We start from the raw sequence: 235,645 nt of genomic DNA, 5'->3' as shown, positions 1-235,645 counted from the left end.
ACTCTGGCCCCAGGATCAGGGAGGTAGAAGGGGAGGCTCCCGGGCAAGGATTAGGAGGCCAGACGGACCTCAGCCCTGCGACTCTGGATCCAGCAAGGCTGGAAGTTGCTCGATGCTCCCCTGACTTCATGCCTCCTCCTGACAGGGTCCTCCGGGCCACCGAGATGGTGACAAGAAGCCCAGCTGCCACGTGCTTCCCATGTAGGCAGAGGCTCTCACCAGTAATGTCCGTACACCCCACGATCCTCTTCTGATTCCTTTAAGCCTCACCAGTTACACCTAATAAACTGCACCATTGATGAGATCTAGCAACAGGAGAATCTTCTAGCAACATTGAAAAGTCAGGGTTTAAGGAACAATCCTACACATACATATTTCTTTTCTATTTTGTGCTGACCTCTAGACCCCAAGCAACAGGGGCCGCTTCTGTTTGGAAGGAGGGGGTACCACACATTTTAGCCTCTGTCTAGCCCCGCAGAAGTGAAGAGGGCTGGGTGTGCCGTCCTATTTGGGTCAGGGATTTAGATCAGAAAGGTCATCATTTATTTATGATGAAACAAGCAATTTTAACCTACTCTTTAAATTATAAAAACAAATCTGAATCTATAAAGAAGAGAAACAAAATCTTCTTAAAACGAAATGATATTCTGTCAGTCCTTACTTGATGGTCACAATCTAGAATGTGTTTAGTGAAGTTATTCTAGTTAATAGACCGATTACAAATTTAAAGGTAAAATAGCTTTTTAAAATTCGAAGTATAGTTGATTTACAATATTTTATTAGTTTCAGGTGTCTAGCAAAGTGATTCAGTTATATTCTTTTCAGATTATTTTCCAGTATAGGTTATTACAAGATATTGAACATAGTTCCCTGTGCTATACAGTAAATCCTTGTTGCTGATCTATTTTATGTATCGTAGTTTGTATCTGTTAACCCCAAACTCCTAATTTGTCTCCCCCCTTCCCTTTGATAACCATAAGTTTGTTTTCTATGTCTGTGAGTCTGTTTTGTATATAGATTTGTTTGTATTATTTTTTTAGATTCCACATATAAGTGACATTGTGTAATATTTGTCTTTCTCTGTCTGACTTACTTCACTTAGTATGATAATCTCTAGGCCCATCCGTGTTGCTGCAAATGGCAATATTTCTTTCTAAAATAGCTCTTATCAAACTCTTTCTCTGAATTCTGTCACTACTAAAGTAAAATATGTTCCTCTCTCCTACTCAGGTGAAAGACTAATAATAATAGTGATTACAGTTTATTAAGCACTTACTATGTTCCAGGAATACCTTTTACTTACTAATTTGGTCCAAAGAGATACATGAGAACCCAATGAGATAAATACTCATTTTAACCCCATTTTACAAAGGAGGAAATCAAAGTGCATAGAGATTAAATTATTTGCCCAGGATCACAGAGCTAGTGAGCAAAAGACCCAGGATTTGAACCCAGACAGGTAAGCAGGGAGAAAATACATTCACTCAAGTAGAAGCATGACCTGTAAGCTAATTAATTTCATGTCCAGACTATTTCCAAATAATTAAGTGAATTCTTTCATGACCATATTTAGTTCTTTCTAGAACCATCACTCCACAAATCTTCTGCTAACTGGGTTCTGGCTGGATTACAGGAAATGTGATATCAGACCCATAGGTCCAAGTTTGAATCCCCATAGAAAGCAGGAAGTGACACACAGGAAGTGACACACGGGTGGCTCTGACCTACAGCTGGCCCACCAACTGTAGGAAATAGATCCAAATAAGACCTTAATTCCCTCCTTCAAGATACAGGGTGTAAGAACGCTGTTCCCAGTTTCCTCTGGCTCTTTTGCTCTCATTCACTCCTAAGACAAGAGCTCAGGTCCTGTGATCCCCTTTTTCATCACATTACAATCTCCAGGGCCATCAAGTAGATGCCTGCCTCTGCCCATCTCTTTGGAACTAGGCAGTCATAACCAAGGTTGTTTTGAACAAAATATGGTCTCCTTTCGAGGTACAACATGTAATCCCAAATTTCAAAATAAAGAGGAAACATGTGTCAGATTCTGATGTTTTCCAGGAAACTGTTGTTATGAATGTAAATTACAACATGACCCTCATGGGATAAAGAATGCTGTATTTCTTTGCTTCCCTAAATCAAATCAAATTTGGCTCTGATCCAGAGGTCTAAAGCCAGCCACGTTTCCTTGTTCCCTCCCCAGCATTTAGGAGGGCTCAGGGCCCCAGCACTACTGGAGGCCCTGGACTTGGGGAAGGGGTGAGGCCCAGCCTTTAGGCCTTGGGGTCGCTCTGGTTACCTGCTGACTGCCAGGTGCTGGTTCCTTCACAGCCTGGGGCCTCCTGATGCTGCTCCCAGGCCACAGCCCATCCATCCTCACGGTCACCCATGTCATGCCCCAGCCCCTCCCAGGCCATATGTCTGAATGCGCACTGGAATCTTCTACCCTGAGGAACCCTTAGTCCCAGGCTCAGTCTCCGGGAAGCCACTTCCTGAAATGGATCCACGCCTCTCCTATACTCAAAGCACCAGAACGTCCCCCTTCTTGGATAAGACACCCTAATTGCTTTCCCGGGTTACGTCTTTTGAAATCAAAAGGCTCTGAAATCCCCCAGAGAATCCTACTTTCCTAGCAGCCACTGTTGCCCTAAGTGGAAATAATTTGAAAACTACGGCACATTCACAATTTGTATAACAGTCCATTACTTGATAGTTATAAACCAAAGGTGGGGCCAGGATCTGCACCCTAAATGCCCGGCCCCAAAGCCCCAAAGCGTGGCCACATGCCTCCCTACTTCCCCCTGCCTTGGACCCTCTGTGCTTTCTTGCTTCCAGGTGGAGGGAACAGCGTGGCTGTTGACAGTCGGGCATGAGATGGGGATCTGGACGAGGGGGCAGCCGTGGAGGTGGGAGGAGGTTGGGATATGCCTGAAGGTAGAGTTGATAAAATTTTTTTTTTTTAATTTATTTACTTTTGGCTGTGTTGGGTCCCCGTTTCCGCGCAAGGGCCTTCTCCAGTTGCGGCAAGCGGGGGCCACTCCTCATTGTGGTGCGCGGGCCCCTCACTATCGCGGCCTCTCTTGCTGCGGAGCACAGGCTCCAGACGCGCAGGCTCAGCAGTTGTGGCTCACGGGCCTAGTTGCTCTGCGGCATGTGGGATCCTCCCAGACCAGGGCTCGAACCCGTGTCCCCTGCATTAGCAGGCAGACCCTCAACCACTGCGCCACCAGGGAAGCCCCCGAGTTGATAAAATTTATCGATGGCTTGGTTGTGGGGTGCGAAAAGAAAGGGGCTTAAATGTGGATGCCAAGATTTGGGACTGGATCAACTGGAAGAATGGGTTCACCGTGTTCTGAAAGAAGGAGATTCTGGAAAGAAAAGGTTCTGGTAAGGTAGATTTTGTTTGTTTTCCATGTGTTTGGTCCGAGCCGCCTCAAGTGGAGCTGGCGATCAGGGCCCTTAGATGTGTAAAGCTGGAGTTGAGGGACAGATCAACGTGGGAGCCTCAGCCCAGGACACAATGAGCCACGCAGCTAGAAAGGGTCTCATGGGACCTGAACACACATGAGCAACCAAAGAAGCCAAGGGCTGCTGAGGGTTTCACATTCGGAGGCTGGGAGGACGGGGGCGTCCAGCAAGGCGACCAGAAGAGGAACACCCCGTGAGCAAGGAGGACCAAACTGGGAAGTTCTGGAAGCCGAGGAGAAGGGAGCGGTGTTCAGTCACCTCTTTCTATCTTCACAGTAACTTAGGCACCATGAGCAGCTGCATTTAACAGATGAGGAAACGGGGCTTCGAACAGAAAGACACTTGCTGAGGACTGCTGCATGGAAGGAGTAAACTGCCGGGTAGGGAAACTTACGCACAGATTAGAAAATTCTCATTTCCAGTCTGTAAGGTCGCAATAACCCTTACAGAAGAATATGCATGTTCCTGCTCTTTCTGCATAAACATTAAGACATCCCTAGTTACAGATTTCTCCCTGGATAATAGAACAGGGCCTTCTCGCCGAGGTTTATACTACGCACCCCTAGAGAGGTGTGCTGATTATGGACTCAGCTCAGATTAATTATTTTCATATAAAGGGAAAAAGGTAAATATGTAAGATTTCAAGAGGAAACCATTATATTGAAATGTGTTATCGAAATATTTTAAAACGATGGCATAGTAATATTTGTCCTCCTTTACTAATGCACAAAATGACATTATCCAGCAGGGGAAGTCTAATAAATACTGCAATTTCAAAGCAATAATAAGCATAAAGGATATTTTAAGAAATTTGCAACGATTGTAATTTGATGTGAAAATATCTGTAATTTTCAAAGTTACAAGGGTTGAAATACCAAAAAAAAAAAAAAAGTAAAGCAACTTGCTCAGGTGACTTGAAGACACTTAAAGCCCCCTGAGCATGAGAAGACATTCATGCAACCGGAAGTTCAGTTTTCCTTCTGCATGTAAGCGATAGTTCATTAAAATAATCCCTAATTGCTCCCCGGGGACCCAGAGGGTGTTAAGTGTGTACATCTGGGGTGGGGACTGCAGGACAGCAGGGTGAAACTGAGCACCGTTCCTGAAGACAGCAGAAGCCTGGGTCCTCCATTAACTCTCAGAACACCCCTTCCTCTGTTTGTCCAATGAACACAGTGATAAACCTGGAACTTCTGTCATTTGCGCAGGAAGCACCATCTCAGTGCCCTGAGGGGATGGATTGTACCACTCGTGTCAAAAACCAAAATCCAGCCGAGTGAATTTGAAAGATCTAATTGGTTTTATTAGGCGATTCAAGAGTTAGGCATCATCCCAGCTAGCAGCTAGAAGCACGCTCAGAGGGATTGTACATAATGGAAGGTTTTTATAGGAAGAAGGATGGGGTGAGGGAGCTATTAGCAAGAGAAAAGAAAGGATTCTTTTTAAGTCAGTATATCTTTGGTGGGGGGGGGGCGATGACAAGGGTTTGTGGGGTTTTTAAAAAATTTTTATTGGAGTATAGTTGCTTTACAATGTTGTGTTAGTTTCTACTGTACAGCAAAGTGCATCAGCTATACATATACATATATCCCCTCTTTTTTGGATTTCCTTCCCATTTAGGTCACCACAGAGCATTGGATGACAAGGGTTTGATCACACAGATTGCCCCTTCTTTCTCTGGGGAGGGTTGGAGGGGAATGAAGAGGACCCACTTGATGGTGCTGACCAGGTTTGGTATCATGGGCTTTTAGCACAAGTAATGCTATCTGGGGCCTGTGGCTTTCCTTTTAACACCCCAAAGGCACTGTTCCCATCGGTGATAAACCGGCCAGGGAGCTCCTCCCGGTGGCCGGAGAAGCACCAGCCACCTGATACCCAAGCCGTGGGTTTCAGGCCAGGGACCACTGTCTGCGGTTTGCTTGGTCCTCTCACAGGAGGGATGGAGAGGCAGCTTGCTAAACCGAAGTAGGCCAACAGCAAAGGCAAACCCATCACACATTTCTTATTCAGGAAACGTCCATTTCAGGCAAATGAACATTAGGGGGCGGGGGTGGGGGGGACAAGTGAGTGAAACAGGCTTAACTAAGCCTTCGAGGATTAAAGAAACAAGCCACCTCGCTTCTCCTGTAGTATCCCCACTCTCGCCCAAGAGACACAGGAGTGTGTGTGTGTGTGTGTGTGTGTGTGTGTGTGTGTGTGTGTCTGTGTGAGAGAGAGAGATTGAAATCTGAGGTCCTGTAATATCTGAAGCCTTTTCTTGAATCAAAAAGCACAAAGCTATTTTCTGGGCAAATATCCAAAGGAAAACACAGAAATTTCATTCTAGTAAATTATTTTAAAATACCACCAACTGGCTTTCACAGGTGTGTGTGGCAGGGGAAAGGCATTAGCAAACAGCCCATTTCCTGCCTGAGAAAGGCCAGTGGAGGTCACCCCATCAATCTGGGAGGGCCCAGCCCCTGGGGGCGGATCACCTGTACCCTCCTCACACCTCTTGCTCTGCCAGCTGTGCCCCAGGAAACCTCGGCACAACATACTCCTTAATTCTTTTCTCCTGAGGGACTTTCTGTTTAAAAGCTCGCCACCCTCCCATCCCTGCTGAGTAAATGATTGACAGGCTCGAGCTTTCCATCCCACCAGGGCTCCTGCAGGGAGCGTCAGCTGCCTGCAGCGTGGGGTGGGGGGGGGGGGAGGTCTGGGGTTGTTTTAGTCATCCCAGGCATTTTTCCAAAATAAAGCATTTGCATAGGTTTCCTATCCAGCATAATAAATAGCAAGAAGGCAGGACTTAACAGCCAGGAAGTCACTGGAGAGTTGTGGTCTAGTGGCTTCACCAGGTGTCTGGGGAAGCTGGTGCCTTCCTTGGGGAAGAGCTCATCGTGACCTTGCTGAACATGGGCAGTGGGGTCCCAGGACAGTGAAGAGGTTGTGGGGAGGGAGAGACACAGTGCTGCCCTCGGGAGTCCTTGAGCCCAGCCCTCTGCCCCGACAACCCTCTCAGCAGGAGGGATGGTCTCTTTCCCATCCATAGCTCCATAGATATTTCTGCTATGAAATTCATCATTCACCTTTGTAGGCATTATGAATTGCTCCATAACACCCAAGCCTAAGAATAACACCTGCCTTTGCTTTTTTTAAAAATCAAATCTAGTTCTGTTTAAAGCACAATGAGATACCACTACCTGTGAACAGCTAAAATGTAAAGGATTGACGATATCAAGTGTGATGGTGGTGGTGGACACAGCTGAGAATACAGGTGGAGAGTCTACAGTTAAGAAGAAGGGCCCCAGGGGTTTGAGCGCAGGGCCCCACGGTCCGGAAAGCTGGAACTGAGGGTGGGGAACATGTCGGATTCAGAGCTCAGCAGGAAGTGGGACCGGAACTTGGCAGATGCCGTCGGGAAGATAGGTACTGGTTTTGGATTAGGACTTGTTTTCTCACTTACCTTCTTTAAAAGAAGAATGTGGCCATTAGCCTTTGGTTCTGGAATGGGATTGGGAATGGCCTACTCCAACTGTCAGCATGATTTTCAGGCTCCATATCTTCTTCTTCTTTTTTTTTTTTTTTCAGTTGAACACATTTTAATATGTTTAAGTGGCATTTTAACCTCTTTTTTTTTAATTTATTTTTTTATACAGCAGGTTCTTATTAGTCATCCATTTTAAACACATCACTGTATACATGTCAATCCCAATCTCCCAATTCATCACACCACCACCCCACCTGCCGCTGCAGGTTCTGTATCTTCTACATGGAAAATATGTCAAAGAGCAGAAACAGTGACTTAACACCTGAGAACATCCCAGTGGGAGGGAAAGAGAAATCATGTTTATTCCTCAGGAATACTGAAGTGCCCTGGAGTAAGCTGACACTCTTTTGTAACAATGTTATCAGTAATGCTTTAAACTCCAGCACACTGTTTATGTATTTGAAACCAAGTCTGTTTCTTGTTTTATATTTTCTCTCTGGAAATTGCAAGGAGGTGGTCTTAAAAGAAATAAATTAAACAAAAATAGGCAAAAAAAAAAAAAAAAAAAAGATGGACCTGACCTAGGGCAGACCCTAGGGATATTCAACATGAAGGCTGACAAAGAGCAGAAGAGGAGGAAGAGGAGAGTGGAGGTGAAAATGCAGTATGCAGGGGGTTACTTGTTTATTGACTCCCCCCAGCCCTACCACACACATACAGAAGGTTCTCCTAAAGCAAGTGGACAAACTGTCTGGGGAGAGAATGATTACCTGGGAAGAGGCAGGTAGTGTAGGTGTCAGCTTCTACTTCAGGCATTTGAGAAGTCCTTGGGATAAAACCAGCTTCCTACTCCCTCTGGGTAAAGGGAAGCTTTCCTTTTGAGAAGCCCGGCTTATGTAAATAGCACTCCCTGCCAGTTTCTGTATTGCCTTAAACTTCAGAGAAGCATCAGACATTTGAGGAAAGCCTGCAGCATGAAAGAGAGAGAAAAGATAAACAAGGAGAAAAAACTGACACCCGAGGAAACTGATAGTTCAGGGAAGAGAAGAAAAGGTTTTAAAATCTGTATTCTCTATTCTCAGAGAATTCAGGATCTTATTTCATCCATCACAACAGAATGCCATGGGAAAGATGAGAAAATGGAAAAGGCTCTCAAGTTAAAATTTTTCTAATATTACATTAGAAAGTAGAGGGATTGGAACATATAGTAGAGAAAATGTTCCAGAGCGTAGCAAAGATTAAAATACAAATAAAAAGGCACCATGAACTAGAAAACATCATATGAAACATATGAAAGACACAAAACATCATTGTAGGAGGTCAAACATCTGACAAATGGGAGTTCCTGAAAGCAATAAAGAAAATGGATGAGTGGGAAGAAATGAAAAAAATTTCCTGGAACTGAAGGGAGACATGAATTTCCAAATTTGTAAGGGCTTAACAAGTGTCACATGGAATGAATAAACGAAAATTTACACTATTAAATGAGATACATCCCCATGAAATTTCAGAACATCAAAGTAAAAGAAGCAAAGTCCTTAAAAAAAACTCCCAGAGAGAAAAAACAATCCAGATCATATAGAAAGAATAACTGGCTCCTTCTCATCCAAAGCAGCTCTATATCCTTGTTAGTCTCTGTCTCAGCACACTGTGAACTCCTCTCATAGGCCTCCTCAGAATGTGTGATTGTTTTCTTAATTTGCACATGCATTTTTTTCCTGACTCGTCTGTTAGATTCCAGGTCCTTCAGGGCAGAGATTTTGCCCATCTCATTCACTATCATGTGTGTGAGACCTGGCACAGCCCTAGGCTGAAAATACATCTGTGTTTTAACTGGAGGGGAGCAGGGAAGGCAGGAGGCATGAGTCCCTCCCTGGAAAGTCAGCAAACCAGCATTGATTCATACTACCATGTAAATGACTGCTACCTCAGCAACTTCAAGTACCTGAGGGTGGAGGGAAAAGGGCACCAAGGGTTACTTGGGTCCTACACCACTTGGCAGCCTACCCAACTGAAGAACATTCTTGGGAGAGGCCTCAGCCCAGAAGCTGTCTTTGGAGCTTGAGTTAAATTCAGTCTCTTGTCCGCCCTTCCATGTTGGCCAGGCCACATTGGCATGGCAATCCTCCTCTTTTATGTGCTTTTTCCATTTCAGCCATCTACTTTCTCCACTCCTGAAATACGACACTGCCAAGCCAAAGCAGTGTATGAGGGCTCAGGTTTTATAGAATTAAGAAACTCTACCAGCACACACCTTAGAGTCCATGGGTTCTATGAGAGCATTTCAAGTAGGTGAGACTGGAGAATTGATGGATGGGAATCCTACAGGAAGCCACAGAAAATTGTAACCAAAACATTTTGAAGAGAAGAGAATCCTTTTAATTAAAATGTAATAATGACCCAGCAATTTCACTCCTAGGTATATACCCAAAATAACTGAAAATAGATACTCAAAAAAAAAAAAAAGAAAGAAAGCAGATAAACAAATCTTTGTACATGAATGTTCATAGCAGCATTGCTCACAGTGGCCAAAATGTGCAAACAATCCAAATGTCCATTAACAGATGAATAGATAAACAAAATATGGTATGTTCGTACAGTGGAGTATTACTCAGACACAAAAAGGAATACGGTAGGAATACACGCTTCAATGTGGTTGAACCTCGAAGAAAACATGCTAAGTGAAAGAAGCCAGACACAAAAGGTCACATATTGTATGATTGCATTTATATGAAATTGCGTGATGTCTTCAAGATTCATCCACATTGGGCATGCATCAGAACTTCATTCCTTTTTATGGCCAAATAATATTCCATTGTATAGCTAGACCACATGTGCTGTGTGTGTTCCCTGCTGGACCAGCCCATTCAGATTGGAGGTTCCCAGGGATTGTGGGGGAGAAGAACAGGGAGTGACTGCTTAGAATGTTCTACCATTGCAGATCAGCATCAAGGCTTAAAGAAAAGGCTCTCAACTAAAGCAGCACCAAGCTTTTTCACAGCTCTGGACTTCTTTATCTGCTGTTTCTTCTACCTGGAATGCTCTCTCCCTAAATCTTCAAATGGCTTATTCCTTTCCTTCATTCATGCTCCTACTCAAATGTCAACTCCTCAAAGATGCCCTCCTTTCCTCACTAGGAAGATCTGGAAGCTGCAGACAAGTGGCAACTGTTGGATAAAATAAGTGCTAATAGACAGAAGAAAAATCTTACAAACCAGCCTACAAGGCATCACTCCAACTCAACTTCTCAAACCAATGCAGAGGAACAAACTGAAATCCAAGGGTAACCCCACATGCACAGAGCAAGATAAGACATCAACCCAGTTTCCAATAGAGTCAACAAGTTCAGAGAGAAACCACAGGGCCAGAGTTTCCAGAATGCAGCTGTACATAACCTTGGTCCTCCTTCCAAATCCTCAAGCAGCTGAAGATCTAAACAGAGAATAGAAATTATTAGCATCTCACATTCCAAAATAAATGCTAAGGGGAAGGTTCAAATAGTGCTCAGGAACACAGGAAAGAGAAATTCCACCAATATTATTTTTGAACAATCAAGATAATAAACATCTCAAAAAATTTAGTCATGCCTCTTTGCAATCTATCCCTCTCTCCACCCTCATCCCCAAATAACTACTATATGGTTCCCTTTATAGAAAACTCTAGACAGATCTTAATGTTCTCACCACACACAAAAAATATATAATTATGTGGTATGAGCTAGAGCTATGATGGTAATCATATTGCAATATATAAATGTATCAAATCAACATGATGTACACCTTAAACTTATACAGTGTTGTATGTTATACATATACACTGTATATGTATTGTTATATGGTATACATATACATTTTATATTGTTATACATATACATATACTCTGTTATATGAAAATACAAACAGGAATAATTATACTTTGTCACTTCTTATCATTATGCCTTCATGTCCTTTTCTTGCTTTATTGCAATGTGTGTAACCTCCAGAACAATGTTGAATAGAATTGTTGAAAGTGAGAATCCTTGCTTTATTCCCAATCTCAGAGAAATCAACTGTCTTTCACCATTTGATATGATGTTAGCTTCAGTCAAGTATATTTTAGAGAAGACTATATGAATGATACAGTTCATGAATTCTTGACCATTTGGTAACATATTTCTGTTGCCTTGTCATAGGAATGATAACTTGACTGGGTATGGAAAATTGGGTCATACACAACCCCTCAAACAAAACACTCATTAGACAGTGCTCCAGTTTCTTCTTTCATTTAAAATTGCTAAGGAGAAATCTGAATTCAGACTAATTTTCTTTTAGTATATAACTTTATTTTTGCCATATTCCCTTTAACCTTGCCCTTTCAATAACTTCACTCAGACTTTACAGTTCTTTATTATTTTTGTCCTAAATAATGAAGGACTCTATTGATGTACAAATGTATGTTTTCCTTCATTTCAGGAAATTCTGGTTTTTATTATACCTTTTAGTTTTTTATCTACTCATTTTGTTCTACTATATTTTTTAGGTCTACCAAATTAACTGTATATTGGATATTTGGGTTGTCAGTCCTTCGTATTGAGGATTGCTTTTTTTCGGATGGAAAGGGTCGTCATCTTGATCACAGTGGTAGTTTCACAGAAGTGTGTATGTGCATGTGTGTGTGTACATAGACTGATCTTGTATACTTTATATATATGCAGTTTGGTGTACTTCAATTATACCTCAATAAAATTGCAAAAACTTTTACTTGAAAATGTAATCTGAGAGTTAAAATAAAAATAAATAACTCAGAAGTGGGGAAGTCATAGGATGAAATATCAGCTTTGAGTCTTGAATCTATTAAATATAAATTACATCTAAATAAGCAGACATTCTAATTACAAGAATTCTATGGGCTTCCCTGGTGGCGCAGTGGTTGAGAATCTGCCTGCCAATGCAGGGGACACGGGTTCGAGCCCTGGTCTGGGAAGATCCCACATGCCACGGAGCAACTGGGCCCGTGAGCCACAATTACTGAGCCTGCGCGTCTGGAGCCTGTGCTCCACAACAAGAGAGGCCGCGATGGTGAGAGGCCCGCGCACCGCGATGAAGAGTGGCCCCCACTTGCCGCAACTAGAGAAAGCCCTCGCACAGAAACGAAGACTCAACACAGTCATAAATAAATAAATAAAAAGAACGTGAATTTCTAAAAAAAAAAAAAGAATTCTAATTCCTGGAAAAGAGGAAACTAATTATTTTAAATTGACAATGGTATAAAGTAGGACAAAAACTCCAGAACAAGCAAATAAAATTGGGGAAGAAGAGAATAAGTGGTCCAAAAGTGCTAATTTTCTCATCTTTCATATGAGAAAATAAAGAGGGACGATCGTGCTACTGAAATTGATATATTGTGAAAAATAGGCTTAAGTATACTTTATAACTTTAAAGTTATTTAAAGTTATAAAGGTAAATACTGGAACCCAAACAGACAATATGCCTTCTAAATTCAAAGGAGAAAAAAAGTTAACATAGCAAATGTTTAGAAACAGGAAAAATAGAAAGGAAATATTAAAAATACACTCATATATGTTTTCAGTTAAATGTAATCATTTATAATATAAACAGATAACCTTACTAAAAGGTGAGAATTCTCATATTGGATTTGAAAAAATCCGGACTTCCCTGGTGGCACAGTTGTTAAGAATCTGCCTGCCAATGCAGGGGACACGGGTTCGAGCCCTGGTCCGGGAAGATCCCACATGCCACAGAGCAACTAAGCCCGTGTGGCACAACTACTGAGCCTGTGCTCTAGAACCCGCGAGCCACAACTACTGAACCCGCATGCCACAACTACTGGAGCCCCCATGCCACAACTCCTGAAGCCCGCATGCCTAGAGCCCATGCTCGGCAACAAGAGAAGCCACTGCAATGAGAAGCCTGCGCACCACCACAAAGAGTAGCCCCCGCTAGCCGCAACTAGTGAAAGCCCATGCGCAGCAACAAAGACCCAACGCAGCCAAAAATAAATAAATAAATATTTTAAAAATCTAAGTATATGCCCATGTATTAAAACAAAATGACTTAGAGAAGCTGAAAATAAAATTACAAACAAAATGATAGGTAAATGGTGAGTAAAATGATGACAAATAAAAAGAAAGCAAGGGAAGGTGTATAATATTAAAACCAAAGAAATTTGAATTCAAGGAAAACTCACTAAGTTATACATAAGGGTCACTTCATCATGATGAATTTTATAATCCACAATGAAAAGATCTTTCTCATGAACAGGAAAAAACTGGCAGAAACACATTAATGGCACGATATTTTAACTCACTATCATCAAGTAAGACCAAACAAAATAAAACAAAAAAAATAAAAAACCCCCCAAAAAACCAAAAAACAAAAACCAGATATAAATGGTCTGAATAATAGGATGAACAAGGTTGATCTTATACATGTATGTCTAATACTTCGTCCTGAAACAAAAGAGAAAATATAGCACACTGTCTTTTCAAAAACAATAGCAAATGTGTACAATTTTACAATATATTAGATCGCGAAGAAAACCTCAATAATTTCCAAGAAGTGAAATAGGAACCACATTCTAAAGCTATAATAAAACTAAAAATAATAAAGTTGAAGTAAAAAAAATATTAATACCCAAGCTATCGGAAATGTTAAAAAAAAAAGTCTGTTTTTCCTTGTTTCAAAAAGGAAATCAAACTAGAACTGCAGACTATCTAGGAAATTACAATAATGAGGATATTATATATCAAACCCCAGGGGATAGGGTCAAAGTTGAAGGCAAAGTAATAATCATATCCTTAAACACTTCATGCAAAAATGAATCGAGCATTTGGGTGGGGGAGGGACTAGAAAAATTAATACAAAACTTAATGAAAACATAAGGGGAAAAAAACAGAAGAGTTGATAATGAATTCAAGATTTAGGGTTTTTGAAAAGCAAAGTAAAAAGACCACAAACTAGCTTGATCACTTTTTTAAAAAAAGGCAGGGATGGGAGAGCACAAATACGTAAAATCGGGATCAAGTAAGGGAAGCAATTATAAAACAATACTTTTAGCAACTCTTGCCAGTTAATGGTCTTCTGGGAAAGTGCATCTTACTGAAATTGGACTGAAGAAAAGATGCGAAGGCTAACTCAGTAATTTGGGTAAAAATTGTAAAAGCTGTCACTGAACTGTTCCCCCACAAAGACCTCATGCTCAGATGGTTTGATGGCAATTCTTTCAAACTTTGAAATAACAGGCCGTTTTGAGGCTATTTAAACTCTTCAAAGGCATGAATGGATGGTGGTACCTTCCACTAAAGTAGATTGTGTGTGTGGAGGATAAAGAGAGGTAGAGTTTCTGTTGAAACTCACCAGCATGTTTGAATTTAGAAATGCTTTCTCAGCTATAGGTTCTAATCTCAGAAGACCCGTATGAGCCAGAGACAGAGCTTGGGAGATGTGAGCATACAAGCCGAAGGTGACGCCTTAGGTAGGTGATCACCATTGAGAAATGCACAGAGGAAAAAGGGAAGGGAAACATCAACACAGAAGGGTGGGTGGAAGAAAAATAGCCGAAGAAAGAAATTAAGGAGGACTAGCCAGAGATTTAGATACATGTCAGTGAAAGACAGACCCAGGGAAAGTGACCAACCGTCAAATGCTGATGTGGGCCATTCAGTAGAGAGGTCAGGGCGATGGTGAGAACACAGCCAGTGAGCCAAAAATAGGAAGTATTCATTTCACAAATAGTTACTGAACTTCTGCTAGAGACTAGGCACAGAGGAAAAAGAAAAGGATGTAAATTTTATGTCCCTTAACATTAATAAACAGGAACAATTCAAATTATTCATTACTTTAAAAAAACTATTCAAGGGCATGGAGAAAGAGAGAAAGCCTCCAGACTCTCTCAGGTGCTAATTATTCACCTACCATTTCTCAGGTCTAAAGCTACCCTTCTGTGTTCGGCTAGATAGAGGGCCTGGGACCACCTCGCCCTTCAGACTCCAGCAGGAGGCGCTAGAGGGAGGTGAGCGTCCGTAGCTGCCCATGGTTCTGACTCCAGGTCCCTTGGCTCACCCTGTACAAGCCTCATTGCGCCTCATTGCACCTCCTCAGAGTGACACGGCAGACAGGTAGTGCCCCTCCTCAGAGGTCTAATCTCTGGCTCCGAGGGGGCCCCTCGTGTGCCCTTTCATCTCCAGCCCTAGGGGTGGAAGCTGCCCCCTGAACTCTGGATTTACCATGATGAACCCTCTTTGTTTTTTTCAGCCCATCAGTACCTGTGTAACAACCCCCCGTATTAAATCCCTCTGTTTTACACACCTAGTATGGTTTCTGTTTTGCTGGCTGAACCCTAATACAAACACTGATAGCAAAGCCAGTGAAAAATTTCACACAGACACACACACACGTACACACCAGGCCAAGCTCAGTATCTCAGTTATAAATATTGATACAGATGCTTAATAAAATACTAGCAAACAGATTCCATAAGATAAATATACACCATAAATAAAATGTATTTATTCTAAGTGGATCTCAGAGACCTCAGTAGGTCAAAGAAGAAAGAAAGTATAATATGACCATCACAAGAAGAGCCATTAACACATTTGATAGACTTTCACAGCCTTTTCTTTTCTTTCAGTGTAGTTATTTTTTTTTATTGAAGTGTAGTTGGTTTACAATGTTGTGTTAGTTTCAAGTGTACAGAAGAATGATTCAGATATATATATATATATATGTATACACTTTTTTTTGGATTCTTTTCCATTATAGGTTATTACAAGATATTGAATATAGTTCCCTGTGCTGTACAAAAGGATATTGTTGTTTATTTTATATGTAGTAGTAGTATCTGTTAATCCCAAACTCCTAATTTATCCCTCCCACACCTTTCCACAGCCTTTTCTAATTGCAAGAAGAAGAAGAAGAAAACAAAGTCAGAAAAAAAGCACATTTTTAGGTATAAAACAAGGGGACCTGCCTCTGGTGTTGAACATTGTTCTGAAAGTGTTGAACTATACTACTTATCTAGAGAGTCAAGAAGAGAAATAAATGATTGAAAATGGAGGGAAAGTTATATTTATTTCCTGATAATATGGTTGAAAGCCTAGAAAATCTATTTCAATAAGATGGCTGGTTAAAGAGCAAATAAATAGGGACTTCCCTGGTGGCACAGCGGTTAAGAATCCGCCTGCCAATGCAGGGAACACAGGTTTGATCCCTAGTCCGGGAAGATCCCACAAGCTGCGGAGCAACTAAGCCTGTGCACCACGACTACTGAGCCCACGTGCCACAACTACTGAAGCCTGCGCGCCTAGAGCCCGTGCTCCACAACGAGAAGCCGCTGCAATGAGAAGCCTGTGCACCACAACAGAGAAAGCCCACGTGCAGGAACGAAGACCCAACGCAGCCAAAAATAAAATAAATAAATTTATTTTAAAAAATAAAGAACAAATAAATAGATAGATGATAGGTAGGTAGATAGACAGGGATAGATTTAAAACTTTCATATAACAAGCAATAACCATTGTATTAAGATCAGGCAGGATCTAGTTAAGAATACGGAAACTGCGCCAGTTATTATAAGAGAGTAGTTAATATAAGGAATTAGTTAAACAGGTATTAGAGAATGGAAAAAGTGAAAAGGGAACTGTGGTAAGCAAAAGAAAGTCCTCCCATAGATGTCCACTTCGTAATACCCAGAACCTGTAAACGTGGAGGGTTACAAGGCAAGGGGGAACTGGGGTTGCAGGTGGAGTTAAGGTTGTTAATCAGCTGACCCAAAGTAGGGAGAGCAGCCTGGATTATCCAGGTGGGCCCAATGAATTCACCAGGGTCTTTATAAGTGGGCGGGGAGGGGGAAGGGGAGGGTGCGGAAGAGGCACCACCAGAGAGATGGCAGCATGAGATAGACTTAGCCCAGCATTGCTGCTGGCTTTGAAGATGGACAAGGGGCCGTGAGCCCAGGAATGCAGGCAGCCCCCTGGAAGCTGGAAAAGGCAAGGAAATGGATTCTCCTCCCGTAGAGCCTCCAGGAGGAACCAGCTCTGCCTACACCTTGGTTTCAGCCCAGGGAGAGCGGCACTGGACTCCTAACCTCCAGAGCTGTAAGATAATCACTTTGTTTTAAGCCGCTATGTTTGTGATGATTTGTTATAGCAGCCGCAGGAAATCAATATGGGGACCCTGAATGAATACAGAGAAAGTAATTGCAGGAAGCAGCTGTCTCCGGTAGGGCTGGGAAGCACGGGAAGAGCTGAGAGGTTTGGAAGCTCAGAGGACAGGTCTGCAGAGCTGGGGCCCAGAACTCTGGGGTCTGAGCTGCTACTCTGGGACCTCTAAGGGGAGGGGGCTGGACCAGGGTGTACAGACTGGCGCCAACCACCCTGTGAGGGTGAGGGCCCTGCTAGGCGATGCCAACAGGACAGCAAGCAAAGGAAGGTGCAAGTTCGCCCCCCTCTAGCCTGGCAGTCTCCTCTGCGCTGCTGGTCACAGAACCTAGCGCACAGTCAGCTTTCAAAGGAGAAACGTAAGAGGGGGCCATCCTTGCCTCGTTCCTAATCATAGACGAAAAGCTTTCCATTTTTCTCCACTGAGTAAATGTTCCTTGTGGGTTTGTTGTGTACGGCCTTTATTATGTTAATGTATATTCCTTCTATACCCAATCGGTTGAGGGTTTCTATAGGAAAGGGTGTTGTATTTTATCGAATGCTTTTTCGGCATCTACTGAGATGATCGTGGGATTTTTATCTTTCATTGTATTAATGCGATGTATTAACGTTTGTTGATTTGCATATGTTGCCTCCCAGGGATGAATCCCATTGGGTCATGGTGTATAATCCCTTCTATGATGTCCTTGAATTCGGTTTGCTAATATTTTGTTGATAATTTTTGGCCTCTGTATTCATCAGGGATATTGGTCTATAGTTTTTTTTTCTTGTGATGTCCTTATCTGGCTTTGGTATCAGGGTAATGCTGGCCTCGTGGAATGAGTTTGGAGGTATTCCCTCCTCCTCACTTTTATGGAAGAGTTTGAGAAGGCTCGGCGTTAATTCTTGTTTGACGTTTGGTAGAATGTGCCCGTGAAGCCGTCTGGTCCTGAGGTTCTCTGTGTTGGGAGGTTTTTGATTTCTGGTTTAATCTCTCTGCTCTTTTGGTCTCAGCACTCTTATTTGATACGGTGTTGGAAGTTCTAGCTAGATCAGTTAGGCAAGACAAAGAAAAAAAAAAGCCATCCAAATCGGGAAGGAAGAAGTAAAACTGTTATTTGCAGATGGTATGATTCTGTATATAGAAGTCCCAAGACTCAGTGAAAAAAACTGTTGGAACAATGTAGAGAACAAACGTATGGACACCAAGGGGGGAAAGTGCGGGAGCGGGGGTGGTGTGATGAATTGGGAGACTGGGATTGACATGTATACACTAATATGTATAACATAGATAACTAATAAGAACCTGCTGTATAAAAAAATTAATTTAATTAAATTTTTAAAAAATTGTTGGAACTAATCGATGATTTCAGTAAAGTTGCAGGATACAAAATCAACATGAGGAAATCAGTTTGAGGTGGATTTTTCCATTACTGGCAACAGAAACATACCCTAACTGATACATAAAACTGCAGTTATTAAAACAGTAACTGGCTCCACAGTAGACAAATTCATGGATAGATTTATAGGACAAAAGAGAATAGAGAAAGAGATTCATCAACATATGGAAATGTATTAAATAATAAAAGTGACTTCAGGGACTTCCCTGGCAGTACAGTGGTTAAGACTCTGTGCTTCCAATACGGGGGGTGCAGGTTCAATCCCAGGTCAGGGAGCTAAGATCCCACATACCCCAAGGCGCGGCCAAAAAAAAAGTGACTTCAGATTAATTGGGGAAAAAAAAATTACTCAGGAAAAGGTGTTGACGTGGCTGGCCAGCTATTTGGAAAATGAAGCTTGACTTTCAACCTCACTTCTGACACCAAAATAGAATAAGTCTCATAGAGCTCAAAGATTCACTCTTAAAGAAACTATAAAACCTAGAAGAAAAGGAGTGAATATTTTTATAGTCTTGGAGTGACAAAGGCCTTTCTAAGCAGAAAGGAAAAAAACAATAAATTTAACTATATGTAATGTAGAATTTAAAGTTAGCAAAAATAACACTTAAAAATCAAAACAAACTAGAAAAAATTGTAATACATATATAAAGGAGCTCTGATAAATTGATAAGAAAAAAACTGAAAAGAAAAATGGGGAAAAGATACATACAAATGGCCAATTAAAAAAAAAAAGAAATTAATGGAGATTCCAAATGAAAACAAGATATTTTTCAACTACCAGCTTACCAAAGATTTCACTTTATGTTAAACTGATACATACACTGTTGGTGGAAGTGTAAATCAATATAATCATTTAGTAGACATTTGACAATACGGATTACACTTTGACATATGCATATCTTTTGACTCAATGGTTTCTAGGCCTTATCCAAAAGGAATACTTTCACATGGTAGCAAAAATAGTTGCACAAGATATACCTTATAGCATTGTCTTCATTAGCAAAAAAGAAAAGGAAAAAAGTGAAAAAACGACTCGGGGTGCATGACTGGGGCAATGATTAAGGAAATATGCTAAGTCCACTAGGCACGTAATAAAACCTCTTCCCAGGGTCGCAAATGGCCTCTACTTTGCCAAAACCACTGGTCATCTTACCTCTCGGCAGCCATGTCACACGCGGACCACCCCCTCCTCCTGGAAGCCTCTTCCTTAGGCCCGAGGACACGTGGTCACCTGGCCCTCCTCCCACCCACTGCTTTCCCTCCTGCAGTGTCTTTGCTCTTCTTCCCTCCCAGACCCAGATCTCTGTCCTTGACCTTTTTTCTCTTCCTTGACTGATGAGATCATTCAGTCCAGGATTTTAAAATCTCATTCGTATGCTGCTCTTTCTTAAATCTGTATCTCTCCAGAGCACCAGGTATGACTATTCCACACGTCCTCCATTTCTCTACTCACAAGTCCCCTAGCATCTCCAGCAACACAGCTGAAAGAGAAACCAATGTTTCCTCCCAAACCCCAAGGTCCCCCTATCTCAGCCCATGGTATCGTTGGCCTCTCAGTCCTAGAACCTAGTGTCATTCTTGTTTCCATCTTTGTACAACAATTAGGCAGTAAGACACTGGGAAAATGCTACTAGCTATGGACCTGTTATCTGTACTACCGTTTTTTCTTACTAAGAGAACTCCAGTTTTCTTTGGGGGTAGCAATGTACTCAGATAAACACATTTATATTTCCTAGCCTCCCTTACATCTAGATTTGGGCCAATTAAATATAAGCGGAGTTGCTAAGGCTTCCAGGAAGTCATTTTAGCAGCTTTTTGTCAATGCCTGGAACACAGATGTGACACTGGAGCTTTGCAGCCGCTTTATGACCACAAGGCAGCATACATGAAGTACTTGATTTTTATGTTTAAATCCTTGTGGCCTACACTCCAGGTCTGGCTTCTCTCGCCACCTAAATTGGAAATTAGGGAATTCCCTGGCAGTCCAGTGGTTAGGACTCCGCACTTCCACTACAGGGGGCCTAGGTTCAATCCCTGGTCAGAAAACAAACAAACAAGCAAACAAAAAATTGGAAATTAGCTGCAAACAGACTTATCAATGTCCCCAAGGCTCAGCAAACCATAGGATCCTCTCCTGTTCCCTTAATCTTCCTGAATGTTTTTCTGCTGCAGAGTGATTTTTTTTTAAGGAAAAAAAGAAAATTCATAAATCCGAGAGCTGTCTGACCATCTAACAGCTGACAGCATCTCTGATCCCCAGGTTGGAAAACGGGGATCCAATAACAGACATATACAGGAGAAACCGCCACTGTAACTGGTTATGAAGCTCGTAAATACGCCCAGCCAGGCACCTGGTGAAAATGTCATTGCAAATGGGGCCCACTTGGAAAAACGCTTTTTCCACTGAGCATTAGCACCACCGAGAGGGGGATCAATCCCTTGGACTTGTTACAAAGGAACAAAAAAACGGACCTTTCAACTAGGCATTTTATTGACTTTTAACACATACCGGTCACTGCCTTTTGGTTTTTTGCATTTCCACAGTAATTTCCTCTCTCTACCCCACTTTTTAATCTCTAAAGGTACATTTTTTTTCTAAATGGACTAAATAAATAAGTGTGAAAGGGTTGAATTCGTAGCAGGATATGGGGGACATGTTGGCCGCGGGGCAGGAAATGTACTTACCAGAGAATCGATAAAGCAATCTCTCAGTTGAGGGTATGCTTTTGAATTTGGGAAACAGCCTGAGTTTGTCTGGCAAGAGGAATAACATTCAGCAGCCCCAGCCCTCTGCAGGATGGTTCGATGCAGACGCAAGTCTCAGCAGGACAGCCTAGAAGGTGCTAGTGATACGCTGAGAGCCTGGGAAGAGGTAGAGCCCCCGTTACGACTCCCGATTACTGGGACTTGTTGCACCCTTCCACCACCTGGCTAATTCTTGGAAACCTCTCTCTCCTGAACTAGGACTTTGGCTTGTTTGATCTGGACCCTTCCAGAAGGGGCTATCTAGGGATAAGCCAGTGCAAATTAAAACCCCCCAGATGGCATCAATTGACTTATTCAACAGTTGTCCTCCTTGTGTTTAAGGCACGAAGAAAATAACCCTCTTTGCTCCCAGCTGTCAGGGCATGTATGCAGGTGCTCTCTCTAGTCTGGGTGTCATATAAAGGAAAGGGAAGCCCCGCAGGTAGCAGAATCGTGTCCCCTCTGAGGCAGGGCACCCCCGAGCCTCCGGCTGGATGCTGGTAACAGTAGCTCCTGGCTCAGTTGAGATGCTGGGGCTCGGGTTTCCTCCTCTGTAACTGAGGGAGCCAACTGAGCAACTCTGCAGTCCCAGCCAACTCTCTTCGTTCTATGGCTGCAAACACTTCTTATTTCATCCTAGGGGTCAAGGAGAAAAGTAAGAGTGGTGGGGTGCAGGGAGCAGCTGCAAGGGCCCATTAAGATGCCCTGCATCTCTCTCTGTGGGTGGGAGATTGTCAAGCACAGAATCACCGGGTCCAGACAGACAGATCCGCAGGTTGACCTTTGGAATAACCAAACCTGCAGCTGGGCCTCAGGCTGCCTACATTCCTGAGTCGGCGAGGTCTGGAAGGAAACCTCAGAAGTCTCCTCATTGTTTTGAATGCAGGTAGCCTTTCTCTTAGGATGCCTTGAATGGGAACTGACCTAAGCAAACTACTGCTCCCGCTGGAGTAGTTTGTTCAGAGCCAATAGGGGCCACATGACCCAAGCACCAGGAATGGGAACATGGGTAGGTTGGTAGTAGGGGAATGGGTGATGCAAGGTGAGAGGTAGACGAATAGGTGGGGGAGAGGGGATGGTTATACAGCAGGTAGATGGTGTGCAGATGGATGGACGGATTGGTTGGAATGGTGGCTGGGTCATGGCAGGTGGATAGGCGGACGGATGAGTGAGTGGCTACAATAAAGAGGCCATTTTTGGGACTTCCCCGGTGGTCCAGTGGTTGAGAATCCACCTTCCAATGCAGGGGACACAGGTTTGATCCCTGGTCAAGGAACTAAGATCCCACATGCCACGGGGCAACTAAGCCCGAGCGCCGCAACTACTGAGCCCACTAGCTCCAACTAGAGAGAAGCCCGTGGGCCACAAGGAAGAGCCTGCCCGATGCAACTAAGACTCTATGCAGGCTTCCCTGGTGGCGCAGTGGTTGAGAATCTGCCTGCCAATGCAGGGGACACGGGTTCGAGCCCTGGTCTGGGAGAATCCCACATGCCGCGGAGCAACTTGGCCCGTGAGCCACAATTACTGAGCCTGCGCATCTGGAACCCGTGCTCTGCAGCAAGAGAGGCCGCGATAATGAGAGGCCCATGCACCGCGACGAAGAGTGGCCCCCACTTGCCGCAACTAGAGAAAGCCCTCGCACAGAAACGAAGACCCAACACAGCCAAAATAAATAAATAAATAAATAAAAGGTTACTATTAAAAAAAAAAATCACTGTCCAAAGTAATGACATAGTAATATGTCTTCAGGGCAGAAAAACATTTAAGACTCTATGCAGCCAAAAATAAAAAACAAAATTAAAAAAAAAGAGACCATTTTCGTAATAGCTTTTAGAGAGAAATGATCAGTGTTTACAGTGATTCCAGAAAATCCTCCAGCTAAAGAGCAGGCTGAGAGACAAGTGTTCCTCTTTGGTTTAATGTTTCCCAGCTTGTGAGCTCACTTTTCACAGAACCTGGCTCTTTCAGCCAAGTTTTTATTATTTCCCAGCTGTCTTTTATAGAGTCACACCACAATGCCTTTCTTATCTTAATGGATCATTTATTCATTCAACAGCTATTTACTCATTGTCTAGCTTTTGTCGGGCACCATACAACATATTGTTTCTATTTTTTTTCCAAATAAAAGGCAAATGCTGACATTCTAGAGTAAGCAGACAAAAAGCATACAAGAAATGAATTTATAATCATACACTATGATCGGTGCTGTGAAGAAAATGAGCATGAAGTCATGAGAGAATGACAGGTAGGTCTCAGCCAGAAAGAGGTCAGCAGGGACCTCCCCAGGAGAAGAGGTTGAAGCCAAGACCTGAGGGCCAGCAAAGAGCCAGGTGGGAGGAGAGCAGGGAAGGGGCCTCCAGGCACGGGACAGGGTGTGTGCAAAGGCCCCGCACAGGGAAAGAGCTGGGTGTTCAGGGGCAGATGGAAGGCCAGCATAGGCGCAGTGTGATGACCAGGCTGACCTCACATCCTGGTGTGCTGGGACCATCCCAGGTCACACCTGTTATCCCAATGTATCTGCCCAAAGTGCCCTGGTTTGGGCAATCTATTTCACGGTCACCCTGATGATAAGGAAGAAGGAAACGATAAGAAACAAGTCAGAGAGGAGGGTGGGAGACAAGCGCACAGGCTGTGCAAGGAATTCTGTCTATTCTATGCACACTGAGAAGCCACTGGATGCTGCTTCTGTAACCTTCCCCACACACACTTAACAAAGGCAGCTGGGAAGTTCGAGACCAGGAATTTCCATCCGTTCATAAATCAAAATATATTTATTGAGCATATCAGACACTGTGCTATGCACTGGAGATTTAAAAATGAAAAAGAGGGACTTGCCTGGTGGTCCAGTGGTTAAGACTCCACGCTCCCAATGCAGAGGGCACAGGTTCAATCTCTGGTCAGGGAACTAGATCCCGCATGCCGCAACTAAATATCCCGCATGCTGCAACTAAGACCCGGCGCAGCCAAATAAATAAATAAATATTTTTTTTTAATTAAAAAAAATAAAAATGAAAAAGAGAAGGGAGTTCCCTGGTGAGCTAGTGGATAGGATTCCAGGCTTTCACTGCCATGGCATAGGTCCAATCCCTGGTTGGGGAACTGAGATCCCACAAGCCGCATGGCATGGCCAAATAAAAAATAAAATAAATAAATTAGTAAGAGAGGATATACAAATGGCCAATAAGCACATGAAAAGATGCTCAATGTCATTAGTCCTTAGTGAAATGTAAATCAAGATAACGATGAGAATTACCACATGTATTCTTAGGGCTGCCATAACAAAGTACCACAAACTGGGTAGGTTAGACAACAGAAATGTATTGTCTCCTGGTTCTGGAGGCTGGAATTCCAAGATCATGGAGTGGGCAGGGTTGGTCTTGTCTGAGGGCTGTGAGGGAGCATGTGCTCCAGGCCTTTCTCCTGGGCTTCTCAATGGTCATCTTCTCCCTGTGTCTTCACCTTGTCTCCCCTCTGTGCATGTCCATCCCTGTGTCCAGATTGGATAAAGTCCCACATTAACGGCCTCATTTTAACTTGATTATCTCCATAAAGATCCTATTTCTAAATAAAATTACATTCTGAGGTACTGGGGATTAGGACTTCAACGTATCTTTTTGGGGGGACATAATTCAATCCATTATGTCATATGACCCAACAATTCCACTACTAGGTATATACCCACAAAGAATTAATAACAGACTCAAATAGATACTTGTACACAGTGTTCATAGCAACATTATTCACGATAGCCAAAAAGTGGAAACAATTCAAGTGTTCATAAACAAATGAATGGATAAACACAATGTGGTATATCCATACAGTGGAATATTATTTGGTCATAAGAAGGCGTTAAGTTCTAATACATGCTGCAACATGGATGAACCTCAAAAATATCATGCTAAGTGAAATAAGCCAGTCACAAAAAGAACGGATAGTGTAGAGTTCCACTTACATGAAATATATCGAATAGGCAAATCATACAGACAGAGTAGAATAGAGGTTACCAGGGGCTGTGGGGTGAGTGGATAGGGAGTTGGTGTTTAATGGGTATGGAGTTTTTGTTTGGGGTGATGAAAAAGATCTGGAGATAGATGGTGGTGCTGGTAACAACATAATGAATGTAATTAATGTCACTGTGTTGTACACTTTAAAATGGCTAAAATGGGGCTTCCCTGGTGGCACAGTGGTTAAGAATCTGCTTGCCAGTGCAGGGGACACGGGTTCAAGCCCTGGTCCAGGAAGATCCCACATGCCGCGGACCAACTAAGCCCATGCGCCACAACTACTGAGCCTGCGCTCTAGAGCTCGCGAGCCACAACTACGGAAGCCCGTGCACCTAGAACCTGTGCTCTGCTACAAGAGAAGCCACTGCAATGAGAAGCCCACACACCGCAACAAAGAGTAGCCCCCGCTCGCCACAACTGGAGAAAGCCCGCACGCAGCAACGAAGACCCAATGCAGCCAAAAATAAATAAATAAATAAATAAATAAATAAAACTAAGCCAAAAAAAATGGCTAAAATGGCTAATTTTATATTTTGTGTATGTTACCACAACTTTAAAAGAGAAGATCTAGTTCCTGCTTTCCATGAGCTCACAGATGGGTGGTGGGGTGGGAGTGGTAAACAGATGGAGCTGGAGAGAGAACTGCTTTCCCTCCTGAAATGCCCCTTGGGAGTGGGCTTGGTGACAGCATCCACCCTAGACAAGGGCTGGAAGGGGTGGCTCTCAGGCACCCTGAGACTCCGCTGGTGGTGACAGGTAAGAATCCCAGGCCAGGCAAGGGCTAGAGCCAGCTCCAAGAGAGACCAAGATGATTTCCTATCAATGGTTTTCAAATCTAAAAGCAAAACACTGTTGGGGACTTCCCTGGTGGCACAGTGGTTAAGAATCGCCTGCCAATGCAGGGGAGACGGGTTCAAGCCCAGGTCCGGGAAGATCCCACATGCCGCAGAACAACTAAGCCCGGGAGCCACAACTACTGAGCCCGCGTGCCACAACTACTGAAGCCCGCGCACCTAGAGCCCATGCTCTGCAGCAAGAGAAGCCACTGCAATGAGAAGCCCGTGCACTGCAATGAAGAGTAGCCCCCGCTCACCACAACTAGAGAAAGCCCGCATGCAGCAATGAAGACACAAAGCAGCCAAAAATATTTAAATAAATAAACTTATTTTAAAAAAATAAAATAAAATAAAAGCAAAACACTGTTGATGAAAAAAATTAATCGATCTAAGAAAGAAATGGAAAATTTTATTTGAACCAACCTGAGGATTATAACCTGGGAGACAGTCTTTCAGAAAGCTCTGAGGACTGTTCTGCCTGTCATAGGTTAAAGCACAGTTACATAAGTTTTTAAGACAAAGGTTTATACATCAAACAGCATATTATTGACAGTTTACACAATCCAGATCTACACGTACAAAGTAAGCAGTGGGTCATGGGTCATTGTGGTCCCTTAAAGATTAAGAAGGAAGGTTATTTCTTAAGGAGTTGTGACCCTTTATGAGATTAAGAAGGAGTGTTGTCTCCTAAGGAGGTCTGGTTAATGCAGCATAATATCAATATATGCTGAAGGGGAGGGAGGAGGCCCAAATGGGCAGAGAAAATTTTTATGTTTAAATTTTCTTGTCTTGACATAAAATATGAATTTTATTTCATCAGTTTTCTCCTTTAGATCATTAATCTTTCAACAGAAAGCACTAGGTGATCAAATATTTGGTCCCTCGATATGCTAGAATGATTGCTTACCTGCCCTGGGTTCATCTTGTCCCTTGATGTTGGTTCTTAATAACCTGGTTCTTTCTTTCCTTTTAGGGGGTTGTACTAATAAGATGTCTGGCAAGGGCTAACAGTCAATTGCAAGTTGTCCAATAGGACTTCTGCCAATTTTACCTTGCCTGTGCACTGTTCATGTTCATTAATTATATAGAGAACTATAGTTGTGATCAAAATTGACAATAGGAGTAACAAAGTAATTAGTAAAGTTTTCTTTTTTAATTGAAGTATAGTTCATTTACAGTATTGTGTTTCAGGTGTACAGCAGAGTGATTCAGTTATATATATATTTTTTTCAGATTATTTTCCATTATAGTTTATTATAAGATATTGAATATATTTCCCTGTGTTATACAGTAAATCCTTGATGCTTATCTATTTCATGTACAGTAGTTGGTATCCGTTAATCCCACACTCCTAATTTATCCCTCCCCTGCTCCCTCTCCCCTTTGGTAACAGTAAGTTTCTTTTCTATGTTTGTGAGTCTGTTTCTGTTTTGTATATAGATTCATTTGTATTGTATTTTAGATTCTACATTTAAGTGATATAATATTTGTCTTTCTCTGTCTGACTTACTTCAATTAGTATGCTATTCTCTAGGTCCATCCATGTTGCTGCAAATGGCAGTATTTCATTCTTTTTTATGGTTGAGTAATATTCCATTGTATATAGATACCACATCTTCTTAAGCCAATCATCTGTTGATGGGCACTTGGGTTACTTCCATGTCCTGGCTGTTGTAAATAGTGCTGCTATGAACATTGGGGTGTATGTGTCTCCTTGAATTAGAATTTTCATTTTTTCCAGATATATACCCAGGAGTGGAACTGCTGCATCTTTGATAGCTCTATTATTAGTTTTTAAGGAACCTCCATACTGTTCTCCTTAGTGGCTGCACCAATTTAAATACATCCTCACCAATAGCATACAAGGGTTCCCTTTTCTTCACATCCTCTTCAGCATTTATTGTTTGTAGACATTTTTATGATAGCCATTCTGACCAGTGTGAAGTAATACCTCATTGTGGTTTCAATTTGCATTTCTCTAATAATTAGCAATGCTGAACATATTTTCATGTGCCTGTTGGCCATCCGTATGTCTTCTTTGGAAAAACGCCTATTTAGGTCTTCTGCCCATTTTTTGATTGGGTTGTTTGGGGTTTTTTTGATATTGAGTTGTATGAGCTGTTTGTATATTTTGGATACTAACCCCTTGTTGGTTGCATCAAAACTAGAATTTAACCCTGGTGGTCCAGTGGCTAAGAATCCACGTTCCAGTGCAGGGGACGCAGGTTCAATCCCTGGTCTGGGAACTAAGACCCCACACGCTGCAGGGCAACTAAGCCTGCACTGCGCAACTACTGAGCATGCGAGCCCCAACTAGAGAGCCCGCGTGCTGCAAACTACAGAGCCCACACACTCTGGAGCCCACGCGCCACAACTAGAGAGAAGCCTGTGCGCTGCAACGAACATCCAGTGTGCCGCAACTAAGACCCGTCGCAGCCAAATAAATAAATAAATAGAATTTAAGATTTTGGATATTAATCCCTTGTCAGTCACATCAAAACTAGAATTTAACATCCACTGAAACATAATCTTTTTTCTCTCTAAAATTACCCTAATTTCTACCAAATGTAGCCAAATTAAGACTAATTTGTTTGCAAAATAAGTCTGGTTAATGACCACATAGACTCTTTTAAATTGTCTGTGCTGAAACTTTTCATAAGGAATCTCAGATTGAATCTTTTTTTTTTTTTTTAAGTATTTCAGCTTACTTTTTTTTTTTAAACTTTTGGGTTTATTTTATTTATTTATTTATTTATTTATTTATTTATGGCTGTGTGTTGGGTCTTCGTTTCTGTGCGAGGGCTTTCTCTAGTTGTGGCAAGTGGGGGCCACTCTTCATCGCGGTGCGCGGGCCTCTCATTATCGCGGCCTCTCTTGTTGCGGAGCACAGGCTCCAGACGCGCAGGCTCAGTAATTGTGGCTCACGGGCCTAGTTACTCCGCGGCATGTGGGATCTTCCCAGACTAGGGCTCGAACCCGTGTGCCCTGCATTGGCAGGCAGATTCTCAACCACTGTGCCACCAGGGAAGCCCTCAGATTGAATCTTTAAAAGGCCAGGAAAGCCACGCCAAGGACTTGTCACAGATTCCACCTGCAATATCATGGATATGGATGAATTCCTTTCTTTTCAAGGTCCCCATAGTACCTTGAGATTCTTGTATCTGTTAGGAGGTGGCCTTTCTTATTTACCTGATAAGACTGCTGGGAACCTAAGAGTTTCCAATTTCAGGAGGGATCAGGTAGAGAGAAAAGATAAATGTTTCAGTTTCACTTACAAAGATATAATTTATCAAATTGACATTAAGTCATAATTAGCTTGAGGGGAAAGATTTCCTTTTATCTGGAAAACACCGATTAAAAACCAGTCATATTTCAGACAAATAACCAAAGATTTATAACCATATTAATCAGTTCACTCAGTCTTATGTGACTAATTCTTTTTTTTTTTTCCATTGAAGTATAGTTGATTTACAATATTGTGTTAGTTTCAGGTGCACAGCAAAGTGATTCAGTTATATATTTTTTTTCAGATTATTTTCCCTTATAGGTTATTACAAGATATTGAATATAATTCCCTGTGCTATACTATGTGACTAATTCTTGATCTTAATCCTCTATTAACAGTTTTATGAAGCCATCAGTATTTCCATTAGAATTCTTTAGTTTCTTACCCAGTTCAGCAGTATGATCTGAGTTATCAGAAACTCATACTTGTCAAAAAGTCCTTTCTATGAATCTTTTTGAAGATGAAGCCTTTTTTTTGGAAAAGCATCAGGTGAAACAATAATTATCTACCTGATTATAATGCAATTGACAAAGAAACTTGGTTATTTCTCTGGCAAATATTTAAGATCATTGCTAGAATTATGACTGATAACATTTTACAAGGACATTTTCAACTTTCAGAAATTTCGTATAATTTCTAGAACGTTTATATTAATGGCACTTACCCATACAATATATCCTAAGGTTTATCACCACTCATTTGACAATGCTTCCCGTGTAATTTAACATACCAAATAAGCCTAATTAGTTTAATATTCTTCTCTCTGAGATGCTTCAGGGGCCCTCTCTGAATATTTAGGACTATTAATGAATATGTTTGGTGCCACACTAAGACATTTTCTGTTTGGAAGAACAAACAAGTAAATGTTTTCTAGAAACCATATATAGTATTTATAAGTTTTTAATTTCTCTGTAAAAGGAAGCCTATGTTCAGTAACTAATGTTCCAGTATCTTATTTGAAAATGATCTGAATATTCAATGAATTCCCATTATTTAATTTAGAAAAACTCTAAAGTTTCGAGTTACCAAAATCTGGAGAGACTATTTTGGATAGACATTCCCAAAATATAATTATTTCTAAAGAGTTTACCTGTAGGCTCTTATCTCATTTACCTCCATTTTATTTACGTAAAATTTTCATACCAAGTTATTTTTCTTGCTGACAAATCTTGAAACAGGAATAATAAGATCTTATTTGATTTCTAGTAAACATAGTTACAATAAAAGTATTATACTTAATGTTGATGACTCTAAAGACATGTCTATATTAATTAAACCAACAAACTTGTTTTCTTTCATTAAAATTAATCTTAGATCATGTGATTCTGAAATTCATTTGGGTTAATTTCTTTTATATTTCTGAGTATTTATATAAGCACTTAACTTCCTTCAAGCCAATTAAATAGAGCTCTTTTACAAATTAATTTTGGCAATACTACACATCTACAACACACATGCATAGATACATACAAACATACAAACAGACGCAGAGACCCCATAGTTCCCAGTCCAAACTTTCAGCCATGATTCAGGTACAGTAATACAAAACCCATCAGTTACAAGAGGCTGGATTCAAACTGGGTTTCTGGCAGATGGAACAAATCAAGGTCACCTGTTTAGATGGCTAAATTCTTTTTACTAATATTAATAGAGAAGACACTTAAGATTTGTATTTGTCCTTGTCAAGTTCCAAATAACCTATCCCACTTTTGTTTTTTCTTTCCATAAGAGTTTACCTTCCTGAAATTTGCATTTAAAAAGATGGCCTAGATAAGAGTACATTTGCACCTCAAAGGCATAGGAGGAAAAATTCAAGTTCTTAAGGCCAGAATTTCTTTTCAATACTTAAAATCCTCTTTAGATAAATAGGGGAGGGACTTCCCTGGTGGTCTAGAGGTTAAGAATCTGCCATCCAATGCAGGGAACAAGGGTTCGACCCCTGGTTGGGGAGCTAAGATCCCACATGCCACGGGGCAACTAAGCCCATGTGCTCTAGAGCCCAAGTGCCACAACTAGAGAGCCCGCAAGCAGCAACTACTGAGCCTGGGTGCTGCAACAAAAAACCCCACACGCCACAACAAAGATCCTGTGTGCTGCAACTAAGACCCAATGCAGCCAAATAAATATATATATATATATATATTTTTAAAGATAAATAAGGGAGGGCTTGGGAGTGGTAAAAGAATAGGTGGGCCTTTGGTCCTGGAACCACACCTCTGGTCCTGTAAAGATTAGATTTGTAAAACAAGGATAGCTGTTTTTAATTCCTCAAAGAGTTGAGTGGCCACCTCAGTGATATCAAAAGACTGACCTATCTATTCACCTATGTTGAAATGTTTTACTTTCCCTCATTTACTTTAAGGGAGAAGGCAAAAAAAAAAAAAACTCCTTTCAGGCTCTAGATATCAGCTTTGGTCAGTTTCCTCAGACCAGTGTCCTCCTTGGTAATGTAAGCAGATAGGGTAGGGGGTCGCTGGAGAAAGAGAACCAGGCATGGATTTCTTTACAGGAAAGCCATTTCTGGCCTAAGCTATTTTGTGATCTAAGCCTGGCCACAGTGCTTGTCCTTGAACAGGTCTCAGTAACTAATGATCTTAAGGTAACAAAAAGAATGCAGAAACAAATGACCGCTATCAGGCTGTGAATGAAAAAATGTTGCCTGCCATATCAGTAAACAAAGGATGTTGCAGCCATCAAGCCATCACATTACAGCCACCCCAATGGTGAGCCCTGAGGGAACTCAGGATAGAACCAGGATGATAAGCCTGAAGCTCAACCACCAGATCAACTGGAAGCTAAGGGAGGATGATGATGACCTTTTCTGACCCTCATGACTTCCATCAACTAAAGCTTGGACTCTGTCAACAGCCCAAGCCCCTTCATGAATATGCATGTACCCTTAGCTTAAAACTTCCCCAATTTTGCTGTTCAGACAGACACTGCTTTGGGAAATATCCCTGGTCTTCTCCTTACTTGCTGCAAGTAATATTAAATCCTTCCTTCTCCCATCTTTGGCTTGATTGTGTATTTTGGCTCAGCACCCACCAAGAGGCAAACCCAGTTTTCGGGTAACAATAACCCATTTACAAAAGTTTTTGAGGACCCTCCCTGGGGTTAAGAAACTATGGCCCTCAGTTCCATCTCTGATCTGAAGAGGCTCACCTACAGCTTCAGGTGGTCCCATTTCTAAAGGTAACTAGTTAAATAATCTCTTCAGAGTGGATAAGGCAATTCAGACAGAGGATTACTAGAATGTGTACTTGAATAAAGGAGGATAGAGGGGAGAAGTAATTAAAGTTTAAGTACCTTTTGTATCAATCTTTCATCAGCTTTCTACAAGTCTTTCAATGAGGCTGTTTTGGAATTTTGATGGACTTTGAGGCACAGTTTCCCATTATCAATTTGGTAGCCTAATTCAAATATGAGATATGATCTGAACAACTTTCTGAGGACAGCGTGGTGGATGTGGGCTGCTTCTGAGTCCAGCTCCCTAAGCAGTTACTTTTGGGTCAGTTTGACTCTCTTTTTTTTTTGGCTGAGCCAAATGACTTGCAGGATCTTAGCTCCCCGACCAGGGATTGAACCCGCACCCTTGACGGTGAAAGCACGTAGTCCTAACCACTGGACTGCCAGGGCATTCTCCAGTTTGACTCTCTTATGTGACTTGGTTTCTTCCTCCGATGGTCTAAAGCTGCTGTGGTCTTTATATCATATGTCCCTGGAAGAGCAGTATTTACCTAATGGTTGTAGTGGGGTTTGCCTGTAGGACCCCAATGCATCACAAGGATTGATCCTTAGAGACCTCCACTAGGTTCTCAACCACCTGAGAACACCTTGTGCCCAGAAGGAGCACATGTCTCTTATTCTTCAGAGCTCAATTAATTCAGTTTCTCATTTTATTAGCAAAAGTTTTGTTCAGACCATATGTCAACTTTTTTTTATTTCAATTTAAGCCAAATTTAACAAAAACCCAGCCACCTATGTTTCCCTGGGCCTCCTACCCAATCCCCCTAGGTCCCAGCCAAGGAAATGCACTGCTACCCCTCAAGACTCCAAGTCTTAAGTAAAAGGAGCTGGAATAAAATTTGGGGGATCATCACTTAAAAGCAATGAGATGTGGATATCAGGAGAACTCACCAGAACACCTGAGGAGTACCGAGAAGCCAGTGGGGCCCATGCTGGTACCAAGTGCCAATTCAGGGTAGACTCCAGGTGTCCTCTGATGGGTGTCTCTAATATCCTGCATATGCCATGCACATGTCAATGAAAAAAATTAATCAGTATTCAATCTAAGAAAGAAATGGAAAATTTTATTCATGTCAACCTGAGGTTTATAACCTGGGAGACAGTCTTTCAGAAAGTACCGAGGACTGTTCCACCCATTAGAGGTCAAAGCACAGCTGTATTAAGTTTTTGAGACAAAGGTTTCTACATCAAACCATGTATTACTGACAGTGTACACAATCCAGAACCTCCCGTACAAAGCAAGTAGTGGGTCATCGTGACCCCATACGAGATTAAGAAGGAAGGTTATCTCCTAAGGAGATCTGGTTAATGCAGCATAATACACGCTAAAGAGGAGGAGGCCCAAATGGGCAGAGAAAATTTTTACGTTTAAATTTTCTTGTCTTGCCATAAAATATGAATTTTATTTCACCAACACGGATGCTCAGTGAGCACCTACTACACAGAAAGCCCTGCACTGTCTCATTTCCTCCTTATGGAACCGAGGAGATAAGAGCTGTCTGCAACCCCATCTTTCCTGAGGGAAACCAAGGTGCAGTGAGGCCACGTAACTTGTCCACGGCCACCGTTGTTCAGTGGTGGGGCTGGGACTCGGGGCCAGGTCTCTGGGTCCAGGGCCGCCCCCTTTCTGCCAAGGAGAGCCCAGCAGATCCATCCTAGCAGGCGGGAAGGGGTCTCTGGCCAGGCCAGGCAGGGGGTCGCAAGCTCCATCTCCCCCTTGTGATCCCACCAAGTGTCTTCACAGCCCTCACAGAGCATCCTGGGCTCTGCAGAGCTCACCCCAGGACCTCCAGCACATTCCGCCAGCGCTAAGGTCTGCAGTGGGCACGGCCAGGGACAGAAAGGAGACCCCGCGTAGAATGACCGGTCCCAACTCCTCCAGCGTCGCAGAGCTGAGCCCTGAATGGTTCGTGCCCAGAGAAACCGACTTCCCTCCCAAAGGCGCCTGGGGCGCGTCTCCACCGAGGCCCTACTTTGAATTCTCTCGTTTAGTTAAGTGCAGTATGACACCTCCACGCTGCATTGGAAAAGAGAGCTCTGGTTGCACAATTCCCCACGCTGCTGAGCAGACAGGCACTAGAAACCAACCAGAAGATGGAGGTAAAGGCCACACAGTGCCCCAGACCACGAGAGCGCAGAGGTGGTGTCCGCCCGCCCCGCTGAGCTCGCCGCCAGCACCCCCCCAACGCCCAGGCCTCTGGATGGCCAGATCCTGTTTCTTCCATCTGCTTCATCAGCCGGGAAACAGGAGCCCCCGATTAAGCCAAAGCTCTGGACCTAGAAGTAAACATAGCCAGCGACTCACGGCTGGCGCTGAGATCAGACGGACCCGGTTCTGTCACTCGGGCCAGGCTGTTCCACGAAGCTGTCGTTTCTTCCACGGCTGCCACAGTTTCCACCACCCAGGGCAGGGCAGTGGGTTGGCAACCCGCACGATGGAGGTCCTGCTCTTTCTGAAGCGTGTTTAGCCTGGAAAAGAGAGCCCCGAACGAGAAGGTAGCGTTCTGTGAAATACTGGAAAGAGGGTGCGGGCTGCTCTGTGTGGACACGACCAGGGCCAGGTTTGAGTCCCTAGATGGGAGACCTGTCCACCTAGGCTGAGCGGAAATGGAACAGGAATCCTCACAAGGTTGAGGGTTGAGCTCCCCGTCACTGGAAGGGTCCAAGCTGAGGCTGAGGGAGATGAAGCAGCAGCAATGCACGGTATCCCCAGTTGGGAGGAGGGGGAATTACAGGAGCAGACCTGTTGATGGTGGTCAGGGGCCTGGCCCCGGGGCTCTGTTTTCCTGGAAGCCAGTTTGGCATCTGCCCCTCATACAGCCCAGCGTGGGCACCTACCCTCCCGGGCTTCGGTCCCTCCTTTTCCTGTAAGAAGGGAAATTGGACAGACACGCGGGATCTCACCAGACTGGCTGCTTCCGGCTCTGAAACTCAAATCTCTAAGACCCTCCCGAGAGTGCAGTCTTAGAATTTCACGTCATCAGTAAATAACTACAGTAATGAGAGTCCGAGTCACTGCTGTTGTCATCTTGATCTCCAAAATGCTCCTCAAGTGTGGCCCCCTGACCGCACGCCAACCTTCTGGCCCAGGCCCATCACCCCTGCCTGGACCATTGCAGTAGCCCCCTGACTGTGGTACCCTGCACAACCCATTTTCTGCACGGCGTGCAGAGGGCTCTTTCTGAAACACAGGGGAGAGCAGGTCCCTGCAAGGGGTTCTCCTTTGCACTTTGAGTATATTCAGGCTCCTCTCCACAGCCCCTGCCCTGTGTCTAACCTCATCACACACCATCTACTGGCTAGTTTGCAAAGCTCCAGCCACATGGGTGTCTGTCAGTCCCTCCATTCCTGAAATAGGCCAGGCCTTCCCACCTTGGGGCCTTTCTGGCTGTTTCCTCTGCCCACCACTCCTCATATTTCAAATCTTGGCTTAAATATCATCCCTCAAGTCAGACTATGTGAACACACTTTGAAAAACAGGTCCTCTCTCCCCAACCCCTGCCCCTGCCCCTGCCCTTCCCCACTGCAAAGCCCTGTAGTACGTGCTGCCGTAGAGGAGGGGTCACGCTCAGTGGTGAAGGTGTCAGAGATCTGGAAAGGAGCAGTAATGGCTGATGTGTTTTATTTATTTTATTTATTGATTTTTGGCTGCATTGGGTCTTCGTTGCTGCACGCGGGCTTTCTCTAGTTGCAGTGAGCGGGGGGCTACTCTTTGTTGTGGTGCGCGGGCTTCTCATTGCGGTGGCTTCTCTTGTTGCGGAGCACGGGCTCTAGCCACGCGGGCTTGAGTAGTTGTAGCACTTGGGCTCAGTAGTTGTGGCTTGCGAGCTCTAGAGCGCAGGCTCAGTAGTTGTGGCACACGGGCTTAGTTGCTCCGTGGCATGTGGGATCTCCCCAGACCAGGGTTCGAACCCGTGTCCCCTGCATTGGCAGGCGGATTCTTAATCACTGCGCCACCAGGGACGCCCGGCTGATGTGTTTTGAGGCTCAATGGGGGGCACCGTGCGGCCCACCCACGGCTTCTCATTAAATCCGTGTTGCAAGTCCATGAGGCAGGGGCTCTCTGTGATCTCATGTTACAGGGGAGAGACAGGCAAGGCTCAGCAAGGCTAAGCAACAAACTCTTGGCCACACAGCAAGTGGTAGAGCCAGGGTTCAAGCCCAGGCAGGCTGGCTGGCTGGCCCCAGAGCCTGTGACCTTCAAGCCCTGCAATTAACGAGAACCTGTGTTCTGCTGGGTTCAGCTATCACAGGTTAACTCACTGGTGCTTCTGGTTGTACCTTCTCATACGAACCACTACCATGCTATTTCCAAAGTTCCTGTATTGTTCTTTCAGGAGTTCTCAGAGTATCATGTATTCTCATTTCGTAGATTAGGATATTTGAGTGAAGAGAGGGCATTCTATACTAAACATCTTCGAGACCAAATTAACCATGAATTAGGGATCTGGACCCACGGCTGTTCAGAGGCCAGTCTGCTGGTCAGCTCACCAGGCTGTGGGCATTCTCAGTTCCCAAGGTTGGCTCGAATTGGTGGTTGTGATGCCTAATTTTTTTATGTGAATTAATTTATTTTTTATTGAAGTATAGTTGATTTCCAATGTTGCGTTAGCTTCAGGTGTACAGCAAAGTGATTCAGTTATACATATACATATTCTTTTCCATTATAGGTTGTTACAAGATATTAAATATAGCTCCCTGTGCTATACAGTAGGTCCTTGTTGTTTATGTGATGGTTAATTTTAAGTGTCCATTTAGAGTGTTTTTGGGTGAGGTTAACATTTAAATCTGTGGACTTTGAGTAAACAGATTGGATGAGGCCCATCCAGTTTAGAGAGAGCAATCAGTTGAAGGGCTGAATAGAACAAAAAGTCCAGCCTCACCAAACAAGAGGGAGCCCTCCTGGGTTTCCACTTGCCAGCCTCTGGACCGGAACTGCAGCATTGGCTTTCCTGGATCTCCAGGCTGCAGGCCCACACTGCAGATTTTGGACTTGCCAGCCTCCATAATCGTGTGAGCCAATTTCTTGTAATACATCTCTCTCCCTCTCCCTCTCATTTGTGTATTTATATATGTATATAAATACACATATATATGTATATTTATACACATATGTGTGTGTATATTTATATACATATATAAATATATATGTATATTTATATATACGCACACATACTATTGGTTCTGCTTCTCTGGAGAACCCTAATATAGTGGTTAAATATCTCCCCAGAAATCACTAAATTTCTCCCCTGAGAAAATGGAACTCTCAGCTTAAGAGGAAGATACATGTCTCACTCAATCCTTTCAACGACCTTATGAGGCACTGAAATGCTGGATTCCTATTTCACAGATGGGAAGATTGAGGCCTAGGGAGGTGACATAAAACGTGCCAGGTCACACAGCAGCTTAGCAGTTGAGACAGAATTAAAACCCCACACTTTCTAGCTCCAAAGTCCATACCCTTCCCACTGTCCTGGTCATGTATCCCACACCCCCTTCACACCATCCCACACACTCCGGCAGCCACATTTGTGGGGAGAGCCCCACAATCACTTGGCCTCCTGGCCTAAGTTCCCCCGCCACCATCAAGGACAACTCCCTGGCCAGTCTTTCACGCACGAGCGTGTGGAATGAGGGCCAAAATTGCTGTGTGCTGGCTTGAAATCTAAAGCTGGAAGGGCCTTGACTATCCTAAGCAGGAGTCCCCCTCCTGCTCTGCTCCCGAGGATAAGGTCCAGAGACAAACACTCCTCCGATCCCAGCACGGTGCCTGCTTTCCCTGAGTCTCGCGGGCCAGGCCCCTCTCAGCTCTCAGGGAATGTGACAAATCAGACTTCACCTTGGTTTTTGCACTTAACATCTTTCCACAGCAGTGCACGTGGTCCAGCTAACAACTGCATTACATGCCACTGTATAGCTATACTGTAATTTAATTAATCTCCCTTTGGTAGACAGTTGGATGATTTTCAGCCCTGTTTTCCGTTTCAAAATATTGCAACAAATCTTTGTGCATATATCTTTGTATAGTTGTGAGGCATGGCGGATATTACATTTGTTGCTAACGTAGAGAAATGTCATTAAGACTGTATTTTTTTGGTTCAAAAATTTAAAAACCTTTTTGAGGTTACTGTCTTCCAACGCATTATACCTTTGACTACACTGAATATAAATACCTTCTAAATCTAGCTTATATGTATGTGAAACGCTCCTGGAGTGCTCTGCCAGCATGACTTGGATTTATAGAACTCTTTGGAACAACAAAATAGCGTTTAACTACCTAGAAAGTAATAAACATGAAAAATGTATCGTAATAGATAACACACTACTTCCATAACAACGGGATTAAAAATCCTTTTTTAAAAATGCATGAAATTAGTTAATAAATTTGACAGTGGAGCGAAGGCCTAGCCGTATCGCCCTCTAGTGGCTTGTTGGAGTACTCGGTCCATCAGGAATCGAAATTCATCACTTCCGTAACCACATTCAGGAGGCGGGAGACCACTGTGCAGGGCTGGCTTTGGGGGAGGCTTCAGTAACACAGCATCTCCTCATTCCTGTAACGTCTGGGTTAGAAGCAGAGTGACACTGGACCTGGGGGGCAAAGTTTTCTTCAAGATTCACCCTCTTCTTGAGTAGCTGAATATGGAGGTTCTTTATGACATCAATGAGCTCAAAGAATTTTAACTGCCCGTCACTGGTGTATCTTCAGATTTCACAACTCCTACCAGTTCTCAATGCTGACTGCCCGTTGAATCTCTCGGGTTTTTACAATGCACGTGCCCCGCTGGGTGTCTCCCTCACCTTTAGAAGCTGATTCCGGGGTCACGAGCCTAGACTTGAGTTGGTTTTATTTTGTTTTGTCTGTAAAGCCCCGCTGGAGACGTGGAGCAGGGCCAGGCTGGGAAGCACGGGTGCTGCCAGCTCCGCGTACTTGGTGGGCAGGAGGAGATGGGGAGAGCAGAAGGAAAGAGGGCCTGGAGGGCTGACACCCAGCACTGCACTCCTCCCAAGCAGGCACTTCTCAGACCTGCCAAGGGTGCCGACCAAAGGCAGAGAGCCCTGGAGTTATTACAAAGACTTGTTATTACACTGGAAAATGCCTTTCCAGGTAACCTTCTATGACAGAAGGTGACACAAGTCATTTGGGGTGTTAAGAAAAGAGGCCGGAGTGTGGACCCCGGACAATCACCACTAAGCATTTGTTCTTAAAACAGCTTTTTTTTTTTTTTTTGGCTGCGCCATGCAGCACACGCGGGATCTTAGTTCCCCAACGTGGGATCGAACCTGTGGCCCCTGCAATGGAAGCGCGGACTCTTACCCACTGGACCGCCAGGGAAGTCATGCAAACAGCTTCTTAACAGAGGCCATACTAGTTGCTACAGTGTCTCTCAGAGCCGAAACCAGAGGGAAAATGTAGGACTTCTGTAAGGGATCCAGGCCAGCGAGTCCTTTTCTCTGCATGTTGACACTGTTTGTGCTGACGCGGGCAGGACTCGGGCGCAAACTGAAGAAAGCAGCCACCTCCTCTGGCGATTTAGCTGTTAAAGCCACCGTAGGTCTTGCTTAAAAGCAGGAAGTGGAAGGAAACAGCTGGGTGATGTATGGCTCGGCCTTTGATCTGGGATGCGAGCTGCACCAGCGATTCACAACTCAGAAGGATTTCACTCCCGCTGGAATATGACAGGGCGCCTTCCCGACCCCGATGATAACCAGAGCAACGGTCAGCCTCGGCCTGGTCTGGACCCCCCGACCAGCGCCCCCGGAGACGCGCCCAGGCAGGTGTCGGGCCGACTCCCAGCGGTGAGCGTGAGGAGACGGGGAGGCCGAGTAGCTGGTGGGGCTCCACACCAGCAGGGGCTGCACGCTGCCCTCACCCGCATCACCCGGGGAACCCCCAGACACCCAACCCGACCCACAGAACGCATCAGAGACGAGTAGAGGATTCCTTGCCTCTGGGAAGTCCTAGAACACCTGACCTGCTTCCTTCCTTCCTCGTCCTCTCCTTTGTTGTTTCCGCCTTCCCGAGAGGTCCTCCCACTTTAAGTTCTCAGCCACTCTCCACCCAGCTCTCCTAACACCCCTCACCTTTCTTTTTCCCATAGTCATCTTCTAATATATATTTACTAGCTTTAGTGTTCGTCTCCCCCAGTCAGAATGTGAGCTGCAGGAGGGCAGAGAGCTTTGTCTGTTTTGTGCCCTGATGTATCCGCCGGTACCTAGAAGGTGTCAGATAAGCATTTCTTTTTTTTTTTTTTTTTTTTTTTTTTTTTTTTTTTTTTTAGATAAGCATTTCTTGAATGAACAGATGAACAAAAAAAGTGAACACGTGGACGCGTGGATTACTTCCGCAATCCTCTCCCACTACGATCTGTTGAATGATGCTTCCCTTCGTGTCTGGCCGCCAGGGGCTGAAGCCAGTGTCCAAGGCCACTTTGGCCAAGCCTGACAGACGTGGACCCCTCAGGGGAGGTGGGGCTGAGTGGGCAGCAGTCTCCGAGCCAAGGCAGCCCTACCGCCAGGCAGATCCAGTGGGGACAGTGCCCTCCAGTGGCCACAAGAGTTCGTGTGAGCACAGGTGCCTCTTACCTCCATAAGCAAGGATCTGGTTTACCCTCCAGCCCTTTAATTCTGTTTCTCATTTCCACCCTCCTGTCTTTTCTCTGACCCCTCTCCCCTGCCAAAGGAGGCAGTTTTCAGAGCTGTGAAGAAACTTCCTCAGATGAAGCAATTTGTCTCTGAGAGAGAGAGAGAGAGAGAGAGAGCGAGAGAGAGAGAGACACACACACACACACACACCAGGTGAGAGGGAGCTGAGACTGAAATACAGCAAAATAACCCCAAAGGGAAGATGCAGGAGTACTGGGAGATTCCACCCCATCTCCTCAAGGACTCACGACCTACTTAAAAGGACACCGGCAATATTTTGGTAAGAAGGGTCAACAGCACTGTTAAAATGCAGAAGTGAGTGCCCTCGGCAGGGACAACAGACAGGCCTGCAGGGGACAAAAACGGGCCCGAGCACTGGCTGCAACCCACCCTCCCGCTCGCCCTCCTGCCTCTCTCCACAGGGGGGCCCTCGCCCTGGCGGGCACGCTGCTTGGGGAGGCCCCCCTGCCGACGGCTGCAGCCTGGCCTGTGACGAGCCTTCACCTCTGCTGCCGGCGGCCCTCCCTCGCTGCCGGACTCCATCAAGTTCTCCCCAAGCCCTCCCGCGTCTCCTCACCTGGCAGCGGGATTCAGGCACGAGCCCCACCCAACTACAGACGCAGGATGGCCCTCAGCGGGCATACAGCCCACCCAGCGGGCGAGGCTCCTGCCGCAGAAGGCCTCCCTTCCCCAGTCACTACCCAGATGGAAGCAGGTGGCTTTGGACGAGGACCCTGAGGTGACACCGCCTGGGCTTTTATTGCCGCGTCTGTAATTTACCGTCAAGGAGACAGCTGACAAACAGGCAGTGGTGCCTATCGACGCGCACTTCCGCTGAAGGGGCGCCGGCCCCCTCCCACCCATTCCCGTCGCCCCTCCACTGGGGGTGGCCGGGGAGCCGGCCGGTTCACAGAGACAGGGGACCCATGACGACTCCTGTTGGCACGGGGATCAACCCCTGCAAAGCACACCGCGCTCCAGCCGCAGGCGATGGAAAAAGACCTTTTTCCTCTGAAGGGCTGACAGCATCTCACACATTATCCTTTCAGTTTGGCAGCCCGGGTAGAGAAGCTTTGCTGTCAATCAGTGATGAACCAGAGAGGAAGCCAGAAAGAGCTTTTGGTGCAAATGCATTTAACCAGCAGAGACCATCTCCGGGGAAAGGTTTCCTCTCACGATTTCCCGATCTCGGCTGCGCATCAAATCTCCAGAGGAGCCTTAAAGAATCCTGACGCTCAGACCGTGCCCCAGACCAAGGAGGGCAGGACCTGGGTGTTGATGTCTGGCAGGTCTTTGGGTGACATCAAGGTTGAGAACCACTGGTCAAAACAGCTGCTATCTGACATTTTTAAATGTCTTCATGTTGAACGTGACCCACACCTGAATTATTACAACTCTGCACGGATTCACCTGCCAGCTCTCCACGTGGTAAATCATCCCGCTTGCCACTTTCCCACATAGAGAGAGGCAGAGTCTTTTTCTGGTTAACTGGGTTGTGGATTAGCAACAAGGTGACGCTTCTTTCCAGCTCTCTTCTTTGCTGCTGACCTGAGCCGACAAGAGTGTGTTCTTCCATCCTCAGCGGCTCCCTGCAGAGCCTGGACCTGCGGGTCCTGAACTTGCCCTCTGATTTGGTTCAGACAGGGAAGGGGTCCTGGGTGTAGCCTCACGTGCGGGACTCACCGAGTTCGTCGTGCCAGAGGGACAGCATCGAGGGCCACGAAACCATCTGTAAACTCCTCGGCGTGAAGCAGCCGCGCCAGCTTCTGGCCTCCACCCATCACCACCTGTTGGTCACATCACCAGAGTCTCCTGCGCTAAGAGGAGACTCCAAACGCGGGAGGCCTCCTGCAGCGACAGCACGTCATACGTCTCAGCCCATGAGTCCGCTCTGCTCCCAAGGGGGAAAGGACCCAGCCAGCATCCCAGGGACCGAGAGCAGAGGCACAGACTGCTAAGGCAAGGTACTTTTTTTGCTTTGAAAAATCAGTCTAAGAAGTTAACCTATTTGGATACCAAACTGTATCTAAAGTAAATTCTCAACTCTCCCCCCTCCCCAAAATAAAATAACATTAATAAAAACAGAAATTTTAAGGAAATATGCCAAAACGGTAACAAGGGTTCCCTCTGGTGGTGAGATGGGTGATTTCCACCTCCAACCCGTTTTTTCTACTTCACTCTTTACTAACTTTCTAGAATGTGCATTACCACCTTTAAAATCAGAAAGCAAACATAACAAACTTCCAAAAGTTAATCAACTATTTAAAAGCTAAGGTGATCTAATAATCAAACACTCTAAAATTCAACAGAATAAACCTTCTCAAATCACCTTCTCCTCTAATTAATTCTAGCTGTGGAAGGAGTCCACCCATAAAGTGTCCGTACTTTCAGACAAGTATTCCAAGGGGGGGATTTACTGATTTTCACACTAGGTAACATTGAACTGTTCCAGTCTCAGAAATTCATCAAAAAGAGAATTTAGTCTATTAAAATGTTCACATCTCTGAGGTAAAAATGTGTGCTAAATACAACAGCCAACATATTTCTGGAGAAAATCGGTCCACATGTATCTTCTGTTACAGAAATCCATTTTCTAGTGTCCGTCAGGCTCCGTCTGATTCCACTGGTCTCAGGTGTGTTTGGTCTCGCCCCTCTCTGGGCACACGGGGGTCCCCAGACCTAGCAGCCTTCAGGCACATGACAGGTCTCATCAGGGGTCCAGACCTTGGGGACCTTCTCTGTGCTCACTGAGTCTGGGCCGCTTAAGCTCCGGGGGACTGACCTGAAGGTCTCCAGGCATCTCTAAAATGTGAACACACACGGGGTGGACAAGTGAGTGAAGACGTCTTTAAGTCAAGAGCTGACGTTTACAAACTGAATTTCATGCGCAGACAAGGAACTGAACTGCCTGGCCAGGTCCTCTATGGATCTAAGGGGAAGACCTACCCCAGTGGTTCTCAACCCGGGGCGACTGTGCCTCCCGAGGGACAGTGGGCAGTGTCTGATGACATTTTAGAGCATCACAAGTTGGGGCAGGGGATGGGTACCGGCATCCAGGGGTGCTGCTAATCATCCTGCATCCACAGCGCAGCCCCACAGCGAGGAATGACCTGCCCAGATGCCAACAGTGCCGGGGCCGAGAACCGGCTCGACACCATCTCCCAAACCCACCGTCTGCCTGGCAGGGAGCGCCTTGGCGGGAGGGTGGGCTCCCGGATGAGAATACACACGCAATCAGTGGGTTTAAACGACGGGCCTGGTGAGACGCATCCTTGCTTTCTCAGAACTGACTTCAAGTTAGGTGGTGTTCATTTCCAAAGAGATGGTATTCTATCTTTAATTATACTAAACCAGTAACAGTATCACTTACCTGGTTGAATTTCTTCTGTGGAAGGGCTGGAAATTACGCTGGTTGGTATAGAATTCGGTGGAGTATCTGTCTTTAAGGGTATTAAGTTTATTCTCCTTGATTAAAAAAAGAAGTAAAAGGCCATTAGTATCATAGGAATGGTTTGTATACAATACCAAATTTCAAAGGAAACATTTAAAACTTTCAGCTCATATCATGCAAGGCACTGAATATAATGTCAATGTGCCCCCTTTAGTAACTAAGGATCATGTATTAAGTTAAACCATCACATAAATAACAGTCAACTTAAACCTTAACCAGTCATCTAAAAGTTTCAAAACCCGTGTTTTGTGAACTACCAATGACATGCTAAACACTCTGCTAGATGTTTCCTACATAAGCCTATCAGACATGGCTTCCAGTGTGGAATGCTCCAAAATATAGATGGTTCTTTTTCAAAATCCACAGTCTTAATTCTCAACAACTATTTTTTTTTAAATTATAACTGCAAGAAGCTCGCAAGAAATTAAGAGGGGAAAAACTTTAATACCAAAAATATTTCAAAGAACACTTTCCCACTCCCTTCCCCACCTAAAAATAAATTTAAAAAACATTGCTAAGGACTTCCGTGGTAGCACAGTGGTTAAGAATCTGCCTGCCAATGCCATCGACACAGGTTCGAGCCCTGGTCTGGGAAGATCCCACATGCCGCGAAGCAACTAAGCCCGTGCACCACAACTACTGAGCCTGCGCTCTAGAGCCCGCTCGCCACAACTACTGAGCCCATGTACCACATCTACTGAAGCCCACGCGCCTAGAGCCCATGCTCCGCAACAAGAGAAGCCACGGCAATGAGAAGCCCACGCACAGCAACGAAGAGCAGCCCCCGCTCGCCACAACTACAGAAAGCCTGCACGCAGCAATGAAGACCCAACGCGGGCAAAATAAATTAATTAATTAAAAAAAAAACATTGCTAGTCTGTAGAAAGAGATACAGAAAGAGCCCAGCATTACACCTAAGCCACATTATGGATCCGCCAATGAAGTCGCGTGAACATGGCAGAGCGCGTGGGAGGTGGGCAGTGCTCCCCTCACCCCCCCGCCCCGCCCCTTCCCCAGGCCGCCTCCCGGTGTTGGGCGGTGGGCGGGGAGAAGGCCGTGTGCAGGATCAGAGGCGGCCAGGGAAGGAAGCCTGGAGGCCGGCTGCTGCCTGACGATGGGGGCCATGCTGGGCAGTTCTGTCCGCTCTGAAGTGCCAGCCGTGAGCTCGGGCACGTTCACCGGCCAGACGGGCATGAACAGGGGAGAAAACAACAGCAGCGTCCCCTGGAGGCTATTCAGACCAGAGGTACCGTTCCCCATGAGCCAGTCTGCTGGACACGCCAAAACTACCTCAAGGAAATGCTCCTTTGACTTCCTACCTATTTTAAGTGCCTGTTACCGTCTGGGCAGGAGAACACGGGTAAAGAATGGGGACACGCATCCTGTCCTGGGGGGCTTGTACTCTAACTAGGGAAACAGAAGCATAAATCAAACACCTGCTATCGAATGTGACGTGTTGTGACAGAGAAAAGGGCTGAAAGGACATCCAAATGGGTCTTCTGGGAGGACTCTAATGTCACCCAGGGGAGCAGGTGTCCAGGGCGTCCCCAGAGGGTAAAGGCGCAGAGGCCTCCAAGGGCAGAGTGTGCCCCGGGGACCGGACATGCAGAGTCGGGCTGGAGGGTAAGGCACGCGGGACGAAGGAGAGTGAGGGGTCACCGTGCTGGGTGGCAGGCTGCCACAGAGCCGCTGACGGGCCAGGCAAAGAGCCAGGACCTCACCCGACAGGGAGGAAATGGAAGCAACAGAGGTGTGTGAGCAAGGAAGCGGCACTCTCAGGTGTGATGTTAGGAAACATCTCTCTGGCAGCTGTGTGGGATTTCACCTATCAGAGGGGCTTTCGGCTTATCCTGTCTTTTGACAAGGCAAGGCAGTTTCTGTTTCCACCACAGCTCTCACCGTGGTGTTGACTTGCTCCAGGCCTGCAGTGTGTTCAGAGTGACCCTCCGGGATGGGTGGGCTTTCGCATTCTGACTGCCGGGCTGCAGGGTCTTCTCCTCTGAGGGCCCTGCCAGGAAGCCTCTGGCACCGGGAGCGGTCACAGGCGTGTCCTTGGCCGCCGTGGGGGCCGGAGACTGTTTCGCCTGAGGGGGCGTCGCGGAGGGGCTGCTGGGGTCCCGGACTCTGCCGCTGGGGGTTCCCTCTCCCAGCCTGGGCCCTGGCGAAGACCCTGGGTGTGTCTGACTCTTGGTTTTCTTCGCTGTATCGGGAGTTCTCACGCACAGAACTGGCTTCTCTTTCAAGCGAATTCCAAGCTCATCCTTCTCGAACGTCACGAAGGAGCAGTAACCGTCCGTGGAGGAGATGGCCAGGAAGGCCCCGTCGCTGGACCTGCGTTCCCGAAACAGGAGAGGAAGCGAGAAGCTTTACCAAAGTCTACAGGCCACTCTTAGCGCCCTCATCACTGGCTAGGAAGTGAAGTTCAAGCAAACTCACAAGCTTTGTCTGAAGGCAAAGCCGTCAAGGGAAAAACACGACTGAGAAAGGATCTGTGTGGGCTCCTCCCTCACGCCCTTTCGCCTCCCAACCCACCTCTGCTTCGTCATCAAATTCACCGGAATAAAGGTGAGATGACCTTTTTTTTTTCTTTTTTTTTTTTCCTCCAAGAGAAAAAGAAGATGAAAAGAAGATAAAGAGTGATAAAGAGCAAGAACTAGATGGCAGGTGGGCAGGCCCAGCCTGGGCCCGAGCAGACAGTGGAGACAGAACTGGGAGCCCAGGGGTGCTGAGAACCCCAGGCAGAAAGGCGAGGGCAAAGTGACCCCTCAGGATGGGCACAGTTCTGGGGCCCCTCCTTGTCTGTGCAGCAGGGGCCCGCGTGTGTGGGCTTCCTCCCGGAGGGCCTGGCGAGTCCCCACAACACCAGGGACCCCGGGCCTCCCCTTGGTTTATGAGGATTAGGTGAACCACACACAGTCTGCACGGAATCAACACACACTGCAGTCACAACAGGAAGCAGTATTTTGGCAAGTTAGAAACAGCTTTCCTTTTTACGTTGATTCCTTTAAAAAAACTGGTAAATAAGGGCCAAAAAAGCCAACTATAGGATGAAATGCTCCCTGACCCGAGGGGCAACTCCAGGGGAATGCACGCTGTGCCCCCCATCCACTCACCAGGAAATATCGCTCAGGGTGTGGTAATGTATGTTAGACACGTAACCAAACGGGAACACCTGCTGGGTGTCGTACAAAAGCACAGAGTCTTCAGAAGCCACAGCAAACACCAAGCGGTACGGCAGGCTCACCAGCTCCACACCTGGCTCTGGTGACGGGCGAAATCCGGAACAGAGAAAGTCAAACAAGCAAAAGCGAAGTTCCCAAAGAAAACAAATTTCCCCCAAAAGCCCTCTCCCCAGGGACGTAAGTGATGTAATTTTACCAAATGCTTTACGGAAGAATTCAGTTTTTTGTATTATTTTATATAGGAATATAAGAATCAAGGAGAACCATGCAGGAACCAATGAGGACACTGTGTTATGATTCAACACTCATGGGCACCTGCGGTTCAAAAAGAAGAGAAGAAAAAGTTGTGTGAATGAGGCAAGTCACCCTGAGGGCTCACTGCCTGATAAGGAAAAATCAGGGTCACGTAGAAGCATTTCATGAAGTGATGTTTTAATGCTGTCAAGTTAATCATAGTCATTCACATAAAGGATTAGAAACTTAAAAACAGCTTCTGCGTCCGGCCATGGAGTAAGAGAGACCTGACCGACCCTTCACCTGAAACAATTAAAATACCAGGCAAAATACTGAAACAGGTTTTTTTAAGACACTGTCCATTAGGCCATGAAGGACAGCAATCCCTCACAGACAGGAAGCGAGAGAGGTGAGCCCTACGATCACCTCCGCTTACTGCCTGGAGTTTCCAGGCCCAGCAAAGGTGGAGGGAACCCAGGCGGCGCCTGGCAGACGCCCTGAGCTGGGAGGCCAGGAGGCCAAGGCGACTGGAGCGCGTGGGTGGAGGAGCAGAGACAGAGCTGCAGGGGCCTCGAGTCTTCAGCTGAGTGCTGACCAGTGCACGCACGTGAGAAACTAGCCAGGGCCAGAGTGAGAACCACGGGAAAGAAAGAGCCGTCCCTAAGGAAACAGTAAGCAAAATGAAAAGACAATCTACAGAATGGGAGAAAATATTTGTAAATGATGTGACCAACAAGGGCTTAATTTCCAAAATATATAAACAGCTCATAACAACTCAACAACAAAAAAACAACCAACCCTATCCAAAAATGGGCAGAAGACCTAATAGACATTTCTCCAGAGAAGACATACAAACGGCCAATAGGCACATGAAAAGATGCTCAACATCTCTAATTATTAGAGGAATGCAAATCAACACTACAATGAGGTACCACCTAACACCAGTCAAAATGGCCATCATTAAAAAGTTTACAAATAACAAATGCTGGAGAGGTGTGGAGAAAAGGGAACCCTCCTACACTGTTGGTGGGAATGTAAGTTGGTACAGCCACTATGGAAAACAATACAGAGGTTCCTCAAAAAACTAAAAATAGAGCTACCATACGATCCAGCAATCCCACTCCTGGGCATATATCTGGACAAAACTATAATTCAAAAAGATGCATGCACCCCTATGTTCATAGCAGCACTATTCACAATAGCCAAGACATGGAAACCACCTACATGTCCACTGACAGATGAATGGATAAAGAAGATGTCACACACACACACACACACACACACACACACACACACACAACGGAATACTACTCAACCATAAAAAAGAACAAAATAATGCCATTTGCAGCAACATGGATGCAGCTAGAGATTATCATACTAAGTGAAGTCAGAAAGAGAAAGACAAATACCATATGATATCACTTATATGTGGAATCTAAAATATGACACAAACGAACCTATCTAGGAAACAGATAGAGAATCACGGACATAGAGAACGGACTGGTGGTTGCCAAGGGGGAGGGGGTCGGGGAGGGATGGAGTGGGAGGCTGGAGTTAGCAGATGTAAGCTTTTATATATAGAATGGATAAACAACAAGGTCCTACGTATAGCACAGAGAACTATATTCAATATCCTATGATAAACCATAACAGAAAAAAAAAGAATGTATATATGTATAACTGAATCACTTTGCTGTACAGCAGTAATTAACATGACACTGTAAATCAACTATACTTCAGGGCTTCCCTGGTGGCGCAGTGGTTGAGAATCTGCCTGTCAGTGCAGGGGACACGGGTTCAAGCCCTGGTCTGGGAAGATCCCACATGCCGCAGAGCAACTGGGCCCATGAGCCACAATTACTGAGCCTGCGCATCTGGAGCCTGTGCTCCTCAACAAGAGAGGCCACGATAGTGAGAGGCCCGCACACCACGATGAAGAGAGGCCCCCGCTTGCCACAACTAGAGAAAGCCCTCGCACAGAAACGAAGACCCAACACAGCCATAAATAATAAATAAATAAATAAATAAAAACAACAAAAAAAACTATACTTCAATAAAATTAATTAGTTAATTAATTTTTTTAAAAAAGAGCCACCCCTGAAGCTCACACAAGGCTAGAAACAGCACATGTTCCCACCAGCCAGAGTGGAAAACCGCCCACTTCATGGGCATCAATTAGAGCATCCAGGCAGCTCTGCCTCGGTAGTGGAGAGATTAGCCCTAGACTAAATGCCCCTGTGATCCCACCTGACAAAGCCTAACAGCAAGATCCCTAAGATGCAAAGTGTTTCCAAGCAACCTCACTGCATCCCAGAATAAAGCTCAAGGATATTTATAAGGATGAAAATATATCCGGCATCCACTAAGGTAAAATCCACAATGTCTAATAAAAAATTATCAGATGGACTTCCCTGGTGGCACAGTGGTTAGGAATCCACCTGCCAATGCAGGGGACACAGGTTCAATCCCTGTTCCAGGAAGATCCCACATGCCGTGGAGCAACTAAGCCCGTGCGCCACAGCTACTGAGCCTGCGCTCTAGAGCCCACGAGCCACAACTACTGAAGCCCACGCGCCTAAACCCCGTGCTCCGCAAAAAGAGAAGCCACTGCAATGAGAAGCCCGCGCACAGCAACGAAGAGTAGCCCCCGCTCGACGCAACTAGAGAAAGCCCGCGCACAGCAATGAAGACCCAATGCAGCCAAAAATAAATTAATTAATTAATTTAAAAAAAATTATCAGGCATTCCAAGAAGCAGAAAAATATGACCCATAATGAGGAGGAAAAAATCAATCAAAACCAATCCTTTGTACACAAAGCCATTAAAAGGGTTATTGTAACAAGTGCATTCCACGTGTTCAAGAAGCAAGAGGGAAGGTGTAAAGCAGAGATACGTGAGGAAGACCCAAGTTGAACTCTAGAGATGAAGACTACACCGTCACAGATAGAAAATACACTGGATGGCACCAAGGGCAGGTGACACGGAAGATTAGTGAACTCAAAACAAGCTGTAGAAACTATCCACAGAGAGGAAAGAAACAAGTAAACAGAGCATCAGTAAGCCATGGGTAACTTCAAACAGCCTAATACATGTGTAGCTGGAGCCCCTGAAGAAGAAGAGAGAGAGGGGGGATGACAGAAAAAGTATCTGAAGAAATAACTGGCGAAGTTCTCCAAATTTGATGAAAACTATAAACTCGTAAATCTAAGAAGTTCAATGAACCCCAAGCACAAGAAACATAAAGAAAACGGCAGCAGGCACACCGTAATCAGATTGCTGAAAGCCACTGATAAAGAGAAAAATCTTAAAAGCAGCCAGTGGTGGAAAAACAGTTAAACAAAAATCTAATTCATATAATTTTTCCATAATTTTCCATAATTTTCACTGCATAGGAAATCAATAATAAATGACATTCAACCTGCTTCAGTAGAGAAACAAAGCTAGTATTTTTAGTCCTTTAAAGTTGCTTGCAGCAAAGAAAGTGTATCCTAGACAACGCAAAATCTGACACGTATTTTGATAACATCAGTCTTTGCTCTCAAGACTGACCAAACTGAACCAACCCACATACTCACCTCTCCCCACCCACCCTGGTGACCTGCCTCAGAGAACGTGACACACCCCTGTGGCTCTAAGGTACCTGCTTCCACCACTGGCCTCAGCTCAAAGTAGACGGGGCAGCAGCGAACAGCGAGCGTCGCCTTCCCAGGACACGGAAGATGGGCGATAGGCCTGCAAGATGAATCGCGGTTTTGCAAAAAGGCACCGTCACTCAACAAAAGCAAAAAGAAAGGGTAAACATTTCAAAGATTTCTTCAATTGCATACCTTTTAAGATTTTTCCTGGAGAAAATATAAGTTGTATTTGTTACGTTTTCACCGGATTCCACACATCCAGCTGGGGAAGCAGTAGAGGAAGGCAAGGCCATGTGTTATTAAACTGTTCATCAGCAAAGACGCAAGAGCATCAGTTCTGGTTTGTAAAAGATTTTCCCCAAAACATTATTACCTGGACAATGTTTCTGTGACTGAGGACAAATGCAAACACCCTGTCCCTGCCTGGGCTCAGCCCTTTACTCCAGTTCTACCCACCTGTCACCTCCCCAAGGGGCTCAGCTGCCCCAGAGCCCCTTCCAGGTCTGGGTGGGGAGAACATAAAGCAGGGAGCCCTGACCACAGCAGACCTTTGCCTGGGAATCCAGCCAATTCCTGCTAGTGAAGTGCTATGATCAGACCCCCGGCTCTCTGTCCCCTGGATTCTGACCTCAGTTGCCACCCAAAACCTGAGACTCAGGCCTTTTCCCATCAGCCTGATGGAGCCCAAAGGCTGCCAGGAGACCAGCCCTCTGCTGACATCTCCAGCCCCTGCAGAAGCTGCCTTTGCCCTGGGGAGCAGTCCACATCTGAGAGCCCTTCTACACTCACCTCAGGCTGTACTCAAAACCAGGTCAGATCCTGTTGGAGAATGACCGTCACACACAGTTACTCTTGGGAACATCTCCCTGTTTTACGTTAACATTTCCTGACACACACACACACATATATAATCTTCCATGTGACCATTTCATACCCACTGGGGAGGGCAGCAGACACAGCCAGTAGTCTTTCTACTCTCTTCCCATCTCACCCCATCCTTCCATCCCCAAGTAATCCATTTTAACAAACCATCAGGTCATTCTATATTTCCTCCATGCTCACATAATTGTTCCAACCAGTTATAACTCAATCGCTTGTATATTCATATGGTGGGTTTTTTTAATCTATTTTACAAAATTGGATATTATTTATACTTCTGCTCATTTTGCTTTTCTCAGTCAATTACTCATGACAGTTAACCTGCGTGACACTAATGCATCCTTTCTTCAGTAGCTACCTACTATGCACTGGTCTGAAAATACCGTAATTTATTCACCCATTCTCTGTTAACGAGTATTGTTTTGTTTTTGTTTTTTTACAACTAAGAGCCATGCTTGGACTTCCCTGGTGGCGCAGTGGTTAGGAATCTGCCTGCCAATGCAGGGGACACGGGTTTGAGCCCTGGTCCAGGAAGATCCCACATGCTGCGGACCAACTAAGCCTGTGTGCCACAACTATTGAGCTTGAGCTCTAGAGCCCGCGAGCCACGGCTGCTGAGCCCATGCGCCACAACTACTGAAGCCTGCACTACTAGAGCCTGTGCTCCGCAACAGGAGAGGCCACCGCAATGAGAGGCCCGCGCACCACAGCGAAGAGTAGCCCCCGCTCGCCACAGCTAGAGAAAGCCTGTGCGCAGCAACAAAGACCCAACACAGCCAAAATTAAATAAATAAAATAATTAATTAAAAAAAAAAAGAACCTGTCATTAAAAAAAAAAAGCCATGCCTGCAATAAACATCCTTGGACATATACTCTTATGTACTGTTTTCATTTCTTGAGGAAGTGAATGTCAGACAAGGGGCGGACTGGCTGAAGAGTACATGCATTAAACGGTTACCAGACTGCCTTCCCAGAAGGCTCGAACAATCCACACTCTCTCCAGCAACAGCCATACACATGCCCATCAGCGACAGATATTTTCACTTTTTTCCAGCCTGAAATGAATAAAGGGATACCTACTGACGTCACATTAACTTGCGTTGCCTCGACTGTCGGGTTTCCGAACACCTCCCTGTGTGTGCCAATTTTGCACATAGACTTGCTCTTCTATGAGCCGCCTTTTTGTACCTTTCTCTCGTTTTTCTCTTTTGGGTTTTTCTCCTTTTGTCTTTTTGTTCTTCTTGCCAATTTGGAAGAGCCACTGTATATGATATCTGTTAGCGCTCTCTCTTCTGTACCATAACCATTATTTTCCAGTCCCATCATGTGACTACTGATTTTGCTTACTGCGGCTTGTGCCATACAAAAGCTCTACACTCAAGTACAGCAAAGGAGGTCTATCGTTTAAGAGCTTCTGGGTTTCCAGTCTTAGTTTGGTCTTCCCCAGTCCTAGAACGTCCTCCTAGATTTTCTTGCAAGAGCTTTACATTTTTACCATTTTTAAATATTGAATTCACCTGCAGTTTATTTTATTTATTTATTTTTAAAATTTATTTATTTATTTATTTTTGGCTGCACTGGGTCTTTGTTCCTGCGTGCGGGCTTTCTCTAGTTGCGGCAAGCGGGGGCTACTCTTCACTGTGGTGCACGGGTTTCTCATTGCAGTGGCTTCTCTTGTTGTGGAGCACGGGCTCTAGGTGTGTGGGCTCAGTAGTTGTGGCACGCGGGCTCAGTAGTTGTGGTGCACGGGCTTGGTTGGTCCGCGGCATGTGGGATCTTCCCAGACCAGGGCTCAAACCCGTGTCCCCTGCATTGGCAGGTGGATTCTTAACCACTGCACCACCAAGGAAGCCCACCTGCAGTTTATATATAAGCTAAGAGTCCAATTTAATTTTTTTCCAGACAGCTGGACACTCCAGAACCATTCACTCAATAATCCATTCTTCCCACTGAAATACCACTCAGGTCACCTATCAAATTCCCTTTTATCCCAGAATCTATTTCTGGATTCTCTGTTCTGATCCACTAAGCTATATGTTTATTCCTATACCAATACCATACTGATTTGATAACAATAGCACTACAGAGTCTCTGACATTTAGACAGGCAAATGCCTGCTCAAGTATTATTCTTATCTTTCATACTTTTTTACTATTCTTTGCATTTACTCTCCTAAACAAATCCGAAATGTCATCCAATTAATTAAAAAACCAAAAAGCCGAAACAAACCAACAACAAAAAAAACTTAAATGGGATCCTAATTGGAAATCAATTATCATGTTAATTTTTAGAACACGAAATCTATTTGTTCAGAACTTGTTTTATAACCATCAATAAGACCTTCTAGTCTTCTTCATAAAGGCTCTATGCCCTATTAAATTTCTTCCTATGCATTTCCATGTCTTCTGGGGTTTGCACTGTTATGAATGGAACAATTATCCTTTTCACATTTCTAAGTACTTATTCTACTGTAGCAGATACAGATTTTATGTATTTTACAATATCTAGCCACCTTATCAAATTCTTTTATTCTGATAGTATTTTTTAAATCTCTTGGATTTTCTAGAAACACAATCTTATCACAAAGTTTTATCTCTTCCAATCTCTGTAATTTCATTTCCTGCATTTATTAACACCACCAAGGATGATAATGGTGGCGGCAGATACCCATCTGGTACCCGATTTTAAATGAAAATATTTTTGGAGCTGCCATTTAGGAAAGGACCTGCTACTGAGTTTAGTAAACAACTTTCAATATACTTAAGCAACTACTTATTCTTGGTCCTGGGACCCCCCTAGGCCAATGTCATTCTCACGTGTTCCCCAATGTCCTTTTACAGCCTAACCCACACATGTGTGTATGTTTCACACACTCTTGGGGTCTCCTCTGCCCAGCCTGGCGGGGACACTTAGTGGCAAACCTGACCTGTGCCCTCCCGTTTGGCCCAGCCCTGGGTCATGTCATCGTATCATACTCAGGATGGTATCTGAGCCATGGAGAGCAGGGGACGGTCTCCTCTGAGACCATGTTGGCAATAGCACTGCCCTGGCCGATCCTGCTGGACTCAACCTCTCACCCTCCTGCCGACAATGACCCTGACATGTCCTTGCTGATTCTGCTGACCTGTCAGACTTGACCACTACACTCCCACAAGGTATTCCAACCGGACTTGTCTGTGCCTAGACCCTGTCACAACAGGCTGCTTCATTATTGAGAATAAAAATGATAAAGGCACTTTATCATTAGTTTTAGAACGATGACCTCCATATACATGTCTAGGGAAAAGGCATGCATTAAAATTTTTTTAAAGTTGAATTTGCCTGCAGGAGTATGTTTATCACTCTAGTCTAGTGGCTCTCAAACTTGTCTGTACATTAAAATCACTGGAAATCTTTTTAAAATTCCAAAACCCAGACCACACACTCCAAACCAATTAAAACACAAACTCTGGGGGTGGGACCCAGGTACCAGCACTTTTTGAAGCTCCCTGGAGGTTTCAGTGTGTGGACAAGTTGGGGACCACTGCTTTCATCAGAATTCCCTGAGCTGCATTAAGCATCACAAAATCAGGAGCACAGACACCACCACTGCTGCTCTCACGCCCTTAGATCAAAAGCTTTGTTAAAAACACACCTGGTGTGAGGAGCAAAGATCCATCAGGAGTGAAACTAAGTCTACGAAAGAATGATTTCATGCTGTCGTCATGGAACATCCGGTAACTTCTCGCCTGCGGCACACAGAGTCTAAACGTTATTCCAAACCTTCGCATTCACAATAAAGGCTTACCAATTCCTATTTTTTTCTTTGCATGTTGTCATTTCTTACTGACATAATAATAAGTGAAACTGAAATAAATTACATATCAAATAATCACGCAAGTCTGCAAGGGCAATCACTCATGAACTGATCGCCCATTTTTGGTAAGGGAAGGTGTGTGTGTGTGTGTGTGTGTGTGTGTGTGTGTGTGTGTGTGTGTGTCTACGTGTTTGTGTGGTTCTATAATTATTATACAAATAACCCTCTGTAAGAGCACACACCACACTGTCAACAGTGGTTTGTCCGGGGAATGAGACCGGGAAAAGGCAGGAAGGTGACTAGGAGCCCTTTGCTTGTTATCTGTGTGTTTATATTTAGAATCTCCAACTGAATGAACCCTTTTTAAAAAGAAAATAGTAATCCTATCATCTTTTCAAACAACGGTTCCTGAACACCTGTGTGGAACAGTTTTCGCGCCCATGCACTGACACTTCATGAACATTATGCATTTAATCCCCAACCAGCCATGACTCTCTTAACTACACAGGTGACCTCTCAGCGCCAGCCAGCTCACAGCCCACTCTGCCTTAACGCGCTGTCCCAGGACTGGATTTGCACCTCACCTCTGCTTTGGTTTTTGTTGTTGTTGTTGTTGTTTGTTTGTTTTTAATTTTATTGAAGTATAGTTGATTTACAATGCTGTGTTAACTTCTACTGTACAGCAAAGTGACTCAGTTATACATGTATATATTCTTTTCCATATTCTTTTCCCTTCTGGCTTATCACAAGATATTGAATACAGTTCCCTGTGCTACACAGTAGGACCTTGTTGTTTATCTGCTTTGTTATAGTAACCAACTTGCTCCCTTTCACCTACTAGGATTAGCGTGCTATCTTCATTTGCCAGTTCTTTTAAAAATCAAAATCCTTTCCATTCCTGAGTACCAGCCCGATGGCCAGAGTCCCCCTCCACCTGCCAAGAAGGTGTATCGCCGCGGCTGGATCCACCTGCCTTCCTGTTGCCTAGTGCTGGGATCTTCCTAGTCAGTGGTTCCTGACCCTCGCTGCACCTCAGACCACGGGGGCCCTGCCTGCCTCAAGCCAAGTGAATCACAGCTCTGGGGGTGGGGCCCAGGCACCCATATTTTTACATGCTTCCCAGGTGACTCCATAGTTCAGCCAGGGTTGGAAACACTATCCTCCACCATCACCTCTCCCCTGGCCCCCAGACGTCCCCACCTCCGTACAGGCCAGCCCAGACCACCACGCTGAGACTTGGTGGTCTGAGAGGAAGCCATATTGCAGTTCAGGTGTCGGGTCCTGGAAACCAGGGGTTTAGCTACGAGCGATGGAGGAGCTCACGACTTCCTAAGTCCCAACTACAGTACGGCTAAGATGGAATGTCAAACATTTTGTACCTCTCCTTCAGCCCCTACTCCAGATAGCATCTTTGAGACATTAAAAGCCACACGTTTCTTCTGTGTGCTGTACACCCTCAGGATCCTAAATAAAGAAGAAAAGTCTGATTTATCTCTTCTAGTAAATGAATTTATGTTTCACAGAGAAACGATCTATTACCAGAACTGAAGATTGCTTCAACAAGTTTTGGCCTGCAAAACCACTGACCAATGACTTTCACACTTAACTGAATGACAGAGGCAAATATTAACAACCAAAAGGATATCACTAACCAAGTGGGGAAATATGTCATAATTTCATTCTTTATTGGACGTTTCAACTTGTCAATGGACATAAACTTGTAAGCCTGGCCCTATTTTTCAGGTCCTGGGCATCCGGCTCAGTGGCCATCTGTATGACTGCAGTGAAGTTTATTTTGTGTGGAACGGTCTCGCCCTCAAGGATTTGCAAGAGTAAGGAAAACAGCAGCAAGTAAATTGGTTGTTGGTAATTCATATTATTCCCTGAGCTAATCAAATTGTTTCACTCCTGACTGCCTGAATAAAACACATATACCAGGGGACTTCCCTGGCAGTCCAGTGGTTGGGACTCTGCGCTTCCACTGAAGGGGGCACAGGTTCGATCCCTGGTCAGGGAACTAAGATCCCACAAGCCACTCGGCATGGCCACACAAAAAAACAAAAAACAAAAAAAACCACGTATACCAGAAAATAAATGACATTTGGAATGTTACAGGAGATTCTATGAAAAATGAACACTTCCTTAGTGCTTTCATTCCAGGGCCATTTGAAATTCAGCTTGTTATAGTTAAAAGTAGTTGGATAAACATTATAAAGGACCATTATGACTGGTGAGTGATATGCTTGGCACCTCTGGGTTTTTGTTTTTTTTTAATTTTTTGTTTCAGGAACACAATTAAATTATTGTGTTTAGGGCTTCCCTGGTGGCACAGTGGTTAAGAATCCGCCTGCCCATACAGGGAACGTGGGTTCGAGCCCTAGTCCGGGAAGATCCCACAGGCCGCAGAGCAACTAAGCCCGTGCACCACAACTACTGAGCCTGCGCTCTAGAGCCCGCGAGCCACAGCGACTGTAGCCCGCATGTCTAGAGCCCGTGCTCCGCAACAAGAGAAGCCACCGCAATGAGAAGCCCGCACACCGCAACGAAGAGCAGCCCCCGCTCGCCGCAACTAGAGGAAGCCCAAGTGCAACAACGGAGACCCAACGCAGCCAAAAATAAATAAATAAATTTTAAAAATATATATTGTGTTTAAATGTACCAGTAAACACAGCAACAAGACCTCCTTTCAGAGAAGACAAAATATCTTATTTTCATATTAATTTAAATGGAGTTGTTAAAATCACTATAGCAGTAAACTCTAATCAAAAAAATGAAATAACTATCCAACCCTACCACTAGTTATCTCTTCTTGCTTAAGTCATATTTATAAAAGACTTTTTCTTTAAAAGTTTCCCAAGAAGTTTAAATTTAATTCAAAGCTATTTCTGCATTCATTCACCCACTCAATAAAGATTTATTAAGTACTAACTTCATGTAAGGCTCTTGTCCTAATTAGTTGCCAATTTCTTATTATGCTGTAAGAATAGCAGTAAAACAAAATGCTTTATATGAAACCAAGAATGAAAGAATCAAAGCCAGACTGTGGTTTACATTGGTTAAGCTGTAATAAAAATACCTCTGAAGAAAATTTCAAGCAAACAGAGATGAAAACAAGTTGCCAAATACTAACTTACCTGTCACAGCTCAGGGTAGCAACATACTGACCCAAAGGATCCCAGGTTACTCCTTGTACATAACTTTTATGTTCATTAAAAATAGAGATCTTTTGTCCTACGAATAAAGCACACAACACACACATTACCAAAACCCACTAATGCACAAATGGTATAAACTAGAGTTTAAGTGTTGTTCCTTTATGCCGTTCCATAATTCAGCAGTTGGTAACTGAGACTCTACCAAACTCCACGTCAGGCTCTGGGGACCAAAGATGACTTCACATGGCCCCTCCTCCCAGGGAGCTCACAGCTCATGGTGGGGACAGACCCACCACCAGGCATGCGCACTGTGACACGACGCAGAGGAAGAGGGCAGCTAACAAAGCAGGGGGTGAGGTCGAGAAGGAGTGAGCTCAGAGTTCGGTTCTCCAGGTCAGGCAGGATACAGGGGGCCGATGAGGGCAGAAGAAGGTATTCTGAGCAAATCCACGGGGTGAAAGTCAGTTTAGGCCTCTGGAGCAGTGACACGTAGCTGAGACTGCTGGTGTGTGCAAGACCCTCGTGTGCAAGGAAACGGTTCTGGGGGTTCGTGGTGTGGCTCACAGCAACGATGAGCTGGGAAGTGACCTGCATTATAAAGATGAAACTGAGGGTCGAAGAGAGCACAGAAAGTGTCACTAGTTAGGAGGTGACAGCAGACCAGGTGAGAGATGAGGGCCTGAACCAGAGCATTGTGACTAGGGATGGGAAAAGGGCTTTGGGGGAAACATTTAGAAGATAAAACCAGTAGCACACAGAGATTACCCGGATAAAAAGAGGAGGGAGTTAGGAAGCCTTGGCCAGTCTTAAAAAAACAAAACCCAGGGACTTCCCTGGCAGTCCAGTGGTTAAGACTCCGCACTTCCACTGCAAGGGGCGTGGGTTCGATCCCTGGTTGGGGAACTAAAATCCTACATGCCGCATGATGAGGCCAAAAAAAAAAAAACCAAAAACCCAAAACCTTCTTCTCTGGGGAGTGGTCTACACCCCGTCACTCACTCTCCCGACCTCCTCACCTCCCACTCGCTCAACCCTCTGCCATGGGCTCCCGCTCCTCGCCTGCCCCACGCTGGCCCCGAAGTCGCCAGTGACCTGCCGGTGACTTTCGTGTGTAAAACACACTGCACAAATGTCAGGCTAACTTTCCTTCCCCCTCCCCTTCTTGAAGCCCTTTAGGGGAGTCTGCTGAGATTAAGGTGGCCAGGGGTGAAGAAGAAGGCTAAGGAGACCTACGGAGGTTTGCGGGAGCTGCCGGGGAGAACAGGAGTGGGATCAAACCTCGCAAGCAAAAGGGGTTGGGACCCCAGGACCCCATCTGAGGCTGGTGAGGACGAATTTGTAGCGGCCCAATCTGCAGGGTGGCCGGTTTGTGACCAGCTGTGCTCAGCCCGGGACCAGGAAACTGTCAGTATTGTAGCACCGATCCTGGGTTGGGGTTTTCTTGGTACATCGGGTGGAAGAAAAGGGTCTATGTACGTAAATGATCCCTTTGGGGAGCAAACTGGATAGAGAAAATAAGAGGTCAGAGGGGCCGACAGAGCAGGAATCGAGAGGGCCTGGGGGACCTGAGGGCTCTAGGAAGGAAAGGAGCAGGCAGCAGAGGTGCTGAGGGGCCTGAAGGAGGTGGCTCTGGCAGGAGAGCAGGACGCCTGGCTAAGACGTCACTGTCAGAGCACTTAAGTGACAGGCCTTCAAAGAAACCCAGCTACAGAATAGTGGGCTGACTGACAGGACAAGTGTGGACCAAGTGGGTGTTCTTTTTAAAGGGCCACCTTGAAGATTATGACTCAAACTTTGGAGGAACTAAGGTGATGGGCAGGAGAAGGAATCACAGCATGTGAACTTCCATACATAAAAATGTACTGACTTTAAACAATTTTGCCCACGTTACACGTTAAGAAAAAAAAAATGACGGAGGCCTAGGATGTGGTCTTGATTTCCACGCTCCTCAAAACCGCTCCTTCCCCCCCACCCCCTGCTACCTGCTGTGTTGTCCTAGGAGAGTTTGCCACATGCCATCCAAAGACATCTTTTTAAAACATAAGGAGGGGACTTCCCTGGTGGCCCGGCGGGTAAGACTCTGTGCCCCCAAGGCAGGGGGCCCGGGTTCGATCCCTGGTCGGGGAACTAGATCCCACATGCATGCCGCAACTAAGACCCGGCAGCCAAAATAAATACGTAAATAAATGAATAAATATTTTTTAAAAAATAAGTAAAATCACATCAGTCTACTGCTTAAAACCCTTCAGTAGCATGTGGTCACACTTTGGTTACAATCTGAGACCTGACCCCTGTGGCCTGGACCCGCCACGCTCCAGCCTCAGGTCCTCCCTCCCTCCTGCTCCTGCCTTCCGTCGATTTCCTGTTCCTTGGACACAAGCAGCAGCTCCTGCTGCCAGGCCTCTGCACCAGTTGTTCCCATGAAATAATGCACACGGCTTGCTCCCCGGCTTCATTCCAGTCTCTGTTCAAACTCCACAAGCTCAGAGAAGCCTTCCCAGATCACCCTATCACTCCCGGACCCCTCAGCGCTCTATCACTTCCTGACATCATGCGTTTGTGTATCCGTCTGACACCCCACTAGGACGTAGCCATTGTATTCACGCATCCTCCAGCACCTGCAAGAGCGCCCAGCATGCTGGCAGTGTTCAAGATCATTACAACTGGCTTCAGGGGGTGATGGCTGATGGGAGTGTCCACAGACACTGAAATTATCCAACACACAGCCAGATTTGGGAAAAAGGAGACAGTGACACGGGTCCTCCACATTGCCGAGTGTCTGGGATTGATGAGAAAGAGCATGACAGAAATGAGGCAAGACAGAGGACGCTTCAGCTGGACCGCACAGAACTAAGAACAGAGGCCTTTACAGCGTGCATGAAAACTGGGCTGATGCAGTGCTGAGACCACAGGGGACGCCAATGCCGCTGCCTGACTCCCGACCTGGGCACTTGGGTTGCAGGAGAATCAGCAGATAAAGCAGAAGAGAAGAAGAGGTTTGGGAGAAGACATCAAGCTTGAGTACAGGCCAGCAGGAGGTAAAAGTGGTCAGGCATCAGCCACCACTGGCTTTTGGCATTTCACTGCTATTTTCGTACTACGGTAACTTCTCACATGTTTATTGTCCCCTCAACTAGTGAACAGGTTCTTTCAAAGCAGTGAGGTGTCCTTGGCTTTCCTTGATGTCCCGAAATGGAAACCTGATCCCACCTACCCCAACATCGAGCATGCAGTGCCTCACTGATTATGACTTGCTAACTTCCCGAGATCCTAAGTTCCAGGGCGGCAGGGATCAGCCGAGTCCCGCCCCGCCGCCCCCGTCATGTCTGCATCCCCAGGCGCGTGGGGTCTACCTTGCTTTGGCACCAGCAACTCATGACACCACTGCTAAGCCTCATACATTCTGACTGAGCCCTTAAAAATGCAGTGGGTCCATGGCATATGGGGCTAATCCCTAACCCGTCATGCCAAACACCTATTTCAGTTCACTAAAAAAACTCTTCTGAAGCCTTTAAAGGTTCAGCTTTTTAGACACTTAGAACAGTCCTTCCCCCGATAATAACAAAAACATATCAGCTACCTTTACTGACATCCCATATGATGGCCGTGTTATCCACAGAGGCAGAAGCCATTAAATTCCCATCGGTTGCCCAGCAAATATCATACACATCTTCTAAGTGGCCCCTAGAATCCAAAGAGGAGAAAAAGCAATTCTTGTCTCAAGGAGAGAAAAAATTGTCAAAAATTTAAAAGCAAACTCAGGGACCATACATTACAATGGGACTTTAGGAATTTCCACTAGAGCTATATTAGCTATAGCTATAAACTACTACCTTCAAGGATATTTGAATCTTTAAAATTGATTCAAGTTTACTAAGGAAAATTTTACAAGACAAACTAAGAAAATCCATTTTAATCATATTTTTATCTTTTAAACTATTCCCGTATTACTGTCTTGCATAAGTAAAAGTTTTAAGTGAGATATAAAAGTCAAAACACACATCAGCTTAATGCATTCAGGTGGTAAAGATGAATCTCTCCCAGGTCCCTCCCGAGGTTACCTCAGGGTTTTTACGACAGTCCAGTTCTCCTTGTTCAGCTGAGCCTCATCCTCGTCCTGAAAAGCAATCTGTTCTGGTTCCTTGTTGTCATTCACCTTCCACAGCAGAATGACAGCATCTGTGGAGCGAGTCAGTTAAAGATAAGCCACGCTTTACAAAGCATGGCTCCTTCGCTTCTGGATTTTTAGGGTATTAAATAATATCTATGTTGTTCAATAGACACTATGGCCACAACGATTTACTTCTAAGAATTCGGGCAGGAAAAGCAAGTTTGCCTTCCGAACAAAAACTCCAAAATCAAACCCATACCAGATCAGAGCTATACAAGGTCACCTTAAACAGAAGTGTCCCCAAGCCGGCAAAACACTACTGCAAAACGACTGACTACATTAACAAATCCACAGGCATAACCTGTAAGTGGCCGAATAGGGAAACAACAACAGAGGCACCAACGCAAGGGTTGGCAAATCATTCCTAGCTGTGTAACCTACGGCCAGTCACCTCCCATCTTGATGCCTCGGTCTCCGCACCCGTAAAATGAGGAGGCTAACAGGGCCTAGCTCATCAGCTATCGTGAGGATTAAATGGTGCAAGTGCATAAAGCACCTACCACACGATGCCCGGCACGTGGTAAGCCCGTACATGTGTCAGCTGTTAACACCATGGACGTGTCAGATACCTCAGCGTGATGTCATCGATTGTCTGAGTCCTCTAGCTCCCCACGTTCTGACGCCACGCTCACCACATAACCTTCTGACCAAGACGTGGCTCCCCTTCGAGGAATGCCCGAAGGAGGAGAGTGAAGGAGCCGCTGGCGTGGACACACACGTGCTCTCCCTAAATTAGCTGGAATCCCGGGAGCTTGGCTGAGATGAGACTGGCCCTGACGGACCGGCACTCTCCACGTGCTGACTGACTGACGGCAGGTTTCCGGGCCCTCGAGGCCAAAGGACTTGGGCTGCCCCGTGCGGCCTCACAGAGAACGGCCCGCCAGCCTCCCCACTGCCCCCCGTGCTGCTGCCACTCCCCACCCCTCCCTCGACGGAAACACTGGACATCAGGGCACTGAATTCAACCAGGCTTCTTTTCCTCCTTCTGCAAACAACATCTGAGATTTCTTCTTTCTTTTTATTCTGACTTCTAGACTATGTTAGTTTTAGAGCATGATAAAAAGATTTACTTCTTCTGTATCATTTTATGCCATTTAAGCACAAGCAGAAAGGGACTTCCCTGGCGGTCCAGTGGTTAGGACTCCGCGCTTCCACTGCAGGGAGCACGGGTTCAATCCCCGGTCGGGGGACTAAGATCCCGCATACCGCATGGCGCAGGCAAATAAATAAATAAATAAATAAATAAATAAATAAATAAAAATAAGCACAAGCAGAAAATATGAATCAATCTACTCCCACCAAAAAAACATAATTTAGAGGGCTGTTTAGACAATACTCCCTAAGCCAATTAATTCGTTAATTACACAGAGACATGGAACGGGCCGTGATCACTTACAGATGCTAAACTGACAGCCAAACAAGGCGAGGCCAGTCGCCTTGGGACTTAGAATGGTAAGCACCTACCTACTTGTCTCCAGTCAGCCCAGTGGGAGCAAGTGGGAAAGGGGCCGTTTTCAAACAGGTCTTCCCAGTTTAAGCTTTGCGTCCTCCACCCCTTCACACTCCCCACAACATTATTTTACTCAACTATCTAAATGACAGATTGAGAGGGTCAAGCGACCTCTAAAATAACAAAGTATGTCTAGCTCAAATCTCACTCTTCAACATGAGACACATGGGTATCTGGTTTCTGAAGAATCTTGAAGTACAATACTCACCATCCCCTCCTGATGCTAAAATTTCCCCATTTGGAGAAAAACGCACGACATTGACAGCTTTGGTATGGCGAGCAAGATTGGACAAAAATTCAACAATGGCCTTTCCATCTGGTCCTTTTTCTACCTTCCAGATCTGCTGATACGAACACATTCATTCAGAGAAACGTAGAGCGAGCACACACCATACTGTACCGACGAAAACACCACTATGCTGATTTTCAGAAAGAAAATTTAGTCTTTCTTTTGAAATGTAAGAGGAAGGAACTCCTATCTGAAACATAAACCTACAGTCCCATTGCCTCCCACCTCTTTCTAGTGCAAACTGTTTCCCAGGAGGAAACTGGCTCAGGGTTCTACAGCAATGGGCATCCAGTGACATCACTCTAGGTAACAGGACCCCAGGAAGAAAGGTGCTCTCCTTTGCTTTCGTTGTTGACTCAAGGCCCTGAGAATTTAGCCCTCTGGCCTAGATAACTAAGTAGTGTGTGTCTGTTGACACTCATTATAAATAGAAGAGTGGAGAATGCTGCTTCAGTAGTGCCTCCCTGGGCCTTTCTGCCTCGGCCCCATTTACCCTGACAGCGGTGTCCACCCCCGCGGAGGCCAGCCTGTGGATCCTCCCGGCGGCTCCGTGCTGGAAGTCCAGGCTGTACACTGGCTCCTTGTTATGCCAGGCGATCTCACAAGTGATGACTTTCATCCTCCTGAGTCTTCAAGGGTCAGAATACCGTTCCTCGGGGACCGTTCTTTCTCCAAAGACAGAGGAAAGCTGAAAATCGTCGGTAATGAGGTGAATATCATAGCAGGAACGATGTACTGAGCGCTTAGTGGGAGCCAGGAACTCTGCTAACCGTTAAAAACGCACGCTGCGTTGGGAGAGGATGTTACTGCTGACCTCTGACGTTAACACCCAGCAAGTTTCACCTAAAATGGTTCGCTGAGTCGTGGCTGTTCAGTTTATGCTCCTGCTACCTCCGGAAAAGCAAAATAGGATACCCAGGCAGAGGAAATCAAGGCACCGGGTCGGGCCTGGCTGGGCGCCCGCCCCCGCTTAGGGGAGGCTGCCGGGCGAGCCCGGAGAGCCGGGGGCCGGCCGCCTGGGGGAGTGGGCCGCGTGGGAGGGGGCTACCCGGGGGAAGGGGCCGGGGCCGCGGGGGAGGGGCTCTCTGGGGGGAGGAGGCCGCCCAGGGGAGGGGCCTGCCCGGGGAACGGACCGAGGCCGGAGGCGAGAAGGCAGCTCCCTTCCCGCCGCTCCGGACGGGGCGCTGGGCCCGGGAAGCCGGGACCGGACCTGGCTAGGAGGAGGCCGCTCGGGGCCGGGGCGGGGACCGGACGCGCGGACGCGCGCTTCTAGGGAGCTATCCCGGGTCCTCGCGGCCGGCCCTCAGCGAGAGCCTCTCGCCCCCCAGGTCCGGCCGGGAAACCGCGGGGACGCGGAAGCCAGCGCGGGGGAAGCCTTACCTACAGGGACGCGGTCAGTCCCCGGGGCCGCCAGCTCCCGCCGCCGCGCGCGCCGGTTCCCGCGCGCTGCAGGCCCCGCCTCCGCGTGGGCGGGACTCCCGAGACTCCGCCTCCGCGTGGGCGGGACTCCTGGAGGCCCCGCCCTGCCGCAGACGATGGTCCAGCGCCGCGAGTCCTGCGAATCTGGGCTGGCTCCCGCGGGTTTATTAATTCCGTGCGGACAGATGCACAGGTGGAAGAAAGGGGGAGTCCATCGATTCATTCGTTCAATCACTTATTCCCTTGTTAATTCATTCTTTTAGCAAACATTTACTGAGCATCTGCTATAATATGCGGAACCCTGTGCCGGCCCTGGATACACAGTGGAGAGCGAAGCTGACTCAGACTTACCCTCAATAGAATTTACAGTCCGGTAAAAGGAAAAGAAGAGCCGTCCTGTAGGACAGGTGGGGAGGCTGTAACTCTTGAGACCCGCCCAAGACTACCAAGTCTTTCGCTGGTGCAGCGAATATTTGACAGCTGTAACCTGTATCAGGCCCCCGTTTTGGTCACTGGTGTTTCAAACATAAATAAACCACAGAAACGGTCTTCGGGCTTCCTGTCATGTACACAAAAAATTATAATTAAAAAATAAAGTGAAAAGGAGTATGAAAGGAACAATGTGCTCTTACAGTTCTGAGTACGAGGTTATTTTGAATTTGAAGGCTCAAAGAAGTTTGAAGAGAAGGAGGCATTTAAAGTGGGCTTCAAGTGATAGAGTTTCGATGAGCAGCTCTGGGAAATGAGAATTGAAGGTAAAGAAACTCACCGTTGACAACAGAGGCACAAAGGAGGAGCAATGGGACCTGGCAATGAATGGGAAAGGATGGATGGCTCAATGACCCAGAAGCCTTTGGACATGAATAAGCAGGTCATATGCACATTAAGTTTCAAAGGCAGTTTCAATTCTTCTAAATTAACTGTAATCCTGGTTGCATACATTACTCTGGGAGCTTCCCTGAGATGAGATTGGCCCGGATAAATGGACAATCTCCTTGTGCTGACTAACAGCAGATTTCTGGGCCTTCAAGGCCAAGGGGCTTTTGTAAAATGAGTGCTACCCTGTGCAACCTTGCAGAAGACAGCTTGCCAGCCTCCCCTAGGTGACTCTCCCACTCCCCACTTTTCCTGTCCTCTCTCTCTCTGGATATCTTGGCCCTGAATTCAACCAGGTCTCTTCCTCCTTTTGCAAACAAACACTGAGATTTTGGTTTTTTATATATTTTTAAGATATATATTGGCTCTAGATCATTTTGGAGAATTCAAAACTATGTGATTGTTCAGTACCTGGATTGCTTACAGAATACCTCAATTAGCAGATGTGGTTACAGACACTTTTTAAGAACAGAATTTAACATTTTAAAGTGAGGTTGTAAATCAGAAGGCAGAAATAGATGCAGCAGGCCTTTTGAAATGGGATAATTTTCCAAATGTGACATTTTATCTGTGAGTTTCCCAGAGGCCAGGAAAAAAAATCCCTTGTGATGCATAGCCTTAATTGATCAAAGGAACATACAGGTTCATCTGAGGAGCCAATTCTTCCTGGCTTTTTAAAAAAATTTTTCTTTCAACATTTTTAGGAAAAAGAATTGACATGGATTCTTATATAAATGCTGGTTGATGCTTGTAGCTGGTTTCATGAAAGGTATAGAAATTGTCTACAGATGGATGTCTCATGTTGACAAACATGACAGGAGGCTCCTTAAGCCTGTTTTCTACAGAAAGCTAGGATAATGTAATCCAGATATGTAGTTTTTAGATGTTCTCTCGAGTCATGGCTAGGATTTCGAGAACTTGGACTGGGAATGACTAATATATGTACTGTAGATAATCTGTTTGAAAAGCACACATAAGAGAAAAAAAAAAAAAGGAAAATCCCACTCCTAGGTATGTACCAAAAAGAATTAAAAGTAAAAGCAAGGACGCAATTAGATATTTATACAACAGTGTTCATAGCAGCATTAATAGCAAAAAGTGGAACCAAACTAAATGTCCATGGACGGATGAATGGATAAACGAAATATGGTACATACATACAATGGAATATCATTCAGCCTTAAAATGGAGTGAAACTTGATATATGCAACAAGATGGATGAACCTTAAAAACATTATGCAAAGTGAAATAAGCCAGACACAAAAGAACAAATATGGGGACTTCCCTGGTGGCGCAGTGGTTAAGAATCTGCCTGCCAATGCAGGGGATATGGGTTCGAGCCCTGGTCTGGGAAGATCCCACATGCCGCGGAGGAACTAGTCCCGTGCGCCACAACTACTGAGCCTGCGCTCTAGAGCCTGCGAGCTACAACTACTGAAGCCCGCGTGCCAAGAGCCTGTGCTCCACAACAAAAGAAGCCACCACAGTGAGTAGCCCCCGCTCGCTGCGCCTAGAGAAAGCCCGCACGCAGCAACAAAGAACCAACACAACCAAAATTAAATAAATTAAAAATAAAAAGAACAAATATGTTATGATTCCACTTATATGAGGTACCTAGAATAAGCAAATTCGTAGAGACAGAAAGTAGAGGCCACCAGGGGGGCAGGTGGGAATGACGAGTTATTGTTTAGTGGATAGAGTTTATTTGAGATGATGAAAAAGTTCTGGAAATGGATAGTGGTGATAGTTGCCCAACAATGTGAATGTACTTAATGCCACTGAATCATACACTTAAAAATGCTAAAATGATAAATTTTATGTAATGTATATATTTCCACAATAAAAAAATTAATGAGTTAATATTTACAACACACACACACACAAATATTACCGGAGGGATAAGTTAATGGGGATATAGATAAGACAAGATTGACCGTGAGTTGGCAATTGTTGAAGCTGAGTGATGGGTACACATGAGTTCATTATTAATAGTTTCTCTATTTTTTAAAAGAAATTTTATTGGAGCACAGTTGGTTTACAATGTTATGTTAGTTTCAGGTGTACAGCAAAGTGAATCAGTTATAGATATATCCACTTTTTTAGATTCTTCTCCCATATAGGCCATTACAGAGTATTGAATAGAGTTCCCTGTTCTATACAGTAGGTCCTTATTAGTTATCTATTTTATATATAGTAGTGTGTATATGTCACTCCCAATCTCCCAATTTATCCCTCCCCCCTGCCACTTTACCCCCTGGTAACCATGTTTGTTTTCTGCATTTGTATCTCTATTTCTGTTTTGTACATAAGTTCATTTGTACCCTTTTGTAGATTCCACATATAAGCAATATCATATGATATGTCTCTCTCTGACTTACTTCACTCAGTATGACAATCTCTAGGTCCATCCATGTTGCTGCAAATGGCATTATTTCGTTCTTTTTTATGGCTGAGTAATATTCCACAGTATATATGTACCACATCTTCTTTATCCATTCCTCTGTTGATGGACATTTAGGTTGCCTCCATGTCCTGGCTATTGTTAATAGTGCTGCAGTGAACAGTTTCTCTACTTTTGTATGCAATTGAAAATTCCCGTTATAGAGGGAATTCCCTGGCTGTCCAGTGGTTAGGACTCCAAGCTTCCACTGCTGGAGGTCCCGGTTCAATCCCCGGTCGGGAAACTAAGATCCCGCAAGCCACCTGCCGTGCCAAAAAATTTTTTTAAAAAATTCCCTTTATAGAGCTTAAAATATCTGAAACTGAAAAAAATCAATTTAAGAACACAGTAAATTAGTGGGAAATAAGAAACTACTGGTTAAAGTGATGACAGTGAATATGGTGTATAATACTATTATCATATACTTTATATAACATAATTATATGTAAGTATTATAATATGTAATGATTTTTATTATTGTCCTAGACCCCTGTAATTCTCTGCCCAGGAAAAGAGGTAACAGGTATAGTTAGTTATGTCAGACTGCGTCACTTCTCTGGCTGTCAGCTGGTTAGACAACTCACACTGTAAAGTCACACAGCAAGTTGGGAAGAGCGCTTTCTAGCGTCTCAGATGTCTGCATGAACACCACAGTTTCACAGATACTCCACCAAGGGAATCGCAAAAACATGGGACAACTGCCTATCCAGAAAAAAGAAAATGAAAAGCCCACATCAAATTACTTCCAGTCAGCCCTGCTTCGGATCACAGTACAAACTTTCAAAACACAGGCCACACAGTTCAAAATACAGGCCACAGTTTTCAACAGCATTTAACAGGAATGAGGAAGACTGATGACTCATGTACTTTGTGAATATAAAGCACCATTACACTTTGCTATGAAGATACAGCTGGATTCTGGATAATATTTACATAATTGAAGACACTCATAACCTATATATTAGCCAAGTTGGGGTAAAAAGTTCTTTTGAGTCTATTCTATATATCATTACCATAATGAGTCCTGACTGCTTTGCAAGAAATTAATACTGAACCTTGAGGTTAAACTTGTTTTACATGTTTGAAACAGGTAACTGTATTTACTCAGCCCATTCTTATTAGAATGCCTGTGTAGGAAATTTACTTGTGACTCACACTCCAGTTTTATAATGGTTAATTCATTCTCTTATGACCACACTCACCTAAAAACTTCACCTGCATTTGAATGGCTTGAATTTACCAAGACTTGTCTTCACAGGTCTTGAGTTTCTCCCTAGAGGCCAGTATATGTAAATTAACTTCATGATCACAAAATTAATGCTAAAAAAGCAATGCATATATATTTTCCTCTATGCCAAGTGGATGGATATTAATGGCATTCTTTTTGTGAGCTGTGACCAATGTCCCAAAGACAAATACAGGGACCTCCCTGGTGGCACAGTGATTAGGAATCCACCTGCCAAGGCAGGGGACGCGGGTTCGAGCCCTGGTCCGGGAAGATCCCACATGCCACGGAGCAGCTAAGCTTGTACGCCACAACTACTGAGCCTGTGCTCTAGAGCCAGCGAGCCACAACTACTGAAGCCCCCATGCTTAGAGCCCGTGCTCCGCAAAAAGAGAAGCCACTGCAATGAGAAGCCCGTGCACCGCAACAAAGAGTAGCCCCTGCTCACCGCAACTAGAGAAAGCCTGCGCGCAGCAATGAAGACCCAACGCAGCCAAAAATAAATAAATAAAATAAATCTATAAAAAAACAAAAAGACAAATACAGTTGACCCTTGAACAACACGGGTTTGAACTGGATGGGTTCACTTATATGCGGATTTTTTTCAATATATTGGAAACTTGAGGGGAGATTACGACAATTTAAAAATGCAGATAAGGGCTTCCCTGGTGGCGCAGTGGTTAAGAATCCGCCTGCCAATGCAGGGGACACGGGTTCGAGCCCTGGTCTGGGAAGATCCCACATGCCACGGAGCAACTAAGCCCGTGCGCAACAACTACTGAGCCTGTGTTCTAGAGCCCGCGAGCCACAACTACTGAAGCCTGTGCGCCTAGAGCCCGTGCTCTGCAACAGGAGAAGGCACTGCTATGAGAAACCCATGCACGGCAACGAAGAGTAGCCCCTGCTCGCCACAACTAGAGAAAGACTGCGTGCAGCAACGAAGACTCAATGCAGCCAAAAATAAATAAATAAATAAATAAAATAAAAATGCAGATGAAGTACATAACCTAGAAGTATCTAAAAATTTAAGAAAAAGCTGGGGGGAGGGTTAAATTAGGTGATTGGCATCAACATATACACACTGCTATATATAAAATGGATAACCAACAAGGACCTACTGTATAGCACAGGGAGCTATAGTAATATTTTGTAATAACCTATAAGTGAAAAGAATCTGAAAAAAAATATATATATATAACTGAATCACTGTGCTGTACACCTGAAAGATGACATTGTAAATCATTTATACTTCAAAAAATATATAGAATAAAATGCACGATTTCATGTAATAATCAAACAAACATAAGAAAAATTTAGGTATATCATGAATGCATAGAATATATCTAGATACTAGTCTGTCCTTACATAGGTATAAGGTGAATGATACTTAATATAAAATTAATGTAAGTTTCCTGTTTTATAACTTTGCTTTTAAAGAATTACATTACCATACAGTATGTTTCTCTCGTAACTGGAGAAACTGCATATCATCACAGGTAAGAGGTTTTTAAAAAAATGTAACGTTTCCAATACTGTATTAAGCATATAACTGTAGGGACTTCCCTGGTGGTCCAGTGGTAAAGAATCCGCCTTGCAATGCAGGGGACATGGGTTCGATCCCTGGTCAGGGAACTAAGATCCCACATGCCACGGGGCAACTAAGCCAGCATGCCACAACTACTGAGCTCACACACCTCAACTAGAGCCTGCATGCTGCAAACTACAGAGTCCATGCGCCATAACTACAGAAGAGAAAACCCCCACACCACAGCTAGAGAGAAGCCCGCACGCTGCAACAAAGAACCAACATAGCCAAAAAAAAAAAAATTATAACGGGCTTCCCTGGTGGCGCAGTGGTTAATAATCCGCCTGCCAATGCAGGGAACATGCATTTGAGCCCTGGTCCGGGAAGAACCCACATGCCGCAGAGCAACTAAGCCCGTGCACCACTACTGAGCCTGCACGCTAAAGTCTGTGAACCACAACTACTGAGCCCGTGTGCCACAGCTACTGAAACCCGCGTGCCTAGAGCATGTGCTCCGCAACAAGAGAAGCCACCGCAATGAGAAGCCTGCACACCGCAACCAAGAGTAACTCCTGCTCACCACAACTAGGGAAAGCCCGCACGCAGCAACGAAGACCCAATGCAGCCAAAAATAAATTTTAAAAAATTTTATAACGATTAGTGTATAGGCTAGGCAACCGTGAAGCAATTGTATTGATTACACTAGGCTACCAAAAAGCAATCATATTCCTTGCTGCTTCTTCATTACCAGTGCATGAATCATTATACCTATAAATAAATGAATTTCTTTTTCACATTACCTTTTCATTTTCAATGGGTACACATAACATCTAGTGTTGTCTATCATTTAAGACAATACAGATGTACATACTGAGATGGTCCATCTTGTAAACAGACGACGAATTTGGCAGTACAGTACTGCATTTTCCTTATGATTCTCTAACAATTTTTCTCTAGCTTACTTCATTCTAGGAATACAGTAAATGATACCTGTAACATAGACAAAACATGTTAATTGACTGTTCATTGTTGTAAGGCTTCCGGTCAACAGTTATTAGTAACTTTGGGGGAGTCAAAAGTTATACGTGATTCTTGACTAAATGGGGGTCGGAACCCACAAGCCCCAAGTTGTTCAAGGGGCAGCCTCATATAAAAAGACACGAATCCAGTGGGTCTCTCACTCCATTCCAATGAGTCTATGTGACACTGTGCAAATTAAGACTGAACCAACTTCTGAAAGCTAGGAGTTGTCTGGGTAGTGTGTGTGGCCACATTAACAGGCATTTAGTTTCTTTAAAGCAATAAACCAAAGAACCCAACAGAAAAGAATAGGCAGAGAATATGACAGGGTACTCGGAAAAAGGAATTAAAATGGCCAATAAAACATATGAAAACATGTTCAACCTGAGACAAAGAAGGGCAAGCTGCCATTTTCCCACATATCAGTAAGTTTGATGGAGATAGGAAAAAACACACTCATACATCTATTTGTCATAGGAGTATAAATACTCGCAACCATTTTTGGATGGCGACATTTATTAAGATAAACACGGCATACACTCTTTGACCTATCAGTATTCACTACAAGGTATTTACATTCTGGATATGCTTTAAAAAGTATGTGTGGTGTGTATTTTCACAGCAGCATTTTTTGTAGTAATATCAAAAGACAAGAAATAAATGAGGGCTGGGAGCATATTCATGTCATAAAATGCTACTAAAGCTGTTCAAAAGAGTAATATGGAAATGTTACCAATTATATGGTGTGATACCTGTGTAGATTTGATACAAATATATAATCAAATATAAAGATACAAAATTTAATATAAACTGAATGCATATATATATGAATGTGTGTATGTATGCAGCTAATATTTTCTGGAAGGACACAAGAAAACACTTTTCACTTTATACCATTCTGTTGTATTTACATTTCTAACTTGGGCATCAACTCTGCTTCCCTCTCCCTGTCCTTGCTTACCCTAGTGAGAAAGTGGTCATGCGGATCCTGAGTTTGTTTCAGGAACCACTTGAGTTCAACACTTACAAAATTCATCACTGGAGGGTATAGATCAATAGCTCTCAGCTCTGACGGTGCGCTGGGAGGCCTTAAAGAAGCCTGACAGTTTGGTCCAACCCCCAAAACTCTTAATTAGTACGAGGTGCATCCTCACACTGGGATTCCTAAGAACCGCCCAAGTGATTCTAAAATGCAGCCAGCGAGTGTTAAGAACCATCAGTACATATCACTTTAATTATTCCTCCATGACAAATAACGACCTAATGGGCTGTATGATAGCAGGAATCAAGTGTCTGAGACCATGGGCAGAGTCACCAGCACCTCCTGCCCACATTAGGAATTTGAGGCCCAAATAAAGGCCACATCCGTATGCCACGCCTCTCCTGCTGTGTGAAAATTAGCTTTTACTGATTTTGTGGTCTTGGCTGAGGTCCTGTTTGTAGGGACTGTGGACTATTCTGGTTTACGTCCTCACATTGTTTTTAAGTTTTAAATAATTAGTTTAAGCCACACTATCCTCCCCCACACTAGCCTTTGAACAAATTTAACTTAACAAAAAAAGATAGGTATCGCTACCTCAATAGATGACATGAAAGCCCATGTACGTTCTTCTGTTAAATTTGCTAGCCACAAAGTCATATCTTGGCAATATTTTCTTAAAAAGTGAATATTAGGTAAGTATTTCCAAAGAATCGATTTAGCAAGCAAGTTTCTCTAGTTCTATGATTAACTTTGCCATTAAGCCAGTTAACAGCCATATAAAATATGTATTTTTGCAAGAATATAGCTGACCAAAAGGAAGGGAAAAATAGCAAATTCCAGAAATAAGTGCTACATAAATATTCACAAACTTAGACATGCTATACACAGCTGCTATCATTTAGGCAAGGTTTCTTTAGATTAAATGACTTACACAAATAAAGTTTGAGTGTAAAACGCACGCACACACTCTCAAGGTAAGCCCAGTCTTAGAGCCTTAATGGAAGTAAATATAACTTCTAAATTTTTAGAAGTTATATCTTCTAAATATAACTTCTAATAAATATAGTAAAATGAGCTCAACTTGAGGGTCTTAACACACAATCTTACTTTTCAAAATATAACTTGAATACAGAATTCCTTAAAAGTAGTATCTGAAGTGTGAGCCATCATATATATTTTTATTTTATTACAAGATATTTTAAAATTTGAACAGATACAACTGTGACAGAAAACCAGCTTCATACCAAAAATACACTTTCAATTACTTTATCAAGCAAATAAAAATTTCATTTATTTGCTTTTTCTAGTAGTTAATGTACAGTAAAAATTTAATATTGTACAAGACAGACATGTAATTAAGCATACAAAAGGAACATGTATTCAATGTTCAGAAACAAAAGTAAAAATAAATAGCAATGATAAAACTTTGAAAAAAATAATGCACATTTTAATTGTGGAAAATATGATTCTTAATTATATATACAGTTATACTTAATAGAAAGCCATCTCTTTATAATTGCACAAAACACGGGACCAGTAAAGCATAATTTTTATGGCATGTAATACTATAATCCTAGGTTGTTTGTTGCTTAACTCCAGGATATAAACACTTAGGTATGTAATATAATAAAAGGTATGCAGTACTGTTGGAGAAAGATTGTCTTCCTCAACCCATATTAACCTGTAGTAATCCTACAAAAGGCTGTACAGGGAATTTCACAAAAAGAAATACTGAACAATTATTGTGCCCACTCCATGCGGACTAAGCAGCCAAAAATGGGCTTCAAAGTAAATGTGGTGGGGCATTTAATATTTTTATACTAAAAATCATTATTTTTTTCTGTAAAAACACTTTGTGTTTAATAACCATGATCTGCAATCTCAGCACACACAAAAAAATCCTGGCAAAATGGATGGAGTTGCCGCTTACTTTATTTTCATGAATAAAATATTTCAGGAGATAAGATTTTATAGAAAAGAAACATTAATGCTCAATTACTTACAACTTATCAGGAGCGTTATTCCATCTTTAAAAATCCCGTTTTAAACTTCTCTGTAAGAAAATCAAAGGTAACATTTCCATTTTATTATGGCACAGCCCTCAAGTCAGAGAAAAATACATTTCGGGGAACCAGAAAAGACTGCACAAAGGTTAGGGGCAACCTGAAAACCTCTTGGTGAAAAACACTTGAGTCCTCTAGGGTAATAAAAAAATATGTGTGACTTAATTATAAATATTTACATTTCAAAGCAGAATCATGAGATAGCTATGTAGCTGCTCAATACCAATGATTCACAGGCATTTCAAAAGGTGTGATAATGTGTCCACAATATTTGTGTCCACACTTGAATGCATAGAATACAGAAAAGATTATGGTTCTTCAGTCTGTTCCATATCATATCTATAACAAAGTTGCTTAAATTTTGAAAGCTATACAACCAGAAAGACGGAGCAAATATATTTTATTATCTCACATAAAATACACTTTAAGTACTACTGATTTCACTCATTTGCTCGACAACTTGTCCTAAGATCTCATCAACTACATCGACATCATAATTCACTTGCTGAAGATCGAGATCAGGTACAATCATGGCCAGGAGCTGTCCTACGTTAACTCGAAGAGATCGAAGTTTGAGGCTGCAAATACAAACATTACACCTATTAGACGAACATTATAACAATACAGTTTAATATTCAGGTAGGCCTTAAAATTTAAGAGAAACATTAAAATGGAATCTCTGTAGAATGATATACAAACTAAATGAAAAGCAAAACTTCCTCAAGAGAACTAGATTTAACAATTCATTTAACTTAATAATTCATAATTTAATAACTAACTATAATATTTATCTGTTGGTAAGTAGAGTGTTTCATAACACTAGCAGCTCTGTTTGGTTCCAACTAATACAATTTTAATTCAAGATTGGAGAAAAGATGAACTGGTAAAATACATAAATTACAAGATGTTATTTACAATTGAAAATCTTGTTATCACCTGGATAACAATAATGATACACTAGTGAGAACACTGGTCTAAGAATAAGAATGTGTCACTTTGAATTTCAGCTTCCTTTTGAGCAAAGTAAATTGAATTGTTCTCTAAAACATCTTCTATGAAATATGAAAGGAAAAAGAAATGGTCCTGTGGTCAAATAAGCTTATACAACTTTGGGTTAAATAATGGTAAAAAAGACTTTTTAAAATGCAGGATTTCTGGGACTGCCCTGGTGGCGCAGTGGATAGGACTCTGCACTCCCAATGCAGGGGGCCTGGGTTCAAACCCTGGTCAGGGAACTAGATCCCACACGCATGCTGCAACTAAGGAGCCGGCGAGCTGCAACTGAGGAGCCCTGGAGCAACAACTAAGGAGCCCACCTGCTGCAACAAAGGCCCAGTGCAACCAAATAAATAAATATTTAAAAAAAAAAAAAAAAAAAAGCCTTTTAAAAAAATAAAATGCAGGATTTCTCTGAACCTATCACATGCTAAAGTTCACTAACTATCCGTTTTACTATGCATTTATTATAAACACTGAGAAACCCTGGATTAAATTATCATTATCATTCCTTCTGTTTTCTATACTGTATCTATCTGAATATCCACATTCTAGACTTCAAATTTCTACAACTACACAGCAAGCAGTCTTTGCGTCGAAGATTGAGACGCCTGGGTCAAGAGGATGTTACAGTTGTTTTTGTTCTGCCCCCTCCCAAAATATAAGAAGTCTACATTTAGTTTAGATACTGATCTTTCTAGGGTGGAAATCTCTGAAGGAGCGAGCTGCTCATCCTTGGGTTGACAACGCATAAAAATGTGATTTTAAATATGTTTTTTGTGAGCTTATGTTAAGATTCCATTGGACCTTTGATAAAATTTTACATCATCCCCATACCAGCTGTTTTTTGTCCAAGCTTTCCCACTCATCTTCAATCAGAGGCCCATTTCTATACAAAAAATAAAAAAAGACCAGTATGACCCTACAACCATCTTTGACCTATCCTATCCTTTAAGTCTTTTGACTGTCCTGGCTAATTCCTCCTCTCTACAGGACATACCACAGATCCCTATTTTAGTACACAGAACAGGACTGAGAGAAATATTGTGAGCTCCATATGCAATTTTAAATATTCAAATAGCCACATTAAAAAGTAAAATGAAACAATAAATTTTAGTTACGTATAAAATATCACTTCATCATATAACCAAAATATTGAGGCATTTTATTTATTTATTTATTTTTTCATACCAGGGCGTCAAAATCCAGCATGTATTTTATACTTAAAGCACATCTCAATTCAGACTAGCTAGATTTCAAGTGTCAGTGGCCAAATGTGGCTATACTGTCTTGGAAAGCGCAGGTCTAAAAGATCATCAGTTACTCAAAGTTTAGTGTGCAAGTGAATCATCTGGGAGATTGTTTAAAAGTTTCCAATTTAATAAACTGCACTGTGGTCCAAGATCTGCATTTTTACAAGCACCACAGATGCTTGTGGTTCCCATTTTCAGAAACACCAGTTGGGATTTTTTTTTTTCTGACCCCTTGCCCCCCCATGCTTATATGTACTGATCTATTCATTCTATTTCCATGAATAGATTTAACGAAATCCTTTAAAACCTTAAGCTAAAAAACTAAGTCATAATATAATTAATGTCAAGTAAGGATGGTAAATTATTTCTCAACAACAGTACATTTTAGGTATCAAGTTTTATCATATTAGCAGGAAGAGTTGCACAATTTTTAATGACTATTTTTGTGTGTTTTTTTTTTCTCTCTTGAATGGTTACCAACAGACCACCAACACTGTCAGAACCCCAAGCCCATTTAATATCTTACTGAGAGAGGGTAATCATTCATTTACTGTTTTCTTATTTTCACAGAACTTCTTCCTAATTAATCACCTGTAATTAGGAATCACCTGTAATGGCAATTTTTAGTAATTTTGTGATTTCCTAAAAGTTAAAATTGGGGAAGGCATGTAGTAAAATGAGGTAGCAAACCATAAAGAAATGGTGCCAAGTACAGAAATTAAAGAAATCAAGATGAAAAAGTAAGTTTCATGAAATAGACCCTTGTCTTCTAGTCACTGCCTAATTCAGCCCATCCTTCAATATCTGGCTCAATTTTCACTTTTTCCCAAAAAACATTCCAAACCACTCTGACCAATCAGAGCTTAATTCCTTTGAAATTCCTATTTCATTTAAGTTCACAAAATTGTTAGTTCCTTGAAGGGAAGAATGATGACATGTACTTCTTTTGTATCTCTGTCTATCATAACGTTGGGATCACAGCAGCCAATAACTTCTTTTGCTAGAACAATCTGTTTGATGTGCACTAGCAAATAAGTATCATGTTAACCAGAACTGCAGCCCTAGCCAAATGCCTCATTTCATGTTACCTTTCCTCATCAGTATAATTTACAGACTCCTCGATGTTACTTGACGTTGACACATCTCCAATTTGTCGACTTGTAGATTTTAATTGTTCGATTTCATTTTTCAGTTCTTCACACTGCAAACGGATTTGTGATTTTTCCATTTCCAATAATTCAACCTGACAAAAAATTAATTAATTTTATAACTGTACAATTTAAAAATACTAATGTCAAAGTGCAAATTTAAGAAATGTACAAAATCCTGCTTGATGAAAATTACCATCAAAAAATTAGGACACCTCCCCCCTCCAAAAAGAAAACCAACAACACACACACAAAAAACAATAGCTTTATATAAATAAAGCTTCATTTGTTTAGTTTCAGCTCTGTATCTTTTTATATTAGAAGAATACAAAATGTCAATTAAAGCATGACTAAAAACAAATGGGACCTAAAAACTGAAAAACCAAGATAAAAATGCCCAAATTATGTTGAGGTCATAGTGACTTTCATTTCTTGCACACCCACCAGCAGTAAGTTACAACAGAAAACTTATAGTTTTTTATGTATTTTGTCATCTAGCTCCTGAGCCAACACATCAAGCGGAATGTCTGAATGAGCAGTTATGTCGGCAGTATTTCCAGGAAGAAGGGGCAATTCGGTACCATACTGTCGTTTCCAAATTCCTTTTAGCAGAGAAACTCTCCTTTCAAACACCATGTAAATATAAAACGTAAAATATCTTTCAAAGGAGCTACCCAAATTTGAACTGGGGGCTCCTCCTTCCTCAGTAGAAGAACCCCAAATAAAGACTACATTTCCAAGGCATCCACTAGCCAGGTGACTAAGTTCTGACAGATGGCATATAAGCAGCTTTCAGAAACTGCACCCCTTCTCTTTCCTGTTGCCTGGAATGCAGATATATGTTGGCTGGACCTGAAGAGCCATCTCAGACCACAAGCGCAGGTTGAGAAGCAAAGCAACGATGCAGAAGGAGCCTGTGTCTCTGATGACTGTGCAGCTGCTACTGTTACGTGGGGTTTTACTTCACCTTCAAAGGAACCTAATCATAACTAATACAGGGTACCTCTATAAAATGAGGTATTGTCATCTACCCTGTGTGGTTATTTTCAGGCTTATTAATAGCGGACGTAGAACTCCCGGCATGTTATTAACTGAGCGTCTCAGTGGGAATGAGCAGGACGATCCCTCACTGCAGAGCAGTGTCCTGCGCACTACAGGACATTTACCAGACCTGGTTCCCACCCATTCAATTCCAACAATGCCCATCCCTTCAAGACATTTAAGAACCGAAACTGCCCTACACATTTCCATATGCCCCCAGAAGGACCACTCCCAGTTGAGAACCAGTGGAGTCGGTAAATGGAAATATGATTAAGTGATTTATGCCCATCTAGCAACTGGCAGTTAAGCTTTAGATGCCCCTGGACTCCCACGGCTCTCACTATGCTGAATGACGTAACTCACCTCACTTTTATACTGGTCCCTCTCAACACTGCATTTGTCCAGCTGTCTAAATACATCATCAAGCTGCACAACCATCTCATCCATTTCACTTTTACTCTCGCTATTGGAACACTGACTGCATTCAGCCTTTACATGTTGCAAAGCACTACACTGTTTTTTCAGCCTTTCTATTTCTTCCAAAGCTTGCCGATACTGAGATACCATATGGTCTGGACTTTCAGATTTGCCATTAATACTTTCAAGTAAAAATACAGCATCAGTTTCAGTAGACTGATGGCAAGTTTCCTTCTTCACGTATTTGTCATTCATTTCCAGTATCCTCTGCTGTAACACTTTGATTTGGTCAGTAAACATGTGGCACTGTCTTTTATAATTTTCTTTTTCTTGGGTGACAAGAAGCAGCTCATTTCTTAGTTCATTTAATTGGCAACCAGCATCACCAGCAGATTTATCAAAGATTTCCTGGGTTTCATATGTCTTTCCTTCAGTTTCTACACACGATGGCAGTTTGGCTGTGTCATTTCTCACATCTATCTCATCTTCAATAGTTTCTTCCTTTTTAACGACTAAACTTGGTACTTCAGTCTGGGTGGCTGCAGTGGTTCCCTGATTGCACCTGGATGATGAGGTGTCTGTTGAACTAGTCTGGCCACACGGTTCGTTATCACCCACAGGCTCCACCTGAACACCGCTTTGCTCCATGTGACTCTGTTGCAATTTCACTTCAATATCATCGTCTACTGCAGGCTTGGGAGTACTGTTTTCTTCTAAGATGATGACATCTTCATCATCATCATCATCTTTATAAGAATTTTCAAATGCTGGATTACTCAATCTGCGATTCTTTGCATTCAAAATTGAGGAACGAGTAGAGAGTCTCCGTTTCAGGCTGGAAAAAATTTTATATATGAAATATAAGATTATAAAATGTAGATATGGAAAAAATAGACGACCTTGAAGTAATCTATCTTGAAATTCTAAGAAATGCCCATGTTCATTTTTTTAAAAAATGATATATTACACAGTACTGCCCAATGATTTAATGAAGTAGAGATTATTTTCTCCTTTTACAGATAAGGAAACAACTATTGAGACCTCTTTTTAAAAGTACCACATCCTTATACTGCCAAATATCTCTTCATTTGATGTCTTCTGGCATTTCAATGTAACATGTCTGAACAGAATGCCACCACCCACCCCAGGGCAGCTCTCTGAATTCCAGAGCTCAGTGAATGACACTGCCATTCCCGTTTGCCCATCATAATTTTTATCAACATTCAGTAATCAAAGGTGAACCACAAAGTAAACCAGCATGCCCTATCCTTTCGTGGAAAACAATTTCCCCTGCATTAAAAATTGCCTCATTTTCTTCATTTGCTTAGTTTTCTGTGAATTTATCACCAATTGATTACTTTTTGCCTCACTTAGAGGGATATTTGTACTGATTTGCTATTTGGGCCTTATGTGTTAAGACCTCATCTCTCAAGAAGGATTTTCCCCTTTCTTAGGCTTACTCTTTCATATGGAGAGGGCATAATCTCTAATAAAATCTTGAGAAAGGGTACATATGACATAAAGAAATGTGAAATTTTGCATGGTGAAAATATCTTTATTCACACCTCTCAAGTTCACTGCTGGCTTGAAAAATATAGACTTCCAGGTTGGGAATTACTTTCTCAAAACTTTAAAAGCATCAATCCATTGTTATCTACCATTCATTGTTCCTGCCATTCTGATTCCTGATCTTTCGAATATAGCCTGTGTTTTTCCTCTCTGAGATATTTCTTACCTTTTCCAGCCACTATGCTGTGTATTTAGTGGCAATTAAGTCTTTCTTATATTATTTCCCCCCCCCTTTGTTCTCTGATTTCCCACTCTGAAATGTCCTTATTCAGATGTTGGCCCCTCCAGTACGTCGTCTCTTCTTTTTTCTATCTTCCAACCATTTATCTTTTCGTTCTAGGAGATTTATCTGTTAAACATCTACCCACCTCTCAATAAATTTCACATGGTTTCTTCTACTCCCTTTGTTTCAGTTTTGGACATCTGGGGATCCTTGGCTATACTTCTATTTCAGACTAGAAGCAGTGAGGTCTGGGCATGTGAAGGATGCTCAGGCTGTCATCATCTTCTAGAGCTTTTCTCTTGGGAGCCCAGTGAGGGAAGGAAGGGAGGGGGATTTCTTGCCATTCAGTATTCAAACTTTCCCTTACTTCTTCTGTTTCCAAAACAGTGGCTCACCCACATCTTCAGCAGTAGAAACTGCTCCAGAAAGTAAACTCCCTCCCTTCTGACAGAGGAAGAGAAGCAGCACTGCTGGACTTCGCAGGCTGGAAAGAGGTCTAGGGAACTACTCTTCCTTAAACTTTCATACAAGCTTCCTGTTCTCACCCCTATTTTCCACCTTCAGAAGTTCCCAATGCTTCCAAGTTCTGAGACGGTCTAGGGATCAATGGAGTTAAGCATTTAATTGGAAGTTGTCCTATTATTTTTCTTACCAGGCCAATTCCTATTTGTCTCTCTCAAGACTTAGTTTAGGTACACCTTTCCACAGGCTTTGGCTCTATGAATTTAAGAATAAATACAGGCTTTAAAAGTTAATGAAGGGGACTTCCCTGGTGGTCCAGTGGTAAAGAATCCTCCTTCCAATGCAGGGGACCCTGGTTCGATCCCTGGTCGGGGAACTAAGATCCCACATGCCACGGGGCAACTAAACCCACACACCACAACTACTGAGCCCCCGTGCCTCAACTAGAGAGCCTGCGTGCTGCAAACTATAGAGCCCACGTGCTCTGGAGCCCACACCACAACAAAGAGAGAAAACCCACATGCCACAACTAGAGAGAAGCCCAGGCACAGCAGCAAAGAGCCCGCGTGCTGCAACTAAGACCCGATACAGCCAAAAATAAAATAAATAAATAAATATTTTTTAAAAATTTAATGAAAAATTTTACTCTATTCTCTTCTTCCATTTTGATGGCAGTCACGTCCGAAATTAAATTCCATTATCACGTCTGTAACATTACAAATTTTACTTTTTCTTACTTTGTCTGGAACCATCTTTATGAAGAAAAGCCAACATTATGGAGACTAGTTAAAAAAAAATTCACACATGTTCTCAGTTAAGTAGCAATCCAGCCACAAAAGACCTCAAAATGTAGGCTATAAACAGCAAACTATTTCAAAACATGCCCTCCCTGATGTATATATGTGTGAAGACAATTTCTAATCTTTTCTGAATTTTCAAAAATCCTTTTAAGAATTTAATGAAGGCTACAAAACCTCTGGGAACATCTGGCCTCACTATTTCAGGGAATCTTGTTTCCCTGTTTCTCTTTCAATAACAAGTATCAGATGGAGTCAGTCTAATGTCCTAGTTCACTGGCAGCGCGCTCCTTTTCACCTGTGTTCATTCTATCCCCGTTGAATGGGCCACCCGTGCAGAGTACTGCTTTCAGAATTTCAGGAACCAACCGAAGTACCACCTCATCATAAAGCCTTCCCTGACCATTCCAGTCAAAAGAGCTAACTGTTCAATTCATGTATCACTCACACCTTTCTTTCTCTTCCTTCTCCATCCACTCATCCGAAGCGCACAGCATGTCATGGGCTATGCTAAGAACTTATGGGTCACATTTGACATTACAGCGTTGTACTGTTAACTGCTTCAGGTTTTTCTTTACTCAGATACTGATAATCTTAAAAGCAGGAATTTTCATACTATACAGAATTTCAAAGAGGTGACAATTTGATCAATCTCCACAATAAAAACAATTAATATTCTTTTAATTGATTTAAACAGGTAACGTAAGTGGGGTGGGGGTAAGTTCAGACAATGAAAGCAAAGTAACTTGTCCTTAAGGCTTTTCACATGCATGTAAACTACACTTTCTTAGAAGTGTATTACTGCATTGAAGTGTCAAGTAAAGGCTGTTTAATATTCAATTCCCCAAATGGAAAAACACATTTTAGCCACTGACCTGTTATTCTCAGGTTCAGACTGGGGTGAACCTCGATGATTATTTATAAGTCTCGTTGCGTAAGTATTTGCCGCTTCTGAAAGATGTCCTCTTGCAACATTTTCCTTAATGGGAGGAAAGCTTTGACTTGACACAGGAGTTGTTGGAAACAAGAGTTCAGCAGGAATCTGTTGAAGGCAAAAAAACTGATCTTAAAGAAATTTTTAAAGTGTGTCATGTTCCAAACACAAGATATTCTTTCCCCTTTCCCCCATCCCAGAAGGCACTGAGAACTATCCTAACCACATGAACTCCTTGTGCTATACCAGACCAGGGAGTGACAAACAACAGGCCAAAGAGCCAAATCCAGCCTGCAAGTGAGCTAGGAATGGTTTTACATTTTTAAAGGCATGAATAAAACAACAAAACAAAGAAAGAACATGACAGAGAGACTGTATATGGTCCACAAAGCCTAAAACATTTACTATCTGGTCTTTTACTGAAAGATTTGCTGACCTCAGACTATATAGAACGTATAGAGATATAATAAAAACTTATTTTTCTAAGAGAAAGAAATTGAGGATAAAGTCACAAAGACACTGCCTTTAAAAACCAAAGTAAGCCCACTATTCTTTTTCTCCCAGTTCTGTTCTCACCCTCAAACCCTCAGCCTTTATACAAGAAAACATTTCAATGTAATGATAAGCACACATACACAACTGCAGCAGACCACAACTTCTGATACAAGAAGTACAACTGCCTATTTATACACTCAGAAAAAGCTCAACACCATTAAGCATTAAGAAAGATAGGGGGTATGGAAGGACTTCCCTGGTGGCACAGTGGTTAAGACTCCACGCTCCTGATGCAGGGCACCTGGGTTCGATCCCTGGTCAGGGAACCAGATCCCAAATGCATGCTGCAACTAAGAGTTCGCATGCCACAACTAAGGAGCCGGCAAGGCACAACTAAGGAGCACGCCTGCTACAACTAAGACCTGGCCCAACCAAATAAATAAAATAAAATATATATATTAAAAAAAAGATAGGGGTATAGATTAAGAAATAAAAACTACTATGTATAAAATAGATATGGACTTCCCTGGTAGCACAGTGGTTAAGAATCCGCCTGCCAATGCAGGAGACACGGGTTCAAGTCCTGGCCAGGGAAGATCCCACATGCCGCGGAGCAACTAAGCTTGTGTGCCACAACTACTGAGCCTGAGCTCTAGAGCCCTCGAGCCACAACTACTGAGCCCACGTGCCACAACTACTGAGCACACGTGCTGCAACTACTGAAGCCCACGCACCTAGAGGCCATGCTCTGCAACAAGAGAAGCCACTGCAATGAGAAGGCCGCACACCGCAACGAAGTGTAGCCCCCGCTCACTGCAACCAGAGAAAGCCCGCACGCAGCAACGAAGGCCCAACACAGCCATACATACATACATACATACATAAATACATAAATAAATAAATAAATGCAACAAGGGCGTATTGTACAGCACAGGAAATTATAGCCATTATTTTGTAATAACTTTTATTGGAGCATTATCTGTAAAAATTCTGAATCACTATGTTGTACACCTGAAACTAATATAATATTGTAAATCCACCGTACACTATGGTTGAAGGGTCAACACTATAGCTTCGGTCCAGGTTAGTGCTAGCATGTGGCTCCCTGGGTCTTCCTATGAACTTTTCCTTGACTGTCTACCTAACAATAAGATTCTTAAAAGAATATCTGCCTTTCCTCAGGAGATGCCCAACTGAATAATAAAATTGAGAAGTTTGAGTGAAGTTGTGGGTTAGAAGTCAGTATTGGGAAAGAGGGTAAGAAGGGGTACAAGAGAAGAGAAATGTGAACTGAATGAACGAGATTGCTTCAATTTGTTATGTAACTCCTAAGCTTAAAATTGAGTATTAAATTAATCACAACACAATACAAGACACAGCTATAAAATGGAAGGCCTAATTACCCGAGGGATTGCTTCTGGTTGTCTGATCCTGAATTTTTCCTTGTCTCTTAAAAAAAAAAAAAAAAAAAAAAAAAGAGAGAGAGAAAAGAAAAAGAAAAATGTATTTAAATTTACTTCATTATGATTTTTCAATTCTGTTTTCGAATGACATACTTGCCATTTCACTACTAAGTCAATAAGATAGGTACACTGAACTTTGCTTCAATTTTGTTATAATCAGTGGTAAGCCCTCAGGCAGGGAAGTACTTTCCACCTCTTATCTCAGCAACACCCTAATGTCTTCCACTCCTGCTACTGGACTTATCTTTAAGAACAGTGCACTATAAATCAAAACCACCCAGAAGATCTTCATCAACTCAGCCTTCCGTGTGCAGTACATAAGCCTAACGTTCACCATGGTTCACTATCGTTCCCCAGCTTCTCTCTCCCACCTCTATTTTCCATTATCCCCATTCACGTATTTACTGTAGTTAAGCTGAACAAACTATTGCTTCCTACCCAACAAATCCTACCTTTCCTTCAAGGCCTATTACAAAAATGTCCTTCATGAATTTTCCTGATCCATTTCCCCATCCCCAACCAGAAGTAATTTCTCCTTATGCGCTTCCTCACAGGACTGGATCATGACTTTTACGGGAGTCGTCAACTTCAAATTGGTAATACACACATGTCACTTTCCCCGTTAGACTATGAGCTCATAAAGGGCAGTATTCACTTTTGATTCATTGGTGTGTAGTCCAAAAGCACAAAACTATACTGCATATTCAAAGTATTTTGTAGATAGGACAGCAATAAACAGCAGGCATCCACAGTATATCCACAGTATAAACTTTAAAAGCACTTGATGTTATGCTCTCCACATCATATCTTTTTTTTTTTTGGAGTCAATCTTTTTTGGCTATACTGCTTTATCTTGGAGAAATATCAACTAATGCTGTAGACACACCACTGCTGATGATCTGGGTATTATTTTCCCATCATACATTAATATAACACTCACTTCTTTTTGTAGGTTTTTTCATAAGTGGGATGCACCAAATCTTCATCTTCAGGTTCTTCTGGAACATCACAATTTCTAGTCAGAAAAATCACATGGGAATAACACGTCACCAGCGCCTATTCATACACCTTGAACAGTACTTTCTGCCTTTCCAAAAAGGCTACTACCAACTATATGGTACCTGAACTGTGGGTCAGGGTTATTGGAGCAATACCATTTTTCTGGAAGTTGATCTATCCCATCTGGTAATTTTCGCCACTTTAGACAGGAATCACATTGAACCCATGTCTGATCAGGACGTTTCCTGTAACAAAATAGCAACTAAATATTAGCATGGAAATACGGGATCTAAGTACTTCACTAGACTTTCCACATCATTTCTACCACAGAATGCCCCTATTATTTAATTCTGTCCCTGAAAATTCTGGAACATTTGACAGTGAGTTAAGATTTTAAAAACAACAATTTTGGCTACCACTGAAGGTTAAAAGTGACAGACCAATTTAAACAAAGTGACTTAGTCTTGTTTAATAGCATACTATTACATTTTTTCTATAATAAAAACTAAAAAACTTAGAAAATACTACAAATGCCTTGCCCTGAAATTTATGTTAAGTTAGCATCTGCAGTGTCAAATCTAATATACTTATTAGCACAATAAACCATTCAAAGTACAGAAAATAGGCAAGTTGTATTATTGTAATTTATGCAATTTTTATAACTGTGTTACCATTTTACCCTCTATTATAGCACAGCTCTGAATAACTTAAATGTATATATTCTTTTAGTTTTTAAAAGGCTTTCGAGTTATGGGATTTATTTCTTACTATGGATTAGATTCAAAAGTTTATGAACACTGTAAAATCGCCATGCCCTCCAATATCACATCTTGATATTATAGTCACTTATTATTTTTTAAATGTACTTACTGTATATCTTCTACCAGCAAAGTCAGAGGATATTCTGCATTTTTCTTCACTTTCATTTCATTCCAGTAATCATTGAGCTTATCTCCTAGTGCTGTTATTGTAAGCCTTAAAAAAAAAGTAAATTATAAAATCAATTCAAGAAAAAAAAAAAGATAAAGATTAAATCTTTGACAAACAGAGAAAGCATAAACAACCTGGTACTGATCATGTGAACATGGGGGGAGGGGCCTCCAAAAGGCATAGTTAAGAACACTTAAAGTAATGGCAATTTTCTCTAAGGATGTAGATAAGTTCATAGAACAGAGCCAGGACCATCTAGGAATAAGACAGACAATACTAACACTTTGGGTCCTCTGTTGAGGAAAGTGTGTTGCAGACCAGCTACTGGGAAAACCACAGGCTTTCTGAATTTCACCCCAACCAACAAACTTACAAGCTTCAATGCAAACCAGAATGCAGCTGTTTGCTTTATAAAAGTATGCAACCATTACCAGCAAGTATAATTCAAAATAGCTTCTGTCCCACAATTAAGACTTTCACTTTTCCCACAATAAGGTGTCAGTAAAAAAGCAAATCAACAGGACCTACTGAGATAAACATGACCACGGCCATAACTGAATAATCATTTGTTAATGAGTTAAGTATCTACTGTGCCAGGAACTGTCTGCACACACAAGATACAGTCAGTGTAACATCTTAAATTCAAAACAGACAATGTGCTCCCTATCAAATTCCCCAGGACGTTTTTCACAGAACTAGAACAAAGAACCCTAAAATTTACATGGAACCACAAAGGACCCAGAATTGCCAGAGCAATCCTGAAAAAAAAAAGAACAAAGCTGGAGGCACAACCCTTCTGGACTTCAGAAAATACTACAAGGCTACAGCAATAAAAACAGTGTGCTACTGGCACAAAAACAGACATATAGATCAATGGAACAGAATAGAGAGCCCAGAAATAAACTCACACACCTACAGTCAATTAATCTTTGACAAAGGAGGCAAGAATATACAATGGAGAAAAGACAGTCTCTTCAGCAAGTGGTGTTGGGAAAGCTAGAAAGTCGCATGTAAATCAATCAAGTTAGAACATTCCCTCATACCACACACAAAAATAAACTCAAAATGGCTTAAAGACTTAAATATAAGACATGACACCATGAGACACCTAGAAGAGAACACAGGCAAAACACTGACATAAATCGTAACAATGTTTTCTTAGGTCAGTCTCTCAAGGCAAGGGAAAAAAAAAAAGCTAAAATAAACAAATGGGATCTAATCAAACTCACAAGCTTTTGCACAGCAAAGAAAACAAAAAGACAACCTACAGAATGTGAGAAAATATTTGCAAAGGATACAACTGCCAAGGGCTTAATTTCCAAAATATACAAACAGCTCATACAACTCCGTAACAAAAAAACAACCCAATCAAAAATTGGGCAGAAGATCTAAATATACATTTTCCCAAAGAAAACATACAGATGGCCAACAGGTACATGAAAAGATACTCATCATCACTAATTATCAGAGAAATGCAAATCAAAAAGACAAAGAGGCATCACCTCACGCGGGTCAGAATGGCCACCATCAAAAAGTCTACAAATAATAAATGCTGGAGAGGGTGTGGAGAAAAGCAAACCCTCCTACACTGCTGCTGGGAATGTAAATTGGTGGAAGCACTGTGAAAAACAGTATGGAGGTTCCTTAAAAAACTAAAAATAGAGTTACCATATGATCCAGCAGCACCACTCTTGGGCATATATCTAGAGAAACCTATAATTCATAAAGATAGGGCTTCCCTGGTGGCACGGTGATTAAGAATCTGCCTGTCAATGCTGGGGACACGGGTTCGAGCCCTGGTCTGGGAAGATCCCACATGCCACGGAGCAACTAAGCCCGTGCACCACAACTACTAAAGCCCACGCGTCTAGAGCCCGTGCTCCGCGACAAGAGAAGCCACCACAATGAAAAGCCTGCGCACCGCAATGAAGAGTAGCCTCCGCTCGCCGCATCTAGAGAAAGCCCACACGCAGCAACAAAGACCCAACGCAGCCAAAAAAAAAAATTAATTAAAAAAAATTTTTAAATAAACAAATAAAAATCAAGACTTAAATTCTGTACTGACAGGTTAATATTAGATATATCTATCCCCATTCATTATCTCTATTTTTCCCCACCAGGAAGCCCCACTATCACAACATATAAACATCCAAATAAGAATGTATCATCTCCCCTCCCAAATATGGTTCTCCTTTCATATCACTTTTTCAGTTCTTCCTCGTCTCCTTTTCTTATCACCTTTATTCCTCAATCCATGAGACTGCACCCATTTCTGTTGAAAATATACCTAGGAGTGGAACTGCGGGGTCATAGGGGTGGGCACTCATGTTCAGCTTTACTCAATAGTCTAATAACTTTCAAAGATGATCAACAATTTTCACACCCAACAGCACGTACAGGAGTACCAACTGCCCTACATCTTACCAACATTTGCTATATCTTATTCATTTTAGATAATTTTTCCATCTTGATCTAATATATCAATACTTTTTGCATCTTGTTAAAAAAAAACCCACCTAAATTAAAGGTTATGAAACTATTCTTGTTTTCATTTCGTTTTTGCCTTTCTCATTTAGGCTTAAAATCCATCTGGAATTGATTTTTTGCTTCATATAAGAGGGAGAAGTTAACGTTCATTTTGTTCATACAGGTAGTTGAACCATCATTTTTAGAAAGATGATCATTTTCCTACTACACCTTTGTCATAAATCAGTTGACCATATGTATAAAAAGCAGGGATTTGTTTCTGGCTTCTCTATTCTATTTCACTAGACTATTTTTTCATTAATACCACTCTTTCACTACAGCTTTTTAAGTACTGATATTTAGTAGTATGAGTCCTCTTGATTTGTTGTTCTTTGTCTTAACTATCTTTGGTCTTCTGACTTTCCACATAAAGTTTAAATTAAGCTTGTTAACATACACACACACCTGCTGGGATTTTTTTTTAACCTGGAATTGTATTTAATTACTTTGGAGAAAAAAATGACATTTTATAATATTCAGCCTACCAACTCCTGAACCTGGTATACCTATTTATTCAGATTTGAAATTTCACTCCACAATGTTTTATAGTTTTTAGTGTGTTGAGGTCTTTGCATATTTTATTTACTCCAAAGCACCTGCTTTTTTGATGTTATTATGTATAAAATTTTTTTGAATCTCATGGTTGTTGTTTTTTTTTTTTGCTGGTAAACAAACTTCTGAATACTTCTTATCTAGCAACCTTACTCTGTATTACATTGCAGATTATTTTGGACTTTCTATATACTTGATACTGTCACCTACAGAAAATTATTTATTCCTTTCCAACCCTTATACTTTCATTTCTTTCTTTTTGCCTTATTTGTTCTGGTTATTTCCTCAACAATGGTGAATAGCTGATAACCTTATCTTACTCCCACTCTTAAGGGGAAAACTGTCAATAATTCACCATTAGGAACTGCTGTTTTTTTGCTAAATAGTCAGTATTGCTAATATGCCCTTTCTATTAATGGTTTTGCAAGAGTTCCCTTTTTTCCTACATCACAAATTGATATTGTGGTTTCTCAAGTGCTTTTTCTGCACCTATGAAAATAACCATGAGATTTTTCTTTAACATCAATGGGATGAATTACATTGAATTTTGAATAGTAAAAACCACGCGTGCCATCTTGGAATACAATCCACTTGGTTTTAACGTATTATTCTTTTTACAAGTCACTAAATGGTATCTGCTGTTTAATTAAGATTTTTATATCTTAATCATGAAAGAGCGACATAAATTTTCTTTCTTGTAATGCATTTGTGAGTTCACTACTAGTTATGTGGTGTCTTAAAACCTTTAATGATTGTGTAAGCTGGCGCCGCCATACCCTTAAATGTTTGAAAGTATGTGGGAAATTTTTAATTTGATTCAGTTTGAAAGGAAGGTGTCCATATCATCTAAAATGGTCTAAAATTGTTCATGCTACCCCTCTATGTTTTTCTGTCTGTAGATCTGTAGTAATGTCCTCCTTTTCCTTTCTGATATTGATGATTATTTTTTTCCTTAGTCTTGCCAGATGCTTATAGACTGTTAATCTTACCAAAGAACAAACTTTGGGCTTTTGATTGTGTCAATTATCAACTTATTGTCTTCCAGTTCCAAACAGGGGTTTTTTTGGTTCAGTTTTGTGATAATGGAGCTTGATCCTGTAAACATTCATCCTTTGCCAGCCTGAGGAATGTTACACTGGGTTAAGGGGGCAATGAACCTACCAGGTGAGAACAGCAAGACACATGGCCTTCAGGTCTGGTGCTCCATTATTATTTGGCTGGAGCCCATGGCCTCCCAAAGGAGCTCCAGCTGTGCTTTCAGGCCACGCTCTTCCCTCCAGCAGCAGGAACCAGTTCCAGCATATACTCACACCCTTGGGCAAAGACAGGTCTCCTCTACAGAACAGCTCCAGCCCAAGCCCACCCACATCCCCTGGCAACAGCAGGCCATGTCTACAGACCCAGACTGGCCAGGCCTTCTGGCAAGCTTTTTGCCATGGCAGGTAGCCTGTTCCTGTGTTTGTTATGACCTCTACAAAGAGATCTGAATCTCCGACATCAGGGACCGGGAACCCTCTCCTAGTTCCTTTATTGTCTACTCTTTTTCAACCTAGAGGTAACAGCTGCTGTTTTGTATCAGCTAGTTCTGGACATCTACTGTCCTCTTTTACCTCTTTGAGTGATCACCTTCTACTCCCTGTATTTTCCCTGTTCAGATAACAGGGGTAGCTTCTGTCTCAGGACTATACTCTGAATATTTATTGACTTTCTCTATTGTGTGTTTCCTAATTCGCTGATTTTGCTCTTTATCATTTCCCCCCTTCCACTTTGTTTTTATATGAAGTTTGCATTCTTCTTCATAATATATGCTCATTAGGACAACTGTTTGTGCTTCCTAAATTTACAAGTAAAATTGATGGTCATACTTATTTTATGGCTTCTGATCACTCTTAAAAGATACGAGCATTTCTGTCTCAAGTACGTAGGACTAAGTTATCTTAAAGTTCCCATCCAAGATCAACGTTTCTGGATTTTATATTACACAAAAAAATGTTACCAAGAAAGCAGGAACTTCCTCTCTTTAGTACAAATCTCAAAAATACTTCCTCAGTAAAGACAGAGGAGAATATATTTCTATTTGTGACGGAGTAGAATACAATCCCCAGGGATGAGAAAATGATTACATGCGTTTTCTACGCAAGCTTCCCACAAAACAGAAAGAAATCCAGCTTAGAAAAAGTTATGAAAGTATTTCCAAAATAAATTGTAAGAAGGCAGTCATTTAAATAGGTAACATACCTGTATTCGTTAGTATAATCGAAATCTTGTTTATTATGAGTCGGCTTTAGGAAATAACAGTCTATAATCCCCACTACTCCAACACCCATGTTGTTTGCCTGAAAAATATAACTGGCATTTTAAACATGAAACATGATGCTCCAAACAATTATCCCTTCACCAAGATTTAAGATCTGTATGAAACATTTTCCTATATTTTATCTCATGATTCTCATGACATTTAGATTGAAAAACAGTGTCTGGTAGGTAATTTACCTTTCTGGGAGCTAACTCCTAAATATGTAACAACAGCTTTCCTCCAAAACCACTTCCACTGTTATCAAGTATTCATGTAGACAAGTATTATCATTCCCGATTTTACACTAGGGAAAAAAGATCCCCTCTACTGGGATGCAATTTCTTAGCTACTAAAAACCACAACTAACTCCTTCCTGTATCCATAGTGCCTAGCAAAGGCTTTGGCACATAATATTCCGTAAGTTTGTTAGATAAAAATTACAGACATTTATCCAAAGTTACACATTCAGTTGTTAATTGAGATGAAGTAAAAACTTTAATTCAACTGACCTAGGTTTTTTTTTAAGCCTGCTAGCTAAAACACTGAACTCAAAGTATCTGAGTCATTTTCTGATTATCTACATGTGATTAACACATGTACTTTGTTCACGACTATAGCTGAGTCTAAGTATAAAGAGAAAAAGTGAAATATTGACTTATGAGAATTTTCATAGATACAACTATAGACAAAACCATGAAAACTTAATCATAATGCTACTCCACTAAAAACCATCAGTGGTTCCTCATTTCGTACAACTTGTAAACCACAGAACCCTTCCATTTTAGTTCTTTTTCACCTCCTTTCTGGCCTCATCTTCCTCTCTCCCATTCCCCACTTACCACCTGGTCCAGGCATAATAACTCCCTTAATGATGCCATCCTCTCAGAAGCCTCTTTCTTTTCCTTTGCAGACATTCCTTTCTCTGTCTAGAAAGCTCTTGCCAGACTTTCCAAAACAGTAAATCAACTCAGTCTCATCTCAATCACCACTTTCTCCAAGAAGCCCTTTCTGCTGCTCCAAGGATATACCACATTCCCCTCATCAGAAAGAGCTCTGGGGCTTCCCTGGTGGCACAGTGGTTGAGAATCTGCCTGCTAATGCAGAGGACACAGGTTCAAGCCCTGGTCTGGGAAGATCCCACATGCCACGGAGCAACTAGGCCCGTGAGCCACAACTACTGAGCCTGCACGTCTGGAGCCTGTGCTCCGCAATGGGAGAGGCCGCAATAGTGAGAGGCCCGCGCACCGCGATGAAGAGTGGCCCCCGCTCGCCGCAACTAGAGAAAGCCCTCGCACAGAAACGAAGACCCAACACAGCCAAAAATAAATAAATTAATTAATTAATTAATTTAAAAAGAAAAAAAAAAGTGAGCTCTGGGGGCATGTGCTGTACCTTTTCATCTTTTTATGCTGAGCATCTAGTGTGGAAAATCATACCAAGTGTTTAATAAATGTTTACTGAATCCAAATACTACGACCAGTCCATCTTCTGGTAAAGAAAAACATTAAAAGTTGGCTGTAGGGCTTCTCTGGTGGCACAGTGGTTAGGAATCCACCTGCCAATGCAGGGGACACAGGTTCGATCCCTGGTCCGGGAAGATCCCCATGCCGTGGAGCAACTAAGCCCGTGTGCCACGACTACTGAGCCTGTGCGCCTAGAGCCCATGCTCTGCAACGAGAAGCCACCGCAATGGGAAGCTCGCGCACAGCAACGAAGACCCAATGCAGCCAAAAATAAAATACATTTATTAAAAAAAAAAAAAAAAAAGTTGGCTGTATAAGCTTATTTTTTACAAGGTTAAACTTAACCAGAAATTATATATGATGCAAATGTAACTGGGTTGGAAAAATGGATTATGTACCTTAAGTCAAAACACTTGAGAAATAAGGCCTATTACCAAAAATACGTTTCCAATTACCAGTGAAATTCAGAACTTTATAATTATACAGTATTTCTGGCAAAAATTACTATTCCAATTATAAATAAAACTTAGCATTTTAAATAAAAGTTATTGATACCTTGTATCATGGTTGTCATATTTCTGGATTTATTTTTCTAATTGAAATCAGTGGTTATAAAGAAGAGCCCAACAAAGTTCATTTACTTTTTTAAAAATTGAAATATAGTTGATTTACAATATTATATTAGTTTCAGGTGTATGACACAGTGATTCAATATTTTTATATACTCCATTTAAAATTATAAGATATTGGCTATATTCCCTGTGCTGTACAATATATCCTTGTAGCTCATTTATTTTATACATAGTAGTTTGTACCTCTTAATCCCCTACCCCTATCTCCCCCTGCCACCCTGCCCCCACTGGTAACCACCAGTTTGTTCTCCATGTCTGTGAGTCTGTTTCTGTTTTGTTACATTCATTCACTTTTTATTTTTTTGATTCCACATATAAGTGGTAACATACAGTACTTGTCTTTTCCTGACATATTATACTTCATTAAGCATACTATGTTCCAGGTCCATCCATGTCGTTGCAGAGAATTTAGAATGAAATAAAATGAACAGAAAATGAACATCACAGAATTGGAAAACAAAATATGCCTGGACTTAAAACCTTTAACAAAGCTGAATTTCAGAATTTATCACAAATTCTTAACACCCACCACACACACCAAAAAAATCTTCTGTGAAAACAGGTAAAGGATAAACAGATCAACATAGTGGGCAATGTTCACCATCCTAAATTGAATTCTACAACAATGGAAGTGGTTTAGGAGGAAAACTCTGATATATTCAGGAACTAACTCCAGAAAAGTAAATCACCTATCAGATACTATTTTTTAGGCTACTGAGTCAACAACTAATTAAAACCAATCAATTTTATTCTAGCATGAAAAAAATCAAGGATCCTTTTCCAAGTGTAGAGAAAATATCTGCACCTGTGCCTGAAGTCTAAGGCGAGTTACTTATTAGCCCCAATTCCCTTACCTGTAAAACAGAGATAAAATGTTCTGTCCTCAAATTAATATAAAAGTGTTCTAAGGTCAAGTGCCATACCAATGTTATTAAAAACATTGACATTTAAAAGTCATTAGGCAAAAAGCACATTATTTCACATCTGACCCGATAACATGTTATCCTAACTTTTATAAAAGATACAGACATTTTCAGATATAAACTTACCCTTAACTGACATCCAACTTTTTCATAAGCTTTGATGAGTCTATTTCTGTGATACATCATTATCCCATAATGATCTTTATTTCTGCAGTTGAATCCAAAAGTAATTCTCACAGTTTTATTAGTCTTAAATGTTAAGGAAAATTCTGAACACACCACCTCACTCCCTTTAAACCACCCTTCCTATTTCATTATTTATTGAGTCCAAAGGTGCAAAAAAGGGCAAAAGTTGGAGAGGATTAGACTCTATCAGGATAACAGGAGAAAGGGGGAAGGGAAATACACTTGACTGATACCTATCTATATACAGCATCATAACAAGCAAAATAAAGGATACTAAAAATTTGGGTCGATAAATATCACGTTCAATGTAGGCAAGACTCTTCGAAACTAGCTGTGTCTTCACTTTCTGTCCACGCAAGATGATCTGCATTCGTGGCTTTAGATATAATATACTGCAGTAAGCCTGCAAAGACACACAATTATCTGTCCTTTCCAAATAATTATCTATGGATTTGTTCAACATTACTTACGCATGTATTTAAAAAGAAAGCTACTGCCTTGCTTTGATAAAAGATGTATTAACTCTTCAATAAAATACTATAGACTATAAAGGTGTATTAGTTAATATCTGAACACTTTTTATTAAAAACAAGCTCAATATACTGTAGCCAGTAAAAATGACTTACAGAAAATCTACTGACCTACATAGATGTTGATATGTTAAGTGAAAAAAGTTAAAAAAATAGCATGTATAGTATTTCATTTTAAAAAAATGTTTATGTGTACAAAAAGGACTATTTTCTGACTCTCCTGTCAAAACTATATATTGCTATTATAATTTTAAAAGCATCAATAAATTTTATTTGGGCAAAAATAAGCAAAATCTAATATAAACAAAAGGGACTATTATAAGCTTGAAAAGGAAAAAAATCATAAATAAGGCACCAACATTTAAGCAGAGTAGACAAACAGCACTTTTTCCATATGAAGCTGTAAATATCAGCAGTCATCTAAATGTGTTTTCAAGTCTTTTTTTTTTTTCTTTCTTTTTTTTTTGGCCGCGCTGAGGCTTGCGGGATCTTAGTTCCCTGACCAGGGATTGAACACGGGCCATGGCAGTGGAAGTGCCTAGTCCTAATCACTGGACCACCAGAGAATTCCCTAAACGTGTTTTCAATTCTTAATACGTGGAAGTTTAGATACCTTAGAATTGTGACCAAACTTTGCATCCTAAAACATGTTAAAATATGATCTCCTGTGCCTTCCTCCAAGCTATCAGAAATCTCTGAGGGAAATGAATTGAACAATTCAAGAAGGATATATGAAAAGTTCAACACAAACTAAAATTTGAACATTTCTCTTTTTTTCCTGACTCCTGATTTCAAAATTAGTGGTGTTTTGCCCGTTTTTAAAATTCATTAATGATATTTTAAAACATTTTTTTTCATGGTACACTAACATTATACCATCTGCTCTGGTTACCTCTGGATATTCTTGAGTTAAGATTTTCTTAACAACTAGGACATACTTCACTAACACACTGGGGTATATCAAGGAATAGTAATAGCTGCCATTGTAATTGCTAGAATCTCAGAAAAAATTACATAGTATACTTGTAAACGTCAAATGAATCCTTAGCTTGGGGTTATGAAATAATTTTAGCACAAAAAAAGGGAAAAGGGGAATTCCCTGGTGGTCCAGTGGTTAGGACCACTCTCCCTGGTTGGGGAACTAAGATCCCACATGCCGCAGTGCAGCCAAGAAAAACAAAAAGGAGGAGAAAAAAAAGGGAAAAGTTAGTATTATATGTCTTATCATAGTGACTAAGAAACTTAACATTCTTTGTTTTAATTAATTTATTTATTTTGGCTGCGTTGGGTCTTTGTTGCTGCGTGGGCTTTCGCCGGTTGCAGTGAGCGGGGGCTACTCTTTGTCGCGGTGCGCCGGCTTCTCATTGTGGTGGCTTCTCTTGTTGCGGAGCACGGGCTCTAGGCGTGCAGGCTCAGTAGCTGTGGCACGCGGGCTCTAGAGCGCAGGCTCAGTAGTTGTGGCGCATGTTCTTATTTGCTCCGCGGCATGTGGGATCTTCCCGGACCAGGGCTTGAACCCGTGTCCCCTGCATTGGCAGGCAGATTCTTAACCACTGCGCCACCAGGGAAGCCCGAAACTTAATATTCTTATTATATCAACACTGTTATATTGAGATATTAATTCCTTCAATCTTAAGAACATTCTCATCTCTAAGGTCAAATCTCAAAGATATTTATCACAAAATTATATTAACGTGCATTATGTATAGGCTATACATAATTTATTGCTTTAGGGTATCAATAATGTGTGTGTGTTCTAGAGAATATTTTAAATTTTAAAAGACACACTCTGAATCTGGCGTTTTGATTGAATCAATCAATATGGCCATCACATAAGGATTCATTTGACGTTTACAAGTATACTATGTAATTTTTTCTGAGATTCTAGCAATTACAATGGCAGCTATTACTATTCCTTGATATACCCCAGTGTGTTAGTGAAGTATGTCCTAGTTGTTAAGAAAATCTTAACTCAAGAATATCCAGAGGTAACCAGAGCAGATGGTATAATGTTAGTGTACCATGAAAAAAATGTTTTAAAATATCATTAACGAATTTTGCAAACTGATTCTAGTATTCCCAATTCAAATAATTAACCACACAGTGAAAGAACTTTTCCAAGCACTGTTAAGACCTGATGATTTCGCAATTAAAAAACTTTTCTAAGCAAATAAAACAAGCAGTGTGCACAAGACAAATTTAATAAATTGGTTCATGTCTGAGATACTTAGAGATTTCTGGCAGCATTTATAATACAAGTGGTTAACAATTTCCATTATTTGATGATTTTCTCATTCCCACAAAGAGAGCTGAATACATACCCTCAGAGAATAGTCACTCTCAGGGGCAATTTGGTCCATCCTTTCTTGCTTCTTGTATCCTTTCTTCCCTGCTGTCTCATCTAAATCTTCTGGAATTCTGATGTCATATTTATCCTTATCAAAATCAAACTCTGTTGCACTTTTGTAGCTGCAAAAATAATTTTTTTAAAAGAGCTAAATTTTAACTTCACCGTAAGATAAACAAGCAAATAACTTTTAGTTAGCAAAACAAAACACAAACATGTGGTTGGAGTTAAGGTCAGAGGAGTTGGAGGGAGGGAGGGAGAAAGGAAATCCAGAAGGTACAGAAAAGAACTGTATTCATTCACACATTGCCATTGGGAATGTCAAATGATAGAGCCACATTCTGATAGTTTCTTAAAAAAATAAACATGCAACTACCATATGATTCAGCAATTACACTGCTGGGCATTTATCCCACAAAATGATGACCATACTCCCACAAAAACCTCTATGCACATATTTTATAGCAGGGGTCTCCAGCCCCCGGGCCTGTTAGGAACCCGGCCGCACAGCAGGAGGTGTAAAGCTTCACCTGCTGCTCCCCATCACTGCATTACTGCCTGAACCCCACCCCTCGACCCTGTGAAAAAACTGTCTTCCATGAAACCGGACCCTGATGACAAAAAGGTTGGGAACCCGTTTTATAGCTTTATTTGTAATAACTGAAACTTGTAAACAACCAGATGGGTAAACACACTGTGGTCCATCCATATAATGCAATTACCACTCAGCAAGTAAGAGGAAGCAAACGGACACACACAAGAACCTGGATGAATCTTCAAAAAATTACGCTGAATGAAAAATGCTAATCCCAAAAGGTTTCACACGGTATGATTCCAGTTACAGAATATTCTTGAAATGACAAAGTTATAGAAATGGAGAACATGTTAGAGGTTGCCAGGGATTAAGGAAGGAGTGGGTGTGGATATAAAAGGGATCCTTGAGTTGATGAAATTGTCCTGTACCTTGACTGTATCAATGTCAGTATCAACAGTACTACTGTACTGTAGTGTTCCAAGATGTTATCATTGAGAGAAACTGGGTAAAAGGGTACGTGAGATTTCTTACAACTACATATGAATCTACAATTATCTCAAATTAAAAGTTAAGGAAAAAATGGTGGTGGGGATGGGAGGGGCAGGGAAGAAAGTAAGAAAAAGAAAATAAAAGAAAAAGGGAACACAGGTGGTCAGAAAAACACAAGAATTAAAGGATTTTAGTATTATCACTATTTGTGCTTTATTCCTATGGTTCAACAGATCTTAGATCTCTCAATATCACACATTTACCCTAAATTTTAAAACTTTATTTGCAAAGGATTTTATCCTCACAAAGATTTAGCAACACAGAAGTCTCACTTATATTATTTTTCTCAACAGATGCTAAATTGTGCTTAGCTTTATGTAATTAACCAAACAGACAAAGATTTCTCTAACTTACTCTAGTTGGGACTTGTTGGCTGGGCTTTTCGTTTCATTTCTTTTTTTTTTTTTTTTTTTTTTGAGGAGAGGGATGGTATAACCAAGAGCGAAAATAGAGTGCTATGGAGACAGAATGGCAGGGCTAGGACATTTATTTTTAGTGATATGAAATTATCTCAAATTGAAGCCAAAGTAGCCTCAATAAAATACCCTTGGAAAAGGTAAATCATTAACTATGCCATAACATGAGGACCTTCCAATATATTTGCACCCTGTGTAACAAAGCATGAATGTAATGAAATTATTCCCACACACGCACTTTACTTCCCAAATGGTGAACAACTAGCTGAGGTCTACCGTTTACCTTCTGAGATTCCAAATGATGATCCTCGTCCCCTTCTTACCGATGATAGCTTTAAGTTCTGCCAGTAATTTCTGTTCCGTAGAAAATAAAGAATGTTCCAGAATTGCAGCAAGACTCGCTTTTGATTCTGTTAAATTAATTATCTGTTGTATATCCTAAGTTAAAGACTTAGACCAACAATGTATTTTTCACAATTACGATATGGAAACCAACTCAAACTAACTGAAAAACCATTTCCTAAATTATTTTCTAAATTTTAAAATGATAGTGTGATTTCAAATGAACACCAAGAAGGATAAGTATGCAGAAGTTTATTATTATTCCTACTTTAATTATTTCCAATATTTGAATGTTTATACAGAAGACATTTTCCTAAGGGTATCTTGCTTTTCATGGTTTTTGGTGAAAATTTCAAGCTAGATCATAAGCTTATCAGACCACAAAAAGACTAAAATAAAGAAGCTTAACATAAAATGCAATCGCCTTATGCTAAGGATTTCCATGACACAATTCCAACAGAGAACACAAAGGGACAAACATTTAGCCCAGATGTAGAGTAGAGGCAGTGGATAGGAACAAGAGCTAGAATGATCAAGAGCTAAACTAGAATCTGGAGGAGGGCAGAAGGATGGAATGGTTCAGATTATTTCCTCATAGTTTCAACTTCAAAATCAAAAGGATATGGTCTTTGTTGAATGCCACTATTGGGACAACAACATGTTCTGCTTTTATGACTTCCAAGTAGGTCTGAGACAAGAAGCCCACGCTCATGCTTTCTTCATTTTTGGTAAAAACCATTGCATCTTTACCCAAACGCATAGAACCTGACTTGAAGCCATTCCCATACAATCCAACTGGGACGTGACCATTCATGGTGACTTTGTCACTGAAGCCAAAGCTAAAAAGAAAAAGAAATTTAGTAAGTATGTATAATCTTCATTTATTTTAATTCAAAAACTGTAATACCAAGTAAAGTGCCTAAGTTTGAATGTTAGCCTCATCCTTCCTTGCCATGTAATCTTGGGCAACTCACTTTTAGTCTGTATTGATGTGTTTCCCTATCTCTGAAACAAAGGAAACCAAATCCACATTGTAGGGATGTAAAGATTACACGTACTGAAACAGGAGCTCATTGCCTGGCACACCCTAGCTAAATGGCTGAAGTGTAATTTAGGCTCCAGGGACCCTGAGATTCCACCCCATGAAATCTCTTCCTCTAAGTGTGAATGATTCTCTTGTTCTCAGCAAGCCTGTCGTACTGTGATTATTGATCGGGTGAACCTTCCTTTTTTATCAGTGTAAGGAGTATTTGACAGACAGTAGAAAGGCCTCTGAGGCAAATCCTCCCTCTACCTCATACCTGTACTATGTATCTTAGCTTCTATTTCAGGCACATTTGGCTTCATCCTGACATCCTATTCTGTGACCCTAGAGCCCAAGCCCTTACAACTATGCTACTTCCTCATCCTCTGTGTCACTTTAAAATTACCAGTCCCCATTCCCCAAAGTGGTAAGTTTTATTGGAAACAGTAGCTAAAACTATTTCCACTAAAGCACAAACAACTGATGTCAATGTGCTACAACTCTAAAGGAATGGTGGAATTTTAGGTAAGTCAGACATGGGGAGCGGGTGATGAGAATGGCAGGGACTGCTTAATAATCTAACAGCAGTAGAAAATGACGGACGACTTAAGAGAATAGAGCACACTGTGGGTATAGCATTTCATGTTTAAAAAACAAAAACTACAGGCTCTAAGTATGACACATGAAACACCTGAACCAGGTAAAAGCAATGATTTTAAGGAGTGTGACACTTTTACATACCTCAGCATTTTATGTAATTTGTCTGAAGTCATACCATTCCCATTATCAGTAAATGTCAGGCATATATGGTCATTTATCACTGTTTTGTCAATCCATATCTGTTTAGCATTCACATCAGGATCGTAAGCATTATCTGAGAAATGAAAGTTTTGCGAAATTTTGATTTTGCATTTTAAAGAAGAGCAATTAGTTCAGAACAACACTTTAACAAGCAACAAAATATATTTTAAGGAAAATTTAAAAGCTGAAATGTTTTGGAACTCCTAAGATTTGACCATTTGAAATTCAACTGTACTATGCTATATATTGTTCATTGACTATTACAGAATTAACTCTATCTAAAGCCCTCCATTTGTTATATAGAGAGCAGAGACTGGTACCCACTACACTGAAAAGGTGTAAAGCCAGAAGAATCACTGCACTGAAGAGATGATCAAGACAGGAAAGTCTTCTGCCCAAAGAACTAGCCTAGCTATCACAAGGGAAACTGAGAGCTGCGTGTCAACAGCACTGCAAGTTAACATGGAAGGTCCACAACAGTTACTGAATAAATGAGAAAGCAGTATGCTAACCTATACACACAGATGAAGGTTTACTTCTACACAGTTCTTCAAATTGTAGCCCTTTTCAATCTAACAGAAGTTTCTGGTGGCTGGTACATTTTTCTCATCTCTGTACACCTCACCGTTTAACACCCTTGCCTAGCATACTTGTTTCTCTCAGAATAGGTAAGTAAGAGGAATATATCAAAGAAAAATGAAAAAATTTTCAACAGTAGTAATAATAAAATCAACTTGTGAAAAAAAAAATCAACTTGTGAACTATCTAACATCTATCAGAATATCCCTAAGTAACTAAAAATACCTTTGAGGTATATTTTGAAGTCTTCATTATAATATAAATAATGGTTCTCAAACTATCCTTCCGTAAGCCTTCAATTAAAATCAAATAATCTTTTTCATCAACCACCTTAGCTTCATAAAAAAACTTAAAAATTCGATACACCACAAAGAGCACCATGACTTTCAGTTGCCCTAACCCAAAGCTAGAGAAGCACTATGTATGAACAACCCCAGGCTACGTAGCTCCTCCGGGTTGCCATGAAAAAGAATGACCGTGAATAGTTGCAAAGTTATCTCATTTGCACTTCAGAGTCTACATCGGAACAGCACATGTTAGCTGAGAGACTCTGGAAAATCTAACTTCACCAAAGAAAAGAAGCGTTCTCAAATTTTCTTTCTTTTCTTTTCCTTGCACATCCAACATAGGACTCTTTCTTGATAATGAATCTAAAGTATATCTAAGAATTCCCAAGAATTCATGTGCATTAATTTTACCAAGAAATAAAAAACATGACCCATAATGCAAATCTGAACACAACCTTGCCTCTTTTCTCATGTTCATTAAAACACTTTTAAATATAATCCTATACCTTGATCATTCTATCTATTGGAAAAACCAAGAATTTATTATCACAAATCTAACATAATATAATCCTCCTAGTTACTAACACCAGAAAAATGAATCCACTGCTATAAATATTTTCCGACTATTAAAAAAAAAACCATAATTCTCACTTTTTGGCAATAGATGTATTTCTTTTATAATGGACTAAAAATATTTTCAACATATATGCTTTAGGAACCTTGCAAATTGAAGTACTTTGATAGTAATATAGGGAAATACTCTGACAATTGTATAGGGAAGGCTGAGCAGTGATTAATTTGACATCAGTTTGAATAGTTGTTATGCTAGGTAACCTTTACCAATGTTATTGTTGAGATACATTTTGGTTTTTTTTAAAAGCACATCTGCATACTATTTTTCAATAAAAAGCTTTTTAGAACTTCAATTGCAAGCAACAGATTATATACGAAACACCAATTTACTTACCTATTAATTCAGCAACCGCACTAAATGGCCAAGTGTGACTAGTAGAATTTGTATGTAAAAACTTCGGGCAAAGCTGAAATAAACCAATGATTCACGTAAATTAATTAAGGTCTTACTTTTGAGAACAGACGCCAAAATAATTTTCTGTCCCAGTATTAAGAGAGACCAAGCAAGAATGACTTAGCTGCTTGTGTCAGGATATACCTGGAAGACATAACCCGGAAAAGAGATTCCTGGAAGATAAGGCTGTAAATCAACTAAATAGTTTCTCATCAAGTTGTGCTGCAAAACCCTTGCCTCCTTGTGTAGACCAATCCAGAGCCATATCATAAAGCACCCAATCCCAAAGCTATCCACCCTACCAAGACCTACCTCAAAATTACCATGAGATAAAACTAAGACTTTGTCAAATGGGTGTTTTCTCCTTTAGTGCATTAAGCTTAATAAACTTAGCTTTGCTTATTAATCAACAGGCTTTTCTCATGGTCTCTCCAAGTTCATTATATCAACAGTTGAACTTGCAGCACTGGAGCAGTATACATCTATAAAGCCTTCAAACAATGTCAAATAACAGTTCAAATGCAACAAACCTTCTTGACCTCCAGAGATTTTATGTCTGATTCATGGTAATACAGTATGGAAGGGTATGTTAATCAACCTTATGCTATAGGGAACTCTCTCAATTCCTGAATAGTGCAGATATCAAATGCCTAAAAATGTACAAATGGTTTAAAAAGGCTGAGGCTTGGAAATTTCAATATGCAGAGTATTTCCATGAAATGAGGACTTTTTCGTGTTCATTTTGAACAGATTATCTCATATTTAAGGGGGGAAAAAAGAGGCACTTTAAGTGTTTCATGTGAAGAGCCCTAGAAATATGATTAGATTATAAATCCAACCAGCTGCATTTACAGTGTTCAGCTGCTGCCACAAGGTGTCAGAAAGAGGTCTACTTTTCCTCTCTCCACCCTCGATTTTAGACAATCCCCAAGCATTTGTTTACTATCAGGTTAAAGTACACATGTGAGAAATGGTATTCTGTAGAGGAGTGGTCTTCAAACTGGACCATATGTAATTCAGACCTTCTATGGCATACTTTCTATAGCATACATCCACGTAATAATGGAGTATAAGGAATTCCCCAACTTCCTAAAACAAGAGTTTTTATAAAGAAAATCAATTTCCAGGCCTTCATCTTCTACAAGAAACCTTTTGTCAAATTAGTCTACCTGAGTCCTGTCCCAGGCCCTCCCCTTGCACAATCATCAGTCCTCCATTTATAAAAGAATACACAGTGTACTCCTCACCCATTCTAAATCTTACTATGGGGCATGGCTTTGGGGTGTAAAGCCTCTGGCTACCAAAGGAGAAAACGATTAATCAACACCAGAAACCCTTGGAATAGTTTCTGTCTTTGCTCTCTATTTTATGAATTTGTTAGGTGTGAAGTCTGGAGTTAGAAATTGGGTATTTTGGCCCACGTCGTAATACTTTGATTTTAGATGTACGGCAGACTGTGGGCAGACTGTCAACTTACTTTCAATGACTTCATCCTATATACCAACTCCAGACTGACATGGTACACATTGTTCTTGAGTAAGAGTCCCGGGGGAACAAAGCAAAGAAGGCATCAGTAAGAAAAGATGAATGCTAAACAGTGGCTTTTTGGGTATTTAAACAAAAGCATTATTTTCAACTACTCTTAATTCTCATCTCTAGAACATGTCATCAGCTGGAAAGAAAAACACCCTTCAACAGCCAACACACACACACACACACACACACACACACACACGACATGGACTGTGGAGTATCTTTAACTAGATGTGTGATCCTGGGTAGGCAACTTAACCCTCTGTGCCTCAACTTTTATCATCTGTGAAAATGAGGATGATAATAATATCAGCTTACCAAGATATTAAGAGAATTAAAAAACTTAATATTTGTAAATGCTTAGAAGAACACCTGGGACATAATAAGCATTATAAGTGTATGTTTTTTTAAAAAAGTAAGTATACCTCTAAAGGCACAACCGAGCTCATATATAAATAAAGAAAATCCTCATGGGCCTCAAGTAAAGAAGGAATTAAAAACTAAAATAAAATTTGAAAATGGGGATTAGAGTGGGGTGCTTAACTGGAATACAAAGGTTTCGATTTTAATGGTGACTCAGGGATAGGAGACAGGGCAGAAGAGAAGCACACACTTGAAGTAACTGCCCCCTCTTACCTCCTCAGTAAAAAAGGGGGTGGGGGGAATATGCCCAATGGGAAGCTTTCTGTTTTGGGCTGGACTCTAGGTTAAAAAAAAAAAAAAAAGTGTAACATGAACTCCTGTAAAGAGGCGTGCCTTCACTTGGGTTAAGCATTTCAATTTATATACCCTGCAGAACCACTGTGGAGACACAGCCTCAACCAGACTGCATAGGATTCTCCCAGAGACATTATTTGGGGAATATTTGAGTACACAATCTAAAATAACATTTAAGGAAACAATCCACCAGGAGAAAATATTAGCAGACAAGACACAGTAGTATTAGACATCGCCCCCCAACACTAGGTAAAAGAAATATCAGCCTATAAAACAGGAATACCCTGAAATAACTACACATTTAAAAAGTAATCCTCCCCTCCAAAAAACACACAAAAATGAGACACAATGAAGACCACACAGATATTTTAAAGAATCAACAGAGGGACTTCGGACTTTCGTGGTGGCGCAGCGGTTAAGAATCTGCCTGCCGATGGGGAGTGGGGGGTAATCCGTAGCAATCCACGGCCGGGTGACGTCTGGGGACCCCGGGCCTGGATCAGAGGTTCCGGCCGCGCTCTCCGCACCTCGTCGCCATGCCTCGCAAAATTGAGGAAATCAAGGACTTTCTGCTCACAGCCAGACGAAAGGACGCCAAATCGGTCAAGATCAAGAAAAATAAGGATAATGTGAAGTTTAAAGTTCGATGTAGCAGGTACCTGTACACCTTGGTCATCACAGACAAAGAGAAGGCAGAGAAGCTGAAGCAGTCCCTGCCCCCAGGTTTGGCAGTGAAGGAGCTGAAATGAATCACACACACCGATTTGAACTGTATTAAAATTTTTTTAATTCTCAAAAAAAAAAAAAAGAATCTGCCTGCCAATGCAGGGGACACGGGTTCGAGCCCTGGTCCGGGAAGATCCCACATGCCACGGAGCAACTAAGCCCGTGCGCCACAACTACTGAGCCTGCGCTCTAGAGCCTGTGAGCCACAACTACTGAGCCCAAGTGCCACAACTACTGAAGCCCACACGCCCAGAGCCCGTGCTCCACAACAAGAGAAGCCACCGCAATGAGAAGCCCATGCACAGCAACGAAGAGTGGCCCCTGCTCACCACAACCAGAGAAAGCCCGCATGCAGCAACGAAGACCCAACGCAGCCAAAAATAAATAAATAAAAAATATATATATTTAAAAAAAATCAATAGAACTTTTAGAGTCAACAAATAGTCACAAATTTTAAAAAATCATTTAAATATAAGATGGAAGCCTGAACACATGGACAGTGTTTACCTCTGCTGCCTCCCAAAGCCACTCTATAACGAAGGGAAAAAAGGGGCATAAACCCAGAAGAACAAAAAGAATCAAAGAAGTGATTACTAACAGCAAACAAAATAGTCAGTAGTTTGCAAACTGGAAAGCACAGACTAGTGACAACTGATTTAATAGCCTCGAAAAAGCTAAATCCGAAGCCTGCAGGAGATGAGACAACCAACCAGAAGCAGGTCAGGAACCTTGGCAACCCCAGAAAGTCTTAGAAATTAGACTTTGTACCTTTGAAGTAAAAGATACTAGAAGTTGTATGAAAACAAGATAGGTTGAAAGCCTTTAAAAGAAGAAAGATTCCCCAGCTCCTTCTTTTACCCTGAGCAGCCCTTCAACTACCCTCAGCAAACCACGTAAGGCTGGAGGTTTGTTCTCTGGAGAAACTGACGGCGGTGGGCTCACAGACAATCAAAAGCAGGTGGGTTAAAAGCAGGTCAGCAAATAGACCAGAAATAAACCCTCTCGTATATGGTCAAATGATTTTCCACAAGGGTATAAAGACCATTCAATGAGGAAAGGACAGTTTTTTCAACAAATAGTGCTGGGAAAACTGGATACCCATAAAAAGAATGAAGTTGTACCCTTACCCTATACCATAAACAAAAATTAACTCAAAATGGATCAAAGAGCTGAAACCATAAAATTCTTAGAAGAAAACATAGGGGAAACCTTTTATGACGTTGGACTTGGCAATGATTTCTTGAAATCACCAAAATTTAAAACTTCTGTACATCAAAGCAGTGGTCCCCAACCTTTTTGGCACCAGGGACCAGTTTCCTGGAAGACAATTTTTCCACGGACTGGGAAGGGGGGGCGATGGAGAAATGGTTCAGGCGGTAATGCAAGCGATGGGGAGCGGCAGATGAAGCTTCACTCACTTGCCAGCCTCTCACCTCCTGCTGTGCAGCCCAAATCCTAGCAGGCCGTGGACCACTGCATCAAAGGACACAATCTACGGAGTGAAAAGGCAACCTACAGGATGGGGGGAAAAATCTGCAAATCAAGTATCTGATGAAGGGTTAATATGTAGAATTTACAAAGAACTCCTACAACTCAACAAGAAGAAGATTACAAACAGATTAAACAATGGGCAAAGGACTCAGATATTTCTCCAAAGATGCTCATCGTCTCTAATCATTAGGGAAATGAAAATCAAAACTACAAGGAGATACCGCCTCACACTCAAACGGTTGGGTATTGTTAAAAATCAAAACAAAAAACACAACAACAAAAGCAGAAAGTAAGTGTTGGGGAGGCCGTGGAGGAACTGGAACTCGTGCGCACCCTTCGAGGGAATATAAAATGGTGCAGCCACTGTAGAAAACAATATAGAGGGGCCTCAAAAAATTAAATATACATTTGCCATAGGATCCAGCAATTCCAATTCTGGGTATATACTGAAAAGGACTGAAAGGAGGGTCCTTTTTTTTCCTCCTTAATTGAAGTATAGCTGATTTACAATGCTGTGATAGTTTCAGGTGTACACCCAAGCGATTCCATTATACATACATACATATATACACACACAAAGATATGTGTGTGTGTGTATATATATGTATATATGTATGTGTGTGTGTATATATATATATATATACACACACACACACACACATGCGCATACACACATACTTTTTCCAGATTCTTTTCCAGTATAGGTTATTACAAGACACTGAATATAGTTCCCTGTGCTATACAGTAGGTCCTTACTGTTTTTTATTTTGTATAAAATTTATCTATTTTGTATATAGTAGTGAAAGCAGGGGCTTCAAGAGACATTTGCACACCCATGTTCACAGTAGCATTAGTCGTAATAGCCAAAAGTGGAAGCAACACAAATGTCCATCGATGAATGAATGAACAAAATGTGGTATATTCATAGAGCGGAATATCATTCAGCCTTAAAAAGGAAGGAAAATTTGATACACGCTACAACATGCATGAACCTTGAGGACATTATACTAAGAGAAACAAGCCAATCACAAAAAGACAAATAATGTATGATTCCACTTATATAATGTACCTAGAGTAGTCAAATTCACAGAAGGTAAAACGGCCAGGAGCTGGTGGAAGGGGGAACGAAGGGTTATTTTTTAATGGGTACAGAGTTTTAGTTTTGCAAGATGAAGAGTTCTGGAGATTGGTTGTACAACAATGTGAATGTACTTAACGTACTGAGTTGCACGCTTAAAAATAGTTAAGATGGTAAATTTTATGTTATGTGTATTTTACCACAATAGTAAACAAATGAAAACCAAATCTGCAAACTGAACAATGGGATACTCCTATCTCCTTTTCTCTGCTTCAGAAGAGCTAGCAGCCAGGATTATATAAGCCATGGCAGGAGACTAGATGTAGAATTCCTCTCTGGAAAACGGAATGATTTCTATAATTTCTATCTGGTTCTTTTACAATTGTGCCAGGCCATTCTGGATAGCTCTTTCTAACCCTCACTTGAAAAAAAATTATTTTACAAGTTTTCAAAGTTATTTTAAAGATACTTACTTTATGGTCTAACACTTCCATTCTTTAGGGTCACCAGATACTGACAGAGAGTGCTCCAACAACACTGCTGGCTCCTTCTACCTGATCACCCAACACTGAAGCCCACCAAAGGACTAGCTCTACTCGGGTATGAACATCCATTTTTTTAGTGTCTCACTTGGAGATATAAGTAGAAGACTGACCATCTCCAGACATTTGAGAATGTGTAAAATTAGAATAAAAAACACACAGTAAAAAGAATATAAAGAAATGAGAGGCAATGCAGTAAGCAAAAGAAAACTTCAAAAATACTATGATTAATATACCCAGAGATAAGAACAAATATTTTGTTGAGAAAGATTTTTAAAAGATATTCAGAGAATAAGACAGTGTTTATAATAATTAAATATATGGTAAGAGAAAGGAAGGAGAAGAAACGGAGGAAATCTCCCAGAAAGAAAAAGCAATGGGAAGGAAAACAGGAGACAAAAGAAAACAGAAAAATAAAGGGAAAACTGGCACCGAATAAATGAGAAAATTTTCCATATATTATGGACTTGAGTTTCCAACCTAAGTACCAGTACAATGCATAGGACTCTACTGAACAATAAAGCATGCCTTTAAAATTCTAAAAAGAAATAATTTCTAATCTAGAATTACAAACCCAGCCAAATTATATGTAAAGAGCAAGGGTAGCAAAAACATATTTCCAAGAAAAGACATAAATTTTCTTCCCATGTACTCTGTTCTCAAGAAGCTACACCTGTTTTCGGAAAAGTGGATAGGCTTCATTGCTAACAGTAAAAAAAAAGAAAAAAAACCCAGCAAATATTTACTGAGTATTTATGGCATGCACAGGACCTTTATAAGACTTTTACAGGTATTGGCTCATTTAAACCAACTTTCCAGTGGGTAAGATTATTATTCCCACTCTTCAGGTCACATATACAGTTATCAGTCAGGATTTGAACCCAGGCATGTGAGCTCCAGAACCAATGCTCTAAATCACAAAATGGTATTAGCATTTGAGAGCTATACCAAAGGAATAAGCAAGCGTTTATTCCAATGAAACTTCATATATGGGAAGTGAAATGTCTATTTCACATAATTTCCCGGTTACGAAATATTATTCTTTTATCTTTTTTCCCCCAACCATTTAAGGGTCGTGTACCATACAGAACAGGTGGCAGGCTGGATTTGGCCCATAAACTGCAGTTTGCCAACTCCTGTCCTAACGCAAAAGACCAGTGGAAATACACTCCAGAAGCTGCAGATGGGAGATTTCTGTCAATGAGGTTCCCAACGGCCCATTATTACCCACAAAAGAAAGATTTAGCACATGGACAGCTGCTACACCCAGAGAGCCCGCTAACAACAATGCCAAGCTCTCAAGACTGTTTGACCCTTATATTTGCTCCCTCTGTCTTCTCAATCTTGAAGTGACAGAGATAGCAACTTGGGAGGAGCTGGGGAATGGGGAAGAGAATCAAAGTGCAGAAATAGCAAGAAAAAAACAAACACACACCCAGTTCACTCCTTTTTCTCACCACAGTTTTCTGGGCCAGAATTTGGCCCAATATGAGGGGAAAGAGCAGGGCTTTAAAATGAATAAGAGCTTTTAAAGTAGTTAAGGTCTGACTTAACTGTACCTGAGGCTAATTGGAAAGCATCAGAATCTGTCCAGATTCACCTAGGTGAATTAGTAAATAATGTTTAAAGCCAGTGGTAAGAAAGAGTAAAGTTCCTCTCTGTCTTCCATCTACTAAATACTATCTCATTCAATAAACCAGTTAAGTAACCAAAGAGCCTTTATTCCGAATATGTACACTCATAAATCAATAAAAATACCCCTCAGAAGAAAAAGAAAATAGAAAAATGGGCAAAGGGTATGAAGTTTTTTTTTCTTTTTTAAATCCCAAACCAAAAAGGGTGAAATGTGACCAACTTTCAACTTCACAGTCAAGTAAATGTAAAGTAAGCACAGATACCATTTCACACTCATCAGGAAAAACGTTAAAGTCTAAAGATACCAGGTGTTGGCAGGAATCTGGCTAAATGAATCCAAGTCAATGGGCAAAATACCATTTTAAAAGCAATGGTATTACCATTCGAATAATGAGACTGCTGCAGCCATTCTTTGGCCAGCACCAACACCCTCCAGAGAAGAGGTACATTTTTGCATAACAACGCCAACTTTTTAAGGAGACTCAAGTAGGGAGGCCACGCCCACACCTTAGGCTGTGAAATTTTAATTCATATTGTGTGACCGCTCCCTCCGAAAAAGACTCACAGATACAAAAAACATGCTCAAGGATTCCCAAGAACCCGAGACGCTCCGGAACAGACACGACCCGGAGACTAGAGGGGAAACGGGAGAGCTCGGTGGTGACCTAGTAGCGATTTGGGCCCGAGGGCTTAACTGGAGGGAAGCGGCAGGAATTTAAATGAATCAGGAAGACTAGTCCCAGCTCGCAGCACCCCGTCCCACCGCCAGGAGGTCAAGGCCGCTGGGCATTTCTGGCCGCAGACTACCTCTCCCTCCCCCTCCGGGACACCCCGCGGGCCCGCAGGCCAGGATGGGTCAGAGGCCCCGCGGTCCGAGGGGCGGGCGGGCTGGCCGCCGAGGCCTCGCCCTCGGACGACAGCTGCAGGGCAGCCAAGACGGAGCCAGGAGGAGGGGCCGCGGCCCCGGCCCGCCCAGAAGCTGCGGAGGCAAAACAGAAACGCAGCCCGACGCGCGCCGCCCGGCCCGGCCCTGCCCTGCCCGCCGCCGCGCAGCTCCGCCGTCGGTAGCGAGATGGCCGCCGCCGCCTCCCCCGGCCCCGCCGCGGCCCCAGCCGCCGCGCCGGGCCGACGAGTCGCCACCGCCCACTGTCGGCCCCCCCTTCGCTTGCCCGCCTGCCCGCCCTCCTGGGACACGGCCCGCTCCACCCCTCGCGGCTGCTCACCGCGCTGAGGCGGATCCCGCTGGGTGGCTGCGCCGCCATCTTGAGCGAATTACAAAGCCAGGACCGGCCTCAGCCGCAATCCGACTGGGAGGCGGCTGGAGACAAATGTGGAGCCCCAAGGCCCGCCCACTTCCGGGGCGGAGCGCGCGGGTGACCCCGCCCACTCACTTCCGCTTCCCGGCGCTGTGGAATTGGGAGTGTAGGGAAGGTAAATCGCCTTGGGGGTTAAGGGAGCCGGGACAGCGTGAGAGGTAGGCTTCAAGCTCCGGGGCCCTGCAGAGTAGGGCGCATGCGTGAGGCACCCGTAGGGTGACTGCGGTAACTGAACCTAGAGGCTTTGTCAAATAGTAATCAGCATGCAGGCCGCAAAGAGCTTTATTTGGGACCTTGGGAATTGCAACTGGGGATAGGTGCCAGCAAAACAGTTTGGGAAAGAGAGTCAGAGGCTTATAAAGGCAAAAACCACAAGGTTGTTAAAGTTGTCTTGCAGGAATTATGATTGACTTTGATGCAAAAAGGAAATATTTGTCCTTAAGGGATAGACTGTCACGAGTTATTTAGGGTAAGGGCCGGATAAGTATCTTGAATTTCTGGAACATCGTGCAGATGTTCTGGATACCTTTGTTAGACGATAGATAAGCGGTCAAAAGGTCAGATTCTTTCTGGGCTGAGACATGCATAAGTCACACTTCCTCAATGGCCTCTGGCTCCATTTTAGAGAGATCTCTTAGCAACACCTACTCCTTTTTGATTTTCCTTTTGCAGCTTGAGGGCCCCAAGTTTGAAGCCGGGTGCCATGGGCGTTGGTGACCCAAAAATGTGCACTTGAGGTGCTTGACCAGTCTGGACATGAATTACACTGAAGAAAGCCATCTCATGCCCACCAGTGTCAACGTAATTTGAAACCTTATTAATGAAATGAAGACTGTACTTTTGGGATGTACCTTGAAAATTATCATCCTTCATCCTGATAAAACGAGTCCTTTCTCATATTGCAACTTATTGAGTCCTTTTGCTCGTGCACATTTATTCAGTATCGACTTTGAGCTGGGCCTTGGGCTAAGTTAGTAGTATATAGAAATGAATAAGTTGGGACTTCCCTCGTGGTCCAGTGGTTAAGATGGCAGGGAGCACGGATTACATCCCTGGTCAGGGAACTAAGATTCCGCATGCCATGAGGCGTGGCAAAAAAAAGAAAGAAAGGAAGGAAGGAAGAAAGAAAGAAATGAATAAGTCAAGGGCTGTCAGATACTGCGGTTAAAGAAACAGTTTAAAGGTTTTTAAAATATTCATTGCGTTTTTATAATTGTAAAAGAAATACATTTTCTTTGTAAAAATTCGAATAGTACAGAAATGTAAAACATAAAATTTACCCCAATACCTTTACCAGAACATATAAATAATTTGGCGTACATTACTCCAGATTTACTATATGCTAAATATTGGGTTGGCCAAAGAGTTCCTTTGGTTTTTTTCTGTAAGATGGCTCTAGTAGCACTTAGTTGTCCTTAACTTCATTTGAAACAATTTTGTTAGATTGCATAGTGACAGCTGTCATATCAGCGTGCATTTAAAAAAAAAATCAAAATTGGTGATTTTTTTAAAATTTTATTTATTTATTTATTTATTTATTTATGGCTGTGTTGGGTCTTCATTTCTGTCCGAGGGCTTTCTCTAGTTGCAGCAAGTGGGGACCACTCTTCATCGCGGTGCGCAGGCCTCTCACTATCGCGGCCTCTCTTGTTGCGGAGCACAGGCTCCAGACGCACAAGCTCAGCAATTGTGGCTCACGGGCCCAGTTGCTCCGCGGCATGTGGGATCTTCCCAGACCAGGGCTCGAACCCGCGTCCCCTGCATTGGCAGGCAGATTCTCAACCACTGCGCCACCAGGGAAGCCCAAAATTGGTGAATTTTTGTGTAGCCATTTTAATTGAAGATGGAAAAAAAAAGCAACATTTTTGGCATATTATGCTTTATTATTTCAAGAAAGGTAAAAGCGCAACTGAAATACAAAACAAGATTTGTGCAGTGTATGGAGAAGGTGCTGTGACTGATCGAACATGTCAAAAGTTGTTTGCGAAGTTTCACGCTGGAGATTTCTGACTGAACGATGCTGCTTGGTCGGGTAGACCAGTTGAAATTGATAGCGATCAAATCGAGACATTCACTGAGAACAATCAACGTTATACCACACGGGAGACAGCCGACATACTCAAAATATCCAAATCAGGCGCTGAAAATCATTTGCACTAGCCTGGTTATGTTCATCACTTTGATGTTTGGGTTCCACATAAGTTAAGCAAAAAACACCTTCTTGACCGTATTCCCGTATTTCTGCATGCAATTCTCTACTGAAATGTAACGAAGATGTTCTGTTTTTAAGACAAATTGTGACGGATGATGAAAAGTGGATGCTGTACAATAATGTGGAACGGATGAGGTTGTGGGGCAAGTGAAATGAACCACCCCAACCACACCAAAGGCCGGTCTTCATCCAAAGAAGGTGATATTGTGTATACGGTGGGATCAGAAGGGAGTCCTCTATTATGAGCTCCTTCCGGAAAACCAAACGATTAATTCCAACAAGTACTATTTATTCCCAGTTAGACCAACTGAAAGCAGCACTCGACAAAAAGTCTGGAATTAGTCAACAGAAAACGCGTAGTCTTCCATCAGGATAATGCAAGGCCGCATGTTTCTTTGATGACCAGGCAAAAACTGTTACAGCTTGGCTGGGAAGTTCTGATTCATCCGCCGTATTCACCAGACATTGCACCTTTGGATTTCCATTTATATCGGTCTTTACAAAATTCTCTTAATGGAAAAAATTTCCATTCCCTGGAAGACTGTAAAAGGCATCTGGAACAGTTCTTTGCTCAAAAAGATAAAAAACTTTGGGCAGATGGAATTATGAAGTTGCCTGAAAAATGGCAGAAGGTAGTGGAACAAAACAGTGAATACACTGTTCAATAAAGTTCTTGGTGAAAGTGAAAAATGTGTCTTTTATTTTAAAAACCAAAGGAACTTTTTGGCCAACCAATACTATTTACAATATGGAAGTCTAGTTCCTCTGCAACTTGCGTTTTTGTTTTATCTAATTATTTCAATTTGAGGTTTTTAGGTTCTCAAATATTTTTGAATAAATGAATGAGGAAATGTTAAAAAAAAAAAAAAAAAAAGCCTGTGTTCTGTTGCCACCCTTGCTACTGACCACTGGGTTCTCAAATGAAAAAAAAAAAAAAAAGCACAACCTAAAAGTTGAGAATTATGTTTTATTCAGTGGACATACCGAGGACTTAAGCCAAGGAGACAGCCTCTCATTAGCTCTGAGGGACTGTTCTGAAGATGTAAGGGGGGAGCCAGGATATATAGGGGTTTTTGCAAAAAACCCAGGTAGTCGGAGCATCAAAAGATTACTGTTAATTAAAGAAAACCAGACATCTCAAGTTAGTGAATTTAGTGCTTTTCTAGGTATGGGGAGAGGCAAGAGTCTGGGCTTATTGAAATCACCACTTTGATGTACACTTAACTCTCTAGTGCCAGTATCCTATTATTCTCCATCCCGAATCCCCTCAGTGTGTACGCTGGGTGATGGCTTGATGGCCACAACATCCTCTCTTTACTGATATGGCAGATGACATTCTTTGTCCACAGGGTAAATGACATGTGAAACACCTAAGTAAGAGTGCTAGTTAATACCATTTGCAATCCTCTGGACTGGGTAATTTCTCAGTTTCCTCCAGCTTTCAGATTGTATTGTTATGTGAGAGGCTCTTTCATCAACTGTTTGTTGAGAACCTGCTTTGTGTCTATCAAAGTGAGGGCTCCAAGAATGCAGTGATGAGCAAAATAGAGGATTCCACTCTTGTGGAATCTACAGTCTCTTGGCTGTTTATTCAATAAGTTGTAGCCCATTAGTGAGTTGTGAAATCAATTTGGTGAGTCTCAACTAGCACTTTGCAAAAAAAAAAATTTTTTTTAATTTAATAGTATAGTGTAGTGTCTGTCTGGGCCTAAATCCAACTTATTCACTTATTAACTATATGATGTTCAGCAATGTTGATTTTGAAATGAGATTAGCCTGGAATATCCGGGTGGACCCTAGATGCGATCACAAGTGTCTTTGTAAGACCGAGGCAGAGGGAGATTTGGTCACAGGAGGCTACTTGACCACTGAAGCATCTCTCCAGAGACTTGAAAATGCTATGTGGATGGTTTTGAAAGTGGAGAAAGGCCATGAGCCAAAGGATGCAGGGAATGCAGCTCCAGAAGCTGGAAAAGGCAAGGAAACTCCCTTCCAGGGCCCCTAGAATTTACAGGGAGCACGAGCCCCTGCAGACACCTTGGTTTCAGTTCATTTCGGACATCTGGCCTCCAAACTCGAAGAGAATACATTTCTGCTGTTTTTTTTTGGCTGCTTTGGGTCTTCATTGCTGTGCACGGGCTTTCTCTAGTTGCAGTGAGTGGGGACTACTCTTCATTGTGGTGCCCGGGTTTCTCATTGCAGTGGCTTCTCTTGTTGTGGAGCATGGGCTCTAGGTACGTGGGCTTTAATAGTTGTGGCACACGGGCTCAGTAGTTGTGGCTCGCGGGCTCTAGAGTGCAGGCTCAGTAGTTGTGGTGCACGGGCTTAGTTGCTCCACGGCATGTGGGATCTTCCTGTACCAGGGCTCGAACCCGTGTCCCCTGCATTGGCAGGCGGATTCTTAACCACTACGCCACCAGGGAAGCCCCCTTCTGCAGTTTTTAAGACACTAAATTGTGGTAATTTGTTAGAACAGCAACAGGAATAGACAGTAGTCTATTCATGTACAAGCAAACACTTACCTGTACATACAAATTCTTGCCTCCCCACTCCTAATTTTTTTTTAACACAATTGAGCATACTGTGGAGTTCTACATTCTCAAGGCTTACTCATATGGAAGAAATGTGAGGCAAACATGTACAGGCTAAACTTAAACCAGGTTGGTTTAAAAGGGGCTTTTTCAGGAAAGTAAATGCTCTGCTGCACGCCTCTGGTGCTTGTGTTAGAGAAACTCAAGCTGACTTGGAAATCTTTATCTTTAAAAATGTCAAAGCTGAGTTTGATGTGATTGTTTTATGGTAAAAACTACCTTCTTTGGGGAGTGCTGTTTACTGAATGTTTGTCTCCTCCCAAAATTCATATGTTGACATCCTAACCCCCAATGTGATGGTATTTGGAGGTGGGGCCTTTGGGAGGGTGATTAGGTCAAGAGGGTGGATCCCTCATGAATGCGATTATAGTCCTTATAAAAGAGACCTTGCAGAGATCCCTCAACCCTTCTGTTAGGACACAGCAGGTAGAACCAGGAAGGTGCTTTTTTTTTTTTTTGGCTGCACCGTGCAGCTTGTGGGATCTTTGTTCCCTGATCAGGGATTGAACCCAGGCCCTCGGCAGACAGAGGGCGGAGTCCTAACCACTGGACCACCAGGGAATTCCCAAGGTGCTTTGACTTTGGACTTCCCTATTACAGAACTGTGAGAAATAAAAGTTTGTTGTTTAAGCCACCCAATCTATGGTATTTTTATTTTAGCAGCCCAAACTAAGACAAGAAAAGAGAAATTTTAAAATTCCATACAAGAGTTAGAATAGCTGAAGAAAATAAAATCTCTAACCGATTGATCTAAATCAAAAACAACGTGAAGGGGTTTCCCTGGTGGCGCAGTGGTTAAGAATCCACCTGACAATGCAGGGGACACGGGTTTGAGCCCTGATCCGGGAAGATCCCACATGCCGTGGAGCAACTAAGCCACAACTACTAAGCCTGCGCTCTACAGCCTGCGAGCCACAACTACTGAGCCCTTGTGCCACAACTACTGAAGCCTGCGCGCCTACAGCCCGGGCTCCGCAACAAGAGAAGGCACCGCAATGAGAAGCCCGTGCACCACAAGGAAGAGTAGTCCCTGCTCAGCCCAACTAGAGAAAGCTCGCGCGCAGCAGCAAAGACCCAGTGCAGCCAAAAATAAATAAATAAAAATAAATTTTAAAAAAAGAAAAACAACCAACGTGAAAACTGGTTGCTTTCACAAACCTACACAGTTACACATCTCGACTTTTACACGGAATATATCTCAGAGAGCCTTCCGTAGTTGTACGTGAAAAACTTCATCACATTGTTTTACAGCTTCATAACATTTCATTGTATTGACGTACTGCGATTCATGTAGTCAATCTCTTACTGGTGGACACTGAGGTTGTCTCCAAACTTTTTGCTATTATCAATATTTACAATGAATAACATGTACATAAGTCCTTTTGCACATATGCATGTATATCTGATAAGTTCCTGGAAGTGGAATTGTGAGGTAAAAAATACATCCATTTTTACTTTCGGTAGAAATTGCTGCATTTTCTCCACAGAGCTTGTACCAACGTATATTCTGTAGCAGTGGAAGGGGGGAGGCTCTTTTCCCTCCATCACTGATATTCCTGAAATGGTCAGTGACTAATATCTCAGAGCAATTTTAATTTTTTTCTCATATTGTAAGTTTGGGTGTCTTTTTACATTTGTAAAAGCCAATTTGTGTGTGTGTGTGTGTGTGTCAGTGTGTGTGCGTGTGTACTCCCTGTTTTTTTAAAATAAATTTATTTATTTATTTATTTATTTTTGGCTGTGTTGGGTTTTCGTTTCTGTGCGAGGGCTTTCTCTAGTTGCAGCAGGTGGGAGCCACTCTTCATCGCGGTGTGTGGGCCTCTTCACTATCGCAGCCTCTCTTGTTCTGGAGCACAGGCTCCAGACGCGCAGGCTCAGTAGTTGTGGCTCACGGGCCCAGTTGCTCCGTGGCATGCGGGATCCTCCCGGACCAGGGCTCGAACCCGTGTCCCCTGCATTGGCAGGCGGATTCTCAACCACTGCGCCACCAGGGAAGCACTGTACTCCCTGTTTATATCTTTTGCCCACTTTTCTGTTCTGTTTCTTTTGATAGTTCTTTCAGTATTGAAGAAATTAGCCCCATGTAATATGTCTCGAATATTTTTCTGTTTGCCATTTGTCTTTTACTTTGCTTATGATGATTTTTGTTGTGCAGAATTTTAAAAAGAAAATTTATATAGTCAAAATTATAGAACTTTCTCTTAGGCTTCTGGAATTTATGTTCATCTAAGAAATTTCCTCTCCATTGTTGGCTTATATAAATATCTTTTCCTCAGTTCTTCTAGCATTTTCATGGTTTCTTCATAGTTTCAATCTTTTGATTTGTTTGGAATTTATTTTGGTGAAAGATGTGAGATATGAATCCAACTTATTTTCCCCCTGTTGGGTACCCAGTTATCCCAACACCATTTATTGAATAAGACACCTTTCTTTCCCCCTATGGGTTTGAAGTACCACCTTTATTATATGCTAAACTTTTCTATGTGTTTGGGTCCATTGATAGACTTTCATTTTGTTCTATTGACCTCTTGTCCATTCCTGCACTGGTACCAATTATTTTAGCTTTATAATATAAAGATCTGAGGTTAGTTCTCTTCATTACTCTTTAACTTAGAATTTATGCTGTAAGTTAAAATTTACAACTTTATGATGTTGAATTTTCCTCTTCAAGACCTAGTAAACCTTCCCTTTAGCTCCAAGTCTTCTTTTCTGCTTTGGTAGTATTGTCTTCAAGGAGGTCTTATAAAGTTTTTTTCCCCTATTTTATTATTGTTGTTGTTATTGGCAGTGAGAGTTCATCTATCTCATAACTGGTCATAAATATATAGAAAGATAGATATTGATGTGAAAAAAACTATACTGATGTGTACATATTAACTTCTGATTGAATTTTCTTGCCTTTAGGCCAATCATACTCTTCATTTGGCCACGAGCTCCACCCCCTGCCTCCAATCATATTAAACAACTTGTCTTTTTTTAAAAAATAAATTTATTTATTTATTTATTTTTGGCTGCATTGGGTCTTCGTTGCTGCACGTGGTGGGCTTTCTTCAGTTGCAGCGAGCAGGGGCGACTTTTTGTTGCGGTGTGCAGGCTTCTCATTGCAGTGGCTTCTCTTGTTGCAAGGCACGGGCTCTAGGTGTGTGGGCTTCAGTAGTTGTGGTGTGCGGGGCTCAGTAGCTGTGGCTTGCGGGCTCTAGAGCGCAGGCTCGGTAGTTGTGGCGCACGGGCTTAGTTGCTTTGCAGCATGTGGAATCTTCCCGGACCAGGGCTCAAACCCGTGTCCCCTGTGTTGGCAGGTGGATTCTTAACCACTGTGCCACCAGGGAAGTCCCCAAACAACTTGTGTTTTTCCTGAGGGAATTTAGATTGATGGGCTGGCTTAGATTCAGAAACAAACAGAAAATAATTGGAAGGAAAACATGGGACAATATACAATCAAGTGCTTATTAGTTACTGTAGTATCTTTAATAGAACACAAAGCTCTCTGAGCAGTATGGTTAGTGCACAGAGTCAAATGTTCCCTCTCCATACAGTACCGAAGTGTTTGGTTGTCAAAGGGTCCAGTAAGAATTAAGGACAAGCCAGGTGAAGACAGAATGGGCGGTTCTCACCGAGATGCTTCAGGTGGGTTGGGCTGACTATGTAATCAGGCAGTGCTGGGAGCAGCAGGACAGAGCGGGGAAAGCACGCCAAGCAGAACACCTCACGTGTCCAAAGTGGTGGTCCGGGAAACCACATGAGTCGCAGGGAGGGGATTCTTAGAGTGACGGAGAGGCCAAGATTGGGGCAGAAAGCCCACTGTTCCCTGAGCCCACACTGCCTAGTCCTACAAATCCATACATTCAAACTTTGTTTTACTCCCCTTTCTTCTTCCATCCAGCACCACCTTGGGCAGATAAATCAACATTTATGTTTTTCATTTAGCTATTTGCTGGCTGCTCGTCGATGCCAGACACCGAAGGAACTGAAGATACAGGCTCTGTCTTTTCCACAAAAGGGCGCTTACCTTGGACCAGTGATCGGCTACTACGTTATTCAGTGCTTTCATAGGGCCACACTGGGAAAGTGCCTCGCTGTGAGGTGTAGAAAGAAGCAAGGCCAGGGAGTTTGGATCTCGAAGATGGGCTCCCATATATTTGTTAAGTAAACCAACAAACGACTTGAGTAGGACTTCGCCAGGTGAAAGAGGAGGAGAAAATAGTATCAAGTGGATGAAACAACATATGTAAGAAATGCAGGAGAGGGACTTCCCTGGTGGCGCAGTATTTAAGAATCCGTCTGCTAATGCAGGGAACATGGGTTCGAGCCCTGGTCTGAGAAGATCCCACATGACGCGGAGCAACTAAGCCCGTGTGCCACAACTACTGAGCCTTCGCTCTAGAGCCTGTGAGCCACAACTACTGAGCCCGTGCACCACAGCTACTGGAGCCCATGCGCCTAGAGCCAGTGCTCCGCAACAAGAGAAGCCACCACAATGAGAAGCCTGTGCACCACAACGAAGAGTAGCCCCTGCTCACTGCAACTAGAGAAAGCCCTTGCGCAGCAACAAAGACCCAAAGCAGCCAAAAATAAATAAATAAATAAATAAATTTATATTAAAAAAAAAAAAGAAATGCAAGAGATGAGAAACCCCAAGTGGTTGGAGGAGACAGGAGAGGTACCCATTAAACACTAACTCCTCAGTCCTTTCTCCCCCAGCCCCTGGCCACCACCATTCTATTTCCTGTTTCTATGAATTTGATTATTCAGGCACCTCTTGTAAGTGGAATCATATTTGTCCTTTTGTGACTGATTTATTTCGCTTAGCATCATGTCCTCAAGGTTTATCCATGTTGTAGCACGTGTCCGAATTTCATTCCTTTTTAAGGCTGAATAATGTTCCACCGTATGTCTACACCACATACGTTTATCCATTCATCCATTGATGTACATTCAGGTTATGTCCACCTCTTGGCTATTGTGGATAATGCTGCCACGAACATGGGTGTGCAAATCTCTCTTTGTGACCCTGCTTTCCGTTTTTAGCGGAATTGCTGGATCATAGGGTAATTATATTTTAAACTCTTTGAGGAACTGCCATAGTCTCTTCCTAGATCCAATTTTAAAGTCCATTTCCGCCTTGGCTTAAAGGTAGGCTTATTGATTTAGATGCAGGACCACTTGGAAAGAGCTACCTGTATAGGATGAGAAGTAAGCAGACAAGCCTCCGCCTTGCGGGTTTCCTCATTTGCATCAAAGCCATCATCTCTGCGAACTCGTGGCTCTGCAAACTAGTGTTTCTCCAAGAGTGGTCCAGAAAGCACTGGCATCAGAGATAACTTATTACACAAGCAGATTCCCAAATGTCACCCCATTTACTGATTCAGACTTTGTGGAGCGGAGGCTAAGCCTTCTGCAAGTTAGCAAGCTCTCTGGATGATTCTGTGCACACACCAGAGAGGGGACCCCTGTTAAGTAAAGTTGCTTTGCTGGATCCTAACCACAACAGATTTCTAACTGCCGGGTCCTCATAACCATCCTGAAAGAAGGTTGAAGGGGGTCTCTCCACTCAACTTCAGAGACGGCACAAAGTCCGATTGAAGATGATGGAATTCAGCTTATGGAATGATTACTATACGACTTAACAAAACTTGTAAGCTTGGTAAGATACTACGTAGTGACTCTCACAACGTCCAGTTGCTCCTTAGTGTAGAATGGGTGGACTCTTCTTTGATGGTGTCACTTTTCCATGTTCATGGGTCTGTGTGTCCTGCTAAACTGCAAAGGATACCTGGTAGAAGGCATTGTCTTACCTCAATTTAATTCCAAAGGCCAGATTCTGTCTGATCTCCCAGGTTGTTGTTCAAAGCTTTTTTTTTTTTTTTCAAAGCTTTTAATTACAGTCTTCATCAACCATCTTGATGAATCCAGCTACTTCTAATTTAACTGGGCATAACACAAATGCTGGAAAATAAGGCTTGTTCCGCTTTAAAACACACCTCACCGCACCTTGAGGGGCAGGAACCACCTTCTCTGTGCCGAGGCCCTGGGAGGAGCCGCTTCGGCAGGAAGCCCGCTGGGCAGGAAGCCGGCTGGGCGGGGCGGCCTCGGAAGCTGCCTCCCAAGCGGCCCCGCGCGGCAGCAGCCCTCGCAGCGTTTTCCTGTTTAACCTTCTCAGCCCTGGGCTAGAGAGCATAGTGGCTCTAGAGCAAGACAGACCTAGGCTTCGGTGTCTGGCTCTGCTGACTGTGGAGAACTGAGGAACAGTCCCTACCTCCTAAGGGGTTTAGGAAATCATCCACGTGATGCGCTCAGCACGACGCCTGGCCCCCTGGGAAGCCATCCAGTGGTGACGACCATTCATGCCCGCTCATAAGGGCTACGTCCCCACCACACCCTCCTGCAGCTCCGTGCGCTCCAAAGTCCGCTTTGTTAGCGCACGGGACCCAGCACACTGCTTGCCCCCAGAGCAGTGGCACTTTGGTCCTTGCACTGGACACACGGCTTAACTTCTTCTGAGAGGAAATGAGTCACAGCGGCCGTCTTCCACGTGGCGTGCAGAAGCGTCTCCGGTGGGAAGGAAAAAAAAGAACTGCTAATTTTGCTTTTCCTCATACTGAAAAAAAAATCTCCATTTTCTCTTTTAAAACTAACACAGGGGCTTCCCAGGTGGCACAGTGGTTAAGAATCTGCCTGCCAAGGCAAGGGACACGGGTTCGTGCCCTGGTCCGGGAAGATCCCACATGCGGTGGAGCAACTAAGCCCGTGCATCACAACTACTGAGCCTGCGCTCTAGAGCCCGCAAGCCACAACTACTGAGCCTGTGTGCTGCAACTACTGAAGCCTGCGCGCCTAGAGCCCGTGCTCCACAAGAGAAGCCATCGCAATGAGAAGCCCGCACGCTGCAACGAAGAGTAGCCCCCACTCGTCACAACTAGGGAAAGCCGCGTGCAGCAACGTAGACCCAACACAGCCAAAAAATAAATAAAAGAAAAAAAAGAAAAAAAAAAAAAAACTAACACAACATTGTCAATCAACTATACTCCAATATAAAACAAAAAGTTTAAAAAAAAAAAGACATCAAAGAGCCAAAAAAAAAAAGTCAAGTGAAAAAGGACAACTATATAAACCACAGTGGGAGCACAGAGGGGGTTAGTTGCTATAACCCTGAGGGGTAGTTACAGTCGATATTTCCATTTTATAGATGAGAAAACTGAGGCACAAAGTATATGTCCAGCCTAGCATGTGGGTAAAGCTGAATAACAAACCCAAATTGAATTCAGAGCCTATGTCCTCACCCACTGTGGTGTGTACACTGACAAAAGACTTAGATATACATCACATTTATAAGACTTCTTTCTTGGTGTTCTATGATAAACAGAGATGTACTATTAAATCCCTTTTAAGATTTCCATTAATAAATAAGGATTAAATTATATATGGTATTGACCGAGACCATTAAGCTATTTTAGATACTGGAGAGAAAAAAAGAAAAAAATTGTAAATCTAGGTACAGGTACAAGAACTACCTTTCATGGCATAATAGCTACTGATGACATAAATAAGCTATTAGTTTTGTTGTCAATTTTGATACATGATCATATGCACCCACCTTGATGTTAACTATTAATCAGCATACGGTTATCTCCTCACAACCTGAATTATGGGGAACTCATCATATAAGTTACATTGAATTCACAATTCTACACTTCAATATTTAACATTTTAGTGACCAAACTTGCAAATGATTTTAAAGATACCCCCCCCCCACACACACAAACAACATAGTTTCCATGTAATTATTTATTTTGTTTATTATTATTTTTTGGCTGTGCCACACGGCATGCGGGATCTTAGTTCCCCAACCGGGGATCAAAGCCGCACCCCCTGCAGTGGAAGCGAGGAGTCTTAACCGCTGGACCGCCAGGGAAGCCCCTCCATGTAATTTTTAACACGTATTTGTATGAATACCCATATATGGTGGTGCTTTTTGATTCTTACTTTTAGCCCTTATTTAGGGAACCAAGTGGTTCTGTGCTCCCCATATCCTATCTTGGGGCTAGTGACACAAATTGCTTCTGCAGTGTCACAAACTAATACGTAGTAGAATGTTAGGAGAAACTTAACCAATAATGTTGGTCAAATTCCCAAACACCCTTGTCTATAGAAAGGATGGATCTGAGAGCACGCATTAGGACAGTTTGCATCGTCTGGCCTGGAAAATGAGGTCATGGAACGCCCTGGTGGCTGAAAAGGGGACATGAGCTAGGCAGGTCTGGCAGGCAAGCCCCGCGCACTGGCGCAGAGTGAGGGTGTTCACCGCAGAGGATGGGCACCAAGAGGGAGTCTAAATAAGGAAGTTGGCATGAGACAAAGAGGCTCGAAAAGAGTGGGGTGACACGCTGCCAGCCTGGAGGAGTCCGTGCCTAGGAAGGGATTATTTTCATCAACAGCGATGTCTGTGGAGAGCTAAAGAGATCCCAGAAAGGACAGAGTAATACGGAAGAGTCCAAAGAGTGAGTTTCCCTGACAATAGTTTCAGGCATTAGAGGCTCCGTGACCATGCTGACTGCTTTATGTTAAATGGAAAGTGCTGGCCAGGCACATTGTGGTACCATAACGAAGGTTACAGCTGTCAGACGTTTGAAAACTATGTATTTCTTACCCAGCAGAATAGTGTGAACACGTGACTTTTAATGGGCATGAGTTAAATACACTGAGATATCTTCAAGCTCCCACCTCTGCTGAATAGTCAATGGTAACGGGCAATTAGTATTTTCAGAAAATAATATATTTTCATCTTAAAATGTGGTACCAAAATAAATGTTTAAAGGGACATATGTAAGAAAGGTTAAAATAATAGTCAACAAGTTAAGATTTTTAGAGAGGTGTACTGACACAGACCCATATATCTGCAACAAAGAAAACAACTCTTCAATCTCTCCATCCTCTACTTTATATTACAAATTTTGTGCCACCATTAGATGATATATTAATTTTATTTCTTTACATAAATTGAGGAAGAAACATAAAATCAGATCCAAAAATATTACATGGCATTCAGGGAGGTGTATTTTGTTGCCCACCAGAAAAATGATCTGAAATTTACTTTCAAAATTGAGACAGACTTGTTTAAAAGCACTATCCTGGCTCCTTTTTTTGTTTTGAATATATCCTGGTTTTTCTCGAAGTCTCAGTAAATGGATTAAACAAGTTCTGGCTTACAAGGTTAACATTCTAGATGTTCCAAAAAATCATATTCGACACATTCTTCCAGTTGCTTCAAGACCCTTGAGCTATCTGCAACGGGAAACTCCACAAGTAGAGGGCCTCGGGTGTCAGCAGGCAGTTTACTTTGGGTTTTAAAAGCACAGTTTAGAGTCTTGAAGAATGGCATCAATTGCCTAATGCCGGAAAGAGAACGCTGGCGCAGAAGAGGGAACTCGCTCTTCGTGGTGATCTCATCTGAGCTGCCGACTTCCTGCAAGAGACCCACAACGACATGGCTTTGCTAAGGGTTAGAGATGCATGCGAGGCACATGCAGGCGGTGAAAGCTAAGAGATGGGTCCTTTATGAAATTCACTGTCAGCGCTGATGGTAGCAGCATCAACTCAAATCCTAGGTCTTCAGCTGCCATCTTCCGCCAGGATTTCACCCTGAGCCCACCCCGCTGGGGCCACGGTCACCTCTCCTGCAGGCTCTTCCTCTGAGTCACAGAGGAACTCTGCGGGCAAGACTGCTTCTACAGGACTGTGTCACCCAGGAGGCTTTACCTCTTAGCAACTGGGATGAGAAAGTGACATATAAATGCTAAAACAGAGATGAAATTTATAACCATCTCCAAGTTTGAACACTCAGTTAGGAGGCATTCTGAAAACGGTTCAAAGTCATTAAAATCAAATAGCATATGAAGTACTTCACTCACTGCCTAGCCTTTCTCCCCTCTGCCACAAATATAACTGTTAGAAAGGAAAACATTTACCCCATATTTTAATTTTAGAAGTTCGAGAATCCTGACAGTGTGGGGTTTGCATTCTTGGTGATTCTCCTCTAGATCCGACGGGAAGGCAGGGCCCTCTGTGTCCACTTCTGGAACAAATGCCCACCTGTAACTGGAGGAAAAAAATCTGAGGTCAGGCATGCTGGCTTGGAGCCCACTTAAAGGGTTATATATAACAGTTTTACTGAGATGTAAATCACATTCACCAGTTTAACGTGTACAAATCAATAGCTTTTGGTATATTCACAGAATTGTACATCCATCACCATAATCAATTTTAGGATATTTTCATAACCCCAAATAGAATCCCTGTTCCCGTTAGCTCTCACCCCTCAATCCACTACACCCCTTTGATCTAGGTAACCACTAATCTATTTTCTGTCTGTACAGATTTTTTTATACTGGACATTTCATATAAATGGAATCCCATAATACATGGTTGTTTGTGCCTGGCTTCTTTCACTTAACATTGTCAAGGTTCATCCATGCTGTAGCATGTGTCGGTACTTCATTTCTTTGTATTGTAGAATATTTCATTGTATGGACACACCACATGTTATTTATCCACTGGTCAACTGATGGACATTTCTCTACCTTTTGCCTATTATGATTAATGGTGCTGTGTATACTCATGTACATTGGAACTCACTTAAAAAAAAAAACTTTCTTTTTTTTTTTTTTTTAAAGTTTTACTTGATTTTATTTATTTATTTATTTATTTTTGGCTGTGTTGGGTCTTCGGTTCGTGCGAGGGCTTTCTCCAGTTGCGGCAAGCGGGGGCCACTCTTCATCGCGGTGCGGGGACCGCTCTTCATCGCGGTGCGCGGGCCTTTCTCTATCGCGGCCCCTCCCGTCGCGGGGCACAGGCTCCAGACGCGCAGGCTCAGCAATTGTGGCTCACGGGCCCAGCTGCTCCGTGGCATGTGGGATCTTCCCAGACCAGGGCTCGAACCCGTGTCCCCTGCATTAGCAGGCAGATTCTCAACCACTGCGCCACCAGGGAAGCCCAAAACTTTCTTTTTTAGGGCAGTTTTAGGTTCACCCAAAATTGAGCAGAAAGTACAGAGGTTTCCCACTTGCCCTGGGCCCTGCTCTGCCGTGCACAGACTCCCTGACTACCAGCACGCCCACCAGAGGGGTACATTTGTTACAATCGATGAACTGACACTGACTCAACATCATCACCCAAAGTCCAGAGTTCACCTTAGGGTTCACTCTTGGTGCTGTAACTTCTATAGGCTCGGACAAGTGTGCAATGACATGTATCATACAAAGTAGTTTCACTGCCCTAAAAATCCTCTGTGCTCTGCCTCGCTCTCCCCTCCCCCCGGCACACGCTCAGCTGTTTACTGTCTCCACAGTCTTGCCTTTTACAGATCATCATATAGTTGCGATCAGACAGTATGTAGCCGTTTCAGATTGGCTTCTTTCACTTAGTGTTTCTAACCACAAACATTTCTACACGATTTCACTCTTTAGGGGAATAGGACAGAGAGAAGTGGCATCTGGGGCCAGGCATGAAATTAAACATATGAGCAGCTGTGTTAAGCCTACAGGAAATGTGAGCCAACAAGGGCAGAGCCAATTGGAGACGGCATGTTCCATTTATTTAATTAAAAACAAAGAGACAAAAAAATTATACAAACCCAGTGTGGATCACCAGTGGGTGACTCTGTTTTATAAGAACCCAATAGCATAACCCACCTAAACACACACACACACACACACACACACACACACACACACACACACACACACACACACAGAAAGAGAAACCCGTACATAAACACTACTGTGAGCCAAATTCACCAAACCACAGATGTTGCAAGTAATGTGAAACTTGGTATTCTGAGCAGGCCCCTCGGCCACTAGTAACCCATGCTGTGGTGTCTTATATACTGTACAGGAAAGAACAAGTGAAAATGCTCGCGAGGAAAGAAAGTCACCTCCTTCAAAGAAGACACGTGGTCTTCCCTGACTTACATCTGAAATAGCGGCATCTTGTCAGGTGGAAAAGAAAGTGCTGTGTCCAAGAATTTGCAAGCTGATAAATATAGGATAAGTTCACTCTGGGGTATCTCCCCCATCGAGGGCCCATTTCCATCAGAGACTGAAACTTTTATTCTGTTGATTTTGTTGCTGTTTCTGTAAATTTGCAAAGAAACTCTTGTTATAAATTCATTCACATCTGCTGTGGTCCTTTTGCCTATGCAATGTCCATAAGAAGGTTTTCCTTTTAAGAAATGGTCAGAATAGCTGGTCCCTTCACAACTACTTCAGGAAAACAGTATTTAGTGTTAGATAACCCTGCATCATAAGGTGATGTCCATTAATCTTCATATATGTGTGCAGACTGCTGTACTACTTACCTCAATGATTCATCGTCCTCTTTCAGATCTTCTTCAAGCTGTATGAATGTCTGAATCTTTAAAAAAAAATGTGAATTCAAGTTACTATTTGAGAGAGTAAACCTAGCTTAATGTTTAAAATTTATATGTCCATAAAAAATAGCAAATAAAGCACAAGAAACAATCAAAAAAATGAAAAGACAACCTATGAAATGGGAAAAAATATCTGCAAACCAAATATCTGATAGGATAATATCCAAAATATATAAAGAACTCATACAACTCAGTAACAAAAAAAAGCAAATAATCCAATTAAAAAATGGGCAGCATTATTTGCAGTAGCCAAGACATGGAAACAACCTAAATGTCCATCAACAGATAAATACATAAAGAAATTGTTTTATATATACACAATGGAATATTATTCAGCCATGAAAAAGGAGGAATCCTAGCATTTCCAGCAACATGGAAGGAACTTGGGGGCATTATACTAAGTGAAATATGAAGAGAAAGGCAAATACTGTATGATCTCCCTTATAAGTGGAATCTAAAAAAATAAAACAAGGAACTTCCATGGTGGTCCTGTGGTTAAGACTCCGTGCTTCCAATGCAGGGGGCGTGGGTTCAATCCCTGGTCATGGATGTTAACTAAACTTACTGTGATAATCATTTCATGATATACTTTAGTCAAATCAAGTTGTACACCTTAAACTTACACATGGCTATATGACACATATCTCAATAAAATTGGGAAAAAAAAACAGTTTAAAAAATAGCAAATAGGGAGTTCCCTGGTGGTCCAGTGGTTAGGACTCAGCACTTTCACTGCCATGTCCTGGTCGGGGAACTAAGATCCCTAAAGCCACATGGCACAGCCCAAAAAAAAAAAAAAAAAAGCAAATAATATCAAACTGTACAGATTAATTGGAATAACTGACGCTGAGAGAGCAACTATGATTATAGGATAAAATATCTCTATTTAAGCAAGAGCTGACTATGCACTACCAACGTGATTGAAAGTTTTGCAGATAAAATTAGATATATATGAAATAATATATTATTCCTGAAAAAGCATTTTTAAAAGCTCCAATTTTGCTTTCAAGAGTAAAATATTTGCACTTACCAATTCAGAGACCATTATTGGCCACAGTGAAGTCAAATGTTGAGGAGATATTCTTAGCAGCAAAACTCTGAAAAAAAGAAACATCTGAGCAGCAACTATGGATGTCTGTCCAACTCTGAGATTGTCTGTCAGGCGTTCTAAGGAAAGAAGATTTTAGAGATGTCACACAAATATGCAGTTCGGAGTTTCTCATTAGACAAAGAGGAATAATAAAATTGCAATTGCTTTGACATTTGACAAGAACCTCATACATGAGATGGGTGCTGGGAGAATGGTTTTGTGCCCCGTGTTTGCCCCCAGCACTGTTCTTTGTGAGGCACAGCAGTTTGTGGTTTTTGCTAAAGAAGTGAATCAAGTTCCTCTTATTCCCCTGCTGCAGCTGAGTAGAAAGGCATCAATTTCTGGCTCAAGCCAGAAATCCAGTGTGTGATCAATGAACATGTAATTATTCTTCTAAGCATATGAAACATGAGACACAGAAACTGAAGAGTCTTTGGCGAGTGATGCAACTATGAGATCATATAGATTGGTTGGCAGATGACACTATATTTTGGGGGTGAGGAGTGGCAAGTGAAGTGCGTGAATAAAATAGAATTATTCAGTAAAGTTTAGATTTGATGACCATGACAAAAACTTTAATTCCTGCAGGAAAAAGAAAAAAAGGTAAACTCTCTAGTCCCTAACAGTCTTCCCCACTTCTCCACTGAAATAACTGTTTGCAGAATGTGATTTTTTCCCATAATTTAAGGTTTCTTAGGAAGATGACAAATTGCTATAGGAAACAGCTGAACTATGGTCATGCTGCTTAAGATTCGCTGTAGTAAATTAGTAATAAACTTCTCTTTACTTGAGGTAGCTTAAGTGGGTTTTTACTTCTTGCCTTTAAAAATACTCTGACCAAATGAAGGATCATGCATAGATCAGACACTTGACAAACAGGTTGGCATTTTTTTTTTTAATGGATGGATTTTATTTTTATTTTTTATTTGTTCATTTATTTATTTTTGGCTGTGTTGGGTCTTCGTTGCTGCACACGGGCTTTCTCTAGTTGCAGCGAGCAGGGGCTACTCTTCGTTGTGGTGCGCAGGCTTCTCATTGTGGTGGCTTCTCTTGTTGCAGAGCATGGGCTCTAGGCACGCAGGCTTCAGTAGTTGTGGCACGCGGGCTCAGTAGTTGTGGCTCACGGGCTTAGTTGCTCTGCGGCATGTGGGATCTTCCTGGACCAGGGCTCGAACCCGTGTCCCGTGCAGTGGCAGGTGGATTCTTAACCACTGCGCCACCAGGGAAGCCCCAGGTTGGCATTTTTAAAGAGTGGTTTGTGCTTCTGGTTCTGGACAAGATGGAGTAAGTGTAATACATCCTATTTATCTAACTGCAAACAAACAAAAACCTTGAACAAAAATACATAAACCAACTATCAGAAAACAGGTGAAGGAAAGGTGGCAGGACTGGGTAGGAACCTTGGGACTTAAGGAATGACCTGGAAGTGGGTTCCATGTGGTTTTTAAATTTTTTATTTTATCCCAGCTTAGGCAATTGAAAAGAATGTAACCTGGAATGCCAAAACTCTCAACTTGAATGAGAAAAGATACCCAAAAGACACCAACGCAGACATAATACAGAGGTTGGAATTATTGGAAAAGGATTTTAAAGCTGCTATCTAAAAATACTCTAATAACCAATTATGGACACTTGAAACAAATAAGAAATAGAAAGTGTCAGCAAAAAAATACAAGATACAAAGAAAAGTCAAATAGAAATTTTAGAACTAAAAAATAGAATCACCAAGATAGAAAAACTTACTGTTGAGCTCAACAGCAGAATGGAGATGACAGAGGAAGAGGGGAATCCAAGACAGAATCAATAGAAATTATGTGAGCTGAACAAAGGAGAGAGAAAATATCAGAAAAACAAAAAATGAACAGAGTCTCATAGACCAGTGGGACAACAAAAGATCTAACATTTGTGCACTGGAATCACAGAAAAAGAGAAAAAAGAGTATAGGTTGGAAAAATATTTTAAAAATGACTGAAAACTTTCCAAATGTAGTGAAAGACGTACATCTACAAATAAAAGAAGCTGAGTGAACTCTAAAAGGGATAAAACCAAAGAAATCATGTTCAGTCACATAATCAAACTTCTGAAAACTAAAGACAAAGAAAAAAATCTTGATAGCAGTCAGAGGGAAATTATACATTACCTAAAAGGGAGAATAGTTCGAATAATAGCAGATTTCTCATTAGAAACCATAGAGTCAGAAAGAAGTTGCCATTTTTCAAGTGCTGAAAGAAGAACTTCAACCCAGAATTTTTCTATTTCCAATGAAAACATCCTTCCAGAATAAAGGTGAAAGAAAAAAAAAAAACCAACCAAACCAAACCAAGATGAATGAAGGTGAAAAAAAAAAAAGGCTCAATGAAGGAGAACTAAGAAAACTTGTTAACAGATTTGTCCTCAAAGAATGGCTAAATGATGTTCTTCAGACAGAAAGGAAATGATAACGGTAGGAAACACGGAACATCAGGAATGACTAAAGAGCAATAGAAAGGGTAAATAAATGAGTATAAATAATATCCTTTCCTCTTGAGTATTTATGTTGGACAGGGAAAGCAAAAAGTGTATCTCTATCTCTTATGGTTCTAGTATGTAAACGTAGTATTTCAGACAACTATATCACATGGGAGAAAAGCAAATGGTGGTAAAATATTGATACTAGTAGACCACAGTAAGTATGTATGTTCTATGTTCACTGTAATCCCTAGAGCAACCACTGCAAAAAGCTATATAAAGAGATATACCCCTAAACCACTTTAAATAAATCAAAATGGAACGCCAAAAAAAATGTTCAAGTAACCTCAGGAAAATAGGAAAAGGGAAACAAAAGGAATGAAAAACAAGGAACAAACAGAAAATAAACAAAATGGCATAATATATCCTGACATGACACGTCAATTAAAAGAGACTGGTTGAATGGATAAAAGGAATGACCCAGTTGTATGCTATCTTACACAAAACTCACTTCAAATATAACAACATGGCTTCCCTGGTGGCGCGGTGGTTAAGAATTCACCTGCCGGGCTTCCCTGGTGGCGCAGTGGTTGAGAATCTGCCTGCTAATGCAGGGGACACGGGTTCGAGCCCTGGTCTGGGAAGATCCCACATGCCACGGAGCAGCTGGGCCCGTGAGCCACAATTGCTGAGCCTGCGCGTCTGGAGCCTGTGCCCCGCGACGGGAGGGGCCGCGATAGAGAAAGGCCCGCGCACCGCGATGAAGAGCGGTCCCCGCACCGCGATGAAGAGTGGCCCCCGCTTGCCGCAACTGGAGAAAGCCCTCGCACGAACCGAAGACCCAACACAGCCAAAAATAAATAAATAAATAAATAAATAAATAAAAAAAAAAAAAAAAAAAAGAATTCACCTGCCAATGCAGGGGACACGGGTTTGAGCCCTGATCCAGGAAGATCCCACATGCCGCGGAGCAACTAAGCCCATGTGCCACAACTACTGAGCCTGCGCTCTAGAGCCTGCGAGCCACAACTACTGAAGCCCGCACGCCTAGAGCCCGTGCTCCGCAACAAGAAAAGCCACCGCAATGAGAAGCCCGTGCACCACAACGAAGAGTAGACCCCGCTCGCCGCAACTAGAGAAAGCCCACGCAGCAACGAAGACCCAACACAACCAAAAATAAATGAAATAAATACATTTTAAAAAAAGATAAAACTACTTAAAAATATATAACAATATAAGTAGGTTAAAGTTAAAAGGATGGAAAAAGATACAATATGCAAACATTTTAAGAAAGCCTGAGTGGCGCTATTAATATAGGACAGAATAGACTTCAGAGCAAAGGAAAGTACCAGGGTCAAAGAGGGACATTACATAGTAGTAAGGTCAGTTCAACAAGAAGATATAACATTCCTAAATGTCTGTTCACCAAACAACAGAGGTGTAAAATACTTGAAGAAAGAACTGCCAGAACTCAAAGAAGAATAAGTACTGACAACTGTAGCTGAACTTCAACATCCCTATCCCATGACTGATAGAACTCCTAGGAAAACAGTCAGTAAGGATATAGAAGTGAGCAGTACCTTCAGCCAACAGGATCTAATAAACACTTGTAGAACACTCCACTCAACACCAGCAGAACACATCTCATTACGTGCTCGTGGAACATTCACCAAGACTGCTTTATGACCCATGATATAACTGAACTTCAACAAATTTAAATCCTACAAAGAAGGTTCTCTGACCATAATGGGATCAAACTGGAAATTAATAACAGAAAGATAACCAGAAACACTTGGAAATTAACAAACTTCTAAATTAGATACGGGGCGAAGAAGTATCAAAGGAAATAAAAAATATAAAGAAATGAATGAAAATTACAATATATCCGATTTTGTGGGATACAGTTAAAGTATTGCTGAGAGGGAAATTTATAGCACTAAATGCTTACATTATAAAAGAAGAAAGCACTCAAATCTATAATCCAAGCCTCTACCTCACGAGACCAGAAAAAGAACAAAATAAAACCAAAGCAAGGACAAAGAAGGGCATAATAAAAAGCAGAAATAAATGAAACTGGAAACAAAACAAACAAAAATAATGTAGAAAAATCAATCAAATTAAAATGTGGTTATTCGAAAAGAACAAGAAAAGTGACAAACCTCTAGAAAGACTGACCAAAAAAGAGAGAAAGCAAATTACCAATATCAGGAATGAAAGTAGGGGTATCTCTAAAGACATCAAAAGGATAATGAGGGACTTCCCTGGTGGCTCAGTGGTTAAGACTCCGCGTTCCCAATGCAGGGGGCCCGGGTTTGATCCCTGGCCAGGGAACTAGATACCACATACATGCTGCAACTAAGAGTTCACAAGCCACAACTAAGGAGCCCACGTGCCGCAACTAAGGAGCTGGCGAGCTGCAACTAAGGAGCCCACAAGCTGCAACTAAAAGGAGACCACCTGCCACAACTAAGACCCAGTGCAACCAAATAAATAAATAAATATTAAAAAATAAAAGTGTTAAAAAAAAAAAAGGTAATGACATTTGAATTACTGTTTAAATGGGAATGCAAAATGGTGCATCCACTCTGGAAAACAGTTTGGCAGTTTCTTATAAAGTTAAACACACATTTACCATAGAACCCAGTAATCAAACCCTTGTGCATTTATCCCAGCTTGCAGGATCTTAGTTCCCTGACCAGGGATTGAACCTGGGCCCTCTGCAGTGAAAGCACAGAGTCCTAACCACTGGATCGCCAGAGGCTTTATTCCTTTTTTTTTTTTTAATTTATTTATCTCATTTATCTTATTTTTGGCTGCGCTGGGTCTTTGTTGCTGCACGTGGGCTTTTCTCTAGTTGCGGCAAGTGGGGGCTACTCTTCATTGCAGTGCGCGGGCTTCTCATTGAGGTGGCTTCTCTTGCTGTGGAGCACGGGCTCTAGGTGCGTGGGCTTCAGTAGTTGTGGCACGCGGGCTCAGTAGTTTTGGCTCACAGGCTCTAGAGCGCAGGCTCAGTAGTTGTGGTGCACGGGCTTAGTTGCTCCGCAGCATGTGGGATCTTCCTGGACCAGGGCTCGAACCCGTGTCCCCTGCATTGGCGGGCAGATTCTTAACCACTGCGCTACCAGGGAAGCCCTTAGGCTTTATTTCTAATACCAAAAACTAGAACAAGCCAGATGTCCATCAGGTAAATGGATAAATGAACTGGGTACATCCATAAACTGGAGTATTATTACTCATTAAAAAAGATCAAACTCTTTATACACCCATGAACATACCCCACTTGCCTTTGGATGGATCTCAAAAGCACTGTACTAAATGAAAAAAGCTAATCTCAAAAGGTGACATTTACATAATATGCATGATGTATGATTCCATTTACATAACATTAAAGTGATGGAGAACAGATCAGTGGTTTCCAGGGGTTAGGGCTGGGTGGAGGGTGTGACTATATAAAGCAGTGAGTGACTTGAGGGTGTCGCTTTGTAGCGAGGGAAGAGTTCTAAATCCTGGTTGTGGTGTTGGCTACAAGAATTTGTACATGGGATACGTTCATAGAACTAGACACACAAACACACACATAAAGATTGCATTGTAGAAACTGGTGAAATCTGAAAAAGTCTCAAGTTGAGTTATGGTAATACTCCCACATCAATTTCCTGGTTTTGATGAGGAACTATGCTTATGTGAGATGTTATCATGGGGGAAGCTGGACGAACAGTACACAGGAACACTAGGTACTATTTGTGCAACTTCTTGTGAGTCTTAATCTACTTTGAGATAAAAAGTATTAAAAAAAAAAAGTGGTTTGTACACATGGGGCATATTTCATATTGATGCTCCAAATAAAAGCTAAATTCGTGAGATTATTCTTCAGCCAAGATGATCTATTTTAGAATCTCTAATATTCCTTTCTTAGCTGAGTGATAAACCTTACAGGCTTAAGGAGTCCTGGTGAGCAGAGCCAGAGAGAGCCCTGAGCCAGAATCCCTGCACCACTGTCAAGGCTGCAGAACCTCGTTTAGGCTGGCCGCATAATCTTGCTGAGCCCATTTCCCACCTGTGAAACTCGCCTGCCTCAGAGGGTACCTGCTAAAGAACACAGCCTGCTGCTGGGAGTCACAGGGCTCAGATTTCAGTCCAGGTTTTGCCAGTGAGCGGCAATGCAACTTCACGCAGGTGTTAATCTCTCTGAGCACCAGTATGCTGATGTAAAAATGGAGCTGATAAAGGACAATGAAGAAAACTTAAACGATGGGAAGGACTTCAGTGGACCTGGAATGAGCCACACTCATCAGCTTAGAGGGAACAGAGTGTTCCCTCTAGACCTTTCTGATCCCCTCATCAGGGGCCTCTGTAGGGGCCTTTCGTCCTAGACAAGCAGCATTTTATCGTCCCTCCTGTTTAAAAAATAATTGCTTTGAGCCGATTTACTGCTTCTGAGATCAATGTAAAATTTATGTCACTACGAGCCAAGATGTAAGGAGCTGCTCAGCTCTGTACCCTGAGTGCATCGATCGACCTCTTCCAGTGCTACTTGACGGTGATCAGTCGGGGGTGAGGACCCCAAAGGAGAAATGCCAGACCTTCCCCGTTCCTGCCTCTTTTGATTTGGCCTCAACTATTCACCATGGTGTGCAACTTAGGAGCTTCCGGATGCCTCCACTCCCTTGACTGGGGCGTCACTGCTCCACGGGGCCAGTCAATGTCCCAAGACTGTCAGAGAACGTTCCGAATCCCATCACCCCAGGACCTCAGGGAAGCTGGGCCTGTCCACAGTCCTGAACACAATGACAACACAGAGGCAAGTGCTTTGCAAACTGTCAGTTAGCAAAAAACGGAAGGGGGTAAACATGTTTACTTCTTCCTCTTATTTTTTTAAAACAAGGACTCAAACAGGTATTTTTATTTTATTTTATTTTTTACTTTTTGGCTGCGTTGTGTGGCGTGAGGGACCTTAGTTCCCTGGCCAAGGATCGAACCTGTGCCGCCTGCAGTGTAAGTGCAAAGCCCTAACCACGGGACCGCCAGGGAAGTCCATCCTACTTTTTCAAACATGTAGTTTTTAAAAAAAAAAAAAAACGAAACAGCACTTGAGCTATCCAAAGTGGAGGGTATTTATTTGGAGAAATTCCTCTTTCCCCAAGGACCCCCAAACCATCTCCTATTTAAAGTCAGCATTATGCTGACTTTCATATATGTTGTATGTATATAATATATAATGTATATATTATGTTGCCTCTACTTCTCTCTCCCTCTCCAAGCCATGATTTCTCAGAATTGGATGTTTACACCCTGCCATAGTCAGATTCTCCATACCACTGATTGAAAAAGGCCATTGTCTGTTCTCTTCTTGTTCTACACATCTAATACTGTCTCTTTAGCTCTCTGGGCCTCACCCCAGGTTTTAGGAGAGTGTGTGATGGGACATGGGGGAGAGAAGGCGCAGGTGTTTCTCCCAAAGTGAGAAAGCATGGCAAGGACTGTACAATGCACTGCCTACCATGCTCTCCTGCTGAGAAAGTGAATTCACGCTGCCCTTTTGGACCACCGTCTGATGGCCAGGTGCATAAAGCACCATCACAGACACCGCCCGTGAATTGGAGGAAATGTGGTTCCCGTTGTTCTCTCTCCCCTTTAAATCCTGTAAGGATGCAACAAAGTTCAGCTTTGACTCTGCACTGAGCAAAGTCTCTGGAGGGCTGCCATCGCCTTTAACGGCATTCCTGGTCACCCTCTGACCTAAGCAGCCTCCTGTTAGTAATTCAAGTAAGGATTTGTCAATATCTGAATATTCACTTTTATACATCTTAAGTATTCAAGACGTTAGGTCATGAACATCTTACGTGCTTTACAGGCTGAAATTATGTCAGTAGAAGTATAATGGTATTTTCATTATTGCAAATATAAAATTCTGTCATAATTAATACCCGTGAAAGCTGTTAATGTTTTGACCTAAAATAATTAAGACCTTTCAAGTGGTCAATCAAGTAGGGACGTGGGCTGAGAATTAATACAAATATTTACAAAAAGCACATGCTTTGTGAGCCGACAGATATTTATAAGAGCATTTTTTAAGAGGGTAGAGTAAGAGATTTATATCATAATTCTATGTGGAAACAACACGAATGTTCAACTGGTGATCTGGTAAACAAATCACAGAATGGAATACTATAGATAAATAGCAATAAAAAGAAATAAGCTATTGATAAATACAACAGAATGAATGACTCTCAAATACAAAAGAAGCCAGACTCAAAGGCTATACACTGTCTAATCACATTCACATTTATAGGACATTCCAGAAAAGATGAAACTATATGAACAGAAAGAAGATTTAGTGGTTGATAGGGTCAGGGGGTAAGCAGAGGAGATGCCTTCTGAGGGGCACGAGTGAACTTTCTGGGGTGATGGAAATGTTCTGTATCTTGACTGCAGTGGTGGTTACGTGACTACATGTGTTTATCAAAATTCATAGAACTGTAGAGCCAGAACTGTATGTAAATTATACTTTAATAAGTCTGAGCCCCCCAAAAGGATTTACACCGTAATTCTAATATTTGTAAAATTGTTTGTTATACTAGTCTTCATGATATTTCATATGATTCTTGAAAGCTTTTTTGTTTATTTTATTATATTCCATTTAGGCTACATGTCTTAAGGAAAACACATTCCTGTTTGAGAGTTCTTTTGTGTCTTGGAGGAGGATGAATTAAAACAGAATGCTCACTTTGCCACCTCAACATTTTATGAGGAGGGGGAAAAACCTTTAAAACCATGTATAATATCCACAATCATTCATTCTTGAAGCAGACAAAGAATACCGCGAGTATGAAGAAGAGAAAAAACTGCTAAGGAAAAATCAGGTACTTCTCCAAAATCTTGCTCTGTCACTGGCCTTAGTATCTGTACTGCAGGAGGGATCCAGCAGGAGACAGTGCTGAAGAAGCACTGCCAGACTTTAAAAAACAACCTAATACAAACTAATAGCATTATAGGACTTCCCTGGTGGTGCAGTAGTTAAGAATCTGCCTGCCAATGCAGGGGACATGGGTTCGAGCCCTGGTCCGGGAAGATCCCACATGCCGTGGAGCAACTAAGCCCATGTGCCACAACTACTGAGCCTGTGCTCTAGAGCCCGCAAGCCACAACTACTGAAGCCCCCATGCCTAGAGCCCGTACTCTGCAACAAGAGAAGCCACCGCAATGAGAAGCCCGTGCACCACAACGAAGAGTAGCCCCCGCTCGCCACAACTAGAGAAAAGCGCGTGCACAGCAACAAAGACCCAACGCAGCCAAAAATAAATAAATAAAATTTTTTAAAAATTTAAAAAACTAATAGCATTATAATAATTGATTTTTCTCTTGCCTTTTTTAAAAAAATAAATTTATTTATTTATATTTCATTTTTGGCTGCGTTGGGTCTTTGTTGCTGTGCACGGGCTTTCTCTGTCTGCGGCGAGCGGGGGCTACTCTTCATTGCGGTGCGTGGCCTTCTCATCGCGGTGGCTTCTCTTGTTGTGGAGCACGGGCTCTAGGCGCGCGGGCTTCAGTAGCTGTGGCATGTGGGCTCAGTAGTTGTGGCTCATAGGCTCCAGAACGCAGGCTCAGTAGTTGTGGCGCACGGGCTTAGATGCTCCGCGGCATGTGGGATCTTCCCAGACCAGTGCTCGAAACTGTGGCCCCTGCATTGGCAGGCGGATTCTTAACCACTGCGCCAGCAGGGAAGTCCCATAATAATTGATTTTTAAAATAAAGTTTCAGATTTACCGATATATTTCCGAAGTTCTTCTACAATCACCTCTGCTGAGTACTCATTTAACGTTTGACCATACTGCCAACACCTGCCCTGGGCCCCTCTGGTTTCCAGCCATGTTGGCCACTCTGGGCCTGTCTCTGGGGGGGGGGGGGGTGGGCTGGGGGAAGGGCAGGGCTTCTTACCTTGGATCAGAGGAAGGTAAAGGTGGTACTGATCAAGTTCTCCACTTAAGACGGCAAAAGCCTGGCGCTTTAGCAGCATGGCTTTCTGCTCAAAACTTGAGAACAGTTTTAAAGAACTGCTCTGCATGCCTGGAATAAATAGAGCAAATAAGTTCCATTTAGTGAGAACACTACAATGAGAGGTAAGTGATGAGAAATTCCTACTCTTCCTATCTTCCCTGGTGAAAGATCATGATCTTGATTAAGGGCATGTAGTTGTTACACTCAAATATTTAAATTTATAAAAGTACTTATTTCTTTCATGATACTGAATGATGGGATATTTGAAGAGGATATGAGGTACAGGAAAGTACTTCTAACCAATTGTGGTCAACTTATCATTACTTTCAAAAGAATTTTCTCTGCTACAAAACTGCAAAAAAGGTAGTTAAAGGCATTCGTGTCAATAGACTGGAAATAGGAAGGCTCATTCACGTAGTCCCAACATATCCTGCACATCACATTACACTCTTTGGCTGAAATGGCACTAAAAAATGTTTGAGCTGGGCTCTGAAATACGTGGTAAAAGTTGATTATGACCAAAAGGAATTGGTCCTTTAAAGTGTGACTTACGTGCACATAACAGAAGAACTTACTCATTAAATCTTTAAACATTGTTTTCTCATGAGTCAGAAGATGGTCAATAATGGACTTCCAACTGGATATTAAAAAAAGCAAAATTAATTAAATATGCAAAGGGTGACAGTCTGATTAAAAGCATCAAGAAAAGAACATGTCCCTTTAAGATCTACTAAAAACTGCTTTCTGAAGTTAGTGAAAGGGATGAATAGTTTTTATATAAGGAAACGTTAAGCAAAAGCTTTTCATTTATAACCTTAACATAGGGAATGAATAACATAGGGAATAATGAATAATTCCCAGCTCACCATAAAAGCAAACACAAATTGTCAAGGTACCATGGCTTTTGCAAGGGTTGCCCTTAAATGTGTTCACACAGATGATATCCATACACTTGTGTTAATGGAAAGAATTGGGGTTGTGAAGACAAATACCACTAGTTCTCAACGGGCTCCCCGCAGTACAACAGGATTACAGCCACAGCCGCTGGCGGTGGCTGGGCAAACCCTCAGCCCATATAGAAAAGCTGACCAGTCTCCACCGTCTACGCCTGCCATTAATGAAGACCTGTTCAGTCAAGCCAGGGGCAGAGTTTCGAGTGGTTCTGCTGACCTCCAAGAAGAAGGCACAGCTCGTTCATCCTGTGCCTGTGATTCCACGGAGCTCCACTGCCCGCGCAGAGCCTGGCCAGCCTCAAGGTCTCAGTGAGGACTCGGGGAGCGCAAGCCGAGAAGTGCGATAGGGACACCGCGGGGCCGCCACGGAGCCCTGTCATCTTCATGCTGGCCAAGCATTTTGTGATTACAAGATAAAGCAGTACTAGACCAAGTACCACTGGAGCCCCATGCTATGCTCTTTAGGAAAAATATGCTCTCTTACTTGAAATTCTTCTCCTGATTAAAAAAAAGACACCTTTGTAGTTTTTAAAAGACTTAATTCTGTTCCCAGAAATACACAGTTAACCTGTGAGTGGTGTCCTATGATTTGGGTTGATGCTAGCTCTGCTTCCATTTCAGGAAAGAGAATTAATTACAGAAACCCAAACACTTTTCCACTTGAAGATTCAGGGCATGTTTTTTATCAGGACAGCATTTCTTACTGCACACAAGAAGTGTCCATCTGGAAGAAGGCCGGGTCCAAGAATAATTCCAGGACTTCTTTTTTCCAGGCTCGTTTCGTGTAGGCATAACCGCTCAGAGAGCTCAGCAGCTGGGCGCCAGCCCGGAAGCTGGGGGCATTGTAGGCGCTGAAAGGGGTGGGAGGGGGAAAGGGTCAAGGTCAGAGACGGTGCAAGGAACCCCGCTGGACACATTTCCCATAAGCTATCTTTCCACACGTGGGTGGGGTACAATGGAGACGGTGGCGTTACCTGTGATTGCGCAAGTAAGGAAAAACATAGTAAAGCAAACGTGAGATCAACGGCACCGCTTTCTCCTTCTCATCACTTCGATAAACCATGTCCAGGAGGGATGCCAGAACCTAGAAGAACAGGACCGCCGGAAAACAGAAATCTCCTAAAGCGGGCGGCAATACAAAATTTAGCCCTCGGGGTATACACAACCTAACAAGGAAACTCCACGGGGCAGCTTGAGGCCAAGACTGGCTTATGAACTCACCCGGGACGGTGCAGCCCGTGCGCCCTGGCCCCTGAGAATGAACGCCCTCGCAAAGCCTCACTTCTGTGGGGGGGTGACAAGCCAGATGCATATGTACCTCTGCCAGGAGGGAGAGGGCTTGCACGCTGTACACCGAAGGGGCAGACGCGGACACCATTGCTGAAGCGGCGGCAGCAGCATCTGCTGAAAGAGGCATGTGTGTTTTAGTCAGGACAACAGGTGACCATTTATGCCCCCAAAGCATCAGATGAACTTGAGTCATGAGCCCCCGCCTTTCACACTGACTCTGTACGTACGTACATGTTACGTATTCTTCTCTGCTAACATGTTCAACTTCAGCAACTAAGAATCTGGGTATTTTGATCAAATAAATCAGCACCAACTCACTGTCTTCCTCCCCGCTTCTATTCTCATCACCACTTTTGGAACTTCAACATCCCCTTGGATGATCCCTCTAACATCCTGGCCTCTGAGCCCCTTAGTCTTTTCTTTTCCAGCAAGCTTATATTTTGTTCCAGCTCAGCCAGCCACTGTCACCATCATACCCTTGACCTCATGAATTTCCAAAGTCTCCATTTCCAGCACCCTATCGTGACCACATCTTACCTTTCCTGCTCACTTACTCCTGGAATGCTGCTCTGACAATTTCCTGAATCCTTGCACAAGCCTCCAACCCCCTGAGTTCACCTCCTTAACTACCCATCAATCCCCCCAGGTCTTCACTTCTCTAGCTCCCCACCCACACCTGGGGTCTGTCGTCCACCTTGCGAACATCCTTAACTTTTTTGCTTCTCTCTCCCTCTGAAGCACTCACCTAGAAAAATGCAAAGCTGGCTAAACCCAATGATTGCCTATGCAGTTCTATGCAGCTAAATGCTCTGGAGAAAACCAGACCACTCTGAAAAGGATCTCACTTTATGTCATGACTGTGCAACTCAAAAATGACCTGATGCTACTAGATAACCCTCCCCCATGTCCCTCAGTGCTGTGCTGGCTTTCCCAGTCTCCAACATAATTCTTTCACCTCCTCCCTCCATAACCATCGATACCTGTCCCTCCTCGGCTGGTAATCTCATCTCATATTTCATTGAGAAAATTAATGTAAACAAACAGAAACCCCCTCAGTTTGGCCGCTATGCGTTATTAACCTGGAACTTTTATACTTGTGTTCTCTGCCTTGTCTCCTGTTTTGACAGACATGTTCCTGGCTCCTGTCAAAGAACGCTAATTCCATTCACGATATTAATCCTGGCCCTATAGCTGTCGAAGACTTTGCTTTCTAACTATCCTTTCACTCTTTGGTATTAATATCTTCCCCTCTGCTGTACTATTCCATCACCATACAAATATGCTTTGGTTAACTCCAATTGAAAAACAAACCGAATAAAAGATATTCTTTGGTCCTTAGTACTACTTCATTACCCTATTGATGACTAAACTTCAAAGAGTTATCAGCACCCACTGTCTCCTCTTCCTCATCTCTGTCCTCTTCTCCATCCAATCACACCGTCCCACCCCCATCAAATCCAGGGAATCTCTGTCCTTATCTCACGCTACTTCTCAGCAGCCTTCCGCTGCATTCCTACGTCCTCCTTCTGGAAACACTCTCTTCTCATAGTTTCCATGACTCCATGTTCTCTTGGTTTTTCCTCCTACGCTAGTGACCTTTTCTGATTCCTTCCCAGACATCTCAAATTTAACGCATGCAAACCCAAGCTCCATCTCCCTATCCAAAATGTTCTTGCTTCAGACTTTTCCACCTCAATTGTTTAAACCAAAAACCAAAGTCATGGGACTTCCCTGGTGGTGCAGTGGTTAAGAATCCGCCTGCCAACGCAGGGTTCGAGCCCTGGTCCGGGAAGATCCCACATGCCACGGAGCAACTAAGCCCGTGCGCCACAACTACTGAGCCTGAGCTCTAGAGCCTGCGAACCACAACTACTGAGCCCGTGAGCCACAACTACTGAAGCCTGTGCGCCCAGAGCCCGTGCTCCACAACGGGAGAAGCCACCGCAATGAGAAGCCCGTGTACCGCAACGAAGAGTAGCCCCCGCTCGCCCGCAACTAGAGAAAGCCCTCGCGCAGCAATGAAGACCCAACGCAGCCAAAAATAAATAAAACAAACAAACAAAAAACCAAACAACAAAAACCCCAAACGCATCCTTGTTTGCCTTTTTTTCCTTTAAACTACCACTTGCAATCCATCGGCAAGTTCTGCTGACGCTGCACTCACACCAGTCCGTCTTTCTCTAGAGCCCATGACTCTAAGCCAACATCTTCTCTTGCCCAAAGCACCAGGAAATCCTTTTAACTGAACTCCCAGTTTCTCTTCTCGATTGCTGCAGCCCATATTGCTCCCGGCAGCCAAACTGATGTTTTCTGAAAACTCAATAAGATCCTGTCACTGCTCCAAACACTTTAATGGTTTCCCACAGCAAGCGGGCTGATGGCCAAGCTCTTAAGTGTGCTCTGCATCAAGCCTGACAATCTTCCACCCCCGCTCTCGCCCTGACCTCGCATGACCACGCATCAGGCTCCAGCCAAGCTGGTCTTCAGGTTTCTTGGGCCTGGCCCACTCCCACCTCAAGGACTCGCCATCCCCTCTGGGCAGCGCCTTCCCAGATCTTTGCCCCCTTACCCTGTATTTCTCAGCACAACTGACACTTCCTTGGGGACATGTTCTGTAACATCTAAAGTGGCCCCCAGCCCAACTCCAATTAAAAAAAAAAAACTTTCATTTTGGAGTAACTTTGGATTTCCAGAAGAGTTGAAAGATACCTTTGTTCATTTACTTTGGACTATCACCTTCCGTGTCACCCCTGCGAGAGCAGAGGCCCTGCTCATTTTGTTTCCTGCTGCAGCGCCAGCACCTAGAACACAGTGCATGGCACATGCCAGACACAAACACACAGGAAAGACCCTGCACGTGTACTGCACGCATAAGAACTCTAAGTGGAGAAACACATCATTTGAAGCCTCATTCTGTTTCATGATTTAGACGGCCAGTATGCATACTTAGTTTGGTCAAGACTGAAACAAAATATAGTGTATGATCCAAAGAGTCTTTTGGTACTCTATAATTTGCTAATTAAGTCTTACTGAGAAGCCCCCAAATCACCTCACCTCCAGCTTTGGAATTCTATGCTTTCTTTTTTTAAATAAAAATCAGGTAATCATTTTACTACAGTACCGTCTTGAGGTTAAATTTACTTACTGCACAAAAGCCAGGCCCAGTGACACTTGACTCAGCACAGCTCAACTGCACTGGTGGTGGAGAAGCAGTTTAATCCCTATATCAGTACCTACATCGGAAATAACTGAGGGCAGATGAGCCAAGGAGATGCACCAGCTCTCTTTCCCTAGAACCACAGCTATAATCATAACCGCAGCCTGAGAAAGCATAAGTGTTGGTTTACGTTAGTAAATGATAGCATACTAGTTATAGGATCTTCATTACAGAGTAAAGTATAATTATTTTCTTATGTAAACCACAAAACTAGCTGTCAAACAAATATGGCAGAAGTAATGGAGGGGGTACTATGGCTTGCCTGTCTAACACCATCCTTCCTCCTCCTGGCAAGAGAAGCCCCTCTTGGGTGGGAGCCCATTTCTCGGAGCTCCAGAGCACCAGCCTTTCCTCTCCTCCTCTGGGTCAGCCACAGGCCCAGAAGAGCCAACCGGAATCTTTGCATGAGACTTGATGAACTTCATCTGAACACCTAGCTCCCGCTCTGACTAAAACCAGATGTTGACGCCTGGGCTTTTCCTGTACATGAGCCAGAAAGTTTTGTGTTGCTGTGTTTCTACACGCCTGAAGTGGGTTTCGTTTACTTGCGAGAGAAAAGAGCCCAGACTTCTTGACACACCTTCCTTTGTATATTAAAAGCCACAAATTCAGCTTTGTTTCTGCTGATATAACTACCGCTAACAATAATGACAGAGGTCATAAAATACGACAGAACTAGCAGTTTTTGAACATTTACCTTGTGGTGGGCACTGCGCTATGTAGTTCCGACTGAGAACTTAGATGTAATTTTTTTGCTCGTGTTAACAAAACTGAGACCAAACTGATTTTCTTGTCCAGTGTTGAGCAACACGGGTACTGGGCATACTTTCCTGTCTGTGTTAAATAACACTGAGAACTTGCAAAAATAACTACTGGCTCTAAGATATGCCTAATTCTGAAAGAACAACTCAACCAACTGAAGTGGCTCACTTACCAAAACGAGCCGCATCTCATCAACATCGACTTCTGGACCCTCGCCTAGTGCTGTGCCCACCAATGCAAAGGTATCTTATCACTAACTCTGCCCAGTCCCCACCTGGAAAGATCTGCCACAGACAACTCAGCCAAGGCCCTACAACCTTATAAATATCCTCCCCAAATTTCCCCTAGAGTTGAGACACCCCTGTGACTCAGCCAAGTTTCTCCCTCACTGCAGCAGGTCTAGTAACCTGAGATTTGCTTAATGATACATTCGTCTGGTGGTCTTTAGGGCACCGGCAATTGACAATCTACTCTGTTGCATTTAATTCAGACTCCTCAAGAGGATCTGGCTGATCAATGGTCCTCCGAGTGAAGAGATGAGTCTCCTTTGAGAGTCTCCAGGCCATTTTCCTAGGAAGCTGTAACTAATTATAAGGCTGGGCTGTGCCCACTCTGTGTGGCCTCCACGATAAAATCTTCACCACCCAGGCAATGACCAAACACAAGGATCATCGAGAGGCAGGGGTGTGTTGGCCAGAAATGAAATACAACATCAACTGCCTGACGATAGTTAGCTGGTTTACTTAGTTTTCTTTCCGCGGCTCCACAAAAAGAAAAACATACATTCTCCTATTCTTTATCCCACACGGATTTCTATCACTGAGTCCGTGCAAATTATCTTGGGAAGTCACTTTCTTGGACCCCCATCTCGGCTCAGTGAGGGCTTAACACAGTAGCATGGGCCACTCGGGACCCTTCCAATGGAATCCTACTGTTTATTATACATACAACGTATGTTGTAAGAAGTAAAGCCAGTTTACTTTTAAGGCAAAACTAGACCCACTAGCTGGCAGTGGGCATTACTTTTTGACCCTTCTACACCTACCGTGCAAATCTTCCTCATCATCAGAATCTTCTAGAGAGATCTGAGGCTGAGCCTTCACTTCCAGGTTTCTGCTCAGCCAGCTGGTTTGTTCCAAGGAAGAGCCAGCAATGTTCCCGACAGCTTCTAGAATTTTTTGAGTGACTTCCTGAGAGTAGTCAGGAGAAAGAGGAAAGGAAGTTAGTTAAGGAAAAGAATCTTAAGTGCCTAAAATAGCACCATCTGATATAAATATAATGCAAGCCACAGCTGTGAACCATGAAGGTAATACCAAGTTTTCTAGGAGCTACATTAAAAGAAGAAACAAGTTCATAATGTTTAACACAATATATCCAACAGAGTAACGACATATAATCAATATAAAGTTATTAGCGAGGTTACGCATTCTTTGTTATGCTAAGTCTTTGAAACCCGCTGTGTGTTTACAGTTACAGCACATTCAGTTCAGACAAGCCACATTTCAAGGGCTCAACAGCCACTTGTGGCTCAGGCTACTCTCTGGCCAACTCGGGTAAAACAGATACACAGGAAGTCACAGAGGCACAACGCATTTGGCAGATTAGATTTCCGGTTTCTTTAGGACCATGGATTCTTGCTAGAAATGCACCTTTGAATAATACAAGAAACAAAACTGCATAAATTAAATTGACTCGAGGGCGAAGTGAGGAGTCATCCGTATCAGGAGTACCATCAGGAACGAATCTGGTCAAGTAGCTGGGACAGAGGTAGAAACACTGAGCGGGTATCATCGAGTGTTGCCAGCTAAGAGGGGCTGTACATCCCTGACGTCTGAGAACTGAACAGTCCTGACTTCCACTATGAAGCCCAGCAGCTGTGTTCGGGCATGAAGCAAGAGAACGTCTGCCTGCCGGTGGCAAGGGGGGTGCACCTGCGGGAACTGTCCGCGGTGCACCTGGGCAGAGGTGTGGGGTGGATGATGGCAGCAAGGAAGGTCAAGAATAGATGGATGGACCTGGTGATGGTCATACTGAGTGAAGTAAGTCAGAGAAAGACAAATACCATTTGCTATCACTTATATGTGGAATCTAAAATATGACACAAATGAACTTATCTAAGAAATAGAAACAGACTCACAGACATAGAGAACAGACTTGTGGTTGCCAAGGGGGCGGGGCAGGGGAAGGATGGAGTGGGAGTTTGGGGTTAGCAGATGCAAACCATTATATATATAGGATGGATAAAAAACAAGGTCCTACTGTATAGCACAGGGAACTATATTCAATATCCTGGGATAAACCATAACGGAAAAGAATATGAAAAAGGATATATATGTATGTGTATAATTGAGTCACTCTGCTGTACAGCAGAAATTAACACAACACTGTAAATCAACTATACTTCAATAACATAAATTCTTTAAAAAAGATCAAGAAAAGGGGTTGAGGACTTAGAAGAGCTCCCATTTCAAGTGCAGTGAATGGATGGGAAAGAAGTTGGGGTGCCTGGAGACAAGCAGGAAGGAGTCAGTGTCAGGGAGGCTGGGACCTCGTGGGGTGGAAGCAGAGGCCCACCCGACCCCCTGACCCACAGGAGCGGAGCGAGCTGCACCAGCTGCGGTAGTTAGTGCTTGTGGCCACAGTCCGGCCCGATGGACTGGAAACGGAGGGGCCGCGGCGGGCAACAGCCCACGGAAGGGGGAGGGTTTCCAAGTGAGTGCAGGAGGTGCTACCCGAGGGCTGGGCTGCAGCACTTGCCCTCGGATGATGCTTTCTTCTCTACCGGTTGAGCCAAAGGAGTCACTGCTTCACGCAGAACTCTAGTGCTTCAGAATCAGGAGCTGGACAGATACTTCACAAACACCAGGGACCACAACGACTAGCAGCAGTATCACCAAAGCCATAAACTACACAACCCAGTTTAAAGACTTTGACTCAAAAAGCTCCTCACTCAAGGATTATAATGGTTGCAAAATAGTGATTTTTCTAACTCCTTCATTACTTCTATGTATTATTGGTAGTTGGCATGCTACTCAAAGGAGAAGATTTTCCTTCTCCTATGGGTGAGTGTTACTTTTGTTTTTCAGTGTTTCTGAAATTTCCTGTGAGTCTATATTGCTTTAAGAAGACGGGGGAAGGTTCTAAGGAAAGGAATCTGTGCATAAAGATAGACGTGTTGTTCCAATCATGCTGCAGAGTGAGTCCGCATACATCTGTGTACAGTGGGAAGCGAGAGGGTGCCTTGTAAACTGCACGGTCGACTGGTCAAGTCTAACACAAGAACCTTCATCAGGAGATTGTATAGAGCCCTCTAAAGACAGTAACAGAGGGAATCAGACGTGGGAACAAATGCAAATCTAAGATCTGGTTCTGCGCAATGTTTACTATCTCCAGTGAGACCCTCTAAAGGTGGGCGATACTGCTGGGACAGTAACAGCCTGCCAGACTTGCACATACAGACCTGCAAATCTTTTTGATCCTTCTTGCTCTCCAGGTTGGGAGTTCTTGTTACGAAGTCGTTCAGCATGCTGTTGAGAGACAATCAGCTTCAGACCAAGAATGCTGCAGAAATAAAAACATGTTCCCGAAGAAAACTACGGTGACGTGAGTGCTGGGACACGGTACCTGAGAAGCAGAAAATAACCAGGGGGTGCGAGATTCAACTGCACGGACTCCTTTAACACACCCAACAGCGAAGGGAAGTTCGCTTGCAAGGCTGTTGCTGGGAGCCTATTTAAAAAAAAAAAAAAAAAAAGAAAGAAGAAAAGAAAAAATATCCAACCCTGAGCAGGTCAAAACAAAATGTTACTTATAAGCACATTTTAGATCCAGGTGGTTGGAAAGCACAGGAAGATGGCATATCTGCCTGACCTGTTTGCTTTTTTTTAAATTACAATACACACAAGCTAAATTTTGGTATTCTGCCAAGAACTTGGAGTTTGGAGACCTGCAACCCTGCTGACAGGTCAGATGCCCCTGGTTTCCTCGTCTATAAAGTGAAAGCCTTGAACTAGAGGACTGTCTGATCTCTGGGCCTGTAATTGTGGCATTCGGGCTTAGTTGCCCTGAGGCACGTGGGATCTTAGTTTCCTAACCAGGGATTGAACCCACGTTCCCTGCATTGTAAGGCGGATTCTTTATCACTGGACCACCAGGGAAGTCCCTGTTTATCTATTTAATATATAGTAGTGTGTACATTTTAATCCCAACCTCCTCGTTTATCCCTCCCTGCCACCCCCCCATTGTATTTCTTGATTACTGGAGAGGCTTAGTTCAGAAAGTATCTGAATGGTGTCCTTAATTCCTCTCGAGGCATGGGAATACCCTGATGATTTTACTTTTTCTTTCTGCAGAGATCTAATCTGACATTTTAAAGTCTGGGTGCTATAGCTTTAATACTTACATCAGCAAAGCTTTATGTGAGGCCTGGTAAACTTTAGAAGAAACAGTTTGCATTAAATTGATACCAAAAAAGGAGGGGAAATTTTAAGGACCTCTTTTAGAAAAAGGAGAAGGGATTATTTTTGGTGCTGTCCTCAATGCTTTGCCCTGTTTTCTGCTGGATGGCTTCTGCGTGGGTTTACTATGCTGAATATCCGCATGCAGGGGTCTCAGCTATAGGGGTTCCCCAGGTGTTTCTCCACGGGTAGAAAGGAGGCTCTGCTGGGCCTCGTGCAGATCTTATGGCAGGTCCCGGGTGCGGCTTCCGGACCCCTCCCTCGTGTGGGGTGTTCTCGGCTGCAGTAATGAGGGTGAAGGGAGTGTAGCCCCATCTCAAGGAAGGCTCAGTATTCTCACGTATCTCCAGGGGTTCACAATAAGTAAATGTGACCACCAGCTGCAGGCTCCCTGGTTAACAAGTTCATGTTCCGTGGTTATTCCAGCTCACTGTATCCTGAGGTGGCAGGAAGGGTCACAGTCCCTGGAGTCCCTGGGTCTAGGGCTGAGTTCAGACCAGCTGTTCATTCTTCACCACAAGCATCCCTGTACTTCTTTCCTCCAGGAGGTAAAGATGAGCTGGTCACGCCCCCTTCTCGGTAACTAATGCGTATTATATCACTAGCAAGCGCCTGCTGCAGGGGCCTGAGTGATATCTGAGCCTTCCCAGCAGCTGCAGGAGCTGCGGCCTCCTTTTACAGAGGAGGCCCTGCCCAGGTCAGTCAGGAGGCAGTAAGTCGGGGACGAGGACTTGAACCTGGGGCCCTCTGGCTGCGGCCAAGCTCAGCCTTTTGTGCTGTGCAGCCTCACTCCGTAGCCACAATCCGAGTCCTTGTTTCCGTGAGGCCTGACCTCGCCCTCTGTGACCTTCTGATGGTTGACTCCGTGGTTCCAGTGATGTTGGGGAGGCCAAATCGTAGAGCTTGCGCGTCTCAACTAGAGAGCCTGTGTAGCGCAAACTACAGAGCCCATGCGCTCTGGAACCCTCGCGCCACAACTACAGAGCCCACGCGCCACAACTAGAGAGAGAAAACCTGCACGCCACAACTAGAGAGAAGCCCGCACACCGCAACGAAAGATGCCATGTGCCGCAACTAAGACCCAACACAGCCAAAAATAAATAAAATAAATAAATAAATAATAAGGGACTTCCCTGGTGGCACAGTGGTTAAGAATCCGCCTGCCAATGAACGGGACACGGGTTCGAGCCCTGGTCCGGGAAGATCCCACATGCCGCGGAGCAACTAAGCCCGTGTGCCACAACTACTGAGCCTGCGTTCTGGAGCCTGTGAGCCACAGTTACTGAGCCCACGTGCCACAGCTACTGAAGCCCGTGTGCCTAGAGCCCGTGCTCCGCAACAAGAGAAGCCACTGTAATGAGAAGCCTGCGCACCGCAACAAAGAGTAGCCCCCGCTCGCCGCAACTAGAGAAAGCCTGCGTGCAGCAACGAAGACCCAACACAGCCAAAATTAATTAATTAATTAAAAAATAAACAAATCCTAAAAAAATAAACAATAGCACTGGGAACTATATTCAATATCTTATAATAACCTATAGTGGAAAAGTATCTGAAAAAGAATATATATATATATATACATATTCAGATACATATATATATCTGAGTCATTTTGCTCTACACCTGAAACTAACACAACATTGTAAATCAATGATACTTCAATTAAAAGAAAAAAAAATGGAAATACAATCAGAGGAATTATTTATAATCATTGCAATAGCATCTATAATTGAGAAATGTCTTTGAGGGGCTGCATTACCTTTGGATGAAAGCATAGCAAAACTGCAACACAGGGACATCCACGAGGGGCGATTTCTGAAAATTAAAGCAAAGCTAATTACTCCAAGTTGGTAGGAAATAAGACTAAAAAAGAATTCAAATACAGAAATGAAACAGATTCTATCTCCTAACAAAGCAAATGTTTGCAGCTAAAGAGTCTTTCAAATATAATAATAGAAAGTATCCCCCAAGTGAAACAAAAACAAATGTATCCTACGAGGTCCCAAATCATTAGTGCCCCTCTCATTAGACTCCCAGAGTCATTCCCTTTGTTTACCTACTTCCCATTCCAGGCTTTTAACAAGTATTTAGGGAAGATTTGGCATTATAACTGAACCTCCCCAAACACAAAGTTGGTGGCCAAAGCTGACCCTCAGGAGCTACAGTCGAGAGACAACGCCAAATTTGAATTCTTAGCTCCAGGAATTCCCTCAAACAGCCCAGACAACTTCCCTAAATCCCAAATGGCTGGAACTACTTAGAAATAGGTTTTCAAAACACACATTTTTTCCCTTCTTGCTTGTAAAAGGCTATTTGTAGAAGTTATAGAAGTTGAGCCAATTAACTAAACTAACCACAAAATGTAATTTTGTTATTCAAAAAGCCAAAAACCACTCAGCTAGACGACGTCTAGGTTTTTTTTTTTTTTTTTAAGCCCAGGAGCTGCAGGTGTTTGCGGAAATTCGAGTAACATGAAGGAACAAAACCTAAAAGCGCCTGCTCTGTGTGTAAAGCTGTTGCAGGGCCAGCTCCCACGTGGCTGCAGCTGTAACCCCATCCGTGGGGACTGACCGGCAGCGCGGAAGGTCAATCTCCTGCCAGCTAGACTTGCTCAGAGATATAAATGCGAATCCACCCAGGATCTGATGCTGCGCCTGCCTGCCTCCACCACCCGGTTCCCTCTCTTCAGGGTCCGTTACTTTAACATTTACATTCAAGAGTAAAAGGCAACAAGACTACCAGGCATTTGGGAGACTGGGGGCAGACGTCCGACAGATGCCATGAAGTTGCCCGTGTCCATTTTACATCTGACTGCTTAAGCACTTGGCCAGTTCCATAATCTGGCCTCACAGTGTAAACCTGTAGGCTGCCTTATCTTCTCTCCCCGACAAGAATACAGGCTGACCGTGGGCAGGAACAGTGTCAACTATTTAGGACTCCCCACTACGGATGCGGACTTGATTTTCAAAAAACACGTGGAATGAAGGAAGAGGGCCAGAGTCCCGAGTGTAACTGACTGGTCAGAAGCCCCCAGTGGCCTTCCCAGTGTGGACATTCCTGCAGAGGGCGACCCTGCGCCACGTGCCTTTCAGAGGAAGAGCTTCAAGTGGGGAGTTCTCCTCCAAGGCAGGCATAGCCCAGACTGCTGAAGGCATTCTTGGTCACCTTTCCCACTCTGGGGTGAAAATGGCTGAACACATCTCTGATTCCAAGGTTTAGCTTTTGTTCACCACCCTTAGTGCTATGACCTTAATATCTAAAAACAAGATTTCTTTAATTTGTTGTAAAAATTTTTTATTTTGGTAAAATATACTTGACAAAATCTACCATTTTAAACATTTTTAAGTGTACAGGGCATCCAGTATATTCACATTGTTGGGCAACTATGACCACCATTCATCTGCAGAACGTTTTCATCTTCCCAAACTGAAACTCTGTCCCCATTAACTCCCATTCCCTCCTCCCCTGCAGTCCCTAGTGACCATCATTCTTCTTTCTGTCTCTATGGACTTGACTACTCTGGGTACCCCAGATAAGTGGAATCATATAATACTGTCCTTCTGGACTGGCTTATTCCCCTTAGCATAATGCTGTCAAGGTTCATCCACGGTACATCATGTGTCAGAATTTCATTCCTTTGTAAGGCTGAATGATAGACAGTCCATTGCATGTACAGACCTCGTTTTGTTTATCCATTCATCCACTGATGGACACTTGGGTTGTTTCTACCTTTTGGCTATTGTGATTCATGCTGTTATGAACCCTGGCGTACAAATATCTGTTTGATTAAAACTATTTTTTAGCAAAATCACTTGGTCCACTCCCTTAATTTTCACTTAGGGAATTATTCTTAAATTGTTCCTAACTGTATAATTTTAAATTACCTAAGAGAAGGCAATTATTTCAAGGTTGGAACAAATCCCTGCTTTCTATCAAATTAATTAAGAACAAAACAGCTCCAACACTTTCAACGAAGAGGTCTGCTTTGGTAAAACCAAAAATCTCTCAGGCAGAAAACTGTTAAACCACACAGTCTGTTCTGTTGCAAAGTCATTGTGTATAAATGAAAAGGTGCCCCCCTCGAAACTGGGCAGAAAAACTATAAGAGATTTGTGGTTCAATCACGTCAACCTTCAAAGGCCACTGCTTTCCCTGCAGCCAGATGAAACCTCTTCTTTCTCAGCATGTCCAGGATGAGTTAAGTCCTCTGACGTGTATTTTGTACCTTTGTAAAAATTATGCAGATTTTTAACTTGCCCATTGACAAAGGTGTTCTCCTTGACCTAGTCTAGTCAGCCTCCTCTGAGTCCTCTTCTTCTTCTTCTTCTTTTTTTTGAATTTTAAATCATATAGTTTTTCTTCCTCCTATAATATTTTTGTTTTCCAACAGTAAAAGAAATGGTACAAGAATCTGGCCCTTGGTCACAAGCCATTTTGGGGAATTCCTCAATATTCTCACTCCAATTTTTTTTAACAATCAATGAATGAGGTAATCAACGACAGGGTTAATCGTTAGATTCCAGAGCTTCTAAAATATCTCCCATTACTCAACAGTCCCTTTCTCTTCCTCTCCCTCCCTCTCCCCCCTCTCTCCTTCCCTCCTGAAAACATTTTACTGAAAATGCAAGAAAAAACTTGAGAATTATGTTTCTGAGGAAAGCCCAAATCCTGAGATGCTCATGTCAGACTGTAGGGTCTGTATTTACAATTTCCTAGCCTTTTTTTTTTTTTTTTTAATTTATTAGTTCATTATTTATTTTTGGCTGCATTGGGTCTTCGTTGCATGCGGGCTTTCTCTAGTTGCAGCGAGGGGGGCTACTCTTCGTTGCAGTGCGCAGGCTTCTCATAGCAGTGGCTTCTCTTGTTGCAGAGCACGGGCTTCAGTAGTTGTGGCACATGGGCTCAGTAGTTGTGGCTCGCAGGCTCTAGAGCGCAGGCTCAGTAGCTGTGGCACACGGGCTTAGTTGCTCCGCGGCATGTGGGATCTTCCCAGACCAGGGCTCGAACCCGTGTCCCCTGCATTGGCAGGCGGATTCTTAACCACTGTGCCAACAGGGATGTCCCAACAGGTTCCCAGCAGCTCAAGGCCATGTCCCTAGGGGGATGACCTCAACCCCCTTAAAATGCCTGCCTAAGAAAGAAAGCTCAAGGCTTCTGAAGGAATCTGCTGTGTGTTTAGCCAACTCCTGATTGGTTCCTGACCTTCCTTTCTTTGAGCATTTATTAAGAAAAGCTTACAGTTATAAATCCTTGCTCTGTCCCTTTGAGATGTGTATGTATCTCCTACAACCCAGGAATGTCTTTCTCAAGGACCTGGCAGCCATCCCTTTGAAATACCATCATCAAGAAAGACAGGGCCCCTGTTTCCCAGTCTCCAAGGGAGCACAGGAACCTACCTTGCACTTTACAGTCAGCAAACCCCGATGGCCTAATTACATCCACCAGCCCCCTTCTTGCTTGTTTGTAACTTTCCACTCCCCTGACTTTGCTGAAGCCCCTGCTTGTTCACGCCCCGTACTCTTCATTCTCTGCTTAAAATACCCAGTCACCTCTGCACAAACTGGAACTGAGCACAACTCTTTCCACTGCTGCAGTAGTTACTGAAGAAAATCAGTCTTTTCTGCCTTTAACTAGTGTCTGGCTTTGTTTAACTCTGACGCCTTTTCGGCTGCAAGTTCCTTGAGGCAAGTGCCATTTCTTCTTTCTAACAGAGTTATTCGATTTGAACCACTACCGGGCAGAGCACCCTGCAGTGGGATGTAAGGATGGAAGTCCGTCCTTCACCTCAAGTGGCTTGCACCCCAAAACAGGAGCCCATGAAGCACATTTCATGGATCTCTGCAGAGCCCGGTAAGAACACCTTCGTTTTACAGCCCCCGAATTCCTAGTTGCTGCTGTAACCTCTGTTTCCCTCCCAAACACAGTTTATAAGACGTGGAGTTAGAGAGAGTGCTACGTTCCTCTGAGGGTCCCCAGGCTCCTGACCTCGTCCCCTCGGACCTGCGGCGGCCTCTTCACCACCTCCTTCACCAGGTGCAGCACCGTGTCCGTCTGCAGGGTGCTCAGCGCACAGACCAGGTCCACGAGGGTCAGCTGGGACGCGCTGGCCGCCGGGACCATCTGCCGAGGAAAAAGTCATTCCTTTAAGGCCCGCAGAGAGAAAACAAAAACAAGAATGACGCACAGAAAGTACTCTATAATACTTGCTCCTGGAGAAAGAGATTTGCTTTAATCTTTTAAAGAAATATTTCAATGAAAACTGGACTGAAAATGGACTCTATTGGTGATGAAGAGTGAGGTTAGCATTTAATCACAGTAGCCTAATCAGTATCTGATACAAATAAGGAATAAAACGTGTAGCTGATGACGGGCAGTCACTCTGGTATGTTCAAGCTGAGAAAGCATTGTAAAAACAGATACATTTAATTAGAAGGAAATAGGTTGATATCGAGACAGCCCCCAAAGTATGAGGACAGTAAGAAAAACAGGTAAATCAGGTTCATGTGAGCTGGCCGTGGCAGGCAAGTCCCAGTGAGGGAGGCACGCTTTGATGATAGAAGTCTGTGTAGGGTGGTGATATGCACTTGCAAGTATCAGGTTTCTTGCCCGGAAGCCCCAACAAGTGCTAAGGTGGGTGGCCTGGGCCACCAGCCTCTCACACCTCCTCAGGGAACAGGGGCCTACCCTGGGCCCTCAGGTAGTGCCCGGGGGGTGGGGCAGACCCTCTGAGGGAGGTACCAGGTAGGAACTTGCATGGTCGACAGAGGGGACCAGGGAAGAAGTACGTGCTGGTTCTGCAGAAGCACGTGAACCAAGCTCCTGGAGGACCTCGTGATGGACCAGTCCGTGGAGAAAGAATGGACAAAATGCAAACTGAAGTCTGGGCGTAGGAATGCGATGACTTAAATTTTCTTGACCATCATGAACAAGCATTATTTTTATAAATTAAAAAAGCCGAATGTAAATTATGGACGTGTCAGTGTAGGTTCAGCAACTGTGACAAGTATACCCCTCTGGCGGGGGCTGCTGGCGGGAGCAGGGTGTGCACGTGCGGGGACAGGGGAATATGGGAACTGACTGTACCTTCCTCTCATTTTGTTGTGAACCTAAGACTGCCCTAAAAAGATAAAGTCTTTAAAAAGATTAGTTAAAAAAAAAAAAAAGCTATCAGATGGTGTTACAACCAGGGAAGGGCCCACAGGGGTCCTCGTAGGTAGGATGGTGAACTGTTTCTTAAGCTGGGTGGCAGGTTCATGGCGGTGTTCTTCTTTAAAATGTACATTCTTGTAAGCAGATTGTTAGTAGATTAAAAAGGTTAAATAGAAGTACAATATACTCACTACAGAAAGATGAGAAGAGAGAGATTGGGGGTGGCCTCCACTCCCTACCCACCCGACACCCCATCTAGTTGTAACTGGCACAGCTAGAGTACGTCATGCATTTAAAACGGTGGAACCGGGCTTCCCTGGTGGTGCAGTGGTTAAGAATCTGCCTGCCAATGCAGGGGACACGGGTTCGAGCCCTGGTCTGGGAAGATCCCACATGCCGCGGAGCAACTGAGCCCGTGCGCCACAACTACTGAGCCTGCGCTCTAGAGCCCGCGAGCCACAACTACTGAGCCCATGTGCCACAACTACTGAAGCCCACGCGCTTACAGCCCGTGCTCCGCAACATGAGAAGCCACCGCAATGAGAAGCCCACGCAGGGCAACGAAGAGTAGCCCCTGTTCGCCGCAACTAGAGAAAGCCTGCACGCAGCAACGAAGACCCAAAGCAGCCAAAAATAAAGAAAGAAAGAAAAGAAAAGATTATAAAAAATAAAAAAATAAAAAATAAATAAAACGGTGGAACCACTGCCCCAGTCTCCCGTGTTGGCCTCTGGCGTGACCTCTGATCACACAAGACTCTCTGGTATTTTGTCAGAGTAAGTTTAGCTACTGCTTTCATTTCTGTCTTTACCTTTGTCTTACTGTGGCGTTTCACTTTCTTCCTGCTCCACACTGCTGCAACAGCTGCTATCAGCTGAACTCCAAGATGGGCTGTCAAGGGGTTTAAGAAGTCTAAAATTTTTTGTCGTATGGTCTAAAAAATAGAAAAATGAAGAGTTAGAGCAGAGTAGAATCAGGGCTACGGTGGCCTGTGCACTTCACCACCAGCGCCTGTAAACCCTGGGAGCAGGGGCGGGCCTTTGTCTCAGCATCCTGGGCACCAGGCCGCGGGAGGAGGAGCTGGACGAGAGGCACGGTGGGCAGCCCAGGCGGACGACAGAGGGCCAGCGGAGCCGAGCAGGAAGAGACCCTTGGGAGGTGATGAATACCAACTTCGAGCAGCTGTGAGCAGGGCAGGGCTCGAAGGAAGCCACCCAAGGCTTTGCAGACACAGTGAGAAAGGGGGGGGTGGGTACCCAGCAGTGGAGTTGGCACTGTTCCCATCCTGAAAGCCCCTAGCCTCACTTGTCTCAACCAGCCCTGGAAGGGCTTATATGCATCAGGAAGGATGCTTTTCAATTTCCAGAAATATGTACCATTTAACTAACTTTGTTATGTAACCAACTAAAAATAAACTCACAGCACGGCCCCGGACGTCACTCATCACCCTCCCTTTTGCTGAGCCTGGATTTTCCTCCATTCCTGAAACCTCCATGTTCCTTCCTCTATAAATCCTGTGGGTCTCACAGCCTCTAACACTTCCCTACTTTGGCAAATCCTCTCTTCCTGTGTCTCAGCTCAGCCCCTCTGCCTCAGGAAGGCCTCCTCGACCCCCGGACCAGGAGTCACGGCCTGTAAGAGTGCCCCTCATTCTTTGTAGCACTTCTCATCATTATTTTTAAACTGATTGTTAACGTCTGTATCTGCCAGGCAGACAAGGACTTACTTGCTCTATCTTATCCACTAGTGGATAAGCAGGGCCTGGTACACAGCAGCAGACATACAAATGTTTGTGGAATGAATGAATTTACCTTGGGCTTCCTCTGCCCCCACTGCCTTAGTTTAGCATCTCATTAGATACAACTGACCATGGGATGGAGACATCCTCTCCCTCCCGCCACGGTTTCTGCTCCAGGGAAACCACAGGGGCCCCAGCTCAAGGCCTGGGGTCCTTCAGGGAGGGCTTAAGCTCAGTGCTCAATAAATGTTAGCCATCGCCAAAATGAATCCTTCCATCAGCCCAGGAGATAGGCTACTAATAACAGACTCATCTCACAGAGGAGGAAACCGAGGCTCAGGCTGCGTGCCTGAGGATTTTCTGAACCTTTCTAGAGCTTAATTTTTAGGCTTAAATTAAGCAGGTTCCTGTGGCAGCTTGAAATACAGCAGATTTCCCTTGGAGGGTATCTCTGGAACTGACAGAACATTTTGGAGGCCACCTGTGCAACTGCCTGACGCACTATAGAAAGATCAGAAAACAGAAGTCAGGGGCGGGCTCCGTTTCCTACCCACCCTAATTCCAGCATCACTGCTTATCAGATGCACAATTGAGGGCAAAGCACTCACTCTCTCCACACCCCAACGTCCTCATCTGTAATCTGGGAATAATAATAGTGCCCACCTTGTAGGTGAGGACTAAATGTGCCAATAAACGAAGAGTGCTTGGATGACGCCTGGCTTCGTGTTTCCAACTGAGGAAACTACAGCACAGACAGGTTAATGGACTTGCCCGAGGTCCCACAAAGCACCTGAGCAGGGAGCTGAATCCAGGTGATCTGGCTCCCTGTGTCCTGATCTGTTCTGCTCAGCCCGGGCTGCCGGATGCCAGTGTAAGCTGTGACGCCACACCTGGCACCAGGGGGGCTCAGCTAAATGAGACACAGCCAGATAATTCTGAGTCGCCAGACACAGCAATCAGAGACTGAGTCGGGATGCTCACGGAGAGAGTGAACTGTAACCGAGCAGGATCCTATGGGGGCCTTCCTGGGACAGACCCCTCCCCACCACGTCCTCTGCCTGCCTCTTGTTTGTAGAAAAGCTTCAGTCTCCCAGGCCTCCCCTGAGTCACAAAAGCCTGGCTCAAGAATTAATGATTGCAAGGATGTGAACACATGATGACAAAAGTAGCAGAGGGGTAAAGAGAACTGATCACAATTTAAACAGTAAATCGGCCATATGGCAGTCACAGAATCTTTAGTTCCTCCCTGAAGTACATAGATAAGTGTCTGAGGCATATTCCTGAGTTCCTTTACAGATACTAAAACCCCCACCAAAAGGAAGAAGTTAACTGCATGATGGCCATAAACAGGTAGCCCCCAGACCCGCTGGAGCCTGAGGATTAATGACGTTAACTCCTGTGACACGGCCCTGTTATCTCATCATCAACCAATCAGAGAACTGTACATGAGCTGTTCACCCACCCTGCAACTCCCCTCCCTCACCTTACCCTTAAAAACTCTTCCCTGAAACCCGTCGGGGGAATTCGGGTTTTTTTGAGCATCAGCTGCCCACACTTCTTGTCTGGTGCCTTAAGATAAACCCCCCACTTTCCTTTAACACGACCTGGTGTCAGTAGATTGCCTTTACTGCGTGCAGGCGAGTGGACCCAAGTTTGGTTCGGTAACAGAACTAGAAATGCTCTGGGTTGTGAGCTTCTGGTTTAATAAAAAACTCAGAGACACCTCAACACTTGTTCAAGGCACCACTGAAAGCAGAATGTAAGAGCTAAGCTGTCTTAGTAGAGATGCTTAAGAGAAACAGGTTGAGGACTTTAGGTACCCTACCTGGAACCCCCAGAGACTTTATGTTTGGCTTAAAAAAAAAGGGCCAAGGGGAAAAAATAAACTGAAAACTACTCACAAAGCTTTTCTTTCCATGAATGGGAAACTTATTCTAATAAACAAACTGGAGATTTCTACTTCCAACTTAATTCTCATGTGGGTTTCTCTGAGCACATTACGTTTGATAATTTATGTATATATCCCTGTATATTTTTATTTTTGGTGGGACAATACAAGACAAAGGAAATCGTAAACACACAAAGGAAGCTCTCTCACTTTGGTGGTTTTAAAGTAAACGGAAGAAGATCCCTTCCTGGCTCCAAGGAGATCCATGGGTCTCTTTTGAGTCTCCTCCTTTCTGAGAACATTCCAGAGAAGGGCCATGGTGTTAACAATTCGAGGAAGCTCTTCCAGAATAGCATTCTTGGCATTTTTCAAATTGGTAGGGTCACTCACAGCAGTGGTCTAAAAACGAAAACAAACATGTGAGACTCGGCTGCGGCTGCGTCTGCGGTGGCACCGTTTCCCTTTCCACGAGGACAGTGGTGCTGGTGGGATAAAGTCTGGGCTGTAGCACTCTCCAGAGCAAGTCCCACGTGTGCTCTGGAAGTAAACCGCCTCCCTGAGCATTTAAACCCATGATTTTCTTTCAGAGAGGGAGGTCTGTGCATCTGAGGCTCCTCATTACAAACTCTTCCAATCACTCAACCAAAGCGCTAGCTGCGTTCTAAAATCTAACCCCAGATAGGGTAGAGCAACCAACAGCTAAAACGCCTTCAAACTCCATAAGGCCAAGTAAAAAGTACCCGGAAAAAAGATTACATTCTATCCCATACTGGTGGAGGGCTGAAGTCGCCCACAGAGAGCGCCAGAAAGAACAAAACCACATTTGCGTTACTTACATACATACATTTGCATGTATACTTGCATACACTTCATTATTTGCATGTGTGTTCATTTGCATTAACATTTGCATATATGTTTGTATTACATACATACATTTCTTATTTGAAACAGACGTAACCCCAATGAAAACAAAACGATATATGAAAACTGTCTCAAACTCAGGAAAAAATGATTTACCTTTTTGTTTTGGTTGGGTTGTTCCAAAAGACAAAAATGACTAATGGTTGTTAGACCTTCCAAAAGAGTGAGTGGATAATCCGGAGAAATGTTTTCCCTCTTGGAGGTTATGCTTTGGTGAAGAAACGAGAAACTGGTTTTGAGAATCTTTAAGAATGAGGCCATAAAGGTTTTTAATCGTACATATAAACACGGAAACCACAGAGACATCACGATCTTAAAAAACTGAGGCTCTCATAATGAAATACTGTTACAAAAAGGACAGGCATCATTTATGCTGTTTTTACATTTATACAGTCGTTTTGGAAAAATGTTTCCAGGGGTTTTAGAATTTCTGTGAAGATCCACATTTTTCTTTCTGTTTTGCAAAAATAATGAAGAGAGACTGACTTGTCCTGTGTAGCACTGATCTAGCCTGGGTAGTCATGCGGAACTGAAAATAAAGGAGCTGAACATTTAGTTCCTGGTTACCCCTTTTGACAATGCTAACTAGGCTTCTGATTAGGTTGAAATTATCCTCCAATTGGCTGCTAGGGGCAATCAGCCGTCTGTGACCAAAGCTGTCATTAAAGAAACAGTAACGCATCAAAGGGTTCACCGTACCTGAAAGAGAGCTTCACCGATTCGCTTTCATACTGCTTGACCAGCTCGTCCAAGTTTTTGCAAATCTGGACGAGGAAGGGGGTCACCGTCCAGCCCAGGGACTTTCCGAAGTACGGCAAGGAGTGCGTGACCAGGCTGACCCAGGCCGGGTGCATGCCGTAGCCGTAGGCCGGCTGCAGGCCCCTCACCACGGCGGACACCAGCAGCCCCTGCGAGGTGAGCCGGTGGGGCTGCACGTACTGCGGGGCACTGATGGCCTGCTGGAAGTTCAGGGTCTGCCGCCACTCCCGGGACAGGTCCGCCTGGTGCTCCGCCTCCTCGTGCACCTGCCCCAGGTGGTGCTCCAGGACGATGAGCACCTGCAGCAGCTTCAGCAGCTCAATCTGCAGGGGGTGCTCGCTCCAGATCTGGCCCTGGCCCAGGTTGATGAGGTTCTCCTCGAACAGGCCGTCCTCCCGCTGGGCTCGGCCCCGCTCCGCCACGGCCAGTCCGTAGCGCTTCTGGCTTGTATACATGGACGCGGACAGCGAGAGCAGTACGAACTCCTGGACGCTGCACCTCTGCAGCAGGCTGTGGATGAACTCCACGTTCTTGCCTTCGGCCGACTTGGCCACCGAGACCAGCTGCGTCATCATTCTGATCAAAACCTCGACGCTCTTGACCTGCACGTCCCGGTTGCCGAGGACGTCTCGGTGGGAGACCTTCAGGTAACAAGGGTAGTAGCTGCGCAGGAAGCTCAGGCACAGGTAGGTGAGGAGCTCGATCAGCAGTGAGTGAGGGCACACGTTGGGAGACTGGGTCTGGAGCTTTCCGTAGAAACTCTGGCCGACGAGCGCCTCCTGGTGGCGAGCCAGGAGGTTGGAGATGAGGTTGAGGTGCGCGGTGGAGCTGGTGTCCATGCTGGTCCGGGACACGGCCTCGATGAACTCTCTGGGGTTGGTTTTGAGCACGGCTTCTAGCACGGAGAAGGCGTACAGCACTCGCCGGGAGTCATAGGGCTGCAGGTAGAGCAGGATGTGCTTAAACAGGGCCTCGACCGTCTCCTGCCTCTCCCGCTGCTGCTTCAGCAGCCGGGCCGCGCTCAGGGCCTGGAGCTCCGCGGCGGCCTCCTCGTCACTGGACAGCGACTCCGAAGCCTGGGTCTTGTCCGAGTCCACGCGCGCCAGGCTGCACCCGACGGTGGGCTTGAGGCTGGCCGCCAGCTTTGGGGGCGCCGCCGCGGGGAGGGGCGTGCAGCAGAGCTCGCCGCCGCTCAGCTCCTGGGGCTCGCGGGAAGGGGAGGAGAAGGAGGACGTGCGCTCGCTGTCCGTGGGGCTCGTGTCCGCGGACTCGGTGCGCTCGCTGTCGTCCGCGGCGTCGCAGGCCGTCCCGTCCAGCGGGTCCGCACAGCAGGGAAGGTCTTCCTCGCTGGGCTCGCGGCCCGGCGGGTACACCTCGGGCTCCTTCTCCACCTCGGCCCAGATGGCCTCGCGGTCCACGGTGGTGAACTGGCTCAGGGGCGCGCTCTCTTCACCACCACCCTCCTGAGGCTCGGCTGCGCCCCACGCCGCTCTGAATGAGGTGCGCTTCCTGTTAAACCAATGATGCCAGTCTTCTGAAAATTACAGAACAACAGACGACTTCAGAACAGGAGGCTCAGTTAGGACAAGTCGGTTCTAGAGTGATCTTTGTCTTAAAGCCAGGCAGAAAGATCAATATTAGTAAAATTCTCCTGTGGGGGGAGGGGCAAGATAAATTCTTTGCAACAACGTGGACGGACCTGGAGGGTATTATGCTGAGTGAAATGTCGGACAGAAAATCACAAATACTGTATGTTATCGCTTATATGTGGAGTCTAAAAATTAAAACAAGTGAATGAATGTAACAAAACAGAAACAGACTCACAGACACGGAGAACAAACTAGTGGTTACCAGTGGGGTCAGGGTGGCAGGGGGAGACACGGGTAGGGGGTTAAGAGGTACGAACTCCTGTGTATACAATAAATAAGCTACAAGGATACACTGTGCAGCACAGGGCATACAACCAATATGTTATAATAACTATAAACAGACTATAACCTTTAAGAACTGTGAACCACTATGTTGTGCACGTGAAACTTACATAGTATTGTAAATCAGCTATACCTCAACAAAAAAATAAAGTGTATAAATATAATTTATAGTGTATAAATATATAGTGTATAAATATAATTTATATATATAAATTTAAATATATATTTAAATATAATTTAAATATAATTTAAATATAATTTATAGTGTATAAATAAAGTGTATAAATATAATTCCCCCATGAAACAACAACACTAGAGTCTAGATTACATTACAGAAGGAAGGCAGACAAGCAAAGTGAACAGGTCTTTTAAAATGTTCAAGAAATTGGACAATTTAGTTACATTGTCATAGGAAATATAAATATCCCGATTTTAGGGGAAGGGTGATTTAAAAAAAAATGCCTATCATTTTCTCCCGGGAGTTTCCTTTCAAAAATGGTATCCTACAGAAATGTCAGCAGAAGGTTTTCAAAGCTAAAAGGGTATCACTGAAACGTCTTGAATAAAAACAAACTGGAAAGCAAACAAAGCATCCACAGTAAGAGGACTGAAAAAACTCATGGCACAGGCATGCAGAGGGCTACTGTTTGGGTTTTTTAAAGATATTTCTACATGTACGATATGGAGCAATGTGTAGAGTACAGTAAGTATTGAAGAAAAAAGACCAAGCTGCAGAATCTAGCTGTACAGAATAAGCCCAATTAGGGGAGAGTGTCTATAATACGCAGCTATGAAAAAGTCTGGAATGATAGCTACTGAACCATTAACAGTAAGGCGCTCTATCAGCCGGCATCGCAAGGGACTTTCACTTGTGCTTTTACTTCCTGATTTAAGATTCCAGTTCTTAAAATAAGCATGCTAGTACCTCTGAGATCAGAAAATACACAACGCTTTAAAGTGCTCAGGTCTCTTTAAAAAAAGGAGTGAAAAGCCAGACGTCTTTGGTACTGCCAAACATTTGTAATAGGCAGCTTTCAGCAAATCTATTCCATGAACACTAAGCCAGGTTACGAAAGAAGGAAGAATAAGATATTAGAAATAGAGGAGCTGCCTGGTGTGCACAACAGTATTTAAAAAGTAGATTTCTACAGGCTCACAGAGGTAGCATGGAGGGTAAGCAGAACCCTTCTAGTTGTTTCCAGGGAGAGAACGTGGCAGAGAAAACGCATTTTCTCTTACTAGGCAGGTAGCATTAAATGTCAATTAGAGGGGGCAGCAGGAAGTGCCACGAGACTTTTAAAACCCAGTGAGCCGTGGAGTTAAAACTTCCTCTTTAAAGCAAAGGAACGCCTAAAATCTAGCTTCCCTTAATGAAGAGCAAACTTTTAAGAAGGTGCTTAGTTTATACTTCTTTGCACTTTACTTTCTTATAATTGTGGAGTAATAAAATGCCTCTTCTTTGAGAAGGCACCTAAAGGAAAACCAGAAGTTACAGTTTTAGGCAAGGAACCTTGTAAGGAAAGGAAACCACCTCAGGAATCTTTGCTTATTTAGGTGTTAGGCTGCTTTTCTCTGTAAGATAAGACTGTGACAAACACTGAATATTTACAACCCACTGATCTAAACAAAATAATCAAAGCTTGTAAAACCATCACTTAGAAAACTGCAGGAAGTCATAAAATATACCTATTGTGGGAAGCAATGTTAGATCATAAACTGCTCTAGGTATTAGTCACTGAAATTTAATGAACTCATCGGTTTTATTTTAGTCTTTCTTTTCTTCTTCCTACCCATATTCTTTTAAATTTATGTTAAAGATGCCTCTGAAAGTCTCAGAACCCAAAGGTCTATTTCTTCTGCATTTCTGATTATATGTTAACAGCTGGAAAGAGCCTTGGAGAGCAGATAGAAAAGAAACCACTTACCTTGTTCTTGACAGTTCTGGAGCAGAAGTAATTTTTATAAAATACAACTGACTAGGTTACATGCAAATTTCAACATTCTTGATCATTCATACCTGGAGGCAACCTCAACTCTCCCATCCCAGGTCTGAGAAGTGCTAGCCTAGCCAACCCAAACTGAACTTCATGCCAGACCTCAGACGTCTTTCGTAAGTGAAGGGTTGGCCTTGGAGCCCTCTGGATGGATGGTCTGTTTTTTCTCTCCTCCTACCTTACATGCACTTGAATTGCTTTCTCTACCAAAAGAACCAAGAATCAGCTATATTTATTGGAACATGGGTTACTAACATTTTCCTTTTTAATATAAAAAAATCATATTTTTCAGTGAAAACAACAAACCCACTACCTAGCATTTCTAAGTGCTGGTTCATCTGATTCTTCAATTATAAGAGTCCCCACAAAGTACCTTCATACCTTCTGAATCTGGCAAAACCACCAGGGGGGGTCTAAGCGCCTTGACTGCTGCAGCCGGCAGCTGGGGTCCTGGTCACCCCTTCCTGCCTCCCAGGCCCAGGGCCCCGGGGACAGAGAGCTGGCCTGGCCGCCCGCACGGTGTGCTCACCCGTTGAGTTCTCCTGCTTGAGGCAGTGAATGGAGGTCCTCTGGGTTTTGGGCTGGAGCAGGAGAAGCAGCACGGGCTCCAGGATGCGGGCCACGTCGCCGAGGGACAGCGCCCGCACCAGCCAGCCCTGGGCCGTGGCCCCGATGGCGCCGTCCGTGCAGGCCAGGCTGTCGAGCACGACGAACAGGGACCTGGGGGGGGGATGCGAACCGTCAGGGCGGCCGGGACGCCCTCGGGGAGCTTCACCCGGCCTGGGCTTCCCGACCCAGGCAGACGAGGACCAGGGCCGTTAACCCTGCTCTCAGCTAGAGTCTCTGGGGGGAAGCTTTTAAAAATCCCGATGCCCAGGCCTCACCCCAAATGGAGGGGGCAGGAGGAGGTATCAGAATCAGCTGGCATCTCTCTAAGGCTGCGTGTCTGACCCCCGCATCTACAGCTCCGGAAATAAGGTAGGGGATTTTCAAAAAACAACGTAGAACAGAATGCGCCTACAATACAGTTCACGTCTTCAGCATGTGGTGGAGGGCATCGCAGGTGCACACACCCAGTGTGGCCGCCACCCCAGTCAAGATCTAGCCCATCTTCATCTCCCTACCAAGCCCCCTCGGGGGACACGCTCTGCCAGCTCCTCAGGTGAGTCGGAGGCACGGGGGGCTTCCTCCTCCCTCCAAGGCCGAATTAAGCAAACTCCTCCCAGGTATTCACACCCGCCTGGCCGGAATTCACTTAGGGGATCACAGGAATCGTTCGCTCTGCATCAAGAACATGGGGTCAGGTTTTCCATCGCACACATCTCCTTCTCCCCAGCCCGACACACTGACCCGGCACCTCTGCAAAGTGTCCCTTTGCTTTAAGGGTAAGTTATAAAAAAGTCCCCCCCTCACCTGTCAAAGGAGCGATTGTGAGATGTCACTCGACTGCCTTGGATCTCTCTCGTCAGGTGCCAGATGACGGAAAATCGAAACAGAGCTTCCAGTCTCGTTCCCTTGAATAGGACAGAAACGGGAGCGAGGAACCTGATTCCTTAGCAGAACACTGCTCCCAGTGGCAGCAAACCCCACTTAAGTAACAGACAAGAGCTCAGCAGAAAGGCGGCAACCCAGGCAGAGATGCTGGAGTCTCACGAGTGCCTGGTGTCCGATGGGGCCTGGAGCAAGGAGGACCCGGGTCCTCGCCTTCCTTGCTCCCATTAACACAGATGTGCTTTCCAGAGAGTGCATATTCCAAACTCAGTGTCAGCCCGAGTCTGGGGTCACACCTAGGCCTGTGGCTGAAGGAAAACACAGAGCACAGCCTTCTCATGGCCTTTGGCAGTGCCAGGCTGAATGGCTTAGAGAACAGGACACAACGGCAAAGCAGAGCCAGGGCTTCCAAGGCGACACATTCTCTACGACTGCCTACTTCACTGAGAGCTCTAGAAGCCCCGCAGGCATCATGGGAGCCTGGGCAGATTTCCCTGGTGAGCCTTAATATGACACAGGGGATGGCTTGTGCCTCTGGAGGCCTTCCAGTCCTGAAATTATTAATGTATTAAAATGTTACTAATGCGGACTTCCCTGGTGGTGCAGTGGTTAAGAATCCGCCTGCCAATGCAGGGGACACAGGTTCGAGCCCTGGTCCTGGAAGATCCCACATGCCACGGAGCAACTAAGCCCGTGCACCAAGGCTACTGCGCCTGCGCTCTAGAGCCCGCGAGCCACAACTACTGAGCCCACGTGCCTAGAGCCCATGCTCCGCAACAAGAGAAGCCACCGCAGTGAAAGGCCTGTGTACCATGGCGAGGAGTGGCCCCCGCTCGCCACAACTAGAGAAAGACTGCACGCAGCAGCGAAGACCCAACACAGCCAAAAAAAAAAAAATGTTACTAATGCCATAGGCCTGCCCGTTAATCAGGATGTCCACTGAGCCCCAGAAAGACTCTGGCCGGATATAGGTAAGTCTGTCTGGGCTCACGGTGTCAGGACCAATGTCAGAGGGAGGTTGTCGGCTGCAAAGACTCACCTTGTCAGGGTCCAGGAGGGCGTGACAGATGATGTCCTCGCAGATGTTGGCTGTCGGGGCCAGGCAGTGCAGGCGGTAGAACAACTCTACACACGTGATGTGATGCTCCCGGGTCTCCTTGTTCAGCTGATTCCAAAGCACACGAGCCACCCTCTGGACGGAGGGGAGACAGTGTGAACACAGGCAGCTCCCGCCCATTTCCTCCTTGTGGCAGCCCAGTCCCGGCCGCCAGGTACTGGCTTCTGCCTACATTTGCTATGGGAGAATCCTCAGTACACAAAGAAGAACCACCACCACCAAGCAGAACAGAGTGAAGCAAACCCAAACCACAGTACAGACCGCTCAGGAGTCATCCGGGCAAGGGCAACGTGATAGGTTAAACTTGGATGTCTGAGGCTAGCTCAGAACGCTGCAGCTCTGGCCCAGACCTTCACTTTCAGAGGGGAATCACCTGGAAGCAAGAACCTATCAGCTGAGGCATCCTTTCAACAAGCATACACCAAGGCTGCCTACATGCCAGCACTGTTGTTCCAGAGACGCACCCTCTAGGAAGTTTGGTGGATTTGCGGTGGTCACTGTCCTGAGGTAGACACCGTAGGACCTTACCACCTAGGGTTGGCTCAAGCCGACGTTCAGCTTTCATTCCCCAAACTTGTTTGTTCCCATTTCTGTGCACAACGCTGTGGCAGATGCCCTGGCTCACCTTCAGGGCACAAACTGTATCCCAAATATAGAGTCCTTCATCTCCCCAGCCCTGATCTCAGCGCTTTAAACATATGAGGTCTGCAAGTGGCTGCAGCCCCTCCCCAAGACCCAGGGAGCACGGCGGGTGCCTGGCCCAACCAGGGTGAGACTCAAAAGGAGGGCTGGTGCCCACTTCCGGGAGGGGAATTTCTGAAGGCATTCTTCCAGGTCATGGAAAAAGATGATGGCTCACAGATTATAACTTTTTATAATGTACATCTTAGATCAAAGAACTTCTTTTGGCTCATTTATTTCTCTTTAACAAAACTGTCTTCTCTGCACAGATCAAATTAACCCCTGACTGGTTTGAGCCACTAACCATTATTTATTTTTTTATCTAAGGGGCCATGATTTCCAATTAACAAGTTACACGTAAACTTCTGATACAAAACTTCCGACTAAGTGAAGCAGTCCCCTTACTTGCAGCCCCTATGGCAAATGTACGAGTAAGGTGCTCCACCTGGAAGGTTTCAGGTTTTTTTTGGAGGGTTTCTGAGACTTGACGTTGATCACAAAAACACCCCTGCTCCTTCATCTGTCTTAGCCTTCTCAATCCCTATGTTCTGGACATTTTCTTAGCGGTTGGCAATCTGCCTTACAACCTAGAAAGGGCAGGGTATTCTTGGGATATCTGACCTTATTCTCATTTGCATTGTGTGCAGAAGGAAAGCTGGTAGGTGGGCCATTCCATGGGAATGAGAAAAAGGCTAGAAGATGTGGAACCAGCCCAACACCTGGAATCCGAGAACCGGGGGCACATCCTGGCTATTTTGTGCAGGTTGCGTTACCACTTCTAATTCCAGCATCTCAATGTGGGCAGGTACCAGCCACACCCAGCTCTTGAGAACCTGATAATATATAACGTATGCTCCTGTGCTTGGCAAGTAGTAGATACTCAGGCATGTACTAAATCTGAGTCAAAATAAAAATCAAGGCTTTGGAAAGAACTCATAAAAGTATACTTCACACCAAACAAGGGGAAAGTATTGAGTGCTACCATTTTTACTTTATTAATAGCTTTCCAAGGATTCATGGACTCAATTCTTTCTTCTCTTTTCTCCCCTGTGCCTGCGAGGTAATTATGTCCAGCTTTGTGATGTACGCAGCACCAGGGAAGATCTGCCCAGTCACCGTGCTTACAGTTGGCCCTCTTCCTGGTTCCAAGTTCTACAGAGTCAAGATCTTTACTGTGACTCAAGTTTGGTAAGAAGGAGACAGGGAGAATGAGGGGCAGAAGCTGAAGAGCAATTAAATCCAGGATCTGCCAGGACCCGACATCATAAATGGGGCTCGACTGCACAAACCGTGGACCCTCTACCAGCAAAACTGCCATAACCAGTGAAAATTATAGAAAAAAATTAAACAGCCAGCCATTTAGAGTTGCTGGAAATTATCCTAAGGGCACTCAAGAGATGAAGAAACACTCAAGAAAGTCTACGAAAATTCCAGTACAAGTAGCAATAGTCTGTGCCACTTGAACCATGACCCCTATCCACCTCTCAATCAAGCTTGGCTTGGCAGGGTGTGGCCAAGAAGATGGGCACCCCCTCCTTCCAGCTCCCAGTCAAAGGCTTTTGTATCTCCCTGGAAGGAACAGGCCACCGGCATTTTACTCCTCTGCCCCAACTCTTGCATGGAGGCTCTATCCAGGCACAGCAGGCTAAGAATACTGGGGTCCAGATCATTCTTGCTCCAGTTTGCTTGTAAGGGAAAAGTTACGTGCTAGGAGAGGAAAAGAGGCACACTCAGAAGACCAGAGGCTAGCACCCTTGCACAGCACCCTGTAGGGATATTGCGCCAAGAAAAACAGACAACTGTCCCAGTCGCAGCTCTTCCTGCGCAATAGTATTCAGAGAATTTGCCCAGGGGGAGAGGCAAGCCATAAAACAGAGTTGCATAGCTCTCTATAAGGGAAATGAGTTTATTTGGAACAGAGCATAGGTATGTGTTCAAGTCTAGGAGTGCTCTCAAAAACAACAGAGATTTTGGTGGTAAGCAATTAAGAGGAGGCTGGTAGCTCCATGACAGCAACAAGCTAAACCACAGGTCTGCTCATTTACCAGAAATAACCAGGGAAACCGAGAGCTAGGAAAAATCCTCCTGTGTCAAAACAAATCTCAAAGACTGGTCTCAAAAAACTACCTGAGAGAGGAGTGTAAATTTCATTGGCTCAGACTGTGGAGTAATTTATGCCCCAGGGCATTGTTGAAAACAATAGAGCAATCAGCCAGTGATTAGTGGAGCTTAACATCTGGGTGTGATACCAACAGAGCTTAATAGAGACCAGACAGTCAACAAGAATAGAAAGCAGCCGGTCAAGGAGAATCTTGCTAAGAGCACTATCATCTCAGACTGGCTGCACATTCCTAAGGCTGAACCCTCCAAGCAGCAGCGCCAAAGGCCTCACACTGCAGGGGAAACAGACATCACTAAAACAGTCAAGTCACGAAACAAACAAAAAAGACAGCGAGTCACTGGTGGGGTGGGAGGGAGGTGCCAGAATACAAATTTACAACAATACATTACCTAAAATGTCCAATCTTCAATAAAGATTATAAGACACGCAAAGATACAAGAAAACGTGACCCATACGTTTAGAAGAGGAATAGAGCTATTCAAGAGGGATGTTTCTATATCTCACTGGAATTTAGTATGAATGTGAAGTCAATTCTGATAAGATGTATATGGTAAACCTTAGAGTAACCACTAAAAAAAATAACTCCCAAAATATATTGTAAAAGTCATTAAGGAAATTAAAATATTACACTGGAAAATATTCACTTAATGAAAAAGAAAGTAGTAAAAGGGAAATAGGTGGAAAAAAGATATGACATATAGAAAACAAGAAATATAATAAAAACCATTGAATTGTGTGTTTTAAATGAATGAATTATATCTAAATAATGCTGGTTTTTTTTTTTTTTTTTTTAAAAAAGGAAACAAAGCTGAGAGGTGGCCTCAATTACATGACTTGCTTGATAGAGCTCATCTCCAATAGGTGAAAAGCCAGCCCATTTCGAAAGCCTTTCAGAGGACGGGCTGTCAAGACCTAAAAGGACAGTTTAATTCCAGTACCTCATTTCCACATACAACATCTAAAATGTCTCTTCCTTAGCATCTCCGAGTTTGCAGGGCATCCGCTGTCCCGACCACCTGCAGGGGAAATGTGTTCCATCTACAGGCCCCAGTGAGTGGGCTGGTCCCTGTCTATACCACACGACCACCTCCCCCTGGCCTGCGTCACTGCTGTGGTCGACTGGACGGCAGAGGGCACCTGACCCAAGGGTGCCCCACCGACTGCCTATTTAATAGCCTTGGCCAGTTAGCTCAGAATTGTAAGAAAGTGATGCAACTGTCATTAGCTATGAGAATCAAGCCTGAGGGTCCTGAGGCAGACTGAAGATCAAGTGGCAACCAAGTTAGGTCCTGGTTGGCAGGGAGATGTGCAGAGCAAGCAGCCTCGGGACGTGACAGCTTCCCAGGTGAGACCCCGTGAGACCCAGCTGCATTCCACTCCCGCCCTTGGACTTCCACGGGCTCCCCTACCTTTATAATAAGCAACAAGCTAAACCACAGGCCTGCTCATTTACCAGAAATAACCAGGTAACTTTTCTTTTCATGAGCTAGCTGGAGTATCTTTCAGCTTCTTGCAATTAAATGAGCCCTATACTACCTTATTTTCTTACTCTGTCCCCCCAAAAGATGGACAACACTTGCTCACCATCTTCAGCAACAATCGCTCTTACACTTGACACGAACTAAGTTTTCCTTGAGGGTAAATAACCTCAAAGCCTCTAACCTCACAAATTAGGACAGAGTCTCTTTTTCTGTATATTTAGATAACTTAGGAATCCTGCCAGATGGAGTCTGGTCAGCCTAAAACTGAACACAATTATTACTGAACACTTGCTGTGGGAACAGAAACTGTGCCAGGAGCCTGGGTTAGAGGGATGGACAAGGCAGGCAAGGTCTCCAGCCACCCTCACCGGCTGTCACCCAAGGCACCATATTCTTTGTCACCACCGCTACAACTTTTGGGACAACTTCAAATAAAGAGCCTGGGAAAAGGGTCCCAGGGTCCCAGCCACCCTCCTCTGGATGGGAACTACCTGATAGAAGTCTGTTTTCTCTGCGATGACTTTCAATATTCCTGGAGCAATGGGAGGAACTGTCACCATCTGCAGCTTGCTGAAAAACGGGTTGTGCCCGGAGCTTTTATAGCGTTTCATCTTGTCTTCAATGACAAGTGCTAGGGACTGGGAGTGGTTTATCACTTCGAGCAGGGTGGAGATGGCCACATCCTGAAGGTAGCAGTCAGTCACACAGCAGCAAATGGTCATCATGGATTTCAGCCAAGATGGAAAACTGGCATCGCCAGCTCCTGAAAGGAAGCCAACCAGAGAGGACAGAGAGAGACAGACAAAACCTCATGAAACTCGCTCACCGACCTGGGAGCCAGTCTCTAAGACATTTAGATCCGGGAAGTCACCTGGACAGCAGTGTGATAAACTTCTGGTGGTGACAGGATACGCTGTCCCCATTCAGGGCCAGAGGACAAATGAGACCAAGTCTGGTTTCATGCGCTTGTCAGATTATTCAAATTCTGCAAAGGTTGGTCTCAGGGCTTTGAAATGATTCGAAATGTTTGTTTTTATGTCATTTAAAAAATTTGTAAATATAGTAAAATTTGAATTAAAACACTTTTTTTTTTGAAATTTACACAGAGTCAAAATCACATTTTTTTGGTGCAGAGTTCAAAATGTGTTTTCAAAGCCCTCTTGGTGGTAGGGCACATGCCATTAGCTTTAAAAGAGGCCGAAAATATACTGAAGCTATCAATTCTAAATGCATTTCGTCCAAGTATACTGTCATTTGCAGCTCATGAACCGAGAGACAAATTGCATGGGAGTTTAAGGTAATGACAAGTGCAGAAATCTTTACCCTCTTGCTCCTACCAACTTAATCACTTTCTTCTTTTCCACTTTTTCCTCCATCCCTTTTTTCTTTCAAGTGTTCACTGCCTGCAATGGACTCAGCTGCGTCTGCCCAACATTCACATGTTGAAGCCTCCACTCCCAATGTGATGGTACTTGGAGGTGGGGCTTAGGGGAGGTGATTAGGTCTAGACGAGGTCCTGAGTGTGCGGCCTTCAGGATGGGACTGGTGCCCTTATAAGAAGGGACAACACAGAGAGCCCCCCACCACTGCCCCCCACCCAGGATGTGGACATGCGGTGAGAGAGCCCCCCACCACTGCCCCCCACCCGGGATGTGGACATGCGGTGAGAAGGTGGCAGTCTATAACCAGGGGGAGAGCTCTCACCAGAAACTGACTATACTGGCACCCTGACCTCAAATTCTAGCCCCAGAGCTGTGAGAAAAGAACTGGCTTTTGTTTAAGCCACCCAGCCTACGGCACTTTGTTATGGCAGCCCGAGCTAAGACGCTGCCTGTTATGGGTTGAACTGTGTCCCCATAAAAATTCTTATGTTGAAGTCCTAACCCCCTAGAACGTGACCCTATTGGGAAATAGGTCATGCAGATGTAATTAATGAAAATGAGGTCATGGGGAGTTCCCTGGTTGGTGGCCCAGTGGTTAGGACTTGGAGCTTTCACTGCCGTGGGCCCAGGTTCAATCCCTGGTTGGGGAAGAGACAAGCTCCCGCAAGCTGCGTGGCATGGCCAAATAAATAACTATTGAATAAACTAAAATGAGCAGAGTGGGCCCCAAATCCAATATAACAGGTGCCTTATAGAAGGGAAATCTGAACACAGACATATACACAGGAAGAACACCATGGAAAGATCAGAGTTGGGCTGCCACAAGCCCAGGAACTACCAGAGGCTAAAGGAAGCTTGAACACATCCTTCCCCAGCACCTTCAGAGGGAGCATGGCCTTGCCAACACGTGGACCTCAGACTTCTGGCCTCCAGACACACGAGACAATCCATTTCTATTGTTTAAGCCACTTAGTTTGTGGTACTTTGTGATGGCAGCCCTAGCAAACTAATATGTAAAGCTTTAAAAGCAGGTCTCACGAAGTAGTCTATTTACTGACTACCATAAGCACCTTTTACGTCTCAGACTTTTTTTTCTTTTTTTGTGGCGACGCCCCGTGGCATGTGGGATCTTGGTTCTCCGACCAGGGATGGAACCCGTGCCCCCTGCAGTGGGAGCGCAGAGCCTTAACCACTGAACTGCCGGGGAAGTCCCAGTCCCAGACCTTTTGACGGGCTTTGCTAGACACCCCTAGTTTAAAAATACAGACCCAGCCTCATCAATTTCCCATCTGGTGAGACGAATCCAGACCATACACGCTAACTACAAAACCAGGACGGAAACCAACGTGGCACACAGTTCCTTCTCGGCCGCTGTGATTTTAGCTCGTCTCTAGACCTCCACTGCCCGAGTCCCACGGCTCCTCCACGGGACTCTAGCCGGGCCGCCCTCTCACCCGGCAGCTGGAAGAGCGCGTCGCAGAGCCGCTCGGTCTCCTCCTGGGACAGGTACACGGGGAAGGTGGCGCAGTCCAGCAGCAGGTGGCAGGCCGCGGCGAAGGCCTCCCTGCAGCCCTCCCTCGAGCTCCCCGGGTCAATGACCACCTGGTCCACGGCCCACTCCTCCTCCTCCTTGCGGCCAGGGCTGCTGGGCAGGGGCGACGGCGTCTCCAAGCTCTTTGTCTTAAATGGAGACCCGCGCACCGTGAACAGGTCCGAGAGCATCTGCCTGAACTGGGGCCCGCCGAGGGGCTTCGCCTCCCACGAGTTCTTCCTCCCCGAGTCGCTGCCCGCCGGGCCCCGCATCCCAGCCTCCTCCCTCGGGCCCGCGGGCTCTGCCGACTTGGTTTCTTCTCCGGATGCCGTCAGCTGTACTCCAAAGATGTTCTTGTGGGCAAAGTTGGCAATTAGCTCCTGGAGGCAAAGAAACGTCCTCTGCATGCTCCCGCCCTTCTTCCAGACGTCGTCTTTGTCCGGGGAAACCCTGGGAACCCTCAGGTGCTCAGAGAGCTCTGGCGACGAAGCACTGAGGCCGATGCCACTGTCTTCAGATTTAAGTGGAGGAAATGAAGCGTCTTCATCACCAGGAAGCACTGCGTTTGTGTCTAAAATTACTTCACTGTTTTCACCTTTGACTGGACTCTGCAAAAAATGGAAGTTTGTACCGTGTATCTCGAAAGACCAAGGGATTCAAACATCAACTGAATCAGGCTACGAATGCGTCCTCCCTGCTTTTCAAAATCACAGTTCTCTACCCCAAGAGGATGGATCCCTGTGTACACGTGTATGATGCAACAGAGAGGGCACGCAGGGGGCAGGAGAAAGGCGGCCGGCCCAGCGAGGCGGCTGACCAAGCCCCGTGCTCTCTGGGTGGGCTGGCTTTGAGCCCACTTTATTTATTTAGGCCCTTCAGGGGCCAACAGGGTTATTTAGAAACAGCTTCTGGCAGATGTAAAAATATGAATGAGGAAATTGGGCTGAGTGTAAAATAAAGGCACAAAGGAACGAAATAAGGGGAGACAGCTAGAACAAAGTGTTTACCCCCGTACATGTTTTACACACACACATATATATGCGTATATATATTCTGTAGCTTTTCCAAAAGGATGACACTTCAACCTTTAATGAATCAACCTCTCATACTGTTACTCAGCTCATATGGCATTAAACTGAAAACTTTTCAGCATTTGACCCACTGTGCTCTTTGGGGAAGACTGAGACAGTATCATGCAATTTTAGAAACATAGTGTTATTTATATTTGTACACTACACATGCTTAAACTTTATATCTTACATCCTTTTTAGGATATTTTTTTCCAACAGCTGTAACAGCTAGGAAAAAAAGAAAAAAAAAAAGACTAACTTAGAGAATGAAGCAACAATCTGTAATTAGTTTCCAAACTGAGATTCAAGCCCCATCGGGCAGGCATCTGCCCCCAGCACTAACCAACACACACAGCTGTCTTTCAGGAATGCTTCGCTTTTTTAGTCTGTTTGCACACCTGTCTGCAATTGCACCGAATGGATTTCAAGGGCAGAATTTTCAAATCCCTAAACAAAGTAGAAAATAAAAATAATTCAAAGACCATGGGCCTCAGACTGCTTGTGGAACCATAACTCTTACAGTCTTTTTGGAGGACAATTTGGTAGCATCTTTCTAAGGTAAGAAATGGGTTTGGGCTTCCCTGGTGGCGCAGTGGTTGAGAATCTGCCTGCCAATGCAGGGCACACGGGTTCGAGTCCTGGTCTGGGAAGATCCCACATGCCACGGAGCAACTGGGCCCGTGAGCCACAATTACTGAGCCTGCACGTCTGGAGCCTGTGCTCCGCAACAAGAGAGGCCGCGATAGTGAGAGGCCCGCGCACCGCGATGAAGAGTGGCCCCCACTTGCCACAACTAGAGAAAGCCCTCGCACAGAAACGAAGACCCAACACAGCCATAAATAAAATAAATAAATAAAATTTGAAAAAAGAAAATGCTCCCTATTAAAAAAAAAAAAAAAAAAAAAAGAGGGAAAGCAATATTTAAAAAAAAAAAAAAGAAATGGGTTTGACGGCAACCCATTTCTATAAACTGATCCCTCAGAAACACTTGCAGCCCTGAGAACAGGTTGTGCGAAGATGCTGACTGCAGTGCTGTAACAGTGAAAAACTAGAAATAACCAGAATAACCTCGACAGGGGAAGAGGTGAAGACATTGTAAAGCCATACCATAGAGTCTCATGCAGAAATGAGAAAAGAGTAAGATACCTCTGTGTACACAGATATGGAAAGATGTCCTCCAGATAGTGTTTGGATGAAAACCAAAGTGAATCAGAGAATAATGTATGTTACGGGTTGAACTGCGTCCCCTAAAAAGATGTTGAACTCCTAACCTCCAGCATCTGTGAACGTGAGCTTATTTGGAAATAGGGTCCTTGCAGATGATCAAGTAAGTGAGGTCATTAGGGTGGGTCCTAATCCAATATGACTGGTGTCCCTATAAAAAGGTGAAATTTGGACACACAGATATGCACACAGGGAAGATGCCACGTGAAGAGGAAGGCTGTGATTGGGGGGGTGCGTCTATAAGCCAAGGAACACCAGAGATTGCCAGTGAAACACCAGAAGACAGGCAAGATGCATGGAACGGATTCTCCCTCACAGCCTCAGAAGGAACCACCCTGCTGACACCTTAATCTGAGACATCTGGCCTCCAGAACTGTGAGACAATAACTTTCTGTTATTTTGTCACCCAGTGTGGCACTTAGTTACGGCAGCCCCAGGGACTACTCTCTCACTTATATTTTTTAAAAAAAGCAAAATTACACGCATACAAACATACACATAGAAAGGTCTGGACAGTGAGCTATGTCTAACCGTTAGCTTAGTGATGGGCTTTAGCAGGAAGTAGCAGGGCAGAGGGTGAAATGACCAAGGTTGCTTCTACACTAAAAGCTTTTATGACGTGTGTGAGGATTTTAGAAGCGTGTTTTAGATATTACCGATATATCTTCTAGATTTTATCCCTATGCGGGAAGGTACAAGGTTCCTTCAGCCCAGAGAACCACTTCCACTCCTCCCAGCACGTACCAAGCTTCCACTTGCAGGCTCTGTGTCCAGGTAGGAAGGCGGCATCTGCACCTTGCTGAGCACTTTGAAACATGTCTTCAAGGCGTGCGTGAGTTCAGGTAAGCTTAGCGCCTCCATTTCCTTGGCCAGAGGCTGCACCAGGCAGCCAAGCACCTGAGGCAGGTACTGGGTTTGCACCTCGGAGTAAAGTTCCTGTGAAACAGAGACATGGGTTTAATGTGTAACCAGTAGAAAATTCAAATTTTTTTTACAGCATAAGTGTGTTTCACATTAATGCCCAAATCAGAAAACAAAATAATATTTCTTTTTGATCTAAATAAATCAATGGATGTTCTTCCTCTCCTTTCAGGTGGCTTTCCTCTTTCTAGCAGAAAATAACTGCCACATTTATTTCTATATTAAAGAAATCAATTTCCTTTGAGAAAATTAGCCAAGGGCGTGACTTTAACTAAGAAATGCATTTACTCTCTGGGACTTTCCCTGGCAAGCCAGTGGTTAAGACTCTGCGCCTCCACTGCAGGGGTCACAGGTTCTATTACTGGTAGGGGAACTAAGATCCCGCATGCCGCGCAACGCGGCCAAATAAATAAATAAAAACGTTAAAAAAGGACATACATTAACTCTCACTCCTAAATAACTGTTGTTATTTAGTATGGATGACACTCAGCTCATCATCTGGTTTCCATAACTTCAGCTCAGCCCACTTACAACTGGCTCAGAAGTTATAACCCCTTATATTAAAAGGACCTAAAAGATACAACGTCCAGCTACATCTTCCATGCTGAAACAAACATTAACACAGTGCTATGTATTTATGTAAAACTACTTCTTCAGTAAGTTTAGGTTCATAAAAAGGCCAACAACACTAATCAGAATGTAAATAACAGCCAGCACCGGGCCATCTCCTTAGAGCAGAGGACCTACCAGGGGGATCACGTCCAGAAGGAACACAAGGAGGGTGCAGAGCTCCGAGACTGTCGGGGGAGGGCCGACGCTTCTCCCAACAGCGTGACTCTGCTTTGCGGGTCTGCGTGAGTCACAGGAAAGAAAAACAACTCTCTTAAAATAATTTCAAGCGTTTCCTATGATTTCCAATAAAGTTGCTTATTCTATTTCAACCGTAATGAAAGACAGCTTCTGCAGTTCTAATAATTAAGCTTTGGTGCCAAAAACTATCTAACATAGAGAAGTGTCAATAAGTCTTGAATCTGCTTGTCTCCAAAACAGGTTCACTCTGACTTGAACTTCATCAGGTCAGGTGAGGGTGGTCCATGCCCACGTGGGATTCCCTACCCAGCAGATCTGGAGCTATCAACAGCAACAATTCCAGGCCCCCAGCCCCAAACCAAAGGCATGTTCCCAGGGAAAGAGTCTGGTGACAGAACACAGGACAGCTGTTCAATTTGCTGTCAGAGCAACCAGAGACAGCTCCCTCCATGTCACCAGGAGCTCATCCCCACGAGCTGCTTAGAATTTCTCAGCTCCCACAGAGAAGTGTAACTCCACTGGGCTTATCTTATTCTCAAGCTCAACACTTCCTTTTCAATAAGTAGGCAACTGTATATGTAAGTTAAAAAGTCAATATACTGGTTCCCAAAGCAGTAATTTTGGATTCATCTAGCTATCACAGTACAATTCAACCTGAGTTAATTTTCTTCATTGTAAATTATCGCTTAGTTATCTTGGCATTTATCTTGGTAAGGGACTGAAGAACTGTGTCCACTACATCTGGGAGATTCTGCTTCTGGGTGCCTGCTCTAAAGAGACCCCATGCATCTGTGTGTAAAGAGACAGGACCAACACGGTCACCAGAGTACTATTTGCAACAATGAAAAGACTAAAACTGGTTTATTCACACACTGGACTACTATACCCAAGATGAATGAACTAGGTGTACATAAATCTCCAAAGGGCTGTGGACCACCCCACCCCCCAAAACAACACATTGCAAAAAGTTATATACAACTTGATAGTATTTATATAAAATTTGAACAGACAAAACAGACTATATCATTTCTGGATACACATGTCATAAAAACACAGATATCACAGGACAGACATGAACTTCAGGACAGTAATGAAAGCTGGGATGAAAGGAGGGAAAAGTGCTGGGAAGGTGGGGAGTCAGCTCTATCTGGGTAGCAACATTTTATTTCTTTAAAAAAAAGATGTGAAAAACAATGATCAAGTGTGGTCTATAATTTCAGCAATGGATGCATGTGTGTCTGACATCATTTCCCATCCTTTCTTACATTGGAATGTTTCCTAGTTAATTTTTTTCTTTTTTTTTAAAGAAAGCACTCCTCGTAACTCTGAAATGGAACTAAGCTGACCAAAATACACTCTAGCCTCAGTATAACATGGCCTTGCTGCCCGCCGTGGATCCGATTACAATTAATTTACTCATCACAGGTTTGAACGCCTGCTGGGGCCTGGCACCAGAGGAGGCAAAGGGCATGGCAGAAGCAGCTGGATGTCGGGCACGCCTGGTTCTAATCTCAGCTGCTGCTGATCTGCTGTGCAATGTCACACAAGGTACTTCACATCTCTGAGCTCCGGCTTTCTTATATGATGGATGGGCCTGCTTCTCCTGGGGGTGTCCAGGGGATGGCCCGCGGCAAACGTTAATAAGTTATGCTTTGATCACAGTTGCAGGTACAGAAGACATTGTGAGAACACAGAGCATTCCAAAGGACGTGATAAGAATGAAGTTTCACAGCATGACTCACAGGACAAAATGGGGTTTGAGAGATTACATCAGTCCTCCTTAACAGTGCAAATCACATGGGAAAGGACTCCACATGAAAGTTTGCTGTCCTGAGCACGCCACCGCCAGCAATTTGGAGGTGGTGCAATTCACCAGATTGAAAGTGACAGGAAAGCTGATTACAGTAGCTTAGAACATGAATGCTTTCATCTGAACAGTTACACACTAATTTCAATAAGAATTTAAGATGACTGATGATTTCAAAAACACTCTTTCCAGTCCCAGGACCACAAAACTAAGCTTCTTGAATAGATTAGGGCTCCAAGGGCACCATGCAAAGAAAGACAATTAGATCGACCTAACCAGAAAATGCACAGACGAGTTTCTGAAGTTTGACTTTCATAAGGAAGCTTCAGTATCATGTGAACCTTCTCAATGGCACTGTTTTTAGTTCTATTATGATTTTAAGTGAATTCAATCGTGTACTCAGCAGAGACGACCCAGCGTCAGCGAGTTAAGTATAATCTGACCACAATAAGCAGCTACGAAACCATGACACTCTCAGTTCCCTCCCACACGTTCATAACCCCTGAACTGGAGGCTTACCTAAAACAGTCCTCAAAACACCTTGCCATGTAATCCCAGAGGAAGTCTGTGCTTAGGGATGTGACGAGCAAATTCACTGTTTTAACAATCTCAGAGGCATTTCTGTTTTCTTTTATTGTACTGTAAAGGAAGAGGGATATTTATAAATATATCTATGAAAAAACCTGTATTACGGGAATGCCATGTCTGAAAAACGAATTCATTGTACCATTTACAACTTATTTCTAGAGAGACTGACAAACTCGGTCATAGATAAGAAGTATTACTGTTCTTATATAGGGAAGAAAATGCATCGTGCCATCCTAAACGGTATTTATACTGATCCATTCCCTCAGAAGTAAGCGTAAGAGCTGTTGTAGGACTTCCCTGGTGGCGCAGTGGTTAAGAATCCGCCTGCCAATGCAGGGGACACGGGTTCAAGCCCTGGTCTGGGAAGATCCCACGTGTCGCAGAGCAACTAAGTCCATGTGCCACAACTACTGAGTCTGCGCTCTAGAGCCTACAAGCCACGACTACTGAGCCCGTGTGCCACAACTACTGAGCCTGCGCTCTAGAGCCCACGAGCAACAGCTACTGAAGCCCGCACGCCTAGAGCCCGTGCTCCACAACAAGAGAAGCCACCGCAATGAGAAGCCCACGCACTGCAACGCAAGAGTAGCCCTTGCTCACAGCAACTAGAGAAAGCCCGCGGCACCAATGAAGACCCAACACAGCCAAAAACAAATAAATAAATACATAAAGAAAAATAAAGAAAAAAGAGCTATTGTAAAAAAGAATGTTATGTGGAAAACCAGCTTTAGTCCAACCATAGGTAATTACATACTCTATTGGTGGAATAACACAGTACAGCCATTTAGGAGGGAAATTCGGCTAACATTTAAATGCATATCTTCTATGACTCAGGAAATTTATTCTAGGGATTTATCCTACAGAAATCCTTGTAGAGGTACACAAAAATGTAGGCAAAGGGGGACTTCCTTGGTGGTCCAGTGTTAAAACACGGCACTTCCAATACAGGGGGCATGGGTTCAATCCCTGGTCGGGGAACGAAGATCCCTCATGCTGCACAGCTTGGCCAGGAAAAAAAAAAAAGATGTAGGCATAAGCATATCATGACAATGTCATTTTGAGGCAGGAGATAGATGGGCTCCAGGCTAGGCATTTACAACTGGCCTCCTGTTTACATTTCTTGGGGCAGGAAAAAGGTGGGCTTCAGGCCGGACACTTACAACTAGCCTCCTGTTTGCATTTCCTGAGACAGGAGAGATAGATGGGCTCCAGGTTAGGCATTTACATCCAGCCTCCTGTTTGCACTTCCAAAGAGAAATAACAACAGAAACAGAGTAAATAGCCAGGCTTTGTCTCCTGAGGACACTTTATCTAAGATAACAGTCATGGCAGGAACAGAGAGGGGCTAAACCCTGTCTGAGTAAAAGATGGAGAGGTCACATATTTCCCATCCTTGGGGCAAGGGAGACATGGCGTGTGCGCAGAAAGGCTCCTTGGGGGTCAAAAAGGAGGGGGCGCCACCCCACAATAGGTGATGCCAAGGCCCCCGCCATGGGCCTCTGGGCTGGAATCCGTCCTGGAAAAAAGCTGCACACACATATCGGGGAGGGTCCTAGGGCAGGTCAGGTGTGGAAAAGAAACTTAAATAAACGGTTTCTCTGTGTGCTCTCCCACTTGTTGTGCTGTGCCTCTAATAATAAACTTTGCACCTGCTTTTACAGTTTTTGCCTCCTTGAAACAGTCTTGCTTTCAAACGAAGGACAGAGCCAGGGAAAATTTGAGTCTAGTCTCTTGCCCTTGCTGGTCTAGTGGCTAGGATTCCCGGTTTTCATCCAGGCTGCCCAGGTTCAATTCCTGAGCAGGGAACTAAGATCTTGCTTCAAGCCACCACTTACTGCTGCTGCCTCTCCGAGATCAATTTTAAAATATTGAAAAAGTGGAAACCGCCCAAAAGTCAATCAATAAGAGACTGGTCAATCAGTCAGGATTTCTTAAATAAGTATAACTCCTTACTGAGGACTTAAAGGCAACCACTATCCTCCATAGGAGAAGAGTGCAGAGCCATTCACAACTTGTATTAAAAAAAACAAACAGGCAACTAAACAGGTACTGTAACTCCACCTTAAAAATAAAAATAGGGCTTCCCTGGTGGCGCAGTGGTTGGGAGTCCGCCTGCTAATGCAGGGGACACGGGTTCGAGCCCTGGTCTGGGAGGATCCCACATGCCGCGGAGCAACTAGGCCCGTGAGCCACAATTACTGGGCCTGCGCGTCTGGAGCCTGTGCTCCGCAACAAGAGAGGCCGCGATAGTAAGAGGCCCGCGCACGGCGATGAAGAGCGGACCCCACTTGCCGCAGCTGGAGAAAGCCCTCGCACAGAAACGAAGACCCAACACAGCCAAAAATAAATAAATAAATAAATAAATAATTCCCATTTGGAAAAAAAAAAAAAGGTCCTGTGTGCTGCAACTAAGAACTTAAATAAATAAATAAAAATAAATAAATAACTAAAAATAAAAATAAATGATAGGCACCTGTGTACTTATGCACTGAAAGTCTGGAAAGAAATACAAATGTTTTATGTTTTTCTCTGAAGGGTGGTGGGATTATGGATAATATCTTTTTCCTTGATGCCTTCAAATATTGGTATACTCTACCATGAACATGTATTACTTTCATATTCAGGAAAACAATAAACTACTCTCATTCCTCGAGCAAAAAAGCAAACACTAAAGACTCTTGGTACGCTTACAATTAATAAACCAGAAAAATCTTCTAATTGATTTAAATTTTTAATATACCCAATGCCGAGTCAGGGAGAAGGAAATTATATTAAGAGTAAAGTAAAAAGGAAGAGGTTGTACTACCTTAAAAAGTACAAAGACAGAACAAAACACAGGGCTGATGGCTAACTACACACTTTAAGTTATCGCCACGTCTGCTGTCTCCCAAACCCCACTCACCCTACCTCCAGGGCCCTAGAGCGCCTTCATGCCCCTGGGGTGCCCTCGCCTTGCTCCCTGCTACCCCCCTTCTGACCGGTCTCCTGAAGACTCACACCCACTCGCCCCACTTCCTGACCTGACCTCCCGCCGGCCCTCCTCCCCGTCACTCACCACTTGTACACCAGACCCAGTTGCCTTTGTTGAGCAACTTTTCACACTTGATCAGTAAATACGGTTTGTACTTCCCAGTGTGGGGCAGAGACAAGATCAAACTCCTTTTAATCATCACAGTATTCAATAGGGAAGAGTCGATTCATATTGATTGATTTTAGAGCACAGGTTATTTTAAGGCGTGGCCTGACCCTCTGCATCCCTACTTTCTTGAGCACTTCACAATTTATGGTAAACAGAGAAAAAAAATCATGGCATTAGGGAGGGAGGAAGAGTGAAGGTGGAAGCCACACCAGTACCTTATCAGCGAATTTCCACTCTGAGTGTAGCTCAGTTTAAGATCAGAGCCGAGAGCATCTCTGCAGTAAGAATAAAAGGCCCGGATGACTTCGAGAAACAAATTCCCAACAACTTGAGGCCCTGCAATTGAAAAGAAAATGTCCAGATAAATAAATTAATAATCAAAATGTTTTTTAAAAAATCCATTGTAAACCGATGACAAACGTATAAAGCGTATTGAGAGTAACTCTATCTAACACATAGATAATTTATATGGTCTTAAATGTATGGAAACTTTAGTTGTGACAATGACACCTTTAGCTGGGGGAATAACATCTGTGAAAACAGCCAACATTTTTGTAGAGCTTACTGTGTGCTGGCCACTGTTCTAAGCATTCTATAGCTATTAACTTATTTAATCCTCACAATAGCCGCAGAACCAGGTATGCAATCAGGTGGGCTGTCCTGATTACAAGGGGACAAGAGGACTGAGGCCCAGACGCTGAATAACTTGCCCCAGGAGGATTCTCGAAAGAGGCAGGGAGTGGGTTAAATGTTTTAAGTGTGCAGAAAGTGCCTGGCCAGAGGCCGTCACTCCACAGAAGCACCAACAGAGTAAGGCAACTTCCTATTCTGAATTCTTTTACTGATGAGCTAGAACGACACAAAAGAAATAACACCAACCCAGAAAAGCCTCAGATGGCACAAAAGAACTGGACCCTGCCAGATAGGCAGTTGGAAGGCGGCTGGACATTTCTGCTCCACAAACATCAACCAGCAGGCCTGATGGGAGGGTGTGACTTCCCACTCATGTATTCAGAGGAGTGAACGCAGGATGATTCAGAGAAAACAAAAGCTCTGTCAAACAAGGAATCAGCAAATCATCTAATCTCCTATGCTTCCAAAGACAAAAGGTCTCTTTTTCACGACAAGTCCCAGGTGTATTTTATCTATAGCATAAGACTGCCAAATGCTTTTTACTAGTGAAGGAAAGCTTGTGGTCAAGATTCAAGGAGAAGAAATGAGGAAGTGGCTAAAGCTTGGTAGCCAAAGCACAGATAAGACTGACCTATGACCCTCCTATGCCTTCTACTCTACATTATCAATCCACTCCTTTGCCCTTCAGGTGTGTCTTTCCTTGGAAAACTAAATTATCAGATAGGACGAATTTGCTGGGATGGGGCAGAAGCCTGCCATTCGTCCCCCTCCAGAAAATATGACCTGGAGCCCAAGCTAGCTCAACGTTTTACTTGGCTCATGTCAAAGCCTTGACGTAAAACACCCATCTCCAAGGGCGGAGCTTGGAGGCACAAAAGCTTCGTGCTTTGACTTTGGTCAGGAGCAGCCAGAGCTGCACCTGTCACGGTACCCAAGTTCATTGGTGTTACATGAGTAACATCTCGGGGATGGGCCGTCCGAGTGCCATCAAGGAAGCAGCAGAGTCCTGACAAAGAGGGCTCAGGCTCTGGAGTCAAACAGACTCCAGAGTTTGAGTCCCAGTTCCTGGGTGGCCCCTGGCAAATGACTTAGCCTTGCTCAACCTTAGTCTCTCCCTCTGTAGAATGTGTATAGTAAGAAAATCTACCCCCCAGGTTTGTTGGAGGTACAGAAGTATGCTTGGAGATGCGTATTAACGATGCACAAAAGAACTGCTCAAAAAAATGTCACCATTATTATTAACAACAGTGAAAACACACCAGGACCTCAGTCTCCCTTCCGTCTCCCTTGACCAGAAGCCCTTGTTTCCCTTTGTACACCTAGAGCCTAGCACCTTCCCTGCTGCACAGATGCCCCACGCCTGTCTCCGAATGCATAAACAAAGGGTCCCCATCCTGAGGCCAGAGGGCGGAGGAACTTAACGAATGCCCTCAGCTCTCGTTCTCTGCAAACGGCGCCCGGACGGTGGGCAAGTCCTGAGCGCTCAGATGATGCCATCGGGGATGAATCCCACGGAGAAGGGGGTTTCCTTCCCTGTTACCGTGTTCAAGAGATGAGATGTTGAGATCTTACAGTGAATGGATACCGGGGCAGTTTCTTTTTTTTAAAGGAAGGGAGAGAAGGTCACTTTCCTCAACGGGTGCCCAGAGGACCATGGTATATAAGGGGCAACGCTTTTGGAACTAGAGTCTGGTTCAAACCCCTTTATTTGACAGAGGAAAACACTGAGGCCCAAACAGCAGAAGGGGCTTGCCCAGGGTCACAAGGCAAAAAGATGGAGGAGCGTCCCCTATTTGCTTGAGAATACAATCAAGGCTCAGTTGAAGAAATGATTTGATTGCAGAAATGTTCTCACAAGGTCAGTACTGTATGTGCCCTGCAGGCACATGCACAGACGAGCACAACAGCTCAAAGGTATTATAATTTCTTCACAAAAACGTTCAAGTAATTGTGCAAAACTTTTAAGTGGTGCCCAGATAATGAAAACTGAAGCACACAGCATGACTAAACTACTTCAAGATTCTGAACTTCCAAAGATTAAACTGTATTCTAAAAAACACGTTGATTGTATCTCACCGGAGTTTTAATGGTGTATGATGGTAAAGCTCATCTAATGTTACCTATTTCTGGCTTGTCAAGCAGACTGAGAAGGATGCGGAAAGGCTTCAGGTACGTGTGGTGGCGTTCCTCTACGTCAGCATCAGGGAACTTCTGGTGCAGTATCTCAGCCAGACCCTATTTTTTTTTTAAAGCCACATATTAGGATATTATATAAAGTACAGTATGACTTTATTGGTTGTTCTAGCTGTTAAATGCTCTGGGATAGAAGTAAAAGTAGTCATGCAACACGAGGTGACTACAGTCGGCCCTCCATATCGTGGGTCTTGCAGATTGAAAATATTCGGGAAAAAAAATTCCAGAAAGTTCCCAAAAGCAAAACTTCAATTTGTTGTACATTGGCAACTACTTATATAGCATTTACACTGTATTCTACAACTATTTACACAGCATTTACGTCGTAAATAATCTAGAGATGGTATCATAAGTAATCTAGAGACGGATTAAGGTATGAGGATGAGCATAGGTTATATGCAAATACTAGGCCAAGTTATAAATATGAGGGACTTGAGCATCTGTTGATTTTGGTATCCATGGGGGTGGGGTGGGGTGGGGTAGGGGGGTGCTGGAATCAATCTCTGCAGATTCCAAGGGACAACCATACACGAGATTTTCCCAACCATGTACTAAGGAACAGGCCCCCTGTCTACTTCTGAGATCCCACAAGGAACTCCACTGAAGAACCATGGTCAGGAATGCCCTAATTGGGATCTACTTTCCAGAAATGCTCCTTTACCTCAACTAAAAGATCCTTGGAATATTTCTCAAAAAAATACGAGGACTGGTCTTCATAAGAACTTGAGATTTCCGATTCCGGCACAACGGTATTTCCTTTAATATCTGAACCTATAAAAGAACAAGCACCGTGAGCTGTAAAGAAATCTATACATTTAAAGTACGTCTTATTGTGCAAAGGTCTCATGCTCTGACATTTTTAAAAATAGAATTCCTCCAACAGAAAACCAAAATCAGATCCAGCAAAACCAAGACCTATTTTCTTCTGACAGTGGTGGGCCAGGGATCAGACAGGCAGAATTCCATCTCAACGGGCATCAATTTAGTTTACCCCAAGAATTCATCCTGATTGTCTTCGACAAGTATGATTACGAGGATCTAATGGAATGAGTATCATTTTTAAAAACCAGTATTTATTTGTATGGCACTATGTAAAAATCAAGGTATTCTCAACTATATGCCCTCCTTTTGAGCCTTGGTAAGTCTCTAAGGTCCTCAGGGCAAGGAACAGCATCTTTCTAAGCAGACAGTCTGGACTCCTGGGGTCGCGGCTAAACAAGCTGGAGCCGGTACTGAACTTGGGTCCAGGGTCCTGTCTACATACAGTGTGCCTAGCCCCACTGGAAGGCAGCCGTGCATTTAACAAAATCATCCTTTTAACAAAAATGCTCAGAGAGCCTGTAAATATCCTTCTGGAAATCCTTCCTAAGCTTCTGTGCTATGACTTCTGGAAGTTTTACAACTAGGGGAAGAAAAGGTTAAGAGGACTTTCTGGCATTGGTATGAGAAGATCTATGAGGGTTGAAAAAAAAAAAAGCTGAGAAGCAGAGGATTTTTAGGGCAGGAAAATACTCTGTGTGACACTGTAACGGTAGACGCATGTCATTATACCTTTGTCTAAACCCACAGAATGCACAGCACCAAGTGTGAACCCTTGTGTAAACAGCCGACTGTGGGTGACGATAAGGTATCAGTGTAGGTTCCTCGACTGTAATAAACGTGCCACTCCAGTGGGTGATGCGGTGATAGGGTAGGCCGTGCTTGGTGAGGAGGAGGGGGGAGGTGGGAACTCTCTGGACCTTCCTCTTAGTTTTGCTGTGACCCTAAAACTGCTCTAAAAAAATAAAGTCTTTCTAAAAAAAAAACTACGGAGTTTTTTCACAATCACTCTGTAAACCACCTTCACTTAGGTACATGGACTTGGGAATTTTAGGCCCTGTGATTTCCTGGACTTGTCCCCCTGAAGCCTTCCATCCAACCAACGGTCAATGGCTCTTTTCCTACAGGTCTGCAGTCTGTTCACAAGAATACGTGCTCACAGAAACATGAACCGGGGTCTCATGCTCTTCCAAAGTCATCCAAATATCTCCCCAAACGTGTCAATGCCACAAACGTTCCCATCCAGACAAAACCTTCTTTTACATATATTCCATGTTTCTGGGTTTTCTCACACACAGTCTTATCCCATGAAACTTCTTCCTACCTGAATAAGGCTTTAATAAGGAAGCTTCAGTATCATGTGAACCTTCTCAATGGCACTGTTTTTAGTTCTATTATGAGTTTAAGTGAAATCAATCGTGTACTCAGCAGAGACGACCCAGCGTTAGCGAGTTAAGTATAATCTGACCACAATAAGCAGCTACGAAACCATGACACCCTCAGTTCCTTCCCACATTTTGTGGTCTTCCAAGCTTCTTAAAATGGAATTCGGTTAACATTTTAAAAATCCCATTACTTCTGTTTTTTTTATGTAACAGCTGCAAAACAACCAAAGCTGCGGGGTAGGCAGCAGAACTCAGCTGACCAGTGCCAATTCAGTCACCGTGTTATCTTTCCACACTTTGTGATTCAGAAATGTATCAACAAGATTGCGACTTTATTCCAAAAATCAGCACTCAAAGGTTTCACCTTAACTCTGACTTTTCAACTCCCACGTATTACTCAGTACCTAGTAACCACGCGTAAAGCCTTCTGTTCAGAGACATATCTCTTCTCAGGAGGGTCTGGGTGGCGGCCGAGAGGACGCGCACCATGTCGGACCGGAGCAGGGGGATGGCTCTCTCGTTGGAATCCTATGAGGAGGAAAGAGAAAATTACACTGCAAGGAGATGACATAGGAAATCGCCAGCTTGCTGACACGTGGCCCCTCCTCACCAATCTACAAAAGCTTTATCTTAAAGAGGCGGTTCTCAAAAGGGGCTGGTTTTGTACACGCTGCCCAGGGAAAGAGGCTATTCAATTTTCGCTATGGAAACACCACCCTCACAGAAATGACCGAGGACCCTGAATGGCTGAAAGCGAAGAGTGGTCACTGAGTGGCTGCCCTCCCCTCCGGACGAGAGGGCTCGGACCGCTCCCGTCTACCCCACGGCCTCAGGAAAGACCAGCGACTCCCCTCGAAGAGCACAAACGGCTTACCAGACAGGTATAAAATGGGAAGAAGAACAGGACAATCTCCAGATTATTTCTTTGCACCAGCACGTTTGAGTCCAACAGGGATGCACATAAGGACTTTACCTATAAAAGACAAAAAGCCACGAACATTTCATGCCCAAGACATTGGACATCATTTGCAGGCTACTCTTTATAGTCATAAAAATGAAAATAACTTTTCCTGGCAATCTTGAAACCACCGTGTTATATCGTGTGGAACAGAATAATAAGATATAAATATGGGAAACTTGGTTCTAGCTCCAGACGCTAGGGGGCTGTGTGACATCGGGAAGACCTTCAGCCGCAGCCCTCACTGTTCCATCTCAGAGACGGAGGGGTTTGGACCAGATCATCAGATTCTAAGACCTCAAATTCTATAATCCCAGAAACGAATACATTTAGGTGCCAATAGGAACTTTCAGCTACACTAAAACTCCAAAGAGTGTCAGTCAAATGGATTCCAAACCAATTAAGTAGACATTTTGAGTGTCTTTTCTGAGTATAGATAGATGTAATACAGCTGCATAATAGATAAGAGCCATAAGACAAGTGGTAACAAAAAGCTATGAGAACTGGGAAGAGGAGAGGGAGAGATCTTTCAACTGGGGAGAACAGTGAAGCTTTGGGGGTAAGCTGAGTTTTTCGTAATACAGGCAGGAGACACGCTGAGACGGGGGAGAAGAGGCACAGGCAGTGAGTGCAGGACGACGGGCTGGCTGGAGCAAAGACAGCATCACAGACGTGCCAGGCCAGGCCAGGCAGCCAGCTCCGGGAGTGTAACGGGCCTGAAGTGGAGAGTGAGGCCTCTGGTGAGCTGGCAGCAGACTGTTAGAATACTCCTGAGGATGGACTTTATCTGCAGCAAACAGGTATTTTTCAAGCACAGTACAGATCTGAGCAAAGCTATGTTTTAGCAAAGTGAATCTCTTAGCAACCAAAAAAGGACTGGATGGAGAGAGGAAGGGATGGGGAGAAACCGGTTAGAAAATTACATGATGGTCCAGGAACGAGACCCAAGAAGCTGAGGCAGGGCAGTGAAAACGGAGAAAGAAACAAAGTGGTACCAACAGGGCAGGGAAGAAGGGAACGTGACTATTGAGGGTCTCCTCTGCCCTAAGCAGAGGTCCTTTTCATCACTCTTTTCCTCAGAGAGCCCCGTGAGGAAGCTCCATTATTCCCACTTTGCAAAGAGGAATGGACTCAGAGGGGTGAGTAATCGGTGCAACTTTGTTAATGATGGATTCAGTTTTGAACATTTTAACTTCAAAGCCTGGGTCCACCACTAGGTGGCGACAGACTGCAGGCCATTAAACAAATGGTAACTTTGGGGAAAAGGGAGAAAGATCTGGGAAGTTCCCATTCTTCAAGATCATGAGAAGGCAGGTCGCTGCCAGGGAAGAAGGGCCTGGGCACGGACAATCTAGGTGTGAGAGCAGCCAGAGGAGAGGAGGGCGGCGGGGATGACGGCAGGAGCTGGAGCGAGCCTACTGGGCGGGCAGTGGGCGGTGTGACGGGGCAGGGGAAGAAAACGAGGCTGTGGCTCAACAGCAGACCCCAGCCAGGCTCCGCGGAGCGCCGTCGACGGCCACCCGTAACGTGGAAGCTGCGGGGCCTCCCGGAGGGCCCTCCTCGCGTGAATACACAAACGTGACGCAGGTGTTAGGCAGGTGTTAGAAGCCAAGCCGCCATCGCGGCTTTCACAGTGATGCTGCCTCCTCGCCTGCCCAACCTCAGAGCGCCTCTGCTTCCCGCTGCCCCGCCCCCTCCCCTCCCCCTCCTCCCCTCCCTCCCCCGCTCCCCACCCCGTGGCCCCGGTGCCGGAGAGCCACCCCGCCGGGAGCCCGGCACCCACCGTGAGCTGGTAGTCGGTCCCCAGCATGTACTTCTGCTCTCTGCCGGGCGAGCCCCGGCTGATGTGGCCCACCACAAAGAGCGAGGCGGGCAGGCGGATGGACGGGCTCGCCAGGACGCTCCCCCAGAGGGCGGCGTAGAAGACCTCCCTGCCGACCACCAGGGACAGCTTCAGGAGCAGCGCGTCCGTCCTGTGGGCGGGAGAGCATAGAATTAGGGCGCATGCCGCGGGCTCTCACGGGCGCTGCTCACTCTCCCTGGCCAGAAAGCACCATCTTCCTCATTTTGAGATGCTGCCATCTCTCACCCTTCTGTGTTTGTCCACCTGCTGGCTGTCACTGAAACTGAATTTGCTAAAACAAACATGTCACCGAGGGGTGTGGCTTCTTGGCCAAGAGGCGGCATCCGACCCGTTGTGTCACACTGTGGCAGAGATCCGTCTCCGCCTCCGGCCTTGCTGTGGACACCATGGTGCTTACAGGTTCCACTGCCCCAAAGTGGATGAGCAGATCAGCCACTCTGTATAAAAGTAGGAGGAGTCATTTAAAGAAAAAAAAAGGCTAATGTGACTGATTGAAGACCTAAGTAATGATAAAGACACCCCCAACCTGAGCACAGCCAAAAATGTGCCCAGTGACACCGGATTTTAGAAACACTGGGGACAACATTCCCCTGGGCCTCCTGCCGCACGGCACATTCCAGAAGGTCTGGAGCCGAGTTCCCATCACTCTGCCCACAGCACCTCCATACACCGGCTCCCACTCCAGGAAGCCCTCCTGCGGACGGCCAGCATTCATTCATCTCTTTATCTTTATCCAGGTCTCCCGTGACACGACGTCAGCGACTTCACGGCCATCCTCTAAGAGAAGCAGCAGCATCAGTGGGTGCGGGCTTGTTTTTCCACTGACACTGACCGAGGCCTGGCCCGTCTCCGCTCGGGGTGCACGTGCAGCTGACGGGGCACCTTCCCGCCGACTGCGAACACAAAGCTTGCGGGCCGGGTGATAGCATCTATCAATACAACAGCGGAGGCAAACTCCCACAAAGGGATTTCACTCGCACAGAAGTGAAACCTCTGTGCGTTTCAGCTCTCAGCTATGGTAGGGAAAAGGGATGCAAATGTTGTGAAAATACCTGAGAGTCTTTGAGCAAAAACTCAGCACAGGAGAACACAGCTGACGCTGAGGCCACACAGCCACCGTCACCACCAGGTCTGCTCTGCTGGCTGACGCCCCCCAGTGCCCAGATGAGCGTCTGACACACAGCTGGCACTTGAAAAAACTGTCAGATGAATGCCACTCTTTCCCTTTTACTATAAGCCAAACTGTCTTCAGCTTACTTTTTAATAACCACTTCTGTGTATATTAAAACATTTCATACAAAAAATGCCTACTACCTTTTGATACTAAAAATAAATTTTGTTCTCCTTAAACCTAGTCTCCTTAAGCCTTCTTTTTGACTCATAAAATATTTGTAGCAAAAGATGCAGAGAAAAAAAAATGAAGAAGCACAAGTAACACCCAAGCGTTTAGGAGAAGGACGCAGAATGGTTTTAGTGGCTAAAGGTACTGATGGGTCTCCTATCAAGGCTGAGCAAACAAATAGAGCTTATCTTTGCCCAGCTCTGAAAACAACCAAACAAAGGCCCTAATTTGGGGCAGAAGCACCATGCAGCAGCTGCGGTTACAGTAAGTCGGGCAGATGGGTCACCGTGTCCTCTGGACAGACAGCGTGGTCCTGAGCTGGGAAGAGATTCCCACAGCAACAGATTAATTTAGGAAGGCCCCGGAGTGCTCCTCTCTCCAGGATCCCAGAAGACCACCGCTTAGCTAAAACCCAACGCAGACACTACAGTGCACACACTGCTGTCACATCCCCTTTGCTTAGGACAGCATATCCCCAAAGTACGTTCCACGGAACCCTGGCCACTTGGGCTGTTCCACAGTAGAGAGGTTCCACTGTCTGAGAGCCTGGGGAATGCCACTTATGCTATCCTTTCTTCAATATTTACAGAACACTGGCTAGTTTTCTTTATTAAAGAAACACAGCTTTATATATAAATATAAAAATTCCCAGTTTATTCTAAAAATTAATGGATATTAAAAATTGAAATGATGCTACAGGTCCGAAAATGGCAATTATGACAGGACTCTGCTATGGAGAGCAAAGTAAAGAACAAGCTAACTGGGGTTAAAAATTAAGTAACTTTCTACTAAATAAGAATTACTGGGCTTCCCTGGTGGCGCAGTGGTTGAGAATCTGCCTGCCAATGCAGGGGACACGGGTTTGAGCCCTGGTCTGGGAAGATCCCATGTGCCGCGGAGCAACTAGGCCCGTGAGCCACAACTACTGAGCCTGCGCGTCTGGAGCTTGTGCTCCTCAACAAGAGAGGCCGCGATAGTGAGAGGCCCGCGCACCGCGATGAAGAGTGGCCCCCGCTCGCCGCAACTAGAGAAAGCCCTCGCACAGAAACGAAGACCCAACACAGCCAAAAATAAATTAATTAATTAAAAAAAAAAAAAAAAAGAATTACTCATAGCACCTCAGTTGTGAAGTTCCAAAATAAGTGTGAACAGTTTAGTGTCCAGAATGGTAATCTTTTCTATTTAAAACCAACAATCAACAAAACAAAACACACACACCAACCCCCAATGCCTGCTCCTCCCGTCCTCCCTCAGCCACCCTGGCTGCTGCTTTCGTGCCCCCTGCAAACGCGAGCTCACGCTGACGGCACTGACACGCTCTCCTCTCCTCAGCTGACGGCAGGTGAGGGACACAGGCCGTGCGCCGTGAGCCCCAGGCACTGCACGACTCTGGCCTTGCGGTCGCTTGCCGAATGGACCCTCGTGGAAAGCCGAGCTGTCACAAGACCGAACAGCGTGGGTGTGACCGTCTGAACAAGCAGGGCAGTGACAACAGCGCCCCGCACCACCATAGTCGGATATACGTCAAAGAAGGGGGGGAAAGCTCTAGACCCAGCAGAGCTCGTCATCATGGTGCCTGGAATCAGCCAAAAGAAAGGTCAATAAATCTTTTTCAACTACTATCTAAATCGGGGTTTCTCAACCTCCACCCTGTGGCCCCCTGGGGCTGGACGCTCCCGTGCTGTGGAGGCAAGCGTGGGCACTGCGGGACGTTCAGCTGCACCCCCGGCCTCAACCAGCTAGATGCCAGAAGCACCCTCCCCGCCCCAGGTGTAACAACCAGAAGTGTCCCCAGATATTGCCAAGTGTCCCCTGGGGGACAGAAACCACCCCGGGCTGAGAGCCACTGACTTAAAGGGGCATCTCTGGGGAGCCGGGTTTTGCCTGCTTTCCTCTCCTCCGCCTCCTCAGAACAGGAGTGGAATATTCTCCCGCCCCCAATACCACTAATCCTGTTTTCTCCATACAGCAAAACACAGCACACTATGTGGCTACTTCTTGGGCACTTTAGAAAAGGAATTCTGGCCAGGAGTGATCTGCAGACATCAAAGGGTTATTAGAAAGCCAGGGTGAATAACGAGTCCTAACACTGGCCAAAATTTCCATTCCCTTATGGTTCACTGACAAGAACAGACCAGGAACTGTCCCCGCCTCCACAAGACCCCTGAGTCACCCATCCTCACCAGCCCCAAACTCACTCACTCACCGCTTTGCCTTTTCCACCGCCTTGGACATCACGACCCCCCGCCCCCAGAACCCCCCTTCCAGTCTCTGCAGAGTATTTGCTGGGGTCAGGGGTGTCTGACTCGATTCCTATGCACGTTGGGGAAGAATCGCTGCTGAACTCTCTCAAACTGACACGGACACGTGCGGTCACCCCTCTGCTGTGCTCTGAGACCACACAACCCCAGACCATCCTCCACCTCGGAAGGCCAGTCACTCCCACCTCTGAGGGCTGCAGACGCCGGGCTTGGCTCTGTCACACCTGCCTCTGCTCAGCGGTTCACGCAGCTTCACTCAGCTCTTGGTTTCAACGTCAAGAAATCACAATGTTGGGAGAAAACACCCGTGTTAAGCAACTTTAGCGACTGTTCACATGAACATTTGTTTATCAACTAGGAGAACACATGACAACACCCCAACTACCGACATGCTCCTGGTGTGATTCACTCTTACAGATTAAAAAAACTGCAATACACTTTGGGAGCTGATGTGTTCATCTTCAGATGATGGGGAAAAAGCATTTATATACACACATCTGTTAGGAAAACGTGAATGGATCAGAACTCTAGAGAGAGCCTGGTACTAGGAGTCAAGAAACAGAGTCTGGTAAAGGTCCTCTTGTTGACCCCATAAGACCTTGACTGTTCCCTTACGCACACACCTACCCAGCCTCTCAGGGCACGGTGCTAGGTTTAAAACAGCAACGAGACAGACCCTGCCTCCTAGGGAAGTGGATCCTAGTGACTCAGTGCACCGCTGAGGTGGATTCCCCACTGGGAAGTGGATGGCCACCACCCGTTCTGTGTGAAAGCTCCAAACGGCCAAATGCGCATCCAATCCCAGCACGGAGGCTTGTGACTTTAATGCACCCTTGGTCACCAGCGACTGTCCCACAAACCATTCCGATTATTTGGTTTCCTTGAGGGGAGCACTCTGAGCGGACTTCGGATTGACTGTGAGATTCCACTCCACACCCCGTGCAAGCTCCAGTCACTGCTGACACAAAATAGGCCAAGGGGGCGCAGCTGGGGCCTCTGGCATGGGGAAAGTTCGAGCAGTTTCTTGTGTAATCAAATGGAAACTTTTGCAAGCACACAGGTTTCTAAACCTCCCAGTCAGGCTGCACGCGGGCTCTGAAAATGGGTCCTATGAACAGAAGTTAATCACTGCGGCATCACTCAGAATAGTTAATACGCTGGAAATGAGCTCTTACATTATGATTCTCCAGAGAAACAGGACACTCTGTATACTCAATCTGAATGGATACAGCCTCTCTCCTCTCTCCTGTTCCTAAGCAATGACCAAAACAAACAAACACCACTGCATGAACTTATGTGCGTATGAGTTTGACAAATTTCTCCAAGGTGCTTCTGAAACTTGTCAAAAGCTATGCTGCTTAGCCTCGCCCCTTTTTGAGCTTATCCATCAATGAAACGTGGCCTTGCTTTTTCAATTGGAAGCAGCTTCGTATAACAGGAGGGAGGAGGACTTCAGAATGTGACATATGGGGAGTAGAATCCCATCTCTGCTGCCCACTGACTGCGACTCCAGGAAGCTTTACCTTCTGACCCTCACCTGGAAGTGAGGTAATTCCCAGGCGCACACAGTATTTCGTCAGGCAGAGACCACCACAGAAATGTAAACATCAACCCGCCCTGCTTCATGGGTCTCTGCACTTCTGTCCCCGCTTCTTTATTTTTAATTTTTATTTATTTATTTTTTGGCTGCGTTGGGTCTTCTTTGCTGCGCGCAGGCTTTCTCTAGTTGCGGTGAGCGGGGGCTACTCTTCATTGTGGTGCACGGGCTTCTCATTGCGGTGGCTTCTCTTGCTGCGAAGCATGGCTCTAGGCATGCGGGCTTCAGTAGTTGTGGCACGTGGGCTCAGTAGTTGTGGCTCATGGGCTCTAGAGCACAGGCTCAGTAGTTGTGGCTCACGGGCTTACCTGCTCCGCGGCATGTCGGATCTTCCCAGAGCAGGGTTCGAACCCGTGTCCCCTGCATTGGCAGGCGGATTGTTAACCACTGCGCCACCAGGGAAGTCCCACTGTCCCTGTTTCTTATACAGCAGTGAAATAAAATACAAACCACATGGGCGGCCCCCCTGGATGGGCACAGCCGTCAGCTCTGGATGAGACCCACCTGTCGTAGATCTCCGAGCCCTCCTCCAGGCCGGGCAGCAGGCCGATGATGAAGGCCTGGAGGCTCGGCAGGAGCAGCTTCTGCAGCGGGAGAAAGTACTTCTCGTACAGGCCAAGCAGCACGGGCCTCACCGACATGGCTGCGTGTGCCAGAAGAGGGAACAACCCACAGCTTTGGGACAGAAAAAGGGAGAGGAGGGAAAATGAGACACCTGCTCAGAAGCTCCAAGTGGCTGGCCAGCCCAAGGGGGTTTTCAAAAGCAACCAGCCAGCCATCTACACTGGTGATGGAGATGCTCGCTTGTCAGGAGACGATCACAATGAACTGTTGGCCCAGAGCAGGTGATAGGCAGTATGCACGTTACACTCCGACTTAGAGAAAAGTCAGGGACAACATACTCCAGAAGGTGAGCCCTGGTTACCTCTGTGATGGCTTTATGGTGAACTGACACACCCCTCTGTATTTTTTTGTTTATCATTTTCTCATCTTGTGAACTGAAATATGGATTACTTGGGTAATAAAAAAGTAAAACGGTAGGGATGCTATCATACCTGTATAGGAACAAATCCTTGGCCAGCCATTTGGTCCCCACAATTTTAAAGATAATTTCATAGGTTTCTAGGGCTTTTAAGTGCACACCGCTGGGCAAAGCAGGATGCAGGCACTGAGCTAATCTCTTGCTGATAACGAGCCGTCTTGGCAGCAAGGAATACCTCAGGTTACTCTGGAGAGCCTGGAAAACAAGAGGAAAAGCACATAAGGAAGAAAGCAGTGACACTGACTGTGGAGAGGACATCTGCCGAGGCCAGGAAGACACCAGCAGGCCCCAGTGTGGCTGTAAGAGGTGGGACGTGACAGGACAGGAGGACAGAGGGACTGCGCGGGAGGGCTTGGGGAGGGGGGGCCACAAGCCAGCATCAGGGACGCGGGGCTGGGAAGCCCCCAGCAGTGAAGGGAAACCCTGCATCCCTTCAAAGGGACTCTGCCCCTGTCAGGCCAGTTGCTGATGGAGCTGTGTGCTTCTGTCTGGGGAAGCCTCTAGTCTACACACGAGACTAAGCAGAACACAGACTTCCTGTCCCCAGGAAAACCCTCGTCTGTGCGCCACGGAAGCCCTGGATCTCCCCATCATTATCCCAGCCTGGCTGCACAGCCAGGTGGCCCTGAGTATGTGGGACACACCTGTAGGCCATGACTCCTGCGTCCTCACCATTCAGTTCCCCAGGAGGAAGTCAGATCCCTGTTGGCATGGAATGACAGTCCCCCTGAGGTGGGCCTCCTCCGGCAGGACACAGGCCTGGCCTGCGCTAAAGCATCCCCGGGCACTGGCCGCACCTGAGAAACACGGTCGGCGGATTTCTTGCTAACACGGCATCTCCCTGTTGGGAGTAGGTCAACGCCGGTCTTCATGGCATCGAGTGACCACACGCAGAGCACTAGGTGGGTCCTCATGACTCAATCTTCTACACCAAGTGTCCGTCATTACAGTGGAACAATCCATACAACTCACACAAATATTTACTGAAAGCCGACAGGGTAAAGTCCACGCTTCTTAAAAAGCTGCTCACAGGCCTTCACAGCCAACTTTAGAGTTGGCTTCTAAAGCCTGTGCCAGAAGTGACATGATTCCATTCATCTCACTGGCCAGAGTAAGTCACGCTGCCATGCCTATGTCCAAACAGGCAGAGAAATGGGATCCTGCATAATGAGGTTATGTAGGAGATAAAGGGAAAGGAAGCAAAATAATATTTTCCATCAGAAGCATGTGGTCTAATTGAACTCTCAAATTCAATAAACCTACATCTAAAAGACCACTATACCTAGAGGTTGTCAAGAAATACCTTAAACTATTATTTGCAAGAGTCTGATAGCTTAAAACAAAGGGCAAGCCAACAAAATAATTTTTTTAATGTGCTCGTGTCAAAAAGAAAAATTGAGGAGGTGACCTGGAAACACATGCTGTAACAGCAGGTAAGAACTGAGGTGTCAAGGAAGAGAGGAAACAACTGTGGGAAATGCACAGGAAAGACTGTGTTTTATTACGGACATTTTCAAACATATAGAAAAGCAGGTAGAACAGCAAAGTACCCATCACCCAGTTTCAACAAGTATCAGCTGGCCAGTCCTGAAGACACAGCTTTTAGGAAACCATGTCTGTGACTCACTGGCTTATCGATACTGCAGCTGTGGGCTTTCTCCATGATCTCGGAGGAGGAGAACTAAGCTCTGTCCTCACCTGTTATGTTTGTCAGGCAGAGCTCTTGCTTTTTAAGTCACAGTCTCACTTTTGCTCAGCATAGTCTAAGGACTTTTGCTAACTGAGGTGCAAAAGATGGGCTGTAGCTCCTAAGGTGGTCATCTGGGATCCAAAAGTGTTTGGCTCTCTCGGGCTGTACAGCAGCAGGATCCCATTTCTCTGCCCTTTTAAATGTAGGCGTGGCACCTTACTCTGGCCAGTGAGATGAGTGGAATGATGTGTCACTTCTGGTACAAGCTTTAGAAGCCAACTCAAAGCCCAGTGGGTTTTCTTTCCTGGCCTCTAAGATCACGGAGACACAGGTTGAACTGGAGCCCCTCCCAGCTTGGGTCCCTGAGAAATTAAGAGAGCAGAAACCACCCACTGACCCACTGAGGCAGAACTCAACAACACTGTAAAAATCACTGAGCTTGGGGACTGTTTGTTACCATGGCATAACCTTCCCTATTCTGACGAATACACTTCTTCCCATATAAATGGAATTACAAGGAACCACAACCATTCATTTCAAATGAACAAGGCGGGTTGCTATTTCTTTCTCATTTAAATTTGTTACCCCATTTAATTTAATTAGAAAAAGAAACATAACCAAAAACTGAGGGCATGACCAGGACATGTGGAATGGACTGTTCATTGTATGCTGCCCATGTTAATCCAAGCAACACAGCATATCTGAGTCGGGGAGTCAGTGCCTCTTGAGGGAAAGGTACACTGAAGATGAAGGAAGCCTCTGATTTGAAAACGCAGAGAAGAACAAAGGATATAACCAGATAATACTTAGAAAAATGAGAAGATGCTCATCCTTCCTGATTTAAAAGATGCAAATTAAAACTACTATGAGGGACTTCCCTGGTGGCACAGTGGTTAAGAATCCACCTGCCAATGCAGGGGACACGGGTTCGAGCCCTGGTCCGGGAAGATCCCACATGCCACGGAGCAACTAAGCCCGTGCGCCACAACTACTGAGCCCACGAGCCACAACTACTGAAGCGCACACGCCCAGAGCCCGTGCTCCACAACAAGAGAAGCCACCACAGTGAGAAGCCCGTGCACCGCAATGAACAGTAGCCCCCGCTCGCCACAACTAGAGAAAGCCTGCACACAGCAACGAAGACCCAATGCAGCCAAAAATAAATAAAATTAAAATTTTAAAACAAAACAAAAAAACTACTATGAAATGCCATACTTTTCACCCATCAGATTGGTAAGTTAGATCAAAGCACACAGGTTCAGGAGTAGAGCAGAGACACCCAGAGATCATGAACTGGTTTCATCCAACCTACAGTCAGGATTTGGCCGGACAGGATTTGCAAGGCTGCTCCTTGGAGCAGCTATGACAGTGATTCCCCTCTGTACCATTCTCATCACGAATAGTGGGGCTAAAATAGTGCCTGGGTCATAGTGATTCTGTTAACACACTTCCCACAGAGCCTGGCACTTAATATGTGCTTCAACACGAAGGTTAAACAAACAAACAAGACTGAGGCTATTATAATGCCTGGTTTAAGCTTGTGACCTTGGGGGTCAGAGCCTGGAATTCCAGTTCCATCATCTGTTGGGTAAATCCCTTAACCTTTCTGGGCTGCGGTTTCACAGGGATAATGGTGCCTAACAAAGTTTCAAGCATCATGAGATACCACCCTTAAGGAAATTAGCTCAGGGCCTGCCACAAAGCAAGCAATCAACAAGCATCTCCTCTTATTATAATGACAAGCTGACTGTTAAGCACCAGATTTAAAGGTGGAGACAAAATGCACTGCATTTTAAAAGAACTGACAGAAATCCAATCATTCACAAATAATATCCTTTACTGTCACAAAAGCAAACAAGGGCACTAGTTAGATGTGTTAACAAGGAAGTTTGAGGAATACATTGTATTAGAAAAGAAAAACTCAAACTGTTGTATATTTGGAGATGAAATCAACTGCGGACCCAACAGGTGATGAGAATTCCAAGAGACACTGAAGCCAAGGAGAAAATCTGCATATAATAAGAGGTGGAGTTGGAGAACTGAAGTTTCTTTTTAAGGCAACAAAGGAAAAGGTAAATAGTCATTAATATTTAAGATTAAAAAGGAAAGAAAATATTATTTCTTAAAGGATATTTAATGAAAAAACTCTAAAGAAACGTTTTGCAAGTGGTAAAACCGGAGGGACGTCCCTGGTGGTCCAGTGGTTAAAACTTTGCCTTCCAGTGCAAGGGGTGTGGGTTCGATCCCTGGTTGGGGAGCTAAGATCCCACATGCCTCGTGGCCAAAAAACCAAAAAAAAGAAAAAAAAAACCACACCACCAAAACACAGACCAGAAGGAATGCTGTAACAAATTCAATACTTTACAAATGGTCCACATCAAAAAAATCTTAAAAAAAAAAAAAATGTGGTAAGACTGGAGATCAGAATTGCCGGGTGAAAAGGTTTTCCATGTTGTAGATTGGAAGCACTTTTGGAAACAAAGGCTTCCCCTAGACAGGGAGCCTCCTCCCGCAGTGTGACTTAATTTACACAGGAAGTGGGTGTGGGTCCCACTCAAAGACACCTTCTACCTGAGTAGTACTAAGTAGCATCTCAAATTCTACCTACGCGAGACTTTTCCTCTGTCTCACTGAGGACTAACGCACGGCCGTGGGGGAAACAGCTCCATGTTTTTAGGGCAAACTTAAAAGAGGATGAGATCGTTAGATGTAATGATTCACTCCCCACCTGGCTGCCACATAGTCAAAGCTCCGTGTGCTGGTTCAGCCCGGCGGCTTTCTTCAGGCAGACACCCTCGATTCAGAAGCTCCTCTACCTGTGGGCTGTCAACGCCAGCGCCCAAGCCATCAGGCCTGGGCACGAGTGAAGTGCCTGGCCAGCGCGGCCAGCCCACTTTAGGCTCCCAAAGACACTTCTCAGTAGGAACCTGGAGGGCTTCTGCTGCGTCCTCTCTGGGAGGTGGGATCAAGCCTGATGCCCTCAGCTGCCACTGCTTTTGAAAAAGACGACATTCTACTCAGAGCGGCCCTGTCCTAGGACGTTTCAAAACCGAGCGCTGTGCACTGCTGGTGGGACTGTCAAACGGTGCAACCGAAGTGCTCCTCAAAATGTTAAACATTTGCTTTGTTTACCAAATTACCATTTGATCCAGCAATCCCACTTCTGGGCTCACACCCAAAAGAACGGAAAGCAGGGGCTCAAACAGATATTTGCACACCCATGTTCACTGAAGCATTATTCACAATAGGCAAATAGTGGAAACCACCCAAGTGCCCATCATGGATGAATGGATAAACAAAATGTGGTCTATATGCACAAAGGAATATTATTCAGCCTTAAAAAGGAAGGAAATTCTGACACGTGCTACAACCTGGATGAACCTTGAAAGCACTGTGCTAAGTGAAATAAGCCAGACACAAAAAGACAGATGCTGTATGATTCCACTTACATGAGGTCCCTAGAGTAGTCAACCCATAGAGACAGAAAGCAGGGTGACCAGGGGCTGGGGGAGGGGGAAATGGGGAGTGAGTTTCCAGCTCGGGAAGATGCAAAAGTTCTGGAGATGAATGGTGGTGATGGCTGCACAACAATGAAACACGCTGCATGCCACTGAACCGTACACTCAAAAATAGTTAAAATAGTTGAATATATGTTGTGTATATCTTACCACCAAAAAAGAAGAAAAAAATGAATGCTGTGTTCCCCCAACTGCTCTTGCCGGACTGGCCTTGAGCTGCAAGGAACATGAACTCCCGAGTGACGTCCACACCTTGGACTAAACTGAAAACTCTTTCCCGACCAGAGAACAAAGGGCCTCCTTTTAACAATCCTGAAGGGACACAGGGACTTGGTCCAGCATGTCCTGAGTGAGAGTTTTTAACCCTTAATTGGCAAAATAGCCCCCTTGAACTGAGTCGCACCCTTTAGGGGTTGAAAATGCCTGATTCCCTCCTCATGCCCCTCCCAGCTGTTCAAGAGCTGCCAAGACTGGACCTGGTTCAGGTCAGGGAAGGCCACCCTGACTCTGCCTTCCTCTCTCCAGCCTCCATCTGGGCATTTTGCTTTGGCAAGAGCCTTCTCCAGCGAGAAAAGCTCAGGGAATATTTCCAGGGAAGCTTCATGGTTTGGGTTGTGTTTTTCAGGAAAACAGAAACCCAAAGTGACTGGCCAGTAAACTTAATATTATATATATATACGTATATATACACATATATATGTATATATATATATATACACACGTATATATATATATTTTTTGTGGTTGTTTTAACTCTGAATGAAAAGGATGTATACTTAAAAAAAGAGAAAAAGGTTCTTCTACAACTGTAGAATAAATATCTCAGGGAAACAGATGAATTGGGAAGGAAAACATAGCCATGTTTTCAAAATTACTTTTTTACGTGCTAACCAGAAAGGAAAAATATGATTAGACAGGAAATTAAACTTCCTTATTTATTTCACCCAGGCACTATACTATTTTAAAAGTATTCCTTAAGATATAATTAAGATATAATTACAATATTTTAAACCTCATTGTATTCATAGGCTTAGCAGACTGACCTTAGAACAAAGTAATAAAATACAAAATGTAAGTTTGAAAAAAAAAAAAGTTTGAACCACATCTGAGCTCCACTAATAGAGACCAGGAAGTGTCTCACTTCACTCCACCCAAGGCAATGTCTACGTTTCACTTTGTTTTACTCTGACATTATACAGTCTCACAGTCTGATATTCTCCAGGACTCTTGGCATGATTTAGAACGGTTCTATGTAAAAAACATGATTAAAAATTCCAAAAGGGTAGCCCGAGGACTCAAAAAGTAACTTAATACACTTAAAAATGGTTAAGATGATAAATTTTATGTTATATGTATTTTATCACAATTTTAAAAACTTTAGGGTAATTTAACAATATGGGTGAGGGGAGTTAAATTATATTTAAAAATGCTCTAGCCTTTAAAATGAATTTTTAAATGTTTCCTTTAAAAGTTCCCAGAAGAGAACATATACACACTACTATATATAAAATAGATAACTAATAAAGACCTACTTATAGCACAGGGAACTCTACTCAGTACTCTGTCATGACCTATATGGGAATAGAATATAAAACAAGAGTGGATATATGTATATGTATAACTGATTCACTTTGCTGTACAGCAGAAACGAACACAACATTGTAAATCAACTATAATCCAATAAAAATTAAATAAATAAATAGATAGATAGATAGATAAAAGTTCCCAGAAGAGATAGCCCAGACCTGCTCTCCCAGTGATAGCACTGACCTCAGAATGCCTGATGCTTGTCTATAAAGGATGTAAGGGAGCCAATTTGAAAGCATGGCTCTCATCAAGCAAATGGTAAAGTACTGGCATGTCTTCCTTCTGGAAGTCAGTCATCTTTATAAGGATGTTCATTTCATGCCACAAAAACGAAGCTGAACAGTGAGTAAGACTGGCCAGTTGGCACAAGCTTGAACACTCATTTAATACTTGCCAGAGGACCGCAACAGCAATTCCGCCCTTCAGACAGAATAAAAACAGAACAGACACTGAGCAATAACAAACTGGCCAGGACTTCCCATATTTAAGTAGGCCGCGCCGGGGAACATCAGGCCGGCCCTGAAATGGCAGTGACCGAGCCACCGCAGCAGCTTGGGAGGGCGAGGGAGGGAAGGAGACAGGTGGGGAGACTGGCACCTCATCAGGGCCCCTGAGAGCCGATTCAGGGAGCTGGGATCCACAGGTAGCCAGCGAGGCCAGCTTTGGTTTAACTGGGGGAATGACACCAGTACAACTCCCTTGTAAAGGAAGAGCTTCCTTCTCAAAAAGGTCACCGACTGGAGAATCACTGCACTGCTTTCTTCTGTTCGATGCTTACGGCAAACCTGCGGGGCCGTGCACCCAATTAGTCAACCCTCATCCACGCCCCACACTCCCAGCTTGCACTGAAGCTGCCAGGGCACTGGGGCCTCTGGCTCACTCAACCGCCTGCATCAGAGACCCATTAGAACACATTTCTTTTCTTTTCATTTTCTAAAAATTATTTCCTTTGCATCAGTTTTACCTTAGTGTTGTAGCTTATATTACCTTGCACTTTCTGAACAAACACCATGCTGCTTGTGTAGGAGGACGACTAAAGGCTGAGCATCTACACGCCCGGAGACCTTACAAAACGTGGCTGAGGGGTGAGGGCAGCAACCCCCAGGCCAGGCCTCGGCCGAGGGGCACAGGGGGGCAGTAACTAACCATCTGGGAAGAACCACCCGATCGAGCCCTGGGCCTGGGCCTCGGCCTCGGCTTGGCAGGTTCAGAAACTCATTTTTATCAGTTTACCTGGAGGGCTCTGCTGCAGAGGGAGTGCTTTGCTGGCCTAGCTCCTGAGAAAGATCAGGAAGGCAACGGCAGGGGCAACAGGATGCAGAGCACAGGCTCGGGACGGGCGGACCTGGGTCAGAGTCGGGCTCGGGCCCGCACCAGCCGTCCAGCCTGTCACAAGCTGCTGCCCACGCCGACGCCCCAGCTTCTCACGAAGAAAATTCGCCACTGCCTGCTCGCAGGCTGGTCCTGAAGGTCAGACTCCAAAGGGAGCAGAGGCGTCCAGGGTGTTCACTCCACTTCCACCCCCCCGCCAGGGCATCAGGATCACACACATGTACCCACGTGTACACGCAATGCGCGTGCACGTGGGACACAGCACCGGGGGCCGTCCCAGGCTCCTGGCTAACACGACTCAGGAATCTAACACTAGGTCAGAAAACCACGTCTTGAAACATCACAACAAACGCTTCGCTACCTCACAGAAGGCAGGCTACAACACACGTGCTCAAATATGGCTCTTCTCCCCCTTCTGAATTTATTACATTTAGATTGTAAAAGTCACTCGCTCTCACCACTGACACCTACTTTCCCTGTCTCCCACGTGGGAACTTCAGGGGCTACTGTGATGCTTCCCAGCGCTTTCTGTGCTTCCAGACCTTATTCTTTGCCGAGTGCAGTGCCGGTCCTCGGCCCTCCCTCACGTCCACGCGCCACCCCCAGCCCCATGGGCTTTGCAGGCGCGCTGGCTGGGCGGAAACACTGTACGCACAAGAGTCTGAGCTTCACTCGGTGTCTTTATCAGTAAAAGGAGTCACGAGGCACTGATTTTGGAGGATTCTAGGTTTGAAAAATAATGGGTGGGAAGCAGATAACAGGGGCTCACTAAAGGGAATCACTATTTGGCAGGGGGCTAATGATGGAAAATGACAGGTGAAGGTCAAGGCAACTGAGTTCCACAGTAAACCACAGGGAAGGAAAATGAACACGTGGGGCAAACATGCCCTTCAGGGTACAGTCTAAACCCTGAAATACACACGATGCAGCGAATACTGAAATAATTAAGGATTTATAACCACAATCTATACAATAGATACATTAATAAAAGTAAGCATACCATTCAGATACTAGATGACAAAATGTCTGGAAATATGTTATTTTTCTGCTTTTTGAACTTATTTTAATCCACATACAAATGACATATTTAACAAACAAACCAAAAGCCTAAAAACCAACTTGTTAAGAGCCAGAAGGGAAGAAAGAACATTTTGGGTAGAGAGTCTCATTAAAATTCCAAACAGGCTTCAGTCCCAAAAGTTTTACTGGTAGAACTCGATATTCTTTCAAATTCATACCCGGGAGAACAGAACTGGCATGCTCAAATGAGACTACATGTTGGGACTAAAAGTCCCAGCGGCACCTCCCGATCCTCACTGCCAGAGCAGAAGGGCTTCCGAATGGCTGTTCAGGGCCTGGGATGCGTCCTCCCCGGGTGCTTGGGTTCCGCCAGCCCACAAGGGCCTCGGGAACCAGAAGGCACCAGGACTGGAGGTAGAGCCCATGCGGCCCCAGCGGCAAGGAACGTAATTCAGTCTCAGGTTGGGAGGCGAAGAACACACCTCTCCCATGAAGCGCCGCCCGTTCAGATCTGGCCTGAATCCCACCCGTGGTCCCGTTCCTCGGTGCTTTCCCTCGGCTGCCCCGTCCCTGAGATGAGCTCTGTGCACAGAAGCAGGCGACAGTGAAAGAACCAGCTCTGGGTCGGGGGACCACCAACAACACGCCCAGGAATGGTGACCAAGGCCTGAGAGCCTGGCTTACTCTCTCCAGATCAACTCAAGCCCAACGCTGCCTCTCCTCTCCAAACCCCAGCAGCTGTAAAACTGCCCGGGACACTCAGAACTGAGAGGCAGACATGTGGCTGGCATAAAGCAGGTGCTGGAAGAACATGATCTCCTCAGAAATATGAGGAGGTTCTGTACTTAGGAGGAAACCTGTGCAGATGGGGGAGACAGGAAATCATCGGCAGTTGCTCCAGAAAAGCATGATTCCAGCAAGAACCACAGGAATGCCAATGGCAAGGGCACAGATCAGCACAGGACATTCTGCATTTTTAAGGACACACACACACCCCTATTGTCAAGAAACAAGTGTGCCTGCATCAGCTCGTAGAGGAAACAGGCTCCCCATGGGTTAAGGATGGTCCAAGGTTGCAGATCAGTTACGAAGCTTTTGGATGTAAAGGATAGGATATCTACTTCCCTGGTGGCGCAGTGGTTAAGAATCTGCCTGCCAATGCAGGGGACATGGGTTCCAGCCCTGGTCCGGGAAGATCCCACATGCCGCAGAGCAGCTAAGCCTGTGCACCACAACTGCTGAGCTCGTGTGCCACAAGTACTGAAGCCTGTGCACCTAGAGCCCATGCTCTGAAACAAGAGAAGCCACCGTAATGAGAAGCCCGTGCACCACAACAAAGAGTAGCTCCCTCTCACCGCAACTAGAGAAAGCCCGTGCGCAGCAACAAAGACCCAACGTAGCCAAAAATAAATAAATTAAAAATAAATAAATTAAAAAAAAAAAAGGATAGAATATCTGACTATACAAGTCTCAGTGAAGAAATCTACCACCTCACAACCAAAAGTCCAAAGCAGTGGTTCTCAAACTGGGGTAATTTTTCCCCCAAGGGACATTTGGCAATGTCTGGAGACATTTCTGGCTGTCACAGTAGGAGAGAGGGGGTGCTCCTAACACCTGGGGGACAGAGGCCAGGATGCTGATAAACACCCTACAACGCACAGGACAGCACCCCAGCTGTCCTGACCATCGGAGAAGGTCAACAGTGCCGAGGCTGAGAAACCCCGGTCTAGAGGAACCTACTTCTGCGTTTGGTTAATGCAAGGGCTCAACGACATCCTAAAAGAACCCAAACCGGGCTTCCCTGGTGGCGCAGTGGTTGAGAATCTGCCTGCCAATGCAGGGGACACGGGTTCGAGCCCTGGTCTGGGAAGATCCCACATGCCGCAGAGCAACTGGGCCCGTGAGCCACAATTACTGAGCCTGCGCATCTGGAGCCTGTGCTCCGCAACAAGAGAGGCCACGATAGTGAGAGGCCCGCGCACCGCGATGAAGACTGGCCCCCGCTTGCCACAACTAGAGAAAGCCCTCACACAGAAACGAAGACCCAACACAGCCATAAATAAATAAATAAATATTAAAAAAAAAAAATAAAAGAACCCAAACCTTTTCATGCTTATATGCTCCCAACGGTGAATTGACTTATCTTCAGTCTTTTCCTGCCATAACCTCAGATATCTGTCACATATCAGGCATTAAATTCTCACATGACTACAGAGAGCAGTAAAAAAAAAAAAAAAAAAGTTTGTTCCTTTTTTGTCTCTCTGTATTAGAGGAAATCCTTTCCAGAAGCCGGCTGGCCACATCTCATGGTCAGAGAAGGTCATGTGCCTGTGTCTAAAGGAAAATAGAACAACTAGGATTAAGTCCTCAAACAATAATATTCACCACTGGGGCTGGAAGATGGGGGCTACCACCCTGTAGCACTTTACCACCTGACCCCTAAACATATCTGGGTTCATTTGACAAGAAGGAAGAGGGGGTGAGTGGGTGGCAACCAGCACGTCTGCCCCAAACTGAGAAGTGGTGAGCCTGACCATGAACCCTGGTGCTCTGCCCCCAAGCTCGGTGTTCCTTCCTTCACCCCACAACATCTGAATCAGCACACCTTCCAACAAATTTACTTCCAAGACATATCTCAGGCATTGGGAGAATCTGGCTTAAGCCAGATAATAATCACCAAAAGCACATGAGTAAAATGTAAGGCAGAACTGTGCTGCTTAGGAAAAACACAATTAATACCTTACAAACTGATCAGGTAGTTTGAAATGACATATATTTCTTGTCATATAAAGATAAGAAGTTATTAAGGTTAGTAAATAAGGAACAAGCTGATCCTTGATGAGACAAGCAATACGATGGATCTGCAGGGCTGAGGCACTCCCATTAAGATTAGTGCAGGGAATTCCCTGGTGGTCCAGCGGTTAAGGCTCTGCGCTTCCACTGCAGGGGGCGCGGGTTCGATCCCTGGTCGGGGAACCAAGATCCCGCATGCCGTGCGGCCAAAAAAAAAAAAAAAAAAGATTAGTGCACGCCAGGTAGGAGCAGGGATGGGGACCGCCCACCTAAACCAAGTCCCCTCCTGTGCTAAAGGGTACAGCTGGGCCAGGGCTGCTGGACCAGCTGGTATTTTTCTCCCTTGAAGATATGAGTGGAAGTAACATGTGCCATTAAGGTCTAAGCGTGCACCTACATGCTCTTCCTCCTTCCTGTGGGACAGAACAGCAGTGAATAGAGCAACTCTGGAAGGCACATGTTAAAGATGGCAGAGTCCCTGGCTTGAGTCTCTGGAATGACCATATGGAAGAGAGCTGCCCAACCTGGACCAGCAAGCAGAACTGATTCATGAGCGAGAAACTTCAGTCTTATGGTGGCACTGAATTTTTGGACTTCTTTGTTACAGCAGCTAACATTACTGTTACTGATACACTGATAGTATCATTATTATTTAACCTTGTTCCAGAAAATGCTAAAACACTGGGAAAAAACACAAACTCAGGGCTGGTTGATGATATGTACACCTGTCTACCCAAAGAACTCAACACAATTAGCTGAAAAAACTTAGAAATAAATTCACTAGGTTGGCTGGTTTCCAAATTCTATAAATTGATAGTTTCCTACATGGCAACAACCAGTTAAAACATATAGTGGAAAATAACCCCATTGGTAACAGCAGAAATACATGTATAAATGCTAATATATTTAAGACACAAGAAGGACTTATATAAGAAGAACAATTCAATGCTTAGGAACCTAAGTGAATGCTTTTTAATCAATGAAGAGACCACCACATTTCCCTGTGGGAGGAAAGCCCAATTGTGTGAAGATGTCGCTTTTCCCTGAAATGTACAATAACTGTTACCTAATACCAACCAACCCCCATAAGAGTTTTAAAAAATTTTACAAATGATTCTGAAGTTCATCTGGAAGAAGACCGCCTGGGAATGGTAGAAAAATTCTGGAATAGAAGAGTGGTTAGGCTGGGGTGGAGAACACGGTCCTGCCAGATAAAGATGTAAACACAGCAGCTGAAAGGCGTGGCTCTGGCACCTGCAGACAATTTAATTAGTGCAGCAAAATAAAGTCCACACAAAATAAAGCTGTGTGTCCAAAGATTTAACTCTACGTTCACTGACACAGCAGCTCCACCATGGGAGACATACCTTACAAAAATAGCCACAGGCAGAAAGATGCTCATTAGAGCCTCCTTTAGAATTATGAAAAACTGGAAGTAAACTAGGCCAACAACAAAGGGCTTCTAGATCTTGTCCACTCCTATACAATCCCCCTTCACTCCTTTCTTCTTTTACATAAACACACACACACACACAACACCGCTATACATGAACAGTTCGACCTGTCTTTTTTTGCCCCCTTACTCTACTGTGAGCATCTTTCATGTTAGTAACTACACCTGGATGCTGCGTATGTAGTTTCATGTTAGTAACTACAGTTGGATGCTGCTGTGTCATGTCTTATCCTACTGCCACTCCCCTACTGAGGGTGGTCATTTCCAATTTTTTTTGCTATTACATACACAGAAACAGTGCAGATTCTCAGAGCTCTCTTTGTGTTGTATTTCCATAGGATTAAAACAAATTTACAGGGCTTCCCTGATGGTGCAGTGGTTAAGAATCCATCTGCCAATGCAGGGGACACAGGTTCGAGCCCTGGTCCGGGAAGATCCCACATGCCATGGAGCAACGAAGCCTGTGAGCCACAGCTACTGAAGCCCGCATGTCTAGAACCCATGCTCCACAACAAGAGAAGCCACCGCAATGAGAAGCCCACACACCGCAACAAAGAGTAGCCCCCGCTAGCCGCAACTAGAAAGCCTACGCACAGCAACAAAGACCCAATGCAGCCAAAAAATAATTTAAAAAAACAAAACAAAACAAATTTACAATGATCACGAACTTTCTTTTTTCTTTTTCTTTTTTAAATATTTATTTATTTCGGCTGTGCCAGATCTTCGTTGCAGCATACAGAATCTTTAGTTGTGGCACGCAGGATCTCCTAGTTGCGGCATGCATATGGGATCTAGTTCTCCGACCAGGGATCGAACCCGGGTCCCCTGCATTGGGAGTGTACAGTCCTACCCACTGGACCAACCAAGGAAGTCCCCTGAACTAACTTTCTGATCATTAATTATTTGGGAAATGCAAAAGCCATAGGGAGATACTACTACACTAAGATGGCAGAAATGAAAAGACTGCCGTAACACATGCTCTTGGATTGGAAGAATTAATATTGTGAAAATGGCCATACTACCCAAAGCAATCTACAGATTGAATGTGATCCCTATCAAGTTTCCCAGGACATTTTTCACAGAACTAGAACAAATAATCCTAAGATTCATATGGAACCACAAAGACCCTGAATTGCCAGAGCAATCCTGAGAAAAAAAGAACAAAGCTGGAGGAATCACCCTCCCAGACTTCAGACTATACCACAAAGCTACAGTAATCAAAGCAGCATAGTACTGGCACAAAAACAGACACACAGATAAATGGAACAGAATAAAGGGGCAAGAAATAGACCCACGCACCTATGGTCAATTAATCTATGACAAAGAAGGCAAGAATATACAATGGAGAAAAGACAGTCTCTTCAATAAGTGTTGCTGGGAAAACTGGACAGCCACATGTAAAACAATGACATTAGAATATTACCTCACACTATATACAAAAATAAACTCAAAATGGATTCAAGACCAAAATGGATTAAATGTAAAGACCTGAAACTGTAAAACTCTTAGAAGAGAACATAGGCAGACCACTCTGCCATAAATCATACCAATATTTTTCTGGATCTGCCTCCTAAGGCAAAAGAAATAAAAGCAAAAATAAACAAGTGGGACGTAATTAAACTTAAAAGCTTTTGCACAGCAAAGGAAACCATCAACAAAACAAAAAGACAACCTACAGAATGGGAGAAAATATTTGGAAATGATATCATTGACAAGAGGTTAATATCCAAAATATACAAAGAGCTCAGACAACTCAATATCAAAAAAACAAAAACAAAAACAAAAAACCCAACACAAACCCACAAACAACCCAATCAAAAAAAACAGGCAGAAGACCTCAACAGACATTTTTCCAAAGAAAACATACAGATGGCTAACAGGCACACGAAAAGATGCTCAACATTGCTAATGATTAGAGAAATTCAAATCAAAACCACAATGAGGTACCACCTCATACCTGTTAAGAGTGGCTATCATCAAAAAGTTTACAAATAAATGCTAGCTAGGATGTGGAGAAAAGGGAACCCTCATACATTGTTGGTGGGAATGTAAGTTGGTGCAGCCACTATGGAAAACAGTGTGGAGGTCCCTAAACTAAAACTAAAAACAGAGTTACCATATGATCCAGCAATTCTACTCCTGAGTATATAGCTGGAAAAAATGAAAACACTAATTTGAAAAGATACATGCACCCCAATGTTCACAGCAGCACTGTCTACAATAGCCAAGACATGGAAGCAACCTAAATGCCCATCAACAGACGAATGGATACAGAAGATGTGGTGTGTGTGTGTATTTATACATACACACACATATATACACACAATGATATATACACATATATACACACAATGGAATATTACTCAACCATAAAAAAGAATGAAATTCTGCCATTTGCAGCAATGTGGATGGACCTAGAGAATATTATTTTTAGTGAGATAAGTCAGACAGAGAGAAAGACAAGTGTTATGATATCACTTATATGTGGACTCTAAACAAAATACAAATGAATGTATACCTAAAACAGAAACAGACTCACAGATATAGAAAACAAACTAGTGGTTACCAAAGGGAAGAGGAAAAGGGTGAGGGGCAAATTAGGGGTATGGGATTAAGAGATACAAACTATTATGTATAAAATAGATAAGCAACAAGGATATATTGTACAGTTCAGGGAATTAGAGCCATTATCCTGTAATAACTTTTAATGGAGTATAATCTGTAAAAATACTGAATCACTATGCTGTACACCTGAAACTAATAAAATATTGGAAATCAACTATACTTCAATTTAAAAAAAAAGACTGCCCGTACCAAGTGTTGGCAAGAATATGGAAGAACTGGAGTTCTCGTAACTGCTGGTGTGGTGAAAAATGACACTTTGGAAAACAATTTGGCAGTTTTTAAAAGTTAAATATATACCTACTGGAAGCAACTCGATGTCCATTAACAGGCAGATGGATAAATAAATGGTGTATATCCATAAAATCCTACTCAGTGGTAAAAAGGCAAAAACTATCAATACATAGGACTTGGATGGCTCTCAGAATAGCTTGGTTGAGCGAAAGAAGGCAGACCAGGAAAAAAAAAAAAAAGAGTATATACTGTATGAGTCTGTTTATATAAAATTTTAGAAAATGCAAACTAGTCGATGGTGATAGAAAGCAGATCAGCAGTTGCCTGGGGATGGGGGAGAGGGGGGAGGGAGGGAGGAGGGACCACAAAAGGCCAGGAAGAAACTTCTGGGGGTGACGGATACATGCTCATTATCTTATATGGTGATGGTTTCATAGGGATATCCACACGTCAGAACTCATCCATTATACACTTTATATACGTGTAGTTTATTGTACAGCAAAGTTGTAAAAAAAAGGGAAAAAAGAGAAGACCATTTAAAAAGATAAATAAATGGGAATGCCTGCTCAGATGCAAGCTTGTTTATTGGTGTTCATGTTCAATCAGTCGTCCTTTTTGAAAAATAGCCCAGCTTAAACTTATTTCCTTCTGTATTAGTTTGCCGTAACAAAATACCACAGGTTGGGTGGTTTAAACAACAGAAATGTATTTCTCACCATTCTGGAGACTGGAAGTCCCAGATCAAGGTACTGACTGACTCAGCTCTCCTCCTGGTTTGTAGACGGTGCCTTCTCACTGTGTCCTCATGTGGAGGGGAGAGAGCTCGCTCTGCTAAGGCCACAGTCCTATTGGATTAGGACCCCACGCTTATGACTTCATTTCACCTTACCTCCTGAAAACCCTATCTCCAGATACGGTCACACTAGGGGGTGCTCTGACGTATACATTTAGTGGCTGAGGCGGGGATTGGGGGGGACGACACAGTTCAGTCCTGACATTATATTTCTGGTTTCTTAGCTTTTTTGATAGTGTTTATAACACGCAAGGAAACCACAGCCCTTTTCCTTATCCATAAACTCACTTCTGCTAGATGAGCCTTTTTTTTTTTTCAGATGAGCTTTTGTCATAAGATTACTGGAAGACTAATTCACCTGTCCAAATCTGGACTATTTCCATCCCTCCAGCAGATCTGAAAGGAAGACCAGCGGGGGGGAAGAAAAAAAAACCTTTGGCTCAGATGCAAAATAAATAGAGTATCCTAGCTATCAATTATTGGAAGCCTATCAGACTCCCTTCAGCAAAAAGAAATGCTCTTTTCCAGAAGGACCATGTCAGCCTTACGGTGTTTGAGTGGCTCACGGTGAGGCCATTCTCTCAACCCTGAACAGCAAAGCGCTTGCGAGTTCTCAGCTTGCGAGTTCTGGAGAACCTGGGGCAGGGTAAGAAGCAATGATGCCACCTAGGGCATCACCCACCAAAAGAAGGATGACAGAACAGTGGCATAGGATGGGGCAGGCTTCACGCATTAGGAACGGGAGTTCCATTAGCTGCATCTCTCAAGCCCCGGGGCCAGGAAGACCAGAACACCGCCAGAAACAAATGGGCCCTGTGCTCACCACTCCCCTGCAGAGGTCCAGGATCTACTTTATTTACAAGTGAAAGGAGTCACTAATTGCCAACAACATCCTTTAAGTTTGGTCTCTTCTCAGAAGGCATTTAGGCCTATGTCTTTCCAATATGACCCTGACACCCCATTTACGTGACACCTTCTACCCTCAAGGTCACCACCCCAGACAGCAGCATAGGTTGCTGGAAAATGACTAAAATAAATGCCCTAAACTGAGACACCATTTCTCTACTAGATGGGGGCCCAAAAGTGAGTCGACAAGATGGAGGCAGGCATCACGTGGGCTGAGAGGGGCTCATGGCCTGACTCCAGCTCACTTGCTAAGCAGAGTCTGGTCCAGCAGGGATCGCGGGCAGCAGTTTCGACTGTGTCTCAGTGGGAGGAGGACTGCAAGGGTCCTCACAGGGAGACAGATGGGGAAGCCCAACCTGGAGGGCTGAACTCCCCTAAAAGACACCCCACAAACAGCCCCACAAAGAAGCTGGTGCAGAGCTGCTGAGGTGCAGTCAGGTGGGGCACAAGTCATGAGGGTCATGGTCTAAATGTCTGTGTCCCCCAGTGTGATGGTCTTAGGAGGTGGGCCTTTGGGAGGTGATTAGGTCATGAGGCTGGAGCCCTGGAGAGTGGGATCCCTGCCTCTTCCACCACGTGAGGACACGACCGAAGACAGCCAGCTGTGAACGAGGAAGAGGGCCCTTACCAGACACTGAATCTGCCTACACCTTGACCTTGACTTCAGCCTCCAGAACAGTGAGAAATAAATGTCTGTTGTTGATAAGCCCCCCAGGCTGTGGTATTGTTACAGCAGCCCCAGTGCACTAAGGCAGTCGGGAAGGCTGCCTGAGGGACTCGGAAATTCCGGGCACATCTTGTATTACTACACACACAAGAGCTGAAGTTCTTCACAGTGCTCCAGGGCAGTAAAAAAAAAGATTAATAAATAACGCTCTACTCTTCCATGAGGCACGTGACGAAAAGCCACCTGGGCTTCCACCAGAAATGAACTTTTTTAAACAGTTGATATGTGGAGAGACAAGTTGCAGTTCATTATCACACCCTGTTATGGGCTGAACTGTGTCCCCAAAATTCATATGTTGAAACCCTGACCCCTGGTACCTCAGAATGTGGATGTATTTGGAGACAGGGTCCTTAAAGAGGTGACCAAGGTACAATGGGGTCATATAGGTGGTGTCCAATATGACTGACTGGTGGCCTTCTAAGAAGAGGAGATTAGGACACAGATGCACAAAGAGAAGAGGACACAGCGACAAGCAGCCGTCAGCAAGACAAAGAGAGAGGCCTCAGAAGAAACCAAATCTGCCGACACCTTGATCTTGGACTTCCGGCCCCCACACCTTCGAGAAAATCAATTTCGGTTCTTTCAGTCACCCAGTCTGTGGTATTTTGTTATGGCAGCCCTAGCAAACTAACAAAGACCCCAAACTAAAGAGGCTTTATCTGAACTAATGCTATTTAACAGAGAAGCAGTTATAAGGGCTCGGGTAAACATCAGGATCCAGGTGAGACTCATCAAGTTTTTAGGTAGACGAGGTCTTGGAGCTGATCTGTAAAGAGCCAGAACAGTTCACCTGGGCTCCGAGCTCCGGCCACCTTCTTCCCATCATGCCGCAACAAGGAGGCCCTGCTTTAAAAAGCAGGTGCTTGTCATTACGTGTTAAGACTTTAGAAGATGAAACACTTAACAACACCCAAGACCTATCTCCCTTGCTACTCATGTCACCTGCTATCTGGCCATTTTGTGAAATAGTGGGATACTGAATAAAAGCAGCAAAAAAACCCCCCCAAAAAACGTGGTTCATTCAGAACCATTATGATTTTTTTTTTTTTAAAGAACCTTTAGTGGGCTTCCCTGGTGGCGCAGTGGTTGAGAGTCTGCCTGCTAATGCAGGGGACACGGGTTCGAGCCCTGGTCTGGGAAGATCCCACATGCCGCGGAGCAACTGGGCCCGTGAGCCACAACTACTGAGCCTGCGCGTCTGGAGACTGTGCTCCGCAACGGGAGAGGCCACGATAGTGAGAGGCCTGCGCACCGCGATGAAGAGTGGCCCCCGCTTGCCGCAACTAGAGAAAGCCCTAGCACAGAAACGGGGACCCAACATAGCAATCAATCAATCAATAAAATAAATAAATCTTTAAAAAAAGATTTAAAAAAAGAAGCTTTAGTGCTAAGGTTTTTTAAATGTACAGAGTTTAAATAAACTATCCTTCATTTCAAAGTTGTACCCCAGGCTTGGTACAGTGGTTGGGTTCATAGGGCTCAAATGCACTTGATTAAAATTTATCTAAGGGCTTCCCTGGTGGCGCAGTGGTTGAGAATCTGCCTGCCAATGCAGGGGACACGGGTTCGAGCCCTGGTCTGGGAAGATCCCACATGCCGCGGAGCGACTAAGCCCGTGAGCCACAATTGCTGAGCCTGCGCGTCTGGAGCCTGTGCCCCACAACGGGAGAGGCCACGATAGTGAGAGGCCCACGCACCGCGATGAAGAGTGGTCCCCACTTGCCGCAACTAGAGAAAGCCCTCGCACAGAAACGAAGACCCAGCACAGCCATAAATAAATAAATAAATAAATTAATTAATTAATTAATTAAAAAAAAAAAATTTATCTAAAAATGATCAGTGAAAGGTGACAGCTTGAACTCTCAGATAAACAATGAAGCAAAAATTACCCTATTCAGGTTGATACACATAAAACTATAAAAGATAAACTTTTCCATAATACAGAAAGATTCTAAAAATGATACTGAAAGTTTAGCAAGTTTTAGAAACAATACAATTAGAACCTGTCTATAGTCTGACAAACCAAGACCTCTTGGGGCTCAGTTTTCTCTTGTCAAGTTGAGCCAGATGCACTTCTGCTGTTGAGTATACGGTTTAAGTTTTTTTTTTTTTTTTTTTTTTTTTTTTTAATTTTTTATTTATTTATTTATTTATGGCTGTGTTGGGTCTTCGTTTCTGTGCGAGGGCTTTCTCCAGTTGTGGCAAGCGGGGGCCACTCTTCATCGCGGTGCGCGGGCCTCTCACTATTGCGGCCTCTCTTGTTGCGGAGCACAGGCTCCAGACGCGCAGGCTCAGTAATTGTGGCTCACGGGCCTAGTTGCTCTGCGGCATGTGGGATCTTCCCAGGCCAGGGCTCGAACCCGTGTCCCCTGCATTGGCAGGCAGATTCTCAACCACTGCACCACCAGGGAAGCCCCACGGTTTAAGTTTTATAACTTGCAATCGTCCACCTTAATTAGAACACAACTGCACCTAACTTTGCACACCACGATATTGTTTCTGCTTGCATTTTTTACTAATTCGTCACTAATTTACTCACTGAATTTCTGTGTCCACACAAGAGTCCAAGAAGTCTAAGCATCACAAAAGCCTTAAGAAAATTTTGTATTCACATCAACTCTTATCAGGTACCCTTGAATGCAGAAGTCGCGAGTCTCCCAGAAGTAAGTGATCGCTAAGCTGATCAAGGCTCGCTCTCTCCAGCACCTTCCCAAACCCTCCACGTCCAGTAACTCTGATCCGGGTGCTGAGGCTGCCCGCTCCCACCCACAGCCTCCCGCGATCAGGCTCCTTCCCCACGCATCGGCCAGAGGGATTCCTCTACTGAGAAAGGCAGCGATGGGTCACCTTGCTCAGAGCCTTCCTGGGAGCTCAGTGGTGTCCCTCCACCGCAGGACAAAGCCCAGTGACCTGCCCTGGCTACCTTTCCTCCCTCATCCCCTATCACCTCTCCTCTCCAGCCACGCCCACCCCCTGCCGGACCCTGGACTCAGGCCCCTGCCCCAGATGGCCTCCCCACCAGCTAGCTCGATGCATCCAGGCCTCTGCTCAAATCTCAAATGTCACATTATCAGAGAGCCGTCCCTGTCTGAGCTAGCAACCCATCCTCCTTCCTTGCTACCAGCTCTCCTCGTTAACTTCTCTTCTTAGCATTCAGCACCCGACGGCACGTATTTATTCGCTGTCTGTCTGCTACCAGCAAAGCCTTATGTTCCATGAGAGCCGGAACCGTGTATTCAGTGCTGGGTCCCAAGCACCTAAGTGTTCAATATACGTTGGTTCTACCACTGTATCAGTTTGCTAGGGTTTCTGTAACAAAGCACCACCCGCAGGGAGGCCTACAACAACAGAAATGGAGGCCAGGAGTCTGAGATCAAGGTGTCGGCAGGGCCGGTTCCTTCCGAGGCTGTGAGGGACAATCTGCTCCAGACTGCTCTTCTAGCCTCTGGCAGTTTGCTGGCAATCTTGGCATTCCTTGGCTTTTAATTGCATCACCCGGATCTCTGCCTTCATTCTCTCATGGCGTCTTCCCTCTCTGCATGTCTGTGTCTGTGTCCAAATTTCCCCCTTTTATAAGGATACAGTCATACTGGATAATGACCTCGTCTTAACTTGACTGGCTCTGTAAAGATCAGATCTCCAAGTAAGGCCACACTCTGAGATACTGGGGGTTAGGACGGGTCTATTTTGGAGGACACAATTCAACCCCTAACAACCACCGAGCAGCCATATGACATGGGGCAAGTTAGTTAACTTCACCAGTAAAATGGGGCTAATAATCAGATCTGCCTCGTTTGGCTAATGAAGAAAGCAAAGAGGTGCATCCCTGTCCCCTTATGTGAGCCACAGATACTGACATGAAACAGCTGGGGGCCCTGCTCCAGAGCACGGTGCTGGAGGCCGGCAGACAGGGTCTGGGTCCTCCCTCTGCTATTTGCCGGCTGTGATCCTGCACAAGTTGCTTAGTCTGGGCCAACCTCAAGACATGCTGTAAGTCTATACAAGGATGCACACCAGGTCCTCAGCACACAGTGCGCTCTCTACGGATGTCAGCTGCCATCGGCAAGGCTTGGGGGGGGGGGGGGACAGATGATGGTGTCGCCCTCATCCCACCGACATCTTGCAAATTCATCAAGGGGGCTGCTCACCCTCATTACCTAATCACTGCAGCAGAGGACAGGAAGCTGGAGCAAAGAGGACACAGGAGCGGGGTTACATGGAACTGGGTGACAACAAAAAGTTGTCTTTTTAAACTCTTATCCAATACAACTCGTATCCCACAGCCCATGGACGTCACACTGGAACATCTTCCAGACGCTCAAACTAACACCTTCCAGCGGGAGCCCCTGGTCTCCCCGCCCAGCCCACGGGGCCCCTGCTCCCCAGTCTCCCTATCGCATCCTTTCAGCTTCTCAAGCCAAAAACCTGGCAGAAACCTGCAAGTCGTACTGGACTCCTCTTTCCCCCTTATGTCCCACATCCGCTCCGCGAACAAAGCCTGTTAGCAACGCCCTCAAAGGACATTCAGAATCCAAACACATCCCTGCTGGCCCACCTACGTTACAGCAACAGCTCCTAAATGGTCTCCCTGCTTCTGCCCGACCCCACCCAGTAGAGCAGCTGGAAATGGTTCTAGCACCTAAAAGGGAAGCCAGGCTGTGCCACTCTGCTGGGCAGCCACCCCCGACTCAGGGGCCACTGTCAGACTCCAGCTTTAAAGGACCAACAAGATCAGACGTCCTCCCCACCCCCTTCCTCTGCAGCGTCGTTTCCTACACTCTCCCCATCCCTCGCCTGCTCTGTGACAACCTCCCTGGCCTCAGACACACCAGAGCCTCTGTGCTTGTTCCAACGGCATGGTCTCAGCAACACTCACCCTCCCCTCCCTTCTTCACGGTTCCCACAGCACTCAACACCACCTATCAACTCGTCTATTTTATCATCCAGCCTCCCCCAGCCCCACCAGAATGAGGGCACGGTCTTGCCAGTTTTGCTCTCTGCTGCACCCTGGCACCTACTGGCACATTTTAGGCGCTCAGATGGCCACTGAAAGAATGAATGGCTAACGCTTTCAAAGCTTTCTTCCTTAAAGAAAGATTCAACTGTACTCAATAACCTGGGTTGGGTTAAAATGATTAAATGTTTCTGAAAGTTTTTCAGGTACACTGAAACAAAGCCTGTTTCACAGAATACCTCAATGCTCAAGAACTGCACTTTCCAAGTTTATAATTTTACCTACCTCAAAATATACGTGTTGCTAAATAAATGGAAAGACATTCTGCGTTCATGGATTAGAAGACAATATTGTTGTTAATACGGCAATACTCCCCAAAGTGATCTACAGAATCAATGCAATCCCTATCAAAATCCCACTTGGCTTTTTTGCAGAAATTGACAAGCTGATCCTAAAATTCATATGGAATTTCAAGGAATCCAGAACAATTCTGAAAAAGAACAACAAAGTTGAAGGACTCTTACTTCCCCACTTCAAAACTTACTACAAGGCTACAATAATCAAAACGTGTGGTATTGGCATAAGGATAAACATATAAATCAATGGAAAAAAATGAAAGTCCAGAATTAAATCTATCTCTCTATAGTTAATTGGGATTCCAAGACCCTTCAAAAGAACAGTCTCTTCAACAGATGGCTTTGCACATGCAAAACAACTGGATTTCCACACAAAAGAATGAAGTTGGAGTCCCACCTCACGCCATGTACAAAAATTAACTCAGTCAGAATGGCCATCATCAAAAAGTCTACAAACAATAAGTGCTGGAGAGGGTGTGGAGAAAAGGGAACCCTCTTGCACTGTTAGTGGGAATGTAAATTGATACAGCCACTATGGAGAACAGTATGAGGTTCCTTAAAAAACTAAAAATAGAACTACCGTATGACCCAGCAATCCCACTACTGGGCATATACCCTGAGAAAACCATAATTCGAAAAGATACATGCAAAAAAGGGGGGTGGGGGACTTCCCTGGCGGTCTAGTGGTTAAGACTGTCCTCTCCAATGCAGGGGGCACGGGTTTGATCCCTGATCGGGGAACTAAGATCCTGCATGCCACACAGCGTGGCCAGAAAAAAAAAGAAAAGAAAATATACATGCACCAAAATGTTCACTGAAGCACTATTTACAATAGCCAAGACAATGGAAGTAACCTAAATGTCCATTGACAAAGGAATGGATAAAGAAAATGTGGTACATATATACAATGGAATATCGGCTGTAAAAAAGAATGAAATAATACCATTTGCAGCAACATGGATGGACCTAGAGATTACCATACTAAGTGAAGTAAGTCAAACAGAGAAAGCCAAATATCATATGATATCACTTATATGTGGAATCTTAAAAAAAAATGATACAAATGAACTTAATTACACAACAGAAACAGACTCAGACTTCAAAAACAAACTTATGGTTACCAAAGGGGAAAGGTGGGGGGAGGGATAAATCAGGAGTTTGGGATAAACATATACACACTACTCTATATAAAACAGATAATCAACAAGGACCTACTGTATAGCACAGGGAACTCTACTCAATAATCTGAAATAATCTATATGGGAAAAGAATCTAAAAAAGAATGGATATATGTATATGTATAACTGAATCACTTTGTTATACACCTGAAACTAATGCAACATTGTAAATCAACTATACTCTAATATAAAATAAAAAATTAAATTTAAAGAAAAAGAAAATGTTTCCAGAACATCAGAATGCATGCACATGCCCCAAACCCACCCCCCTTCCATCCCAGAGATATCTAATATCTCTGGTTATATACAATAATATGGTTATTGTGTTTATCATGTATTTTTTAGAAGTTTTGGCACATATGTTGTTTGCATTTCCCAACGGTAGATTGTTTCATTTTACATGTTTGAATTGCATGTGTGCTATGAGTTAATTTTATCCTTACTACATACTTGATATTCATCTATGAAAAACAAAAAAACAAAAACAAAACACGAAAACACAAATTAAAACGAATCAAAGACCTAAATGTAAGAATTAAAACTACAAAACTCTTAGAAGAAAACACAGGGGTAAATCCATGATCTTGGATTTGGCAATGGTTTCTTAGATATTCACCAAAAGTACAAGCAACGGAAGAAAAAACTGAAAAATTGGACTTCATCAAAAATTTAAAAATTTTGTGCATCAAAAGACACTATCAAAAAAGTGAAAAGACTGCCTAAAGAATGGGAAAAAAATATCTGCAAATCATATATCCAGTAAAGGACCAGTATCCAGAGTGCATTGATATAAGGAACTCTTACAAATCACAACAAAAAGACAAATAGCATAGTTTAAAAATGAACATAATACTTGAATAGGAATTTCTCCAAGGAAGATAAACAAATGGCCAATAAGCAAATGAAATGATACTCAAAATTTTAGTCATTAGGGAAATGCAAGTCAAAACCACAAAATACCACTTCACACCCACTAGGATAGCTATCATCAAAAAAAAACCCTGAAAATAAGTGTTACTGAGATTGAGAAGAAATTGGAGCCTTCATACATTGCTGGTGGGCACGTAAATGCGGCAGCCACTGAGGAAAACAGTTTGGTGGTTCCTCAATAAGTTCAATATAGAATGACCACATGACTGAGTAATTCTACTCCTAGGTATAGACCCGAAAGAAATGAAAATAGTGTTCAAACAAAAACCTGTATATGAATATCCATACAGTACTATTCACAAGAGCCAACAGGTAGAAACCCAGCTGATGAATGGATAAACAAAATGTGGTCTATTCATACAATGGAACATTATTCGGCCATAAAAAGCAATGAAGTACTGATACACACGACAACGTGCATGAACCTTGGAAATATGCTAAGTGAAAGAAGCCCAACACAAAATACGACATTATTGTACCAATCCTTTTGTATGAAATATTCATAGACACAGGAAGTAGATTAGTGGTTGCCAGGGACAGGGGAAGGGGAGTAACGGAGAGGGTTTCCTTTGGGGAGGTGAAAATGTCCTGGAACTAGATAGTGGTGATGGCTGCACAACATCATGAATGTACTAAAAGCCATTTAACCGTACACCTTAAAATGGCTGAACGGTAAATTTTATGTTACATGAATTTTAACTCAACAAAAAAATAATGAACACACCCCCCTCTCCCCAAAAGTGCTGTTTTTAGATTCCAGGAGAGTCAGGTACTAAAACAGAGAAACCTCTAAAAGAACCCAAATCTGTCCAAGTCCCATTCCAGGGCTTCTCGCTTTCCCCTGAAAAGGCAACCCACCTTCGTTTAAGACAGTGAATGTTATCTTCAGCTAGAAAAAGTCCCGAGTCAGAGCTCTACAGCCAAAGCACTCTCAAGCTCTTATTTGCTGTTTTATTACACGTCTCCACCCCAGCCAGCACCAGCCGTGATGTTCACATGTTGTAAATACACTTTGCCGAGACCGTGCAGTTTCCCGGCCACTGCCTGTAATAACTGCCTGTCTCCTCTTTGCCATCTGTGGGTGCTGATAGCTGCCTTCAGGCGGTTGGTGCTGGATGGCTGCCCAGGCGCTGCCCCCGTGGTCAGGCTGCTGGCGTTCTCACTCCCCCTACCCTGGTCTCTTGCAGAGGTAAACGGACAAATTCTTTCTCTTTAGCGAGGTTTGTTAGAGTCCCCTAACTGGTGTGTGTGACCTGGGGAATGGGGACCTCCCACACGAGGCTGGGCATCTCCCAGCTCCCATATGGCACTCGGGCTCCGAAGTCAGGTATCACAGCCAGGAGCCCCGGCCAGACAGTAACGGAGCCAGGCACAGCCTCTTCGAGCCCAGGTATCTTCTTCCTACAGGTCACAGTGGTCACCTGAGTGCTTGGGCATCACTGTGTCACCCTCCTTCTGGGCAGGATGGAAAAATACAACGGTCCCCATCCACAGAACACGAGGTCAAGCCCACATGCGACCAGTTTTGGTTTTCTTAGACGCAACCCCTTTTCCCTCGTCCAAACACATGCACAATTTCTGGGCAGATTTCCATAATTATTTCATCCTTTATTCTTCTAGGAGTTACCAGTCTGCAGTAAAATGGTGAAAAAAGTAGACTGGAGAAGAAAAAGCCATCAAAATCCTAAGCAGTACACGAAGGACAATTCATCTTTGAATAACTGGATAATTTATAAATTTATCTTGTTCAGACCTAAATATTGTTGAGAAAAAAGACTGTTCAGCTGTTCTATCGACTATATCCACACTATATGTCTATGCTCAGAAAAAAAGGGCTGAAAGGGGATGTACGTACACCAATAGGTTAATAGTGGGTAACTCTGGGTGACAGAATTATGGGTGGTTCTTCTTATCTAATGGCTGTAATCAGCATGTAGTGTAATATTAAAAAGACAAGTCCTTGAAACAATAAAAGGACAGCTGTGTCCCCGCCTCCCTGCAATCCAAACACTCCCTGCCCCACATACCTTGTTGAGCTTGCCCAGTGAGGATATGAGATCCGCCCATTCGCTGGAGGACTCAAAATTTCTTAAAGCCTTTTCAATCACAGAAGAGTAATTTCTGTATCTGTAATCATTCAATAGCTCCTGCTCTTCTGGATCCATCTTACATTCTCACAGCAGAGAAGGTATCTAAGAGGGAATCAGAGAACAAACAAATGAGGCAGCTCTTCGAGGATGAAAAGCGTTCCCAGCCCAGAGCCCCAGAGGACACGCGGCCACAAACGTTCCTATGCACAAACGTGCTGGGCGATCCAACTCAAATATTTAGCAAGGCTGCTGAGCCAGGCACAATGGTAGATAAGAGATAAACAGTTCCGGCCCTCCTGGACTCTGAGGGAGACAAATGGACAGAGCAGAAAGAAGTAAAACACTAGGGTTCCACTCAATGGACAAAACGAATTCTCGGAACAAAGTCACAAAGTGGCTCACTGCACGTTGTTGCTGACTGGTGATTCTCAGCGCAGGCGGTCCCTCCCGGCACAAGGCATTTACAAAACCTAAGGAAAAGCAAATCTATGGTCTTAATTGAACAGTTGGTTTAGCAATCCAATCCTCTACAACTAGACTCGGAGAGAGGAGTGTAAATATTCTACAAGAAAACCAGGCGGAAAAAAAGGACCTAAGGGTGAAGCATCTGACAGCAGTGGTGGCAGAAACCCACCGCGCGCCTGTTCATTTACTAAGTGCCAATTATCTGCCAGGCCCCCGACAGCTCTATGCCCCTGGGTGAGGAGTCTGAACGGAGGTGTGTCACACCAGGGCCCAAGCAGTCATCGTTTTATTCTGGCCCTTGTATATTCTTTGATGGACTCTTTCTTTCTTTTTATTTTTTTTTCCTGTGGCTAGATGCATTCATTATATATGAACCACTGCAGCTACTGCAAAGCCTGAGACATCGACTGCCTGAGCCCGATGCCAAAAGCAACCATTTCCTTTTTTCATCCCCAGTGTGACAAAAGGAAACAACGTGAGATGCTGCAGATTTGCCTTTTTGAAAACATCCATCATTTATACATTATAACGTATAGAAATACATGCTTAAGTTTTGTTTTTACTCCTTCATTTAAAAAAAAAAAAATCTGAAGGTCAAGCCATCAGTCTATTCAAACAACTTACAGCTCTGAAAAGCACTCCACAAGGCGTGGAAATGTCAAATCGTTCCCTTGACTTGTCGCCAAGCTCCATACTCCAGTGTTTTCTCAAAAGTGATGACTTAGGGTTTCCACTTGCCTCCCTTCTTTAGTCTTCGTCTGATTAAGATCTATTTAAAGTGTGGCAGGCACCCACACCAAATTCCCTGCCCCCTTTTCCACACTAAGGGGACCCTCATTTTGCTCAGGGCGGCACTCTAGTTCCCAGCCTCCCTTACAGCTAGGAGGCCGTAGGGCAGTGCTGGACAAGTAGAAGTTGCTGGTGGGCACTCTTCTGGCCTGTTGTCCTCCACCTTTCCCCTTCTTTCTGCCTGAAACAAAAGTTTGATGTTGGAGCTGAAGCCACATCTTGCAACCACGAGGAAAGAGCCATCTTTAAGGCAAGACTTCCCTGCATAAGTGGAAGGACAGAGCAGTCGAGGCCCCAGATGGCTTTAAGAAAGTGCCACACCAACCCTGGACGCTCTGCCCCCGGACTTACTGTTTTCTGCACATAAGAGCTGATTTGTTTAAGCCGCCGTTCAATCAAGTTTTCTGTTACTCACAAACAAACACAATCCTGTTTGACTTATGAACCTAAGTAGTATCTCACTAGTACGTGGTCTGAAAGGAGAGAGAAATACGGAGCAATGGTGACATGATTAAATCCCCTGAGTTGGAGTTAGTTGGCTAACCAAGCTGCATGTAGTCAGTCAAATAAAAAGCCAGATATCACAGACGGAAGAAACTGAACTGCAGGGACAACATGATCTTTAAGCCTCAATCTTTCATTTATTGGCCACAGTGAGGTTGTAAGACTCCCAGGATATCTTCTACTTCACTTTCCAATTGCTCTGGGCCCATTGTGGTCTTCTTAAGGCCAACACAACTTTCAAGTTGCCAACGTCAGTGGACCCTGTTTCCTCATTCACCTCTCAGGAGGACTGTGCAACAGGCCACTTCCTCCTTCTCCAAACAGCTTCCTGTGTGCCCACACTCCTCTGGCCCGCCGACATCTCTGCTGTACCTTCTCTGCAGGCCCATCCTCCTCTACACGACTGCCAAATGCTGGCATTCCCAGGCACCAAGCTTGGGCCTTCTCTCTCTCTCTACCCTCAATGATCTCTCCATTCCTTTAACTAACAAATACCATCTTCGTGCTCATGACCCGCAGATTTATAACCTCCCGAACCTCCCCCTGCAAGGCCCAAATTCAT

The 235,645-nt window shown here is 44.0% G+C and overlaps 4 protein-coding genes across 10 annotated transcripts; 1 reads left to right on the top strand and 3 right to left on the bottom strand.

The window, feature by feature from the left end:
• Positions 1–41,665: 41,665 nt before the first annotated feature.
• Positions 41,666–66,165, bottom strand: CHAF1B (chromatin assembly factor 1 subunit B). Of its 2 annotated transcripts, none has more exons than XM_057545846.1 (13): positions 66,031–66,156; positions 65,457–65,592; positions 63,629–63,746; positions 63,148–63,251; positions 59,547–59,643; positions 57,792–57,876; positions 56,251–56,344; positions 51,930–51,999; positions 51,743–51,834; positions 47,800–47,947; positions 46,586–47,017; positions 44,606–44,700; positions 41,666–44,037 (listed from the first exon to the last, which is right to left on the bottom strand). In XM_057545846.1, exons 1-13 carry the CDS (start codon positions 66,154–66,156, stop codon positions 43,946–43,948), a joined length of 1,689 nt encoding a protein of 562 aa, XP_057401829.1. In that variant the 3' UTR covers positions 41,666–43,945. The 2 variants fall into 2 exon arrangements, with proteins under 2 accessions (XP_057401829.1, XP_007183808.2); XM_007183746.2 differs by having other exon boundaries at positions 41,667–44,037; positions 65,457–65,589; positions 66,031–66,165.
• A 10,016-nt stretch (positions 66,166–76,181) lies between these two features.
• MORC3 (MORC family CW-type zinc finger 3) lies at positions 76,182–115,891 on the bottom strand. Of its 2 annotated transcripts, none has more exons than XM_057545294.1 (17): positions 115,775–115,891; positions 106,770–106,842; positions 104,877–105,009; positions 103,737–103,950; positions 103,053–103,201; positions 101,244–101,391; positions 98,667–98,795; positions 98,333–98,455; positions 95,131–95,228; positions 89,755–89,859; positions 89,007–89,129; positions 88,826–88,900; positions 87,826–87,871; positions 85,869–86,035; positions 81,889–82,777; positions 80,425–80,579; positions 76,182–77,665 (listed from the first exon to the last, which is right to left on the bottom strand). In XM_057545294.1, the coding sequence occupies exons 1-17, from the start codon at positions 115,811–115,813 to the stop codon at positions 77,512–77,514; spliced, it is 2,820 nt and encodes a 939-aa protein (XP_057401277.1). In that variant the 5' UTR covers positions 115,814–115,891; the 3' UTR covers positions 76,182–77,511. The 2 variants fall into 2 exon arrangements, with proteins under 2 accessions (XP_057401277.1, XP_057401278.1); XM_057545295.1 differs by lacking the exon at positions 115,775–115,891 and adding an exon at positions 112,848–112,970.
• LOC130708100 (60S ribosomal protein L38) lies at positions 109,529–109,890 on the top strand. Its single transcript, XM_057545296.1, has one exon. The coding sequence runs from the start codon at positions 109,616–109,618 to the stop codon at positions 109,826–109,828; it is 213 nt and encodes a 70-aa protein (XP_057401279.1). The 5' UTR covers positions 109,529–109,615; the 3' UTR covers positions 109,829–109,890.
• Positions 115,892–129,616: 13,725 nt separating the features above from the next.
• DOP1B (DOP1 leucine zipper like protein B) lies at positions 129,617–233,421 on the bottom strand. Of its 5 annotated transcripts, none has more exons than XM_057545937.1 (36): positions 233,263–233,421; positions 205,156–205,337; positions 204,605–204,775; positions 198,820–199,009; positions 196,953–197,051; positions 196,483–196,606; positions 194,536–194,645; positions 193,802–193,916; positions 191,264–191,384; positions 187,841–187,960; positions 185,452–185,554; positions 184,528–184,719; positions 181,413–182,097; positions 179,068–179,339; positions 174,215–174,367; positions 173,098–173,198; positions 172,214–172,404; positions 167,700–169,293; positions 167,097–167,208; positions 166,290–166,478; positions 163,265–163,387; positions 161,292–161,426; positions 157,066–157,121; positions 154,477–154,581; positions 154,313–154,379; positions 151,898–152,042; positions 146,902–146,987; positions 146,558–146,667; positions 146,288–146,434; positions 145,206–145,267; positions 144,571–144,699; positions 134,125–134,261; positions 133,023–133,078; positions 132,637–132,798; positions 130,636–130,765; positions 129,617–130,133 (listed from the first exon to the last, which is right to left on the bottom strand). In XM_057545937.1, exons 1-36 carry the CDS (start codon positions 233,398–233,400, stop codon positions 129,882–129,884), a joined length of 6,864 nt encoding a protein of 2,287 aa, XP_057401920.1. In that variant the 5' UTR covers positions 233,401–233,421; the 3' UTR covers positions 129,617–129,881. The 5 variants fall into 5 exon arrangements, 4 of the variants coding, with proteins under 4 accessions (XP_057401920.1, XP_057401921.1, XP_057401922.1 ...); XM_057545938.1 differs by having other exon boundaries at positions 146,902–146,984; XM_057545939.1 differs by having other exon boundaries at positions 179,068–179,336.
• Between the last annotated feature and the right edge of the window lie 2,224 nt (positions 233,422–235,645).

This window comes from Balaenoptera acutorostrata, chromosome 4 (assembly GCF_949987535.1).
Source record: "Balaenoptera acutorostrata chromosome 4, mBalAcu1.1, whole genome shotgun sequence".
In the NCBI taxonomy this organism is placed as follows: Eukaryota; Metazoa; Chordata; class Mammalia; order Artiodactyla; family Balaenopteridae; genus Balaenoptera; species Balaenoptera acutorostrata.
Note: the sequence above shows the minus strand (reverse complement) of the source record. Positions and strands in the feature narration are given on the sequence as shown.

Excerpts from the sequence above, each read along its gene's own strand:
- CHAF1B (XM_057545846.1), bottom strand. The coding sequence starts at position 66,156 with ATGAAAGTCATCACTTGTGAGATCGCCTGGCATAACAAGGAGCCAGTG. Across the intron at positions 56,345-57,791 it reads GAGTAGGGGCTGAAGGAGAG|GCGAGAAGTTACCGGATGTT; the intron begins GTACAAAATGTT and ends TGTGTGCCGCAG. Across the intron at positions 51,835-51,929 it reads TCCAGGAAAAATCTTAAAAG|GCCTATCGCCCATCTTCCGT; the intron begins GTATGCAATTGA and ends TTCATCTTGCAG.
- LOC130708100 (XM_057545296.1), top strand. The coding sequence starts at position 109,616 with ATGCCTCGCAAAATTGAGGAAATCAAGGACTTTCTGCTCACAGCCAGA.
- MORC3 (XM_057545294.1), bottom strand. The coding sequence starts at position 115,813 with ATGGCGGCGCAGCCACCCAGCGGGATCCGCCTCAGCGCG. Across the intron at positions 101,392-103,052 it reads ATCATTTGGAATCTCAGAAG|CTACAAAAGTGCAACAGAGT; the intron begins GTAAACGGTAGA and ends TTATTTTTGCAG. Across the intron at positions 86,036-87,825 it reads AACCAGAAGCAATCCCTCGG|ATTCCTGCTGAACTCTTGTT; the intron begins GTAATTAGGCCT and ends TGCCTTCAACAG.
- DOP1B (XM_057545937.1), bottom strand. The coding sequence starts at position 233,400 with ATGGATCCAGAAGAGCAGGAGCTATTGAATGATTACAGATACAGAAAT. Across the intron at positions 154,582-157,065 it reads TGCTATGCTTTCATCCAAAG|GCTCCCAGCAACAGCCTTGC; the intron begins GTAATGCAGCCC and ends TTTTTTAAATAG. Across the intron at positions 132,799-133,022 it reads GAGGACGATGAATCATTGAG|AAACAGCAACAAAATCAACA; the intron begins GTAAGTAGTACA and ends GCAAATTTACAG.